We start from the raw sequence: 288,358 nt of genomic DNA on the forward strand, positions 1-288,358 counted from the left end.
CGGTATAACGCTGTCCTTGGGAGCCAAAAAATCTTACCGTGTTATAAGTAAAACTGTATTATACTGAACTTGCTTTGATCCACTGGAGTGTGCAGCCCTGCCCCCTGGAGCACTGTTTTACCGCGTTATATCCGAATTCGTGTTATAGCTGGTGGAGTTATATCAAGGTAGCGGTGTATTTTGTATACACTCATGCAATATTCAGTACCTTAAAGGGTCTTTATTGTGTATGTCTGTTATAAGTTATAGCTGTAGACGGCTGGTTTTAGACTTACTTTAATTTTCCTTCAATGTATTTTAATTCAGCAGCCTTTTTGCTAGTGAAATATTTGGTCGGGTGTTTTGAGGTATACTAGACAAGCCACCCTACCCCATAATACTTGGCAAAAGCCTTGCTCTCTTTATTATCAAGACTGTCAGTCACATCTGTCCCTCTCCACACCAAATAATTAACTACTGTCAAGCAGGCAATCTGGTATAGTTTAAGTGAGATCATGCAAAATGCTTTATTTCTGTTTGCATTAACTTTTTGACAGAGAAGAACAATAATTTCCAAACTAGTGTCTGATGCACCAAGAGTTATGTCACATTTTTATAAATCGTTGCTTTTTTAGACACTTTACAGATAGTATCCACTCTACCTTTAAAAACCTCACTGAACACACCATTAAATAATTTGTTACAATACCTGCTCTACCTATTCTTTAAAAGTCAAAGGGTTTACTTACAGGAAGTAATACTACAGTCAGACATCTGTTCTGCTACCTACTGTGTGATAAAACTCAGATTTTGAAGGCATCTCTATTAATCTCATTTGGAGAGTTTTCTTAAAGGGAAAAAAAAAAGCTTTTTAGAAGCACAAGCCTCTTGAGATGAATAAGACTCCTTCCAGGTGCAGAAGCTTACAACACAAGTTCAATAAGTCACTTTCATAATGAAAAGAACCTCCATGTTCTGCACTATTAAGTAGCCTAAAGAGGCTTTTAGTTACTGCATTATCTGATGTAACAATAGCTGATTTAGGGAAAAGATTATTTGTTTCTACTTGATAGGAGCACTGTAACAAAACAGATGCTGCTCTGAACAAGACTGTAGGGACATTTCTGAAGCTGCTGTAGTTACACACAAAAATAGTTTCTCCTCCTCCCCCATTAACTCTGTAAAGTTAAGGCTGAATAACTTTAAAAGTAGATAACCAATTCAGTGGTGTTGTCAGAAGGTACACACACACCACTTCCCATGCCACAGGAATAACTCTTAGGAATTCGTGTTAATGAGTCAAGTGAAATATGTGAATTCTACAGAATCTTAAATAAAGGTTCCTTAACTTTAATTCTATTCAGAGAAAAGTTATGATGGTCTAGAGAAAGGATCAAGAGATTATCAAGGACACAGTGAGATGTTTGAGAAATCCATTTAGCCAGACTCACCCAACGTTAAACACAGTCTGAACTAACTACAGATTTTGAAATCAGTTCTTCTAAGTGCATCAGCCTTCTCGCTCTCTCCCTTTATCCTTTGTCTAAGTTAAACTATCTAATGAAATTCACATCAAATTTTGTGGCTTTAACTAGATTTTTAATTTAGTTCATTTTAAATCCAGGATAAGAGGAAGAATAGGAAATTACCACTTCAGTCAGAATGGGAGATCTCCTTGATATTCAGGAACCTGAGACTTGCTTGCTTCCTCCCTCCCCCCGGGACAACAGAGATGAGGAATCTGAAAGACCCGAAAGGTTTCAATACAAGAGCAAGGTTAGGACACCTGTTCTCTATTCTGTGCAACACATACACAAGCCTTTCTATTAACGTAAGATAGCCTAACCCTGACCCAGCTTTTGGTGAAGACATTGCATTCACTGAGCTCAGCATACAGACATGAAGTGCCTTTGTGTGCTCAGTATGAAAGCCTGCTGCCTGACCCCCAGAGTTCTACACATCACACTTATTTCTGATCTACAAAACACTCCCATTAAAAGTTTAGAAATTAAAATTTTGTTCAAAACACACAATGTCAATGGGACTTGTGCTAAGTCACTTAGGCTCTATTGAAAATCCCACACATTGTCTTGTATCTTCTTGTGAATTTTAGATGGATGTTTCTAAAATTTAATGAATTTGCAGTATCTTTCGGTCATCAACTGAAAGACAAAATATTTGAATTACTCTTCATATTTCTGGCAATAGTCAAAACGCTACCAATGCTATTGGAAAAACAGCTTAACTTTTAAAAAGCATTAAATAGAATCTATTTGTAAAGATAAACAACTTTGATAGTGCATTACAATAACAGTACAGGCAGTAACAGTGTGCAAACATTTCAGGGGGAAAGAATTAATCACCAATACATTGTTAACTTGTCTCATTTTCCAGTTTTAGTATCTCATTTTGACCAGTTGCTGTAAGGCGAGATAACAGTCTTTTGTAGGCTTCTCTGTTAAAAACAAAAGCATATAATATGTATGTTAAACAATTTCATAGGACTGAAGAGTAAAAAAATACAGTTTTCATGCAAGCTTTTCATGTAAAGTGAGGTAAAACCAGAACTTTTTCCTGCCTCACTTCTGCAATTGCTTTGTTTACCATGAATTTTTAGCGAAGTTTGGCTGAGGGGCAAACAAGGATCGAAGGGCACCTAAGAACATAAGAGCAGCCATACTGGGTCAGACCAATGGTCCATCTAGCCCAGTATCCTGTCTTCCGACTGTGGCCAATGCCAGGTGCCCCAGAGGGAATGAACAGAACAGGTAATCATCAAGTGATCCATCCCCTGTCGCCCATTCCCAGCTTCTGGCAAACAGAGGCTACGGACACCATCCCTGCCCATCCTGGTTAATAGCCATTGATGGACCTATTCTCCATGAATTTATCCAGTTCTTTTTTGAACCCTGTAATAGTCTTTGCCAGAGGATGTTGTGAAGGCCAAGAGTTCCACAGGTTAACTGTGCGTTGTGTGAAGAAATACTTCCTTTAGTTTGTTTGGCACATAGTAAATGGAATATCTTCAAGCTCTAAGTAAACTTTCCTCCTAAGCTAGACACGTCTTTATTTTAAATTGTGTATTTACTTGTCTAGCTGAGGCTCAAAACCATAATCATGTACAGAGCTCACTATGTTACCACATATTTAATTTTTGTTTAGGATATTTTGTATGTAGTTCATGGAGTGGTGGTAGTTCCAAAACAGCACACTATGACAGGCCGCTACAATGGGCTTAGAAAGAAGGTTAAAGATATCACCATATCATTAGTTTATTATCCACTAAGACATTTATGTAAAGAACAGATATGAAATATTTCTGTATTTTTCTTCACAAAATATCCTTCTCAAGCATTTCAATTCTACAAATAGGTTGCATGTATTTGCTGTGATTTTCATGTTAAACCATAACATTTGATAGTGTCATTACCAGTGGAATTTCTTTGCATTGGTTCTGATTTACATGGGATCTGAACTTTAACAAATATAGTGAGCATACATAGAATAATGCAATTATATACATAGATATTTATGCTTAGAGCAGGGGTTGGCAACCTCTGGCACGTGGCTCGCCAGGGTAAGCCCCCTGTCGGGTCGGGTCAGTTTATTTACCTGCCTCCTCCGCAGGTTCGGCCGATCACGGCTCCTACTGGCCACGGTTCGCCGCTTCAGGCCACTGGGAGCCGTGATCAGCCGAACCTGCCAACATGGCAGGTAAACAAACTGGCCTGGCCCGCCAGGGTGCTTACCCTGGTGAGCCGCGTGCCAGAGGTTGCCGACCCCTGGCTTAGAGGATCTAGATCTGAGCAAGAAAGCTTTTTATTAGGATGACTGTATTTTCATTGTTCATGGATAAGGCTACGATTATGTTACGGAAGTCACGGAATCCATGACTTCCAGTGACCTCCGTGACACTGGGGGCCCTCTCAGCTGACCTGCCGTCCTGTAGTGTAAAAAACTGCTATCTATCTATCTGAATGTGCTACTTAGAGTGCACTGAGCATGCTCACAAACATATGCTGAAGCCAGCAGCAGGGGACTCCTGCAGCAGCTCAGCTTCCGTAGGCTGCCACCGGCACTGGCAGGGACCCCTGAGCTCCCCAGCTGCCAGTGCCAGTGGGGACCCCTGAGCTCCCCACCCACCACTGTTAGCAGCCGGTGTCCGCCCCTGCCCTCCCCCCCCCCCAGCTGCAGGCAGAGGGATACCAGAGCTGCTCAGTGGCCACTGGAAAGGGCCCCCACACAGCTCCCCAGCCACCGTCGCTGGCAGGGAGACCCTGCAGCTCCCAGCTGCTGCAGGCGGGGAAAGGTGCTGGACCCTCCTCCCTTCCCATTTTGTCAGGGACAGGTCACGGCTTCCATGATTTTTTGTTTCTTGCCTGTGACCTGTCCCTGACTTTTACTAAAAATATCCATGACAAAATCATAGCCTTATTCATGAACCACCTTGGGTGGACAGGGAAGCACTTTATTAATAAACTTGTATTTATAGAGAAAACATTGTGGAGAACATTAACACCAGATCTTAGAGTATATATTATGAGGTTATTACTAAAGAAAACTTGACAGTTTGGTAATCCCCTAGTATATTCTTAGGGAAGTTCAAACAAACTGTCTTTTTACGCTCTGTTAGCAAATGGATGAGCTTTGCTTTATTGACAGTATAAAAAAATGTTATATAAAAGTGTCTACAGACTACATGATCAAAAGGAAAAACTCAGGAAATTTGAAAATCCTTCTATGAATAGTGGAATAGCAGTCTAACACAGCATGTCCTTATTTAAAGTAGAAGCAACTATTTTTTCGTGGAGGGTAAGAGGGGCTTTAAAAGGAGAGAAACTCAAATATAAAATAAAATATGCCATGCTTTTTATTAACTCCTTTCATTTGTACTCTCTGCAGAAAATAAAACTTGTAGCATAGACAATGACTGAAAAATATGCTTAGACAATATACATATTTTATGAGTTGGAGTTTGTATGAGTATATAAAATACAAAATGAATATAATATTTATAGCCCCAATCCTGCAAAGAGTTACACACTTGCTTAACTTTACACCTTGTGGGTAAAATTCAGACCTCACTGAAATCAATGGCAAAACTTGCAAAGGCTTCAATGGAGCCAGGATTTCACCCTTTCAGTAGCCCTGGCCCCACTCAGCAAGGAACTTAAGCAACAACATAACTTTAAGCACGGCTAGAGACTAAGACTACATCTACGCTACAGCACTTGCAGCTGTGTCACTGTAACGCTTGTGGTGGAGATGCTCTCCTGTTGGCTACACTCCTGCCTCCATGAGAGGTGGCAGCTACGTTGGCGGGAGAAGCTCTCCCAGGATTCTCCCACAGACATAGCATTGTCCATACCTGCGCTTAGGTCAGTATAACTTACGGCATTCAGGGGTGTGGATTATAAACACCTCTTAGTGACGTAAGTTACAGCCTGAGTACCCAGCTGAATAGGAAACACGCATAGTAAATTACATATTTGATCCTTAGCTAGATCAAAAACCAATAAATGTGAGAATAATTGGGACCTATGAGAGTTAATATTCTACATGGTTAAACAAATGTTACACATTTCAATGTGCATATTAAAAAAACTACTAACATTAAGTACATTCAGTATTTTTCCTCCCTTTAAATTTTAACCTCCAGCCCTCTCCTTTCTGTATCAAGGGAATGAAAAGGAACACACTACCTTATTACAGAAAAATACTGCTCCCCCATTATGTTATTCTTACTTTGGTAGGGAAAAAAAAATCCTACCAATCTCTTACTAGTGCTTAGGACCACAGCATGCATTCTATTTTCTTGACTTATAAAAGTGAGACAAATTATACTTTTATGCATGAGAAGATGGAATCGTTCCTCCTCATTTAGAATCCTCTAAGTGAGCATCTTCCTTAATATATGTATCCTGCATGACTGTATCCACTCTACAAGACTGATTTCTTGACCCTTTCTCTCATGCTCCACTGGGAAATCATATATTACTGGTGAAGTTCTGGTTCATTGTAAAGTATATTTTGGTATCATCTTTTTGTTTTAATTTTAGTATTTTCAGTTTGTTATATACAATTAAAATGACTCTGAGAAAGGATTTTTTGAAAGCTCTGAAATCACCAGCTTCTATTTATTTTATTTTATACTGTGTACAAAAACCCTTAAAATTAATCCATGGATATTTCTTATGCCAAGCCTGAATCAGATATTTACACCAAAACTGCAGTATAAATCCTTAAAAATAGGGACTTGTAGCACAATCAAACTAAGGAACTAAATCGATTGTAAGCTCTTTGGAGCAGGGACTGACTTTCTGTTTTGTGTTTGTATCGCATGTAGCATAAAGAGGTCCTGGTCCATGAGTGGGCTCCTAAGTGCAAATGTAATATCAATAACCATTATTTATTTATATGGAAGCCAGCAGGCTCTGCATTAAATTACTGTGTGTGTTTTTGTAAGCTTGGTGTCAAAACATCTGAGAAAGCATTTCACAAAATTCTAAGTTATCTATATGTGCTACAGTTCTAAAAAAAAAAAAAAGGGTAAATTTCTGGCTGAACGTACTTACACATCAGTTACATGAAATCTGTGCTGCAGTCTAAAGTTGCCATCCGTCAAGAGATTACACCTCTGTTGTTCACTGACAAAAAGCAATAATAATACAAAATGTACCTTTGTGCAGTGTTTCTGCCAAGCCCTTGTTTGTGCTCTGAATCCTTCAGGGACTGTGTGATTGTTGGAATCAGACTGATAACTAGGGGCTGATCCAAGACTGCCACTACTTCCAGGATGCTGTAAACCTGATGATCATATACTGTGGTATAGTCCTGGATAAATTGCCTGAAGGAGAAACAGGGGCACTTCATGCAAGGTCAAAACTAGATATAGAGAATGTGCAAAGGAACAACCACCAAAAGAGTCTGATCAGCAGAACCATCTTGAATGCATGGAAATTTTCATTTTATACACAATACTTTAGGGGCTGCATTTTTAAAGGCTAATGCTACAGGATCACCATGTACATGCACACATTTTTACCAGTGAAACTTAAAGCCCGGAGATCCTGCAAGCTGCTCCATGTGGGCTGACCCCTTCATCCAGGGCACTCTGCCCTGAAGCAGGCATCTTCTTGCGTGGAGGAGGTTGCAGGATCAGGGCTTAAATATATATAATAGACAAAATGGTGAGGTGAGGGCATGCAAAATCAGACATAAAATGCCCCGTGAAAAAGTTGCATTTTGTAGCATGTGGGCAGAGCCCTACTGATTTCAATGGGACTGTCCACACAGCTGTCGGCCTGCACACCATAAAATACAGGATCAGGGTCTATGTTTGCAAAATTTCTTTGGGCACTGGGCTCATGCAGTTTATTCACTGTATGTACATGGGAGTGGGATTCATGGGCAATACAATCCTGTCAAGTTTTGTAAAAAGCTCAATTTTCACGGTGAAAAATCTGAATGTCACAAATTAGGAATTTCAATAATAAAAAATGTAAACGCAAAAAAGGTCAGATGTGCCTTTTAATTTAGGTATGTGCACTTTGGCCCCTGACATCATGCTTCACCATATGCCCAAGGAGTTTCTCCCATTATGGTTGCAATACATCCCTCTGTTGTTTGCCTTTCAAAACAGTATGGAATCCACAGGAAAATTTGGTTTTTTTCTTTCACTTTTTAGCCAACCAGTATTTTAAACCACTGCCAAGAATGCAATAATTTAAGTACCATAAACAAGTAACAGTGCATTAGATTAGGGATAATTAGTTATTTAAAAAAATATGTTTGCTGTCAAATGCTTTGCAAAAGCTGCACTGCCAGTTGGCATATTTTCTGGTTACCTAAACACAGAAGTTAGTTGGGTGGCAGGTTCTCTTCCCGACCCTGCTTGGCAGCCTTCTACCATATACTGCAGAATCTCACTAGATAGTTTTTTTACTGTAAAAAAAAAAATTGCAAGATTCACAGGTTAGGTTGGCTATAAAGAACAGAAAGAATCACAGACTTATTCAATAGAAAAGGGGTTTCTCAACCTTTTTCTTTCTGAGGCCCCTCCAACATGCTATAAAAACTCCATGTCTCACAACAACTGTTTTTCTCCATATAAAAGCACTAAGGGGTCGGAAGCAGGGCAATTGCCCGGGGGCCCATGCCACAAGGGGCACCGCAAAACTAAGTTGCTCAGGCTTCAGCCCCAGGTGCTGGAACTCAGGGCCTCAAGCTTCAGTCCTGCATGGTAGGGCTTCAGCTTTCTGCCCTGAACCCCAGTGAGTCTAGCACCAGCCATGTTTGGCAGATCCCCTAAAACCAGCTCGTGGCCCCCCCAGGACCCGTGGTTGAGAACCACTGCAACAGAACTCTTACCTCCCCACTGTTATGATTGAAATACACAGATTTTAAGTACTGTCTTTTTAAAAAGAGGGAAATGTATATTTTAAGCATTGTCCCCTAAAGACGTACACTCTCCATGGAAAGGGAGGTATATATTTCAGTTTGGGTTTTGTTTGTAGTCTTTAGATCATTCCCACTCTGAATGAGAAGGAAGCAATCAGACCATTCTACCCCGCTCAAAACTGAGAACAGGAACTATCAACTATCACCAACAGTACTATGGTCTTCTTTCTCTCCCTCTCTCTCTTCTCCCCCTGCCATCTCCACCCCCCCCCCCCAAAAAGTACTCAAAAACTTCCACCCCGGTTTATGTGGGATAATACTCATTTGCAAAGCTGATTTTCTTCTTTTATAAATTTGGAGCTGTATTCAACCCTGGGTTATGTTGGGTTTCTGGTCTTGGCAGAAAGTCATCCTACAGAGGGTCATGGCAGTACAAAACTTAGGCCCTCTCTTGAAGCATGAGCTGGCGAACGCTGGCTAATGCAATTGCAAACTGGATGGTACTGGTTGGGAATGTGCCGCTACCACTCTCTGCAGTGTAATAAACCTACCTACTCGGATGAAAAGTGCTCAGTAAGTATAAAATATTACAAATGCACAAGTATATTTAAAGTTAACAAGCATCTCACCTTGTGTTTCATTAACTAATACCATGCATTTCAACAAAGCAGGGAGAAGCAACTCAATGTCACATACTTCAGTGCTCTTGGTTCTTTGAAATACTTGAAGGATGAAAGCCAGAACTGAGGCCAGGCGAGGAGGAGGGGCGTTACCTTTGAACTGGAGGTAGTTTTCCCTGGAACAAAATAAAGCTCAGTCTATAACTTATTTTTTCATTAAGCAATGGTACAGCAAATAAAATATTACATCCTTTATATCGAGTATTGTCATATATCACCTGAGGGCCATTAGTAGATTTCTATCATTATGTAAGATCAGCTACTGGCTTCTCTTTGTCTTAGGCCTGGTCTACACTAAGGGGGGGGGCCGGCCGAACTAGGGTACGCAAGTTCAGCTACGCGAATAGCGTAGCTGAACTCGAAGTACCCTAGTTCGACTGACTTACCCGTTCAGATGCGGCGGGGTCGAACTCCGCGGCTCCAAGGTCGACTCCGCCACCGCCGTTCGCGGTGGTGGAGTTCCGGAGTCGACCGGAGCGCGCAGGGAGTTCGAACTATCACGTCTTGATTAGACGCGATAGTTCGAACTCCGAGAAGTCGAACTCACCGCGTCGACCCGCGCGGTGAGTATGGACCTGCCCTTAGAAATGATTCACAATTAGCGTGTCCAGATGTCCTAGTTTTAAAGGGACAGTCCTGATATTTGGGACTGCGTCTTATATAGGTGCTTATTACCCTCCCACCCCATCCCAGTTTTTCACACTTGCTATCTGGTCATCCTACTCACAGTTCAGCAGAGCACCACAACGTAGGGGCTTGTAACTCACCTATTGTTGTGCTAACCCAGAAATGGCAGTTATCACAATTATGGTCAAATGCTCAAATATGTCTACAAAAGTTGAATCCACACAAAAAACGGACAACTTTTGATTGTGCAAAACCCAATTATACACATGCAAATGGCTACTTATAAGCAGTAATACCCAAGGACATATCCTTAAATGCATAAGCTCTTTTCAAATCCACACCATATTTGACCCTTTGCATTTATGCTCTGTGGGCAAACTTCTCCTCAGATCCCCAATTGAGATCTCCACTCCAATTGTCTGCTCTCCTTAAACATACAGAACTCCCATTGTGTAAGTTGACTTTTTCCTTTGTTTCCAGGAAACATCCACCAGATTTCCAAGGACAAAGTATCCGGAACAGCGTGACCTTGAAAACAGATCTCCAAAATATTTTAAGAATTCTTAGTCACTTATTTTATTTCTTACATGCTTTCTGGTTGACTAAAACCCTAAGAACTTTAACTATTCACAGTCAATATGGTTTGAAGTAATATTAACACAGTTGCTACTACTTCATCTTTGCAAACATTATATTGTAAAGGGATAGACAACCTCTACCTTTGCTCAGCCAGAATAAATACAGCAGGCTCAAATATAAAATTGGTTACAAAGACAAATGGTAACTGGCACCCTAGGGCAGGAATGAATTTTGACAGCAAGCACATTTTAAGTGTTCCAACTTGATTATTGTTTTTCACCCAGAAGATGCAAGAATCTGAGCCCTAGTTAGTCTGAAATTAGGAATGAGTTTATTGAAATATAAAGACAACCCTTTGATTTTATGAGCTCACGAGAAAATATATGTAGTACAATAACATAACATTGCATTTACTCATCAGGTAATACAATAACTTATGGAGCATGCAAAATAACTTTCCAGATATCTAACACTAGCTTAAAAAAAATATTACCCATGAAGAATAAGGCCTGGTTTACATTGGTATAGCCATGTCTCTCAGGGATATGAAAAATCTATACCTGAGAAACGTAGCTATATCAACATAATCGCCAGTACAGACAGCACTAGAATTCTTCCCTTGACCTAGCTCCCACCTCTTGGGGAGGTGGAGTACCTGCGCTGAGAGGAGAACCCCTGTCGTCAGTGGAGGCAGTGTCTACACCGAAGTGGTGCAGCTGCACCGCTGAAGCATGTTAAGTGTAGTCAAGTCCTAAGTCAGTTAATAAGTGCAACATTACAAAAAGTTCCAGTGAAACTGAGTACAAGGCATTACAGTACACACTCCTCTGGATCTGTCAGCCTGTGCAATGTTAATTTGCCCCCTCCCCCATTTATGCATTATGATACAGTGTTTAATTACATAATCACATACTACTATTCTTCCAGCCCCTGTTCCCATCCCCGTTGGCTCCCAGTCACAGTCTTACTCCCCAGGCTCCTCAACTTGTTTCAGGCCTGGTCTACACTAGGAAATTAAGTCAGTATAACTACGTTGCTCCAGGGTGTGAAAAATCCACACACCTGAACAATGCAGTTAAACTGGCCTAACCATCCAGTATAGACAGCACTAGGTTGACAGGAGAATTCTCCCAGCAACCGACCTACCCTCCTCCTGGGGAGATGGATTACCTACACTGATGGGAGAACTCCTTCATCTTCACTGAAGCGCTATAGCGAACCAGCTGCAGCAATGCTGCTGAAATGGTTTACATGTAGACAAGCCCTTAGTCTACCTTGCTCCAACTCTTTCCTTCCTCATCTCAGCTAGAGCTGGTCAGGAATTTTTCAATGAAATGGGTTAAATCACAAAATGCTGATTCCTTAAAACCAAAACTTTTAGCAGGAACCTATCAGTTTTGACAAAACTTTTGTTGGGAATGTTTCTCAGGTGCAGGATGGAATTTCTGGTCAAAACCAGAGAAAGAGCGTTCCACCACAGAATAACTAACAGTCCAATGGTTAGAGAACTCAGGAGTGTAGGAGATCCAGGTTCAAGTAATTGCTCTGTCTGATTGAAAACATGGATTTACACTTGGTTCTCCCACATCCCAGGTAAGTGCCCTAACCACCAGGCTATTTGGCATTCTGGGGTGCATGGTAGGGGTCTTTCTCTGTTTTTTTCCGACAAATAAATAAATAAATTTAAAAAATGGAAAGATCTCTGTTTTGGAACAGGAAAATTTTTGAAATCTCAAAAATGTTAATAGGCCTGGAAAATTGTTTCCCACCCACCCCTACTCCCAGTCTCCCCTCTCCCTGGTTCCTTGCCCAACCAGTCCCAAACGCTCCCTGGGTCTGATCTGAACCCCTCAATCCACCGGCTCCCAGTCCCCATCTCCCCTACCTGCCTCCCAGTTTCTTTGTCCAGTAAGCCCCAGTCTTCCCTACCCGACCCCATTGTTCCAGTTTCCCCTCTCCTACCATTCTTCTTTTTCTCTCTCGCATCAAAGCTCTTTGTTCCAATCTATTCCCTATGCCTCCCAGTCTGGCTCTTGTCCTCTCTGCTATAGAATCAACCAGCTTTTTCCTCCATGCTGTCTGAGCCAGTGGGAAGGTACTGAGAACACAAGAGAGCCAAGATCTCTGTTCCAAGTTCCAGTGTCCATAAGTAGCCCAGAGCAGCAATCACAAGGAAAGTCATGCTCTGCCCCAGGATGGATGGAATCTTTGGGGAATTTAGCTGTGAAGCTCTAGAAAGTTTCTACTGAACATGTGTGAACTGTGATTTTTCCAATGGCTTATAATGTAGCTAAATTTGTGGGGATTTTTCCTGACAAAAAAAGCCACCCTAGTGCCAAAGTTCAAGCCCTGGCTCAAAGTATAGAGGCATTAGAGCGTCTCAAAGAAAAGGTCACCAGATTTTTTTAAAATGGGCAAGCCAATGTATTTTTCCCTAGCCTTGTTCTAGGGTTTGTCTGAAATTTTCCAGATATATTTAATCTGAGGCAAAAACCCAGCATGTAAAATTTCAGCCCAAAAGTTAAAAATTTGGCAAACTTTTAAGCAACTGAAAACAGGGTCTTATAATGGGAAGTGTCAAACAACCTTAACAACAGGCAATGCTGTAGACCTATCTATAATAATAAATAATAGATTATAACACCACCACCTTCACTAAACACTTATGAAGTGCTTTTCATTGGTAGATCTCAAAGCACTTTACAGAGGTGGGTGGAAATATTATGCCAACATTACCTATAAAGTAACTGAGGCACTGAGCAGTGAAGTGATTTGCCCACAGTTAGAGTCAACAGCAATGCTCTAAGTAGACCCTGATCTTCTGCCTCCCAGTCCAGTGCCCCATCAATGAGCCAGACTACCTCTGATATTATCTGTCACATTAATTAGAGGTTACAATACAGTATCGAGTTTCTCAAGGATTTGATTGAGGGGAGTAGGTAGTAAGTTTATTTCGTGTTTGGGGAAGAGTACATTCAGATAGTTTTGTGGTGTTTTAATTGTTAAATTCAAGCTGCTGTGCATGTGCTCAGAGGCTAAGGGTAAATTTTAAATGAATAAATAACGGCCCCAGTGCAAGACATTTTCCGTCTCTTCTGTTCTTTATCGTGTCTGCTCCCAGTTCACAAGAACCAGGATCTCTGATGAACTATTCAACGGAGTCCTGAACTGAGGTTCATTTCAGAGTCTCTATTCTCCCTGCTGTTTTCCAGCCTGCACATTCAGGAAGTAATAGACCAAAAATAAAAATATTTGCACTGCTTTATCTTTTTCCCACTTCAACCTCATTTAAAATAAAACTGAAATAAACCAGCATAATAATGTACAGTATTTGACATGAGAACTCTTTTCACACAGAAGTCACTAAAAATGTAAATCCTGTAGACATTCATACAGCTCTTGTTTATTCATCTAACAAAAACAAACAAAGACATGCCACCTGAAAATTATACTCTTAGCTGGTCTGTATAATCTGTGTTCTCATTACACTTATCCTCATTTCCCCCACCATCAACCACCTTCTGATGTTTGCTACAGCTAACTATTGCATCTTGACTTAATTTAGATTAAAAGCTCTCTGGAGCAGGGACTGTCTCTTATGTATTGTACAACACACAGCACATGGGGCCCAGATCCAGACTGTGTGTGCGCTACTTCAATATAAACAATAATAATAATAATAATTAATACCATTGTCCCCCCATGGATTATTTGGGAAGAAGTTAAGTCTAGGTGTCTACAAACTGGCTTAGTCCTTCTTCAGGCCTTACTTTATGACATGCGCAGTGGTCTTCCGCAGATGTAAGGTCTGTGGGATGGTAATAGAATTGCATAATGCCAGCAGCATGGGATGCTGTCCAATTCCTGGAGAAGATGGTGAAGGAGGGAGAAAGCGCCCAAAATACTGCTGAATAACGCTTCCTAGCAGTTGGTTCAAATAGGCACCTTGAGTTTGGGACTGACAGCATATAAAGGACAAGCCCTGTGGAAAGTAAAAAATATTAACAAGTATAAATATAAATAAATGTCCAACACTCCCCTTCTAACTTCTGATACCTAAAGCTGTGTGTGAGCTATTGCTGCATGCAGAATGGTAACTGTGGCTCACACGTTCACTGCATAACTGCATCTGATGAAGTGGGTTTTAGCCCACGAAAGCTTATGCCCAAATAAATTTGTTAGTGTCTAAGATGCCACAAGGACTCCTCGTTGTTTTTGCTGATACAGACTAACATGGCTACCACTCTGAAACCTGCATAACTAGGGAATCTCATTGCTTTGTAAAGCACGTTGTGATACTGGAGTACGAAAGGCACCAAGCGAAGTTAAATATTGTCCTATTAATGACATAACAGAAAAAGTAACTCTTAGAATAAAGATCTGATAGGCGAGTGTTGGGGTATGACATGAAACAAGTTTGTTTGAGTTAGACGCCAGCTATACTGGATTTTTGGGTAGGGAGGTTGTTGTACCAGTTTAAGGCAATGCTTCCTTCAGCGCAACTTATCCTGGGTACATCACACCTTTCTGCTTTGCACTGGCACAGGCTATCTATTGGTATACCTACAATGTTTAATTACACTGGTGCAGGTACCCCTAATCTGGAGAAGTCCTTACAAGTGAAAACAAACAGCAGAGAGAAAGGAACATCAATGGAAAACCAATTCTGAGAGAGGCCTCCGATCACTACTGTAATAGTTAGTTTATATTTGCTGCAGGATGGCCAAAGTTCTGTTTTCCTACACTTTAGAGTTTCCTTGTGAGACAATCCTTCAGGATAGGATTATAGCAAGGACTGTGCTGTCACTTCTTCCCATAGTGCTTCTACAGCAATCAAGTGTAAATGACACCATCCTAGCTGGCGATGCACTCTCCACAGTGAAGGACCTGGTCATTTTCTCCTAATGGGTGCACTAAGGTTGATAAAATAGGGCTGCAAAGGTGTTTCTCCTTACCTGTTGTTCTACCCAAATGATCATGCTGATTCTATAACAGTCCTATAAAGGTGTACTCGTATCTTATACCAACTCAAGAAGATGCAGACTGAAACTGACCAGAATCACATTGATTTCACTTTGTCCTGGCAATAGGCCAGCTATAAATTTGACTGCTAAAATTATATCAGTGGCAGAGGCATATGTGGGAATGAAGAAAATATTGTATACAACCCAAATTTATATAGGGGTAGAGCCAAATTCACAGCAGCAGTGTTCTGGTCCATAGTCTAGATAAGTTTTAATATTTTTCAGTTTCCAAAATCTGCTCTATGCTATTTTTGGCACAGCATATTCTTTAAATATGATTTTATATTCAAAATTTTGCAGACAGCTGGTCACAAATAGTAAAAACTGAATAATGTTGAAATTTCAAAGTTGTTTTTATTTTAGTGTGTCACTTATTTTTTTTAAATTGAGTTTAAACAAAACTTATTGAAATATTATTTACCAAAACCCAAGACAAAAAAAAAGGGTAAATGATGTCTTGATTATTATTTTTTAATACAAAAAAGTGAAACAATTCAATGTCAATAACTTTCGGTGAAAATGTTTAATTTTTGAAAAAGGCCATTTTTTTCAATGAAAAATTAGACCAGCTCTAATTTTGGATGTAAAATATACAACCCCCCCCCCACAAAAATTAAAAGCAGAAAAAAAGAAATTCAAAGTCATTTAAGTGGCAAGTATCAGAACAAAGTTAGCGCCCTAAGGAAGCTCATGATAGTGGTGTCAAGAGACTATGCAATAATTATTGCTTCTTTTCTTGCTGCCTCTTTCCTCGCAGTGGTTTATTTTATAGAGTAAGGTGAAAAATCATTAGACACACGTAAGAAAAACTGTAGCAGTGTAAAGCCTGCTACAGATTGCTTTTTTACATTGGTCATCATGTAACCAAAACCAAAATTCATTAAAAAACCACAGTGAATAAACTAGGCAGCAAATGTCTGCCCAATGAGTGAGCTGAATAATGTCTTTAGCGAAATTAATATATGCATGTAGCTGTGAAAAAAAAAATCCCCTACCTGTGTAATAGGTTTCTGTGAGAGTAGGTCCATCCCAATGGGTCCTCCTACCTTCACTGGTGACTGACAGGAAGAAGGATGAGTCAGAGGGGAAAAAAAGATAGCCCTATCCTGTCAAAGTTTCATAATGGAGAGTGCACTCAGAAACCAGAAACTTCCTTGGAATTCACACTAATAGCAACCGGGAGACTTCTTGATATTTTCTGGAATTGAGAGTTATTTTTCTGGAGAACAGATGTTTTGGTTCCATTCTCAGAGAAGAGAGAAATCCAGAAACTCAAAAACCAAGGAGCTTAAGGACATGTCTGACAGATAGATGTTGCCTGAGGATAACCCAAACACCACTGAAAGAATGTTTTAAGTGTGTCTTATGTGAAATACATGCAGGTTGTTATTGAAGCTTATTTATTATGGTCTTGTATCTTCTGATGAGATGCTGCACTAGATGTGCATGGAAGATTGCTTCTCATGGCACAGCTGTTAATAAGACTTAAGAGATTCCATATTGAAATCCTTTATTCCAAAAACTAGCACAGCTACCTACAATCTAAGATTACTCCCAAGTCTCCTGAATGCTTCAACACTAGAAACAGGAGAGAAAAGACATTCATCTAGCTGAGCGGAGGGACAGGAAGAACACCACATAACTTGGGAGTACAGGATACACTTGTTTACAGCTTCTCCTTTCCACAGGCTGAAGAAATAATAATATTAACAACTTTAACTATTATTATTAAAGGATGAGATGAGGGAACGCTCCTTGAGCTTGAGAGAAACAAGGCAAATTCTCAGAGCAGCCAGGTGAAACGACAAGAATAATCCACTTGGCTGATAGTATGTTTTCTTATTCTTAGGAAATGGGTAATTCTGCTTCTAAACATATTTAGCCATCCTAACGAAGACAATACCAAAAAGTGTGCCTTTACTGAATGACAGGGATGGAAGCAATTGTTTGTTCTGAAGTTCAGTGACATACTCCACTCGCTAAAAATTTAACAAAAATGTTCACAAAGTTGAAGTGGCATCACTGATTCTAGGTCATCAGTAGCCAAAATAATATGATTTAAGTTGCTTTTAATTTTTCTTTAATTATTTTATGAAAAGATAGAGCTATCTATATCTTGACACCCAAACAAAAAGAACTCTGGTGACAAAAGATTTATTTAGAATTGTGCTGAAGCCTTTCATTCCTGAATCAAATACCTTCCTAAAGATGCTTCCATTTTCCTGTTTGATGGATCAGATAAAGCTACCTCTTCAAAAGACATATATGATTTTGTAGATCACCCAGTAATATGGGAGTCTATTTTTAGAAACGCCCTCAGACCATTTTTCTTCTTAGGGGAGAGTATTATATGCTTTTTGGCAGACGAAGTTTATCACCTCATGGGTGGGTCTTCCCTCTCACAGACCTTTTGCTCTAGATTGGAAATAGTGCGAAAACACCTTTCTTTGGAAGAAAATTCTCTGTGGTAGCAGAATCCTCAGTCAAGTCTAGGGCACTGATCATTAGGTGGCTCATGTCCTCTTCTTTAAAGCGCCTCAGTGAAGAGTCATCAGACCCCGAAGAGGATGCTGAATAAATTTCCCCTGCCTTCTCAAACCTTCTGAGAGAGAAGCTTTGATTTTTTGTGTGTGTGTGTGCGCGCGCGTGCGTGCGCGCACACACACACAAAGGCATGTCAGAATTGTTGTGCAATATAGGGCTCTTTGTTTGGTGACCAAGAGTACTTCTTGCTCTTATAGTGTTTAGAGAAGGCAAGATCTCCATGGAGGCCAAAATAGAGAGTTGATGCAGGGATAGCTCAGTGGTTTGAGCATTGGCTTGCTAAACTCAAGGTTGTGAGTTCAATCCTTGAGGGGGCCACTTAGGGATCTGAGGCAAAAAATCAGTACTTGGTCCTGCATGTGAAGGCAGGGGGGTGGACTCGATGACCTTTCGAGGTCCCCTCCAGTTCTAGGAGATAGGTATACCTCCTATTATTATTATATAGCATCAGAGACTTTGGCTTCACTGAAGTATTTTGCCAGCTCCATATCCTAAGTGGCAAAGTGGATTGAGCAAAAGCTCTGTCAGGTGACTTGGAGAAACATTCATGCCACCAGTGGCCTACGAAGCAAATACAAGGATGGGTACTATCTTCTTTTGGTAGATCTTGTCAGAAGCTAGCTGGGAACCTGCCCACTTGTGTGAAGGAGAGGACGAACCTACATTGCTAGACTGCAGCTGACTGGGTTTTGGACTGGAGGTTTGACCTCATCCATTTCAGACACACAGACCTTCTTTATATAGCAGATAGGCATTACAAAGAATGTTGATAAAGGCTGCCTTATTTTTCTCCACTTTTATCATGTTTTTCAGACATCTTCTGAAGAAAGAAAAAAAAGTCTCCTGAGGAGAAGTGCATGCCAGCATCATCTCCTCACTTAAGCAGAGTGGCAATAGATTTCTGTGTGCACTAACAGCAGGGACTCTTTGTGCCAGGAAATGCTTCTTTTTCTGATTCATCCATCTATCTGTCAATCACCTATGAAGAGAGAACGACCTTTTAGTATGGACTGCTGGTTCTATTCACTGCAGAAACACCGAACTGTCTAATGATGACATATAATGTCAGTCCTGCTGATGGAATAAATCTATTCACCAATTAATGTTGCACAGTGCCTATTAAACACATGCTATAATTCACAAAATGTGGTACTGAACTTCTTCAGACTTCTGACAGTACAGTACAGTACAGAACAGATGAGGGCTTTGAAGGCTTGTTCCTTGAGAGATGCTGAGCATGCTCATTTCCATTAAAGACAACAGAAGCTGCACATGCACAGTGCCTTTCAGGATCAAGCTCTTATAACACTTCTGTATTTAAATAAAAATAATACTGATAATTTGAACAGAGGACACTACAGGCCCCTATATATATAATACATATTCATTCCACATACACACATCATATTCTGTAAGACATTTATACCACTAAATTTGGAAATAATAGTTTTAGTGCACAAACTCTGTTACCTTCATCACTGTTGGAAAATTATACCAACACTCCTCCAAATCATTTTCTAAATCCATTTTATCAGCAATCAGAACGATTTTCGGATTCCCAGTAATAAACTTCAGCAATTCACTATTACATAAAACCAGCTCTACAACAATGTTTCCAAAGGAATAAAATGTCTAATGTTGGCTGTTATATACCTTGCCTCCTCATCTCACAATTAAAAACAGTGCCATAAAAACTTTAAAATGGCCATCCAGTCATTTGTTGGGCGCCTCACCTTCTAATGTCTGACACTTAAACACTCTGCACCCAACTTTGACAACAAATCCTATCAAATTCTTAACTACAGCATTTCCTAGGTCATCAGCTGTCACAAGAACAGTCTGTACAATGGTAGAAGAAACAACCTCCTTCAGCACCTCTTAAGATCAGAAAAATTACCAGTTTAAAATTGTGAAGTGATGCCAGGGCCTCAGCAAGCCTGAGAAGGCTGGATTAATTAGGGAACACCAAAGAATCTCCAGTAAGTATTCTGAATGTAGTGGAGAATGGACCCTGGGTATCAGGAACCCCTCGAGATGTGTACATGTTACTTAGGGTTTTCTGAACCCAAACCTATTGGTAACTATCTTTTCTTCCAGATAGTTTCAGGAAATAAACCAGTGGGAACACAGCTCCTCCTCTGATGAATGATTGGTACAAACTCGAGGGCTTTTGCCCCCAAATCCCTTTTTATTGAGTCCAAAGCACACATCTAAAATAGCAACAGTTTAGAACAATCCAGATATAGTTACCAAAAGTCCGAGATGTTGTTGAGTGGTCAATGGTGGGTTTCTGATGGCCAGCCTTCCTCCTAGCTGCTGGGGAGTTGAGTGTTAGCTAACTTGTAGAAAACCTCTCTAAACTTCTCCAGATCATGCACATCTTTTTATAGGTTGCGCAGAACAAAGCGCGTAACTCAGTAACTCCTTGCAAATTAAAAATTTTCCTAACATCAGCAAGCAGCTCCTAGTATCATATCAACAAAAACTTATAATCGGGAACACCCATATCCCAAGTCAGCTATCCACACTTTCACCCATTCTCATGGTTCCCCTCCAATGTTACTTTCTACCCTTATCAGCAAAACTGCAGCTGCAGCTATTTTATATGCTTATACAAAGCTCAAATTATTCCTGACTACACGGTGTTCTCACTTTCAGTTAATGATGGCTAAGTGGACAAAATGGGGTTGGGGGTGTCAAATCAATTTCTCTCATACATAAGTTCTTTAGCTCACATTTATTTAAGCAGCTAACTAAAATAAAATAAAATAAATGGAGTAAGTGTAATTGAGACAAACCAACAAAACACACTATGGCCAATCTTAATGCAGTTAATTCATGCACATGGCATTCAGACATATGCAATGGGCACCCTAGATATACCTGATATTTATTTTCGTCTCTTTAAAACATACCTACCGTTTGGGGTAGAACATATCACAGTGATCATAATGAACTGCCACAATAATACTTACTTGAGATACTAATAAACCACACCTATTCATGCTGTAGCCCTCAAAGTACTCACAACACAGAAAATTAAAAGAAAAAAAGGATGGGAGGGGGGAGAAAGAGAGGAGCTTTGCCATATCCCTAAAAAATCTGGGCTTTTCCAGTATAAGTTAGGGAAGTTCCAGAGTTGAGAACCCCTTAGGAAGAGAGCCAGGTCACTAGCCCCCTTCTTTTTAAATCAGGGCCCTGTTGCCTTGAGTAATTTGCCAGTTGCAACTGCAATAGTATCACACGGGGAGTGTAATGGTTTGGCAAATCTGGCTACATACAAACTTATGAATTCCGGTGGATTTTATGAAATTCATTGTATTTGGAATCAGCCACTTGTTACTAGCACTGGTGGCACATCTCTTCCAGGCCAATAATAATGGAGCGTCATTAGCATGCATAGCCACAAAGAGTAAGAGCACCTTAGAACAATGGGATGGTTCAAGCCTACGGAAACTGGTTTTCCTTAGATTGTCTGCAGAGGAATGGAAAATCCCCAGAAGGAGAACAAAAAAATCAGGCATTAGGACTGGCTGTTAAAAACTCAGGCGCTGCGCACACAAAGGGACGTGGTTTTTGACTGCCAGACCAGCTCAAGCTTGCTTACAGGAGTCAACAAGGAGAATGTATGACCAGGGTGAGAAGACTGAGTCAGATGAGTCAAGTCCAGGGACTCCTGAAGGGACTGGCTACAAACCCAAAGACATCTTGGAGTAGCGAGGGGGCAAAGGAGGGAAGGGTTTTGAAAGCAGGTTTTTTGAATGGATCTGTAAGTCTCTAGGCTTTCTCTATGAATACAGCATGTGTACTTTGCAAAGCCTCATTGTCATGTGCCCGGAGTCTGACCAGATTCAGGGCAGGGTGCTCAAAAGCTCAAGGATCCAGCAGACAGGTCCACACTCAGCAGTGCAGGGAGTGTCCTACAGGGGGAGCTCAATAAGGATTGTGTCAGGGAGCGAAACCAGGGAGCACTGCTTAATTTGTAATGAAAGAGGTGCCGGGGCTCCGGCAATTTTTTTTACATTCATAACTGATGCAGCAAGCCCAGAGGTGCTGGGGTTCAGCGCTGGTACAAATTAAGCACTGCCAGGGAGCTAGGACCCAACCATCTAGGACTTTATAGAAAACCATTATCTGAAAACTACATCGAGAAGCCTATTGGTTTTCAGCACAGACTACAGAGCACCAGTGTAATATACTCTGTGGATGAAATACCACTTAGCAAGCAGGCAGCCACATTCTGTAGTAATATCAGCTTCCAGATGGTCACAAGGTGTAGACAGCGTCTCAAAATTCCCACAAACCAGCAAGGAACTAAGTGATATACTGCTATGTCACTATATAGTGACATTAATTTTACTATGACATGCCATCAATCACAATATGACTTTTGGATAAAGGAAGAAAGCTGTGGGATGTCTACAATGTCACTACAACCTCTGAATTTAATTACTGCCTTGTATTAGTTGCTTTTAAGGACAATAGCAAGAAGTTTATGCTCAAAGTTAGGTTTTGAGGGACTGTAAAAAACGGTTTTACAGAAAATAATGTGCACATTTAATTATTTATTTTAAAAATAGGTCTTTTCTCTCCTTCACCCCAATTTAAACAACCTCCTGCATTTCCAATAAGCCTTACAGCATTTTGAGAGTAAATGAGAATGTGTGGAGGGTCGGAGGGAAACAGACAACAACCAATACTGGAACCAATGACCGGACCAAATCCACTGTCAAACTATTGAGATAACAACAGGGTCTTCTAAGAAAGTACACAAATACACACAAATACAAAAAACAGTAAAAAATAAACATTTAAAATGATCTAACCCTTAGTAAACTAGAATGTTAAGGTATATTTAATAAGGTATATTTTCAAATACATGTTTGCTTTCTAATCTCAACCAGTGTCCTTTTATCCATTATGCTTATTTGATCTGCTGTGTCAAAAGTCCCTCATTTCACAAGCCAATGTTGGCAATAGATCAGCTAAATCTTCTCTAGACACAATGATCAGGCATCCTCCATCACTGCTATACAAACTCAGGGAGAGGTGAACCAACTGGGGTGGCTTTTTTTTCCCCCAGTCTCCACAAGAGGAAAAATGCTACAGCTTCTTGTGCTTGATTTAAATGAGATCAAAGGCATTTTTGTAGAAAAAAAATTCCATTGCTGTTCAAGAAGTTGTTTGCTTGGAGATAAAGGAATTCAGATATTTACCTGAAGATAAAGAGGAAGATTTTCCCCAATGGCAGACAGCATAACGGCAGGCAGCTCTTTGTCTTGCTGAAACACGACAAGTGGCAATAGCAAGCTATCTATGATGCGGAACAAAAGCTGTTGTGCTTTGGAAGTTGCCAGTATTGGTGCCCAGAACTTTACAAGGCCTCCTATTGAAGAATAGTCAAGAAACCCAAAAAAGTAAATTACAAGCAGACAAAAAAAAATTCCAAACAGGCAATCTGTTGTTACATTAGCCACAGGTAACCATAGCAACCCAGTTGTCTCATTTTCAAGTACAGTCCACCCTGATTAGTGAACCTGGATACAATGAAAGTCCATTTACAGTACAGCAAAATGGAAGTCCCAAATTGTTTCAATGCATAATAACATACAAATTGTAATTTCAATTACAGTGAAGTTGTTTTGCAAAAGGAATGGCTACAACATAAAAGGGGGCCATCTTCTTATACCTCTGTGCTCTAAGCGTTCCACTATTTAACTACTGTATTTGGCATATTTGTACACTACATCTGCTGCTCCCACACATGCCATAATATGGGTTCTCAAACTTTTTCAGTGTGAATCACATCTTCAACAGACAGATTGCCTGTAGCTTCCATTCACAACTGCATAGCAGCCCTATGGCAATAAGAACATTGTTTACATGAAAGAGCAATATTGGGAAAATATTTTATATATATTGTAACTCCCTTTAATGCAATTTACCAGCTGAAAACAAGGAGAAGCCGGCTCCACATAACCAGGTGCCTCTCTATAGACTGCTGGTGGTCCATAGTTTGAAAACTTCCATGCTATATAAGAGCAGCACTTCTTACTTCTTTTCAACACCTTTGTGTACTGATTTGCACAGTTCCCTGTCCTTAGTTTACTGACTGTAAAAGGGTGTTAATGTAAAAATACCTTGACATCCAGGAACAGCTTCATTAAAGCCGAAGTGCAGTTTTTATTGAGGAAATGGCTGCATACTCAGCAGCATTTTATTACTCAAAGTACAGTGCAACTAATATAAACAGTCTAATAAAACAGATTCTTGCCCAAAGTAGCTCTGATCAACTGAGCACAATTAGAGTGTATATCCAATTATAAACAAGAAAAGGTTTCCTATATCACAAAATACGGGGGCATCCCAAGTTCAAGACTGAATAAGACACAGAAGAGATCAAAAATAGGCTTTTACAAGACGTTATTAACGTATAAAAGTCAACCCATTACCATCTCTAAAAACAACGAACAACAACATTCATCTTGGGGAGTGAAAGAAAACACAGTGATCAATCATAATGAAACACAGGGATCACTTGGCAATATTTCTAATAATGCTGTCTAGTGCCCAGTTTTCTTCCAACTACCATACACACATATTTTGAAGAAGCATAATCACTCTGACCCAGAGTTCTATGCCCATTATCACTGACACTATGTATTTGGTGGCATACAGCAATGCAGTTTAGAGACACGTATGACGCCCATACTTGAGAGGCTTCCAGATTTATCTGGAAAGCATCTTACTGGGTGACTGCAGTTTTACAAGCTCACAGCAGGTGAAGAAATGTCTGAGATGACTTTAACTGACAGAACAAAACCATAACTCCCATTTCACTACTTTTTTACTAAAGGAAAAGGACAATTTTTTGTATCGAGTGGTACAATTTCTGATTCTGATAATATCACCCTTTCCTATGGGAAAGGAAAGAGAGGGAAAAATTACCCTTTAGTCACTTTATTATATAAAAATGGTTCTGGCATCTGGATACTTAACACAGCTCATTTGGTTGATAGCTTATGTACCAGAATATACAGATCTAGGAATCAGAAAATAAAAACATTTACCCATCAATAATTCTGTTAAATCAGATATACATTCAGCACTCTACTCAAATGTTAGTTTTGCTTACTTCATTAAACAATTCCCACTGTTTTAAAGATGGTGCTTTCACTACACATATAGATGTGCACACAGCTCTCTATCTTTTATTTAAAGGTAGGTAGGCCTTGGGTCAGATTCTGGCACCTTTATTCATAGGTAATACCACTTTATTCTTTGAGCAGTTCCATTGGTTTTAATGGCAATACTCAAGGAGTAAGGAACTATTCAATATGGGTAAGACTCCCAGAATATGGCCTTTAATAATGTGCACACAGGATCAAAGAGAAAAGAGTGCCAAAGTAATGCTCATTTAATTGATAATTTACATAGTCAGACGCACTACCATAGCATTATTGCAAAGATACTGCAGATTAAAAAAATCCCATTCTGTTGCCATTTTTCTTTGTTTTGTTCCAGTAAAGATTTCCAGTGAACAAAATTATTAAAACCTCATGATTTCAAATGAAAGCTAAACTTTGTTGTATTCACAGCGCATCTACAGAGGAAGGATGGTTTTTTGGAGGAGAAAAAATATTGTTGTTTCAGAGGATCAAGATAAAAGGGTGAGAAAGATAAGAGAAAATTAGGAATTTTGCTTTTTAGTAGTTTTCTGATATTTAATCTTTTAAACATCAGGAAAATAGATTATTAAAAAGTCCACACAAAAAGTTGTTCATTGGTGCTGTGTTGAGTCACAATATTTTACTCATTCCATACACAAAACTATTTCCTGTGCTACTGAATTATGAAACATGATGATGCACGGTTGCAAAATAATTACCTATAATCGAGTAAGTGAGCTGCAGGCCTTCAGCAGGTCCTTTCTTCTGCAAATAAGGTTTTACATATTTTACCACGTCACCTAGATATTCCAAAGTCTTTGTTACCATGGCAGATTTCTCAGCTACAGTCTGAAGGCTGTTGTAAGTTACACCAACAGCCTGAGAACACAAAGAAAGTTAAATAGATCAGACTCTGTTGGATTTTGTTTGTTTTTGTTAAATACTGTGCTGAAGCTTGGCTAAATACTTTAAAAAAAAAGCACATTCAAGTTTTGGTTTTACATTGCACATTGTAACTGTCCTGTAGAACCACGTTTATAAGAGGTACAGTACCTTAATGAATTGGACAAGAGCATTCTTAGGGTCTTGCTTGAAGACTGACTCATCAAAACGTGCCTTTGAGAAGATGTTTTCTATTTCTGAGAGTTTAAAAACCAACCTTGTCATTTCAGTCAGCTGCTCCACATAAACTTTCCCTGTTTGTTATAAAGGGAATATAACTGAGAACACAGTATACTTTGCTAATCAACTCCACCTATGGTTGAGTTTTCTATTTATCTGTTAACAAAATCATGAAGTAAAACACGATTCAGAAGTCTTTAAAATATGAAGATTCCGTAAGTTAAGGTTTCTGACTAGACAAAAGGCTTGTTTCTAAACTAGGCAAGTATCCAACACTGGGTGAGAGTAATGAGTATTAGGAGTAATCCAAGCCCCTTCACTCTACCGTTAGCCTTCCCAGAAATTTACAGAATATACATGATTTTATAGAAGATTTGCCCAATAGATAATTAGAAGTGCAGCATTCTAAATACATCTGAATAAATATAATTCAGCACATAAGGATGAAGCAGCCAAGAAAGCAAAATATCCAATCTAAAATGGGATAGAATTATTCATAATTGGATGTTTTTCTTTTTAGGGAGTTCACAGCATGATTCCTGGTTATTTACTTCAGATTTTCACTTTTTTCAGAGCAGTTCTTCATGGGGGAAAAAATAGCTTGTCTCCTTGGGAGCAAGTTTTTGTTCTTTGCTTCCAAGGAAACAGCTCTTTTATCTTTGTTTGTGATAAATTAGTCATATATAGAACACGCAAAACATTGAGAAATAGCACAAGCTGTGTAAAGCAGCACATTTTGTAATTAGGTAAAAGTAAAGAAATACAAACAAAAATATATTTTGTAATTAGTTGAAAATATATGCCATTTTTGCTATATAGAATTGTTACAGCAATTCAAACACTAGGGAAACGTGAACACTTACCAACTGTTCGCTCAGCATCTGTCCTGGTCAATGTACCAGTAGGATGATCAATGTACATTTGTAAAATGCATCGAAACCAAGAACGTACTGACAAGGCTTCATAGGATGTATGTCCCATACCAGAAAAAGATTCAGACAATGTGCTGCACAGATACAGTGGTGGGGGAGAAGGAAATAAGTAAAGACCTGGAAAAAAGCCTCATTTTACTTTAGTTTTATAGAGAATGTTTTTAGCAACCTTATTTATAACTATATACAAACATAACAGAGAGAGGGCCAAACTTGGCATTCCTTTAAATACATGCAACCTACAGAATTTTGCCCAGAGTTTACAGATGCCCAGATACAGGTGATGTGCTATATTCACTGGTGCCATATGTGGCGATATGATTTACAGGTCAGATGTAAGACACAAAACTGAAGTATAGAAAATCTGTACAGTTTGTTATTTTTCAATCCAGCAATGGGAGTCTCTCTCTGCTTGGAAGAGAGTTGATTTGTTTCAGCAAAAAAGACTATGACCAATCAAAAATAGTTAAGGAGAAAAACCTCACTAAGGCAATCTAGAGATGGCACAAACGACTGTGAAGTGACTAACAAGGGAGTATAAAAGGAACTATCCTCCTCTATAAACACAAAGAGGGCCAGATTCTCCCCTAGCTTACACCACAGCAAATTAGGACTAATTACATCAGAGCCAGTGCAGCTATACTTGTGTACAAAACAGTGTAAGAGAGAAGAAAAATCAAGTGCACAAGTCCATGGCAGCACACTTCTCAGATATTTCCAGCAGCCAAGTCCCACATAGACCCCCAACATCATTTGAAAATATTCTGTCGGACCAAACATCATTTCAACACTGAATATATACTTTAAGTATTATGAAATTGGCACCATTTTACAATATTTAAATGTGTGATGCAATTTATACTCCTGGGGGAATTCTGCACCAAAAAGTTAAAAATTCTGCACACAATATTTTAAAATTCTACAAAATCCTGAAAATTTTGTGTCAAAATAACACTACATAATCACACCAGTTTCAATTATTTTGGTAGTTTATTTCAAAATACCTGTCAGCAAGTATGTCTGTAACAATACAGACACACACAAAAATTCCCCCAGGACTAGAGAGTTAAAAGAAATCTGTATGACAACCCAGTTCCTGTTTCTCTGCCCCTTTCCGCCCCCCAGAGCCCAGCCATATCCCCCAGCCCAGACATCAGTCACCTCACTCCCAGAAACCAGCTATGCCCCCCGAGCTGACAGCCATCCCTCCCTCCCAGAAGCTAGCTGTGCCCCCCCCAGGCCAGACACCAGCCCCCTTCTTTCCAGAACCTAGCTGTGGCCCCCCAGCCCAGATACCTGCCCCCTCCCTCCCAAAACTCAGCCGTGACCCCCTGAGCCCAGACACCCATCCCCCTACGACCCATGGATCCAGAAGGAGAAACAGCCTGTTGCTGGGTCCCAGCCAGGCTTGTGTAGAGTTTCCTGCACACCTCTGTCTCCTTCCCTCAGAGCGTGCAGGGAACTGCAGCGGCTAGGAACTCTGTACTCCCTCCCGCCACAGTGTCATCTATGTGTGAGCTGGGCTCTGCTGGGTCCAGCACCCCTAGTGGCAGCCAGCGGCACTGCAGCCCATTTCTGTGGAGGGAAATGAAATTATGCACAAAAAAACATTAAGTTCTGCAAAATTCTGCATTGCGCACTGGTGCAGATTTCCCCCAGGAGTACCTGTTGTGGAGGCAGACAGAGGGGGCATTGTGGCAACTCTATTGGCAGATGAAGCAGATTTATCTGACTCCTAATGAGTGGGTATCATGCCAGGTAGGTGGGTGAGTGCCTGGCTGACCGACATTGCCAAAGAGCTCAATCACACTAGTTGGTGCTGCGATGCCCTCCTCTGATGTTCCATAGCCTCATGGACTTTTCTCATATATCTAATGAGTTCCTGCTGCTCTTCTGCCCAAGCAGCATGTGCCTGTGTAACTGTACTTAATTGCAGTAGGAACTCCCGGCTGCAGGAAAAAACATCTCCTCTGCATATTTCAATTGCACTGGGGAGGTGGTTAGACAAACACCTATCAGGAATGATCTAGATAATACTTAGTCCTGCCAGAAGTGCAGGCAACTGGACTCGATGACCTCTCAAGGTCCCTTCCAGTCCTATGATTCATCAAGTTGTGTATACATGAATTTATGACAGTTACTCTTATCTTGTCCCTCTTCCCCCTTCTCCAACCTACTGTTGTGAAACCCACGTAATACTGTCTTAAAAATTGTATCGTTAACTCTCTGGAACAAGAGTGCCTACTATGACCCCAATCTTGAAAAGACATGCTTAACTTCATGCGTTCTGAAGAGCCCAATTTAAATCAATGGGTTTAAAGTTAACCAAGTGTCTAAGTACCTTGCTGAAGAGCATGATACATGCTGATCTTGACTGACAGGTTACTCAGATGTCCATAATTTGTGTGCAGAACCTTTATAATTGGTGATAAAACATCATGTAGAAAGAATCCAGTTTTGATTTCAGAGACCAGGCTGAGTTTGCCGGGCTGATAGAAAAAAATCATCTTTTTGCTTGTAAATTTAGCTCATTTGATGTAAAAATCATTAACAGACCATAATCATGAGGCGCCAGGTTGCCAATGCTTAGATCAGGGATTGGCAACCTTTGGCCCACGGCCCGCCGGGGGTAAGCCCCCTGGCAGGCCAGGTCGGTTTCTTTACCTGCCATGTCTGCAAGTTCAGCTGATCGCAGCTCCCATGGGCCACGATTCACCGCTCCAGGCCAATGGAGACTGTAGGAAGCGGCGCGTGCCAAGGGATGTGCTGGCTGCCACTTCCTGCAGCCCCCATTGGCCTGGAGCGGCGAACCGCGGCCAGTGGGAACCGCGATCAGCCAAACCTGTGGACACGGCAGGTAAACAAACTGACCCGGCCCGCGGGCCACATGCCAAAGGTTGCCAATCCCTGGCTTAGATACTTCAGTGACTTGTGCTATAAAATTGTCTAAAGTAAGTAAACAAACATATGAAGCATATGATCAAAAATTCTGCCTTGTTTATCTATATAAATTAAAGGGTTGATATGTTAAGAGAATATCGATTCCTACCAAACAAAGGCCCTATCTTTGGTACTTATCACTCCCATCATCCTTGTATCTGAGCACCTTGCAACATACCTCTGTGGAAAGTACTATTATCCCCATTTGACAGGGAGGGAACCTAGGCATAGAGAGACTAGCTGACTTATACAAAGTCACAGGAAAGCAGAGCAGGGAATTGATCCTGGGTCTAAGTCCCAGGCTAGCACTCTAACCACTGGACCATCCTTCTCCTCTCTCTTTGAACACTGCCTGTCTGCCATAAGCACTGCATGCCACATAAAGCAGCCACATTTGCTCCTTGTCTCTGCCAGCAAGATTTTGCAACACTTCTAGCTGTTCCAGTGCTCATATCTACTCTGAGATTTACTCCCCTCTTATTTTGAAGCACAACAGAATCATAACCTGGGTTTACTTTGGATAATAACCAACATGTGGTTTAATTTCTTCACCTCCAATGCTAAATACAGCCCAGAGCAGAGAGCGAAAGAGAGACGCTCCTCCCCCCTCAGAATGAAGACTCTGATTCAGTGAATGTTTATGTACATGCTTAACTTTATGCAGACTCATTTAAGTCAATGGAACTACCCACACCCATACATTTAAGCATGTTCATGTTTGTAGGATAGGGGCAAAAATCTGTTAAATAAATCTTAGGATTCTACTCAACGTGCTCATTCTTACAGTCTCAGACACTAGTATTGTGCGAAAACTAGTATGAGATTGCCAGATAAAAAAGGTCCACAAGTCCAATTTTATTATTTTCGATATTATTGATACTATACTGCACCCCTCCCTAAATATTTTTGTTATAATAGAAACCTAAATATTTAATTATTTCTCTTGAATTTAATATTAAGCTCCTATTGTAAGATCTCTGTTGCAATATCATAAAAAGTCCGGAGGAATATTAAGACTCAAGCTTAAAACCTGTAAGCATGAATGAAAGGGGATAAACAGATGTTGGAATTACCAAGTCATAACATTCGACATATTAAAATTCAACTATGGGTGCTACTGCTTTACCTCTTAAACGGTAGGGATGGTAACAATAGTAGAAGAGGAGGAATAGCCAATACGCAACTAAATAAAGTACAATACTGCGTGGGTCAAGGCATTTCATTTAGCTGCAGTGTAATGGCCTTCAGAAGAGTATTGATACAGAGTTATTGTCTAGATTCCAGTTTTCCAGTACCAATTAGCAACAACACTTTTTCCATTTGGAAAAAAAAGTGACTTGCTGCATGAAAGAAAAATTAACTTTGCAATTTAAATGTCTACCTGTCAACTTTCATTATCCAAAGCCATAAGAAAAAAGCTTTAGAAAATAAAGGAGTTCAAAACTATAATACATTCAAGGAATCTAGAACTTAGAGAATTGCAAAAGGTCTATAACAAAGAAACTGGACCACTTGAAGGGAGGCACTGCTTTTTAAAATAACATTTTCCTTTAGACCGATGAGTGAATGAGGGGCCTTTGTATGCTAGAAAGGATCCGAAAGAACAAGAAGTTTAAATTGTTCACCTGTTTTCTATTAGATGACTGAGATATCTTGATACCAGCTGGGGACACACCATATCATCCCATCCAAACAATTGCATCATTGCTAAAACAGGCTGTGGTTGGAGATCTGATGGAGCTGTACAGGGCATGTCCAAAGCTAACAGAGTAAAACCTGATTTTCAACAGAGAAAAAGGAGGGGCAGAGTGTTAAGTCTCTCCAAATATTTAAAATATATTCCTGCTCTGCTAACAAACATAGGCTGCTATTAGTTATTATTTGTTTCTGTCACTTTCACAGGCCACAATCATGACTGGGAACCCATCATGCTAGACACCGTTTAAACACATATGAAGATGCAGTCCCTATCCTGAGGAGCTTACAATCCATGACAACACACAAGATACAAAATTTAGCAGACTGATACAATCAAATACACACCGTTTAAAAATACATTTCCTTCCCCCCACTCCCATGCACAAGTACATTTTTTGTCCTATAACAATTTTTAAAACACTTTCTTCCTCCAGGAATGAATTCTGGAGGATTAAACTATATTTTGAAAGGTAAGGGATCTGTAGAATTGTGTTTCTTGCTATGTTTAGAATAAACTTTTGACTTTTGTAAATGAGAGTTCCGGGGGAGGGGGGAGAAGGGGGAAAGAGGGGAGTGTAAATACAGTGCTAATGACAAAGTTACTTTTGAACTGAACAATCCCACGTAGGCCAACACAACATCTTCAGCTCTAGAAAACTGTAAAATGAATACCTGCCACAGAATTTTTTTTAGAGACACAAAGTGGGTGAGGTAATATCTTTTATTGGACCAACTGCTGTGGGTAAGAGAGAGAAGCTTTCAAGCTACAATTTAGATGCCACAATTTTTCTCTCACCAGCAGCAGTTGGTCCAATAAAAGATATTACCTCACCCATCTTGTCTCTCTAATATCCTGGAACCGACAGCTATAACAACACTGCATACAGAATTTTTTAATGAGACATAACCATGCTCTTTAAACTGGTGGGCCACCATGGAACCTACATCCAACACTAACAATAAAAAAAATATTCTCATAGCTCATTCTTTATGCCATGGATAACAAATACATTTCAAGGCAGGCAGGAGACATATCGTGGAATGCTGATATGTTATTAGACTAAATGAAATCGGCAACAGGAAAGGAGGTTTGGAAGACTGATCTTTATTTTTTGATAAAATGTAAGGTGCTCACCGGCTCCCAGCTTCCCAGCATATTAATAAATTAACAGTATACTTTGAACTACATGTATCCAGAAGCTGATTTTTGACTAGCTGAAGTACAGAATAAGTCAATTCTCAGAAACAATACAAATGCAGCTATTTGAATTAATGGAACAGGGCTAGGTCTGTGGTCTTACTACAAGTCCTCAGTAAGGGTCAGTGTGTAGTTTTGCCACCCCAGAAGCAGGCTAAGGACCTTTGGTAAACCACAGTCATAATATGGTGCCTAGTTCACCCCTTACCCCAGGGAAGTAAGTAATCATGCCAACACTTAGCACAGATTACTTTCCCTACCATGGTGGTTCAGCAGTGTTGGCCAGTGCTGGGGGTAAAACTTGGGAAACTGAGTCACAAGTCCACCCAATTTAAGCTTAATCAATTTTTGCTTTCATTTATACCATTTCAGAAAGAAATCTCACTAAGGGTATGTCTACACTAGGAAATTAGGTCGATTTTATAGAAGTCGTTTTTTTAGAAATCGATTTTATACAGTCGCATTAAGTCAGCGGTGTGCGTCCACAGTACCGAGGCGAGCGTCGACTTTCGAAGTGCTGCACTGTGGGTAGCTATCCCACAGTTCCCACAGTCTCTGCCGTCCATTGGAATTCTGGGTTGAGCTCCCAATGCCTGATGGGGCAAAAACATTGTCGCAGGTGGTTTTGGGTACATGTCATCAGGCCCCCCTCCCTCCCTCCATGAAAACAATGGCAAACAATCGTTTCTCGACTTTTTCCTGGATTACCCGTCCAGACGACATACCATGGCAAGCATGGAGCCTGCTCAGCTCACCGTCACCGTACGTCTCCTGGGTGCTGCTGGCAGATGCGGTACTGCAGTGCTACACAGCAACAGCTCCTTGCCTTCACGGCACAGAAGGTGCAGAATGACTGTTAGCCGTCATCGTCGTCTCCTGGGTGCTCCTGGCTGACCTCGGTGAGGTCAGTCAGGGGCGCCTGGGCACACGTGGGTGCTCCTGGCAGACCTCGGTGAGATCGGTCAGGGGCGCCTGGACATAAATGGGAGTGACTCCAGGTCATTCTCTTCTTTAAGTTTCATCTCATGGAGATTCAGTCCTGCCTGGAATATCAAACGAGCTGGAAGCTTCTGCCTCAGGCTGCTCTCCCAGCTGGTAGCACCACACGGTCGCACTTACCCCAGCCTACCCTTGCTCCCATGGCTTATGAAGCCTGGACAGTAGTAAGGAGCAGTTCAACTATAGGCTGAGCAAGTGCAGAATGGTGGTAGAATGTGCATTTGGACGTTTAAAAGTGTGCTGGCGCAGTTTACTGACTTGGTTAAACCTCAGCAAAACCAATATTCTCATCGTTATTACTGCTTGCTGTGTGCTCCACAATATCTGTGAGAGTAAGGGGGAGATGTTTATGGTGGTGTGGGAGGTTGAGGCAAATCGCCTGGCCACTGATTACATGCAGCCAGACACCAGGGTGGTTTAGAAGAGTAGAGCAGGGCATGCTGCGCATCAGAGAAGCTTTGAAAACCAGTTTCATGACTGGCCAGGCTATGGTGTGAAAGTTCTGTTTGTTTCTCCTTGATGGAAACCCGCCCCCTTGGTTCACTCTACTTCTCTGTAAGCCAACCGCCCTCCCCTCCCGCCTTTGATCACCACTTGCAGAGGCAATAAAGTCATTGTTCTTTCAAATTCATGCATTCTTTATTAATTCATCACACAAATGGGGAGATAACTGCCAAGGTAGCCCGGGAGGGGTGAAGGAGGAAGAAAGCACCGGGTGGGGCGGTGGAGGAGGGAAGGACAAGGCCACACTGCACTTCAAAACATTGAATGCCAGCTTTCTGTTGCTTGGACAGTCCTCTGGGGTGGACAGGAGTTCTGATAGCATGGATTCCTCTCCCCATACAGTGATCAGATCCAGTACCTCCCATTTGGTCCATGCTGGAGTTCTTTTGCAATTCTGGGATTCCATGGTCACCTCTGCTGATGAGATCTGCACGGTCACCTCTGAGCTCGCCATGCTGGCCAAACAGGAAATGATATTCAAAAGTTCGTGGGGTTTTTCCTGTCTACCTGGCCAGTGCATCTGAGTTGAGAGTGCTGTCCAGAGCTGTCACAATGGAGCACTCTGGGATAGCTCCCGGAGGCCAATACCATCGAATTGTGTCCACACTACCTCAGATTCGACCCAGCAAGGTCGATTTCAGTGCTAATCCTCTCATCGGGGAGGAGTACAGAAATCGATTTTAAGAGCCTTTTAAGTTGACAAAAATGGCTTCGTTGGGTGGATGGGTGCAGGGTTAAATCGATCTAACGCTGCTAAATTCGACCTAAATGCGTAGTGTAGACCAGGGCTCAGTGTCTGGACATACATTTATGCCATCCAGATAACAACAGACGAGACAGAATTGGTAAATAGGCTCAAGTTGCCACATTCTGGAGCACTGGGAGGTTCTTCCACCTTCCATTATAGTTCCATCACCTACTCTGATCCCTTGTTCTGGTCCTTCAGACCAGTTCTTCAGTTTCTGGTCCGGTGTTTCTCCAGTTTGGGTCCACGTTCACTTGATCTTTTATACATTTCTACACTACAGAGTCCTTAATCTTTATCCAATTGGCTTTAAGTACATGAACCTTATGGATTTTAGGTAACGAGTACATTACGCACGTGCAAGCTTCAGTTACCCAACTTCAGTATTTTTCCTGCTGGTTTTGCAGTTTCTGGGTGATGTTGTTTTGTGTCACCTTGCCTTGTGTCTTTTTTGTTTCTATGTTTTTATTTATCATTACTTGTTTGTGTATCTATTACTTACAACTCCTAATATAACATGTTGATTCTGTTCTGCTGGCAATAACATTTTAAGCAGATTAGAAATTCTATGTAAAAGAAGAATTGGCAAATCTACACTCATGCCACCAAAACCTTGGCTTAAGAGATACCTCATCTGTACTCATTCACTGCATATAATTACAAGTCATTAAAATATAGCTATCAAAGCTCTTAATCTTACCATTAACAATTCTTCATTTTATATTTCAATGTTACAAGTCAGTATATGTTATTCTGTGCTACCTTTACTCTATTGGAAAGGGAGGGGAGATACAGAAAACATTAGGATTCTTTAATGTTCACATATCTTCATTCAAAGCTCAGATTTATTTGTAAATCATTACAAAGAAACTTCATTAGAAATTTCCTGCGAATTCATCCTGAGGGGTGATTCCATTATAGGGGCCTTAATATTTAGTTGTTTTAATGGTTTTCCAACACCAGTATACTCAGAGAGAAGGGAAGCGGCCAGCATGGTTAAAGCTGCCACTTCCTGTCCCTGGATGTCCACTCCCCACCCACTTGAATAGGAGGGGGAGTAGCAGTGCTGTGGACGCTGCTCTCTCTCCCACGTGTTGCAACCTTCAATCCAAGTAGCCCACGCAGTGGGGTAAGGAGTTGCATTCCTCCACATTGCTCTCCTATATCAGTGCATAACACAGGTCACAACTGTATCTACACTCAGCACTCTAAGCAGATTTCTAATAGAGGTTGGTTCTCTCATTATTTCATTGTATGAAGAAGATGATGATGAAGAAGGAGAATGGATCTTGCTTTGGTTTTGTATTGTCATTTTCTATAAATGCCTCAGCGGTTGGAGATCATTACCCTTTCACAATAGTGTCTCTCATTACCGTTAACTCTCTTAACTATTGTAGCACTGCTCCCGGTCAAGGGTCTCTTAGCATTTCCGTTACTGACCTAGTCCTTGAAGCTTATAAATTTAGTTCTTAATTCACATCATGGTGAAAAAAATAAGACTATTTCGATCTGGACTTTTCAGATTCAGGACATCATCATAGCTAGAGATCAGCTCCGTCAAACTGAAACATAGTATTATATTAAAATTTCAGCAAAAATAATACTGCATCTAAATGCAATGAGCCAGATCCTCAGCTGCCACAAATCAGCATAGCTCCAGGGAAGCCAAGGATCTGATCCAGCATTCTTACTATTCACTGATACACTATCCATCTGTCTGGATTCAGAGTGGTATTTGCAAGATAAAATTCTAGCAACCCAACAGCTTCCAATACAAAATGACCAGTCAGAACAGTCCAATGTAATGTCAGAATGTATATGAAAGTAAAAATGCTACAAAAAGTGATAATGAAATTTACCTTTTAAAAAATATCTACATAGATGTCAAAACATGATACCAAAATGTAAATTATGTTAAACCATTAGCAATACTGAAAAAAACAAGATGAGAACAAACTTTCATGTAAAGCAATGGAATAGATTTTAGATATAATGTAATGAACTATAAATCATTATCCTTATTTAGATTACAGCAAACATTACAAATGTAATTTAAGCTGTCAATGATGCCAAAAATCAAAGAGTCCTATATAGTCAAACCACTCCAGTATTATAGATCTGCATCCTATCAACAGAGACAGCATTTCATTTTTTGTTGTTGTTGTCAAAATAGCACGATTATCACAGAGCCTCGTCTCTACATTTAGGTAGATTTGAGCTATTACACATGAACAGGAATATGCCAAAATGTTAAAATGAATAAAAGTTTGCATCCAGGGAAATAGCAAAGGAGGCAATAGAAAAAAGGAGGCTCAGTGCTGACCTGCAGCTGTATCTGCAAGCTGTGGAGGAGGCAGAGTCTGTGACATCCTTTGGCTCTTCAAGAAGGGAAAAAAATTTCTCCAGAGAGCACCGGCAACAGCAAGGTGGTGCTCTTTAGCCACTAATGGAAGTTGTGTGTTTGGGCCCGTTTTCCCTAGCTGAGGTCCCTGGATCATACGTTTGTGCACACTCCTAGGGAGAAACAAAAACAACATTAACATGCAATAAATGAAAAAACAGATTTCTTCACAGTTTCTTTAAACTGTACAGTCTGAGAACTGAAGGATCATTTTGTATAATTAAAACCTTTATGCAAGACATTATGCATACTAGTTATTTGATGGATGAATGATGGCATATTAAGCACCATAAAGTTAATGTTAATTACTAATGTCAACCATTAATTATATGCTTTTTAATATGTCAGATCAAAATGAGAAATAGGCCGCTTTAAAATGAACATTTGCATTTTGCAACTGCTGGCAAGACAAGTGAGTCTTGCTTACAATCCAAAGCCAGGCACCTTTTTTTTTTTTAATGGTCTATAAGAGTGTAAGTGCTGGGTGTGTACAGAAAAAGAGTAAATAATGAAAAATGCTTTTTCATAATTGCAAGACTTAGTATTAAAGTTTACTTTTTAATTTGGGAAACCTCAGTAGATGCATGGTTGGATAAGAGCAAATATTCATGTTTTCCTGATGCATTGTAGACAATTAGGTTTGACAGCAGTGCCCATAGCTTTGTTAGTACAGTAAGGACAAAAGTTACAACTACCACACAACTCCCATCTCTTCGTGAGACAATGTGGCATAAATTCAATAATGCACTCAATTTTCTTTGATTCTTCTAGTACCATTCCTGCTACTTAATCTAATTTGGAAGTTGTGACTTTCTAGAGGTTTAATAGAGATATGTCTGCAGGGAATCAATGTTCTCAGAGAAATGGTGGGGGGGCAGCATTAATAAATTTGTCTGGTAGACTAGGATAGGAGGCATTACTGCAGTGGGCTGATCAACTAAATAACATGCTTATTAAAAACAATCTGCAGGAACACACTATCATTCCTGTTCCTATTTATCTTCTGGTCAACTCAATTGAGATTGTGCATTAAAGCACAGGCAGCATTATTACATTTGCTTTATTAAATTCTATAAACAGCACTGTAAAGTCAGAGTCAAGATATTTATAAGATAATAGCATAGAGTGAAGGCAGGGAGACTTGCCTTAACACTAATGCTTGTAGACTATAACATAAAAAAAAAATTAGACAGTCACAATAGCAAATGTTGCACAAAACTCCTCTCTCTGGCTTCCTAGGTTTTTATTCTATGCTCATCCTAATATATATATATATATATATATATATATAAGTTCCCCCCTGGGAAATGTGAAAGAATTATACAATTCATGACACTCATTAGGATGTCTGGAATGGCATAATTTTAAATAAAGAGCAGACAGGCAGCAAGGCCTACTCTTAGCATGGTTGGTATTAGAAGTGTTTATCATTTTACCAAATTAGTATCCAAAAATTCTCCCAAATTTTAACACATAAAGCATACTAGCTGTCAAAGGTAACAGATACCTTATGGATATCCGCAGGCAGCTATTAGTTTCAATGGGATACACACAGGGAATTTAGTCCCACTACTTTTTGACTGGTTACACTTAACACACTTATAATATAGGTTGTATGATGTAGTATAAGGCATCAAATATTTTGTTGAGAGGGACATGGTCCACACACGAGTGGGAGCCAGAAATTCCTGAATTCTAAGCTCACCTCTAGCATTTATTCCCTCTGTTGCCTTAGATAAGTAACTTAACCTTTGTGAACATCAGTATCTGATCCATGGAATTGAGGTGGTAATATTTATCTCCGCTTTCAAAGGATGCTATGAAGACTAATCAATGCTTGTAAAAAAATGCTTAGCAGATGAAAATTCTATTTAGTATAACAGTTGAGTAATCCATTTAAAGTTAACATGCATTAAAAGGTGCTTCTTTGGGATTTTCTCTGACACACAACAGGTACAGCAAGAATAGAAATACAAGTTAAAAAAACAGGTATGTAACAATTTGGGCTTATAACAATACGGCTGAGTTAACTCTGAGCAGAAAAAGGGCAAAGGGCTAACAGACTGAGTTAAAAAAATAAAAGGAATTAATGGCTCAAAAAATTGGAATGGTTCTGTTTGTTTTAATAAAGGGAGGGAGAATTCCTTTTAGTACAGGAAATAAAATAACATGGACCAAATTCTGTCCTTAGTCACATCTGTACAAACCTACTGATTGGTCCAAAGTCCTTCTCCTCTCCTCCAAATTGCCTCTCCAAAGAAAAAGCGTTTGCATCTCCTTTAGCCATATATGCTTAATGGAAGGATGTTCAGACTTCCAAAGTAAGGTAATATATCGTTGTGTCAGGAGAAGGGCAACATGCACAAATCTGTGTTTATGTTTATTCACAGTGACCTAAACACACACTTGCAATGAGGTAAATGCTTAGAGTCAACAGGGCCTCAATATGTGCTAGCAGGGGGTCTCAAACTGGGGGTCGGGACATGGGGGGGGCAAGCTTCCACCCCAAGCCCTGCTTTGATTCCAGCATTTATCATGGTGTTAAATAGATAAAAAAGTGTTTTTAATTTATAAGGGGGGGGGTCGCACTCAGAGGCTTGCTATGTGAGAGTGGTCACCAGGACAAAAGTTTGAGAACCACTGTGCTAGAGTCAAAGTTCAGTCAGCCACCTCCACCAATAAACAAAGCAATTTATTGCAATAACAATATTGATAAATACAGCCACGCTTTTCATTTCGCAGTCTCGACAAAGGTGCTCACTAGAAACCTGCTCCACTGCTGAGATCATATACCTTTTGTTTGCCATAGGTAAAACTGTCCTAATAGTTTCTAGTATCAGAGGGATAGCCGTGTTAGTATGGATCTGTAAAAGCAGCAAAGAGTCTTGTGGCACCTTATAGACTAACAGACGTTTTGGAGTATGAGCTTTCGTGGGATGACATGCATCCGACGAAGTGGGTATTCACCCAGGAAAGCTCATGCTCCCAAACGTCTGTTAGTCTATAAGGTCCCACAAGACTCTTTGCTGCTAATAGTTTCTGGAACCATTCACCATCTCATTACAACAGTAAATAAATGCTTGGGTTTTTCTTTTGTTTTCATAGTGCATTTTGTATGTTCACTAAAACAAGGTGTTTTTCTGTTTACTAACAGACAATATAAAATCTGGCTTTAGAAAAGCCAGGAACATTTGTTACTCTTGTTCGCAGCCTGGAGGTTGTGCTGTATAATCATATAGCAGCAGTGTTCAGGAACACCTTTTACTGTTTGTGCCTGGACAGGAGATTGCAGCCATTTCTTTCAGGTTTGGCCCTTGCCACCAGGATCTGTGTCTTTGTCCCCTCCAGACTAGATTACTGCAATGCCCTTTAATTAGGGCTATACTTTGGGTCAATCCAGAAATTTAAACAGGTGCAGAATGCCACAGATTGCCTATTAAATGGAGGTGCATGTCTCCAGTGCTCCATGATCTGCCCTGGCTGCATACTGGCTGAATATAGTGTTTATTTTGATCAATAGTGTTTATTTTGGGACCCTGCAACTTGAGAGGCTGCCTTACTGTCTGGATGTGATCATCAGAGGCATTTGTGTTGTATCCCTCTTGATTTAAAAGAAATGGGACCAGTGGTAGAACATTCTTTGTGAGAGGTCCTCAGCTCCGAAATAGGCTCCCTCCCACAAGCCCCAGGCTTGAAATAGTCTAAATCCAGTAAGAGAAATGAGAAATTTTTAGGAAGAAAAATAATCATTCACGTTCAGAGGAATGCTAAGGAGACATTTAACAGCTGAGTAAAAGTGTATACAGCAGTTTTAAATTACCTAAAGTCAATACATCCTGACAAACAAACATTAAAACCAACCCTGCCCGTACCTGGTTTCTACTGGGGAAGATCAAGGATCCGGACTAAGTACTGAGATATGTTAAAGGTAACAACCTGGTTAATCCTGTATTAGGAACATGCTAACCTGAGGAAGAAACAGAAGATCTGCCCCCAAAACTAGGACTTTCCTCCAGGATCCAGGTAGATACAAGGGAAACTAGGGAGCCCAACTCTATCTACAAATGACTTGTGCCCTGCATGGTATCTAGCCCTCTCTGCTCTTTCAGTACTGTATCACAGCCCTAGGTACCATGCTGACAGGGACCCAAATCCCCTCAAATAGAGAGGGGCATACCAGCATTGGAGGGGGGAGAGGTGGTTTAGATATTGCTGACAAGGTCAGCATGAACATACAAACATCCTACAGGGCTGGAGAAAAGAAACCACCATTTTCAGTGGCTCCCCTCCCCCCACCACAGATCCTGCTTTCTGTGTGTGGGCAGCACTACCTATGTTCTGCACTCTCCGGCCAAGGCCTACTGCTGCGTTTACAGAAGCAGATTGTACAATATATTCTGTAATCTGAATGAAATCCAGGAAATGTTGCTCAAAAACTGCCCAGTAACCTTTTTAGGTTGAGGGGTTTAAAAAAAAGGGGGGGGGCAGAACCAGCATCCTTGGACAAAACTAGAAAGACTGGGTTGAGAGACAGCTATATTTCTAAGGCAATAAATGCCCTCGATGCTTAGAATTTCAAATACTAATATCAGTTCTTTCAAAAAAGGCCAGAAGCAGTCAAATGAGACAAAGCATCACTACAGCAAGACTGACAGCTTTGTATGGGTAATAATAGAGGCCTTGTGTCCTATGAGGCACAGTAGGTCTAAATAATGAAGCACTCCCCCCCTCAGTGCCCCCAGTACAGTATATTCACTACACTATCTCTTATTCAGTCATTTTGATGGCAAATTCAATGTATTTTACATTGGTCCAAATCTTTGGTTTTCAATACCAGTACTGACAAATAACTGCATCACAGAAGTTGTTGGAGGAAAGCTGAGATTTTATGGGGCGGGGGTGGGGAGTCTTTTGACACCTGGACTCAGAAAACTGGGGGAGCTGGTTCTGAATTTTTGGCTCCTGGGTGAATTGAGGAGTTTTGATTTGGGAGAAGAGGCTTTACATTGCCTCTTTTGGGCATGGGCAGAGGGGACTTCAAATCTGGAAGTGTGGGGGGGAGGGTAGCTATTAGGTTTTCTCCTCTGCACCCTGCCAGAAAATCTGCCACTACATCAACAACGATGGGAAAGAGTATTACTCTGATGTTTCCGCTAAATGACCAGGAGTGAAATATTTGTCAAAGTTGGCATTATTTAAAGTAGCATCCTTGAGCATCAGTGTTAACAATCCATTGATATGGATGAGGCAAGTGCCTTAAAAAAAAGAAAATGTAGATTATGGAGTACAATTACATAGCAAATTCAAAACAAAGGGCAATCATTCAGCAATTTATGCAGCCACAAAAATCTTGGCTGCATAATCATATTATATACACAACCCTTTGATAACAATGCACTTGAAGCTTATACAGTATTGCATTTATAACAAGAGCAAAATTCTAAGATCTTTGTTAGAAGGGATAGTCTATAAATTCCATTCAATGAGATAACGGATCTGATCACTGAACAGTATTCTAGAATTTAGTTAAGATTATTCATTCACGTTTACCTTTTTCAAACATCACAAACATCAACACTCCTATGCCCTTTTTTCTTTAAGAATTGTTGCTTCTTACAAAGTTTGGATCATGAACAAGTCTTCTACAGAAGTCACAAAAGTTCCTTATTTTTGGCAGAATGATTTAAGTCTTCTTCAGTGGCTATGTTTTCATTCAGCATACAACAAAGACAAATATTTTCAAATGAAGACACCCTCCACTGGACTCTGAAATGACCTCTAAAATCATCTACGTTTTTTGTTATATTGCTCATGCTTGTCTTGGATTTTTCCCTTTAAAAAAAAAAAAAAAAAAAAGACAACCAACCCCTTCAGAGATTACTCCTGGTGGAATTCTGGGCCAAAAAATTAAAAATTCTGCATGCACAAAAAAAATGACGTGCACAATATTTTAAAATTCTGCAAAATGTATTTGTCAAAATAACACAATGTAATCATACCAGTTTCAATTATTGTTGGTCATTTATTTCAAAAGACCCGTCAGCAAGCATGTCTGTAACAATTCAGTTGACAAAAAAAGATCTAGGAATGTTTTTTGACAAATAGATTCCTTACTAGGCATATTAATACAGTACTCTGAGTAATAATTCATGTAAACTACAATACAGAACTGTATTTCCCACACTCCTGCAGAAGCATGCAAAGGCTTGGGGGAGTCAGGGATAACGGAGGAGCTCAGGGAGAGGGAAGTAATTGCTGGGAAGGAGCCTGGCTGTGAACTTGGAGGGTTGTTGGTATGGGTGGGAAAAGTATGGAACAGGTTTTTTTGGTGGTGGGGTGGGGAGGGATTGTTAGGGAGCTTCCCCCATGCAGACCCTGGCTGACCCCTAGCCTCTTCCATTCAATTAGGCACATCTGCCCGCCCCCATGTGTCTCTATGCCCTCACCCTGCCACTCCCCTGTCCCTATGTTCCTGTACCCCCTCCCCTCGTTCCTATGTGTCTCTGTGCTGAGGGATGCTGGAACAATTTTCATAGTGGGGGTGCTGAGAGCCATTGAATCAAACTGCAAACCCTATATATAATGGAAACCACTTCAAGCAAGGGGGTGTGGTAGCACCCCCAGCACGCCTAGTTCCCAGCATCAATGTCTGTGCCCTCACCCAGCCACTCCCCTATCCCTATGTAACTCTGCACCTCCTACCCCTGTCCCCATGTGTCTCTGCACCTCCCTCCCACATGGCCCTGTGCCTCCACTCCCTTTCAGCCTCTGCCCCAGTTTGTCCTCCTCCATTAGCCCTTATGAGCCCGTCTGACCTCTCCTAGCATCCTATGCTGTCTGTGTCTCCCTAGCTCCTGTCTCCTGACCTGGCCACAAGTGCTGTGAAGAAGGCAGACTCTCTCTTCCTTAGCTGGCTGTGAGCTGCAGCTTTGTTCTATTGCCACAGCGCCTTGGGTGGGCAAAAGGTGGAACTGCAGCAACGTTTTGGCAGAAGCTTTTTTCTGTGCAAAAAAATTAGAAATCTGAGGGGCTTATTAATTATACACATGCGCAGTAGCACAGAATTCCCCCAGGAGTAAGAGAGAGAAATTCAAGGCAGCAGCTACAAGCAAGTCTTCATAACTGCTCTGCAAGCTGTATACCTTTCAATAGGAAGAAGGTCTTAAAAAACAAGCATAAAAAACAAATAAATGGTATACAGGAAGCAATTGGATCCCACCTGTAAGTCCGACCTAGGCACCTATACCATTGGTTACACATACAATACTTAGACACTTAGGTACGCCTATTCCTTAAGCACAAAAATTTCCTAGCACATGCAGAGCACACCCCTTTGAAATTCACTTGAGCATGGACGCCTAATATAGGCATCTAGCTAATTGCCTGTCAGATCAGTTAGACAAGACAGGTATAGAAAACTCCACTACGGATCCCAGACTCAACCCTCCTTTTGAGCTGGATGTCTGACACTTGTGTTGAGTGGCAAAGAGGTCTATTGTGGGATTGTTCCAGACCATGAAGATGTCTGCAAGTGTCCTACTCATTGTTCAAGAGAAAATGCCTGATGAGATTGTCCACTAGTGTGTTCTGCAGTCCAGGTAAGTGTATTGCCACTAGGTATATTCGATGGATGATGTGCCAGTTCCAGAGCTTGACTGCTTCCTGGAAGACCGAGGAGGACCTGATTTCACCTTGTTTGTTGATGTAAAACATGGTGGTCGTGTTGTCGGCCATTATGTGCCCTGACTGTCCTGATATCCAATGGAGAAATGATTTGCAGGTCTTCCAAGTTTCAGGCATTGATGTGAATTCTCATCTCTCATGTGGGCCATAGGCCTGTGTTATTTGTTCATCCATATGGGCGCCCCATCTTTGTAAGAATGCATCCGTGACTATCATCCTGGAAGGTAGAGATGCTCTGAATGGGACCCCTCCTTCCATCATCTCAGGGACGATAGGACCAAAGGTGGCATGTCCAAGTGACGTTTGGAAGGTGTGTAGACCAACTTCAACCAACGTACAAGAATCGGAGGTGAAGTCTGGCGTGCCACTCTATGATCATGTAGGAGGCCTTATGACCTAGAAGGGTGCAGCATTACCTCACATCAGTGTTTGGGTTTTTTCTAGCTGAATAATTAGGGAGATGAATCTGTCCTGAGGGAGATAAGCCTTGGATCTGGAGGAATCCAGGATCTAACCTCATGAAAAGGTCAAGCATAACATGCACAGCTTCTGATCTGATCAGATTTTCCCCACACCAGACAACTGTCCAGGTAAGGGTATATGCGGACACTGTGTCTTCTCAAGTGAGCTGCCACTACTGATAGCACTTTGGTGAATATCTTTGGTGCTGTAGAAAGTCCAAAAGGCAGCACCCAGTATTGGTAATGGTCCTGTTCCACCGTACATCTCAGATACTTCCTGTGTGGTGAAATGATGGAAAAGCAGAAGTATGCATCTTGAAGGTCAAGAGATGCGAACCAGTTGCCCAACTTCAGTCAGGGTTATCAATCCTAAAGTGATCATCTAGAATTTTAATTTGCAAATGAAAGTACAGACATTCTGCAAGGCTAGGGTGGGTCGTCAACCTCTTTTTTTTCTTCATAATTAGGAAACAGTTGCTGTAGAAACCCTCTCTGAGGTGGAAGGACCTCTTCTAATGCTTCTTTCTCAGAACAAGAGAATCTCTTGACACAGATCCTCATGAAAAGAGACAGGGAAAGCGGATAAGGAGTAAGCATCCATGGACCATTAGTTGTTGGTGATAACAGACCAAGTGTGCCTGAAGTGAGCTAAACGATTTTTGAAGATAATATCTATTTCTGGACTCAATGGAGGCAAGACACAACAAATGCGTGCTTCTGGGACTAGGAAGACTGGGAAGTTTGTGGCAGAGTAGTGGGCAGTCTTCTCCTGTGGAAACACTGTCATTTCCTGGGTGGTTCCAAAGACCCTTGGTGCAAAAGAGAGGGTGGATTGGTTTCTGTGAGGGATACTGCTGTTTCATTTACTTCCTTTTAGAAGCTGGCTTGTGGGCTCTGAGGGAATGCAAGGTGGCTCACGAGTCCTATTTCAGAGTCTGCAGAGACTCATCAGCTTCAGAGATGAACAATAGGCTCCTTCAAAGGGCAAGTCCTTGTGTCTAGACTTCCCTGGGGAAACCCGATCCCTGAAGCCCCAATGCCCCAATGCCTGACTACAGCCATTGCCATTGTTCTGGCAGCCATATCTACTGCATTCAGCACTGCTTGGAGATTTGTTCTGGCCTTCACTGACTAGTGACATGAAGTTCTAATGAGTGTCATTGGGAAGTCTGCCTGCAAAAGCAAACAGTCTCTCACAAATCCAGGCTAATATGGCCTGATAATTGGCTATGCAGATCTGTACGCTCTGCCTGAATAAATCTAGTCTCTTTCGCTCTCTCTCTTTTGGTATAGATTGGAGTTGTTTTGCCTTTTTTGTTCACCGCAGTGACCACAACGGTAGAAGAATTCTGCACTCTTAGGAGACACCTGATATTTTATATTTGCCATACAAAGAAATACTTGGTGCCAAGGCAGGTGTCTGCCACAGGGTACCGACAGGATCCATATAGTTAATTGGGTGGGTTGGAGTATGTCTATCAGAAAAAAAAACATAAAATCATCACTGATAAAGTTTACAGGTGACATAAAAAGGGGGGAGTGGCAAATAATGAAGAAGATAGGTCCCTGATTCAGAGTGATCTGGATCACTTGGTAAACTGAGTGCAAGCAAATGAGTGTTTTAACATGGTTATATGTAAACATATATATCTAGGAACAAGAATTGCAGGCCATAATTATGGATGAGGGGACTCTATCTTGGAAGCAGTGACAGATGGGAGGTTGTGGTGGATAATCAGCTGAACGTGAGTTCCCAGTGTAACGCTGTGGCCAAAAGGGCTAATGCAACCTGGGATGCACAAGCAAGAGAATCTTGAGTAGGAATAGGAAGGTTATTTTTCCTTTGTATTTGGCTCTGGTGCAACTTTTGCTGGAATACTGTGGTCCAGTTCTGGTGCCCACAATTAAAAAAGAATGTTGATAAATTGGACAAGGATCAGAGAAGAGCCATAAGAATGATGAAGGGGGTAGAAAAGCTGTCATAGTGATAGATTCAAGGATCTCAATCTATTTAGCTTAACAAAGAGAAAAGTATAACACAAATCAATGGCTAGAAGATGAAGCCAGAGAAATTCACACTAGAAAGATGACAAAGTTATTGACAGTGAGTAATTAACCATTAGAAAAATTTACCAAGGCTGGATTTTTCATCACTAACAATTTTAAAATCAAGATTGGATGTTCTTCTGAAAAAAGACACGCTCCAGGAATTATTTTGGGGGAAATTCTGTGGCCTGTGTTATAGAGGAGCTCAGAGTAGATCAGGGTCGGCAACCTCTGGCACGCGGCTTGCCAGGGTAAGCACCCTGGCGGGCCAGGCCAGTTTGTTTACCTGCCTCGTCTGCAGGTTCAGCGATCATGGCTCCCACTGGCCGTCGTTCGCAGCTCCAGGTTAATGGGGGCTCCGGGAAGTGGCGCAGGCCGAGGGATGTACTGGCCATGGCTTCCCGCTGCCCCTTTGGCCTTGAGCGGCGAACCGCGGCCAGTGGGAGCTGCGATCAGCCAAACCTGCCGATGCGGCAGGTAAACTTGCTTGGCCCGTCACCGTGCTTACCCTGGCGAGCCGTATGCCAGAGGTTGCCGACCCCTGGAGTAGATGATCTACTGGCTTTGGAATCTACCTGTTTGTGTGCCTGATCTTGCAGCTCCTCAATATGGATTTGAAGGGCATCAACCATCCTTTTTAATAGCTCCTGGATGCTCTGATAATCATCCATTTGAGTGGTCGGAGTGGCACTACGGCCTCACAGGGAAAAGAAGAGGAAAGGATTCTCCAGGCCAGCAATGCAGCCTCCAGTGCAGGGATCAGCAACCTTTGGCATGCAGCTTGCCAGGGTAAGGACCCTGGCGGGCCGGCCCGGTTTGTTTACCTGCCGCGTCCGCAGGTTCGACTGATCACAGCTCCCACTGGCCACGGTTCATCATCCCAGGTCAATGGGGACCACGGGAAGCATCAGCCAGCACATCCCTCGGCCCACGCCGCTTCCCGCAGCCCCATTGGCCTGGAGCAGTGAACCGTGGCCAGTGGGAGCTGTGATCAGACAAACCTGCAGGCATGGCAGGTAAACAAACCTGCCTGGCCCGCCGGGGGCTTCCCCTGGCAGGCCACGTGCCAAAGGTTGCCAATCCCTGCTCTAGTGCATGCTCTATCATTACTGCTGTAGTCTCTGGGTACACAGTTCTGTAGAGGAAGCAGCCTTCTGGTGGTGGTGGTGTCCCTGGGTTCAAAGTTGCTCTGAGTCAACCAGGGACCCCAGCAAGACCACATGAGCATTGGTGGGCAACAGCCTGGTGATCAGAGGATAGAGAACCATGAGCCAGATTCTGTGGGACTCAATATCGTTCTCATGAGGAGTATGTGGATCCTATATAAAATGTCGAGGGCTGCAATAACAGTCTGAGTGAATAAGTACGTTTTGTAGTAAAATCTTTTCATCTTCCAATTCTGAAGATGAATCCAAAGAGAATGCGTAGCTCGGACCCACGGTCAGCGCCGTGAGTTAGGGGAGGATGGTGCCTCGCTACTAGACACTGTTGGTGCCAACTGCAGTGCTGAAGTCAACAGCAAAGAGAACTGAGGCTCTGGGTGAATCTGCAGGTCCACTGGTGTCAAATATCCAAAAGGTACCATGTGGGGCGTCACAGGTGGTTGCACAGGATCCAGGTGGCACAGCAATCTCCACCACAGTGATTATGCACTGCCCCAACTAGCTTGGTTCCAGTGCCAGAATGGTTGATGCCAGCGCCCTTGAAGTAGTTGGCGCTGGGTTTTTTCCCAATGTTCCAGTATTCAGTACCAGGTGTTTTGATGCTGTACAGCTGGAACTAGTATGAGACTGATGTTCAGCGGGAACCGTTCTGGACCATGATGTGTCAGGTGCTGTTTAGTGCCACAGGAAGGTCTTCTTATACAAAACCCTAGTGGACCCTTGAAGTAGTTGGCGCTGGGTTTTTTCCCAATGTTCCAGTATTCAGTACCAGGTGTTTTGATGCTGTACAGCTGGAACTAGTATGAGACTGATGTTCAGCGGGAACCGTTCTGGACCATGATGTGTCAGGTGCTGTTTAGTGCCACAGGAAGGTCTTCTTATAGAAAACCCTAGTGGACCACCTGTCCTGGAACTTCTAGCCTCCTGAGGTCTATCTGAGGACAACACTGTCATCGTAGTCATGATTCAAGTTGGGGTTCTCAAAAAACCCTCACTTGCACTCTGCGGCTCAGAAGGAGGGGTCTAGTAGCCTAGCTTGGAATCAGTTTCATCGACTTGGTCATCAGGAAGACCTGAAGGTCTAGCTCAGGAGCAGAAGGACATGCAGAGTGCACATTTACTGAGAACATGCAATTATCCCAGACAAAAGAGGCATTTCAAATGTGCACCTGATGCTGATAGCGCTTCCTCGTAAGAGGGGCAACATTTAAACCCAGGTGAACAGGATGGCACCATACCAACCATTAAATTCTAACAACTGAAGGTCATTAGCTAACAAAGTACTAAAACTACTAATTATGTTCGAGACTAAAGGTAAAAATCTGTTAAATAAGCTATAAAGTAGGTTGACAGTCTCTCAGACTGTTGGGCTCAATCCCAAAGTTGTGAGGCAGAGAAAGGAACTGAATGGCGACAGGTGCATCTCACTCTATACTCCCTTGCAAAGGTGCATGAAGACTGAAGAGCACATGTGCATTCTACAGATACTGTTGGCCAAAAGACTCCAATCTCTAGTGCATGAGGCGCATGTGCACCATCAGTGAATGTGCATATGGACAATTGCTCAATGGAACAATTTTTACAGAATAAATTCACTATATCTAGTGAAATTTCTCCAAACACATCAAAAGTGCTTCTCACTACCAAAGCAATGAGCACAGTATAAATGTTTGTATTTGTGTGTGTTTACCTATATATACTGTTTAGATTGTATGCTGTTGGGGCATGGTATAGCTCTTATCTTATCTGACTGTACAGCACCTACCACAATGGGACTCTGATCCTGATTGCAGCCTCCAGCTGCTACCATAATACAAATAAGAACTAATCTCTCAGGAAGTCACAAGTCCAAAAATTAAGCTGGTTTTGAGTTCTCCAAATACAAAGTTTCTTAATATGTGAGAAATGGGTTTTCCATGCTCTCATAACTCAAAAAACAACCACACAGAATTTTACCAAACCTTTAGAGAAATAAAAAGTTAGATTTCAAGATAGTAGCATGAAAAACTGCAGCCCCAAAATATTTTTCCCCCTTCAGAAAGATAGAAATGCTTGAAAAGAGGGGTTTATAATGAATGTGTCAGTATCGCCTGAGCTATAATGATCGCATCTCTACCACAGTGCTGTAATGCAGACATAATATTTTATCATTATTTTTTGAGTTCTGCTTGTACAGACATTAATGCTCCTCCATCAGCTTAGTATTTATTACAACATGTTTCGGTGTTCTTCCAACAGTTTTGTCTGCTTCAATAATCAAAAATAAACTGCATGCTGAAACGTTTACTAGAAAAAGGAGGGAAGGGGAAAATGTGGGAGGGGAAAACACTCATAACAGCAAGCCAGTTTTTGTTAAATGCTTCCATAACTCATCCATTTCTGCACAGGCATTCTATAACAGAAAAGGCTGTATCCCATAATTACAGACGACACTGTGTTACAGCACGTATTCATCAGAGGCTTCTGCAATACCTAGGCACAACAGTGTGATGGCGGGATAGATTGAGATGTTTTAAATTTTGGATTTTATGCCTTTAAATGGACATGATGAAGACAACTGATTTGGTTCAATATAAAGGTGTGCACGTCGTACAAGCCAAATGAGTTGCCTGCTCCACTAGCTTTATTATTGTTGGTTGTCAGTGTACTAAAACTTGGAAGAGTCCTACTTTCAAGTAGTGTTGGATTCTTTCAAGTTTCAATAACCTGCCAGCTCACAAGAATGGAGCTGGCAGGCAAGCAGATGGTGTAAAGCTCAGGAGCACAGACCTGAACCACTGCAGCACTCTGGGTTGGAAAACAAGTTGCCAAGATGAAAAGCTGGGATTTTAGCCATGTTGCAAACCCTTGATTTAGAGATTCTTTTGAGAGAGAGCGAGAGAGCGAGCGCGCGCGCGCAGTGTCATATTTTATGCCTGTCAATTGTGACAACCTCTTTGTAAGTCACAGACTGTGGAATGCTTTTTTAAAAAAGTACTCTTAAACCAACCTCAGCTTTCCACATGCAAACCTGGAGACAAAGTTAGAGGCTATGCTGGGAATTTTGCCTCTATCTTTCCTCTAATGCAGGTTATGCATTCAATTTTTCTTAATTGTAAAAATATTTGTACTACTGAAATAAAAAGCTAACAGAACACTTCAGGTCTCCCGACAGATGAGTTAATCTCTCAGTGGAAGCGCCTTAGGTACTCTCCCTGAACACAGCATGGATCCAAATGGTACTACTATAATTTTTTTTAATAGATCATATAAATGTTCTGATCTCAATAGAAGAGTATAGTATACTCCTGTTTTTAGTGGCCGTTGACACAACAGACCCAACAGATAATAAACCTCTAATATGACATTTTATACAAGCAGAGTAATTAAGTGTATTAAAAATCCTTATCTCCTCCTATCAAGCCATTGGAAGAAGGCCTATGGGTATCCAAATTTCTCATTTAAATTCAGCCCAGGGTCACCTATCTAAGTTAAATAATATCAATACGGAAATGCTTTATACTCAAAGACATGTTCACTGCTTAAACAAATTATGCAAATTAAACAAAGCTGGTAGAAGGTACAAATATCCTAAACCATTTAACTATTTGTGAGATTTGACTATACCCATTTTTTCCAGAACTAGTTCCAAGGCTGTAACCAAGGTTCAACTTACAGGAACTTTGTACTGGTAAATACAATGCAGCTATAGTAATATTTTCTCACTAAGTTACCTTATTGGATTATGTGCATTGGTATATATGATACAGGTTCTCAGCAATTAAAAGGAAAAAATCAATCTACACATCAATAACTTGCATCAGTACATAATTACAATATCCACAGTTGCAGAAGTGGGTCTTTTGTTATTTTTCTTCCTTTTAATAAACAAAAGCAATTTAAATGTTAACAAATCTCAATTTTTTTACTTGCATATTGCTTCCACAAGTAATCCCAATAGTTACATTACTATTATTACTACATTGCATTGATATCTCCCATTTTAACATAAAATCAAAAACCCCTAGAACAGTGATATCCTTTTAAAGAAAAGCTTTCCAAGTTCAATGACATTTTTTAAATATTCAGTTGGATAAACTGTTTTTCCCCATTTGTAAAATGCAGCTGCCTATGTAGTAAGAAATAGAAAACATTCCCTATTCAAATTGTAGCTGATTAGTCACAACAAATGATTGTACAATGTATGTGGTGATATACAATTTGGCCTGTACTCCACTGGAGAAGTATGACTACAGAAATGTGGCTTCCCTTTGCCTGAAAAACACGATGAAAGCTGAGATGATGGCAGACTTGTTTTCGTCTTTAAAACCTCCATTAGGTAGAAATCTAGCACTTCTTTCAAAAGCATGGAGCCTTCAGAAAGACAGGCCAAGAGTCTGAGGTCAGAGGATAGGTGCCCTTCTCATAGAGGTATCCAGACCGCTCTGCATGCCATAACAAAGTCCCCAGAGAAGTCAGCTTGCAGTCTAATTTAGGATATTCACAGCAATAAGGCAGATTTTACCTAAACATGTTAGGATCAATCTTTGGCAGGTGCTGGTGGTGGTTTTGATTGTTATGTCAGCCTGACTACCTGAGAGCCACTGGAGAGCTGCGATGGAAAGTTTGGGGGACACACTGAATTGGGAAAGGTCAAATTACAAAGAGCAATAACTGATGTTTGTGGAGATAACTACTCTGTCCACATCCCTGTTTAAAGGATCATTAGTTGGCTTGCCTTGGGCAAGCACCATCAAGCCCATACCGGGGTGCGCCATCCAGGTGTTCAGGATGGCAGAGTTCAGTTTGTTAAACCTCCACACAACTTCTGGATATAACTAAGGCGACAACCAGGGTGCTACAGCCTGTTTTGCCCATTCTGAATATGGAGGGGTGAATAGACAGATCTTTCTCCACGAGTCCTACACTTTCTTGTCTATTGCATGGATCCTATGGTCCTTGATCATGAGAGACAATAAGTATTTCCACACCTCGGGAGATAGCCGTCTGGGGTTCTCTGAGGAGAAAGTAATAGCTTGTAGAAAAGGTGGGTGCTTGATGGGCGGAGTATCATTCAGAATTGAACCCACCTATCTTTCAGGTGTTTCCTGCTGGCAGCCACATGTTCAGTCCCATGTATGTTCACATGTATGTCCCCCATATTTTCCATGGCAGCTCTCCGATGGCTCTCAGGTAGTCAGGTTGACAATACCAATCACAATCCACCACCAGTACAGTAAGGCACTACAGTGATGTGATTTCTAAGGCGCACTAATGTGCGTGCACTAACTGGTCCCTGTAGATTCTGCTGGTGTGCACTAAATGTTCCCTAGTGCGCTTTAACATAGTGCGGTTTGAAAAAGGACTACATTAAAGTGCACTAGGGAACATTCAGTGCACACCAGCAGGGGCTACAGGGACTAATTAATGTGCAACAAACACACTGGTGCACTTTAGAAATCACACCCCCATACTGTGCATTTATCTCCCTGTGACAACACTGTGTGTGTTCACTAATAGTTTAAAAACCAACACAGAACATCCAACAAATTTATTTTGCTCAAAAGGTGAAATGAAGATATACACAAGATTAGAAAACAACCCTCCCCCCCCAACACACACACCCGTAAAACATGGGGGTATGGAGAAGGAAAACATTCAGAGTTACAGAATATTGGTTAGCTCTTTGTTCCTTAATCTAAGCTCTTTCACAATTTACAGACCTGGGATAGCTACTTATATTGTTCAATAACAGAAAGTGTCTCTCTTCAGTATAACCTGATCTGTAAGACTTACCTTGCCTCCTGCCAAAACCTTTTCTAAAGACTCACTTTGCCACAATGCCTACAAGAAATCAGCCAATCTGTGTTCCATCCTGCAAAGTACTGAGCAATTTTTCCTAATCCAGACAAACATTTAGGGCTTCATCCTGCACCATTCAAGTCAATAGGAGTTTTACCAATGACGTGAATGGGAGTGGGATCAATCACTATAGTATGCGCGTAAGTGATTTGTTAGATCAAGCCAGACCTCCAAACACCCTTCAGGATCACAAATCTTTCAAACAGCAACAGGAAAGAGGGAGATTATAAAAGTGGAAAATATAATTTTCAGGCAGAACTATACAGTACCTGAAAATACTTACTTTTTTAAATCCATATTTTTAAAAAATATTGACTCAATTTCAAGTTGATGGAATCTAGAGCTGACCATTTTTTTTAATTCATAAAAAAAAATTCAATATTCCTAAATTGTTTCCATTTCACAGGGTTTGAAACAGGCTCATTTTTATTTTTTTCTATTTTTTCACAACATTTTACAAATCAAAATATATCAACACAATCAGTGAATAAAACATTACATAATAGTTTCAGTATTTTTAATTTTGATTAAAGTTCTAATTAAAAATGCCATGAAAATGCTCCAAAAAAAGTCCATTTTTCATTAAATACTTCTGGGATTTTTTGATGTAAAACTGTTGCTTAAAAATGTTAAGACGCTCTAATGCAGGCGTTCTCAAACTTGGGGTCGGGGAGATTATTACATGGGGGGGTCGCGAGCTGTCAGTCTCCACCCCAAACCCTGCTATGCCGCCAGCATTTATAATAGTGTTAAATATATAAAAAAAGTGTTTTTAATTTATAAGGGGAGGTTGCACTCAGAGGCTTGCTATGTGAAAGGGGTCACCAGAAATTGTTTTTTGAGAACCACTGCTCTAATGGACTCTCGCTAACAACCTCTGAAGACATCTTTAGCCCAATTTTATTTCCCAAATATTTTAATCCCCACAATTTTAATCTGCAGTGTGGTGTAGGAAGGCTTGACGGAAAAGACACTAAAAATAACTCAAACTTATCTATATTCAATTTTGTATACAGAATAGTAACTCATAGTTTAATATCTGGTAAGGAGGGATGAAATCCATTGTGTAAGCCAGAACAGCAGAACATCATCTGCATACAGGCAATCTGTGACAGTCTTCCCTGACTGCTATTCCTATTCATTACGAGATTGGAACACACACCAGAGCAAACAATGAAAGAGGAGAGAAAAAAATCCTATGAGATATTCTTAAATAGGGAGATAAAATAGATGGATGTCAGAAGATTCAAAACTTGAATACACGATAACTAGGTATCTTGTTTCCAAATTTTCAGCAAGCAAGATATTGCAACTTTCCTGGTAAATCAGTTTTATTCTTTATGGAGTGAGACAGCTACTGTATTAAAGGATTTTGCTCATGTAATAAGTCTTCTTTTTAGTGAGTAAGATTACATTAGGCATAAAATACCCCTACTCAGATTGTTCCCAACATCTGAATTGTTCCCCATACAGACAGTAGAGCTAATTTTCTGTCAATCAGGAAAAACTCTAGGCTTGCTAAACTTTTACCATCATCACCTCTGAAACACAGTAAAAATCACTGTTAGAACCAATAGTTTATTAGATCAAAGCCACCATCAACAGTGTCGACTCTGCCTGGTTGTGTTAACAAGAAAGTGTTTTACGAGTTCCACCACTGGGCATCAATTTAACTTCTAGCACCAGCAATGCTGTAAAACCATGAACGTAATTTATTTGGTGACCTGCATGTGTGGGAAGCAATATCTAGGCACAACTTCTCACAGTCTGACAAAATGCTTTGATTTGCACCATTCAGATGATTGAACAAAGAGAGTTTAAGCAATCACCAACAATAGCTTTTATCTCCAAACGCACTAAAAATTTATTACTGTATGAGTGCAACCTATTGCTTTAGAACTAGTTTTGATAAAATAGAAGAGATTGGATAAATATTACATTTTCAACTTGTACACATCTTGTCCATTAGGTTTAAATATTGGAGAAGCTTCATGTTTAAGATAAATATAATTTTAGTTGATTCCACCACACACGAGAGTCACAATGTCTCCATGGTAACCTTTTTGCTTACACATAGTTTACAATACATGTTCATTCCCAGTTAAGAGAAGTATATAGAAAATAGTCATTTAAAGCTCCTCAACTCTTTATTATCTTTTCTTTTCCTCAGTGCTTAATGCACTTAGAAACATTTATTATGCCTCTCTTATATATTTGATAAGTGTATCCCCTAATCCATCCCACTGTGTCGTGGCAGGACTGATTTAATAATTCCTAAACCACCTCTAATATACTGGTATCTAGTCTAGCCCCGCAGATCTCTGGTGATAGCGATTCAATAACTTCCCTTGGCAGCTTGTTCTAATGTTTAGATGTTCTTACTGCTACGCAGAATTTCCTAGTGTTTAGCTTATCATTTCTGCTCTACTTAAATTTTTCCTCATCAGTAATATGGCACACACTTCCAGAGAGGTTCTCCTCACACGGGAAATACCTTTTTAAAAATCTGTAACACACAATATGCATGTGTCTTCAAATGGGGGGGGGGGGAAGAGGGTTTTCTTTAAGATGATGAATTTGCAGCATATGATTTTCCCCCACTTCATCACTTGTTCCAGGAGGAAACTGCTGATTGAAACATCATCTGGTGGCATACTGAAGCAATACATAACTGGCACCAGTAAAAACCAGTGCATTCCTCTCATCTGCCTCTGACTTTCTTTTTCTGTACTCAGCATCCTTTGACCTACTACATTTCATTTGTCTACAGCGCGCTACAAAATTTACTTTGCAATACGATGCAGTGCAATAAGGGCTGCTATTCTAAAACAACTTTGTCCAATATTTAAAGTGCAAAGCTTTTTGCTCTACAGCTGCTAAACAAGATTTAAAAGATCTTGCAAGACATACAGAGTTAAATGTTTAAGCTGTTTTTCTTATCTTGTTCTTCAAAATTCAAAACTAGAAAATCCCTTGAGTGGAAAGTCAAAGAAAGGCTGCCATCACTTCTAGGGTTAACAGATGCTTTTGTAAGATTTTAGGTCAGATTAACCTTTTGCTCACAATAGGGCTGGTTATTGGTTTTATTTTTACTGTCTTTAACTCAGGTAAAAAATCAATATGAAGCGAGACAAAGAGCTCTAGAGGCCCTGGCTACACAGCCTTTGGTTTGGCTCATGCACAATCCAACAACATGCTGAGGCTGGGAAGGATTAGCCTGCTTGTGTTGAGTAAACCGATGATACTCAATAAACAGTTTCTGTTGTAAACCCCTTAGGACGTGCAAAGCCACACTAGTTGGCATTAGACCAGATAAGCTGCCGAACCAGCTGTAATCTCATTTAGACCTGAGCTGATCCTCCTGTCCTTTCATTCCACAGGATCAAAGCAAACCACTGAGGAGGCAGCTGTATTATAGCAGCCCTTCTTGCTGGATGCGGCAAACATTTCCTAAATTCCTCTCCTTGAAGCAAGTCTGCACGTAATCTACCCAGAGCCAGGACAATCAATGGATTTCTGAATTCATTAGCCTTATTATTACAGGACTGTTTTCTCTTTATGGAGAAGTAGTTGTTGCTAGCCAGCTTTGCAAAAACAGCTGTTAGAGCTGACCATTGCTTTCTGGCAGTGCCTCTGCATTTTTGCTGTGCCACAGCATGAAAGTGATTTAAATCACTTCTACATTTTTTTTGTTAAGACAAGGAATAAAACCAACTCCCATATATTCAAGTAGGAAGCACTGAAATATACTAAATTCTTCTGGCCATAATTGCTGGCTACCAGCTCAAATGCTTCCATGCATCAGTAACACTTCTTAGTGTATGCACAACATGCCTCAGATGGCACGTGCTTTCTGGACTCAGTGACAGCAGATAATAGCGGAAGCAGAGATTATATCACTGTACTAGCTTTATAATAAACTGACTAAAATTAAAGGAGTTACAGAGGGAAAAGGTTCTACCCACCTTGTGCCGTGTGTGTTGCCAGGAATTAAAAATAAGAATTCTTTCCATCAATAAGGTGCTGTATAACACAACTTCATGAGTATAGCCCTGCGTGGATATAAAATTTGTATCTGCATTCGATCCACTAAAATGGTCAGTGGATATCCACATCTGCATCTGCGGATGAGGATATCTGTGGATATACACGGATTTGCAGGGCTCTATTCTTGAGCACAAAACCACAAAAGCAAAAGGTGCCTTTAACTTCTCTTCCTCTTAAAATGATCAAAAACCCAAACTATAGATCAGTAGTCTTGATTTCTATTCACTCTTTGGAGTTTTGCTCTTTGCAACTATTAGCTAAAATTCTTTTTTTAAAAACTCACAAGCTTTAGAGCAGCAGGCTAAAAGAATCATTCAGAAAGTGGAGCAGATGATAAATTTCATCACGATGAATCTCATTATGTAACAAACATATATACACATAAAAGGAAGAACAAATATAATTTTGAAACTAGGTCAGAATAGGGGACAATTAGGACAGGACTGAAAAAAAGTCCTTTTCCCAAGCACTACTTTTTAAAATGTAAACATGCAGAATGAGATTCTTCTGGTGAAGTCCGTTTGCACTGCACTGTTGACATAAACTGGCCCCAAACACAAGCATAACGGGCCCAAGGGGAACCACTCAGCACACAGTTCATGCAGAGTTGGCATAGGGTCTGTTAATGTCACTCCTTCCTGCTACAGGTGTAACAGGAGGGATCCCTTGGGGAAGGATAGCTCAGTGGTTTGAGCATGGCCTGCTAAACCCAGGGGTGCGAGTTCAATCCCTGAGGGGGCCACTTAGGGATCTGGGGCAAAATCAGTACTTGGTCCTGCTAGTGAAGGTAAGGGGCTGGACTCAATGACCTTTCAGGGTCCCTTCCAGCTCTTTGATATATATATATATATATATATAAAAATGGAGATATGCCTAACACAGGGAAAAGGGGTGTCATCAGCAAAAAGGGAAGCAGGCCAGGGAGTCCTCTACTCTGTACTAAAAACTGAGGATTTTTGCCTCTTGTGGCTTTTTGCAGCCCTCACAAAATTAGATAAGCCCTCACACTGATGTAACCCAGTGCAGGAGGACTGGCCACGCCAAAACCAGCATGGGGATTATGGAAGCTCAGAAGCAGGGGTGCTGGAACAATTTTTATAGTGGGGGTGCTGATGATGGAAACCATGGATTTGGTGTTTGTTATTACTACCTCAAACCAGAGATGTAGCATCACCCCCAGCATCCCTAGTTCCAGCACCACTGCTCAAAAGTGAGTTTTAGGGACATAAGAATGGCCATAACGGAAAGACCAATGGTCCATGTAGCCCAGTAGCCTGTCTTCGGACAGTGGTCAGTGCCAGATTCTTCAAAGGGAATAAACAGTAAAGGGCAATTAAACGAGTGTTCCATCCCATTGTCCAGTCCCAACTTCTGGCAGTCAGAGGTTTAGGAACACCCAGAGCATGGGGTTGCATCCCTGACCATCTTGGCTAATGGCTATTGATGGACCTATCCTCTGTTAATTTATCTAATTCTTTTTTCCATCCAGTTATGCTTTTGGCATTTACAATATCCCCAGCAATCAGTTCCACAGGCTGACTCTGCACTGTGCAAAGTACTTCCTTATGTTTGTGTTAAACCTGCTTCCCATTAATTTTTTGGGGTGAGCTCTGGTTCTTGTGTTACGTGAAGAGGCAAATAACACTTCCTTATTTACTTTGTCCACGCTATTCACAATTTTATAAACCTCTATCATATCTCCCCCTCAGTCGTCTCTTTTCTAAGCTGAACGATCCCAGTCTTCTGAATCTCCCCATCTATGCAAGCTGTTCCATACCCATAAACATTTTTGTTGCCCTTTTCTGTATTTTCTAATTCTAATATATCTCTTTTGATATGGGGAGACCAAAACTGCACAAAGTATACAAGGTAGGGGAGTACCATTGGTTTATATAGTGGCATTATGATATATTCTGGCTTATCATCTACCCCTTTCCTAATGCTTGCTAACATTCTCTTAGCTTTTTTGATTGCCGCTGCACATTGAGCAGATGTTTTCATAAAACTATGATGACTCCAACGTCTCTTCCTTGAGAAGTAACAACTAATTTAGACTCCATTGTTTTGTATGTATTGTTGGGAGTATGTTTTCCAATGTGCCTTACTTTGCATTTATCAACATTAAATCTCATCTGCCATTTTGTTGCCCAATCACCCAATTTTGTGAGATTCCTTTTTAACACTCACAGTCTGCTTTGGACTTAACTATCTTGAATAACTTTGCATTGCTTGTAAACTTTTCCACCTTACTGTTTACTCCCTTTTTCCCCAATCATTTATGAATATATTGAACAGAAAAGTCTAGTACAGATCCTTGGGGGATCCCACTCTCCGTTGTGAAAACTAATAGTTAATTCCTACCCTTTGTTTTCTATCTTTTAATCAGTTACTGATCTTTACTGACCTTCCCTCTTATCCTATGATTGCTTAATTTGCTTAAGAGCCTTTGGTGAGGGACCCTGTCAAAGGCCTTTGAAAGTCCAAGTACAATATAGCCACTGGATCACCCTTGTCCATGTTTTCTTTCACCTTCAAAGAAATTTAATAGACTGGTGAGGCATAATTTCATTTTACAAAAGATGTGTTGATTCTTTTCCAAAAATATTGTGTTCATCTATGTATCTGATAATTCCGTTCTTTACGATGGTTTCAATCAATTGGCCTGGTACTGAAGTTAGGCTTACCAGCATGTAACTGCCAGGATCACCTCTGGAGCCTTTAAAAAAAAAAGATCAGTGTCACACTAGCTATCCACCAGTCATCTGCTGCAGAAGCTGATTTAATTGCTAGGTTACATACCACATTTGGCAGTTCTGCAATAGCGTAGCTGAGTTCCTTCAGAACTCTTGGATGAATACCATCTGCTCCTGGTGACTTACTACTGTTTAATTTATCAATTTGTTCCAAAACCTCCTCTAATGATACCTCAATCTGGGACGGTTCCTCAGATCTGTCACCTAAAAATCGTGGATGAAGCATGGGAATCTCTCTCACATCTTCTGCTGTGAAGACGAATGCAATGAATTCATTTAGCTTCTCTGCAATGGCCTTGTCTTACTTGAGTGCTCCTTTAGCACCTCGATTATCCAGTAGCCCCACTGATTGTTCCTCCTTCTGATGTACTTTAAAAAAAATTGCTATCAGTTTTTGTATTAGCTTTTGCTAGTTGCTCTTCAAGTCTTTTTTGGCCTGCCTAATTATACTTTATGCCAGCTTTTCACACCTGACCTATGATATGTTCCGATTAATTGTACCTCAGTATCTGTCCATTAGTGCTTTCTATGAGACTACCAGAGTAACTGTTCCTATACCAAATACTCTAATAAAGTCCTATTAACCTCTAATGTTTAACACTAGTTAATTATTTACAGCAATAGAGTTACAAATCACAGACATTTAGCACAGAATTACTTTTGAAACTAAGCTGAAGTTTTTCTACTGTATTGCAGGGACAGCTAAAAATAAGGTGAGCAAAGGTCTTTGCACCTATCAACTATGGGTGTATAACAGAAACAACCATACATCTCTTGTTCACTCACTTGCAAAAGCTTAATGTGCTCGTTAATTAATGATTCACCTTTCTCCAATTCACTCTTCAGACATAAAGGGGTCCCATTTAACATAATCATTTAATAACAGCAAGTGATGGGTATTGGAACCCTAATTCTTCTAATATTTGCAAAATCCAGCTCTTTGTAATAATAATAACATCATGATAGCAAACTGTAAAACTGTGTAATTATACTTTAATTGTATTGTGAGGCATGCATTAATCAGAAAGTTTAAGTACCAAGGATGGAATTATAATAATTCTGTAAAACAAATTTAAGCTAGCTAAGTAGGTCAGAACCACTAGCATGCAACAGGAGACCTCTGGGAATTTATCAGTTAATGGCTATTTATGTGCAAATGAGTGCCCTCCAACCCTCCAAAATCCTGTGTAGCTGAAGGGTATTTCTGTTAACCAGGAGCACGCTTAACTGCTGAGGCATAAATTAAACCATTTATTGGAATGATTTTAATTCTTCCCCCCACCACTCCCTCCATCCTCACTAGCTGCACAATTTACAATATTAATTTACATGGAGATAGGACTGCTGAAGACTTTTCAGAAATTACCCTGTTTAAAGAGAGAGAGAGAGAAAGAAACTTTCAGTAAAAGATATTAGCCAGGGTGTTCTTAAATCTTCATATCTTCCAAAGGGTGGCTTGAGCCGTTAGATATTCCAGACGTTTAGTATCATAGTAATACAGTGGAAACCCTTTCATAACAAACTCTAATGAAATGGAATTCTGTGTTATGTCCTTATGTTCTAATCTTACAGAAGACAATGACGCTCAAGGAGGACAGCATCAACTACATTTTCTGTCATAATGTTGCTACTGTACATACATCAAAGGGTTCCGATACAGAAGGGGGAGGGGTTTTCCTTCCTTTCTTTGCTGCAGGAAAAAAAAACCTCCATTTATGGTTTGACTTTAATTTTAAAAAGCTAGTAATTTTTGGGGTCTTAGAAAAACCAGATAGATGCCTTTAAAAAATAAAGAATCAGAGCAAAAATATATTACGTTTCACGGCAGCATCAAATGTGGACAATTTACAGCCAATATAAATTATTGCTGAATCCGTATAATCATGACAACAGTAATTTAATACAGCAAAGGGGTGCAAGAGTGCTAGCTGAAGATTTTCTATTATGTTATTTATTTATTTAATTTAATTTTGGAAGCAATAGCTGTGTATCCTGAAATAATAGATAGTACAACTTTGATTATCTTAACATCAATTAACCAAAACTCCCTGGTATCTAAACCAGGGTCACATTGCCCCAGTGTCTAATAACTACACTGAAAATTCCTTACGTTTTCTAAATATATTCAATGTCCCTTTGACAATCGGATGATCACGGCTGCGCTATAGTTGATTATTTTATGAGAAACAATCTGACTCCCATCCTTGCACCAAAATATAAAACACAACCAACCAAAAGTCGAGCCATTGCAGAAGAGACTGAAAATGTACTGTTGCAGTGAGAGTTAGCACAATTCTATTCCTACACAATTGCTCCAAAATAATTTTCATTAAAATATCTTATTTTTTATATAACATATACATCTTTGAAACCACTGCAAACATCAATTAATTAAAGTATTCCGGGTCAAGAAGGTAAAGAGCAATGAGACATATTTGTTAAGGGCAATGAGGCAAATATTTGCTCTTCCTTGCTTTGCTGACTTTTCATAACTGCAATAAGAACACAAAAACAATGAGAGAACTGGTATCCTAGCAAACATGGCATATTCTCCTCTTCCCCTGCAGCTGAGAAACAAGTTGCATACATCCCAGGTTGCAGTAAGTACTACTGCAGAGTGTGCAATGGCTGTGTAGTCACTGAATTGTGTGTGTGTGTTATATAACACACACACACACATATAAAAAAAACTAAAAGGTGCTATTTCATAACAAATTTCCAGGCACCCTCTCTAAGCTGAAGAATCCATTCCATTGTGCTGAAATCATGAAAATTACTACATGTGTAAAACGATTTGATAGAAGTTCACTCATATAAGTTAAAGAGAATTATCAAAAGTTGTATTATCAGATTCTGTGCCTGGCTCATGGTTACCTCTCCATTCCCTTGATTATGTTTGTACCTTCTAGCCATTGGCAGGGTCTCAGCACTGCCCTAGGGCTTTAATTAACCCCGATTAGAGATAAGCAAGACCTTCTGGCTGTGAAAAAGTAAGAGGAGAATAGGCAGCACTTTCAGTCTGTCAGGCTGTGGCTACACTTACACTTCAAAGCGCTGCCGCGGCAGCACTTTGAAGCGCTAAGTGTAGTCAAAGCGCCAGCACTGGGAGAAATCTCTCCCAGCGCTGTCCGTACTCCACCTCCCTGTGGGGAATAACGGACAGCGCTGGGAGCCGCGCTCCCAGCGCTGGGGCTTTGACTACACTGGCGCTTTGCAGCGCCGCAATTTGCAGCGCTGGAGAGGGTGTGTTTTCACACCCTGCTGCAAATTTGTAAGTGTGGCCAAGCCCTCAGAAAACTAAATAAAACAAAAACTTTTTTTCCCTCCCTACTTGCTCCTCCTCAAAACAATATTGGAAAGGGAACCACGCAACATGAGAATTGTGCACAAGTACCCATTGCTGAAGGCATCACGTCTGAGAAGACGTGATGCTATTCCATACTAGGCTTATCTCTCTAGAATTTTCCATCATACCTACTACTGGTGACAGCAAAAGCAGGAGCACTCGTGACACCAGGGCTTCAGAAGTCGATGGCATTTCGAGCACTCTGTTGTGTAGATGTGCTCTGAGCTTAGACTTTGAGCAGCTGCCTAGAACTCTGTTTATACTAGTGCTTCCAATGTTTCACCTCTTGTGTAAAGGAATTACTGGTAGCAAAAACTCCCCATGTAAGTATCCCTACACTGAATGGGATAGAAATTCATTTCACCTAGGAACAGATTCCTTTCTATGCATATGGACAAGGCTTTATCTACACTGGCATTTTCCTTGAAATCTCCCACCACTGCACTTCCACTGGTGTTAGTGATAGTAGGAGCTTTGGCCCTTGTCTACATGAGAAAGCTGTACCAGTCTGGTACATGCATCTGACGAAGTGGGTGTTCATCCACGAAACCTCATGCTCCAATATGTCTGTTAGTCTATAAGGTGCCACAGGACTTTTTGCTGCTTTTACAGTCTGGAAACTAATTTATTCAACTGTGCAGTCCCCCTGAATGAACATTCTTATTTAAGAGTGCCTTATATAAATCTGTTACAAACTTAAGCTAAATAGACATAAGATGCTCTTGTGGAAGCAGGGGAAAAAAAGGGGTTTAAGTGCAGCCATTTAAGTGTCAAAGACAGACCAACTGTCTGTCAAGTCTTAGCCTAATATCGCAAGACCTGTAGAAGCAGGGCTCATGTCAGAAGCGAGTGAAAAACAGTAAAATAGTTAGTGTAACCTAGCCCTAAAATAACATTTTTTAAAAAAGTAAAAAAATACTAAAATAAATAGCAAATAACCTAAATAAATTGCAAATATTTTTAATTAATGCATGTCACAAAAAGGTATAAATGCTTGTGTAATTTTGCTTGTACTTTAAAAAAACTAAAGCAAAAATGCTCTGTCAGCTGTGTTCTTCCCTTGCATGTCCTAAATAAAGCTGTCTCTAATTTTGTTGCTTCCAACCTGGGAGTAAAGTTCGTTTCTTCCACACTCTTAAACTGAAAAAGTATATCTATCTATCTATCTATACACACACACACACACACACACACGCTACGCTGATTCAGTTAAATTGGTACATTTTTCTCCCATAGAAAAGACTTTAGGTTAGACAGGGACCAAGCAACATATGGCATTTTTACCTCTCTTTGGTCGTAACTTATGTCAAGCAGGATTACGCAGCATGATCATAAAAATTCTTGCACCCTGACTACATTAGCATTCCTCAGAAAAGCCCTAACCTGGTGTTTTAAAAGCAGTTTCTCATTAAGATTTTAAGGCCTACACACAAAGATACACATAACACAGAAAGTGCTCTCCAATAATACCTACTTGGTTATATATATAGCACACACCACTTTTCACACTTTACGAAACCTAAGAAAAAGCTATGTAAATAACTTCACACACACACACAAACACAAACACACACACACAAACACACACTTTATTGTCAGATATAAAGCAGAAGTCAAAACATTTTATAAATCAAATTCCAGTCTCAGATATGTTCTCTCCACATACATGCATTAATTTCCCATTTCACTAAGGGTTCTTTTCTGTAAATATCAGGTCCAGATACAGGTAGCATATTGCACATGGAGTACCTTTGCTGCCCAATGGCTAGAATCTCAAAGTACCCATCAATATAAAATACGAATATATACAAGAACAGCGGCGAACAGTGGAGGCTAACAGAGGGAGTTTGCCTGGGAGTTCACCTGGGGAGAGCCCACTGAGACTTTCATCTTGCGGCCTTCTGTGATTTGCTGCAACAGCTGAGGAAGCTCTTAGAAGGAAGGTGGAGGGTGAGCGTTCAGCTGTTGTAACCTGTGCATGTTGTGCCATGTTTGTCTTTCTTTCACAGGACAGAAGCGACTTTGTCTGTACAAAGTGCAAACTGGTCTCCATACTGGAAGAGAAGGTTCGAGGTCTGAAGAAACAAGTATCGACCCTACGTTGCATAAGAGAAAATGAAGATTTCCTGGACAGACATCAGGATATGCTTCTACAGGCACAACGTTCTGAAGAATCAGAGCAAGCTGCGCAGAGGGGACAGAGGGACGGTGAAGAAATTTGGCAGCATGTGACCTCCAAAAGAAGAAAGAGGAGTGACCATGTACTAGCAATGGAGACACAGGTAAGCAACCGTTTTCATGTTCTCTCCACAGGTACTAATGCGGAGAGTGAACTAGATGATACATCTGAGGGAAGGGAGCAGAAGGACACTCCACTGATTGGAAGGCATGAGATGCACTGTCCTAGGGATGGGGGTTCCACGACCACTGCTCCCAAGAGAAGGAGGCGGGTGGTGGTGGTCAGGGACTCCCTCCTCAGGGGGACTGAGTAATCTATCTGCCGCCCTGACCGAGAAAACCAAGAGGTCTGCTGCTTGCCAGGAGCTAGGATTCACGATGTGATGGAGAGATTGCCGAGACTCATCAAGCCCTCAGATCACTACCCTTTCCTGCTTCTCCACGTGGGCACCAATGATACTGCCAAGAATGACCTTGAGCGGATCACTGCAGACTACATGGCTCTGGGAAGAAGGATAAAGGAGTTTGAGGTGCAAGTGGTGTTCTCGACCATCCTCCCTATGCAAGGAAAAGGCCCTGGTAGAGACCATCGAATAGTGGAAGTCAACGAATGGCTACACAGGTGGTATCGGAGAGAAGGCTCTGGATTCTTTGACCATGGGATGGTGTTCCAAGAAGGAGGAGTGCTAGGCAGAGACAGGCTCCACCTAACAAAGAAAGGGAAGAGCATCTTTGCAAGCAGGCTGGCTAACCTAGTGAGGAGGGCTTTAAACTAGGTTCACTGTGGGAAGGAAACCAAAGCCCTGAGGTAAGTGGGAAATGGGATACCGGAAGCACAAGCAGGAGAGTGCAAGAGGGGAGGACTCCTGTCTCAGACTGAGAAAGCGAGACAATTAGCGAGTTATCTTAAGTGCCTATACACAAATGCAAGAAGCCCGGGAAACAAGCAGGGAGAAGTGGAAGTCCTGGCACAGTCAAGGAACTATGATGTAATTGGTATAACAGAGACTTGGTGGGATAACTCACATGACTGGAGTACTGTCATGGATGGATATAAATTGTTCAGGAAGGACAGGCAGGGCAGAAAAGGTGGGGGAGTTGCATTGTATGTAAGAGAGCAGTATGACTGCTCAGAACTCCAGTATGAAACTGCAGAAAAACCTGAGAGTCTCTGGATTAAGTTTAGAAGTGTGAGCAACAAGGGGGATGTCGTGCTGGGAGTCTGCTATAGACCACCAGACCACCAGGGGGATGAGGTGGATGAGGCTTTCTTCCGGCAACTAGCAGAAGTTGCTAGATCACAGGCCCTGGTTCTCATGGGAGACTTTAATCACCCTGATATCTGCTGGGTGAGCAATACAGCGGTGCACAGACAATCCAGGAAGTGTTTGGAAAGTGTAGGGGACAATTTCCTGGTGCAAGTGCTGGAGGAACCAACTATGGGCAGAGATCTTCTAGACCTGCTGCTCATAAACAGAGAAGAGTTAGTAGGGGAAGCAAAAGTGGATGGGAACCTGGGAGGCAGTGACCATGAGATGGTCGAGTTCAGGATCCTGACACAAAAAAGAAAGGAGAGCAGCAGAATATTGACCCTGGACTTCAGAAAAGCAGACTTTGACTCCCTCAGGGAACTGATGAGCAGGATCCCCTGGGAGAATAACATGAAGGGGAAAGGACTCCAGGAGAGCTGGCTGTATTTTAAAGAATCCTTATTGAAGTTGCAGGAAAAAACACATCCCGTTGTGTAGAAAGAATAGTAAATATGGCAGGAGACCAGCTTGGCTTAACAGTGAAATCCTTGCTGATCTTAAACTCAAAAAAGAAGCTTACAAGAAGTGGAAGATTGGACAAATGACCAGGGAGGAGTATAAATATATTGCTCAGGCATGCAGGAGTGAAATCAGGAAGGCCAAATCACACTTGGAGTTGCAGCTAGCAAGAGATGTTAAGAGTAACTAGAAGGGTTTCTTCAGGTATGTTAGCAACAAGAAGAAAGTCAAGGAAAGTGTGGGCCCCTTACTGAATGAGGGAGGCAACCTAGTGACAGAGGATGTGGAAAAAGCTAATGTACTCAATGCTTTTTTTGCCTCCGTCTTCACGAACAAGGTCAGGTCCTAGACTGGGCAGCACAGTATGGGGAGGAGATGACCAACCCTCTGTGGAGAAAGAAGTGGTTTGGGACTATTTAGAAAAACTGGACGAGCAAAAGTCCATGGGGCTGGATGCACTGCATCCAAGGGTGCCAAAGGAGTTGGCGGATGTGATTGCAGAACCACTGGCCATTATCTTTGAAAACTCATGGCGATTGGGGAAGGTCCCGGATGACTGGAAAAAAGCTAATGTAGTTCAAATCTTTAAAAAAAGGGAAGGAGGAGGATCCGGGGAACTACAGGCCAGTCAGCCTCACCTCAGTCCCTGGAAAAATCATGGAGCAGGTCCTCAAGGAATCAATTCTGAAGCACTTAGAGGAGAGGAAAGTGATCAGGAACAGTCAGCATGGATTCACCAAGGGCAAGTCATGCCTGACTAACCTAATTGCCTTCTATGAGGAGATAACTGGGTCTGTGGATGAGGGGAAAGCAGTGGATGTGTTATTCCTTGACTTTAGCAAAGCTTTTGATACAGTCTCCCGCAGTATTCTTGCCGGCAAGTTAAAGAAGTATGGGCTGGATGAATGGACTATAAGGTGGATAGAAAGCTGGCTAGATTGTCGGGCTCAACGGATAGTGATCAATGGCTCCATGTCTAGTTAGCAGCCGGTTTCAAGGGGAGAGCCCCAAGGGTCAGTCCTGGGGCTGGTTTTGTTCAATATCTTCATTAATGATCTGGAGGATGGCGTGGACTGCACTCTCAGCAAGTTTGCAGATGACACTAAACTGGGAGGCGTGGTTGATACGCTGGAGGGTAGGGATAGGATACAGAGAGACCTAGACAAATTAGAGAATTGGGCCAAAAGAAACCTGATGAGGTTCAACAAGGACAAGTGCAGAGTCCTGCACTTAGGACAGAAGAATCTCATTCATGGTTACAGACTAGGGACTGAATGGCTAGGAAGCGGTTCTGCAGAAAAGGACCTAGGGGTTACAGTGGACGAGAAGCTGGATATGAGTCAACAGTGTGCCCTTCTTGCCAAGAAGGCTAACGGCATTTTGAGATGTATAAGGAGAGGCATTGCCAGCAGATTGAGGGACATGATCATTCCCCTCTATTCAACATTGGTGAGGCCTCATCTGGAGTACTGTGTCCAGTTTTGGGCCCCACACTACAAGGAGGATGTGGAAAAATTGGAAAGAGTCCAGCGGAGGGCAACAAAAATGATTAGGGGGCTGGAGCACATGATTTATGAGGAAAGGCTGAGGGAACTGGGATTGTTTAGTGTGCAGAAGAGCAGAATTTGATAGCTGCTTTCAACTACCTCAAAGGGGGTTCCAAAGAGGATGGATCTAGACTGTTCTCAGTGATACCAGATGAAAGAACAAGGAGTAATGGTCTCAAGTTGCAGTGGGGGAGGTTTAGGTTGGATATTAGGAAAAACTTTTTCACTAGGAGGTTGGTGAAGCACTGGACTGGTTTACCTAGGGAGGTGGTAGAATCTCCTTCCTTAGAGGTTTTAAAGGTCAGGCTTGACAAAGCCCTGGCAGGGATGATTTAGTTGGGAATTGGTCCTGCTTTGAGCAGGGGGTTGGACTAGATGACCTCCTGAGGTCCTTTCCAACCTGATATTCTATAATTTTATGACTGTATATTGTAGCTGTAGATACTGCTAAAACTACATTTCAATACAACTTTTAGAATATTATTACACATTTTCACCTGTTAAAACTAGTCATTCCAAATAGTTTTTAATCTTAAATAAGACAAAATATAAAGCCATTGCAGAGAAACTAAATACATTATTTGCATCGGTCTTTATGGCTGAGGATATGAAGGAGATTTCCAAACCTAAGCCATTCTTTTTAGGTGACAAATATGAGCAATTGTCCCAGATTGAGATGTCATTAGAGGAGGTTTTGGAACAAACTGATAAACTAAACAGTAAAAAGTCACCAGGACCAGCTGGTATTTACTCAAGAGTTCTGAAGGAACTCAAATGTGAAATTGCAGAACTACAAACTGCAGTCTGTAACCTATCATTTAAATCAGCTTCTGTACCAAATGTCTGGAGGATAGCTAATGTGATGCCAATTTTTAAAAAGGGCTCCAGAGGTGATCCTGGCAATTACAGGCTGGTAAGCCTGACTTCAGTACCGGGAAAACTGGTTGAAACTATAGTAAAGAACAAAATTGTCAGACACATGGATGAACATAATTTGTTGGGGAAGAGTCAACATAGTTTTTGTAAAGGGGAAATCATACCTCACCAATCTACTAGAATTCTTTGAGGGGGTCAACAAGCGTGTGGAAAAGGGGGATCCAGTGGATATAGTTTTCTTAGATTTTCAGAAAGCCTTTGACAAGGTCCCTCACCAAAGGCTCTTAAGTGAACTAAACTGTCATGGGATAACAGGGAAGGTCCTCTTATGGATTGGTAACTGGTTAAAAGATAGGAAACAAAAGGATAAGAATAAATGGTCAGTTTTCAGAATGGAGAGAGGTAAATAGTGACGTCCCCCAGGGTTCTATATTGTGCCCATTCCTAATTCAACATATTCATAAATGATCTGGAAGAAGGGGTAAACAGTGAGGTAGCAAAATTTGCAGATGATACAAAACCAATCAAGATAGTTAAGTCCCAGGCAGACTGCAAAGAGCTACAAAAGGATCTCTCACAACTGAGTGAGTGGGCAACAAAATGGCAGATGAAATTCAATGTTGATAAATGCAAAGTAATGCACACTCGAAAACATAATCCCAACTATACATACAAAATGATGGGGTCTAAATTATCTGTTACCACTCAAGAAAGAAATCTTGGGAGTCACTGTGAATAGTTCTCTGAAAACATCTACTGGAAAAAAGCTAACAGAATTTTGGGAATCATTAAGAAAGGGATTGATAATAAGACAGAAAATATCATATTGCCTCTATATAAATCCATGGTATGCCCACATCTGGAATACTGTGTGCAGATGTGGTCGCCCCATCTCAAAAAAGATATATTGAAATTGGAAAAAGTTCAGAAAAGGGCAAAAGAAATGATTAGAGGTATGGAACGGCTGCCATATAAGGAGAGATTAATAAGACTGGGACTTTTCATCTTGGAAAAGAGACGACTAAGGGGGGATATGATAGAGGTCTTTAAAATCATGACTGGTGTGGAGAAAGTAGATAAGGAAGTGTTATTTACTCCTTCTCATAACACAACAACTAAGGGGCACCAATGAAATTAATAGACAGCAGATTTAAAACAAACAAAAGGAAGTATTTTTTCACATAATGCACAGTCAACCAGTGAAACTCCTTGTCAGAGGATGTTGTGAAGGCCAAGACTATAAAAGGATTCAAAAAAGAACTAGATAAGTTCATGGAGCCTATTAGCCAGGATGGACAGGGATGGTGCCCCTAGCTTCAGATGGATCACCTGATGATTACCTGTTCTGTTCATTCACTTTGGGGCACCTGGCATTGGCCACTGTCGGAAGACAGGATACTGGACTAGATGGATCTTTGGTCTATCCCAGTATGGCCGTTCTTATGTTCTTAAAGTAAAATACTTAACATAAATAACGAGCAGTCTTGTCATCCTTTTTAGAATTTTAAGAACATGTTTTCACTAGGGCTGTCAATTAATCACAGTTAATTCACGCGATTAACTAAAAAATTAATGATTAATTGCACTTATAACAATAGTGTACCAATTGAAATTTATTAAATATTTTTAAATGTTTTTCTATAATATTCAATATTGATTTCAATTACAACACAGAATACAAAGTGCACAGTGCTCACTTTATATTATTTTTATTACAAATACAGTACATGCACTGTAAAAATGATAAAAAATATTTTTCAATTCACCTGCAATCTCTTTATCGTGAAAGTATAACTTACAAATGCAGATTTTTTTTGGTTACATAACTGCACTCAAAAACAACACAGTGTAAAACTTTAGAGCCTACAAGTCCACTCAGTCCTACTTCTTATTCTGCCAATCGATAAGACAAACAAGTTTGTTTACATTGATGGGAGATACTGCTGCCTGCTTCTTATTTACAATGTCACCTGAAAGTGAGAACAGGCGTTCACACAGCACTTTTGTAGCCGGCGATGAAAGGTATTTACATACCAGATATGCTAAACATTGGTATGACCCTTCATGCTTTGACCACCATTCCAGAGGACATGCTTCCATACTGAAGATGCTCATTAAAAAAAAATGCGTTAATTAAATTTGTGACTGTACTCCTGGGGGGGGAGAACTGCATGTCTCCTGCTCTGTTTTACCCCTGCTCTGCATATATTTCATGTTATGCAATCTCAGATGATGACCCAGCACATGTTCGTTTTAAGAACACTTTCACAGCAGATTTGACAAAATGCAAAGAAGGTACTGATGCAAGATTTCTAAAAATAGCTACAGCACTCAACCCAAGGTTTAAGAATCTGGAGCGCCGTCCAAAATCTGAGAGGGACAAGGTGTGAGCATGCTTCTAAAAGTCTTAAAAGAGTAACACTCTGATGTGGAAACTACAGAACCTGAACCACCAAAAAAGAAAATCAACCTTCTGCTGGTGGCATCTGACTCAGATGATAAAAATGAACATGCATCAGTCCGCATTGCTTTGGATCGTTATCGAGCAGAACCCATCATCAGCATGGATGCAAGTCCTCTGGAATGGTGGTTGAAGCATAAAGGGACATGTGAATCTTTAGCGCATCTGGCACGTAAATATCTTGCAATGCCAGGTACAACAGTGTCATGTGAACGCCTGTTCTCACTTTCAGGTGACATTGTAAACAAGAAGCAGGCAGCATTATCTCCTGCAAATTGTAACCAAGAAGTAGGACTGAGTGGAATTGTAGGCTCTAAAGTTTTACACAGTTTTATTTTTGAATGCAGTTTTTTTAACATAATTCTCCATGTGTAAGTTCAACTTTCATGATAAAGAGATTGCACTACAGTACTTGTATGAAGTGAATTGAAATTGTTTTTGTTTTTTACAGTGAAAATATTTGTAATCAAAAATAAATATAAAGTGAGCACTGTACACTTTGTATTTTGTGTTATAATTTAAATTACTATATTTGAAAATGTAGTAAACATCCACAAATATTTAAAATAAATGGTATTCTATTGTTGTTAACAGCACGATTAATCGCGATTAATTTTTTTAATCGCTTGATAGCCCTAGTTTTCACATCGCTCAGAAGCTTCAAGTTAAATGGTTCCTTATCACCATTTTCCTTCTCAAACACATGGACTCACACTGGTTTGTTGTAGGTTTGCTCATGCATGCTAGGCTTCTGGCACTATTTTTTGTTTTTCTGATTAGTATTATTTTTTAAGGTGAACAGAAATAAATAGACCAATGCTGCAAGCTGCTTAATGTCCCAGAACTCTTCAGAGGATATTTCAATGCAAGCAGCAGCATCCCAAGGGAGGAAAGCCAGAAGGTATATCCACAGGTAGCAATGAAGAGAGAGATTTCATTCAGATTTCTTCTTCATATCACCTAGTCCACAGGTTTCATGATCCAACCAAAATTACTTTTCTGAGTAAGGCAGCTTTTGTCATAGGAGTTAGAGGTGAGGGAGGTCAGTGCCAGTAGTACAAGGTTTTAGGTAACTGATGCTGGTACAGATTGGCAGAAAATGAAGGAAGTGGGAAGACAAGTTTGCAGCCTCTACTAATCTCCAAAAAAACAATGCGAGGAAAAAAAAATCCTTATTGAACCACTGACAATCATTCACAATTGTGTGAGGTTAAAACCCTCGTTTCACTCAGCTCTCTTTGTGGGTTGTTTGCCTGCTAGTCACTTTTCCTCCATTAACAGACAAGCAAGTTCATTTGCTCTTTTATATTTGTGCAGATTTTTCTACTCTTTAAAAGGTCACGTTTTCTTTAAACATGCAGATACAAATTAGTATTTCTCTCCAGAGATGACATCCTTCCAAAGAGATTTTTTTTTTGGAGTGGGCAGGGGGTGCAAAAAAGAATACGAGGGAAGTATTTTATAGCAAGCGAAGGGTAAAGCTCAGTACTGTAGATGTGTGTATTCTCAAGGTACAGAACTTGAGAGTTGCCGTCCAAAAAAAAGTGTTCACTATTTTATCTATCAAATCTTTGTTACATACATGTGTAGGGCATAAACATGAATACACAAATCCACACATAAGTATACATACCCTCTTTCTATTTTGAGATGTTAAAAAGTTGGGAATATCTTCATGGCTTTTCAACTCTTCTTCTAACCCTCTATCAAAACTACCAGTAGGAGGCAGCATTGATTCTGGCAGCAGTGGCTCTGCACTGCAGAGTAGTTAGGAGCTAGCTTCATTCTTCTGTCATTATATAAGCACGATGACACTGTTCTCTAATCCAGCCAAAGCTGATAAGTACCATCAACCTGTCACTTCCTACATTTCAAATTCTAACATTGCAGCATCAAAGAGTTTTTACATTTCGATTTCTTTTGCTGGCAGCGTTCGGTAGCCTCTCATTCTCCCACGGTGTTCTAATGCAGCATTTGCACACCAGGGTTACTCCCAGCCTGAATAGCAGGTCATCCCCTACTCACTGAGCTCATCTGTGGCCCATGTGCTAGGCAATTTAGATCCAATCAGCCCTTATTTAGCTCAAGAGTAATGAGCAGCATAGTGACACAGACTTAAGCCTGACCCTCAGGACACTGCTCATCAAGCAGTAAAACTGTGACAAAATCATTCATCTTCCACCCGCTGGCAAGAAATAATACTCGCACTCACTGTATTACTTTTCAAGATATAAAAAAAAAAGTCCTGAATTTTCATGATGTGAGACATTAATTTGCAGAAAGCTGAATTCCCTTAAACCCCCCTGTTGCTATGAGCTCACCAGGGGGAAATAGGCCTTAGGAGACTGAAATGGAATAAAGAAAATTGCTTCAGCTTTCTTTTCATTTTAAATAAGCCTTAAATCTGACAAGAGATATCCTAAAGAGAGAAGAAATATATATCTCGAAAGGTAAAGAAGAAACAATCAAAATTAAGAGATTTAAATGCTACTTGCATTTAATATTTTTATTAGCAAAAATAGTTCTTTAACAACCCCAACAAAAAAGAATCTTAAAAAAAAAAAAAGCTTTTTTCCATGCCACCTGCAAAGAATGAAAGAGGAAGACGAGAAAGAAAAGTTCATTTGGGGAAAATACAGGTTCAAAAGTGAAATGCTTCAACCAGAAAATAAATCTGCATTGATGTTCTTCAGGGAGTACATATTTTTCTAAACAACTATTGCGTCCTAAGTAGCAGATGCTCAGGGCACCTGAAAATGATTTTGCACGTTTTGAGGGTTTTGGGGTTTTTTTTTAGCAAATGTATTTGGTGGATTTTATTCTTTCACAACAGTAAGTCTTGTATTGCTGACATGTAGGCTACACACACGCTTCTGTGAATTAGTTTTTACTAAAGTGAATGGATCAGATGGAAGGCTTTTTGAATTTGTAGCACTTGGTAAAGAAAAGCATGTTTTCATCGGGGGTGGGAGAGAGGGAGCTCAGTGGTTTGAGAATTGGCCTGCTAAACCCAGGGTTGAGTTCAATCCTTGAGGGGGCCATTTAGGGATTGGGGATTGAGCCTGCTTTGAGCAGGGGGTTGGACTAGATGACCTCCTGAGGCCCCTTCCAACCCTAATAATCTATGATTCTATAATTAATGTTAGATAGCACATCTGATTTTCCTTCACTTCAAATATTTACCATCATTGGCATTACTTGGCTATCAACAATCAGCAGCTGGGAAAAGCAACTAACAGATTCTCTGACCCCAGCAGTCTTTTCAGTTTATTTTAAAAATAATTCCAGGGAAGATGCTCTTCCATTACACTGCACTAAAAATTAGCTAATATGAACTTGATTTTAAGCTGTAGCTCTCTCATGATCTTCATCTACTCATTCAGATGGATGCTAAATATTGGAAATAAATACTTATGAGATCCTAAAGCAAAGCTAGATAAAACAAGAGTTAAAAACAAGGATTTTTCACATACCAAACAGTGGGTATATAGCTGCAATGCACTATATGAATCTCTTAAGCGATATTATATTCTGTACCTTATTTCATTCATTTGTATAATTACTCTGAGAGCTAAAGACATTCAATCAAAACTTCAGCTTGTGCCAGAGTTATCTTTGAGGAGCGCAACACAAGAGGGCAGACCTAAGTATGCAATTTTATTTTGGAGTCGAAATGTTTCACTCAAAATAACACACACAACACCTGAAACAACTTCAAGCCCATACAAAGCAAAAAGAGTGAAAAATGAAATTCATTTTTAATAACCAGAGCCACGCCTTGAAGTAGCATACGGACATTGAAATTAGCTATGGCTAATTTACCTACACCCAGTGTTTCCAGAGCAATCTGCTAAACGTTTATTAGAAAGTATTTAGAAACAACACACCTTTTAGACATCCTCATTTCTAAAATATTAACTTGTTCAATTCCAGTGCTCTGAGGCATTTAGTCACTGAACTTTCTTTCTTGTAAGTTAATAAAAATAACTTAGATTTGAATGAATACAATCAGTTAACTGCAGAAACACTAGGTTGTTTTTTTTTAAGCCACTGGCAAAGTTAATAAAAGAATGAGAACATTACCTTTCATACCCTCAGTTCTGCTATGTTGCTTCATCATCATTTGTGTCTACAAACTACACACCTGCAGTCATAAACCAGTTGGTTATTGTTATGTATTGCAGCAGCACATCTGATATCATGGCCCCGTTGTGCTACATGCACTGTACAAACACACAGTAAAGGGCAGCCCTTGCCCCAAAGAGTTTACACTCTAAAAAGCATGACAGACAAAGGAAGGATTGCTATTTCCATTTTCCACATAGGTAACGGAGGCACAGAGAAATATTAAAATTATTTCTTCAAGGTCACTCAGGAAGTTTGGCAGAGCTGGACACTGACCCCCCGTCTCCTGAATTCCAATCCTGTGCTTTAATCACAAGGTTAGCTCTTTCTCCCTGGCTATTAGAACACCACAATCAAAAGTTCTAGTGGTATTCCTGAGAGACGGTGTGCTAGGGTGAAGCCCAATCCCATTCTAAAATGGTCGAGGGTCTTTTCTCACTACAATTTTCAAAAGTTCAGCATTAGAAAAATATATTTTACCAAGACTAACACTAAAAAAACCCTGGGGGTGTGTGTGGAATACTTTTCTATTCTCCTCAAGAACCTATCTGCTGACTTATATGATTACAGGGAGTGGGTAGAGACGTTCCCCCATGGGCTCAGAATGCTTCCGACAGGGCATTTGGATAGCAAAGCACAACACAAAAACCTCACAAATGAGTATATATTTTCATAGCAAAAATATGCTGGATTACACATTCCAATTATGAATTTCTCATTCAACCTCAACGGCTATGGTACACTACAATATAACTGATTGCACAAATTTGTTATTTTGGCTACAGTCCAACTAGTAAGGCAACTTTAATTAAAGAGACAGACATCTGTACCTGACTGGTACCCATACGGCGGTAAAGAGATTAAGACAGAAAAGCAGGCAACTAAAGCCTTATCAGTCCTTAATACATTACATAACTTGAGCACTGTTTCCTTTAGCTCAGGGCGTACAGAACTGTGCATCACTGTGAATTAGCACACTGACCAGTAACTTCTGTATTAATGCTGCTCAATTTTACCTAAAGCTTTAAGAGATCTGGGTGGTCTCAGCAAACCCCACAATGAACCATTGATCACAACGAACCAACCACCCATAGTTGCTTAAATAAGATAGAGAAAAACAGATATTTTGTATACATCCTCCATTAAGAGTCTCATTCACTGCTGCAGTATCTCCTGTTTTGAATAATGTTGTGATGGCTGTTTAATTAAAAAACAAAAATCACAGTTCAAATAACTTTTAGGGCTTACATTCTGAAGGAGGTAACAAAGGCTCATACACGAGACCTGCTTTTTTGCATGCATGCAGAAATGTGTGCACACAATTACTTGATCTATATGCACCATTTTCCCCCCATGCACCTTAAAAAAAAAAAAAAAGAGTCAGATTTTGGCTTAAACCTCCAAAAAAAAATTAAAACCCCAAAAACAAAATAGTGCATTACAGTGTAAATCTCTCCACCATTTTTCCATATTCTGTTGGATCACACTAGTTTGTTTTGTTATCCTCCACCTCAGAGTTTTCCCTACTAGCGCAGGGGGACCCAGGAAGAGAGTTCAGTGTGGGTAGGTTAAGCCACAGGACCCAGATCAACCCACACACAAACTCAAAGGGAGCAAAAGTGATGACTCATGGCTAGCAAAACAGCAGGTGACTCCTTGAAAGCCACCCACCTCTCCTTCCTGCTCCTGTTGTGGCACACAATGAAGGTGGCTGCATAAGCATTTCATCTGTACAGGGCTGCAGACTCAGGCAGCAGTTCCTCCACCCTGCACTTCTCTGGTTCCATATTTTAGTACTGCTTTGTGTGGCAGTTGGCACTCTCAGAATAATGCAGCCTTCTAATGAGTGTGGGAAAGGTGAGGTGTATCAGAGCTATTAGGAAGAGAAGCAGGGGAGAGTAGGAGGCTGTGGGAGAGAACACACACACACGGACAGAGACAAAAAGAGAATGGACAGAACAAAGGAGGATGGTGAAAATGGGATAAGTATATGGTGTGAGGTAAAATGGGAGACAGAGTTTCTAAGCTTGTGCATTGTCAAGTTGCCATGATGACAACATTCTATTTTTACCCTGTCTCCTTAATAATATACAGGCCAACCAGTTTAAGATAGCTTTTTATGGTATACACCAGGTCACCGGTTCCACAACAGACAAAAGTCTGTTGGGCAGGGGATGGCTGTGGTGGTGCAAGTCTCAATCCTCCATCCTATAAGGGCCCAGCGCTGCCTGAAAAACAAGTGGCGCTAACCTGGGAAGTGGTGTTGCCAATGGGAATACCGGCTGCCCTCCAGTCCAAAGCCATGCAAACGAAAACCCGTCTTGTGAGATGTTAGTGGAAATTGTGATTCAAGTTTACACAGGTTATATGGTATCTAGGATATTGACAAGACATCTACCAGTGACACCCAATAGTTGTGGGAAAGGGACAACTGTACATGTATGTGCAAGAGCTTACAGTGCCATACTAGACTAGCCTATGAAATTTGTGCACTGAGATTTTCTGTAACATGTCTGGTTCCTGCCACCCTACCAGAGCACTAGAAATTGGCATACACATTTTCAAATCATGTAAAATTATAAAGAATCATGTGGATTACATATTATTTTATTTGGTTGGTGATTATTCTCAAGTCAGTATCAGTAGCAACAGTCTCTTATTCTAAGCTAAGAGTATTAGAATTCAGCATTTGTATTATGATAGGACAAGCACTGTTGTATCATAAACACACATCTCAGTTGTTACATGAGGCACAAAGTAAAACACAAAGATGAGATAATGAGAATACAATGCTCACCCTAAAGTGATGCATTTTAACCAAGGAGATAAAATTTTATCAAATAAAGAAATTTTAAAATATTTAAAATTCTTCTACTACATATGTCAGTGGAGGGCTTCTGTCACCAGAATGTGTTCCTCGTGCGTGGACACCAGAGCACAAGTTCAGTAAGTTTTAGGCCTCTAACTCACTCTGTTCTTTATTTTAACAGCAGGGAATGAAGTTCTGTCAGATCCTGTTTTAAAGACTATTTCCTCATTATTTCCTCACATTATTTAAATGATGCAGGGCACTTGGATGTGTTGAGTTGGTGGGCACCATTATAAATATAATATATAAATATAAATATGCATGCTGCATGGGATTTACTTTTTTTGTTTGTTTGTTTGTTTTTTTGGAAAAAGGATATTTTGGCAGGGTCTAAACAGGTTGACAGTGTTGTAGGAAAAAAAGGGGAAAGGTGACCTGAAGAAGAGCTCTGTGCATCTCAAAAGCATCTCTCTTTCACCAACAGAAGCTGGTCCAATAGAAGATATTACCTCACTAACCCGGTCTGTCTAAAGTTTACATTAGGTATGGAATATCCCAAATACATACAAGAAGTCTTCATCAGTACATTTTTAATTTAACATACTCTACTTTTTTTTTAAACCTATATTAATTACAGCCTCACAATCCCACCCACATCCCACAATCAATACCAAGTTCTTGTTCTGTGAGATGCACTCATGGACCAGGACCCCTTTGTGCTAGGTGCTGAACTAACAACTTTTCTGCCTGGGGCATCCTAATCACCACTGATCAAAAATTAATTATTAACAAAAACAGCCATTCCCCCTCCACACACACACTACTCATAATATTTAATATTCTTACATGCAAAAAAAGACAAAAGAAATATTGAATTATTTGGAAGAGCCTGCCACTTTAATACTATCTTCCACAGATAGGAAACTCTAGTGTTCCTATTACTTTTCTAGTGGACAGCACAATATGGAAAAGCCTGCCTTAAAGCTTCAATTTAAAAAAAAAAAAAAAAGATTAAGAGGCAGTAGTGCAAAAAAGGAGTATCTGCTTTCCCACTCCTATTTAAGAAAAAAAGAAAATGAGCACTCTTACAGGACCTTGTATACTAGGTTTAGCCTAGAGCAAATTTTCATAGCTATGATACAAACCCTTGAAAATAAAGGTTTATAATGGAAATGCTGACAGACCCTCAACCACAGCAGCATGAATGGCCATAATTAAAGCACAGCTTTTGGCTACACCCCGCTCTGCAAATGAAAGATTGCCAGTTCTACAATAACCTCAAATAAAAGTAATTGGGAAACCAGAAATGTGATAAGTTGAAGGGGATTTGCTAAAATTATTTGACATTCTAAGCTTTAAATAGTGAGGCATTTGCTTAACATAACCAAGTCACTATTTTCATAACGCTACTTAATCAGCAATAAAGAATGCTCCTGTGAGCCATCATCTTGGGTTAGCAGAAAGTGGCATATGAAGTTATTATTTCCTAACAGCCTAGAGGGAGCCGCTTCTCTCTTTAATCAGTGATCTCACTTCCTTCCTACCTGTAAATTCTCCGTCATTCAGTTATAAAACTATTACACAGTACAGTGTACAGAAAAATTACATTTATGCAAGGTCTGCTATCTTATTCCCACCTGGATTTTAAAACAGGAGCGATTGCTACAGTGAGTCATTTCATTCTTTTCAAAGTCAGAGATGCAGCTAAGAATGAGTATCATCAATCTGGTTAACCTCTGCTTGGCACACAGACATACAAAGAAATATAGTGGTAGAGTATTCAGACTGGACTAAGGAATTACCATTTAGTTTTTAATGTTATTTTCCTTCCATGAATGGAAGGATGTTAATCTACCTTATTTATTTTTAGGGCACCCATTAGCATAGGAGAGAAGCTCCATCAATATTTTACATTTCTCTTGCACCTTCCACCTGAGGATATCAAAATGATTTACAAACATTAATGAAGCAACATCCCCGTGAAGTAGCTCACAACATCCCTGTGAAGTAGCTAAGTAGGTATCATCAACCCCATTTTACATATGGAGAAACTGAAGCACAGGAGGACTGGGGGTAAGACACTGATACCCTTTCTTATGCTGAGAAGTACCTTATTCCTCAAGTACTCCAATGATTTCCATGAGATTGCCTGAAGAATGACCGTTCCACATCTTAAGCAGGGAGGCAGTTGTCTGGATTGCCAGGGGAAAGGGTATACCTCTTTAAGAAGTAGAGGACGCATCTCCCCAGGTGACCTGACTAGAAGGGCGGGGAGAGTAGGTAGAGGGGTAAGCTGTGTAGGAAAAGCCTTCTCTCATATCCAGACCAAGTGGAGCAGCACCCACCGTCACAGCCTTGGAAATGGCCTGGTGAAAGACCAGGTTTGGTCAGGATCCGCTGGTAGCACTGCACTAGCCACTCCTTTCTCAGGGATTGGGAAGGATTTTCTCCCATTGCCAGATTGGCCAAGGCAAAGTGGGAGTAAGAGGTTCACCTTCCTCACAGAGGGTAGTTTTCTCTTTTCGTTAATATACACAATATTTTTGAAGTCTCTAATGTATTCCAATATATAAGCTCAGTTGAACAGAAATGAGAAAACCTTTCTAATAAATCAACTGCACTTTATCTTTTTCAAAGGCTGCCTGAAAAGCAGTTGACTTTGGATTTATAAGCTATTGACAGCTGCAGGCAAACTATCTAGACAGTAACAAAGTACCCCAGCTAAACAGAGATCTTACATGCAGGTCAATTTTTTCTCACTATTCATAATGTGCATTTCTCTTTGCCCCTCCTCCACAAATCTCAACCTCAAAGGTCTCATGTAGTGGCAGATCAATAACTGTCTTATTATGGCTTGCAGTGGAATTATGGGGGAAATGTTTTTTCAGCCCTCCTAAAGCAGTTTTGGCTTTAAACTGCAGGACTACCTCCAAGGTGAATTAGTAGACAGAAATGTTTATTGCAGGAAGGGCAATTTCGATGTTGGAAACGACACCAATAAATCAAAGCAAAATTGATTATTTAGTGATAAAATAGGATTTCCTTCCTTCCATCAGACACTTCTTGACCCCATTTTCTGTGTTTTATTTCTAACTAGGTACTTACCTGGTGCACTGTTGCATGAATGCATAGGTGAAAAAATATGACCGGAAAATTAGAGCAGAGTGTGCAATATATAATTAAATATTACTAATTGAATAGAGATTATAATTTTAAAAGAGGCCAAAACCCAGAGAACTTCGGTTTTACTTACAATGCTGTCCAAGAAAATGTAAAATAAATAATTTGGCCTACAGTAGCATCAAGTCACAGCAAAGAGAAATATCTGGGATCTCACACCTCAGGATTGAAACAGCAGAGAAAGATTTTCTAAACAGAGATTTGTGGACTGAAATTCAGAATTTAATATGTAATTCACAATCCTACAGAGCCACCTCTTCAGTTTTGTTCTGTTTTACAGAGAAGTTAATATATTATAGACTCACAGACTTTAAAGGCCAGCAGGGACCATCACAATCATCTAGTCTGACCTCCTGCACATTGCAGGCCACAGAACCTCACCCATCCAGTTTTCTAATAGACCTCTAACCTCTGGCTGAGTTACTGAAGTTCTCAAATCATGATTTAAAACCTTCAAGTTCCAGAGAATCCACCATTAACACTAATTTAAACCGTCAAGTGACCCAGGCCCCATGCTGTAAAGGAAGGCAAAAACTGCCCAGGGGTCTCTGCCAATCTGACCCAGGGGAAAATTCCTTCCCAACCCCAAATATGGTGATCAGTTAGACCCTGAGCACATGAGCAAGACCCACCAGCCAAACACATGGGAAAGAATTTTCTGTATTAAATCAGGAGCCCTCCCCAACTAGTGTCCCATCACCAGCCATTGGAGATATTTGCTGTTAGCAGTTCCAGATCAGCTACATGCCATTGTAGGCAGACTCATCACACCATCCCCTCCATAAACTTACCTAGCTCAGTCTTGAAACAAGTTAGGTTTTGTGCTCCCACTGCTCCCCTTGGAAGGCTGTTCCAGAATTTCACTCCTCTGATAGTTAGAAACCTTCATCTGAATTTCAACCCTAATTGTGTTGATGGCCCATTTATATCTATTTGTTCTTGTGTTGACATTGGTGCTTAACTTAAATAATTCCTCTCCCTCCCTGGTATTTATCCCTCTGATATATTTATAGAGAGCAAGCCTCTTTGGTCACATTTTCCACCGCCCCTCTACCAGGTCAGGATTGTTCTCCACAGCTGGGGAGATTCTTGTTTTCAGTTTGTCCGTTTTGCTGTTTGATGCCTTTGGAAAGCTCCCAGTGCTCCCAGGAGGGATGGATTAGTAGGGATAACTGCAGGTTAGGCTAAACAAGCCAAGCTCTTTGAATCTCCTCTCATAAAGTAGGTTTTCCATTCCTTGGATCATCCTAGTAGCCCTTCTCAGCACCTGTAACAGTTTAAATTCATCTTTCTTAAACATGGGAGACCAGAATTGCACAAAGAATTCCAGATGAGGTCTCACCAGTGCCTTGTATAATGGTACTAACACTTCCCAGTCTCTACTTGAAATACCTCTCCTGATGCATCCTAGGACTGCATTAGCCTTTTTCATAGCCGCATCACATTGGTGGCTCATAGTCATCCTGTTATCAACAAATACATCCAGGTCTTTCTCTTCCTTTGTCACTTCCAACTCGTATGTTCCCAGCTTATAGCAAAACATTCTGTTGTTAGGCCCTAAATGCATGACCTTGCATTTTGCAATATTAAATTTCATACCTTTCCTATTACTCCAGTTAACAAGATCATCCAGATCATCTTGTATGATATTCTGGTCTTTCTCTGTATTGGCAATACGACCAAACTTTGTGTCATCCACAAATTTTATTAGCATACTTCCAACTTTTTGTGCCAATGTTGGTAATAAAAACGTTAAATAAGATTCGTCCCAAGATCGATCCCTGAGGAACTCCAGTAGTAACCTCCCTCCAGCCTGACAGTTCACCTCTCAGTATGACCCGTTGTAGTCTCCCATTTAACCAGTTCCTAATCTACCTTTCAATTCTCATAGTAATCCCCATCTTCTCCAATTTAACATAATTTCCCACGTGGAACCGTATCAAATGCCTTACTGAAATCCAGGTAGATTAGACCTGCTGCGTTTCCTTTCTCTAAAAAATAAATAAATAAATAAATAATCAGTTGTCTTCTCAAAGAAGGAGATCAGGCTGGTCTGGCATGATCTACTTGTTGTAAAACCATGTTGTATTTTATCTTAATTATTGCTCACCTCTATGTCCTTAACTACTTTCTCTTTCAAAATGTATTCCAAGACCTTGCATACAATTGACGTCAAACTAACATGCCTGTAGTTTCCTGGATCCCCTTTTTCCCCTTCCTTAAAACTAGGAACCATGTTAGCAATTCTCTAGTTATAGGGTACAACCTCCGAGTTTACAGATTCATTAAAAATCCTTGCTATTGAGCTTGCAATTTCATGTGCCAGTTCCTTTAATATTCTTAAATGGATGGAGATTATTTGGACCTCCCAATTTAGACCCATTAAGCTGTTTGAGTTTGACTTTCACCTCAGATGTGGTCATTTTTACCTCCATATCCTCATTCTCTTTAGCCACCCTGCCACTACCTCTAAGCTCTTCATTAGCCTGATTAAAAATGGAGGCAAAGTATTTGTTTAGGTGTTAGGCCATGCCTAGATTATCTTTAAACTCTACCCCATCCCTCAGTGGTTAGTGGTCCCACTTCTTCTTTCCTGGTTTTCTTTTTATCTGACTATAGAACCTTTCACTATAGAAATTCCCTTTGCAAGGTCCAACTCTGCTTGACTTTTGGCAGTTCTCACTTAATCCTTACACCTTCTCACCTCACCTTGCTGATCTATCCCATCTTCCATTCCTTGTAGGCCTTCTGCTTTCTCTCAATCACCTGATTGAGATGCTTGCTCATCCAAGTTGGTCTGCAACCCTTCCCTATAATTTTTTCCCCTGGCTTGGGATGCAACCTTCAGATAGTTTCTGCAACTTTGACTTAAAATAATTCCAAGCATCCTCCACATTCAGATCCTTGAGTTCTTTGGCCCAGTCAACTTCCCTAATTCCCTTAATTTTTTTAAGTTAGTCCTTTAGAAATCAAGAACCCTAGTTGCAGATCTATTTTTGATTATCCTTCCATTTAGTTTAAACTGAATTAGCTTACAATCACTCGAACCAAGGTTGTCCCCTACAACCAGTTCTTCTAGGAGGTCCTCATTACTCACCAATACCAAATCTAAAATGGCTTCACCTCTTATTGGTTCATTGACCACAATTTAGTGACAAATACAAAGCAAGATACCAGTCTGTGTTCATGATTTATCTGAATAACTTACCTGAGCCTGGACAGAACAACCTGCAGGAAGTTTAGGACCATGTTGAGTTCAGTTCCTCGACAAGCCGGGAGCAGCATACTAAATCCATCGTTCAACAACTTTTCCTGGGAAAGGTTCAAGTAGCAGCTGGTCTCAAACACTTCTTGAACACCATCAATGTAAGTGGAGAGTGGTGTCCAGAGATTTTGTTTGTGTGTGTGGTCATTCTTGGTTACCAAAAACTCCTTTGCCTTTTCACAGAAAGCATATGAAAGTTTCTCAGCTAGAACGCTGATGTCCATGTTCTTCTCAATATACATCAAAAGGAAGGCAAAGCAGCCTCTCCAAATGAGAGCTCTCTGAGATGTGCTGATGGAGGTTGGGCTAAGAAAATCCAGGAGATCCAACACCCGACTTGCAATGTCCTCTGTCTCTGCAACAGCCGCTAACACAAGGAAAAGATTAAAGAAGTTCTGCAGCCCCACCTCTGTCAGCTCTCGCATTCTTTTCTGATGGAACTTGGAATAAATTCTACATATTAAAAAAAAAATACAAAAATGTTTAAATTATGTTAAAGCATATTTCTTTCCATCTCCTTGAAGAGCAGTTCTAGTCTCATTTTACACCTTTACTCTAGCTCCACACACTTACTTTAAGCAATTCTTCTCCTTTTTTAAATTTCTCTTCTCTCCTCCATCCTTTTAATCTGTTTTAACCTGAAACAAGCTAATTCCTTCTCTTCTTTTTCCCAATCCAGGGTGCATGCCAAGGGATTTCCAACCCATGGTGAAACCTAACCTTTCTCCCCATGTCAACTACTGTTGATGCAAGCACCTCACCTCGAGCAGAAAGATTAGGAGATTAGCCAGTATTACTGGAACAAAGCTTTGGCTCAGATGGTTTCCTTCATACCTTTCCCCCTTTCAGAACTGAACACATCACCATCAACTTAAGCTGGTACAGAACCAACAACCTGCATATTAAGTGGGGCCTCTCAGTTGCAGCATGTGTTACTAGTGCTCCAGGTTCTGCACTGGATGCTCACTGGTTTCCAGGTGGAGTTTAAGATGTCTGTTTTGACTTATAAAGCCCACAATGGCTTGAGAACACCGTACATGAGAAAATACCTCTTCTCCTATGCTATACTGCCACAGCTGTGATAAGACCTTTGTGCTCCATCCCCCTTGTGATAAAAGGGGTGGGAGGAGGGTTCGGGAGCTGTTGACACAGCATTCCCTATTGACCACCCTTTTTCTTCAGAATGCTCACCCCTTCTCCCTAGAAGTCTGGAATCGCCCAAACACACTCAATTGTGTAAACTGCAACTCCCTTCCTGTTTGAGAGGGCACTGACAGAGGGCGGAGGCACGTGCAATTTCCATTTAGTGGGAAAGTGTGATGGGGGGCTTTAAGCTGCATTGGTCACATAACTGGTGGTCAAGTGATGTGTGGCAAGGTAGCAAGAAGTGCTACTACTTTGCATATCCTGTATTTATGTATTCTTAATGTATGTCAAGAACGCCCAAGCGTTCCCATAGGTGCCCTTTAACGTGGAGACTGTTAGACTGAATTCTAAAGAAATTTTACCATATTTTTAATATTTTTCTTAAGATATGAGGGAACAAAGGACTCAGCATGGTTTGTCCAAATTTTTACTGTGTGGGGTTAAAAAATATGGTATACTCTTCATCCTCCATTTACGACCAGTTCTACACATAATAGTTAACTCCCATAAACGCTAATTTCCTACTATCATTTTACCTGGAAAAATAGTTAGAAATGGTGTTGAGGTTTTAAAATCTAGCCACCAAAAACTGGCTAGAAAATCCCATTAATGTTGTTTAGTAGTAAATTACTACTGACAGGCATTTATGTTTTTCATGCACCAATTAATGCTTAGTTAGCCGAAAACAGAGTTCATCCCAAAATCATAGCTGTAGGCTGTTAAAATTTTGTTACTTGTATAATTGACTTATTCAAGGTAGAAATGATGAATGCTGGTTGAGCACACATGCACATGATGTTGATTATCTATTATTATTCCTCCTCTTAAATTAAGGAATTAAAAATCAAGTTAAAATAAGAAAAATATTAAGTATAATTTCTTTTCAATAAAACAAACTGGTTAATTAAAATAGCTAAACAAAACAAGACACTGATTCAGCAAACTTGGTCATGGGAGCATTTTTTAAAACCCCTAAACTTTTTTGAATATAACAAGAGAAACACAGAAATGTGATATGTATAACTTTGTACTGCGATAAACAAGGTAACTTTCCTTTCTGGTAATAAATGTACTGTATTCCAATAAAATCTTAATAAAGATATTGCAAAAACATCCAGAACTTAATCTAATAGTTTGCTACATGCAACAACAATACTAATCAATTTAGTTGTGGTCCGAAGTGAAAATCTACTTGTTTACAGGTTAAACCATTGTAAATGCAAGTCATTTGAAAATTTATAGCACATTCACTGATCAGCAGAAATTGTTATTCTTTTTAAAATACAAGATTTGCAAGTTCATCACACACGCATATTAAATTAGAAAAACTAATGTTTCAGTTAACTATTTTTCATATGTCTTTGTACACAGCCTAATTATTCCTTTATGGTTATTGCCCTATTTCAAAACTCACAAAGTATCAAAACTAAAACCTCACAAAAAAGGAAACTTCAAACGTGGAAAAACTGAAATGGCTATGAAGAAAAGAAAGAAAGAAAAGGATATTATTGGAACTACTGGAATATGGCACCTGCCGAGTTAAAAGATTACCATACCTTCCTTTAATTTGTTTCCAAGGATGGGTTACATTGCTTTCCATTGCTTCTTTCATCATTTGTGCCAAAATACAGAGAAAAATTAGGTAACTGTTGCCGGACTTATACATGTCAGGGCTCTGCTGGTCAGAACAGCAGCTTTTCACCAATTCGAGCATAGACAAAGGAGTTTTACTAACACTTGCTAGACCCTTCAGACCAAGCCACGGAATGGTGAAGGAACTATTCTGGAAGAAAAATAAAGTAAAGGCAGGAAAGAACATTAAGTGCTAAATAACTATGTAAATTCCTTCATACAAACAACAAAAGGCCATCTTCATATCACTACTGCCACCCAGAGCAAAACGCACTGTCACTGTGTACAGAAATTCTTTAGGAAATCTCACTTTTCTCAGCCCTGAGCACAAATGATAATGGAGGTTAACACAGCCCCAAAGTTCCCCCATGACATGTGCAATATCTATAAACTGAGATTTTCAGAAAGAATATTTTTTGTTACATGGTAGCAATTTATAGGGCATTTCAACCCATGTTGAGCTAAAACAGATTAGAACTTTTCCACAAATGTGACTGCTATTTCAAGTGGTTCAGAGCATAAAGTAATTTCTCAGATAGAGGGGTGCACACATGTAACTCTCGTTTTTCACATATGCATTTACTAACCAGATTCTTGCTGTAATACTCCCAGAGTATGGTGACAGTAGGTAGATTCAAGTCCCAGAAGCTACACAGGGTCAAACAGCACTGAAGATGCATTCGTATCTGTTCCTCTAACACAGCAGCCTTATTTAAAAAAAAAAAAAAGATTTTGCTGTTAAAAAAACCACCTAGATTACAAATAACTTCAAGACTTCCAGACTGCTGACAATCATCTTGTATAAATATTATTTCTAGTTATATACTATTATGAGCAGTGAGCTAGAAAATAATATCTGACAAATACAGCAACAGTCCTGTGGCACCTTACAGACTAACAGACGGGTGAATACCCACTTCGTCAGACGCATGTGGTGGAAATTTCCAGAGCCAGGTATAAATATGCAGGCCAGAATCAGTCTGGAGATAACAAGGTCAGTTCAATCAGGGAGGATGAGGCCCTCTTCTAGCAGTTGAGGTGTGAAAAACAAGGGAGGAGAAACTGCTTTTGTAGCTGGCTAGCCATTCACAGTCTTTGTTTAATCCTGAACTGATGGTGTCAAATTTGCAAATGAACTGAAGTTCAGCAGTTTCTCTTTGGAGTCTGGTCCTGAAGTTTTTTTTGCTGCAGGATGGCTATCTTTAAATCTGCTATTGTGTGTCCAGGGAGGTCGAAGTGTTCTCCTACAGGTTTTTGTATATTGCCATTTCTAATGTCTGACTTGTGTCCACTAATCCTTTTACGTAGGGATTGTCCAGTTTGGCCGATGTACATAGCAGAGGGGCATTGCTGGCACAGACAGAGAGACCAACACCTACAAGATCTTCACCAAGCATTCTCAAAACTACAATAGCCACAAGAGGAAATAAGGAAACAAATCAACAGAGCCAGACATGTACCCAGAAGCCTCCTGCTGCAAGACAAGTCCAGTAAATCAGCCCCACTCTGAGCAGCGTTTGCCTTCCTCCTTCTGTGTTTCTTTGGCCGAATTTTCAGGGTATGCCTCAGGGTCGGCCTAAGGAGTGATCCTCCACCAAACAAAAAAGGAAACAGTCTCTCAAACTCAAAACCAAAGGGGGATACCTTTCCCTGCCTCCTCACTGGGGCAGGGTGTTGTCCTGTTTTCCCCGCGATGTCAGTCCTTCCCCTAGCAAGCACTCGGGTTTGGATGTTTCCCTTATGGGAAGAAGCACAACTCTCATCCTGGAGAAGCTTATTTCCCTGCTGCCACTAGCCTGGCAGCTGCTTGGCTTGTCTCTCTCTCCTTTTCTCTCTCCAGAGGAAAGGTTTTTAAAGGCCGCAGGCAGCCCTTAATTAATTCAGGGGTCCCTAATTGACCTGAGGTAACCCCTTCTCAGCTTGTAGGAAAAAGAGCTTTTAACATTCTAGGGCTAACATATTGGCCTTCTAGGATCCTCTTACAGCCGTCAGGCCTGACCGTGTCCCATTGAGCTTCCATTGAGTAATGTGACAAAGTGATGGGTGGCCTAGCTACTGGTGATGAGAAGCAGCCAGGGAACAGCTAATCTAAAGGGAATGTTACTCTCGACATTGCCAATAACTTAATGTGACATTTTGCAGCATACATTACTGCTGCTCCAAACAGAAGGCATTTCCCTCTCTGCAGCATGTCTGCAGAAGAACCATGTGCATGAGAAGATTGTGGGCTTGCCACTGCCACTATGACACCTGTGAGGTTTCAATATCCCTACTAGCTCTGGTGCAAAGAAGGGAGCATTCTGTTCATTTACCACTGACAAGATTCCACCCAGATTTGGGCCACAGTATAGACAGAAAAAAAAATCCAAAATTGTTTTTAACACATTGACAAGTCCAGCCTGAAATTCTGGTCATTGTGAGATTACAGTGAAATTGTTCTATAAATGTAGGGATGTCTACACGAGGATTCTACTGCATATTTCTAAGTGACCAAACTCATGCAATATTAAGAATAATTAAAGGAGCTATGGGGGAAAAAAGGAGCAATAAAAGAGTACCTTCCTGAAGGGGGGTTCCAAAAGAGGATGGAGCTAGGTTGTTCTCAGTGGAGGCTGATGACAGAACAAGGAACAATGGTCTCAAGTTGCAGTGGGGGAGGTCTAGGTTGGCTACTAGGAAAAACTATTTCACTAGGAGAGTGGTGAAGCACTGGAATGGGTTACCTAGGGAGGTGGTGGAATCTCCATCCTTAGAGGTTTTTAAGGTCCAGCTTGACATAGCTCTGGCTGGGATGATTTAGTTGGTGTTGGTCCTGCTTTGAGCAGGGGGTTGGACTAGATGACCTCTTGAGGTCTCTTCCAATCCTAATCTTCTATGATTCTATGAATCCAGGACCCATCTTACTATTTGAAGCTTTGAAATATCTTGCTGGGGAAGAAGAGAAATGCCTGCCCATCCTACAGATAAAGGTCATGGAGTTATTTCCTCCAATTCCAGTCCCACTGCCAGTCCTTGCATTGCATTGCGTAGCTCAAGTAGCTAGTTGTTTTTCTTGGGCTTCAGACCAGCCCCATTTCAACCTGTGATGCTAAAGTAGATATGCAGATTAAAATTCATTAAGTCATACTTGACTCCCTGAATCAATACATCCCTGGGGAAAAATATTATTTGCCACATTTTATCAGAACAGTGTGAGCAATCAAAGAATTCATTTGCAATAGACTCAAATTCTGTCTGCCTTCTCTTCCTATGTGCAACTAATATAGCGTACATGGTGACCTGGCAGACTCTCAAACTTTACAAAATATCATATTTCTAAATTAAATTAAAGGGTGAAGCAGGATTTTCATTTGTAAATCTGGAAAAAGGATATTCTCAACAATTTATATATGAATGCATGTGAAAACCCCCACAGATGTTTGCATTCTACTTCAATGAGCCCAACACAGAAAATTTTTGGGGAAATACTTTGTGAATTTATTAAGTATAAGAATAGATACAACTTTAGATAATGCTTTCCCAGCCAGAAGGCCGTGAGGAGAATTTTTGTTTTTTCATTTAATATAATTTTACACATCGATAATCTCCATAAAAGAAGACCCTGAGAATAAATCTAATCTGAAAACTAAGATTCTTCAACCATAACAGTTTCACTCTCCTTTAGACAGAGGAGACATTGGAAAGTGGGTATCTTGCATATAATGCCAAGAATTACAACAGGCCAAGGTATTAGTTTCTCTAGACATCAATCAAGTTGCAGGACTTGTTATACCAAGGACTTTAGGAAGAAAATAGTGTCCATTCTTACAGCCATATTTTTGCCCACAGGATTATATCTGGGACCTAGCTTTAAAATTCAACAAAAAACAACATTGTACTCTTCTTTGATTTCAGACCTTCATTATCCCAGTGTCCAATATTACATTAGAACAGACTTCTACTACAGGATATACATTGTAGATTTTATCTCAAATGTAACATGAAACCGTCCTCCAGACTTTATATATCACTGGGTATCATGCACTCTCCATTTAGGATTACTTTTTTTGTTTAATATGAACTCCTGTGCTAGAACTTATGAGGGGTTCAAAACCAGATATAATCAAAATGATAGTACTATCTAAACATCTCCCCCCATCTTTCATATGTAACTAGTCTCCTTAGCTTATAAACTCTTGATAGTAAGGAGCATGTCTTCTTTGGCATTAATACAGCACTAACTACCTGGGGACCACCACGCTGATATGAGCCCTGCAGGAATATAAATATTAAATAATATTAATGCCCAACCTCCCAGATAAATGTACCACATGAATAGGATCTCATCACTGCTTCTGTACTGCCAACAGATGACTGGTTCAACTCTATCGAGTTCTTAAAGATTATTTTTTGCAGCTGCTATTATAGTTCTCAAGAGTTCTCTGAAGGATGGGTATGTCTTTTCCTTTGTCCAGTAGGAATTACCAACTGTGACGCAGAAACCACTTGGTGCAAACTTGCACAGGGGTCACAGGGATTTATAGGGATCTCCTGTGTCAGCTATATGCACACAAAGTATGGCATGTAAAAGCCGGTAGCCCACAGGTCATCATAACCATTGTGAAATATATGTATGGATAAAAATTTGAGAAGTTATGTATCTATACTGAAAATTACATTCTTAAAGCTTTGGAGCTAAGGCAGGTTACCCAGAGGTGACATGCCTTGGACATGATCCTTTCAGGCAGGGGGTAACAGATGGTCTATTCATTTGTTGGTTGTCTGCTTCACAATACAGGCCTATTTGCATACTGAGTCAGGCGCCAGTCAAAAGGTTATCTAAGCTACAAGAGAGAAAATTTACAGAAACAAAACAAAACTGCAAGGAGGTGTCTTGTTTATGAAGACAAATAAAGACTTGTATATCTTTGGGGGGCAAAGGAACACACTGGGTCGTTTGCCTGTCTCATTAAAGGAAGATCATAGTTATGAAGTGCTGCAAGGACTTTGAGTGATCATCACTCGACAAGACATGAGAATGCCTAGTTAATTAAGTCCAGGCTCTAGAATGCATGCTATGATTTTATTTCACATGTAACCATTTGTTCCAATACATCTACCTGCTATTACTTGAATCTCTATGCTTTGTTAAATATAACTTATGTTTATAGGGAAACCAAGTACATCTAAGTGCTGTGTGTTAAGTGGAGAGGCAATCTGGGGCAGAACTGGTGAACTGGGCTATACTGTTTCTTTGGAAGCAAATCTGTGAATATTGCAAGTGTCCAGTAGACCAGGGGCTGGACACAGAGACATGCAGAAAGCTCGAGGGTTGTGGTGTGCCAAGCACTAACCTGCAGGGGCTCATGGAGCCTAGAGTGGAGTGGAGCCTTGTGTCGCCAGTGACCGGTAGAGTTAGGAAGCTGACCCACGTCAGGCACAGACAGGCTTCCTCATGCTAAGGGTGAGGTGCCTCACAACTCTTGATACCCCCAGGCAGTGTTACACCAACAAAGTGGAGTAATTTGAGGCCAGGCCTGAGCAGTTAATTCCAATAGCTTTATTTTACCATTTTCACAAACAACACTATCCACCCTTCAGTCATGTATTGGCTTTTACTACTACAGCACCTGTTCCTCCATTTGATTCTGCTCCCTTGATCTGCCATCGTACTGCACTTCTCTCCTTCCCACGCCTACATTATCTAGTCCTTGTGACAGTTATTTTAAATATACCAGAGGATAACTCAAAAGGTAAACACAAGGTGGCCATAGGAAGACTGGGACAGCAACAGTGAAGACATACACGTCACAGAGTCTGTTGGTGAAAAAACCTCCTTCATAGGTATTATTTTTATTGGGTTTTGGGTTTTTTTGTTGTTTTTTTTTTTTACTGATTCCACACACACAATATTGAACAATCCCATAGAAGTATTTTCCTACACAAAGCTAGCAGCCATTTAATATTAAGTAATGAACCACTTAAACAGAAAATGATCCAGCTGTTGTCTTAGACCATTGTCGGTGACCTGAACATATCCCTAAACCATTCTGCAGCTTGGAAGATGGGGTTTTCCTTCTGATAGAAGAATTGGGATTTAGAACAATGATCCACAAAGAGCCTCTTACGGTGTCATTATTAACCTTGTTAAAAAAAAACAAAAAACCATGACATATCTGATGGTGGAACCCCAGCTATTTGGAATTCTAAACTGTCTTTCATTCAAAATTTGTTTAACAAGCACATAAAAAGTTTCTTCTACTTTACCTGCATTTTTCTTTAAAAATAAAATCCTACAAAACATTAAGCATTCACAACAGAATAAGAACATTTTGTACAAGATGTCAATAAAACTAGCATTGTCTTCTTTGCCTTCAAAAATGCTGGTATAAAAAGACAGAGCAGAGGAAAATGGTTAATAAGATAATACCAAATGTTAAGCATCTAATTCCCATCACAAATTTCTCTAGTTTCTCTCACAGTCTTCTGAAATCCTTGATGCATCTATAATGTACATATTGTACTACACCTCTGATATGGATGCAGTTATGCACACTTTAAAATGTTCAATAAACCATGAAAATAAGAGAGTTAGTTTAGTATTCTGCCAAATGACTTCTCTAAACAAAAACAGGTACATCAACATAACTTTCTCATAGCTAGCAGGATTACAGATTAAAACCATAGATACTAACATGAATTGAAATACAGTTTACAATTTAAATTAAGGTTTGAGGATAAACTTCCTTTGTCGATGTAAGTCAATTTTTACAACGTATGACCCATTTTTATATTGACTACATTTACATATTCAAGTGTTTAAACAAAATCCAGACAGTACATTCGCACCCTGCACACATGCCTCGGACAGATGTTAAAACAAAGGTAAAGCTCTAATAGATTTTCACAGTAGGACAGAATTAACAACAACAACAAAAATAGAGTCCTCTTAGATGAGATTGGTCTTCATTCAGCAGCCATGTTATCATACTCTAGGACCTCTCTCCAACATTAAAAACAGTTACTATTAGCACAGTTTAAATACAAACATGGTTGTTGATACCCTGCCTTCTCTAAGCAATGTAGTTCATTGTTTTTTTCCCCTCCGAGAGTTGTTCAAGCAAAACTTTGCAGCACTGCCTGATTATAGTCTACAGCATAATATCTAGCGCCATTAAAATATATTTCTCTTTTTCTTTTCAGTGGTTACATTAGAGCTGTGCTAGCAACAACTGTATTTGTGAGAAACACTAAACCCCTTATTATGGCTTCAACCATAGTGTAGAGAAGGCCCAAATGAAAAACCACCTTTCTCTTTCAACCGTATCATATTTCGACATGTTTTTCTCTCAAGTGGGATCAAAAGGGAAATAATCAGCAGGTTTATTCTTATTGCTTAGTATGCAGGTAGTCTTACGCACATAGAATTATTTTTGTAGCTGTTGTCGTTACAGAAATTACGGTTTGTACCACACAATTTAAGAAGACCTATACAGAGCTGCAATGTAACATGTTTAAACATTTGAAGAACAGCATATTTAAAAGCTCTTTAAAAGGAGGTCAATTCTGACCTCTGGGCCACGAAGCAATGCATTAACAGCTCTGCAGAAAGAAAAATGATAAAGTATGAAATGAGTGCTCAGAAACTAGAACCTTATCAGGAAGAGTTTGATTCAAGCCTGTAAGACAAATTGCTCAGCAAGGCAAGTCACCTTCCTGCTGTGATGAGGATATGGCTGAATTTTCAATGCAATGACTATCTCTCCCATCATGTCTCCTCAACTTGATAGCCTTACATTCAGTGTACAGTTTACATTTTCTAAGCATCCAGCTCTTATTCTGAATACATCTTGTCAAAGTAGCCACATGCACTTCCAGGATAATTATCTTTTCCCTTTATCTGACAATTTAACATCAAGCACAACCACTTTAAAGTAACTGTAGTTGCTAACAAGAAGCCAACTGTACACTCTTAGTTCAGCTACATCAAGGATGTTCATACAATCAAAATAAAGAAACTAAATTCCAAAGACAAACTTGTTGGTTGGATACTTTGCTTCATGTGCTGCATGCTTCTCAAAAATCACCCCAACCTCTATTCTTTATTCCTCCCTGTACTTACTTGAGCATCAGTGGACCTTTTCAGCAGTTCTTCCACAAAATTCCAATTGGATTCTACTTGTTTCTGGGAAGGAATGGTTGTCAATGTTAAATATCGGTTTTTCATAGTAGACATTATATAATATTGTAAAACATGAAAACAAGAGATTTCCTGAAATTTTCCACTTCCTGAAAGCATTTTGCAATAGTTGTTTAAGAGTCCCTTTGCATTTATGTATGCAATTGATATTTCCCCCAACTTTAGGCTATTTTCACTCTCAAAAATAAAATTTAAAAAATGTGTCTTTATTTCTGTCTTTATAGCATAAGTGTTACTCTAACCTTGTCAGGAGATTGTATTTTATTCCTATGCATAGCTCTCAGACAGTCACCAAAAATTAGTAAAGAAACAAAATGTTTATGCTATTTGTACATCAATCCCTCTAGCGACAGCTTCCACATGTAATAAATCTGTATTACAGTTTCTCAAAAGTAACAAAAAGATCAGCAGCCCTCTAAAATGGAAAGGAGGGAAGCAAAGTACAGACTCATTCTTCTCTTTCTTTGCAAATCTTTCACTAACTCATTTTACCAAGGTCAAACAGCTGTTTAATGCTAATAAGTGTCAGTCAGTACCAACTTGGTCCAGAGTATAATCTGTTGTCTGGACAAAGTCCAGCTCAAAAGATTGTAGGGTAAATCAAGCAAGGATCATAATTCATCACCTTCATGTCTGACAAGATTGATGGTTGTTTCAAATGGGCATTCAGATCACTTCTACAAAGCAGAAGTATTGAGTGGAAAAAAAAAGTTTAGACTAAAAGACAGTAAAGCTGTTTAAACATCTGGTTATGTAAGGTGTGGAAGAAAAGGGAGACATGTTTTTATAACCAAGAACATCTGCCAATAAAAATGTACATATAGATTTCTACCACAAACTTAATTACTTAAAGCCCTGATAATCTCTTACTTCTTTTATCTGTGCTACAATATCCACATAGAGGATCTATGTAACCTTATTTTCCCATTACTTTTCTCTTCTTCACTCCTCTGTTGAATCCTGTCTTTATCTAAATTATAAACTCTTTGGAGCAGATGGCCTTTATAAATTTGCACAGAGTCCGGCATAATGGACCTATGATTGGGGTTTCCAAATGTAAGACGAAAAAATAACTATCCTCTCCTACTTCACATGACTATGGTTCAGTTCAGTGCTTATCCCAGCTAAGAGAATTTTAAATACTAACTCATGTAAAGATATACTGCTGTCTACTTTTCAACACTAATATCATTTGACAGTTTAGCAGATATCACACTTTTGCATGACAAAAAAACTGTTCAAAGGAACTGCTGATGAAGGTAGTGGTGCTGGTTCTTCACAAATTAATACTAGAGGTCAGGGGTGAACAAAGGATGGGCCTGCAGGAGAGGAGGACAAGGACAAATGAACACAGAACAGAAAGGAACAGCAAAGGGGAAACATACTCCCATTTTGAAAGGTAAAGAGAGATGTCATTCTGTTAGGAAGAAGAGTAGGTAAAATGGGCATATATTAAGGCATGAGGACAGTAGGAATGAGGACAGTAAATTTGCTTAGGAATAAGGACAGTAAATTTGTTGCCTGAAGTAAGAGAGAAGCAATAGACCCATTAGGACAGATCTACACTGGAACAAAGATAAGTTTAATTTTAAAGGCTTTTTATATAACAATATAAATATAAATATTAATAAATGTTTCCACTTCATATTTGGCTCTTATATTTTAGACTTTGGTATTATTTTGAACACCAAACAGAGAAAATTGGAAAAGTAAAATTTTGGTTTTTATGAACCTCAGAGAGCAAGCTGGTTGAGAATTTTCCTACAAAAACAGATTTTCACCAGAAGATGCTGACTTGTCAACACTGAAATGTTTCACAGAAACAGTTTCAATGAACTTCCAATAAAACACAGGCAGGGGTCCATTGCAAACCTGCCTGGTTTCCTGCCAGCTCACCTTGTTGCGGGGCGCAGGCTTCCAAGGTCCATGGCTCCAGGGCAGTGCTGCCTCAGAATCAGGGACCTCAGGACTTCCAGGGTCCACAACTCTTGGACACTCTACCATGCAAACTTCCCCAGGGCAGGAGATCTCAGGGCTTTGAGGCTCCCTGCTGCACAGCCGGAGAGACTGGCAGCCCTGAGTATTCCAGTTCAAGTTGGGATTGGCTCCTGACTCCTCAGCAGGGAACCTGGAAGCCCTGATAACCCCAGCTTAAGCCGGGGCTCTTGGGGCTCTTACTCTGGAACCTGGGAGCCCTGGCTCCCAACTGGGTGAATTGATTTAAATCACCAATTTTAATCACGATTTCAATCAGCAAGCAAAAAAAACTGATTTAACCCATCAGTTTTAGTCATGGTTTGCATTTCTACTTTAGACTTATTTTTCTATAGAAAGGTTGATTCTCATTGGCTTGTACTTGTTCAAACATGTTGATCTGCAATTAAATATTAGCCTATAGAATAAATTTGGTCCTCCTTTTTGCTTACCAAGAAGATACATCTATACATATTTATTTAAGCAATTATATAGCTTAATTTACACATACTCAGTTTCTTAATTTTTCATCATGTTAGAAAATGGTCAGTGATGCATTTCTTATTTACTATACTATTAATTTTTACTTGTGATTATTTGTCAAGCCCTATTTGGATGGAAATTCAAAGTTAAACAAACAGCATTTTTATTATTAAATAAAGCTACCTTAAATGTGATGGATACACATGAAAAAAAAAGTTTAAATACAAAACATGTTTTGATAAAACTAACATTTATTAAACAAACTAAGTATTGTCCATAATTAATTAATTAAACTGATTGTTCCTGGTCATCAAGTCGATCAAGATTTTAGAACTAGTAGATCTCACTCTTTCATACTTCGTTTTTATTCATAAACTGGTACAGAAAAACAAGCTCTTACTTTTTCTACTCCCAACAGGTTTCTTAACTTCAAATGAACAAGTCATTGAATTGAACTAACTGAATAAACTGAAATGAAGAAAAAATTCCCTCAGCACTTGCAGCAGAGGCTACTGCTGTCAAAAGCTGGTTTAGCACTTTAATGCCTGATTGCAGAGGCTTAGCAAGTAACTTCCACCATTCAGTGGTTTGACTTTCTTTAAAATTTAGCAGCAAATATGTACTGCTTAATATTATTTATATATTTTAAATTATTTTAATAGATTACAATATAACATAGCTTGCCAATTTATTTTAAATAAGTTTAAAAAATATTTTAAAATAAAAAAAATCATTTTTTTAATTGGTTTTTATCTACCCTACCTACCAAGCTCCAAGGTTTCTGGCTCAATTTTCAGAACCATACATTCTGATTATTGTTATGCAAAAAACCTGTTATTCCAAAACATAATTAAATTTTGTTCAGAATTTCCCCAAAAATGGAAATTCCAGCTTTCAGCCAGCTCTATTAAACACATCAAGATATCTGTCCAGCCCAGATTCACGGACAGTATATCAGAAGCAGCACAGATAGCGTCCCATAGGCAAAGTTCACACCATAAATATATAAGGCTTCTTAAAACCAGAGTCCAAATAACTGTTGGGCGGGGGGAAAGGGGCAGGGGAGATTGGAAAACTTCTTACAGCCAAAATCAAAAACAGAAAAATCACCAGGTCTCCTTTACACTACTTCCAGGAGAAATCTAGGGTGAAATCCAGGGCCTCCGTAAAAACTGATGCTAAAATTCCCACTGAATTCAATGTCCAAGTTTTCGCCCTTAGTCTCTAAGTCAGTCCAAACTCAGAGGGAAAATGACATCCAAAAACCCAAACACATTCCCTCTTATGGTCTCAATTTTCTCTGCTCATTAAGAGAACTCATCTCATCTGAATCCAGCTAAATTCCCCCCCACCCCCATAATTGCATTCCTCTGTTATCTTGGCAGTGAGGGGAGACAACTGTTTAAAATCCATCCCTGCCAGCCAATACGTAGTTTCTACACACCTCATTCCAAACCCAGTGGCTCCCAAGCCAAAAAGATTAGTCCTGAGACTGGCAGAGTCCAGTAATCATCAACCATACCCATCGTGTAAGCATTCATCATGCAGCTTAAAGCCAAAACTTCAGCTGCAACCTTTGGAGTCCATCGGCAGCAGCTTTTCCAGGTGTAGACAAAGGTGCTCTCTTCTCCTAGCTCACCTGGCAGAGCTGTGCTAAACTTCTCTGCTGGAAGTCACTCTTTTCATATCTTATACAGCACTCAGTTCAGACAATTCAAAGGCAAAAATCTCCAGCCCCAAGTAATTCTGACTATATTTCCCTAGACTACAGCAGTATTAAAATTGACCCCTGCAATGTTCAAAAGAGACGATTTTTCTCTCCAAGCCCTATTTGGTTTTTAAATGTATGAAAAGTACTTTTCAGAATAATGTGGCGTGGTCTGTGTTTCAGTTAGAGAAAATACAAAAATAGGCGGACTGTGCACCCCTCTTCACTCTGAGAAATGAAGACTGGATAGTTCCCTATATGGGCAACAGAGGAACTGGACACAATTTTCCTGTTTAAATCTACATCAGGAGTTGGCAACCTATGGCACGCGTGCCAAAGATGGCATACGAGCCAATTTTTAATGACACGCTGCTGCCTGCCCCGCTCAGCTCGCTGCCGAACCCAGGCCATCAGCGGGCTGGGCGGGGCCAGCAGCCAGGACCTCGGCAGGCAGCAGCATGCCATTAAAAATCTTGCCCAGCCCAGGTTGCTCTTCTCTGCCCCCAGCCCACCGCTTTCTCCTGCGGGGGCAGGGTGTAGAAGGCCTGGTCTACACTAAAAAAAATTATGTTGGTTTAACTCCGTTAGTCAGGTGTGTGAAGTACCCACACTCCTGAGTGGTGTTGTTAAGCCAGCCTAAGTCCCCATGCAGACAGTGCTCGGTCGACGGAAGAATTTTTAAGGTAAAAAAAAGTCAAAGGTGGACTTCCGGCAGTGGATTCACTTATTGTCCATTAATCATTAGCAATTCTCTGCCTTCCTGCAGAGGAGTAACCCCTCAGGACTGAATTAACGTTTTGTACCTGCGTAGCAGACAACTGATAGTATTCAAATAGGGCTACTGACAATGTTTTTTTTGTTTGTGTTCTTTTTTTTAATCTGGCATCTCGCACATTCTTCACATTGATCATGAAATTAATCTAATTAAAGATTATCATGATGCAGATGCACAAGGGGGGCAAGTTAAGCTTCCACAAGCAAACTTAATCCTCACACTTGCTAACTTCTGAGTGCTTGACTTTGCAACCTTAATATTCTTTTATAGTAGTTTTTGTGGGTGTAGTATATTCTGTGTGCCTGTGTCGTACATGTAATGCCTGAGATGAATGTAAATCTTTCTTACTTATTAAATTATCATTAAAGTAATGAAAGGTTCAGACAAAATTATAATACTCCTAGAAGATTCTAAAATATTCAGTCTGCTTTCGAGGACAGATGCATTGAGGTCTTCTTAAACCACTATGCAAAAATCAAGTGCTCACATCCTGACTCAAACCTTTGCTTCATGAGCTGAATTGTCTTGATTTACTATTGAATAACCCCTGTGCTCTCTCCCACAGACCAGCTCCTGAAATAATGGTGATCGTTTCTAGATCTTAAAGGGTGCTGTGTCTAATCTTTGGCCAAAGGGAAGGAATACATGCTTTGGGTTTGTAAACTGGGAAAGATATTTAGAGAGAAAGACGATCTTAGTTCATCTCACTGCCTCACTTTGACTGTGACACTTGTTAATAACAAGGCTGGAAGAAGCCCAAGAAAATATACCTAATTTTCCTTGTCTGCCAAAATGTCTTCAACATGAGGGTACTCTGATCGTATCACCCTTCCCATCTCTCCTTCGTCCTAACTGCACCAATTGACTGATCCTACACTTTGGACAACCTCCACTTTCCCAAGCACCCATACCTTTTGTCTCCTTCAAAATTGTCCTTAAATCCTACGTGGAGCCTTCCTTTGTTGTTTTTTATTATTAGCATTTTGGTAGTGTCCAGTAGAGCTGGCCAGGAAACATTGTTCTTGTCCCAAAAGGTTTTTTTTAATTTTTTTGAGATTTCCAAAAAATTTCCTACCCATAATTGGGACAAAAATTCAAAATTTCAAATTTTTGCAAACCAAAAATCTGAAAAATAATTTGGATCAGGTCAATTGAAACATTTCATTTCAATAATTTGTACAAATTTTGTTTATATTTTGTCTTTTTATTTATTTTACTATACATTAAATTTCAAACCAAAGTCATTTGGAATTGAAAACGAGAACTTTTTCATTTTGAAAATGTCAAAACAGGATGTTTTGACAATCTGAAACATTTTTTTAAAAAGGTTTCAAAATGGGAAGTTTGTCAAAACTGCCTCTTTTCTGCAAATGATTTTGGTTTAGGTGAATTGGTTTTTCCAACAAAAAAATTTTTTTGGTCAAAATTGTGTCTCCAGCTTTAATGCTGAGAGGCCTCATTGAAGACTGATGCCCTGTTCTATCTGTCTAGGTACTTATATGGCCCCCATTACTTTAATGTCTCAGCCCTCACAATCTTTAATATGTTCATCCTCACAATGGCCCACTATGAGTTAGGGAAGTGCAATTGTTCCCATTGAATAGATGGGGAGCTGAGGCACACCGACACTGGTGGAGTAGAGAATTGAATCCTGGTCTCCTGTATCCCATGTTAGTGCTAAGTGCTGGACTATCAGTCCCTCTTTTTGGGCTTGGCACCATAGATAGAAGTAAATAAGAGACAGTCCATGCCCCCAAACAAATTACAATCTAAATAGACAAGACAAAAGATAGAAGAAAGGAAGTATTATCTTTATTTTATAGCTAGGGAACTGAGGCAGAGAGAGAGAGAGAGAAAGGTCAAAGAGGAAGTCTGTGGCATGTTGAGATGAGTTCCTGTCTGCATCCTGTAAAACTTGCCCATACCGGTATTGCCCTGGCCTCTTCTTTTGTCATTCAGTGTTGAACGCATTCTAAACCAATATGCATTTCCTCACCTTTTGGGGGCGAAGCCAGACTTTAAGGCACCTGCTCCCCTACATGGTGTAAACTTTGCTTGTGCCAATCAGAAACGAACACAAACAGGTTTTGGGCCCCGTCCCCTATGACACTTCTATGATGTCATTGTGGGTACTTTATGGCCTGCCTGCCATGTGCAGGCAGAGAGAGGAGAAAGAAAACGAATCCTGTGTATACCCGTGTATTCTGTGTATACCCGTGTGTCCTGTGTATACCCGTGTGTCCTGTGTATACCTGTAACCGAGCCTGATCACCTCGAAGCCTCTCTCTCAGCTCACGTGTTTCAAATAGAGCTTCTACGTTTGCCGGTCGTTATGCGTTGGTTTGTATTTGTAAGTATCAGTTATTACTAAATGCTGCATCTTTGTTTATAAATATTGTTAGTAGATATTTTAGTCATTGTGTGTTTTAAGTTTCATTAACTCTATTAGCTAATCATACGCTGCTCCCTTACCCCTTGTAATTATCCCCAATAAAACTTTTAAATTGATTAAGTTTAGTGTGTGTGTGTGTGTCTGCAGTTTGCATCGTGACCCACACTCTCCTTGCATCCCTTACCAATATAGTCTGTTGCCACGTGCAGCCTGGTAAATAACAGGCCTGCATTTTCTTTCGCCCCTGCGAGTCCGTGGCAATCCACATGGCGTCACGAACAGGATGCAAGGGAGTTGGGCCATGCCCGTGGCATGCTGCAGACCGCGCAGATTATGAAACTGAACAGTTCCAACATTTGCAGTTTCACCTTTTTACTAGCCAAAATTCGACCAATCCAAAAATAGAATGGATCTGTTCCCTTGGCTCGGGCAAAACTCTAAAAGGCTATACTGTGCCTTTAACCCTGGCAGATACTCTGAGGCTGTTTCCACCGTCCTGTTTAGCATAATATGCAAGGCCCTTGATCTGTGCTCTGTCCTCCACGGGGGCACAATGTTTGCAGCTAAACAGGCAGCCCCAGGCTCTCCTAAAGATGATAATGAGGAGAAGACAGAAAAGGTAGAGCCCATCACTTCCCCCCCCAGTCCCTCTCAGAAAATTTTGCCACCCTCATATGAAGCTCCTAAAACTCCTCTGTATCCAGCTCTGCCAATGAATCTAAAACTGTAGCAGAAGCTTTGCCTATTGCGATAACTAACCTCGATGGAGTTAATCTTTCTTGGCTCAGGTCTCGCTACGTTCCTAGGTTGCTCTTCACCCCCTCTTCCCCCCCTCCGCCTCTCCTCACTTCGGCTCTCTCTTTTTGTTTTAAAAATTAAAAGCTATAGTTTTTACAGAAACCTCCAAAAAATAAAGCAATTGAAAACAGAACAAAACAAGAAACAAAAAGAAAACAAGGTAAAAACTTTAAATACGGTAAATTAATTATTTTAACCCTCCAGGAATGCAACAGCTGGAATTATTCCTAACTTTCTTGAAGATATGGTTGCCAAGCAACAGAAGTGCACTCTTTGCTTCTTATTCTAACCACTAACTAATATTTGTAACATGGGCTCTTCTTATTTCCATATAGCAAAGTTTTAAAATAATGTTAAATATAAAGTAATGCAAAATTCCTTGTTACCGAATTAATACAATACATTTGGCAAATACTAATATATTTTTATCAAATTTATGCTACAAGTTTTAAATAAGGTAATAATTTGTTTATTCAAATGTTTAACCCTTTTACTTTTTATTTTTGGTTGTGTTATTTTGTATAAATATGAATAGAATTTTGGCGCCATTTGTTTTTAATTGTAAGTTTGTTCTGTATGTCATGTGTGTGTGTTGTGTCTATGTTGTGTGTGTCACGTGACTATTTTTTTTTTCAAAAAAATTATTTTTATTTTGTTGCAACAAAAGTCAATTTTATACCCTTTTAAAAATATATATATAAGATGTGGTACCACACTATTTTAAAATCATGGTTGGGGTGTAATCATAGTATATTAACACCAATTTTTTGTGCAAAGTTCAAAAAGGTTTCAGTTACAAATATATGTACATATATTTCTGCCTCAAGAAATAATGCAATTGCAAACAAAGGAATTCTCTTTTATCAATCACAGTTTTGTTTTTTAAGTTTCTTTTTTTTTAATTTGTTATTAAAAAAAAGTGAGGGGAAACCTCAACATTAAGGTAAAGATAATATTAACAAATGTCAATTTCTTGTTTGGGCTTTTTATAAACTTGTTTGCACTTTTAATTATAGTTATAAGAATGTCATAACCAAAATGTTTTAAAATAACAATTTATGCATAAAGCTAACCCAAACAATTTCAACAGGTTTCCACCTTTGGCTCCCAAACATAACAAAAAAAGCATCATAAAAGTATACCCTCAAATACCCTCAAAGTATTTGCATGTATCTGTATTTAAAATTTATTTTGGTTTAATTTTATAGTTGGTTTGTATTTGTTATACTGCTCTCCCTCACAACATCTTTGCCCACTGCTCTCCCTCACAACATCTTTGCCCACTGCTCTCCCTCACAACATCTTTGCCCACAGAGCCCTTAGGAGAGGGTGGACTACAAACTTGTCAGCGAAAACCAGTCCCTGTCAGCGCTGAGTCCAGAAGATTGTCTTGTTTGCTCCACTCAGTTCTCACCTAAATATCCATTACCCTTTCAATTTGTACCAATAGTTTATAATTTTTCTTCATTTAATATATCTAGTGTAAATTGTTCTTCCCCCTATGTGCAGTGGGCTGCTTTTACTGTTTGTAATAATTGTTCTTCACAATTTAATTCTTATGTGTTTCCAGTTCTTAATGCTTCAGGTCGAAGTGATCATAGCTTTCCTTTAATTGAGAGTGTTAAAGTTCCAGCATCTCATTGTTGGGTTTTTGTTGGTAATAGTTTAACCCCAGCCCCTACTTGGGTTGGTACTTATTCTAATTGTTCTATGTGGAGTTTCTCTTATGCTAATACCTCCCTAACTTAACCCACTCTTTTTGGACTTGCAAACAGCAGCTTCCTTCCTCGCCTCCTCTATTGTTAGTTTTAACCCTGTTGGTTATATGATGTTACGTGATCAAGTGCTGTTTCAATCCCTTGCTATTGAAATGCTTGCTAATACTACAGGCAAGGGCCTCTTCTTAATTAATCAGCAGTAAATACATTAATGATTCAATATTTGTTACAATCTTCCTCATTTTGTACTAAATTTGCTGAAGTATATCCTAACTTTGCTGATAAATGTTGCGTTTCTTTGCCTTCTATTTCTCCTAATTTGTCCTCAATTGTTAAAGACCTGCAAACGTTGAGCTCTACTGTCAGAGAGTCACGAGAGTCCTTCCAGTTTTGGTCATGGCTCGATTGGCTGGCCCACTATGAGTTAGGGAAGTGCAATTGTTCCCATTGAATAGATGGGGAGCTGAGGCACACCGACACTGGTGGAGTAGAGAATTGAATCCTGGTCTCCTGCATCCCATGTTAGTGCTAAGTGCTGGACTATCAGTCCCTCTTTTTGGGCTTGGCACCATAGATAGAAGTAAATAAGAGACAGTCCATGCCCCCAAACAAATTACAATCTAAATAGACAAGACAAAAGATAGAAGAAAGGAAGTATTATCTTTATTTTATAGCTAGGGAACTGAGGCAGAGAGAGAGAGAGAGAAAGGTCAAAGAGGAAGTCTGTGGCAGAGCCACGTTATGACACCACACGTTATGACACCTGTGGGTGCCATGGCGCCCACTGGGGCGTCTAAGTGTGCCCGCGTACTGCCTGGCGGACAAGCATCCGCCGAAATGCTGCCGACAAGCAGCGTCATCCGGAGGCATCGCCGCCGAAATGCCGCTGATTTTCGGCGGCGACGCCTCTGGATGACGCTACTTGGTGGCATTTCGGCGGCGACGCCTATTGACGTTGCCGCTTGTCGGTGGAATTTCGGTGGATGCTTGTCCGCTGCCACGGTCCTCCGTGGCTTGTCATCTGATGCCCGCCAGACGAAAAAGTTTGGGGACCACTGGGCTAAAGTAATCACTGATGTAAGCTTGTTGAAGTCAGTGGAGTTATACCAGGAATGAATTTAGCTTACTTTTGTTGGTTAACAGTTAGCTGTGACAGAGGACTCTTTTATACTTGTTCTTTCTCTTATTAAACTGTGATCAAAGGTGGGAGGGTGATCTATAATAATGATGGTTATTCATATGGTCCTTAGCGGAAATTGCCTCTAGTCCTGTGTCATCTGTGGAAGAGTTTCAGTTTTTTAATATGGACTGCTTTGGCCTTGAGGTTAATATGAAAGCTTTTAAAATTCTAAATAGGGTTCAGACACAGTTCTTTTTTTCTTTAGCTCGTATAACATAGTCATTTCATACATGTAGATCAGGGGTCGGCAGCCTTTCAGAAGTGGTGTGCCAAGTCTTCATTTATTCACTTCAATTTAAGGTTTCACGTGCCAGTAATACATTTTAACATTTTTTAGAAGGTCTCTCTCTCTCTCTAAGTCTATATATTATATAATTAAAAACTATTGTCGTATGTAACGTAAACAAGGTTTTAAAAATGTTTAAGAAGCATAATTTAAAATTAAATTAAAATGCTGATCTTATGCCGCCGGCCCGCTCAGCTTGCTGCCGGCCTGGCGTTCCATTCACCTAGCAGCAGGCTGAGCGGGGCCTGTGGCCGGGACCCCGGCTGGCAAGGGGCCAGCAGCCAGAACCCGAGACCGGCAGTGGACTCCACGCCGGGACCCCAGGCCGGCAATAGGGGGCTCAGCCCGCTGCCGGTATGAGGTTCCATTTGCCGGCTCCTGCCAACCAGGGTCCCCGCCCCGCTCAGCCCGCTGCCGGTCTGGAGTCCTGGCCCCGCCCACATAGAGTGGGTACCCTGGTTTTAGCCCATTCTCTTCCTCTCTCTCTCTCTCTCTCTCCATTGAGCTGAGGGTGGGAGTGCACTGAGCTGGGGAAGGGCTGGGGGTGAAGGAGCAGGCTGGGGGTTGGGGTGCAGGGTCTGGCCATGAGCTAGAATGAGGGAGGGGGCTCAGGGTTGGGGCAGAAGGCTTGGGTGTGGAGTGCTTACCTGGGCAGCTCCCATTTGGTGTGAGGGGTGCAGGTGGGAATGTGGGTTTGTGTGTGCAGGAGCTTCCATTTGGTGCTCAGGTGGGAGTGGGGATGTGGGGGATGCAAGAGTCAGGGTATGGGTTGTGGGGGTGCAGGGAGTGTGGGGGGGTGCAGGAGTCAGGGCAGGGGGATAGGGGTGTGTGAGGAGTGTGCAGGAGTCAGGGCAGAGAGCTGGGGACATGTGAGGGGGGGTGCAGGAGTCAGGGCATGGAGTGTGGGGAAGTTGGGTATGTGTGGGGGGTGCCGGAGTCAGGGCAGGGGTCTAGGGAGATATCTGGCATGGGAAACTTCAGCCCAAATGGGTAAAGTTTGGCAAAAAGTCATACATAATTGAAAACAGGATCTTCTAATGGGAAGTGTCAAGCAATCTTAATAATATGCAGTTTATTTAATAGTACACAGCAACACTACATAACAGTTTAGAACAGGAAATTAAGAAAAATATTAATGCCATTTAAACTGCAAGGGAAATTACATAGGCAGAATGTAATTAGCCAGACTGGAATTCAGTGAGAGCACCAACATTAACACCCTTAACTCTTATGACAAGAGGCATTAACGACTGAGTGCAGTCAATGCTTCAGCTTTACACCTCATTTAAAGAATAGAAAACCTACATGATGCTAGCCTCCAATGCAGATAATCATTCTAATATGTTCAGTTACTGAAGCAGTGAACTGAATGAAGCAGTTATGCTGAAGGCAGACAGTCTTAAAACGTATGCTACAGCAATAAGCACATGAACTGCTAACTAGCAGGACTTTCTAGTCCCCTTACTTGGGTTACTGACCGAATCTATGTTTTTTAGATCCATATGCTCAGAGCTCATGGAATAGACTGTAAACAGTACACCTTAAAATCATGAACCTTTAAAGGAACTTTGTAATGTAGGTTTCAGAGTAGCAGCCGTGTTAGTCTGTATGCGCAAAAAGAACAGGAGTACTTGTGGCAACTTAGAGACTAAAATTTATTTCAGCATGAGCTTTCGTGAGCTACAGCTCACTTCTTCGGATGCACAGAATGGAACACGCAGACATGAGATATTTATACATACAGAGAACATGAAATACTTCCACCTTTTCATGTTCTCTGTATGTATAAATATCTCATGTCTGTGTGTTCCATTCTATGCAGCCGAAGAAGTGAGCTGTAGCTCACGAAAACTCATGCTGAAATAAATTTGTTAGTCTCTAAGGTGCCACAAGTACTCCTGTTCTTTTTGTAATGTAGACATCAAAAATTACTGTAACATTACTACTGCACCACCAAATACATGCATGAGATTACAGGTCTAAATAAAATGTTAAAATATTAGAAAATACAAACCTACCTTTTCCTCTACATTTCCATTACGGTCAAACTGGTAAAGTGATGCCAGATGAGTAATAATCCACCAGCTAAAACTTAATGGATCTTTGCACTGCACTGGCTCAAAAACAGACATCCCTTCTGCAGTACTGGGTCTTTCAAAGACCTTCTTTAGGAGTTTATTCACCCAGCTCCAAAAAGACTGCAGAGAACAGAGAAAGCCAACCAGGGCTGCGTTAAATGACTTTGTACAATACATTAACTAATAACCTAAGTCTATGTTAAAGGGATTCCTCTCAATACTATCCTGTTTACTTATTAAGATTGTCCTTTTGGTATTAAAGGAAAAAAACAAGCTGATAGTCATTAAAAAAATACTGAATAACCAAGTTAAGTGGTGCTAGGGAAAGCCTAGAGCCATTTTAGGATTTTATTCTTCAGAAGGCAAATGGAAAACAAAGGCAGTGACAGGATGTCCATTGGTCATCATGAGAGAACACATCCCTAGAATTTTTACAGGCTAGCTCAAAGCACATAGAGCAGGGGTCTAGAAGATGGTGTATTCTATCATCCTCAAAAGAATGAAGAAAACAGAATCATCTTGCACTGTTGTGCACTGTAGTTGACCTATCTAATAAAAGAAAAACTGAACTATTTAAACCCTCGGAGTGAAAAACAGTTTATAAAAATATTCTTAAAAAAAAAGTCTCAGAATATACAAAATATATCAAATGGAACAGGAACTTTAGACACAACCTAGTTATCAAAATGGGTAACAGTTTACTTGCACCCCATATAGAAGATAAATAATTATATGAAATAATATTAGCTAGGGAGAGATCTAGTAAGAGAGAACAAGGCCTACACATTTATTTATTTTAATTAAAGGAGCTAGCCTGACCTTTTTATATTTATTATGATCTTGTGTTAAAGGCACTGGATGGGGACTCAGGAGATCTTTTTACAGTCTCCAGCTCTGCCACAGCCCAGCACAACGGGAAAGAAGGATTGCCCAGTGGTTAGCACATTAGCCTGAGAAGTGGCAGTCTCACATTAAATTACTTGTTCCATCACAGACTTCCTTTGTGATTTGGGGCAAGACACTTAATCATAGAATCGTAGAACTATAGGGCTGGCAGGGACCTCAAGAAGTCATCAAGACCAGCCCACTGAGCTGAGGCCATAGCAAGTAAACTTAGACCATCCCTGACAGGTGTTTGTCTAACCCATTCTTAAAACCTCTAGTGATGGAGATTCAACAACTTTCCTTGGAAGCCTATTCCAGAGCTTTGCTGCCCTTATAGTTAGAAACTTTTCCTACTATCTGACCTAAATCTCCCTTGCTGCAGATTAAGACCATTACTTCTTGTCCTACCTTTAGTGGACATGGAGAAAAATTGATCATTGTCCTCTTTATTATTTGAAGACTTATCAGGTCCCCCCGTCTTCTTTTCTCAAAACTAAAACGTGCCTAGGGTTTTTTTTTGTTTTTTTTTAACCTTTCCTTATACAGGTAGGTCAGGTTTTCTAAACCTTTTATCATTTTCGTTGCTCTCCTCTGGACACTCTCCAATTTGTACACATCTTTTCTAAAGTGGGGCACTCACAACTGGGCACAGTATTGCAGCTGAGGCCTCACCAGTGTTGAGTAAAGTGGGACAATTACCTCTCTTGTCTTACATACAAACACTCCTTTTAATATACCCCAGAATGAGATTAGCCTTTTTCGCAACTGCAACACATTGACCACTATTTGTGATCCACTATAACCCCCAGCTGGTCAGTAATTCTCTATTTTGTAGTTGTGCATTTGATTTTTCCTTTCTAAGTGAAGTACTTTTTACTTGTCTTTACTGAATTACAGCTTGCTGAATTCATACCTATTTGTCAAGGTCATTTTGAATTCTAATTCTGTACTCTAAAGTGTTTGCAAACCCTGCCAGCTTGGTGTCAACCTCAAATGTTAAGAATACTCTTCATTCCTTTACCCAAATCAGGCACATGTGCCATTTCTAAAAATGGGAATAACACTCCTTTGTTCAACCACCTTTTGTCTGTCTTGTCTAATTAGATTATAAGATCTTCAGGGCATAGGCTTTGTTATGCTCAGCATTTGTACAGCACCTAGCATAATGGCACCCTGATCCTGATTGATTTGTAGATGCTACTGTAGCATAAATAATTAACAATAACAAAATTTTCACCAAAGAGACTTTTTTATGTCTGCTCACATTAAAAAGTCTGAATACTCTACCATGAAGCTATTTGATGATATTCAGACTAAATACACATTATTGCAGTGCAAAATCCATTTGAAAGAACAGCGCTTTGGATTTTATGAAGATTGGCAGCTTTCAAAAGATTTTTTCTAGTGTCTTTTAATAAATATTCAGGGAAAGAGTGTAGCTGGGCCTTGCCATGCAAAACTGCCTAATGGGTGTGGGGGGGGGTGTGACAATTAAGCAAGGAATACTTCCCTTCTCTTGCGGTCCCTCTCCCACCTCAATACAGAGTAACAGCCTCAATTGCCTTGCTTTTCTGAAAACAGGGACTGTTCCCTATCAGTCCCCTGGGCCACAAGAAAACTACCAGTGACAAAGCTCGAACCAGGACACAACAAACTCTCAAGTGTGGGGGCTAAGGTGGCATAGCTGGCACATTTGTCTCTTGTATTCAAGGAGCATAATCTCTCCTAAAGCTCCTGATGGGGCAACTCTGCATCACGCTGGATGTGAACTAGTGCATTCATGGCACAATCTGGTGCTTAATTTGGTAACTGACCAATCACTATTTGAATGTTTTGGATATAAACACTTTACTATATTTTCCTCATGCTGTGCATGCAGCAATTTTCCCACTTACCTCTGTATGAGACCCTTTATTTCTGTGGTCCAGTAGATGAATAAGCAGAACCCATAATTCCTTAATGCAACTACAGGGGTAGTGGTGACTAGTTAGAGCCTCCGACGGTCTAACCTAGTGAAGAAAATATGAAGTCCATTCACTCACAGAGTAGCAGGGTATTTGAAGTTGCATTTTACATACTAATATTTCCATTCTTTGTTGCAACAATTTAGAATTTATACACAATTACAGAGGATTCTTGTGAAGCACAATGCACTATTCCATTAACATCTAAAATAAATCATGCACAAAGCAAAGGAACCATTATCTACCAATGTACAGTAGAAGTAGCATTACTGTTAAGCCTTTACTGAACCAGTTTCAAATGATTTTTCAAAAAATATTTAATAAGTGAAAGGGATGTTCTAAGTACTAATGAAAAGAAATAGCACTAAATACCAATTCATTGTCTACTAGTGAAAGAGAGAGAAAATGATTGATTAGATTCACTTGATGTTCCTGGGAAGAGAAGAAAAAGCTTCCAAATGATTTAATATTTATTAATTTTTAACATGCACATTTCTTAAAGGTTATGTGTAATGCTAACAGAATAGAATTTGTTCATGTGAGTTTTTATTCATGGGAGTATGTTAAAATGCCTCAATGTCCCTACAATATTTCACATACCAGTATTTTGGTAGTCCTGCAATAAGACATTATTTTAACATGCTCCAAAGAGCACATTTTGAGTCATGTGTATTATCTGATCATTACTTTTTGTTTAGAGAAATTCTCTTCCGACTGATGTTTAATATGTAAAGCAGTCTTGTGGTGAGTCACCTTTCAGTTTCTCACACTCTGAATAGAGAAACAGCGATGTGTGTGTGTGCCTAGAGCAGAATCCACAGTGACAACATATCAAAGAAGAATGTGAGATTACTCTACTGGCTGGTATATAGCACAATTAGACTTCCTAGTTTAGATCTGCTAATGATAGGAGGCTGTGAAGAAAAGTCAGCGCACCAATGTTTAAAAAAATAAAATAAAGAGGTTACACAAAAAGCGTATATTACACTGCAGCTTGGCGCATGCTGCTCGGGTACAAGGAAAAGCACTAGCTCTGATTAACTAGTGCGATAAAAATAGCAGTGTAGCCAAGGATAACATGAGCTAGTTGCGTAAGTACACACCCAAAAGGTCTGGGCCACTTTGTACACAGGTAGCAAGTGCGAGTTCCTGCTCCTGCTCCCTTGGCTATACTGCTATTTTTAGCATCCTAGCTTGAACACAGCTAGCGTTTGTCTCTCTACCCAAAGTTTCCTTTGACAAACGTAAAGAAGCTGTAACAGAAAGCTGAAGTTGTTGAAATAGGAGTGGTGTAAATATAAACTGTAATATGACATTGTAAGTGAGTGCCCAGTTAGCTTACTGCCAAGGTTGTAGTCACTCTCTTTTTGTTCCTTTTGAGAGAGTTTAGAAAGATATTTTCTGCATCTACAGCTCATATTTGGCATGAAATCCAGCACAATGAACTTATTAAATGTGGCACACACTTCAGTTCTGTACACAGTGCATTTCAAAATTACTCTCCCATTCAATTGCCAGATGGTCATGAATAAATACAACACAATATGAGTTTCTAATAAATAACACTCTTTAAAAATTGGGAATATTAAACCCAAGGCAAAATTTTAGAACACCAATAACAGGGGACTATGTTTTCCTATGCATCTGTACAGCTCCTAGCACAAAGCAGCCCTGATTATGATTGCAGCTTTCAGAGGCTTTCTGCATAAAAGAAATAAAATAATAATACCTTTGTATATTTGTTGATTGACAAGTTTATCAAATCACAGAAGAGGTTTCCACAGTGTGCTTCAAATAAACTGATATTGGTTAAATTTTCTCCTGTTAGATTCATGAATTGGTGAGCATACACAATTTGTCCTAAAACACAACAAAAGATCAGATCTCCTTAATACTTAGGCTTGATTCTATGGACACAAAGACAACAATTTCTATTCACTGTATTTGGGTCAACAAGCAATTCTGAGAGGAATATAATTTTTGTTTACAAGCAGAAGAATTATTTGAGGAAAGTTTTCCCATTCCAAATTAATCCCTGTCGTCTTCTCCATTTCATAAAAGTTTGATATTATTCGGGTTGACAATAGGATGGTTGGCATTATATAATTACTTTGCTGGCACAATCCCTGCAGTCACTACATTGCAGTAAAGGTTTCTTCATTTGCAAAATCTTCTCAGTAACAAATGCCTCTGTGTGACAAATCTGAAGAACCATCCCAGATTGAGATGTCATTACAGAAGTTTTAGGAACAAATTGATAAATTGTACAGTAATAACTCTCCAGGACCAGATGGTATTCACCCAAGAGTTCTGAAGTTACTCAAATATGAAATTGAGGAACTAACTGTGGTATGTAACCTATTGCTTAAATCATCTTCTATACCAGACGACTGGAGGATAACTAATGTGACGCCAATTTTTTAAAAAGTCTCCAGAGGCTATCCCAGCAATTACAGGTCAGTAAGGCTAACTTTTGTACCAGGTAAACTGGTTGAAACAAGAGTAAAGAACACAATTATCAGACATACAGAAGAACATGATTTGCTGGGAAAGTCAAGATAGGTGAGGCATGATTTCCCTTCACAAAAACTATCAGAATTCTTTGAGGGGGTCAACAAACATGTGATCCAATCAATACAGTGTACTTAGACTTTCAGCAAGCCTTTGACAAAGTCCCTCACCAGCTCTTAAGCAAAGGCTCTTAAGCAAAGTAAGCTTCATGGGATAAGAGGGCAGGTCTTCTAATGGATCAGTAATAAGTTAAAAGATAGGAAACATAGGCATAAATGGCCAGTTTTTACAAAAGAGAGAGAGGTAAATAGTGGTGTCCTCCAGGGGTCTATACTGGGACTACTATTGTTCAACATATCCATAAATGAACTGGGAAAACAAACAGTGAGGTGGCAAAATTTGCAGATGATACAAAACCAATCAAGATAGTTAAGTCCCAGGCAGACTGCAAAGAGCTACAAAAGGATCTCTCACAACTGAGTGAGTGGGCAACAAAATGGCAGATGAAATTCAATGTTGATAAATGCAAAGTAATGCATATTGGAAAACATAATCCCAACTTTACGTACAAAATGATGGAGTCTAAATTAGCTGTTAGGACTCAAGAAAGATCTTGGAGTCATTGTGGATAGTGCTCTGAAAACATCCGCTCAATGTGCATCAGCAATCAAAAAAGTTAACAGAATGTTGTGAATCATTAAGAAGGGGATAGATAATATGACAGAAAATATCATATTACCTCTATATAAATCCATGGTACGCCCACATCTTGAATACTGCATGCAGATGTGGTCTCCTCATCTCAAAAAAGATATATTAGAATTGGAAAAGGTACAGAGATGGGCATCAAAAATTATTAGGTGTATGGAACAGCTTCCATAAGAGGAGAGGTTAAAAAGACTGGGCCTTTTCAGTTTGGAAAAGAGACAACTAAGAAGGGATATGACAGATGTCTTGACTGGTGTGGAGAAAATGAATAAGGAAATGTTATTTACTCAGTCACATAACACAAGAACTAGGGGTCATCCAGTGAAATTAATAGAGAGCAGGTTTAAAACACACAAAAGGAAGTGCAGTAACTCCTCGCTTAACGCTGTAGTTATGTTCCTGAAAAATGTGACTTTATGCAAAACGATGTTAAGCGAATCCAATTTCCCCATAAGAATGAATGTAAATAGGGAGAGTTAGGTTCCAGGGAATTTTTTTTCGCCAGACAAAAGACATTATATACATATACAGTATAAGTTTTAAATAATTTTAAATAAACAGTTTAATATTGTACACAGCAATGAATGATTGTGAAGCTTGGTTGAGGTGGTGGAGTAAGAGGGTGGAATATTTCCCAGGGAATGCCTTGCTGCTAAATGATGAACTAGCACTCGGCTGAGCCCTCAAGGGTTAATACACTGCTATTAATGTAGTCTAACACTCTACAAGGCAGCATGGAGGAAGGAAAAACAATAGATGCTGGGCAGTAGCTGCAAACACTTCCCTGAAAAAACTGAACATGATGATGAGCCCACGCTATCCAGCTGGAGCGCACTACTCCCTCCTCCTGACAGCACATGCACAACTGCACAGGCTGACTTTCGAAAGTGCTGGGGGGGTGCATGCATGAGTGAGAGAGAGATGTGCATTGCCCTTTTAAGTTTGCTAACCCCACTTCAAGTACGTTGCCTTTTAAGCAGATGAGCCAGTTCAGATAGGAAGCAACAGCTTCCAGCAAGCTCCCCCTGCCCCTTCTGTCCCCTCCTCTGCTTTGTGGAGAGGGGGTACAGAGTGGGGGAGGAGGGGCAGGAGCAGGGGACATCCTGATATCAGCACCCCTCCCCCCCACCCGCACCCCAAGCAAGCAGGAAGCTCTGGGGAGCAGCTCGAAGGCAGAGGGCTGGGCAGGAGCAGGAAGGCTGAACTGCTGCTGGGCAGCTGCCGAGCTACGTACCCTACAGGGAATTTAGGGGAGATGATGGGGGGGCTGTCGGCCCCTTTGGTTCTAATCCCCCCAAGGAGGAGCTGCTCGTCCAGAGAATCCTGCAAGCAGTGGACAAAGCAGGCAGCTGCCAAACGATGTTATAAGGGAGCATTGCGCAACTTTAAACAAGCTTGTTCCCTAATAGATCAGCAACATAACAACAAAACCACGTTAACCAGGACAACATTAAGTGAGGAGTTACTGTACTTCACACAACACACAGTTAACCTGTGAACTCGTTGCTAAGGGATGCTGTGAAGACCAAAACTATAACAGGGTTCAAAAAGGAACTAGTTAAGATCATGAAGGATAGGTCCATCAATAGCTATAAGCCAGGATGGTCAAAGATGCAACCCCATGCTCTGACTGTCCCTAGCTTCTGTTTGCCAGAAGCTGAGAGTAGACAAGAGAGGATGGATCACTCGATGATTGCCTGTTCTGTTCATTCCTTTTGAATCCCCTGGCGGAACACAGGATATTGGGCTAGCTGGACCATTCGTCTTACCTAGTATGGCTGTTCTTATGTGGGTTCTAAAATGGTTACATGTTTTACAGGCCCATGAACTGACCACAAACAATTTTATCATTGGAAGGGAGATCTAACACTGTCCTTAAAATGTGCTTGTGTAAAACATTGGCATGACACTATGCCAAGTAGAACATACGGAGACAGTTACACAGATAACTAAGGAAAGAGCACTGGGTGCCATAACCTTGGACACCTCATAAGGCTTTATCTTACAAGGCCTCCACCTGCTGAGCTCCCATTGACATCAGTGGAAGAGAAGTCTTGCAGAATTGAGCCCATATTTTATTCTTGAAGATTGAAGCTAATGACAAAACTCCCACTGACTTTTGTGGAGTCAGGGTTTCACCTAAGTTGCTTCAGAGAGACAAAAAAAAAAAAAAAAGACAAGAGCCTAGGAGTGCTACAAGGCATAGAGGATGAAAGGCCCAGTAAAGTTAATGCATATACTACAGTCTCATTGATTGAATTTTAATGCTAAAACACAAGCCTACCAATGTGCAGAGGGTGTACTGGATTTCCACCCAGAATCTGATCAACAATTAACAGCTCTCAATTATAAAAAGGCTCTTGAAATTGCTTCCTGAAGGAAAAAAAATTCATAGCAACATCAATTTCAAGGAACCCAAAATTCAAATTTTTCCCCACCAAATCCACTCATTTACTTATTTTTTTTAAATCATGGAAAAATGCTTAACTTCACCAGTGCTTTCATTATCTCCCATACCTCTATCTCTGCTTATATGCATTCTCTCTGTTTAAATTATAAGCTCTGTGGGGAAGGGACCTTGTCTTCCATGCCTTGCAAACCGTTGGTGTTATATAAAAAAAATAAAACAACAGTTTGAAAAAAGAGTTCTCAAAAGACAAACACTTAACCCCCAACCCTCACACACATCATCATCTCTCTCTGTTCATTACAAAACTTTGTGGATCCAGTATACACAAGATTCTTTACTCCTGGGGGAATTCTACGCCAAAAAACTGAAAATTCTGTGCACAATATTTTAAAATTCTGCAAAATTCTGCATATTTTATTGGTCAAAATAACACAAGATAATCAAACCAGTTTCAATTATTTTGGATCATTTATTTCAAAATACTTGTCGGCAAGCATGTCTGTAACAAGACCGACAACAAAAAAGATTCAGAAAATGTTTTTTTTGACAAATAGATTCCTTACTAGGCATATTAATACAGGACTCTGAGTAATAATTCCTTTAAACTACAATACAGAACCGTATTTCCCATGCCCCTCAGAAACAGTGCAAAGGCTTGGGGGGAGTCCGGGATAACGGAGGAGCTGAGGGAGGTGGAAGTAAATTGCTGGGAAGAAATCTGGGTGTGAACTTGGAGGGTTGTTGGGTATGGGTGGGAAAAGTATGTAACAGGGTTTTTTGCGGGACGGGGAGAGATTGTTAGGAAGCTTCTCCCATGCAGACCCTGGCTGACCCCTAGCCTCTCCCATTCAGTCAGGCACATCTGCCCCTGTCCCCATGTGTCCCTGCACCCCCCTGTCCACGTGTCCCTCCACCCCCACTCAGACACCCACTCCCCCCATCCGTATGTGGCCCTGCATCCCTCCCCCATCCCCATGTGGCTCTGTGCCCCCACCCAGCCACTTCCCGTTCGTGTCCCTGTACCCTCTCCCCCTGTCCCCACTTGTCTCTGTGTGCCCCCACCCAGCCACCTTCTGTCTCTATGTAGCTCTACACCCCCTCCCCATCACCATGTGGCCCTGCACCTCCCTCCTCCCGGTGGTCCTTTGTCTCCACTCCCATTCAGCCTCTGCCCCAGTCTGTCCTCTTGCACTAGCCCCTATGAGCCCCTGCCTGACACCCCACCAGCACCCCACACTGTCTACCCACCCATAGCTCCCGTCTCCTGACCTGGCCTGACAGGCACTACAAAGAAGGCACTACAGCCTCTCTCTTGTCCCTTGCTGGCAGGGAGCTGCTGCTGTTCTTGCACCACAGTGCCCTCTGATGGGCAAAAGGCAGAATGGCAGCAACATTTCAGCAGAAGCTTTTTTCTGCGCAAAAAATTAAAATATGCATGTATAATTAATTATGCATGCACGCAGTTGTGCAGAATTCGCACAGGAATACAAGATTTTTTTTTGGATACTGAATCCATAACTAAACTGCTGAACAAAGATGAATATTTTGGAGGACTCACAACACTGGATAAGTGACCAAGCATGAGTACTGCTTAGTGACATAATGAGGCATTTTGTTATTAATTTAAATAGAAGCTGCATTGGGTCTCAAGTAACAGCAATCAAGTGTCTAAAAATTTTAGACACATTAAAAAAAACAAAAGCAAGTGATATAAATGTTTAGAAATTCATTGCTTGAGGGCAGCTAATATCAAAGTTAAGCTTATTGAATTCAAGTGAACATACACTTTAACTGTTTTTGCTGAAAACTCTTTATTATGCAACATCCTACTACAATAGATTTTGTGCAGTTATAAAATGTATTAGCTATGGGCGAATTTCTGCTACCTTTTCTCATGTTGATCAAAACCTTATTCCATGAGGGGTCCTATTTAGGTCAAGTTGAATTTCAGCTGAAAGGTCAATGGAATCCCACATGGAGTAAGATTTTACAAAATCTGCCCCTTATATGTTTTAGTATATCTTTCTTATAAGATGTTGTGAAGATTAGTTAATGTAAAGTTCTATATGAATGTCAAATATATTAGTACTCCAACTTGTACGTGGCAGTTAAATGTTACTGTAGTTCTTGGACAAGTATATATCTGCCTTTCCATAACACTGTATTATGAAGGGAAATTTAACAGGAAGTCTTGTTGGCCTCCTTCACGCCACCCCCACAACAGCAAATGAATTACTAAAACAGGAGCTGGCTCTCATATACCTCAATGTCTAGATTACTACAATTTTTGTAATGCACATATGTACCAGTCTTGGACCATTATTTAGAAGCTCCATTATTTAGAAGTGGATTTCAATGCAATGTGACACAACACTTATAGAAAGGGAAAGGAAATAGTATTCTAGAATTATTTTTTGTGCTTGACTTGGCTAACATACAAATGAACAATACATAAATAATCCTCACTATGCAACTCATATTGCCCTCCTTTGTATTTCACCATTTTTCTCTAACAAGCTGAATTGCTTTGAAGCTGGTCTCCTCGACTGCATTCCCTGACCTTTTAGTTTATTTGCTACCATAATAGTTTCAGTCTACTCCTTGCCCTGTAAAGCCACTGAAAACCCCCCACACATATTGGTTTGCCCTTTCTTCCCTATATTTTCGCACACTCCTTTGGCCAAGGTCTCTCTCTTCTCCCAATACCTCCTCAGTGGTCGCCTGTGGACAAAAATGTGGATTTTTTTTTTTTAACTCAATCACAAAATCTCCTCAAGAATTCTGATAAATGAAGCAGAGACATGTTGCTTGGAACTGATGAGGAAGTGTCCTCTTTTAAAATCATGGACTCAACATAACATGAACGAGTTTCTCTATGGTCTTGACCATTCTCTTCAAATCTGTACCAGCCATGCCTGGATACCCTTTCTACCCAGTTCACATCAAATTATTGTGTGCTGTTCATCACCTTTTGATTTTTGCAAGCAACATTAAAAGAGTGTATTTTTTTAAATTAAACTTGAGTCATTTGAAGTTTCAAGAGAAAATAATTTGGTGGCTCAGTCTAATCCCAGTAGCACAAATCCACAATACAATTTGATTTAATTGTCCTCATTAAGACAGGATCAACCCCGGATTAGTAACTGTATTGTACATCCAGATTAAGATGCACTAGCCAAAGCATGTGGGAAAACTTGGAAATAACCTGCCCTCACTACTCTTGATTTTAGCCAATGTCTCTAAGAGCAATTAAAAAGAAAAAAAAAATAAAGTAAATGCAGAAACTAATCCCCAAATAAAGTAAAATAATTTGGACAACTTCAGATCAGAAACATATATAACGTGAGAGGAGGAAGGGAGAGGGGAGAAAAACTAAATCACTAAAAATATGCAAAGCACAAACATGCACCATAAACAGATGGACTTACGCAGCATCTTCTCGCTTAGGACATGAAGAATTTCCAGCACTAGCCAATGGATATCCAAGTGGAGATGCAGTAAATGCCACGATGGAGGAAACAGCTGTGATAAAAGAATTTTTTTTTTCTAATTTCATATTTCCTAAGCAAAGCCTGGATCCTATCCTAAGAACCACGAGGACAGGCAGACTCCTATGACCATGTGGAGTCCCACTGATGGCAAGTATCACATTAAATAATCAGAGGGATAGCCGTGTTAGTCTGGATCTGTAAAAGCAGCAAAGAATCCTGTGGCACCTTATAGACTAACAGACGTTTTGCAGCATGAGCTTTCGTGGGTGAATACCCACTTCTTGCATCTGAAGTGGGTATTCACCCACGAAAGCTCATGCTGCAAAACGTCTGTTAGTCTATAAGGTGCCACAGGATTCTTTGCTGCTTTTACATTAAATAATGCGCTCCAAAGTGAAGAGAAAATGTTCTTCCTCACACACTTAGTCTTCTGTTTAGAGCACGTTCACAAAACCTTTAATCTAACCCACAATCCAACTAACCAGAACATCTTAGTTCAAGGTGAACAGGTGAAGCACCACCAACTCCCCATGTGCCCTTCTAGCACACACATTATTAGACAGCAGAAAACTGGTAAATGGACCATAATAAGGATCAACTTTTTCATTCAGAGGCAAGAGCACTAACCATTTTAACCTCTGAGACCTCAGAGCTACTCAAAGTGTAATGGCAGGCTTCAGAGTAGCAGCCGTGTTAGTCTGTATCCGCAAAAAAAGAACAGGAGTACTTGTGGCAGCTTAGAGACTAACAAATTTATTTGAGCATCAACTTCCGTGGGCTACAGCCCACTTCATCAGACGTAGCCCACGAAAGCTTATGCTCAAATACATTTGTTAGTCTCTAAGGTGCCACAAGTACTCCTGTTCTTTTTTCAAAAGTGTAACGCATCAATCCCTAGAGACAGAGAACATCAGTTCATCAGTTCTTGACCCAAACAGACTGAATGGCAGGAATCTAAATGTCATTCCTTACCATAATTATTTTCCTTCATCGTAATGATTTGCATAGTGCTCTAATCATGGTATCCCTTTTAAACAAAATAAAAAATATTCCCTACCCCAAATGGAAAAATCTTACAACTGTATACTGCTAAAATGGAAAAATCTTACAACTGTATACTGCTATAATCTATTAAATGTTCTAGAAAGGGAAATAGAGTTATTGCAGTTTTCTCCTGCACAAAAATGCTCTTTTCCTGTTTTAGACAAGTTTCAGAATTTGTCTTTATAAAAGTGCCTCTTCTAGTTGGGAATTCAAGAGTTCTCACTGTCATCAGGGAGAAACACAATGAATTTTTGAAAAACAAATAATAGCACTATGACAAGCCGTTTGATCAAGCCTATTTATTCACCTCTAAATATAATTCCATTTTATTTGCGTAATGCCAATAAGGATTCTAAAAGGGAAATATTGTACAAAGAAAATGCAAGGTCTAATACACCCAATGTCAAAAAATAACTAACTGTGTTTGAGCAATATGGGATGACACTTAACTAATAAGTGCATGAGATGCATTCCCATTTTTTAAATAAAACTAATTTTTATTCATCATAATTTGTAAGAGTCAAATCTGGACTGTTGTATGATGTATTAAAAAAGATAAGCCAAACCTTTGCCTGATGTTGAATGGTAAATGCTCCCAGGATACTATTTGGGAGTTCATACAGATGTCCAATATGTAAGGTCAAGGCATGAAGCTCCTCAACCAGCACTGAAGGGAGCTGAACTTCCAGTTCTTCATATGGATGAAGTAGCCCATCAGCCTCTGTTTTGTGTGATTCCAGGTATCTGAATGAACAGCACATCAATATATAATTAAAGGATGCATAACAGATGGTTATTCAAAACTAAATACACACAATAAGTTAACTAGATATTGAAATTGCGTATGTAATCTCACCTGAAGATGAACACCTTCACATAATGCAGAAATACAATACACTCATGTCTGATGTTGCCTGCTTCAGAGTGTAGGTTTGCAGCCTGACCTGAAAACAGAAAATTAACAAGTTAGAGGCATAAATCATTTCTTTCAAAAGAAATCTTTATAACACTAATGACACTGTAGTGATCAAAAATATTTCACAATAAGTTCCAAGAGCAATTCTGTTTAAACAATATAATTCAACTGTAAATAAAATGTTATATTACAATTTTTCTCAGCTAAGTATCCTCCACACAAACTATCACAAAACACGGTCCAGTTAAAGGTAAAAGAAAGAGAAAATGCTATACATAGTTCAGTATAGTGGGAATCTTTCACATTATCTTCACTTGTTTTCCCTGACACAGTAGAAAAACAGAAGAGCACAACTTTAGAATCTGTGACGATGTAAGCAAACATTATTATAGATTAGTTTTAATAAGGAGAGATGGAAGAATAGAAAAACACCATCATCAGACAAATTCCTAGGTACACTATGTGGACACTGAAGCCCAAAAGCATTTTTAAAAGCTACATTTCAGCTGCATGGGACAGGGAGGGAGGATAAGGTTTTGGCAGCACAGCAGAGACCACATTTACAAGAACTTCACATGATACTAGTAAAATATTTCTGGGAAATTTACACTAACATATACAAAAATTTGGAAGATCTGGGAGCTAATATACAGCAGGTTATTAAAATGCCCAGACTGACATATAAAAAAGAGAGACGTACTAGCTGGTCCAATAAAAGAGAAGAAACAGATAATTTCATCATTAAAATCAGGGAAGAGTCCTGGATCTGATGGAGACACCTCTGAATTCTATAAAATGTTTAAAACACAGATAACGCCCTTGTTACTAAGTGCACTTCCGTCTTCTGAACTGATTCACCAAAACCAAGCTGGCTTTATAGATGGAAGAAGTCCCTGAAATAATACAAAAAATGGTTACATACCTTTTCGTAATTGTTATTCTTCGAGATGTGTTACTCATGTCCATTCCATTTCAGGTGTGTGCATCCCCACATGCACAGTTGTTGGAGGATTTTGTCTTAGCGGCATTCATAGGGTCGGCTGTGGTGCCCCCTTTGAGTGCCGCGCTCGTGCGTCGGTATATTAGGCGCCACCGACCCTACACCCTCTTAGTTCCTTCTTGCCGGCAATTCTGACAGAGAGGTAGGAGAGTAGGTAATGGAATGGACATGAGCAACACATCACGAAGAACAATAATTATGAAAGGTAGGTAACCGTTTTCTCTTCTTCAAGTGCTTGCTCATGTTGATTCCATTCTAGGTGACTCACACGCTGTGTCTGTGAAGGTGAGTTTGGAGTTCACAGTCTGGCGGCTTATAGTACTGAAGTACCCTACTGAAGCCAGTGTAATCCTTGGCCTGCTGGGTAAGCGCGTAGTGGGACGTGAAAGTATGGACGGATGACCAAGCGACCGCCCTGCAGATGTCCTTGATAGGAACTTGGGACAGAAAGGCTACCGAAGTATAAATACCAGGGAGGGAGAGGAATTATTTCAGCTCAGTACTAATGTGGACACAAGAACAAATGGATATAAATTGGCAGTTGGGAAGTTTAGGCTTGAAATTAGACGAAGGTTTCTAACCATCAGGGGAGTGAAATTCTGGAACAGCCTACCGAGGGAACCAGTGGGGGCGAAGGACCTCTCTGGCTTTAAGATTAAGCTTGATAAGTTTATGGAGGGAATGGTTTGATAGGATAACGTGATTTAGTCAATAGGTCAATAACGTGCCGCCACTGGTAATTAGTACCGAGGGTCAATGTTGGGATATTGAAAGTCTTTTTCCCGAGTGTCTGGCTGGAGAGTCTTGCCCGCATGCTCAGGGTTCAGCTGATCGCCATATTTGGGGTCGGGAAGGAATTTTCCTCCAGGGTAGATTGGCAGTGGCCCTGGAGGTTTTTCGCCTTCCTCCGTAGCATGGGGCAGGGGTCGCTTGCTGGAGGATTATCTGCTACTTGAAGTCTTTAAATCGGGATTTGGGGACTTCAACAGCTGAGTCAAGGGAGAGAATTATTTCAGGAGTGGGTGGGTCAGCTTTTGTGGCCTGCATTATGATCATCTAGTCTAGGTCAGACTAGATGATCATAATGGTCCCTTCTGATCTTAAGTTCTATGATTCTATGAGTGGGCAGTTACAATCACCGGGGGTTGCACAATAAGGGTCGCCTGATCATAGCAGAAGTGAATGCAGATGGTGATCCATGATGAAATTCTTTGTGCAGACACTGGGCAACCTTTCATCCTGCCGGCTACCACAATGAACAATTGTGTCGACTTGCAGAATGGCTTGGTCCTTTCAATGTAGAAGACTAACACCCTCCTGACATCTAGGGAATACAGCCTACGCACCTCCTCCAATTTATGCGGCTTTGGAAAGAAGACAGGTAAGAAAATGTCCTGGCTTGTATGAATCTGGGAGACCATCTTGAGCAGGAAAGCCGGATGTGGTCTCAGCTGGACCTTGGTTCCGAGATGAGCGCCCTAATCTCTGAGACCGGGCGGGCAGATGTTACTGCGACCAGGAATGTAACCTTTCAGGACAGGAGAAAAAGAGAGCAGGAAGCCAAAATGAGGGGGTCCCGTGTGCCGTGACAGCACCAGATTCAGGTACCACAGAGGAACATGCAGGTAGAGGCGCTCAAGGCCCTTGAGGAATCTAGCAGTCATGTCCTGGGCAAAAACCAACCTGTGGCAGATGGAAGACCGAGATAGCTGCCAAGTGAACCTTGATAGAGGAAAGGGACAGGCCTTGGAGTTTGAGATGCAGAAGGTAATCTAGGATTAACTGCATGAAGGCTTGTGCAGGCCAAATGCCTTTATCCGAGGTCCAGCAGGCGAACCGCTTCCATTTGGCCAGGTAGGTTGCTCTGGTTGAGAGTTGTCTATTGCCCAACAGGTCCTGTTGGACATCGGCCAAGCACTGCTGCTCCTGCTCATTTAACCATGCAGCAGCCTAGCTGTTAGGTGCAGCACCTGCAGGTTCATATGCAGAAGACTACCGTGGTTTTGGGATAGCAGGTCAGGCTGGAGCGGTAGCTGGAACGGAGTGGCCACTGAGAGGTCCAGCAGCGTGCTGAACCACTGCTGGCGCAGCCAAGCCAGCGCTATGAGGATCACCCTCGACCTGTTCTGCTTGATTTTCACAAGGACCCTGGAGAGTAACGGCACCGGAGGGAAGGCATACATCAGAGCCCCCAACCATGGGAACAAAAAGGCGTCAGACACTAACTACTATAAACATTTACAAGGTCCTAAGGCTCAAAGTCGTAAGAGATGAAGCCACTAGCCCTTGCTATGTAAGGAAAGGCGCTTCGATTGACCACCACAGGCGGTAAGAAGGAACTGAGAGAGTGCAGGGCTGGTGGTGCCTGATATACAGACACATGAGTGCGGCACTCAAGGGGTCGGCCAGCCGGCCCTATGGATACCGCTAAGGCAAAAATCTCTGACAACCGTGCACGTGAGAGCATGCATAACTAGAATGCAATTGACACGAGCAAGCACAAAGAAGCAGCAAGCAAGAAGAAGAAAACTTTTACATGTGGTACAGCACTCCAGAAGCATTAAAGAGGTCTGCATTCTAACTATGAACTGTCTCAGTAGAATGCATATTTCTATTTAGAATGTTAGAGAAATATGGTTTTGAGGGACACTTGCAGAAGTGGATCAAAACAATCTACAAAAATCCTGTGACATGCACCTGGGGGAAAATACTGAGCCAATACCATTACACAGAATAAGAGAGGATGTCCCTTACACCCTTCTTACGTGATTTAATCATCGAAGCACTAGCACAAATTTCAGGGACGCATGTTCAAGGAATAAGTGTATAGATAGAACAGGAAACAAAGTTTCGTTATATGCTGACGACTTTATGCTTTTTACGCAAGTTATAAATAAAAATTGGCTAGTATAAAAGAAATAATTGAAGCTTTAGGTCAGGAATTGGGGTACAGACTAAACTACTCTAAAGCCTAGTCTACACGAGAAAATGAAGTTGGCTTAAATACACCACTCAAGGGTGTGAAAAATCCACATCTTTCAGCAGCATAGTTAAACCAACCCCACCACCAGCGTAGACAGCACTAGGTTGATGGAGGAACTCTTCCATTGACCTAGCTACTGCCCCTTGGGGAGAGGGATTAATTACGCCAACAGAACAACCCCTCCCGTTGGTGTAGGTAGCGTCCACACTGAAACACTACAGCAGCACAGCTGCAGCATTTCAAGTGTAGACAAGTCCTTAATACTATGTCTTGCATCCAAAAGATTCTTAAAAGATGACAAATGCTCAACAAAAGTAGTGGATAATAAAATTAGATATTTGGACATTAGAATCAGACCTAAATGGGGAAGTTGTTTAAATTAAATACTGAGCCCCAGTAATGAAAATTATTTGCAATGATCGAGGCAAGAGGAGATTATTACTTATTGATATTGTCAAAAAAGGGATAAAAACAAGTAAAAATATTAAGTATCAGAGGGGTAGCCATGTTAGTCTGGTTCTGTAGAAGCAGCAAAGAGTCCTGTGGCACCTTATAGACTAACAGACGTTTTGCAGCATGAGCTTTCGTGGGTGAATACCCACTTCTTCAGATGCAATGAATACCCACTTCTTGCATCTGAAGAAGTGGGTATTCACCCACGAAAGCTCATGCTGCAAAACGTCTGTTAGTCTATAAGGTGCCACGTAAAAATATTAGTTTACTTTAGATAGGAAAACAATACAACAGAAATACTGAAGTAATCAAGATGCTTTGATATGAACACAATAATCTTGTACTTACAGGAACAATAAATAGTCAAGAAGAGCATACACATAGGACAATAACTGAATTACATTCCCCATCCCACCTCTAACTTTCCATATTTCCTAGCTTCCCCCTCATCCCCAGAAAATAGTCAGCTTTCCCATAAAGGTTTTAAAAATTAATATGAATGATTAAATATACATATATCATGTTACAGTTGTATTTATATAATTTGAAAGAAGGGGAAAGGGGAATGATAGAAACAGGTAAAATTAATAAGCAACATGCTGTTAAACATTGTTAATTTTGTTTGACACTGTAACTGAAGTATGTGATGGGGTGTACCTGGCCTATGCAGCCCCCTATGGGAGGCCCAAAAGCCCTACTAGACCCCCTCCCACAAAGCAGCCTAACGACAGGAAAGGAGCAATGAAAGTGAGTTCTCCAGGCATGCCTAAAGAGACCTCACAGAAGCATGCAATCGAAGCCCAGCAGGCTCATATAAAAGGAGCTGCAGGGTTTCTGCAGGTCAGTTCCTCGCTAGAACCAGAGGGGTGAGGAAAGGAGTGTCCTTCTGGCCAAAGGCATATGAGGGATAGCTAGAGTTTAGTTCTGGATGTGTTTGCTTAAGCTAGGTTTGCAAAGAGAGAGAGAGAGAGAGAGAGAGAGAGAGAGAGAGAGAGAGAGAGAGAGAGAGAGAGAGAAGACCCAAGAACATTAACCCTGCTATAAGGGTGAAACTAAAAGGGGCCAGGTAGGAATTGGCCCAGAGATGAAACACCAACGAACTGAAAAATCAAGCAGGGTGCAGCTGCTGTTTATAATGTCCGTGCACTGGAATCCAGAGTAGTGGGCAGGCCTGGATTCCCCCACCAGCCATAGTGGCATAAACCCCAAGAAGGGGACAGGAGTTATTTGAGAGCCCGAACAAGACTGAATTAAATGGGCCCAGAGCACAGGCTAAAGACACTAGTGAGGACAAACAGGACTGTTCATTTATTGGACTCTACTATCCTAGAAGAGGTTCATTTGGATGTTGTGACTTGGCTGGAGGGTCAAGCCACCGAAGATCCACCAGTGTTGACCAGCAGCCTGGAGGGAGAGCAAGGTGCGAGAAAGACTCCAGTACCAAACCCATCTGCTAGGAGGCACTCAAGAGGTGAGTACTCCCATTATAAAATGTTTTACTGTAAGTGACTTGAAATATCAAAAACGCAAAAACATAAAAGGGGAAAAGGAAAGAGAAATAGAGCTCAGGAACAGGTTTGCAGAGTTGGAAAATGAAGAAGGGGCACAGCAGGTGGTTGCTGAAGGTGAGAGGGCAAGGAAGAAGAGAAGAGCAGCTAGTCCTATAGGAAGAGGTGAAGAGTCAATGGAGACAACACCAAATATGAGCCCCAGGAGGATACAGGATGGGTTGCAGAGGATTGCAAGGGACAATAGAAATGAAGAGGCCTTGCAGCCAGAGGGAAGAGGGGACAGACCAGAGAATCGCACTGTCACCAGGAAAAGGCAGGTCTACGTGATTGGGGACGCCTTACTGAGAAGAATAGACAGGCCTGTAACTAGAGCTGATCCGGAAAACAGAAGGGTGTGCTGTCTGCCGGGTGCTAAGATACGGGATGTGGACCTGAGGCTGAAAAGGATCCTAAGGGGAGTGGGAAAGAATCCGCTGATTGTCCTTCATGTGGGAATGAATGATACGGCTAGATTCTCGCTGGAACGTATCAAGGGAGACAGTGCCAGACTGGGGAAGACGCTTAAGGAAATCGAGACTCAGGTGATCTTCAGTGAGATTCTGCCTGTTCCTAGAGAAGGGCAACAAAGGTGTGCCAAGATTATAGCAATCAACAGATGGCTCAGACAGTGGTGCTATAAGGAGGGCTTTGGGATGTATGGCCACTGAGAAGCATTCATGGACAGAGGACTGTTCTCTCGGGATGGACTTCACCTAAGTAGGGCGGGAAATAGACTTCTCTTAATCAGTTGTGCCAGCCTCCATCCTAGAACTTTAAACTAGGAATCTGGGGGAGATGTCCAGGTAACCTCCATGCCGGAATTTAACACTGAGAGGGAAGAAAACAAAGTAAGAAAGGATATAGCCATGGGTAGGAGAATGGACATAAGGAGGAAGGGTAGTGTAGATAGCAGTCTAAGAGGTGATACTGGTGGTAGAATGTCTGTGCCTAATTGGGTAAAGAATGTGAGTGAAGCCAAACAGCAAAAATTAAGACGTTTGTACACTAATGCGAGGAGCCTAGGTAACAAAATGGAGGAACTAGAGCTACTGGTGCAGGAAGTGAAACCGATTATTATAAGGATAACAGAAACATGGTGGAATAGTAGTCATGACTGGAGTACAGGTATAGAAGGGCATGTGCTGTTTAGGAAAGACAGAAATAAAGGCAAAGGTGGTGGAGTAGCATTGTATATCAATGATGAGGTAAACTGTAAAGAAATAAGAAGGTATGGAATGGATAAGACAGACTTTGTCTGGCCAAAAGTCACATTGGGAAAGAAAGCTACTTCCCTGAGATAGTGCTTGGGGTGTGCTACAGACCACCGGGATCTGATTTGGATATGAATAGAGACCTCTATAATGTTTTTAATGAAGTAAACACTAATGGGAATTGTGTGATCATGGGAGACTTTACCTTCCCAGATATAGACTGGAGGACAAGTGCTGGTAATAATAATAGGGCTCAGATTTTTCTGGATGCAATAACTGATGGATTCCTTCACCAAATAGTTGCTGAACCAACAAGAGGGAATGCCATTTTAGATTTGGTTTTGGTGAGTAGTGAGGACCTCATAGAAGAAATGGTTGTAGGGGACAACCTTGGTTCGAGTGATCATGAGCTAATTCAGCTCAAACTAGATGGAAGGATAAACAGAAATGGATCTGGGACTAGAGTTTTTTTATTTCAAAAGGGCTAACTTTAAAGAATTAAGGAAATTAGTTAGGGAAGTGGATTGGACTGAAGAACTCATGGATCTAAAGGCGGAGGAGGCCTGGAATTACTTCAAGTCAAAGTTGCAGAAACTATCAGAAGCATGCATCCCAAGAAAGGGGAAAAAATTCATAGGCGGGAGTTGTAGACCAAGCTGGATGAGCAAGCATCTCAAAGAGGTGATTAAGAAAAAGCAGAAAGCCTATAAGGAGTGGAAGATGGGAGAGATTAGTAAGAAAAGCTACCTTATTGAGGTCAGAACATGTAGGGATAAAGTGAGAAAGGCCAAAAGCCATGTAGAGTTGGACCTTGCAAAGGGAATCAAAACCAATAGTAAAAGGTTCTATAGACATACAAATAAGAAGAAAACAAAGAAAGAAGAAGTGAGACCGCTAAACACTGAGGATGGAGTGGAGGCTAAGGATAATCTAGGCATGGCCCAATATCTAAACAAATATTTTGCCTCAGTCTTTAATGAGGCTAATGAGGAGCTTAGGGATAATGGTAGAATGACAAATAGGAATGAGGATATGGAGGTAGATATTACCACATCCGAGGTAGAAGCCAAACTCGAACAGCTTAATGGGATGAAATCGGAGGGCCCAGATAGTCTTCACCCAAGAATATTAAAGAAACTGGCACATGAAATTGCAAGCCCATTAGCAAGAATTTTTAATGAATCAGTAAACTCAGGGGTTGTACCGTACGACTGGAGAATTGCTAACACAGTTCTTATTTTTAAGAAAGGGAAAAAAAGTAATCCAAGTAACTACAGGCCTGTTAGTTTGACATCTGTAGTATGTAAGGTCTTGGAAAAAATTTTGAAGGAGAAAGTAGTTAAGGACATTGAGGTCAATGGTAACTGGGACAAAATACAACATGGTTTTATAAAAGGTAGATCGTGCCAAACCAACCTGATCTCCTTCTTTTAGAAAGTAACAGATTTTTTAGACAAAGGAAATGCAGTGGATCTAATTTACCTCGATTTCAGTAAGGCATTTGATACAGTTCCACATGGGGAATTATTAGTTAAATTGGAAAAGATGGGGATCAATATGAAAATTGAAAGGTGGATACGGAACTGGTTAAAGGGGAGACTACAAGAGGTCATATTGAAAGGTGAACTGTCAGGCTGGAAGGAGGTTACTACTGGAGTTCCTCAGGGATCAGTTTTGGGACCAATCTTATTTAATCTTTTTATTACTACTACTAATAAATAATAATAATTGGAGATATCTCCTAGAACTGGAAGGGACCTTGAAAGATCCTGCCTTCACTAGCGGGACCAAGTACTGATTTTTGCCCCAGATCCCTAAGTAGCCCCCTCAAGGACTGAACTCACAACCCTGGGTTTAGCAGGCCAATGCTCAAACCACTGAGCTGTCCCTCACCTTAGCACAAAAAGTGGGATTGTGCTAATAAAGTTTGCGGATGACACAAAGCTGGGAGGTATTGCTAACACAGAGAAGGACTGGGATATCATACAGGAAGATCTGGATGATCTTGTAAACTGGAGTAATAGTAATAGGATTAAATTTAATAGTGAAAAGTGCAAGGTCATGCATTTAGGGATTAATAACAAGAATTATGGTTATAAATTGGGGACACATTAGTCTGGAAGTAACAGAGGAGGAGAAGGACCTTGGAGTATTGGTTGATCACAGGATGACTATGAGCCGCCAATGTGATATGGCCGTTAAAAAAGCTAATGCAGTTTTAGGATGCATCAGGCGAGGTATTTCCAGTAAAGATAAGGAGGTGTTATTACCGTTATACAATGCACTGGTGAGACCTCATCTGGAATACTGTGTGCAGTTCTGGTCTCCAATGTTTAAGAAGGATGAATTCAAACTGGAACAGGTACAGAGAAGGGCTACTAGGATGATCCAAGGAATGGAAAACCTGTCTTATGAAAGGAGACTGAAAGACCTTGGCTTGTTTAGCCCAACCAAAAGAAGGCTATGGGGAGATATGATTGCTCTTTATAAATATATCAGAGGGATAAATACCAGGGAGGGAGAGGAATTATTTAAGCTTAGTACCAATGTGGACACAAGAACAAATGGATATAAACTGGACACTAGGAAGTTTAGACTTGAAATTAGATGAAGGTTTCTAACCATAAGAGGAGTGAAGTTCTGGAACAGCCCTCAAAGGGGAGTAGTGGGGGCAAAAGACATATCTGGCTTCAAGACTAAGCTTGATAAGTTTATGGAGGGGATGGGATGATGGGCTAGCCTAATTTTGACAATTAATTGATCTTTGATTAACAGGTAAATATGCCCAATGGTCTGTGATGGGATGTTACATGGGGTGGGATCTGAGTTACTACAGAGAATTTTTTCCTGGGTGCTGGCTGGTGAGTCTTGCCCACATGCTCAGGGTTTAACTGATCGCCATATTTGGGGCCAGGAAGGAATTTTCCTCCAGGGAAGATTGGCAGAGGCCCTGGAGGTTTTTCGCCTTCCTCTGCAGCATGGGGCACAGGTCACTTGCTGGAGGATTCTCTGCACCTTGCGGTCCTTAAACCATGATTTGAGGACTTCAATAACTCAGACATAGGTTAGGGGTTTGTTACAGGAGTGGGTGGGTGAGATTCTGTGGCCTGCATTGTGCAGCAGGTCAGACTAGATGATCATAATGGTCCCTTCTGACCTTAAGTCTATGAATCTATGAATCTTCACACACCCATCACACCTCAGAGATTTCTGCAGTGAGTCTCCAAAGCCTACTGGGGGTAGAGGGAGAAATGGCGGGCAATATGGATTGGCCAGGTGTACATGTACAACCCTTCCACAGGGCCCAAACCAAATTTGGGGGATGATGGAAGAAGCAGGTTTGGCCTCTTCCTCCCTCAAATACTCTGTATTTAGTGGAGGTGGCCTAGTTGCATTGTTCAATAGATCAAATTGTTTGCTTTTACTCAGACTTTGCTACATTTTCTAGCATTAGGTCTGGTAATAATATTGATGATACCTTTGAACAAAAGATACCCAACATTTGCTTCGTGTGTGTCTCTTACATGCACCTCAGGGCCTGAACCATTTCTTCAGTCAACCTTAGCACTTCAACAGAACAGTCCTGCATGTATTTCTTACATGAATGAAACCATTATTATACCAAAGACTGTAAAAGAAGGAAGTGCATTAGCAGTTGCATGAAGTTATTAAGGCTTTTCCAGAAGCAGATAACATTACAGAAGTTACATATGACTCACTGGAAGAGGAAATAGCAGCAATAGTGTCGCAGAATTTAGGCTAAGTCTGCGCAGAAGTACATGGTGCCTCACCTAAAGAAGACATAGTATGACTCCTACATTTGATTTTTGGCAAACATTTCTTACTATTTTGTTAACTATTTTACTTTATTATATTTTGCTACCCTGATATCTGACAAAGTGAATAAGATAAAATAAAGAGCCTCAAATAGATGCTTAAATTTAAAAAATAAATTATTTTTTCTTGGTCCATAAATAACACGTAGAATATTAACTGGAATTAAAAATAAAATCCTTTCCAGGCTGAGACCTTAAAGGTAAAATCTCAGCCAAAACTACACTTTTATGACAAATCAACTAGCCCTTGAAACTAGATGTTTATAAAAGAAGCAAGAAGATAAGCTCAGACCTACAACTATAATGGAACAGCTGATTGGTTGGATCATCAATTAAATTAACACTGGTATGACAATCTCAAACAAAAAGCACAGATATTTATTTGTGCCTTTATAACAACTATTTCCAAGTAGCAACAGGATACCATAGACAGCATATTTCTGAGCAATTACTTCAGTTCTCAACTTGCTAAGTAATTTGGCCTTCAAACTCACAATAAGCCTAAGGCTGTAATAATCCTTCAGAAACGTACTTCTCATGCCTTAGTATTTAATTCAAATTAACTGTTTTGTAGTGCTGCCATTTCATTGATTTTGTTGCAAGGACAAATGAAGTCCATAAATAATGTCTAAACTAAGCAAATATAACAACTTCTTTATATGTAAGCCAGGAGGATATGGAAAAATGCTATCTTAATAACTAAAATAATCATTGTGAGCTTGAATTAACTTTTTATTTTTAATTCAAAGAATTAATGGTTCACCAAGCCCTGCACTATGGGTGAAATGCTGGCCTTGTTGAAGTCAATGACAAAAATCCCATGGCCTTCAAGGCGGCCAAGATTTCACCCAAGGCATTTCCTATATAATCAACATACAGTTAGGCTGGTACTGAAGTGAGTCATGACACTTCTGCTAAGAACAGCAGACATCTTTCTTCCCACTTGCTTTAGCCTACCACAGCAATAATGTCAGAAATATATACAGCCAGAGATATTAAGACATTGCAGGTTTATGCTAATACATATTATTAATGTTTGGGGCTTCTAGGTGCTACTACAATACAATCAGGAATCAAGCCCTATTGTGCTAGACTCTTTACACGCATATAATAAAAAGACCGTCTTCTACTTCAATATGAATGGAAATATGTCAAACTTACCAAAGTCTGATGAACTCATCTGTACTAGGTTTTCCAATTTGTGTATGTGTTGCCTAATTAAAAAGATACCACAAAACTATGTATTATATAGTTAAAGGATATTTCACAAACATTTATTTTATAGTGCTGTAAATGTATAGAATTTTTTTCAAAACACAAAATAAGAAACAGACTCTTCCCAGAAAAGCTTACAAGAACATAAACTGGGCATCAGGTCACTCAGGAGAGGCTATGGAGACACCGAATATGAGGGATCGTCATAAGGAAAATGCAATGCTGTTCCAAGCATGGCAGGGAGAACTCCATGAAAAAAGGCCAGGAGGAGACAGAATAATGGCTAAAGCCAGAAGTATGTAGGGCTGGAGCAGGCATGAGAATAGAGATGTAGGAGGGGAAAGACTGGGCAGGATTCTGAAGGTGAAGAATTTGATGTGGAAAAAGACAGAATCTACTGAAAGGGATTTTGGGGGAGGATACATGAATGGAGTGGCAGAAGATGACTTTAGCAGCATTTATAACAAACTGGAGAAGTCAGATAAGAGAAAGCCCAAAAAAGGATCAGACGAGATAAAGCAGGTGTAGCTTAAGTGATTTATTTAGATTCATAAAATGTACTAGTCAGTCTCTTAATTTGTGTCCAAAAGTAAACAAATAAAGTCAGCTCAACAGACTCTCCTTTTATCATCTACCCTCAAACACTCCTCAACACCCCCATCTTGCCCCAATATAAAATTGGGAGAACAGACAAGTCATGCAGCCTACACTTAAGAGATTCCAAGATTTGGCAAATAAGTGGGGCAGAAATGATTTACAGAATAGGAGACCCACTCATGGAGATTGTCCAGCGAGCAGCCCCCTCATTATCTAAAGTAGGGTGATGACTATTATTAATCTGGGGTACTTTAATTAATAGTAACAGCCACAGTATTGGGTAAGGGGAGATTGTCTCTAAGGTAGGAAGAGCTCAATAATTCATGGTTTTTGTAGATGAACACCAACAACTTCACTTAGAAATCTGTTTGACGGCCACTGCAAATCACAGCACACAGGTGCAATGTAACCCAACAGAAAGTGCCAACTAATAATAATGCTGCTACATTCTGCACTAAGTGTAATTTTCAGATTGCTTTCAAGTGTAGCCCACTTGCTTTCAAGTATAGAGTGTATGGCAGTAATTTGGACATGAGAAAGGCATACATAACCATGGTGAGGTCATGAAAGAAAAGGCTGCATCCTTTTTGTCAAGCGCAAATTTTAAAAACCCTAGGAAATGTCCAGCTATCCTGCAAGGATCCAATAAGCCCCAGTTGGAAGCCTGTACAAGGAGAGTTGAGCATACTCTTACAAGTGGGGACACCGAAATAAGTTTCACCATTCTTTCTCCACATTGTACAAAAGCCACTTCAGTCATTTGGGTTGAGCTTCAGCCAGCTATATCTCATCCACACTACAAACTCTATTAGACACTGGATAAGTTTTTTCAACCACATTCATTGCATGGGAAAAGATAGAAGCAGTGGGTGATTTCAACATAGAGGAGTACCAAATTTGAAAGTTAGATAAGTAGAGAGAGCAGAAAGCAAAGGAGTCAAATATAAAGTAATAGTTTAAAAAAGAAAACATTAAATCAATATAGTGCAGAGGAGTGAGCCCAGAGGGGCGGAAGAGGAGGAGAGGAGTCAATTAGACTCAGGCTTTGTCTACACTAGCGGTTTTGATGGTAAAACTTTTGTCGGTCGGGGGGGCAACACTCTGACTGACATAAGTTTCACTGACAAAAGCACCAGCGTGGACAGAACTAGGTTGGTGGGAGATGTCCTGCCGACATACCCCCAAGAAGTGGTGGTAGCTGTTTTAATTATGCTGGTGGGAGAGCTCTCTCGCTCCTGCATAAAGCGGCTACACAGGAGACCTTAAAGCGGTGCAGGTGCAGCGGTACAACTGCACCGCTGTAAGGTCTGTAGTGTAGACATAGCCTCAGGTCACAAAAAAGAAAGCAATGGAGTAGTGGTGAAGGAGAACAAATGATATTGGGAGAGATAAAGACCACTGTTTGGGAAAACGTAAAGAGAGTGACAGAGATTCTAACTGGGAGTTGGTGAAGACATCAAACAAACAGAAATGAATAATACTATATTAATCAAGCCAATATAATTATATTTCATCCAGAAAGACAAGTGCCTTACACTTCGGTTACAAAGTCCGTACAAGGCTCACTTCACCCACAACTGAAATAATCTTTGGTGTGTAATGTGGACTCACCTTACCACTAAACAAATCTTTAGGGCAGGATGGAATGAACACAGCCATATCCAACACTAAACACAAGGGTAATGTATCTAGCAAAATGTAATTACCAAAATTGGATTTGGGCCAGGACACCAGTGTTTAATGTCCATATTCTTATAAAAAGCACAAGAGGAAGTTTCATGGCCACAAATATTCAGGAACTCAGTTTTATATCTCATTTGAAAGATACGTTCAATTTTTTTAATGCGCACAGAAAACATACAGAATATAATTTTAAGCAAATGTTATTAGTGAAAATAACTGGCTTAGCAGAGTTCACATATTAGAGCCCCATTCTACAAAACTGCCTCTGTAGGTGAAGAGTTAGCTAAAGCTATGCATACCATGTTGGCTCAGATGCCACACAAGGTATATTCTATACTGAAGAAATGCTTCCTCATCAGAAGCAGCCTTAGAAGGCCACCTAGCCCCGCTGCTTTCCCCAGGGCCAATTCTGTGACTCCACCAGCCTGATTGCTATATGACAATTGGATTCTAGAGAATGACACCCATGATGGCAATTAATGTGCTTAGTGCCTCCCTATCATCCTACATGATAATCTGAGTCTAGAGAGCAGGGCTTTTGGGGGCGGGGGGTTAGGAAGATCAGTTACATGGATAGAAAACACTTCTGTGACCAAACAGGATCAATTTTTGGCACAGAATGAATCAGGTAGAATGCTGAAAAGGGATACACAGAGATTCAATTAACTAATCAAAACCATTAACAAGCTATCCTGCCATCTCTTTTTCTATGTGGAAAAAAAAACCCACAGTGAAGTCAAAGCTTATATCAAAGAAGTAGAGCCAATGTATTTTTAAAAAAATCATTTTTTCCCCCATTTTTCAGGATCTGTGCCATTATGTTACAAAGACCAGAACCTATTAATGACATGTTCCACGACACGCCCATGGTCATTCCCTCAAGGTACAGTAGAATTCACTGTAATCGAGGGAGTGATGGGATGTATGACAGATGTTTGAAGTATCATACAAAAAGCCCAGTCCACCCTCCATGTGCTTTACATCCTGAGGATTAACAGTAGCAAAGAGGATTATCAATGATCTGTATGTTTGCACTGACCAGATTAAACATCTGCACTGAATAAGTCAAACACAGAGTAGCTGTATCCAAAGAGATTGCTGACACTATCCTAATCCAAACAAGTGAAGAAAATGCCACGTCCAGCATTTACAGTATTTGATTTATATCATCCACGTTTATGTGCACATACAAAAAAGTTCATTTAGTCTATTTAATTAAAGCAAAACCTGATACAGTTTAGGGATGGACTCTGAAACTAAACAAGTATTATTGTACGTTATGAATTAAGCAAAAATTGTTGTAACATATATATTTTGTCTCATGCGCCATGCTGCTTAGAAATTCAACATCTAGTCACATTACACTCCAATTCTAATGCATAGTTCGGTAGTGTATAGTTAATCAATTTTAGTTACTCTACCAGTAAGTCACCTGCCACTCACTGGATTGCACTGCTCATATAATATCGTGTTTACCACACTTTAAGATATTTTGTCTATGGCTTTCATATGTAGAAACCCTCAAAGTTTATTAAGCAACACAGTATAATTAAATCTTGGAAACGGGCCAATGAGGTAATAAGAATATCATACCTAAGTAAACCAAAGAGAAGTCTACAGGACTCAACTAACGCAATTTCAGTAACCCAATGAAAGCCAAATATTTCCACTGTATCTTCTTCATAGTCAGTTGGAGAAGGATCCAGTCTCAGCAAAAGCCTGAAAAACAAAGCAAGCATCATTCAGAGATTCTTCTATATTATAAAGGATACAATACCTACAAATGACTTGTGTATCAGTGTTATTTTATCAATATATCTGAGTGTACAAGCTATAGACAGGAAGTTCCAACAGTGCTCTCCAAGGAAAGGCTGTGAAACCTTTTATAAGGATACAATATCAAGTATATAAAATATGGCTCCTAGCTCCAACAGCATAAAAGCATCTCTCTGTCATAAACTACAATAAATTTTAGACACAAAGAAAAACTAGCCCATCATTCTAAAGCATCTTTCACCCTTACAGCAGAGCCTGCTTGAGGCACAATATACAGCTTGTTTTTAATACGACGAAGGAGACTGCTACATTACCTAAAGCGCTCCACTGCAATGTATGTCACAGTTGAAATACTGATCCACCTGAATGGTCCAGCATGTCTAGAATGAGCATTTATTCTTCTATGTGGACTTACCAGTACTTATAAGTAACCCTTTGGACACAGATACAGAACATAATCTTCAACAGCTGAAATAATCACATCCACATAGTTTGTGGTTTCATAATAAATTACTCTAACTTTAGACCAAGAAAATCATTTTATCTTAACATTCAAGTGCTCTACAGACTTCAGGGTTTACCTCAGCCACCTATGGCGATTCTGCATCATTACTGCACGTAGTTTAAAGAAAAGCAAGAAACAGCATTTCTAGTTTAATTGTAAAGAAAACATAGTGACACTATGTTTGGCTACTGATTCAGTACTCAGAGGGAAAAGCAGCATCTACTGAGTCACCAGTGCTACTTCCTGCAACACCTATATACTTCTAGGTAAGGACCAAAACACTATTTATTTATGAGATGTGAGCCAGCCATCACAGCCTAGGATGGTATGATTATTATTTTATTGCCATTGTGCCAAGCAGCCCAGTTGTTCTCACTACTGAATACCTCCATCGGTGTTCCTAAGAACTTACAGTCTAACTAGACAAGGCAAACAAAGGAATTATCATCCTCATTTTACAAATGGGGAATAGATAGGCAAATAAAGATGAAGTGATTTGCCCAAGGTCACACAAGAGGTCTGTGGCAGAGCTAGGAACTGAATATTTTAATCATAAACTCAAAAACCTGAGTATTTTAATCATAAAACCACCCTTCTTCCCTGGTATGAGTGGCAAGCTTATCAGAGGGACACAAATTGTTGAAGAAGAAAACAAATTTAAAGACACTGGCAGCTGCTGAAAGAAGCAACTGAAACATTCCAAAAGTATAACATATGTTTATATTCAATATAAACATACCTCTTAAGAGATCCACTTGCTAGATGAGACTCTACAGAAAAGTTTCTCCCTCCATCTCGATTGTCTAAAGCGCAGGAAAAACAAGGGGGTCTGGAGTTCTCCTTTTCCACTTCCATAGCCATCTCTAAGCTTTCAGTGAGGTATGGGGGTGTGAGGGAAATAGTGAAGTCATCATCCATTGTTTACAATTGTTCCTGAAAATGTATTTTAAAAACCAAATAAAACTTAGTTTTCTGAAGATGGGTTTCTTGTAGCTACATTTTCCCTACTGAATGAAAAAAGGTAATTGAGTTAAAGACTCCCCTGTTATCCATGACCTACAATAAAAGAGCATTGCAGCTCAAGTGCATGCTAAATAGCAATAAATCTGCAGACAGAATCACTGCTCCAATATTAATTATGCAACTATGTAACTCACATGTTGATAAAGTGAGTAAAATTACCATCTGATTAATTCGGATTTAGCTAAGGCTGCATTTAAAATCTGTTTACCAAAAAGTCTGAAAGTGAAAAGGGAGAGAATAAAAGCAAGAAGACTAATGTTCACTAAACAAGGGCATATGTCTAAAACAGGGTTTGGCAACCTTTCAGAAGTGGTATGCTGAGTCTTCATTCATTCACTCTGATTTAAGGTTTCATGTGCCAGTAATACATTTTAATGTTCTTAGAAGGTCTCTTTCTACAAGTCTATAATATATAACTAAACTATTGTTGTGTGTAAAGTAAATAAGGTTTTTTAAAATGTTTAAGAAGCTTCATTTAAAATTAAATAAAATGCAGAGCCCCCCGGACCAGTGGCCAGGACCCAGGCACTGTGAGTGCCACTGAAAGTCACCTCGCGTGCCGCCTTCGGCACCCGTGCCATAGGTTGCCTAACCCTGGTCTTAAAGAAAAATTTGTAACTGACTTTAAAAAACAACCAGAAAAGTAATGTTTTAAACAGTAACCTGAAAGTGCAGGTTATAGAGCTCTACCATAATTATATCTATTCTAAGTTTCAACCATGGTTTCAGTTTGGTTGCTGACACTTCTTAGTAATGTTTTTACATGATTTAACTCACTCTGCAGTGTTGTTTAGTCTCAAGTCAATATAATCAAGTATTCATTGCCTAAGCATATCTTCAACCTTTTATGCCTGGTTTTGAACTTCCCCGTGAATTATTAAGCATATTCATTGTAATTTTGCAAATCACGGTAAACACAGAAGTGCAGCTTAACAGGCTGACCCAAATTAAAGGGATCACTTCATACACTCCTGAACTAACCCTGATTATAAATACAGTAGGACGTGATCACAGAAGGAATCCCTTAAGGAGAAAAAGGGCAATGACCTCTGGACAGCACATTTTAATTTAACTCCAGAGATGGATTAGGGACAGATCTTCATAGTTGCCATCCATATACAATTCTGTGCATTTCCCACCTGCAGTATTGCTGAACATTTGAATCAATGAATTATCTGAGATTTTACTAACTTTCCTTGCAAGCTCTTAGTGAAGAAATACCTCCTTTACAATGCAAAACTACTCTCTATTTAGATTGTTACAGTAAGCATTTGAAAAAAAAATCAGATATCTAGTGCCAGAGATGCAAACAAGAGGACAATAAAAAAGATGATTTTAGGGTCAATGTCTTAGGAAGGAGAGTAGCCCCAGCTGCCGAAAAACATGTGGCAATTCCTACCACTGTGCACAGGGCCTCTAGCCTTTGTATCAGAATCTAGCTGCTATGTATATGATAAATTGGAAGTTTCTCCACCCTACACCTCTCCACAAAGAGAGAAGGAACCACTTCCTTCCTTCCTTCCTTCGATCGGTATTTCCTGACTGTTGGAAACCAGTTTCTCTTGCCTAACTTACCCACTCTCTTAGGCACCCTCCGCCCCAACATTTTGGAGTCCTCCTCCCATTCTGCTGCTTATTGGTTTTCCAATCAAATGAACATAACTGACATGATTATGATCCATTTTGGTGTTACTAAGAGGGTGCTGCATAGCCCCAGTGCAACAGACACAATACTTTCATTACCGCTTCCTAGGAATTTGTCTGGCTGCAGAGGCAGGCAAAACAACATTGCATCAGGTCACATTTGAAAAGCTTTCGACACGACCGTAGGAGCTTGTTAAGTTAGGCGCTCACACTTGCCAGAGAAAGCTTCCTAATCATTACTTCTATGGGGCTTTCTCAAACCCTGATGGGGCATACAAACTAGGGCCACACAAAAACTTCACATAAAGCACATGCACTTGCAATAATACATGCTGGGCAAAGGATGCAGTCACTTGAAGCCACACACTGGGCAGAGGAAAGTGCACTAAGGAAAATATATCGTGGCACTGGGCAGAGGGAAGTGCACTGGGGATAACACATGCTGGTCACAGACAGCAGTCAGTGAAAGCCATGCACTGGGCAGCTGGGAGTGCACTGGGGATAACCCAGGCTGGGCACAAACGCAGTCAGTGTAGGCCATACAGTGGGCAGAGTGGAGGACGCCGGGGATAACCCATGGTGCTGCAGTCACTGCAGGCCATTCAGGGGACAGAAGGGAGGGCGCCGGGGATAACCCATGGTGCTGCAGTCAGTGTAGGCCATGCACGGGGCAGGAGGGAGGGCGCCGGGGATAACCCATGGTGCTGCAGTCACTGTAGGCCATGCAAGGGGCAGGAGGGAGGGCGCCGGGGATAACCCATGGTGCTGCAGTCAGTGTAGGCCATACAGGGGGCAGAAGGGAGGGCGCCGGAGATAACCCATGGTGCTGCAGTCAGTGTAGGCCATGCAGGGGGCAGAGTGGAGGACGCTGGGGATAACCCATGGTGCTGCAGGCCAGGCAGGGGGCAGGAGGGAGGGCGCCGGGGATAACCCATGGTGCTGCAGTCAGTGTAGGCCATGCAGGGGGCAGGAGGGAGGGCGCTGGGGATAACCCATGGTGCTGCAGTCAGTGTAGGCCATGCAGGGGGCAGGAGGGAGGGCGCCGGGGACAACCCACGGTGCTGCAGTCAGTGTAGGCCATGCAGGGGGCAGGGCGCCGGGGATAACCCATGGTGCTGCAGTCAGTGTAGGCCATGCACGGGGCAGGAGGGAGGGCGCCGGGGATAACCCAGGGTGCTGCAGTCACTGTAGGCCATGCAGGGGGCAGGAGGGAGGGCGCCGGGGATAACCCAGGGTGCTGCAGTCACTGTAGGCCATGCAGGGGGCAGGAGGGAGGGCGCGGGGGATAACCCAGGGTGCTGCAGTCAGTGTAGGCCATGCAGGGGGCAGGAGGGAGGGCGCGGGGGATAACCCAGGGTGCTGCAGTCAGTGTAGGCCATGCAGGGGGCAGGAGGGAGGGCGCGGGGGATAACCCATGGTGCTGCAGTCACTGCAGGCCATGCAGGGGGCAGAAGGGAGGGCGCCGGAGATAACCCATGGTGCTGCAGTCAGTGTAGGCCATGCAGGGGGCAGGAGGGAGGGCGCCGGAGATAACCCATGGTGCTGCAGTCAGTGTAGGCCATGCAGGGGGCAGGGCGCCGGGGATAACCCAGGGTGCTGCAGTCACTGCAGGCCATGCAGGAGGCAGAGTGGAGGGCGCGGGGGATAACCCAGGGTGCTGCAGTCAGTGTAGGCCATGCAGGGGGCAGGAGGGAGGGCGCGGGGGATAACCCAGGGTGCTGCAGTCAGTGTAGGCCATGCAGGGGGCAGGAGGGAGGGCGCGGGGGATAACCCAGGGTGCTGCAGTCACTGCAAGTCATGCCCCGAGGGTCCCCACTAGGCACCTGGCACCATGCCCCGAGGGTCCCCAATCGGGCACAGGGCGAGAGAAGGGGAGCGGCCGCGCGGGGAAAAGCACGCGCCGGGGAAGATGCAAGCGCCGGGGCCGGGTGCACGCGCTGGGCGCTTGGAGCAGGGCACGCGCTACCTACGTGTCTCGGAATTTTTGCCTCTTCTCCTTCCGAACCCCGATACTTTTCCGTACGTCCCGCGCACAACAACTATCCAGCTACTGCGCGTGCTCGAGGGCAGGAGCTCCGGCCACGCTCCCTGCTCATTGGACAGGGCCCCTGTGTGACTCCGCCCACTCTGTCTCCGGACGCGCTCGCGCTCTCCCAACCTCGCTTCCGCCTGCGGCCCGCCAGACTGAAAGAGACAAACCCCTGGCAGGGGCCGTCTGCAAATTACACCCCCGGGCCGCTGCCCGTGTGCCGCCTGCAGGGGGGAACAGCCGTGCGAACCACCCCCGCCCAACGCACGCTGCCCTCTCCCGGGCTCTGCTCCATCCCCCCGTCACCCCCCTGGGCTCTGCCACGTCCAACGCCCTGCCCCAGCCACCCCCACAGCATTGCTCCCTCCTCAGGGCTCTGCACCATTCCCCCACAGCATTCCCTCTACCACCCTACGGCTCTGCACATCCCTCCAGCCACCTCTCCAGCATTGCTCCCTCCTCAGGGCTCTGCACCATTCCCCCACAGCATTCCCTCTACCACCCTACGGCTCTGCACATCCCTCCAGCCACCTCTCCAGCATTGCTCCCTCCTCAGGGCTCTGCACCATTCCCCCACAGCATTCCCTCTACCACCCTACGGCTCTGCACATCCCCCAGCCACCTCTCCAGCATTGCTCCCTTCTCAGGGCTCTGCACCATTCCCCCACAGCATTCCCTCTACCACCCTACGGCTCTGCACATCCCCCCAGCCACCTCTCCAGCATTGCTCCCTCCTCAGGGCTCTGCACCATTCCCCCACAGCATTCCCTCTACCACCCTACGGCTCTGCACATCCCTCCAGCCACCTCTCCAGCATTGCTCCCTCCTCAGGGCTCTGCACCATTCCCCCACAGCATTCCCTCTACCACCCTACGGCTCTGCACATCCCCCCAGCCACCTCTCCAGCATTGCTCCCTCCTCAGGGTTCTGCACCATTCCCCCACAGCATTCCCTCTACCACCCTACGGCTCTGCACATCCCTCCAGCCACCTCTCCAGCATTGCTTTCACCTCAGGGCTCTGCACCATTCCCCCACAGCATTCCCTCTACCACCCTACGGCTCTGCACATCCCTCCAGCCACCTCTCCAGCATTGCTCCCTCCTCAGGGTTCTGCACCATTCCCCCACAGCATTCCCTCTACCACCCTACGGCTCTGCACATCCCCCCAGCCACCTCTCCAGCATTGCTTCCACCTCAGGGCTCTGCACATTGGCTCCAGCCATCCCATCCCACCCCAGGGCTCTGTGCCATTCGTACACACACATACACCAACCCTCAACGCCAGCTCCACCCCAGGCCTTTGCACCATTCCCCACCAGCAACCCCCTCAGCATTCTGCCCTGTCATTCCTGCCATAGGGCTCTGTGCTCGTCCCCACCAGCCAGTGCCCCAGTCAGCCAGTCACCCCCACCCATCTGCCTAGCAGTCAACATTCACACATTTCCTCCCAGCCACCAAAACCTGTATTCCAGACTACCCTCTCCTAGCTATCCTTCACCTTTCCTGCATTCATTAATTCATCCATCCATCATGCTGTGCTACACACACACTCAGGTTCTTTATTCCATATCAGTCCCACCACACATTCAGGGCCAGGTCCTCGTCGTCAACCACTCCCAGCAACCTCCCACTTTTCCTGACAGCCAGCCACCCAACCACCTCCCCTATGCCCAGGGCTTACATTCAGCAGGAGCTGTCTGAAGTGGAGCGCCGGTAAATTTCCTGGAGATTTTATAGCATGTTGAGGCATGGGGGGCTCTGGGAAATACTCTATGAGAATTTAAGCCCTGCCCATCCCACACACCCATGGCAGCCATTCTTTGTCACCCTCCATGCCTATCTCCCTCTTCCAGTCACCTTTCACAAGTTCTCTATCAGCCACACATGCATTCCCTGCCAGCTACCCATTTAAATCCCCACATTCCTTGCTGTCCACCTTTCCCCCTCCTGGTCACACACCTGAACCCCACTCCCTGCCAGCCACCTGTATATTTCCTTCTAGGTGCACACACACACACACACATACACATACACATACACATACACTACACTTCCTTTCACCGATCCAACCACACCCTTCCTAGTCATTTCCCACAATACCTGCCACAGTTTCCTTCCTGTGACCCCACTCATTTCTCTCCCATCCATCCAACCCCAAATTCCTTGCCAACTGCCCATCATATTCCCTTAGTCTCCCATCCAGACAGCTCCTCATTCCCATTCAGCCAACTTCCCATTTTGTGCTGACAGACACCCATCTAAATTCTGCTTCCCACAGATCCTTCCCTGAACCACCACCACACACACTGTTGCCCCCACCAATTGCACCTAAGCTCCCCTCCTACACTTTACTTGCCCCAAACCCACCCCCTTACTAGCCACCCTCCACCCATTCTCACTCACCATCCATTCTATGTACATTCCCATGATAGCTGCCTTGCCAGGAAGCAATATTCTCTGCCATTTACCCACTCTCCTCCTGTTCCCCATCAGCCATCTCCCTCCCCCCCCCCACATTTCTCATTCTTCCCAAATGCCCATTCCTCCCTCCCCTTACATTTCAGTTCATCGCTCTATCATTCTCATTCTTCTCCCAGCCAAACTAGTGCCTCCTGCCATACATCCGTACTAAACCACAGGTCTTCTCCTGTTACCCCTTCTCATGTTACCACCCAAATCCTTCCACCCAATCCACCTTTCCCACCAGCCAATAGTCTGCACAATAGTCTCCAAAGTCCCCAACCCTTTCCCATGCCAGCCAAAATTAATCTTCTCCTGTCCCTTCTGTATCCCTATCAGCCCCCCTCTCGGCTCCACACTCCTCTCTGTCAACCTCCCAGTGCATGGAAGGAACACAGGTTCTCAGCCAATAGGCACAAAAGTGCCTGACAAATACAACATCCAGGTCAGATCCTGCCATTGTTATGAATTTAAAACTCTTGATTACTCAGTGATTATGGTGCCCTCTGCGAAAGCCTTAAAACCCTCTAAGCTCCGTGCGTGACACAGCTTTATTAAGGTTAACATTGTGCAGTCTGTAACCGATTATTCATTTATATAATTATTGTATTATTATGGATTGTCTTGTTTTTGGTAATTACAAAACACTCTTTCTGGCTTTTCTACGTAAATTACTAGAAGTGCACGAAACTTTTGTTCCCAACCAGAAAGTTGTAAAAAAGTTCTGCTGTTGCTGCTACAGCTGGTGGGGTTATTGCTGTGAAAGCCTCTGTCTCTGGTGACTAAAAAGCTACTTTTACTCTTGGGTTTGCAATAATCTCTCTTTTTTTCTTCTCTAAATTCTTGTCTAATTAAAAAAAACAGTACATCATGGTTAAATAAAACTGTACCCAGGATAACCCTGATTTCCATATGCAGATTTATCTGCACTGACAGCCCCCTCTCCCTCAGTCTCTCTGTGTTTTCTCTCTCTTTCTCTCTATACACTGTGTCTGTCTGGTTTTCAGGGCACCTTTATTTTTTTATTTCTCTCGCACGCACAAGCTAAAATATCTAGATGAAGATGCAAGGTGGTTGCAGCAATCACTGTCTTTAGGGAAAAAAAGCTCATCATTGCAATGCCATCTTTTCACTCGTGCTCGGTGATTAAACTTCCCCAGGATGGAGCTGGAAAAGGAGCTGGAAATGAGACAGGATTGGGGGAGATCACATTGCGACAGCTGCAGCCAGCGGTGGCCACTGCCAGACGTGACCGGGTTTCTGGGGTCCTTGACATTAAAAAGCAACGTGAGAAAATATTCGGAGACAAAAGCTGCAGCCTAAATGATCATTTTCTTTATTTAACATGGCAGCAGGCGCCGTGCGTGGGGAGGATCAACATGCTGCATGTTCAGTTGGACTTCTCTCCCTGTCTCCCTTCGAGGATGAAAGGAGATAATGTAATCTATCCTGTGCCAAATAGGGACCAGAGGTAAGAATCTTGTTTTAGTAATCACGTTTCCTAAACTTTCTTTTGAAACTGTATATATTTTAAACCAATAAGAGGCAAAAATGTGTTTTATCTGTGTTTAAAGAAACCCAGAAAAAAAGTTAATGTATACCATATTCGTAGTCCGTTTGGAAGGATTACTTTGTCAATTATTTCTGTGCTGGTTGTTCGATATTTGTTTCCAAAGCAGACTACAGGAGTGACATCATGGTTTACAGCTGGTGCTAAAACTGATCTGCAAAGTCTTAAAAAAACCAACAACTTTGCAATACGAAATTGAGCTACAGATGCATGTACTGTCTTTTTCGATTGCATCCCAAATACTAGAACTCTTATTAAAGTATAGTGGTTTTTTTATTTTAACAGAGACGCAATGAATGCTGCATAATTAAGTATAGTATTTAATTTGGCTGTTGTGCAGCAAAAGAATAAGGTAATATTTTTTATTGTACTAATCAAACTCAAGATGTTCTCTGTGTTAATTGGGTTAAAAATTGCAGTACTTATTAGAAATTCTAATTTCACAATGCAGCACTGACAATAAGCTCAGCCAGTGAATTATTCACATCTTTAATTTGCTCACTTAATGACAGTGTTCTGTAATCATAGTGCAGAGACTGCTTCCTATGCATTATGTATGATGTTCAGGACTTAAATGCAGGACATTATGAAGCTCTCAGTGGCTCAATAATTAGTTTTCCACCAGACAGGACTTAGATATTCACAGATAAAAGTCTACAGTCAGATAATGTTAAGGTTGTGACACACACTAACAAAAGCAGGGGAGTTCAAATTTAAGGCTGAAACTATGTTCCTTTCTCATCCATTGTGCTTAGGAGGCTTAAAAATAACACGTGATAGTATGTTACAATATGTGCAGCAATACTTAGGTTCAGGGGGAGCAAGTTAAAAGAGTTAAGATAAACTGAATTTCCTTGCTTTTGGCAGTTTGTGACTGACAGTTTTTTCCATCATTTTTATATATATAGTTTTTAAAATAAACTTTGTTGTGAAAAGGAGACAATAATTTACACATCAGATAGCAACAATGTATAAGAGAACAGAGTGATTAAATATATTTTAATGATTTTATAGTTGATGTTGAACCCAGAAGTTTGCAACTAAATCAAGCTATTATGGTTTAACAAGTAACTGTTTTGTTATATGTACACCGCTACCGTGATATAACGCCACCCGATATAACACGAATTTGGATATAACGTGGTAAAGCAGTGCTCCGAGGGGGTTGGAGGGGGCTGTGCACTCCGGTGGATCAAAGCGAGATCAATATAACACTGTTTCACCTATAACGTGGTAAGATTTTTTGGCTCCCAAGGACAGCGTTATATTGAGGTAGAGGTGTACTAACTTTGAGAGCATTTACTAATTACCAGCATGGCTGCAGTGACATTTTTTTCAGTCTTCAGAATCTATAGTATATACATATTTTGGAATGCATATTGATTTAGAAAACTGCATGTTATTCACTTAAAAAATACTAACTCTAAAAGTGCTGTTGTGGCTCAGAGTGCAAATCCTCCCTTTCTGTGTTTATCACTGACCTTGTATTATGTGAGGCTCAGTGATTTAACTGAGGGGAGTATGCATGGTTACATCATGTCCTTACATCTCATGTTGCTGGTTGTAAAATGGGGTGATAATAAGGGAAGTTGAGAAAAAGTTAAGAATCACCATAACTTTTTTTGTCATATTCAGGCACTGGTCAGGTTGGCCACTGTGAATTTGTGCTAAAAGTGTCTTATGAAATTTTATATGGAAAACACCTCACTGGGCACGTTTGTCATTTTTAAAATCTCAGTATCTTATTTGGAGCTGAGAGTGTTACATATTAATCAGTGTTAAAATTATTCCTAACTTCAGAGACACTACTCGGGAGAGTAAATTTACTTACATGCTTAAGTGTTTGCAAGTTGGGTGCTAGGATTTTTAATGATGACTACCAAGTTTAATATAGATATAAAAACGATCAAAGATTTCAAATTAGTACTCAGATATAGACACAAGCTTAATAATTTTAAGTACATCTAGAATTTAAAATAAAATATTTGAAAATCAGCTTCTTCTTTACTTCCCTGCCGAGCCCTAAGTTCAGAATTCAGTTTGTCCCTTCAACAGCTGATAGTAGGGTTCCCTGAATCATTTTTGGGCTTGATCCTGAAATAACCTAATAACTCCCTAAGGCTACTGCATATAGCAGACATAGATCTATTTGCTACAGCCAATAGTAGGCACTATGTCCTGGATCCACAAAGGAACTTAGGCACCTAAATCTGGGCTTTAGGTGCCTAAAACTCAGTTTTCGTTTCCACTATAATCCATGTAACTCCTGCTGAACCCTGTAGCCCCCTTCACTTACTCAGCACCTAAGTTTTCAGAGTAAAAGTTCCCTTAGTACCTAAGTTTCTGCTTCTGAGCATGCACTCTGCTGCCTCACTCTTGGTTTCTGGAGTCCTTGGACCAGGGGCTGGAGCCTGGGTCTCCTACCTCCCAGGATGGGTGCCCTAACTACTTGACTATAGAGTCATTCTCTCTCACCCCTCTTCCTGGCCCAATGACTTTTTAAGTATTTATACACAGTGGAACAATTTCAACAGGGGAGAGTGAGGGAGCCTCACATCAGAGTGTCCCATAGCTCAGTGATTAGAGCACTCTGCTGAAGGACGGGTATTACCCATCTAAATTCTTTCTCATGCTCTGCCTGAGAGGGAAATTGAATCCATATCTCCCAGGTGAGTGCTCTAACCACTGGGCTAAAATGGCATCATTTTGCATGGGATGTGGCAGGTGCTTAATTCATTCTTACAAGAAACGACTAAGCTGCCCGACTCCAGGAGAGGCGTTCCTAGTTGAGGATCACTAGCAGAGGTAGGTGCCTCCTAGGCTTAGCCACATATTTTTGTGAGAGTGGTCAGGCTTAGGAACCACCTCTCTCCTTGGCATCTTCCATTAGCTAGTTTAAGCAGCTCCCCACCTAGTGTTCTGGCTTTTGTGGGTTGCATTCTAAATTATATAGGGAGTCTGGGCACTTAACTCAGCCTTTGTGGATCCCACTGTTTCACTGATTTTCTAGATGCCTAAAAGTTAGGTATTGCAACACCTAAATCTCTTTGTGGATCAGGACCTTAGTGTTTGCAGGATTGTGCCTTTTCTTTTCAACAGTTACTGAGGAAACACAAAATCCTAACTGCAGAAATTGTGGGAAAATTCACCAGCTATGCAGAAGAATAATTATATCAGAATAAAATCATTTTATTCCAGGGTAGAGTCACTGGTTAACTGACCAGTCTAGTTCTGCTGGTCAGTTTCCCCACATAGACAAATTCTAAGTTTTAATTAAAAAAAAAGTTAGTTTCCTAGACCTTGTCTTTTGAAGGAAAGCTTGGAAATGTGACCTGAGTATAACTGATGCAATGATGTTTGTCAGCTCAGGCATACACCCTGAAAGAGCTCTGAGTGATACTCAAGGCATCTCAATGTGAGGTTAACCCAATGACCCACCCTACCAACAACGCTCCAGCAGAGGACTCTATGTTGTAGATGCAGAAGAGTATAGTGGATCCATCCCACCCACCAGACATATGCACTCCAGCTGTGAGGTATATACTCGGGAGTGATAAGCCTGCTTCCACCCAGCCTCTTCAGGAGGGGGAGGGGACCTCATGGACTCCTGAGGAGAGGGGGGCCCTGATAATACTTTTGCAGAACAGAATGGGGCTCTATACCTATGTTCCTGCTTCTTTGGGAAGGGAGAACCCCATGCCACTGGTCCCTCCAAGTGGGGGCAAAGTTGAGGGGGCATGTCATGTGTCTAGGGCCCAGGATTGCCTTAATCTGGCCTCTAGGACATGGCAACTGCATAAAGGACATTCGATAACATTTTAATACTAATGACAAGATCAGAAGATTGTAGTCATAATGCATTCAAATGGGTGATATTTTCTGATCTTGTTTATATTGATCCAAGTTCAAGGAGCATTATGAGTAAAAATCTGTGAAGAGGAATGGTGGCTTATGCATCTCTGAAAGCCTTCTCTTAATTTGGGCCTGAAGCTTTTCATGTGCATAGATCCCATTGAAACCAGAGAAATATTGCATGTAGAAGGACTATAAGGACTGAGCCTAATATAGTTTCAGAAATTATATTCAAGCACATGTGCCAGAATGTCTCACTTCAGAATTATTATTTTTGCTTGATAAGTTGAGAGTAAGGGGCAACTAAAAGGAACTAAAATATTCAGAGTGAAAAAGAAATTGAACATTGATGGTGATTTGTGTTCCAAAGAAATTGGTGCTCCACCAAAAGGTACATATGTATAGAACAATTATAATCAGGATACCTGGTGGAAATCACAGATGGGAGCATATTTATGCTTCCCAATATTTTACTAGAGTTGCTTGGGAAAACAGTAAATAAATTCAAATATACAGTAAAATTCCATATAGTTAATCCAATATTTATTTAGATTTAATATAGTGTCTATCCAAGCCGAAGACAGTGTGTACTTTAAAACACAACACTGATAAATATTCTTATTACAAATAAAAAAGAATCATCACCAAGTCAAGCAAGATTTAATAGACCATATAGAGCTCAAACATAATGTCCCCATAAAAATATAAATCTATGAAAACTTTATGACTCTTATACATATTTTATAGTAGGCCACAAAAAAAACAGAGTAAGAATATTTAATAGCACACAAAAACTTCATTAACTGAAGAGTCTGATTATGTCACCCCTCTCTTTGCATCCCTCCACTGGTTCCTTCTTCTTTGTCATATCAATGATGTCATATCAAAATGAGAGCTACCTGTCTTGATTTTCAAGGTCCTTAACAGCCTATCTTCACTCCTAGTACCTTCTGTCATTCACTATTGAGATGTTGATGCCCGGCTCCCATGATTCCAACCTCTATTGTCCACTTGCTAAATTTTCAAACAAGCACTGTGTCCCTCTCTGCTTGGGAGGAGCTCTCCATAAACATCCACAAAGCTACCTCATTGTCTTCCTTCAAATCGTTTGTTAAAACTTTTCTTTGCCAGGATACCTACAAAAAAATTGATAACAGTTAGGCTGCTGGTTTACTGAGACCACTGCATATCATGATGACCAATATTATTTCATTGTTTCCTCGTTCTACCCCATCTGTCTGTATCTGTCTTTTGTCTCTTGTTTTATACTTACATTGTAAGCTCTTTGGGGCAAAGATCATCTTCTTGGTCTGACTTTTGAACAGTGCCTAGCACAGTGGGGTTCAGGTCCATGACTAAGTGTCCTAGGTGCAATGGTAATATAAATAATAAAAATAATACTCAAGAGTATTTCATATCAGCATGTGATGAGGTTAACCAGGGTCATTGGGAGCCTGAGCCCAGTTCAGCCACTGGAAGGCACTGGGAGGGGTGGTTGGCCTAAATGGAGATCAAACCTATTTGAAGATGAGCTGGGCCTTCATAAATGAAGGAGACCCAGGTAATGGGAAGGAGCGTCGGGGAGGAGACCCAGGTGAGAGTAGCGGGGAGTTTCCTCTCTTGGGCTAAAGGTAGAGAGAAACCTGGCCTGGGGAGGTGTTGAACTGAAGTTTGAGGAAAGTTGTGATGGAGGCTGAAAAGAGAAGAAGGTTTCTGTGGGAACTAAAAGGAGCAGATTAGGTTCCAGTGGGAGGCCATGAGGCAGAGTCTGTAAGAAGCAAGGAGAGGTTGAACCCGAAAGCAAGGGGAGATCCTGGAGGAATACAGCAGGCATAGGATTCACAAGTGGAGGGCCTGGACAGTGGAACACTGTAGGGCACTTGCTTGCAGGAGCCTGATGTGAAGGTTGTGGTTGGCAGTAAGAGATCCATGGTGGCAGCAGCAAGGAGTCTGGTGGAGCAGATCATCGCAGCTGGTTATAGGGTCTCTGGACTGAAACCCAGAATAGCTGGGGGTCCTTGGTTCCCCCACCAGCCCCCGGAAAAGTGTGAAGCTCCTGAGAAGGGGATAAGGGCAGCTGAAAGCCCTGAGAGAAGAGGCATGAAGACTATAGGGCACAAAGTTGCTGCTGAAGACCTTTTATAAGGACATCGGGACTGTTATTTGCTGGACTTACAATGTTATTCCAGAACAGGTGAGACTAAACTTTCACCTGGCTGGAGGGCCAAGATGCAAGATGAGGCAGACCAGAATGACCATCACTAGGGGGGTCTAGAGTGCAAAGAATGTCTATGCCAGGCTCAGCCAGAAGGGGGTACTCCAATGGTGAGTTCAGCCTCCTGCACGGCACTATCACTAAAACCCAAGGAAACCACCAGTAAAGGCAGCATTAACATCCCTACAAACCTCAGCTCACATACTTTAATGCCTAGCCTTTTTAATACCTAAAAACACTGACAAACTCCACAGCGTTTTGTGACATTTCCCTTTTCTTTTTAAAAATGTGTGGTTAGTGTTGGGCAGGGGTACTGAGGAATCAGCATTAGCGGGTATGAGGGAGAGAGAATGGGGGAAGTTTTGACCTCCTTATATTTTTCTGGAACGTTCCCTAGTGTCTCCACTTTCCCTGCCCAACACTCCCCCTCAAAGGAGCGCAGGCTGTGGTGAGTGGGATTTTTTTTTGATGAGGAGAGTCTGGCCATAGGACCTTTCAAAGCTCCAGTGGGTGCATGCACAGAGGGGATGTAGGCTCTGGTTGGGGGTGCTGGTTTCTGGTAAGGTAGGGCTGAGGGAGAAGCAGACTGTAGCCAGCTGTATGTACAAGAGACTGGCTGGGGAATGGGTTTTTTTCTTCTAGAAGGAGTGGTGGCTGAGGGTATTGAGAGGGGAGTGGTTGTGGTGGGGTAGCAGGGTTCTGAAAGAGACTGAAGGGGAGTAACCCAGGGCTCTGATGGGAACACCTGAAAGTGAAAGGAGCTGCCAGGGGGTAAAATGTAGGTCTCTGGTAGGGTTGGGAGCACTGGAGTGGGGTAGGGGGCTAGCTGACAGGAGAAGGATGTGGGCTATCTATTGGAGGGCAATAGGAGATGCAGGGATCTGGATAGAGGGGACATGGGAGACTGGCTGAAGAGATGGGGTGGGAGCTTTCAGTGTAAACTGTACTGTGGTGTAGGGTATAAATTACAGGCTGCTTTTGGGTGTGTTATGGCTGGGACAGGTGTGTCAGAGATCTGCTCAGGAGGGTAGGAGATAAGCAAAACCTTGATGGGGTAAGGTGTTTGGTTCATGGGGTGTTGAGGGATGTAGGTATTCTAGGGTGCAGGCTGTGTTCTGGTTGTGGACTGAGGATGTTTGGCTAAAGATATTTGGTGGGAATCTGGTGTGTGGCTCTGGCAGAGGGAATGGGGTTTGGTGGAAGGGGCTTGGAACCAAAGGGGAGGAAGGAATGGAGGAGAACATGTAGCATTACTTTCCAACCTAACATCGAGCTAAGGAGAGACTCTCAATATGATTAAATTCCAGTATAGAATTTCCAGTGGAGAAAAAAAATTAAGTTATTTTACTATCCCATAAAAAGTCTCTGCTTAGCTATGACTGGGAAGATATGCTGCTGAGGGTGTTTGGATGGAGTTGGTAAGAGGAAAGGGAGTATAAGAAGATGTGTGCAGGGTTGCAATAGCTTTGTTGGTCCCAGAACATTAGAGAGACAAGAGGGGTGAGGCAATATTTTTTTATTGGACAATCTTCTGCTGGTGGAAGAGATAAGCTTTCAAACTACCCAAAGCTACACAAACCTGAAGAAGAGCTTGAAAGATTGTCTCTCTCACCAATTTGGTTCAATAAAAGTTTATTGCCTCACCTTGTCTCTATAAGAGGTATCTGCTCAGGGCCAACGGGAGGCCATGTTCTGGGGATAGCTGGAGCCTCCCTGGCTCTAGCTAACACAAAATCTGGCAGGAGCGTGGTTGTGGGGCTAGGAATGTGGTTCATTGCCGAGCTAGTGAAATCCCCTCTCACTTCTCAGTTGAACTCCTCCACGGAGCCCTGCCCTGGCAGGTTCAGCTCCCAGCAGGTGGGAGCATGGGCGGGTAGGTGAGTTGAAGTGGGATGAGAGGTTCGTAATGCAATCTTAACTATGGAACTTCTAGGGCACCTCCCTAGTTTCAAAATATGTAGTTAAAAATAAAATTTGTATTTCATATCTATGACCAGTGCTAACCAAGAAGTACAAGAATCATTCAAGAAACAATCAGAGTCTCTGGCCTATATATATTTTGTAAAGCTACAGAAAACGAGGAGATATATAACTCAACTTCACATTTCAGCAACATTCCTTCCTCATTCTTATCAACATCCAGTGCCTACTCATTGTTTTTGCTCTGTGCTTCTCTAAATAACTTTTTTAAATTTAGAGAAAACATGCATTTGTTTGGAAAGTGTACCAGGTGCCTTTTTCTGATGTCAGTGGTACGAGTTATGCTTAAGTTTTGATGAAAAAGCTAATTTCTATAGGACCCAAAACACACCACTGCTTAGGTGCTTTTTCATCTCAAATTTTGTAGTTCCTTTTGGGTTGTATGCATCCTTACTGTATTAAGCTAAAACATCAGCATATGTTCGAATGTATCGAAGTGAGATACCCTGGCACATGTATACATTTTTTGAAATTATACAAAGAGCCTTATTTGGCCTTCAGTCCACACATAGAAACTCCCATTATTATCTTTATTTGTATTACAGTATCCGTCTATCTTAGGGCCTCATCACTATAGTGATAGGGCCTCATCACTATAGTATCTGAGCACTTCATAGTCTGTAATGTATTTACACTCATACCACCATCTTGAGGTCAAGTAATACTCTTAGCTCCATTTTTCCAGAACTAACACACAAACAGACTAAGTAACTTGCAAAAGGTCACAAGGACTTTGTCGTAGACTTAATCCCCAGTCTCCTAAATTCTAGGCTAGTACCTCAACCAATGGAGCATCTTTCCTCTCCTAAAGGCCCCAACTGAGATTGTGCTGGGCACTCTAAAAACACATAACCGAAGACTATGCCTGCCCTGAAAATCTTATAGTCCGAAGAGACACAAGGTGGGAGGAAAGGAGTATTTTCCCCATTTTATGGATGGGGAGCTGAGGCACAGAGAGATTAATTGATTTGCCCAGGGTCAGATAGGAAGTTTGCGGGGGAATTAGGAACTGAACCCCAATATCATGGATGCTAATCCAGTGCTTTCCACACAATACTACATATCCTTGATGACTGCCTTCTTTTTCTAGTGTCCTAAATGAACATTTCAGGCATGCACAGGTCAATGTTTTCTCTTCTTTCATTCATTTTGACCACATTGCTCATTGAATTTGAAGTAATATAAATAAACTAAATAAAAATCATTTCAGTTAGATAATGAGTAAAAGAAATTCAAGATGTTAAGTTTATTTGCCCAAATCATACTTTTATGTCTTGTTAGAAAGAATTTACATGTATTAAATACCTGATTGCAGATAATCTATCAACTTCATATTAAAAAAAATTGGAATTGTTTTTCCTTAGGAAAACTAGCATTTCCAAACAAGTACACACATTTGCTATCATTGTAGACAGAGCACTCTAATAAATGCAAAACTCTTTCCATTTTTAGAATAGCAGTTTATTTCCAGAGTTGCTGGGGGAACTCCATAAAATATTAATTTTTATTTTGAGTTGTGTTAAAGCTCTGTAGATTTGGTTTCTTTTTAATTTGGTTTAGGTCAGTGTTGACCAGTTGAAGACACCTTATATACCCCTACCATAAAAAAATAAATAATAATTGGAGATATACCAATCTCATAGAACTGGAAGGGACCTTGAAAGGTCATCGAGTCCAGCCCCCTGCCTTCACTAGCAGGACCAATTTTTGCCCCAGATCCCTAAGTGGCCCTGTCATGAATAGTTAGTAAAGGGTTAAAGCATAGTACCTGGTGGGCACCTGACCTGAGGACCAATCAGGGAAGAGAATTTGAAACTCCTAGGAGGGAACTTTTTCCCTCTGTTTGGGGGGGGTGTTGTCTTTGGCCGTTTGGAGTTACAAGAGTCCAGATGTTTTAATCAAGTCTACCAGCTTCCACCTTTCTGAACTAATTTCTTCTAGTCAAGATAGTGAGTATTAGAAAGATACTTTGTGTCCTCACCTAATAATTCTATGCTTGCAATTCTGTGTGTTTGTTATTGATTATTCTTAATTCTACCTGTATCGTTGTACTGAGAAAGAGAGAGGATTCTCTCCAGAACTTAGCAAGGTTATACCCTATGAGTGGCCAGCTTGGACTCATAGAGATTCTGTATTTTCTTGTTTTTCTTTTAATAAATTCTTTCTATAAAGATTTGATTAAATCCCTTCTACTGTGGATATAGGGGAAGGGGCTGAGACATTCTCTCTCGGTGGTGAGACAGCTTATCTCCGGGCAGAGAAGGGAGGGGGAAGAGACAGTCCTCCTGGGTTTGATTCAAGCAGTTTGAATCAGTTATCTCTTTCCAGGACTAGGGAAGGGGAGGGGGGAAGTGAGTTCCTCTTTGTGTTGAGTCAAGGATTTGACTCGGTGTATATCTCTCCAAAGTGGCTAGGAGAGAGAGAGGGGGGAAGTGGGCTGCTTCCCTGTGTGTAGAGATTCAAGGGGTTTGAATCTGGGTTCCCCAGGGGAAGCTTGGGGGACAGGCAGTGTGTCAGACACTTTAACCTGACTGGTGGCAGCGAAGGAGACCTACCCTAGGATTTTAGGGTGGGGGAATACATGCTGGTCCTCACTTTGAAACCCCCCAGTTTCAAGTGAGGGTGCAGACCAGGACAGGCCCCCTCAAGGATTGAACTCACAAAACCCTGGGTTTAGCAGGCCAATGCTCAAACCACCGAGCTATCCCTCCCCCTACCACTGTTTCCAGTTATCAGAAGAGAGACTACCTATTTTCTAGATATCAGTGAGGAAGGTTGCACCACATGAACATGACAACACAATCATATAGTGGTGAAACTCTTTTTTCATTAAGATGTTATTAGCTACAATATTTGTGTCAGGGTCTTGGAGATATCAAAATGGCTGTGGGTTAGAGACCAGCTTGCTATCCCAATCAACTAAAATTAATTCATATTGGGTTTTGGACATTTTTTTGTCAAGTGGCGGGTGAATGAAGGGGACAGATCATCGGTAACACACACACTCTCTCTCTCTCTCTCTCTAAAATGCCTCCTAAAACTTAATAGGACATAGTAAAAACAAACATTTAGTGATTTCAATAGAAATCAATACAGCTCTCTAACAAGCAGCCATTAGCCATTATTAAAACAATAATAGTACTTTGCACATAGACACCAATTGTCCTCAGCTGATCTGAAAGCACTTTAGGAAAGTAGGTAAGCACTATCTTCATTTTATGGATGGGCTAATCACTGGAATAAAGAGGCCAAGTGATTTGTTACAACAGAAAGGTGGGGCTAGAGTTGGGAAGAAAATCCAGTCCTCCAACTTCCAATCCCATGCTAAGTCTGAAACAGACATGTTGGCAGAAAAAAATCATGATAACAAAGGAACAATATTAGCATGATTACATGGTGTGAGTGTTCCACAATGTCCAACCCTAGGATAGAAGAGGGGGTTTGTAGGAGGGGGAGTATTAATTAATATTGCTGCTGGTATTTGGTGCCTTCACCCTCCGAATAGCCTAGAAATCCTAGAATCATGGAAATGTAGAACTGGAAGGGATCTCAGGAGGTCTTCTAGTCCAGTCCCCTTCACTGAGGCAGGACTAAATATTATCCAGACCATCACTGTCTGATGTGTGTCCAACCTGTTCTTAAAAACTCCAGTGATGGAGATTACACAACCTTCCTGGGTAATATCTCCCAGTGCTTAACTACCATGACAGGAAGTTTTTCCTAGCATCTAATCTAAATCTTCTTTGCTGCGGTTTAAGCTTATTGCTTCTTGTCCTGTCCTCAGTGGTTAAAGAGAACAATTTATCACCCTTCTCTTTAAAACAACCTTTTATATATTTGAAGATAGTTGTCATGTCCCCCCTCAGTTTCCTCTAAACAGTTTTTTCTAAAACCAGTTTTTTCAATTTTTCCTCATAGGTCATGTTTTCTGGACCTTAGATCATTTTTGTTGCTCTCCTTTGGACTTTCTCTAATTTGTTCACATCTTTCCCAAAGTGTGGGGACACAGTACTTCAGTTGAGGCCTTATTAGCGCTGAGTAGAGTGGAAGAATTACTTCTTATATCATGTTTACAACACTCCTGCTACTACATCCCAGAATGATGTTTGCTTTTTTGCAACAGTATTACATTTTTGACTCATATTTAGTTTCTGATCTGCTGTGGCCTCCAGGTCTTTTTCTACAGTAATCCTTCCTAGGCAGTCATTTCAAATTTTGTGTTTGTGTAATTCATTATTCCTTCCTAAATATAGTATTCTGCATTTGTCTTCATTTAATTTCATCCTATTTATTTCAGATTATTTCTCCAGTTTGTGAAGATCATTCTGAATTCTAATTCTGTTCTCCAAAGTGCTGACAATCCCTCCCATCTTGGTATCATTTACAAACTTTATAAGTGTACTCTTTATGCCATTATCTAAATAATTTATGAAGATATTGAATAGAATCGGACCCATGACAGATCCATGCAGGACTCTACGTGATATGCCCTTCCGGATCGATTGTGAACCACTGATAACTACTCTCTGAGCCACTTGTGCAACTACCTATTTGTAGGTTCATCTAAGCTATATTTTCTAGTTCAGTGGTTTTCAAACTGTGGCTCGCGACCCAGAACTGGGTTGCGGAATGGAAGGGACTGGGTCGTGGCGGCTCTGGTCTGCACCGCTGACTGGGCCATTAAAAGTCCTGCCAGTGGTGCTGCCCGGCTAAGGCAGGCTAGTCCCTATCTGTTCCAACACTGCACAGCGCCCTGGCAGTAGCCAGCAACAGGTCTGGCTCCTAGACCACACGTGCTGCCCTCACCCCAAGCACTGGCTCCACACTCCCATTGGCCAGTTCCCGTAGGGTGACAAGATTACATGAACAAAATATCAGGACACATAGGGGAGCAGATCCGGAGCGCCACCGAAGCAAAAAATAAATAAATAAAAAAGCCAAATACATACGGCGGGACACGGGACAAACGACTGAATATCGGGACCGTCCCGATTTTATTGGGACGTCTGGTCACCCTAAATTCCCAGCCAATAGTAGCTTGTGGGGGCTGGTGCCTGCAGGCAAGAGCCATGCAGAGCTGCTTGTGTACCTCTGCCTAGGAGCCGTACCTGCTGCTGGCCACTTCCGGGGCGCAGGCAGTCCGCAGTGCCAGGACAGGCAAGAAGCCTGCCTCTCCACCCCCTCTGCGCCGCTGACTGGGAATCACACTAGGTAATCCCACACTCCAACCCCATGCCCCAATCCCCTGCACCAGCCCTGAGCCCCCACCCCAAATCCAAAGCCTCTTCCTGCACCCCAAACCCCTCATCTCCAGCCCCACCCCAGAGCCTGAACTCGCAGCCCAGAGCTCTGACCCCCTCCTGCACCCCAACCTCCTGCTCCAGCCCTGAGACTCCCTCCAAACCTGGAACCCCTTCCTGCACCCCAAACTCCTCACCCCCAGCCTCAGCCCAGAGCCCCCTCCCACACCCGAACCCCTTATTCCCGGCTCCACTCCGCAGCCCTCACCCCCATACCTCAACCCTCTGCCCCTGCCCTGATCCCCTCCCACACCCCAACCACCTCATCCCCATCTCCATTGGGTCATGGGAATCAACAATTTTCTTTAACTGGGTCAACAGAAAAAAAGTTTGAGAACCACTGAACTATAAAGTATAACTAATGATTCATATGTAAATATATGGTGTAGAGCCAAGATAGCAATTTCAAACCCTTTTATCGCTGAAGTTGATTTTTGAAAAATGAATGTTAAATAATGGCATTATGTAGTGGCTTAAATTTCCAAACAGTTTCTAGAAGGAACTGAAAAAACGAAGATTAGTGGTGAATATGTTTAAGGCTGGCCCTTTTGTTACTTTATTTAATGAAACAACCATTTGAGCACACTGCTTTAATGCTTAGAGGTTAAAGTATGGCATTTAGCCACTGACTCACACTGGTTCGTGTGGAGACACCCTTCCTTGAGGATAGCTCAGAGAGCAACATCCCCTCCCACAAAAAGCCACTGTGCAGCAGGAACTATGTAGTATGCACAATTCCTTAAGCTAGTGGTGGGCAACCTGCGGCCCTTCAGGGTAATCCTCTGGTGGGCCACCAAACCGTTTGTTTACATTTGCACGGCCGCCCACAGTTGCCTTAAGCTGCCTCCTTTCTGGACCCTTGGGACAAGTCACTCTATGGAAGGTCATCGAAAGAGTTGTGTGCCTCACCAGGAGATGGCAATTATGAGTGACTCTTGCAACTATGAGTGGCCAGGGTTAACACTGGTGAGGAAGACTCCTTGTATGGCTCCCTTCTACAGAGTATTTAAGGGCCAGTCAAAAATCTGACCTGAGGTAAACAATTAGGGTCTGATCCTGTAAATGCTTCTTACATAAGGATCTGGCTTTAAAGTCCATTAAAGTCCATTAATTGTTCCATTAAAGTCAGCTGGACAATTCATGTTAACAGATGTTTGAAGGATCAGACCTTTGGCCCTAGAGTCACTCATGCCAGGCCAAGCACAATACAAAGACAAAGGAAATAATGATAAGTAGTAAAAACTGTGTGATTTTCAGTTTTACAAGCCAGGAGTCTTCTCATGCTATTTCCCAATACACAGTACATGAAACATGCTGGCAGCTAGAGAGACAAGGTAGATAAGTGAGGTGATATCTGTTATTGGACCAACTTCTGTTGGTGAGAGAGACAAGCTTTCAAGTTTAAACAGAGCTCTTCTTCCAGTCTGGGAAACTTATTCAGAGTGTCACAGCTAAATACAAGGTGATTGTTTAGCATATTTCAAGGGACCATTTGAGGTGAAGTGGCCTGTTAAGACCCCTTCAGTCACAGGGAGGGAAGGGATGTGTGTGGAAAACAGCTGCTGGGGTGGGGGCGGGGGTGGAGTGGGGGTAAAGCACCCCTGGAGAAAAGGAAAAGTCAGCACCTATGCAACTATGTTATTGAATCAATGACCAATTCAATTCCAGCTGGATTGTGGAGCCAGCTGCAATGTAGTCCCAGCAATACTGATAAACAGCAATATTAGTCTGGAGAAATGTGACCAAGTGCTGGTGATATACAATAAAACCATTCTGGGATCAGTGGGCAAATGGAGCTGTCAATGAGAAACCTGAAAAATAAAATATGTTATTGCCTGGAGTTTATAGTAGTGTATACAATAATTGAAATATAATTATATAATTGAAATATAAGGCTAGAAGGAACCTCAAGAGGTCGTCTAGTCTAGCCTCCAGTGTTGAGGCAGGACCAAGGATACCTAGACCATCCTAGCATCTTCTTAAAATCCTCCAATGATGGGGATTCTACAATGTCTCTTGGAAGCCTATTCCAGAATTTAACTACTCTTAGGGTACGTCTATACTTACCTGCCGGGTCGACGCGTAGCGTTCGACTTCTCGGAGTTCGAACTATCGCGTCTAATCTAGTTCGAACTCCGAACGCGCTCCCGTCGACTCCGGAACTCCACCACCGTGAACGGCAGTGGTGGAGTCGACGGGGGAGCCGCGGACTTCGATCCCGTGGTGTCTGGATGGGTGAGTACTTCGAACTAAGGTAGTTTGAGTTCAGCTACGCTATTCGCGTAGCTGAACTTGCGTACCTTAGTTCAACCTCCCCCCCTTAGTGTAGACCAGGCCTTATAGTTTTCCTAGTATCTAACCTAAATCTCCCTTGCTACAGTTTATCCAATTACTTCTTGCCCTCCCTTCGATGGACATGGAGAAAAATTGATCACCTCCCTCTTTATAACAATGCTTAACATATCTGAAGGCTGTTATTAGGTTCCCACCCCTGTCTTCTTTTCTCAAGACTAAACATGCACATTTTTTTTAAACCTTTCTTCATGGGTCAGTTTTTTCTAAACCTTTTATCGTTGTTGCTCTCTCCAATTTATCCACATCTTTCCAAAAGTGTGGTGCTCAAAACTGGACACAGCTGAGGCCTTATCAGAGCTGAATAGTGTGGGACAATTACCTCATGTGTCTTAACTATGACAATCCAATTAATACACCCCAGAATGATATTAGCCTTTTTCACAACTGCGTCACATTGTGGACTCAGGCCTTGTCTACACTACAAGACTATTTCGAATCTACTTAAGTCGAATTTGTGGATTCGACCTTATGAAGTCGAATTTGTGTATCCACAGTAAATACACTAATTCGAATTTCTGAGTCCACAGTAACGGGGCCGGCGTCGACTTTGGAAGCGGTGCACTGTGGGAAGCTATCCCACAGTTCCCGCAGTCCCCGCTGCCCATTGGAATGCTGGGTAGAGCTCCCAATGCCTCCTGGGGGAAAAATGTGTCGAGGGTGCTTTTGGGTAACTGTTGTCATTGAACCGTCAATCACGCCCTCCCTCCCTGAAAGCTCCGGCGGGAAATCTGTTCGCGCCCTTCTCTGGTCGGTTACAGCGCGGACGCCACAGCACTGCGAGCATGGAGCCCGCTGCGATCATCGCTGCACTTATGGCCGTTGTCAACTCCTCGCACCTTATCGTCCACCTCTTCCACAGTCAGCTGCTGAGAAATCGGGCGAGGAGGCTCCGGCAGCCTCCTCGCCTGGCTGCAGTTTACGCTCAGCCAGACACCCGTGCCGAGAGAATATCCCAGCGGGAAGCGCTGTGTATCCGGGAGGCTTTGAAAGCAAGTTTCCTCGGAGAGCAGGGTAACCTATGACTCTCCACTTGCTTTCAAGAGAAACTGACCCTGGGCCTATGTCTGTATGTGTCGATTTCGATCTGCGGTTACATACCCCGTTCTCCAAGTTTCCCCCACTTCCAAAGCACGTTTTAAAGCAAATTAATTGTTACACTCATTATTAATAAATCTTTGTTTTACTTTGCATTTCTGTTCAGGTGTTGAAACATGGACGCATACTGTGCTGGGCACGGTGTGCACTGATGTACAGACTGCTTGTTCCATAGAGGAATGACATCCTCCTGCTCCTACATAGGTCTCTGGGGTGGGGGACGGTTGCAAGTGGTTGTGCATGAAGGGGAGGGATTGCAGGAAGGGGTGGGTTTGCAGGAAGGGGCGAGTGGTGCCTTCTTTGGATAGGGGTTTGGATGACGGCAGTGGGCTGCGGGTTTGGGTGTAGGAAGGGGTGAGGGGTGTGGGGGAAGGGTGAGTATCTGTCCGTGGATGAGGGCTCTTGTTGGGGCTCAGGGCAGCGGAGAGGCTCGTTGCTACGGTGGAAGTGCATGGTAAGGGCAGCGTGCCTTAACATTAAGGGGGTGGCAGGCGCTAGGACCCTGGACAAGCATACACATCACAGAATGACCCGGGGCAGCATACACCACACAGAGTGACCCTGGTGCCTACTGACTGCAGTGTGTGTATGCCCTACAGTTGATCATGGCCCCAAGTCTGTACCCTGGTAATGTAGGCTATACCGTGCAATTATAAATCCCCCCCCCCATACACAAAAAAATCCTCTGACACGAAAGACGTGACCGAAACAGTGAATAACAGCAAACAGCTTTTAATAATCTAATACACAGTGGGGGGATGAAACTTGGATTTGGGACTGGGTGAGCCTGTAAGGGAAGCACTTCTACAAATTTATAGTGTTAGAGGTGTGTGGTACATTAGCGCTATGCAGTGGTGCAGTGACAGTTCTCACGGCCCCTACCGCCCCTCCGTCTTGTACTTTTGGGTGAGGGGGGGGCAGGACTTCTTGGCGGGGGAGGGCGGTTGCAGATACACTGCAGGGGGGCTCTGTCCTCCTGCCTGCGGTCCTGCAGAACATCAACAAGGCGCCAGAGCGTGTCCGTTTGCTCCCTCATTAGCCCAAGCAGCGTTTGAGTCGCCTGCTGGTCTTCCTGCCGCCACCTGTCCTCCCGTTTGATGTGTGTGCGATGCTGTTGACATAGGGTCTCCCTCCACTGTCTCTGCTCTGCCGCCTCGGCTCTGGAGCAGGCCATCAGTTCCGCAAACATCTCGTCCCTAGTCTTTTTCTTTCGCCGCCTAATCTGCGCCAGCCTCTGCAAGGGGGATGCCGGGGCAGTCCGGGAAAGAGCCGAAGCTGTGTGATGGGAAAAGTAACTGATTTCCTTGAACAGATACATGTTTGCGAACAGTGAACACAATCTAGTCAGTTTCTCTGAACAAGACCATACAGGGCAACAAGTCTCACGAGATCTCAGGACAAGTTCGAGATTTTGGAATACGCTCTCATTGGCTGCGGCATTGCACAGGAGAGCGGACAAGTGGGGAGAGACAGCTGAATCCGTCTAGCAGACAGTCCTGGTAAGCCTTACAGTACATTCTGCTTATCAGTTAATGGATAGCTGTGCCCTCCCGCTAAAGGCAATCTGGAAATCATATACTCTGACCCTTTTCCAGCCACTCCCGCCAGTGCACGGGAAAGATCAATGTATGCTTTTCCTATGTGGCCTACAACACGTGGCTGTTAAGCGAGGGTCATTGTTATGCAAAGTAAAAGTCAACCATTCACAACAGTAACAATACACTAATTGCCCTAATTAGATGCAGCATTTCATGAACGAGATCACCCTGATGCGGGTCCCTCGGAGTCACAAAGAGCGGATGCTAAGGGAAGCCCTGCAGAGACCAGGACCATATGCGGCCATGCTTGTGGAGGCGATGATTCCCATCTACATAAGGATGTCCTGGCGCGGAAGAGTGTGCTTCCACGGAGCACCCAACAAGGCATCTCTCCCCAGGAACATCCTGCGGAGGCTTTTCGAGGACCTAAATGAGACCTTTCTTGAATTGTCCCTGGAGGATTATTGTTCAAACCCTATATGTGTGGACCTACTTTTCATATAGTTTTTCATTGAAAATTTTATATATAGTATTTCTATTTTTTTATACCTGTTTTATAAAAAATAAATGTTTACATGTTTATAGCACTTACCGCCTGATCCTTCCCCTGATTCAGAGTCTGGGTTAACGGCCGGGGAGGGTTGGTAGGGGATCTCTGTGAGGGTGATGAAGAGATCCTGGCTGTCAGGGAAAGCGGTATTGTGTTCGCTGTCGCCTGCGCCGTCCTCCACAGACCCTTCCTCATCTTCCCCATCGGCGAACATCGAGGAGGAACTGTCCAGGTTCACTATGCCATCCACTGAGTCCACGGTCACTGGTGGGGCAGTGGTGGCAGACCCACCTAGAATGGCATGCAGTGCCTCGTAGAAGCGGCATGTCTGGGGAAGGGCTCCGGAGCGTCCGTTTGCCGCTCTGACTTTTTGGTAGCCTTGTCTCAGGTCCTTGATTTTCACGCGGCACTGCATTGCATCCCGGCTGTATCCTTTCTCTATCATTGCTTTGGAGACCTTCTCGAAGGTCTTTGCATTCCGCTTGCTGCTGGAGCGCAGCTCCGACAGCACAGACTCCTCGCCCCACACACCGATCAGATCCAGGACTTCCCGGTCTGTCCATGCTGGGGACCTCTTTCTATTCTTGGATTGGCCGGACTCCTCTGCTGGAGAGCTCTGCATCGTTGCAGGTGCTGCGGAGCTCGCCCCGATGTCCAGCCAGGACGTCAGATTCAAAGTGCCCAGACAGGAAAAGGAATTCAAATTTTCCCGGGTCATTTCCTGTGTGGCTGGTCAGAGAATCCAAGCTCCGACTGCTGTCCAGAGCGTCAACAGAGTGGTGCACTGTGGGATAGCTCCCGGAGCTACTAAGTTCGATTTGCATCCACACCTAGCCTAATTCGAGCTAGCCATGTCGAATTTAGCGTTACTCCACCTGTCGGGGTGGAGTACCGAATTCGAACTAAAGAGCCCTCTAGTTCGAATTAAATGGCTTCCTGGTGTGGACGGTTGAGTGGTTAGTTCGAATTAACGCTGCTAAATTCGAATTAAAGTCCTAGTGTAGACCAGGCCTCATATTCAGTTTGTTATCCACTATATTCCCCAGATCCTTTTCAGCAGTACTACCACCTAGACAGTTATTCCCCATTTTGTAGTTGTGCATTTGATTGTTCCTTCCTAAATGAAGTAGTTTGCACGTGTCCTTATTGAATTTCATTTTGTTGATTTCACAACAATTCTCTCATTTGCCAAAGTCACTTTGAATTTTAATCTTGTCCTCCAGAGTGTTAGTGCCCCCTCCAAGTTTGGTGTCATCTGCTAAATTTTATAAGCATACTCTCCACTCCATTAGCCAAGTTATTAATGAAAATAGTGAATAGTGCTGGACCCAGGATAGACCACTCTGGAACCCCACTAGATATGTCCTCCCAGTCTTACGGTGAACCATAGACAATGACTCTTTGAGTGTGATATTTCAATCAGTTATGTACCCACCTTAGAATAATTTCATCTAGATCACATTTCCCTAGTTTGCTTTTGGGAATGTCATGTGGGACTCTGTCAAAAGTCTTATTAAAATCCAGATATATCAAGCCTATGCTTCCCCTCCTCCATCCACTAGGCCAGTAACACTGTCAAAGAAGGAAATTAGGTTGGTTTGCCATGATTCAGTGATACACAGAAGTACCACTTGCTTTTGGGTAATAGGGCCGTGGAAGTCATGTATTTGATTGTGGTACACCACAATAGCTTCTTTGTGAGAAAGAATAGAGAACAGTCACCGTGGGTCCATTCCAGCATTCTAGCAGAACATTTGAGAAAAACATCCTAAGATGGACAACTACAGGGCAAGTTGAAGGTAGAAAGAAACTCCCACATGCAGCCTGTGAGACTTCTGAAACACAGAGTTCCATTAGTCCTGGTGGAGCCACTGAAGAAGAAACTGGTAAGCCTGCAAAGAATAGGCATCCTTAAACCTGTTAGAACAAGCACACAGTAGATCAATAGTTGAGTAGTGGTGAGATAATCTGCAGCTTAACTGAGGCTCTGCATTGAAAATAAGTCACTATTGTTACCAGCAATTGAGAACATCCTTCCCAGTCTATCCACAGCAAAAGTGTTTGTCAAGAAAGGATTCTGGCATATTGAGCTAGATGAGCCATCCAGCCACCTGACAACTGTTTAGCAGGAACTGCTGGCTATGAATGCGTATAGACATCAACCCATCACCAGAGGTGTTCCAGTGTAAACTGAACCAGGCACCAGGAGGTCTCCCAGGTATCAACTATAGCTGATGACCTTCTTGCAGGAGGAGGAGATGACAAAGAAGAGGCAACACAGAGCCATGATACCAAGCTGCAACAACTTTTTAAACCAGTGCCAGGAGTGGAATATTAAGCTGAATACAGACAAGCTGAAGCTGCCGAGAACTGAAGTCCCCTACATCAGACACCTGTTGACTTCTGTGGGACACCAAGAAACTGAGAGCCATTCAGGCAATGCCCAGACCAAAGGAAGTGAAGTGATTTATAGGAATGACCGACTATTTTTCCAGATTCTGTGCACACCTATGGAAGCCTCTGAACTCTTGAGATAATTAATATACAATGATGAGATGTGGGAATGGTCAGTGACTCAAGAACAAGTATTTGAAAGAGTAAATAAAAGAAAAAATGAGGTACCAGTCCTTAAGCACTGCAGCCATGCACAGCAGCTAGAGCAACAGTGTGATGCCTAGAGGTCTATGAGTGATACTTATACAAAACTAGCAGCCCACACCATTTTCTAGTAGAGCCATGAGAGACACAGAAAGGGGATGTGCTGAAATAGAAAAGGAGCTACTGGCTGTGCTCTTTGGAATGGAATGAGTCCATCAATTCACTTCTGGGTACAAGAAAAATAAGATACTTCCCATCATAGGCACAGACTCCATGGGTGCATCAGGGCTAGAGCACCCATGGAAAAAAAATAGTGGGTGCTGAGCACCCACCAGCAGCTCCACAGATCAGTGCCTCCCCCTACTATCCTCCTCCCCTCCCCCAGCACCTCCCACCTGCCGGTGATCAGTGGCATGCAGGAGGCACTGGGGTGGGGGAGGGGGAGCAGAGGCAGGAAGAGGCAGGGGAAGTGATGGGAAGAGGCAGGATGGAGGCAGAACAGAGGTGGGAAGAGGCGGGGCAGAGGTGGAGTCTTGGGGGAAGGAGTGGAGTGGGGGCAGGGCCTGGGGCAGAGCGGAGGTCGAGCACCCCCTGGGAACTATGGAAGTCAGTGCCTATGCTGCCCATGATCTAAAGTGGTTCCTGGTATATAGAATCTGCTGATGTGGGTAAGAGGCCAATTGCCTGAGTTTCCTAAAGTTCTCTGTACTTTTATTTTTGAGTTGCCATACTCCGATCTGAAGAAACTCTACATTCCAGTGCTTGTTTATGGATGGTATGATGCATGCTCAGGGCTGGATTAACACATGGCTTTAGGGGCTGAAGCCCAATGCCTCAGGCTAAGAGGGCCCCCGCAAAAATAAATGCATAATTATATACAATTTAGTAGTCACCAACCCGTCAATCATGATTGACTGTTTGATCCTGAAGACTCTGCCAGATGATCGTGATCTCCAGACCGCTAAAAGTCCAGTGACGCAGCAGGGGCTGCCTGCCGTATCCCCACACCGCTCCTGGAAGCAGCCAGTTGCTGGCACATCTCTGCGACCCATGGCGGGGGGGAGAGGCGGCTCTGCATGCTGCCTCTACCCCCAGCACCGTCCCCGCATCTCCCATTGGCCAGCAACCAGCCACTGGGAGCGGCAGGGGTAGCACTTGCGGGCACAGGCAGTGCATGGAGACGTACTGTCCCCCTCCCGCCATGGGCGCGCACAGACATGGCAACAGTCGGCTGCTTCTGGGAGCAGCGTGGGACTATGGCAGGAATGCAGGCAGCCTGCCTGAGCCCTGCTGCTCTGCCGGCCGGGAGCCACCTGTGGCAAGTGCCTCCTGGCTGGAGCCTGCACCTCGCACCCCCTCCTGCACAACCCTCTGCCCCAGGTCAGAATCCCCTCCTGCACCCAAACTCCCTCCCAGAGCCTGCACCCTGCACCCTCTCCTGCACCCCCAGCCCCCTGTCCCAGCCTGGAGCCCCCTCCTGCACACAAACTCCCTTCCAAAATAAACTCATATAACCGCTGTTCTAAGGGAAGAAGGAGGCTATTTTGAATTAACTATATTCTGCATGTTTTAAGACTGAAATGTAACCACAGAACAGCTTTATGTTAATTAAAAGGCAAGTTTAGTATAGGGTTAATAGCCTCGATGCCATAATTGTGATCATTTTGTTTTAAATTAGGAAAAAGACTTGTACATAGGGATGCCACAAAATCTAATAGTCCTGGGCCCACAGGAGAGTTAATCTGGCTCTGTGCATGCTGAACCAGCTTTAAGGCAGGCGGTCTGTGACCAGTAGGAAGCCACTTCACTGCTTGGAAAAGAGGGACAGGAAAAACCAACAACCCACCAGATAAACCATTACTCAGGATTCCAGGTACCTCCAACTAGAACATACAGGGTATGCTACTAAATATACCACATATTTTGTCATTTGTTGCTGATAGCAATAAAGTAGAAGATATAGAAGCAGTTGCAATGGAGGTCCAGCAAATGATTTAGGCTAAGATCTTCAAAACTGATTAGTTATTTTAGCTTCCTCAATTTCAGATAACTCAGTTTAAGATACCTTAAAGGGGCCTGGTTTTCCAAAAGTGTTTGGAAATCAGCCCTTTTATGGTATCTGGAGGGCACCCAAATACCTAGTCACTTTTGAATATTTTGATCTTCCTATCTACTGGTCACTTCAATGCCTATTCAGATGCTTACAGGAAGGTGTGGAGAGGTTAAATTAAATGTGGCAGATAATCTTTAAAATTAATAATCTAGTTTCTGGTGAGGTGCTGTGTATTCCAGCATAACTTTCTGCAAAAATTGAACACTCAGCTTTAGTAATTCTGAAAGCAAGACACTGGATTCAGCCAGAAATGTTGTGTGAAATCCTGACTCCGTTGAAGTCTTGAGACTGTTATCAAGATGTGGATTTTCACATACTTTATTACTAGTTGAAAAGCCAAGGAATGTCAATCATTTAACTGATTTAAAACTGTTATTAACTTGTCTTTAGGCCAGTACAAACATTAAAAGACTGTTAATTAAGTTGCAGTGTAAGACTTGTTTCCACACAAGCCTCATAGGATAGTTTTCAGTTTAAATTCTACATTAAGTTTGTTACATTACCTATAGGAACAGCAGTATTTTTGACCCAAGTCCTATTTAATACTTATTATGACTTTGTTCTTTTCATGGTACCTAACTTAATGAGATGTAAACTGAAAAATGCCATGTGATGCTTGTTTTCTAATATCTGAGTTTGGGGTTTTGAAGTCCAACCTTTCAGAAGATTGCAAGGGCAATTGTAACACCGAGAGACCCCTATCATCGGCAGGTGGGATAGAACTTGGGTCTCTGGAACCAAATGCATGAGTCTCTATCGTATGAGCTAAAAGCCATATAGCTGTTAGCTAAAGCTGTAGAGCAAATCAATCTCTCTCTCTCTCTCTCTCTCTCTCTCTCTCTCTCTCTCTCTCTCTCTCTCTCTCTCTCTCTCTCTCTCTCTCTCTCTCTCTCTCTCTCTCTCTCTCTCTCTCTCTCTCTCTCTCTCTCTCTCTCTCTCACTCCCACTCCCACTCCCACTCCCACTCCCACTAGATGGGACAGAACACCACACCCAGGAGGTGTGTGGGTTACACAATCTTAATTACACTTTAACATTTTTGTAAGTAAATATATTTTATTTCACTGGGAATAATTTGTGTGTTGCTGACAAGGCTCACAGCATTGTTGAGGGGCAAATCTGCTGGACCCTACATCTTTTAGTAGAGTGTAGAGTGGTTGGCTGTTTCAGAGGAGGAGTAAAACCATGCCCTGCCAGAATCCATGTGAGTCACCCTCTCATGGAAAACTATGAAGACAAATTCAAGTCCAGAACATATGCAAAATCTCAGTCTAGTGAAGCAATTATCTTTATGATTCCTGTCATGTTACCTGCAGCGTGGATAACTCCTTAGCACAAATGTTATCAGTCTGACACAGTAGCAAGACAAATGTTTCCACAAGAAATTTCTTCAAACATTTTTTGGGAGGAGGGTGCATTTGGCAGAACAATAATATAAAAAGAGAACAAAATATTATTGCTAAAATGTTACCACTCAAAACACCATTATGGGTATAGCTACATGTCGTGATTCGTGATGGTCAGTTCTGCTGCTGCCTGTCAACCTGCAGAACTGTCAGGTCAGAAAATCATCTTCCAACTGGTTCTTTCTCTGGTATTAAAACACACCTTTCTTTCAAGTTAGGCAGAAAGAGTTTTATCTGGACAGGTAAAAGTCCCCTATAGGCTAAAATGTTCAAAAGATGCTCCTGAAATAGTTGCACAAAACATGCAACTACACCTTCAAAATACTCAGTCACAATTTCAATTGGTTGCACATTACCATATAATGTCCAAACAAGAGAACAATTTTAAGTGAGCAAATCTAGAGCATGACTATCTGTGAAAGAATGCAAATGATTTTCAGCACAGGACACAAATTTTATTCTTAAATGTAATGAACATATGTGTTTATTTTAAGGAATTGGAGGCCCAATGCATGTGAAAATGTAGTTATCTCTAGTTGGATAAGGTTTTCCCATTGCACTTTTTAAAACAGTTTTCCCTCCTCTCCCATAAACCTTTGCATATCTGAGTCCCTAATTGCATGCTTACTCTGAGGTCTTTGAAAATTGGCTTTGAAAATCTCAATATGTCTTCTAGCTTTAGCCGCAGACACTATATAGGGTTGTTGTCTGATAGGCTTATTAGGAATGTAATGAGCTAGGATCTGTTGTCGACAGGACTCCAATAAGAATCATATGAGGTCAGTGTTACTTTGTAAATTAATTCAGCAATTCTTCCTGCTTCTTGTTCATAAAAATCTCATTCTAAAAATCAGTTCAGTTACCAGGATCTTGGCTACCATGGCTGCCAGAAGAAGGTTATTACCCCTACCTCCCTTTCTAGCCCTAGAGACCTCCACTCCACTGTCTGTCCTACTGCCTGGTTCCCTCCCACTCTTGGCTTCTTTCCTCTACATCTACTAGTATCTAGTATTCACTACTTTATCCATTACTCAAATAATTGTCTTTTAAATGGATTTTTCAGGTGCCTAGTTCAAAGTAATCCATTCCCTTCCCAAGATTCTTCTGCAATTGCAAAAAACAATATACTGTACCTTCAGCAATTATTGCCTGTCAGACAATTTGCATGTTGCTAAATCATCAGTTTGATTTTTTAATGCTTTAGTATCCTCAGTTAACATGGTGTCATCTCGATTAATTGTTATCTCTTTGTCATCAATTTTTCTCATTTCATTCTAGAAAACTAAAGCAAAATGGAATGTATCTAGACGCATAGGAGCTAAATAGTAAAAAGCTGACAGTTTGTAATTTTATTAGAATCATTTTGGTAACAACTCCTCTGATACCTATTATATGTGCTCATGAATAGCCACTATACCAACACAAAACATCTGCTAGTCAGGATGAATTTGAACTCCCTCTGATCTGGTAAGAATTAAAGAATAATTTACCCAGCCATAATTGAAATCCACATGTAGTCCTGATCCAAGAAAGATGATGAGATTTCACGTGGGCCCAGAAGTCCATACTAGAGGATCCAGTGCAAGATCAGGGTTTTATGTAGTCAAGTACTGCAAGGTAGAACTGTTGTCTTATACATTAAATGGACACTGTCAACTAGTTTATTTTATTTTTAACCTATATTTTATAGGGTATTTATAGATGAGTACACAGGCTAACATATACACCTCTACCCCAATATAACGTGACCCAATATAACACGAATTTGGATATAATGCAGTAAAGCAGCACTCCAGGGGGACGGGGCTGCACACTCCGGTGGATCAAAACAAGTTTGATATAACGCGGTTTCACCTATAATGCTGTAAGATTTTTTGGCTCCTGAAGACAGCTCCTGTTATATTGGGGTAGAGGTGTATGTAAATATAGTACAATATAATCCTAGAAAAGAATAAACACAGCATTTGGTTTTTATTTGGTGCAATATTATTTTCTCATAATTGCACAAGTAGTTGGTGTAGTTCTTGTAATCAAGTAGATGCACGAGAATTTGTGTTCTGATTGGGAGAGATGGTGCTGTCACCTCCCATATGAGTTTCTCAGCATTTCTCATGAACTTTTGATGTGCTTACTCAGGTTCTCACGTAAATGTTAGAGGTGGCTGCTACTTTTTTGGGGAAAATTAGTGACCCATTTTTGTTGCAATTTCATTTCTGTAAAAAATTTCTGGTGAGCAATATAGCTGGTCAGAAAATGGAAAACATTTTCTGTGAGTACGCCCCTCACCTCCCTCCCCTCAAAAATCAATTTTTTTGACAGAATTTTTTTGCCCAGTTCTGTTTAGAATATAAATGAAAGACTGGCATCTTTCTGGATACAGTACAGGGATTTCCATTGTACATACTCTGAAAATAAGTTGAAATCAAACTTTTTAAAGAATCATATTTATCTTACCTCTATTCTCAGTGGAGGCAATTGATTGATTAATGAATGTTTTCATCTTTACTCCTCCTTTCATAAATGATTGAGCTTACTTGTACTTTGCCACTCTTATGAAATCTGGTGAAGTGATGATTCCACTTAGTCCGTTCCATAGCTTAATAAACTGAAAGTGTCATAGAGGGTTGAACTTTGGCCTTTTTCTTTTCTTTTCTTTTCTTTTCTTTATGACTGTTCAAAATTAGTTTACTTTTGACACCGTGTCATGTCACAAGTGATTGATATCAATACAAAGGTAACTGGGTGAAATGTAATGATCTGTGATATATGGGAGGTCATATTAGATGATATAATGGACTCATCTGATCTTAAACTCTATGAATCTGTGACAATGACAAAGAATTGCAAAAAGAGTAAATGTCCTAATGCTGAAAAAGGAATGTTATCATACTAAAGAAAGTGGTATTGTATTATCCCTAAAGGTACTTTCTCTGCCTACTTCATTGCTGAGTTTCTGCCTATTTTTTTCTTCAGTCCTTCCTGCTGTAGACTTGAAGAAACATGCACATGCCCTTGCAGAGAGGGACAAATGTAAAGCTTTAAATCCTCATTGTGACTTTGTAGTTGAATCACAGGTGCTTCATCAGCTAGAAAAGATATGTCCACTTCACCCTGTCAAAAGCTTTCTCTGTATACAGCAGTGCCAGAGCAAGAAAGCCATCTGCAGAGTTTGTAGTTTGGGAGAATATTATCTGAAATCCTTCTTTGGTTATTTGAGCCGGGACTTCCTTTTATGAAGCAGGATGATCTAGTTATCTGAAATAGTTAATTAGTGGGGTTAGTATATTTTATTTGGTACAGACAATACAATTTTCACCAAAAAAAGGAGATGGTTCTGGAAGAAACGTATTTGGAGAAAACCTTTGTCTTTGGGTAATGTTTTGGTGATTGCTGTTTTGAGGTTTGAAGGAGGTAGCTTGACATTTGAGTTTATGAGAGTGATTCTTGTAAGTTTTATTACACATTTGTTTCATGGAATTTATGTAAGAGTCTGTCTCATTAGGAGGTTTTTATGTATTCTCAGGGATATGATGCCTCCTAATCCTTCTGTTTCTAATGGCTTTGTGAGAGCTGCTGCCTGGTATTAAGTAAGATTATTGAGCCATACAATTTCTATTTCCCGATGTGGCTCTCAGGCCAAAAAGTTTGCCCACCCCTGCTCTAGCTAGTTTAAACTCGCTTTGTGCCTTAGCCTTTCTAATTTTGTCCCTACATACTTGTGTTATTTCTTTATATTCATCCTTTGTAATTTGACCTAGTTTCCACTTTTTTGTAGGACTCTTTCTTGAGTTTCAGATCATAGAAGATCTCCTGGTTAAGCCAGGGTGATCTTTTGTCACACTTCCTATCTTTTATGCAGTGGGATAGTTTGCTCTTGTGCCCTTAATAATGTCTCTTTGAAAAACTGCCAACTCTCTTGAACTGTTTTTCCTCTTAGACTTGCTTCCCATGGGATCTTGCCTACCAACTCCCTGAGTTTGCTAAAGTCTGCCTTCTTGAAATCCATTATCTTTATTGTGCTGTTTCCCCTCCTACCATTCCTTAGAATAATGAACTCTACCATTTCACGAGCATTTTCTCCTAAGCTGCCTTCCACTTTCAAATTCTCAACCAGTTCCTCCCTATTTGTCAAAATCAAATCTAGAACAGCCTCTCCCGGAGTAGCTTTTTCCACCTTCTGAAATAAAAAAAATTGTCTCCAATACATTCCAAAAACTTGTTGGATAATCTGTGCCTTGTTGTGTTATTTTCCCAACAGATGCATGAGTAGTTAAAGTTCCCCATCACCACCAAGTCCTGTGCTATGGATAATTTTGTTAATGGTTTAAAAAAAGCCCCATTCACCTCTTATTCCTGGTTAGGTGGTCTATAGTAGACCCCTACCATGACATCACCCTTGTTTTTTACCTTTTTTATCCTTACCCAGAGACTTTCAACAAGTCTGTCTCCTATCTCAAACTTAGTCAAAGTGTATACATTTTAATATATAAGGCAACACCTCCTTCCATTTTTCCTTGCCTGTATGGATGCTGGAACAATTTTGATAGTGGGGGTGCTGAGAACCATTGAACCAAACTGTAAACCCTGTACATAATGGAAACCACTTCAAGCCAGGGGGTGCTGCAGCGCCCCCCCCGCCCCGCACCCCTAGTTCCAGCACCCATGCTTGCCTGTCCTTCCTGAGCAAGCTGTACCTTTCTATACCAATATTCCAGTCATATGTATTATACCACCAATTCTTTGTGAGTTTGCCATAGTTGTATTTAGGGTGACCAGATGTCCCGATTTTATAGGGACAGTTTAGATTTTTGGGTCTTTTTCTTATATAGGCTCCTATTACCCACCACCCCCATCCCGATTTTACACATTTGCTGTCTGGTCACCCTAGTTGTATTTATTAACTCACATTTCACGTTCTTCCTGTTTGTTCCCCATCCTTCTTGTATTAGTATATGGATATCTAAGATACTGAATTGTTTTCCCCACTATGTTCTCTCTTGTCTCTCCCTTATCCCTGCTATAACAGCCCATACTCCCCCCAGATTCTAACTCTTCTTCCAGGTCTTCATGCTTTTGACTTACCTCTGGGTGTTTGTCCTTTAATTTTCAGTATCTTTTAAAACAATGAGATAAATTTTCATTTGGGGTGTGTGTATGTGTATGTATACGTTTATATATATAAACATATATATATACATATATATATATAATATATAAACATTCACTTAGTAGGGAGATCCGTCTCCCTTCAATTTCTTCTGAAACTAGGATTCTTTTGCTTGACTCAGCTGACTGAATGCTGGGTGACTGAAAGGTTATATTTCTGTGAATGAGAGTGGCTCTTTTCCTGTCCTTGGATTCAGCAGGAGAGGTGCAGGAAACTACTTAGCTCATATTGAAGTGTTGGGTTTTTTTGGTATTCTTGGGTTACTGTGTGTTTTTTCTTGTTATGAAAATGGAATGCTGTAGCTCTTTCCTATTTCCTGTGTTTTTCTTTTGATTGGATTATTCAGTCCTCTTGTAAGAGATGTTCTGAAACTGTGATCAATGAGGACGTGTTGGCATTCCACAGAGAGCTACCTGATCACATTGTTCTGGCTCCTCCCAGTTATTTCCAGCAGCTGTATTAAAAGAAACAAAATATACATTAAACAGTTCTTTATGATCACTTTCCATGTAGAGTAATAGCTGTGTTGGCCCAGGAATGTAATATGATCCTGAATGCGAAGGGAGATGTTCTGTGCAATTGTAAAAGGGAGCTGATCTGCATGCCCATGAATGGGTGGGGAGGTAGTCTATGAGACAATCTCTGTATAGTGATCCACATGTCTGACTAGATGATAAAATGATTCCTTCTCTAGGGTATTTCTATGCTGCGGCTGGGCACAAACCTTCCAGCCTCGGTAGACGGTCTTATGCAAGCTTGGCTTGAGCTAGTGTGCTAAAAATAGCAGTTTGGACAGTGTGCCACAGCTGAGGGCTTGGATTAGCCAGCTGAGCTCAGACCCAGGAGGCTGGGTGGTTCCAAGATCAGGTGGCTAAGCCAGGCAGCTGCCACAGCAGTGTCAATACTATTTTTAGTGCATTAGCTTGAGCTGAGCTAGCACAGGTCTCTCTAGCCAGGCTGGGAGGCACGCTTCCAGCTGCAGTGTAGATATACCCTGAAACACATTGTGATAAAGTTTGAGAATTCCTGGCTTATAATATTAAAGCTGTTCTTTCAATTATTTAAAGTGTGTTAAACTCATTTTTCTTTAACCATTAGGTGTCTCTCTTCTCTTGTTGTTAGGACCCTCTCCATTTTAACTCCACGTCCCAATTGTATGGTTTGCTGTATTTATTTATTTATGTTCGGCAGATTCTCTTAGGCTGTTGTACATAGGTTGCTGCTACTTTTCATTTTTGGTGCTTTGCATTTATGCCAGTGTGTTTTTCTTTGGCTCTCCTCCTTTACTCCTTTCTCCTTCATTGAATCTTGGTAATTAATGCCTGAAGCAGTGGCATAAGTAGCTGAATGTAAAGCTGAAGTTTTAAGGCCTGTTTGATGGAGTGTTTTGGTCACATTGGGTGACATATAAGGAGTGAGACTGGTTTGTGATATTGGAGCTAAATAAACAAAGTGAATTTCAGGTACTGAAATTGAGTGCAACATAATCACAGCATGCATATTGAAAGAGAGCAGCACCTGCCTTGTGTTAAAATTGGAAAGCTAAGCTTGCTTCATATAGCAGGTCCCAAATGTGCCCCTAAGGCAAAGCCGCACTGGTATGTTGGTACAAGGACAGATACTACACAGTAGAGTTTGAAATAAGGGAACAGAAAGTTCTGTGTGTGTGGTTTGAAGTATGGTCTGCAACTATAGTTGATCCAATGTGTATAATTTGTCTACTGAATGGAATGCAGGTGTTTAATGGAATGGAATATGTAATACATCACATTAATGTAAATCTCTGCGTGGCACAAAAATACATTCACCTAAAGTCCAGTTAGCACCGAGAAAAGAATGAAAGCAGAATTTGACTAGATGATAAAATTCAATGTCATTATACAAATTCTATAGCATCTTTTGGGAGACGCATTTTTAAGAAACTTCCTTTTTGAGATTGCCTCGGCATCTGAGGTGTACCAAAGCATCATGTCCCAGCTCTTTGAGGATCTGCTTGGGGTACAAGTATTGGTAAGGATATGATGATTTTGGACAAAAATGATCAGCACCACAAATGAGAGACTCTGTAATGTTCTGTAGTGTATCAAAGAAAAGAACCATTAATAATTTAAAGTATTAGTTCCTATTCAATTTAAGTTAAAAGAAATTAAAATGTAATTTATTTTTCATAGTCTGCATGGTTCGTTCACTTCAGAATTTCACTTACCTTGAACAAGAAAACTGTCAAGTGAGTTTCACTTTTGTTTCTAGTCAGTTTCATTTAATGTCTGACTGACCCATATACTATACATTTCTTTATCTTGCAGAATTTCATACAAATTAGTGCTAGTCCTTTCAGTCTCTTCTCTCACCTCCAAGCATTTTTATTGCTCTTCTCTCACCTCTTACAGTTTTGCTTTGTCTTTTTTAGATGTGGTGAACAAAACCGAAAGTAATTTTCAAGGAGAGGATGTACTATCAATTTTTAATATAATGGTATTGTACTTTTAATGCTGTTATCTGTCCCTTTCTTTATATTCTCTAATGATGGGAAGTTTTAAGGTTGGCACTGTAAGCTATTTGTGTCATGAATTAGTAATTCTAAAAACGATGAAGTCATTTAAACATTTTTTTAATGAAACTTCCTTTCCTCAGATTTTTAATAGGGTATATGACCTGCAAGTAAAATCCAAAGTCATCTCCTGGGTTTCCTGATTAATGGAGAATTATCTTAATTAAAAGGAAATCAGAAAGCCAATCTACAAGTGCGAATCTTGTTCCTTTTGCTAATATAATAGGGAAGAAAAGCACCACTGGGAATGTCCTACTATTTACAGAACAATGAGAAATATTCCAAAATGAAGTTAAATCATATTAATTGTCAACACTCTCATCTATCCTAAAATGAACATACAAATTAAATGTCAAAAATAAATAAAGAATGAAAAAAATGCATGTGATTATGCAATCTGACTATAGGCCAGATCACATACCCTCCCATGGAAGAACCTACAGGCAGGAACTAGGGAGAGGAATTCTCTGTGAAGTTCTGTAGCAGAATTTTCCTTGAGTTGTTCCTTTGGGATCAGGAATTGACAGCATATGAAACAGGAAAGCATTTGAAGCCCCAGAACCTGCAGAACCCTGGAAACACAGGGCCATTCACACATAGCTGTGACTCCAGGCTAGCTCTGGAACCCTCTGTCTCAAATGAGGCAAACCAGTGGCAGGGCTTCCCCGGCTTGCAACTTCCTCAGGGATCCTAGCTCAGTCAAGGCCACAAAAACGTTAATGATGCTTGTAGCTACATTATTTATTTATTTGATTATTTATTTACAAAAAATCACTAGGAATTGGGACAGGGGTGTGGACTTCTCATCTTGCCAATTCCCTACTTGTGGAATCTGACCTTAATGGAGAGATCTGATCCTGAGAGGGTGGCCCCCTCTCCTATTCCATGTGAAAAGGGGAAAATCCACACATGAAATATCCTCTTAGTGGGCTGCTCTGTTGAGTACAATCTGGTTCTTTGTTATTCACCTCTCTAACAAGGAAACAGAATAGAAAAATCAGCATTCACCATAAGAAAGAAAAGAGACTGATATACTCAAGTTTTGCTTTAGACAGACTGATACCTCTAATGTTAAAACAATCATAAATAAAGCTGCCATATACGGAAAGAGCAGCGGAGAGTGTACAGAATTGAGGTCAATAGTATTTTCATTTATCTTTTCTATTTTGACAGTTTTGTTAGGGAATTAGGAAATCAATAGAGACTAATTTCATTGGCAAGGATTAAAGAGTACATAGGAAGGAACACTCAAGATGTGCATAGATGCTTTCAAGGGCATTTTTGAATAAAATGTACTTTAAAGTGAATGGAACAATTTCTGTGGTCTAATTGGTTAATATACCAAGCATTAATTCTCCAGAAAAGCTCAATATGCATACAAAGCACTAAAAGTGACAGAGACATCAGGAACCTTTTATTTTCATAACATACACTGTAATAATAAATGCCCATCTAATGCTCTGAGGTCTTTCACAAAAATCAAAATACATAATAATTAAATACAATTAGTAATTTCAATGTAATATGATAGACTGCCCTAATAATTGCCTACCAATCAATAATGTTCAAAACTTTCCTCCATTTTATCTGACCTATCACAATCCACCTTCTCCCCAAGTACCCAGAAAAAAAGAGAATGTTGCAGATACTCTGGAAGATTAACCAGTCAGGATCTGGCAGATGATGATGTTCTGAGAATTCTAGAGTTCAGAAGTCTTTATGATTACACATTGATGAGTAGAAAAGAAAAAAAAGGCAGGAGGAACAAAGACAAACTATTTAAAAAAATCTATATGTTCAGCTAATGTTAATGTCTTTTTGCCACATTTTACTCATCAGCTTATCCCTTCTGATCATTAATCTATAGAATATGCTCTCCATACCTCATATGTTATAGCATATGTATTATATTTCAAGTAGTTGTATTATATGATTAATGGATAAGCTCTGGCCAATGTAAGCATAAGTAATGGCTTGTGTTGGGAGCCAGCCCAGGCAATGAAGTGATCAATTTTTTGGCTAGGTAGGTAAGGTGCTATAAACTGGTTGTGTTATAGAGAGAGTATCCTTTGTTGGCTTCTCTTCCTGTAAATGAAGACAGATTAGATTTTTATGTCTGAATTTTAGTCTAGAGTTCTGTGGACCTAAAGAATGAAGTATAACAACTCAGTTTAGCAAGCGGAAGAAAGGATAAGACTGAGTGTGACCCTGCCATTCTGGCAGCACAAAGGGCCTGCAAGGTGGCTTAACCAAATTTCCTCAGTGTGTGTGGGAGTTCGTCATTGGCTTAGAACTGCCTCAGTCCCTGACATAGGTCTGTATTGCTGGTGTGGCCAGTAGGGAGGGGACATAGCCAGAGCAGCATGTGCTCTGGCTGTGCCTCATCATCATCATCATCATCATTCCCATAACCATCTTTGATGAGCAATCAATCAATTGTCTCCACTCCTGATGATTGTATGTCAGTGCTTGAGTCTCCGCGAAGTCCATTGCTGTCCATGCTTTTATGTTATCAATCCATCTCTTCTTCTGTCTTCCCTTGGAGGATGATCTTGGATAGGCCAGATGATCTTGTTACATGGCCGTACCACTTCAGCTTGCACTTCTTCACGGTCGTCAGGAGGTCTTCATATGACCCAGCGCATTGTGTGATGATATTGCGGACCTCTTCATGAGTGGCATGGTCGAAGTAGGAGATGCCCAGAATTTTACGGAAGTATCTCATCTTTACTACCTGTATTTTCCATTCAGGTTCTGCCATAAGGGTCTGTGTCTCGCACACATACAGAAAAATGGAGATGACCAATGCGTGCAGCAGTTTCAGTTTGGATTCCAGGGAGATGTTCTTATTCCTCCAAATTGGCTTTAGCTTTGCCACTGCTGCTGCTGTTTGCACAGTTCTTGCCTGAATTTCTGCCTTGAATCCTTCATCTGTGATGATTGTCCCCAAATACTTGAACTGTTTCACTGTCTTCAACTCTTGTCCACTGACAGTGATATGTGAGCTGATCCCATCACATTTGTTTGTCATCAGCTTGGTTTTCTCTGAACTGATTTCTATGCCATATTTTGTGTAGGTTTCATCCAATCGTTTAACAAAGTTGGCAAGTTCATCTTCACTGCCTTCCAGGCCATCAATGTCATCGGCGAACCAAAGATTTGAGATTGTTCACCCCCCAATGCTGACTGTGCATATGTGATCTTCTAGGGCATCAGTCATTATGCGCTCCAAGTAGATGATGAACAGGGTGGGTGAAAAAAGGCAGCCTTGCCAGACTCCAACAGTGGTACGAAACCACTTTCCTATATTGCCATTGATGAGAACTGCACTGCTGACCTTGGCATACAGTTGTTCAATGGTAAGAATAAGCTCATGACCAACATTGTACTTCTTCATGGTTGCCCAGAGAGCTTCGTGCCAAACTCTGTAAAACGCCTTCTTGAAGTCAACGAAGATGTGGTAGATGTCCTGCTGGTTTTGTAAATAGTTCTCACATAGAACACAAAAGTTGAAAATCTGTTCTGTGATACTTCTTCCAGAATGAAAGCCAGCCTGTTCTTCAGCAATGATATTCTCTGCTTGTGGCTTCAATCTGTTCAATATGACTTTCAACATCATTATGCTGGGATGGCTAATTAAGCTCATGGTCTGATAGTTTTGACACAATTGCAGGTTGCCTTTCTTTGGCAGAGTGATAATTAGTGACTGTGTCCACATGGAGGGCCGCTCACCAGTCTTCCAGATCTTGTTGCAGATCTTGGTGAGTACATCTATTACTGTTTCTCCTCCAAATTTCATCAGTTCAGCTGGGATGTTTTCAATACCTGTAGCTTTTCCATTCTTTAGTGATTTCACAACTGTCTCCGCTTCTTCATGTAGTATTGGAAAGTCATCCTCCTTTGTTGAATCTGGGCTGTCTAAGACACTGGCATCTCCATTTGTCTGGTGGTTGTATAGATTATAGCAGATAGTTATCAGAGGGGTAGCCGTGTTAGTCTGGATCTGTAAAAGCAGCAAAGAGTCCTGTGGCGCTTTATAGACTAACAGACGTTTTGGAGCATGAGCTTTCGTGGGTGAATACACACTTGTCCACCTATTGATGATGACCCTTTCTTCTCTAAGAGGGTTCCCTTCTTTGTCTTGAATTGCGTTAGCTTTGCTCCATCTTGCCTTCGTCAGATCTTTTACAACCTGGAAAGCTTGTTTTGCTATTTTTATTATTGATAACACTCTTCAATGTTAGAGCATTGTTTTTCAATCCATATCTCCTTGGCCACCTTCTTTCCTTTCTTGATTTTTCTGCCAATCGCTCTGTATTTATCAGCTCCCGCAGTGCTGTTCTTGTCTTTCTTAAGTTCTCTTCTAATGTCACACATTTGTAGTATTTCATTTGTGACCCATGGTTTTGTCTTCTTACGATGTTTCCCAAGGATGTGCATTGCTGCCTCATTCATTACAGCATTGAAATTGTTGGTCATTGTTTCTACGTCTTCTTCTAGAGCAGGGGTCGGCAACCTGTGGTACGTGTGCCAAAGATGGCACGCGAGCTGACTTTTAATGGCATGCTGCTACCTGCTGCCTGCCGGGGTCCCGGCCCCACTTAGCCCCTCCACCCACTGTTCTCTCCTGCCAGCAGCCAAGCTCCCTCCTTCTCTGCTTCTTCACCCAGCATGGTGCTTTCCTCCCTATTTGGCACAGGATAGATTACATTATCTCCTTTCATCCTCGAAGGGAGACAGGGAGAGAAGTCCAACTGAACATGCAGCATGTTGATCCTCCCCACACACGGCGCCTGCTGCCATGTTAAATAAAGAAAATGATCATTTAGGCTGCAGCTTTTGTCTCCGAATATTTTCTCACGTTGCTTTTTAATGTCAAGGACCCCAGAAACCCGGTCACGTCTGGCAGTGGCCACCGCTGGCTGCAGCTGTCGCAATGTGATCTCTCCCAATCCTGTTTCATTTCCAGCTCCTTTTCCAGCTCCATCCTGGGGAGCTCTGTATAGAGTAGATGGCCTTCTTCCATTAGTACCTCTCCAAAGTTTCTCCATCTGACCTCAGAGATTCCTGGGAGGTGCCAGGTGTATTGTTCTATTTCGTATGCGAGTTCTTTCAACCTCCCTATTTGTCTCAATGTCCTTACATTCCATGTAGCTATAGTGATGTTATCTCTTCCACGGATCCTCTTTGTTGGGGTTACACTAGTAGTATACTTGTCGTGTCTGCCCTAGTGGGTGGTGCGGTTATTATTAACCCGGGCTGCGATCAATCCGGTATGGACATTGTTGACTTGCTCATCACATGGTGCATCTTGGGCAAATTTCTAATCTGGAGGAGCCCATCCCTCTCCAGGCAGCCCCCTTTTAGTTACCTCTTATGATATGCAGGAGAAGCAGTGGCCCTATTCTGTCCCCAGACCCACAGGGGAGGTCTGGAGGTATTAATTACCTTCTGGGGGCTGTTGTAGGTAGAGCCCTGTGCGGATAGAAAAAGGTATATCTGCATCCAATCCGCGATCCACAGAAATTGTCTGCTGATATCTGCAAAGGAGGCTGTCTATGGAGGTTTCTAAAGCCAATCTAGGAGATTTTAGGCTGCTAAAAGTCCGGCGGCGTAGAGGAGCTAAGGCAGACTCCCTACTTGCCCTGGCTCTGCACCACTCCGAAAGTGGGGGCATGTCCAGCAGCAGCTCCTAGGAAGAGGCATGGCCAGGGGGTCTCTGTTAGTGAAAGGGTGAAAGTTAGTGAGGGTGTGGGAGAGTGAGCGACGGAGGAAGTGGGGCTGGCGTGAGCAGGGGCAGGGCCTCAGAGAAGAGGCGGGGCTGGCGCATGGCCTTGGAGAAGGGGTGGGGTAGGGGCAGGGCAAGGGTGTTTGGGTTTGTGTGATTAGACAGTTTGCAACCCTACGCCCACTCCACCCCTGCTGTACCTCCTTCCCCATGCCAGGCAGGGAGACTACAATTCTGGGTCATTCTATGTAGCGCCGCCTTCCCTGTGGAGAGCTCGAACACCCCCTATGCAGTTGCGGCGGCTCTAATGCACACAGCCATTGCTGCCTGCTCATTTAAAGAACAACCGTGTAGATGGGCCGGACTCACCCCTGCGGCGCCTCCTGCTGGTGACTCTGGGAATTAGCTCTGTTCTAGCATTGGAGCGCCCTCTGCAGACTGGTGATCCGCCTGTCCTCTGGCCCCCCGTGTCCCTCCCTGGACCCGGTGCCCTTTTACATGGGGCGCTGCCCCCTGGCAGTAACCCCTTTTCTCTCAGGGTCTCCCCTTCTCAGGGAACCCCCAGCCTCTATCCCCACCTTGCCTCAGTGTATGGCTACTGTCAGTCATTGTCTAGCCCCACGCCCTGGGGCAGACTGCAGTATCAGCCAATTCATCACTGGCAACTTTGGGTTTGGACCTGCTGCCTTGGCCTACCCCTGGGCTGCCCTCTGCAACCCCCAGTACCTGTTAGCCCAATGCTAGGCCGCAGCCTGGGGCTTTCCAGGCTGGAGCTCCCCAGCTCCTCATCCTGTCCCCAGCCCTGCTTCACTCAGGTATCCAGTCTCTAGCTCCCTGCAGCCAGGCCCTTCTCCCTCTGAAGGCAGAGAGAGACTGTCTGTACTTCTGGCTTCCCTGGCCTTCTTATAAGGCCCTGTTCAGTTTGGGGCATGGCCCCAGCTGCAGCCACTTCCTCCAATCAGCCCAGCTGAAAGGCTGTCTTCTCAAGCCTCAGCCCCTTCCCAGGGCTGTTTTTAACCCCTTCAGGGCCGGAGCAGGGGTTCACCCTGCTACAAACCCCAACTTCAAAATGGCGCTTGGCTCACTCCCTTCTGGGAGTGTAGTTTACCTCCTCCCTCACAGCAAGCTGGGGACTAAAAGTCCCAGAATTCCCAGCATGCTGTTGCGTGATTCAGGGAGCTGAACCGAAGCCTGCAGGCTGGGTAACAGCTGCTTCGTATGGGGGTGAGTGTGTGCTGCAGAGCCCCGTGTGGATTCAAAATTTGTATCCGTATCTGCGCGGTGATCCGCAAAAATGGTCTGCGGATATCCACGAATACAAAGCGGATACCGGCGGATTTTCAGGGCTCTAGTTGTAGGCAGTGCAGCTTAGCGCTACCCTCATTTGCATTGGTGGTTTAGAGCTGTTTGCTCATCCTCCCCCCCCCCAAAAAAAAACCCCTCCTCAGTTTTGTTATTTAAATAATGAAAGGCACACAACTCTGGGCTAGTCATTTCTCTGGAGAGCCAACTATTAGTAGCAGTTCAGCTCCAACAATGCAAGCATGTCTCTTACTTCACATTCAAGTAACTCACATAGGAGCACTAAACATTTAGAACTGAATATTTTAAGTGCAATGTGTTTAAATCGTCAATGAAGATAAAAGCATAAGTAGCTAATTCAGTCTTGGCTTCCTTGGTGGTGACTGACATTTGAACAGTGAGAGCATTCATGTGTGTTCAGTGCTGATTTACACATCTCCCATATGTTTGGCCTCATAACCTAACTGTATGATAGAGGTGTAAGTGCTAAACATATCAAGATGAAGGTTTCCAGTGGACTGCAATGAAATTAAAATTGTAATCCAGGGCCGCCCAGAGGGGGGGGCAAGTGGGGCAATTTGCCCCAGGCCCCGGTCCCCGCAGGGGCCCCCATGAGAGTTTTTCAGGGGCCCTGGAGCGGTGTCCTTCACTCGCTCCGGGGGCCCTGAAAACTCTTGCAGGGCCCAGGCCCCCGTAGCTTCTTCCGCTCCGGGTCTTCGGCGGCAATTCGGCGGGGGGGGGGGTTCCTTCCACTCCGGGACCCGCCGCCAAAGTGCCCTGAAGACCCGTGGCGGGGGGTCCTTCTGCCCCGGGACCCGCCGCTGAAGTGCTGGGTCTTCGGCGGCAATTCAGTGGCGGGTGGCCCCCACCACCGAAGACCCCAGGCCCCCTGAATCCTCTGGGTGGCCCTGCTGTAATCGTGAGTAAGCAGTTGAGAAAGAACTAATGTTTCCATACAGCTATGAACAACTGTATGTACACCTCTACCCCGATATAACGCTGTCCTCGGGAGCCAAAAAATCTTACCGCGTTATAGGTGAAACCGCGTTATATCGAACTTGCTTTGATCCGCCGGAGCGTGCAGCCCTGCCCCCCTGGAGCACTGCTTTACCATGTTATATCCGAATTCATGTTATATCGGGTCACGTTATATCGAGGTAGAGGTGTACTTAAAATCAGCAGTAACAAAAGCAATGCAGAGAAATCAAGATTCCCTTTTAGAGTTTGTGGATAGAAATTACCTTGCCAAACAGTCTGAAGAGTTTGTCATCCCTTTCCCTTTAACAGCAAGGAAATCCTCACTGTTATATCTCCACTTAGAAATACAGCATGTGATGTTTACTATTTCTGAGGTTCACTTCTAAAGCGTTGCATTGAAAGCTTTAGTATTCTGATGTCACTTGGATACCCCAATGTTGAGTTTTTCTGATGATTTTTTCTATTTTTTGTGTTATAGAAAAGAATCATTTGACTGTGGATATCATATCTGACTTTTAAAGAGGAATACTTATTCTAATTTACAATAAATGATTAAAAAGACATTAGGAATAACTAGGACATCCATTATTAGTATTAATTAATATTGACATAGCAGTAATACCCACAGTGAGAGCCTATTGTGCTAGCCATTGTACAAACACATATGAAGACAACCTTTTTGCAGAAATTATCCTTTGTTATCAAAAAGGCCTCAGTCTAGCAATGCATTAAAACATGTACTTAACTTTAAGCATGTGAATAATTCCATAGCCTTCAATGGGAGTACTCACATGCTTAAATTTAAGCATGTGTTTACATGTTTTGCTAGGCTGGGACCTGGGACAAGTGATATGATGACATACAGGGGGTCAGAAAGAGGGATCAGATGCCAAAAGTGTTAATCTAAAAAAAATCAGAAAATTTAGAGATAAAGGTTTTCATGTTCCTGCCATGAGTACAGGGACAGGACTAGAAGATCTCTCAAGGTCCCTTCCAGTTCTATGATTCATTCTTTATTCCCTCCTTATCTCCTCCTTTCTCTCTCTTCAGCCTTTTTTGTCCCTCTTTCTTCTCCTTTCCACACCATGCTCATCCTTGCTCCCTTGCACATAGACACTGAAGTAAGATTTTTGACTGCATGATCAAATAACATTAGGCAATGCGATACCATTGGTTAAATAGTTACTTTATTAGTAAATTAACCAGGATGAAAATATAGTAGATGTATTTCATACATTAATTGTATTACATTATCAGATTATTAAGGCAAATTGACATTTGAGTGCTCCCCTATCAAAATGTCCTATTTGAATATGCATTGAAGAGACTGGGAGATGTGAGTGGATCTGACTGTTAATTGGAGAATGAATTATTACAATGACAAGACTTATCTTAAAACCCCTTGATTAGAGTCCAAACTATTGATTAAAACTCATCATAATTCTAAACCTGAAACCTCAGAGTGACCTGGAGCTATAACTCTTTAATGAATATGAACTCATCAGGTAAATCATCACTGCAGAACTTGGTGATTCAGAAAAGCAATGTTTAATAATGTCAAGTGCTGTAAATGAATAGTTGATGTCCCTCTGTGAAGAAATTTGTCACAAAGAATTCTTTAGTTAGAAAGAATCAGAAAACTTTTTCACCATACAAGTTTAGTGCACCCAGTCAGCACTTTACATGACATTTAGCAACAGAGTCTGCATCCATCAGTTTTTAGGAACAACAATGGGTTGGTACGATTGCAAGAATTGCCTTAGCACAGTCCGCTGCTCTCGTGAGATTGATGCTGCCACTTCTAATGCCCTAAGAACTGCTTCCATCACATTCTCTTTTGCTGATGTCAAGGAATGCTTTGGCAATGGGACATAGGTCACAATATGGATCTTTACATGGCAAGATGAGGGAAAACAATTTCAGTGCCATAAGAGCTGAAACTATTAGTGCGTAAGGGCAGTCTCTGTTCTGCCAAGTGCTTTGTGGCATTGGACACCTAATGGAGGATCTTTAAAAAAGCAAACTAACAACAAACAACAGCACCAACCGTGAAAGACTGGAGAAAATTCACCTTCTCCTTTACTATGTGGGTTACCGGGTGAGAGGTATGTTGTAAATAAAATATGAAGTTGGCTTTTCATTATGTTGGCCACAAAAATGTCTTTGTTCAAGAAAGAAAGATGGCATATGTGCCCTAGAGTAAACAAAATAATATTACTATTAATCTATTTTTGGTTTAATATTCTCTCAATTTCACTGATGTATAAAATAAGTTTGCAAGGCGATGCAGCAAAAAAATTGGTGTTATGCCTGGAGCAGTTTTGGATCTTTTAATACACCGGAGAAATGGATAAAGGATAGTTCATCCTCATGTAAACGTCCCTGTGTAACACTATCAAGGTCAGGTGAGAAAGAGGGGTTTAAAGGGAGAGCCACGCTGAGGGATCTGTCTGGGCTCTATGATCCAAAACACAGTCCAAACTCGCAGAGCCAATTATGTACATATGAGAGGGGACAAATGCTACCACGGTGATATTTGGAGTCACTTTGATTGCCAGGTTATAATGCCAGAATATTCTCAGTGGCTTTGCTTTCCTTAGTCATGGGCACATAGCTTAGCCAGTACCAACTACTCAGCTGGAGGCTGGCTGAAGCTTTCATTGGCTTTGCCCACTTCTGCTGATAACAAGGGCTGTATCCCTGAGCATAAGATACAGTTGACCTTGAGTTGTCCTGTAATGTTGTTAATGCTGAAAAAATGACTGACAAGCAGGAATTATTGAGAAACCTGGTTGTTGCTATACTTATGTTCTCATCGGGTGTCTACGCAGTGGAGGTCAGTATGTGAAAGACGAAGTTGCAGATGAAACAATGAATGAGAAATAATGTTATTTTCAAACTCTTTATTCAGGACCACAGATATTTTCTATATGATTTGCCTTCTCTATGACCTGCACTGACATATAGTTGAAGAATATTAACAACAAGCTAACAACTGATAGCTGGTATAAGAAATCCTTCACACTCAGTTAAAAGCAAACAAGTAATTGTATGAGACATTGTTGCCATCACAGCAAGTATAAAGTCAGACATAGTCCTCACATTTAGTAGTATAAGGACTTCCTGCTGAAAACATATACTAGATACAGGATTTCCTCAAGGTTAAATGTGATTATAGCACGCACACACACAAATTGCAGGCAGAGATTAAATCACAAAATAATGAGATCCTCTCGAAAGGTAGTGTACATATTAGACAGCTGAAATAAGGAATTAAGATTACTGGACTATATTAACTGAAGAACTACTGTGGGTCTGAATCAGTTCATTAACAGAGGGAAATTAAACAGAAATGAGCAGGAAAGTTTCCTTGCTGAAGAGAAAACATTAGGTTGAATTTGGTGATGACTTTCAGAGGTGGGTGACAAGTAAACTTATTTCAGAAGTCAACTCCAACAAAGTGTGGGGGGTTTTCAGATGGTGTGATGGGATATCAAAGCACCATACAGTAGCAACCACAAAGGGGTTAATAGCTGGGATAAAAACCTGCAGCTCAAGCTAAGGGAGATGGCTGCCAGCCATCTGGGGACTATCTTCAGGAGGTTCCTCAGCAGTAACTTGGCAAAGAGCTGCCCAAGGAGCAGACCCAGAGGCCCACCATGGGGAGTGGAGGGTAAGACTGCTGGACAATAGCGATAAGGAGGGAGGTCAGACTTCTGGAGACCCATGCTGTCAGGCCTTGGAGAGACAACTATATAGGGTCAAGTATTGACTGGCAGAGAGCTGCTAAGCCATGAGACTGGGCTTTTAAAGGGCCAGTGTATCAGAAGCTGAGGAATAAAGGATCAAGCCCCTTCACATATGGCTTTTACCTATATGGCTTTCTTTTAACATTACCTATGGAAGGCTGAACATCTAGTGGGAAGAGCAGAATAGTCAGATTGTCAGGGCCAGAGGATATCTTAGCATTGCTATCTTAAAGACACTGAATTCTGCTTCAGTGCAAATGAAAAGCTCTATGATTTAAAGAAAAGTATACAAATGCACAGAAGTTACCTACAACATATACGCTGAACACAGTCTGGTCTTACGTGCAGATTTTCAAAGGGACAAAGGCACAAGAAGCTTTTTTCATCCCCATGGTTGGGTTGGCGCTAATTGCAGTCCCTGTGCTCCATTGAATGCAGAGATTGCTCCATGCTACTGCTGCTATCAGCTCATTTTAAAATCAGTATATCAAATAAGGTAGGCTTTAGTGCACACCCTGATGATTCCAGCCTAACTCAGTCAGTAGAACTGGCTGGGCTGAGACAGTAGTATTTGCTGCATTCATTTGAAGAGTGATGTAGTAGTTATGCTCCACACAAGTTCTGCATAAGCTTCCCCAGCACAGTGGTGTGCCTTCATGGCATAACTAGAGCTGGTTTAAAAATTTCCCACAGAACATTTTTATTTAAAAAATGCAGCTTCCTTGATATTGAAACATTTCATGGGAATGTACTGGTTTTTACAATTTTCAATGAGAATGTCTAAATGAACCATTTTGACTTTCTAGTTTCACTTTGATAATATGTCAATAGGCAACATTCAGACCTACTTTCTAGTATCCTGACCTAAGAGTAGATTCATTTAATAGCATTTGCTTGTAGTGCCAGGAATGTGTAGCGTATTAAATTGTTAAGCTCCTCTCCTAATCTGAGTTGCATTAATCACTGGGTTGAAGAAGCGGCTGGGATCCACCTTTATAGCAGGAGCTGGAGGGGGGCCTAAAAATTCACCCAACACATGGATGTTTTATGAGTCAGTTAAGTTTGGGGTTTATCTCAAAGAATTCTCTCATGAACTGTCTCCAAAGCCCTTAGATCAGCTCCAGGGATCATTGTATGATCATGAAGCAGCATTTTCCAACTTGAGTGCCTGAAGTTGGACACCAGCTAAAAAGTCTGACTTTCAGAAACAACGAGGAACTAAGCAACTTTGAAAATCATGCCAATTTTTAGATGTCTAACTTTAGCCTCTAAACAGTGGATAAATATCTGTTGCTATTTCACAGATTCTCTTATAAAATGCTAAGGTCTGCCTCTGCTTCAATGGTTGTATGCATAGTCCCCATGAGACTTCCACCCTGGCTGCATTCCAGTTTTTTTTCATGCATGAGTGTAAACTGGCTCTTTATTTGTCACAGTTGATACAAAAGCTCACATTCCTCATAGAACGAATACTTGGGGTTCCTTCTTTTCTTAGAAAAAAGATATTCCAATATACAATGTGGAAACAGTTGTTTTTATATCTCTCATCTGTTCTTTCTTTCCGCTGCTCCCACCAAAAAAAAAAAAAAAAAAGACAAAGACAAAGACAAAAAAGGAGACTGATTTAAGAATTTGGTGAAGATATGCATTCACCCATTGGCATTTTATAGTTTCCAGAAACATCAAATCCAGTCACAGGATGTTCAAAACAGTATTTGCTTGTTGCTGCACCTGGCACGGTGAACTAATTTCTGTGAGTTGATTGGCACATAACCTGAAATTCATTTCAGCTGCCTCATCAAAGGCAACACAACTCTGTTTCCATTGCTGGGAGGTTAATAGCATTTTCAGATTCTAATCTAGTCTCTGGAAAATTGTCTTTTTTAAAAAATTGATCAATAATGTTCATTTTTACATCAGTATGTCAAATAAGGTAGACTCCACTGTACATGGCATTTCTGCCACTAGCTTTTCTACTGTATCTTTTCTTAGTAGATATAACTACATGACAAAAGTCAATAAACTCACCATGCTTACCGAATTGCCATTTGGTTCATCCTTAATTCACGTCTTTTATTAGACCTAGACATGGCATTTCGAAGACAAAAGTTATCATTTCTTTGCAGCAAATCATGTTGGGAAAAAGAGTCTGTGTGTCTGTGGATATACATATGCACAAAAATAAATATACACACGCAAATTCACAGAAACAACATACAGGATGAAAGGAGAAGATCCAAACAGAAGCAGGAAATGTTGGAAGGGGGTCATCATTGGAAGGCCAAATGAAAGAAGTGGGATTTAAAGAGTGATTTGAAGGATCAAGTGAATTTTACAGCTTATAGGAGATGGCATGAAGTGATAGATGGATTGTTAAATTTGCCTGACTGTTAGGCATATATAATTAATAGCTGAAACAGATCCAAGAAAGATAGTTTTTCTAGATATGGAGCCAATGCAGAACCAAAACTGTCAACTAGTCCAGATAAACAACCTCAAAATGCAGGTGTATCATATCTGGAGAAGTAATAAATAACTGGGAATTTACCTAGTTAAGGATTCTGTGATTAGGACCAAAGAGGTGTAACTAATCAGTGTGGACCACCAGTGAAAGGAACAAGAAAACAAAACACCATTTTTCCCTGAGTAAACACCCAGTGCTAAGAGTGATAGCTACAGTCATCACACTTAAAAAAAAACAAAAAAAACCATAAGGTCTCTTTAAGGCTTACACAAGAAACCTTCTAAATGAAAAGGGCAAGTATGCCTGGGCCTGGTCCTTTATTGGCGCCAGCTGGGATGGGTTTGGGTGTTTTCTATAAAGGGCTGAGAGAATTTAGTTAAAGAAGCTGCATGAGGGAAGTGGGCTCTTGCGGTGGGATTTAAGGGAAGGATGTGTAGTCCTTTCAGCACTGAGAAAGGCAATGGGAAAAAGTCTCTGAGAGCTGAAGATCCAGGTAGGCAGATGAACTGCTTTTGTTTGCCATTTTATATAAATTTTATGTTTGAAGAATAACGTTTGCTAGGAAAGAGACTTGGCCATGGCAGTGAGCCTTTCCTGGGAATGTCTGGCGATCCAACCTGATTGAAAGGAAACTGAGGCAGCAGCTAGCCTGGAGCTGGGCCGGTAAGGTGACTCCAATAATATTAAAAATAAAAACTATGACTATTTACCAATGTTTCCTACTAAGTGTACCCAATATTATGCAGACATGTAGAAGGACAAGGTTCCTGTCAAGAGTTGTTTACAATCTAACCAGTTATATATAAAATCAGTCTCATCCTTCAAAATCCCAGGCTTCCCCTCCAACTCCCACACTGTTTTTCTACCCACCTCCTGTCCTAGTCTCAGAATCATTATGCCAATCAACTCCTTTCCCTCCCCACAATCCAGCATTTGTCCCCTCTGCATTCAAATCAGGTGGCTTCCTTCTCCATGCTGCATGGACACCAGCAAGGTAAGGTAATTAAAATCACAGGAAAGGCAGGCTCCTGCTCTCAGTTTCAGTCCCCAGCCACAACCCAGTTTGGAGCAACCAACAGATGCAATTACAAGGGAAGTCCTTCTGAGTGAAACTAGTTCTAATGCATCATCTCCCTGGAAATGTGAGACAGGTAGTAGTGCAGAACATGTGGGGACATGGCCCAGTTTCTACTCAGGCTGGAAATCCATAGAAAAAGATGTTGGATATCTCACAGATTTCAAATCTTACATGGATATCCAGGCTGATTCCTCATGGACATCCCAAGGCTCTTAGGCCGTAACTCAGGCCCACCTGCTGCCCTCCAGGCTGTATAATAATGGAAAGTATATGGAAGTTTAGGCAGCTCAGCATAATCATCTAATGATAATATTCCTTAATAAACTAGAGAAAGATACCTTAAAATGTATAGGAGGTTTTATCCTGAAGATACCAGTCCCTATGAAAAAAGATAGGTCAGAATAGATGGGTGCAGTGAACAATGGCTAAATAGAAAAAGTAAACAAGACTCAGTGGCATGAAATAATACAACATAATACACTTAGCAAGAATTTCTTAACTTCTGCTTTGGTAAAAGTTGTAAACTACAGATCCTTTAGATAAAACTCAAATGCATTTATATAAACTGCCATAGAAAATGCAGTTTTTGATCATCCACACAGTTCAGAAGTTTGCTTCAGTTATGCAGGCACGAAAAGAAAATGCTTTTAGCAATAAGTCAAAGTCGTTCTCTAAAGTCTTTCTCCACAATTAACTTGTTTAAGCTCAGTAGTTTGTACACAGGGTTAATGTAAAAGCATCATTCCTCTGTACTGTAAATAAAAGCTCTTAATTGTATATGTTAACATTTTGACTGACCCAAGCATAGTTCTGTAAATAAGGACATTCAAACATGACAGCAGTCTGGACCGGTGGTGTTAGTCACAGGAAATAGTTTCCCCTTCTTCATGCAGTAGAATCCTCTTAAATGGCAAACCACGGTAGAAACAGAAAGTGACAATTAAGCACTATTCCAGATTATCAGAGTGTAACAAAAACAGAAACATATTTTTAAATTACAATGTAAAATCTAATGCCTTTAGTAGCTCGTAATAAAGCAGAGAAGCAGCAAAGTGAAGATAAAGATGCAAACTATTAAGTTGGTTAGTGAACACCAGTTCACACCTGATAACTATTGGAAACAGGCCATTTAAACAGAGGTTTCACGATTGTGTGCCATTAATTTGTTGTCTAAAGTTATTGAAATGCTTTGGATTGATTTTATTTCATGGCAATCATCCCAGATAACAGCTGCAGGGATGGCTTACATATCTGGCATGTGAAACAAATTGTACCTCCTTTGCTGCCCCATGGTGCAGGTACATTGCCAGTGAAATAACGATATTCCAAAAGATCATCACCACAGTGTTCCTGTATGAGACTTATTCAGGGGACAAATTAGAGCAACCGGATTGTACTGCTTTTATGAATTCCTGAGTGGTCTAGCCTGTAACGGTACGTAAGTCCTCGGCGTCAGCCTCACCCTTCTTGGCATTGGTTCTGGGCAAGGTGGCCTAGACCCCTACGTGTGGGAGGTAACGGGAAATGTATGCTTCAATATCTTTGGGGATCTGGGCCTGTATCCTTTTGGTGATGAAAGAGCAATAGCAATGTGATTCTAGAGTGAGTGAAGCACCATCTGATCTTACCTGGGTATTATATGGCAACTTGTCATGGTTATTTATACAGTAATTTTTTGTTTCCTTGGGCGAAAAGTTGACCCCCATGCCCAACTTACTAAAGTTAATTATTCAGTAGATTGGAATATACCTACATTTCTAAACATTTCTCCCCCCCATCTTTCCACTTAATTGAATCAAAAAAAGCTACGTGATAAGGTCAATTATGTTTTTCTTTTTGGTGTTAACATGGATTTGTTCTCATTCTTATTCCACGGAACAAATACCTGTTCTTATTTTACATATTTGTCCAGTTTAGCAGTTGGTTTAGTACCTGTGTCTGGAGTTGTACACCATTTTAGTGATGCACATCTGTTGGTTATGCTGTGACATAAATTAATGTCTGTACAGCTCTTTGAAAGCCCTATATACATGCTAAATATTATTAAATAAGATGAATATTTTTATTATTTATGTACCAGCAGCTTTATTACTAACTATTTCTCACAAGGTCTTTGAATTATGTGTATATTTGCATTTATATGAAAAAAATCAATAAACTGAGCATGAATGGGTTAAAAAAGTAGATATTGAACCCGGAAGACATTCCTCATTTAGAATATAATAACTTTAAGGAAGGTCAGATGCTGGGCCTACACTACTTGACAGGTAGACATTTTAAAGGCATATTTATGAATATAATCAATGTAATTCTCAATAGTTACATTTTTAATAACCTATTTGCTGACTCTATGTTCTTGTCAAGATAATTTATACATACACTATTTATGTGCTATAAAAATTTCCTTTGCCCAGGGGAGCATTTAATTTTCTTTTTCCCCAAGGGAATTAGTCATATGTTTCCCAGGGACCAGAGGATCCATCACTTATTCCTCCCTTTAAACCTCCCACCCTCAGGATCTCCTGTCACAGCAATCATCTTTTCAGCAAAGGGCTGGATATGGCTACCTCAAAGCCTATCAGTTCCACTTTTCAATGGCTTGTAGAAATCACTGTTGAGTGGTGCGTGGAGTTGACTGAAGGTGACTCTGGAACACTTCCAGCTCTTATTGGCTCCTGGGCAAGAATCAAACATGGGTATCCTTCATGACAGAACATTATTCAGTTGAATGAGTACTTAATCTTTCAAATGATAAGGTTGATATTGCTTTGATTACTACAATAACGCAAAAACCTCAGTGGGACTTGTAGAATCCTTCTGGTATTGCTATGGTTTGTTGTAGAGATTTATACTTCCCTTCTATCAAGAAATTAAGTGAAGATCAAAATGTGTATGCAAAAGAATCTTATAAACTGTATTTTAGGTGGGCTGAGGCGCCAATAGTGGACCAAGGATTAGGCAAACCATTTGCTTGTGCAAATTCCCCCTCTATGCTATCAAATCCTCCACTGGAGGGGAGTATGGGGACAGTTATTGTCAGGGCGGTCTCAGGAACTTCAGCTGTACTGAAGCTGTGTTGTCATAGGATATGTCTATACTGCAATTAGACACTTGCACCTGGCCTGTTCCAGCTGACTTGGGCTCACTGGGCTCAGGCTGTAATCCGAGCTGTGGGACACTCTCGCCTTGCAGGGTCTTAGAGCCTGGGTTCCAGCACAAGACCGACCGTCTACACTGCAATTAAACACCTCTTAGCCCAAGATCTGTGAGTCTGAGTCAGCTGGCACAGGCCAGCGGCGGATTTTTAGTTGCAGTGTAGATATATCCATAGAAGCTTGGAAGTAGCAGAGTAACAGTTTCCTACTCCAGATCTCATTCATTCATTCAGTGCCTAATCCAGCTCCCACTGATTTAACCTTTGAGCTACTGTCCATCCCTGCTCATTAGCTAACTCTGTACTCAGATACCGCTACACCCTTGAACTCAATCTTCCAGCAAAACAGCACACAGATCCAGATCTGTTGAATTCATAGGAGCAGAACCCTCAGTGTGTGTGGAGGCTTATAGAAGTGAGAAGTGATGTGGGCTCCAGCACAGAGGGTGTTCCTGGAACGAGTGCTGGACCCACGTCAGGAGCTAAGTAGGGGAAGAGTAAGGAAACTTCCTATAGAATTTAACATGGAGGAAAAATATAATTCTATAGAAATTAAATGACGTTGTACAGTAATTACTCTAAAACCCTATACAATTGAATAGGATCTCATTCACTATCTATAGCAGGGATATCATTATTCGTTACCTTCTACAGAATAGGTCCAAAACCTATAGAAAGGTTATTTTCTATTAAATTCTATAGAATTTACCATAACATGCCCCCTCAAAACATTTGTGTCTCAGTGTACCAATCATTTAGTGTTCACTGGATGGGTCAATCTGCTCGGTATGCCCCCAATCTCCTTGAGACAAATGGAGGTTTTGTTGTGGGTGGGTGTGGCTGTGGAAAGAGAAGTTTAAAACTCAACAGGGATGTTAAGATTGCCAGCTGGGTGTGTTTTCCTGGGTGTAGCTGAACCTACTTAGACTCAGAGCCTTAAAATGGGGCTAGAGTGGCTCAGTGTTGGTGTGGGAGAGAGAGGAGTTTGTGGATTAAAAGAAAAGGTGTTCTTGAAGTACTGTTCTGTTTATATTGTTCTGAAGTTTACAGTCTGCTAAACTATGGCTAGTCACTTTTCTGGTTAGTGATATTTTGGTTGAATGAGAGCTTGATAAATACAGTGTAAAGCCCTGAAAGGGGAGGGTGTTGTTTGCTTACTTAACCTGGGCTTCTTGTGAAGTTTCTTTCTAGCCTCTCCATCAACCTATTCTCTCATCTTTGTGTAACCTGTATGACTCCCAACCCACTATGGCACATACTTAACCATATTTCATATTTGGTTTTTTTGTAATACATTATTTGTTTGTCTTACAACTTCCTCCACTGCTCTTTCTTCCTCATTATGTCCCTGTGTGCTGTTGCTGAACACATGCTGGAGGAGCATAGCTATGGGGTAAGTAGTTTTCCTTGATTCTTGTTGTCTTCCCAAGGTGATTTTGCTGCATTATCACTGATAGTAATAAAGCACATGGGAAAGAAGTGTGATAGGTGGAAAATCTATCTGTAATTCTCCTATGTAGTTCAGTACTACCCAGAGGAAGTTATGTGAGGGAAACCCGACTCTTAAGAGCTTCCTCCATAGTTCACTCTTACCACTGCATGACAACCCTGATGTGAAGTGATGTACACTGTTAAGGATCTTTATATGGGAATCATTTTTCTAAAAGCTATTAAGAAAACATGGGACTATTTCTAGAAAATGGGATTGGTATCCATTTCAAGTAGGATGAACTCTACCTACCGGGTGCATAATTTGACTAGATCGTCAAACGTTGGATGACAGTTGTGGCGGTGAGAACTCTCTCCCTTTTGAAACAGTATTTAAACCGTTGCCTCAGCATGATGTTTCTATGCATTATCCTTCTGAAGATATGGGAGCAGATCCTCTAGTATACTGAGTTTATGCTCACTACACTTTTGGGAGAGGGCTTTAAGGCATCTTTCTGCTTCCCTGATGCTGAGGTTAAAATGGCCTAATTTGGGTTTATGTACATGGAGACAATCAGTGAAATTAATCCAGATTAACTAAGGTCTGAATTTAAAGTGGATTAATTTAAATTAATTAAATCATTTCACTTCACAGTTAAAGTGGCCTAAATTTGATTGATCTCAACTCACTTTTACCTAAGGGTTTCCCTAAATTATGCAGGTTAGAATGGTTCCATAGGGCCTCCCCCGGGTATGTCCCTTTTCGCCCTTACTTGGCTGTACCCAGCCACTTTATCTTCCTCTGGTGTAAATCAACTTTATGCCAGTTGGAGGGTCCCACCACTGCCATAATGAAGGAATCTTCATCAGCCTCTTTAGGGCTGGTTTTAAGTCCCCTTTGTGCTGCTTCAGCAGTGCAAAAACCTTAGCAGGAGTTGAGGATCTGGTCCTTTGTCTTTTGCCTGAGATTTATAACTGGTGAAGGAACCATTTTTGGTCATTAAAAATCCCACATAACCTTGATTGAAAGGTAGGTGCATTAACTCTTGTCTAAATTCCAGTTGAGATAACTACATTCTGTCTGTCTTAAATACCCTCTGAAGTTTTTTAGATACAAAATGATTCCTCACTTTCTCCACTAGGAGTTGTGTAGTGGTGCTGTGCATACCCGATCAGTTGTCCTGTTCCAATTTGCAGATTACTATGCTCCTATAGTTTTTATTATATCCTGTGTTTTTGAGATCATTCTGAATGACAGACATTATAGAAAAGTTCTGTTGTTAGTTATCTACCAATAAAAATGGTAATTCCCTTTTACAAAATGAAGTGAATGCCTTATAAATTGGTTGATTTCCAAAAGTTAGTGTGTAACATCTTCTGAAAATGCTGCCTTTCCCTGCTTTTATTTTATTAAAAATTGAAAAAAGTTCCACAAAAAGTGCCCATTTTTGGAAGTCTCGTGATACTTATCTGTAATTTAACACCTTTAATGTCCTCTGAAAATCTGAAGACACTAAAACGTTGTATTTCAAGTTAGAGAAACTGGGAAGTGTTGATTTATAGATTACCTTTATACGCTTCTAAAAGAGACACGGTCAGCACCATTAGACCTATTTTTTTTTAACTTTAAATAACAAATTGAGAAAAACATGGTGACAAGTTAATGTATATTGTGAAGTATTGTTCACTTCAGTTATTCCTGCACTTTAATGAAAAACAAAACCAACACAAAACACCTTTCTTTATAGAACCAGGTGATGCTTGTCAATACATCTTCATGGTTTGGTGCTTGTTCTTAGCTGGGAGAAATAATGCCATAAACTCAGGTCTCAGTGTTTTTGAAGTCATAAAACTTCTGTCAAATAAAAGAAAAAAGCAAAGAAGGTATAGTATCTACAGTCATGGTATTATATCTGTGAACAATCTGAGCACAGAACACGAATAGTCCGCAGCATAGATAATTTTTGACTACTATTTTGCCAGATTTCATAAACCTGAGCTAGAATGGGCCTGGTCAGTACATAGATAGGAAATGTACAAGGAAATCTCTTGTGTTACAGAAAGTGGTGTTAGTTATTCAGTATGTGGCTCTATCTGCTAGTGGGGGGCATGGATCAGCATTCATGTTACACTCCCCATCAGTACCCAGCTGAGCTGGGGAAGCTAATGATCCAATCAGCGGACAAAATTTGGTGAAGAACCATGGTTCATGTGCTACCAGAGGCATGTTGTGCATACGCTAAAAAGAAGAAGAGTCAAATCAATGAGAGTCAGGATGAGCCAGGAGGACAGCGAGATAAAAATAAATTTAAAAAAGTAAATAAAAAAATCCTATGAAAAAAATGTAGACAAAAACATTGTTTTAATCAAAACATTTTGATTCCCCCCACCATTGTATTGTATTGTATTACAAAAGCCCTCACATTTTTGACAAAAATGAAAATTTGCATTTTATCAAATTAATTTTTTTGTCAAATTACAATGAATTTTTTTATCCTGCTCTAATTAAGAGGCACTGTGCTGCAGGAAGTGTCAGAGGCGATATTAAACTGAAGAGTTTTGACCTCTTATGTTTACAAAAGATCCCATACGATTTTTGCAAGAGGTAGGATGTCCTGGAATGCTCTGCTGTCTTGGAAAAATTTCACAGTAGGTAATATTCTGGCTACCTAAAATATTCTCTGCAGTTTTGATAAGGCATAGCATTCTTTGCTTGCGGTCTTAAATCTTTGTATAGCATTGATGCATGCTGAAAAGTAGTTTCAGCCACCTTTGGGATGAAATGTAGCATTTTCATACTTGATGTAATGATTATCAATCTACTTTGCAGAATTTGCGGACCGGCTACTAAAATGATTTCGGATTCCTCTGGATGAAAATCAAGGTCACTCCCACTATGTTGCACATATATGCACCAGAGCAGTGGATTTCTCTTAAGGGAATCCTGTATCCTAGTATGATCCATTCATTGTGGTGGTCAGGTCCATAAGTCTTGGAACAGAATAATTATTTTTCAAAAATCACTAGAAAAATAAAATTAGTAGGTCTTTCTATTTCAGGAATTTTTAATGTTTGAAAAACAAATTGGCCTGGAGGAGAGGTCATGTTGTTTTCAGTAAAAAGCTAATTAAAAATCTAAAATGAAAATGAAATTCAGAAATAGGTTACAAATATCTCAACTGGCCAAGCTCTGGGAGATAATAGCACTTGAATCAGTTTCTTTTAAAAATAATTCCTCCCTCCCTCCCTGCTGGAGTGTTTCCTGGTTGGCTATGCATGAGTTTCATGTGAAAAGATATCTGGAATAGTGATACATCTGGGAATGTCTTTGGAAAACTGGGGAATGCCAAAAATTTCACAGAAGGGGAAGGGGAGGGAGACAGAATATTTATTTAAGGTAAAATAATTATGTGCTGAATAGAGCTAGGAGAGCTATTTGACTCATTTCCCCTTTTTTCTGTTTCTGAGTAATTGGCAAACTTACTTTCATTTTATGAGTTTGTTTATATAAAATTGTTCATATTTGCTGTGCAAATATACTTCAGCCATGTTGGTTCACAATCTCTTTGCTTCAAACAGGTCTTTAGGTATTCATGGTGTGTGGTTGGTCACCTAAATCAGATGGTGGTGATGCTTTTCCTTAAGAGTGTGACTAACATTTTAACAAAAGGAAGGTTATGAAAGATTTCAAGATGGTTTCATGAATGCTTGTGGAGAACTTTTGCACATGTATTTGTGAGACTTTTGCTTTCTGTGAAAATCCTTGCATATAAACCACTCTTGGGAATATTTGTGGAAAATGAATAACTGAGATTGTGAATACTACCAGTGGATTCATGGATTTTATTTGAACAAATATTTGCAAATACTTTTAGCAGTAGTCACTGAGCACTTTTGCTGAGTGCCTACAACTGTTTAGCTCACCCTTAAGGAGTTTAGATTTGCTACTACCCATTCTTATGGGTGTGACTTTAAAGCAGTGGTCCATGAAACCGGGAGCAGAGCTGCAGCTGGAGATTGAGACTGGGGAGGGAGGGGTGTGGGCTGGGGCTGTGGACAGGACTGGGAGTGGAAGCTGCAGTTGGGGGCCAAGCCTGGGGGTGAGGCTGGTGCTCAGACCGGGAGCGGAGCTGCAGTTGCAAGTAGTGCCAGGTTTACAATGGCGCCAGTGGCTTCATGGAGCCGGGCCCATGCTCAGAAGGGGCCCCAACCTGCTCCGCTTGCACTGCACCCCGAGACCCCACCAGCCTGCTGACTCCCCCCCACCCTGCTCAGCCCACCATTTGCTCCTCTCGGCCTGCCCACCAGCCAGCCAAGGGCTCCTCTCCACCCCCTGCCCCCACCCGCTGGCTTCTCTCTGCCTCCTGGCCGGACCCCAGTGCACCTCCGGCTCCATGCACTCTCCGCTTCCCACCACCTGTGGGGCCCCGCCTGTCTCCCTGGAGCCTGGGCAGGGCAGGCCCTGGTCTGGCTTATCACACCACTTCCAAGGGGCCAGAGCGATTCCCCACCCTGGGACCAGCCCTGGTGGCTCAGCCCGGCAGATACAGTCGCCTCCGAGCAGGGCCGGTGAGTGGGGCCGGGAGGCAGGGTGTGTGGGAGTGAGTCTCTGGAGGGCCTGGGGTGGGTGCTGCACTGGGAGGTGGTGGTGAAGATCTCTGTGTGTTGGGGTATTAGGGAGTGGGGGTTTTGTGTGGGGTGCTGGGCAGTTGTGGTGGTGTTCAGAGTGCTGTGCATTTGTGGCAGTGTCAGGGGGGCGCTGGGCATGGGAATTGGGGCGGGGATGTGTGGCATGGCATGGGCCCACCCCCGAGCAGAAGGGGCATGCTGGCACCACAGGGCTGGGCGAGCCATCATGCATCTGGCACCTGCTGGTTTGTAAATAGTGCCCTCACACTGGGCTGGGCTGAGCGGAGTCGCCCCTGCCATGCCTCATTGCCCTTGACTGGCCCCTTGCTCTGGGGACCGACCCCCCTGTGCCATGCCTCATTGCCCCCATGGGGAGTCCACAAATAAGTTTGGCGTCAGGCCCACAAAAGGTCAATTCAGCCCTGGTTGTAAGCCAGGTCTGGGAGTAGAGCCGTGGTTGGAGGCTAAGGGTGTGGCTGGAGCCAGGCCGGGAGCAGAGCTGCTGCTGAGGACGAGGATGGGCGTGTGGCCAGGGCTGGGAGTGGAAGCTGTGATTGGGAGCCAAGGCTGGGGGTGAGGCTGGTATTAGGGCTGGGAGTGTAGCCGCAGTCAGGAGCCAGAGCTGTGTCCGGGGCCAGAGCAGGACTGGGTGGCGCTCCTATCCCACCCCCCATCTGGGCTGGCCTGGGCCCTGCCATGCCCCCCTGAACATTCTAAGGGCGCACCCCGCAGTTTGTGGACCTCTGTTCAAAGATGAATAGAAAACATATTTTTTTGCTTAACTGGCAAAATTAGGGTGCAGAAAGATAAGCATGCAACATGTAATCATTTTAGTAAGCTACTAATTTGTTGTAGGATTTATAATTCATGTTTAGAATCTAAAATGGGAATTGCTGATATAACAAAAACAGACCACTCGGGAGTAATAATCGTAAAACATTATTCTCATCTGCCACTGACCTCATGGGAAAGACTTAATGTTGATTCAAAATATCCTGTGCCATGCTATCTCACCCTGACCAGAAAAAGCAAACAAGTCCAGATTGAGTAAATGAGAACATGTCCAAGTGCAAGGCTTAATGATAGAACCCATCAGAGTGATTAGCATTAGTCCTAGTTAGCTATAAGTGAGTGTTAAAAGTCCAGTTCAAGAAATTTTCTTCTTTGTTTGCACACGATGGGCGTAATGCATATGCACTGAGACACAATGGTACCTGCTTGCTCCTGATCCCCACTCTTATCCCAAAATTAAAATAACGAGAGAGAAAGACTCTTTGTTTGGAGACTATAGGACAAACTGAAAGGAACTAGAAAGTGCTTGGCATATATTATCTTGTGGAATACATTTTTCAGTGTTGTCATACTTAAAAGAACTGGATCTATCACAGTTATGTTAGTCACCTTGTTAAAGGGAGATTACCTGCCATCGATTATATTTTTTAAATGTTGTTTTCCTTTTCTCTTACTAACAACATCTCATCTTAAGCATTGCATGTTACTATTTATAGTTTATTTTTTGCAGTTCAGTCAGTTTGAAGAGTCTCATAGTTTCACTTTCTGGCAAGTGTATTAGCACAATACTGTTTGTTATTAGAGCGCTAAGTGGGGGGAATTTAAATACATTTCCCCCTGAAATTAAGAAAAAGTAATTCATACTATAAAATATTGTGTACAATCCTGTGTTCTGATCCTGAACTATTTGACAGTGCCTTTATTAGAAATCTAATTTGTATTGTTTAAAATGAAGGGTTTGCTGGGTCTCTGTTTTGTACCTAAATGAGATGCTACTGTTTTGCGCCTAAGGAAAATGTTTATTGGTATAGTCTGAAAAAAAACACACCCAGTTTCCCTCTCATTAAAGTATCTTTTTATTTCCATCTTTTTTATATGACTTCTAATGCAGACTAGTTAGTTATATTTGTTTCACTGAATAGGGTATTTCCATGTTTGAGGAGCAGGAGCATAAGACAGGTTGAAGCAGTAAGACATCAAGCATCTGCTTCTTGGTGTAACATTAGCCACTACTAGAGTCAGTGGTTACTGACCCTGCTTTAGGTCATGTTTAATTCACAGAAGAAGCTGAATATGGGCAATCACCAAGAAGGGATGAGTTGTACAGAAATCTCTCTTATGTGAGTTTTGTTATTGAAGAGTGAGAGTCTTGATCACTTACATGCCTTTAATTTTGTTTTGCTCCCTTTTGCTCATAATGCAAGTAATATACTTACAGGGCCAAGTTCTGCTTTGTTACTCAAGTGAGTAAATCTATCATAACTGTCTGTAGATTTACCCCACATTTAAAGTGATGTAACTGAGACCAGAATTTGGCTTTAAGTAACTAAAAGTATTCCTAAATTATTATAAAGCGAAGCCTGCTTTCCTCTTGATGTGCATGTGTAATTCACATTAACGTAAGTGACACATTAGTATTCATAGCTTATATTGCTAATTACACACATACAGAAACTGCATTAAAAGACCATTATTAAGGGTACAGAATCAACTTAGAAAATCCTTGGGCAACCTTAATTCAACAATTGTGTGTGTAATTACAAGACCACATACTATATTTTCCATAGGGCCCCTGCCTCATTCAGTGCACAGGATGGATGGTGCTCACATAATGAGCAGATAGTCAATATTTTGTTCTCACCTCATTTTTCAGTGTGTGGCTCCATGCCTTATTTATAGCACACTGTTCAAACCCTGCTCTGAAGACAGAATTATTAATTACCTCTTGGGCTTTTCTGTATAACTCATCATTCTGTGGTACTCACAGTATCTGAGTGCTTCATAAATACTTATTTTCACAACATTCCTGTGGGATTAGGTGGTATCGTTGTCCCTATTTTACAGGTGGGGTACTGAGGCAGAGAGAGTAAGGTTAAGTGTATCCATTAATTTTGATTGCTGAATTTGAGAAACCTAGGATCCGATTTTTTCAGTGTATTTAACATTATATGTTACAAGTACAGCTCCCATTGACTTCAGTTTGCTAGAGGTGTTTCTTGGTGGGCTATTGGGAGCCTCATGTTAAATTTACCATCAAACTGAAGAAAAAGTTTGGGCTGTACCATATTTTCATGACTAGTAGATTTCATCATTTCATCGCCTTCCCTGGATACCGTGAATACAACTCTGCCAGGAATGACTTATCTCTAGCTTTTGGTTTTTCTAAATATTTGATGTGTTCTCCATCACTGTAGTATCTGAATGTGGTTAATCATATACTGTTGCAGAGAAAATGTTTTCTCTTTGTAATGGACCAGATTGCATCAAATGAGAGGTATTTCTAACCGATTTCCCATAGGAGAATACCCTCAGATTTCCTTACAGGGTTTTCAACCCAACCTAACACTTGAAATGATACAAGTTGACCACAGCTATAATATTGGCATACAGTATTTGGCACACCTTTCTTCGTGTCTCCGTGCATAACCTGGCGAGTAGAACCTCAATGGAGGAGTCTCAGTTCAGACTCTCTTGCAAAACCTGTTTTCCAAATTCCAACTCACTCACCCCCTGGAGTTTTTTTTTCTTAAAGTATGACCTCTGGACCAGGGCCGGCTCTAGGTCTTTTGCCGCCCCAAGCAAAAAAAAATTGACTGCCCCCCACCCCAGCCCTGGGCTCTTTCCTCCCCACCAGTGCCCTCCCACACCCGCACCCCCTGCTGCCCCAGCCCTGGGCTCCCCCACAAAACGTGACCTCCTTGTTCACCACAGCAATCCCTGTTTACACTTGCAGTGGGGATCAAACCATTTCTCCTATTTTTATTTCACTTTAGCATAAATCTTGCCCCCTCGTCCCCCGCAACCCCATCTTTAGTGCTCCACATGCACATGGAAGGCATAGGGACTAACCCTCAAACCTTGTACCCAGAAAGGGATGGGGATCTAGTAAAGGGGGTTCATGCAGAGGAGCGGATGTGGGGGTGGGGTGTGCTTGGGGGCTCTACACTGGCAGAGAAGCCGGGTGTGATGTACTCGCGGGGGAGGAAGGTGGAGGAGGAGAGGGGGTATCAGGAGGGTTGCGGGAGAAGAGGTGCAGGGGAAGGGGGAGGTGCGGCAGGAGACAGCTGGGGAAGGATACAAGGGGAAGGGATGCGGTGAAGGAGCGATGGGGGGAGGTACAAGTGAAGAGGCTGCGAGTGGGATGGGGGGTGCAAGGGCTGAGAGGGGCAGGCGCTGACAGCTGCTTCCTGAGCCCCGTGAAGGCAGAGCTGAGAGGATGGACACTGACCCCCAGGTGCTCGAGCTGCAGGGGTCCCCCGGCAGGGCAGTATCCCCCGCTGCCCCGCTCGGAACCAGGCTCTGTCTCTCCCCACCCCTGGCACTGTGGGGGCCTGGGGCAGGCAGCGCGGGGCTGAGGCGGGGGAGGTGCATGGCGGGCTGGGTCCGGGGGCAGGAGGGCATGGTGGCAGCTCCCTGGCAGCTCGGGCTGCCCAGCCTCTTGCCCCATCAGCGCGCGAGCCGGGATCCACGCCCCCTGCCCAGCCCGGCGGGGCCCTGCCCAGCCCACTCGGGCGGGGAAACACCGCACCACTCTGGGGAGACTCAGAGCAGCAGCGGTGGTTGGCAGCAGGACCTCTCCTCCCTCCCTGCATCCCGGGCCTGCTTCCCTCCCTCTCCGGCTCCTCACACACTCCGGGAGCCCCTCTCGCCACTGCAGCCCGAGCTTGGCTCCAGGGGACGATGCTCTGGTTCTCCAGCAGCAGAGCTCTGGGCAGGGCTGGCTCCCGGCTATTTGCAGCTCCAAGCCAAAAAAAAAAAAAAAAAAAGGTGGGGGTGTGGAGTGCCGCCCCTTGGAAAGTGCCACCCCACGCACATGCTTGGAGTGCTGGTGCCTAGAGCCAGCCCTGCTCTGGACTGAGCCTCTGTGGGGCCTTACCCAAAGAACGACAACAGTAATGACTACCAGAGTCCTCTGACACCATTTCCCAGCCTGCTTGGAGTCAGGGGTGGTGACAGAATGGACTAAAAACCTCCTGCTTAGGCCAATAGGAAAGGTAGGCTTCTGCATAGGGTGATCTGGAAAAGCAGTTTTCTGGGCCACTGATGAACCAGGACTGCTCAGCCACCTCATTGGGACAGGACAGCCTGATCCAGAGACAGAGACAATTTTAGCTTCAACTTTGAGTTTGGGAATTAAGAGATGCAGAGCAGCTCAAGGAATGTCTGATTAATTCCCAATCCCTCCCCACAAAGGTAGACTTTGAATTACAGTGGATCTAGTGCATGGCTCAGGCAGTTCCATCCTTGTAGAGACCAGTACCCAGAGAGTCAGAGATCCAATGCTGCACCAGCTACTGAGAGCCAGGAGAAGACACCATAAGTGTTCCCTCCCCTCTTTTTAAAGCAGCTCATGTTCACAGTGCTGCAGCACTCATATCTGGACTCACCCTCAAAGTACCATCTGCCTGGGAAGGTGCCAGGGAGGGAGTGGGGTTTGGAAGAGCTGAGTGTTAGGAGGTGGGGAAATTGTTGATTTGTTGATGTTTTAGTACTTAGTAGTAGTTAACCCTAACCCTTGCCTTCTCCAGATCCTATTTTCCTGCTCCCAATAAACTCCCCTTTTGCTATATATTTTTTCATATGTCGTTCCTTTCCTGGGGTTTATGCTAATGAATTTTATTGCTTTTTTTAGACTGTGTTTTATACTCCTTGCCAGCAGTAGTAGCATTATTCATTTTCCAAAGGACAGCTCCCCTGGTCTCCCAGGCACAATGAGGCATCACTTTGGGTGGAGGCACCAGAAATCACAAGAAAGAATCTAGAACCCTATGCATGCAAGGAAAGGGGAGAAGTCACTCCAAGTAGCAAGAACCAGGGAAGAGGCTTGAGCCACATATCATGGGAAGAGGCTTGAGCCACATGTCATGGGAAGGGCTGCATTTGAGTTGGCCACACATTTAGAAAATTTTTCTCCCCCACTCTAGATGCATTCTACAGGTTTTGGTTTGTTTAGCTGCATGCTTGGGAAGGTATTTTATCCCTCCCATATTACTTTTGTATAAAATAAACTTTTACCTATTGGCATTGACCTTGTTCATTCTGCCTGCTGCAGTGTGTTTGAGACACTTTATTTTGTGACATCCATCAAGGTATTAACTCTCCAGGAGCAAGACTCTCCCCATCCACCTCTTGTTGATATTTTCAGAGAGGGGGAAATTAATAACCTTGTATTTGTCCTTCTGGGAAGACATATTCTTGGGATTACCAATCTCTCTCCTCTTTCTGTGTGAACTAGGTTCTCTGTTTTGACATATAATGTCTTACTACTTGGATTAGTTTTTTCCTCAGATATTTCTATCAATTGCTTCTCTAATCATTGTCCCAATGTCACATATGACCAGTTTATATGTGGGTAGTTGAAGCTGCCCATAATTATTCCTTCTAGATTTTGTTTCCTCCTTAATCTCTCAACATTGGACACTCTATTTTTCTTCCTGTTCCAGTAGTTGATAGCATAAGCTACTACTATGTAAGAAATGCCTGCTGTGCCAAGCACCTCTTCAACCACTGTCAAGCTTCTTGTATTAGTGTGTATATGTTGACTAATGCTAATGCCTATTCTTACTCAACAATTTTGTATAAAATAGTTACTTTTCCAGAACGTACTGTCCCTTGTTTGAGCTTAACTTGTCCCCTCTCCATCTCTATGAGCTGTAATTTATCTGCTCTTTTCTACCATTTACTGTACTAGTGACATTTGTAGCAGAAGTCTTTGTCTGACCCGAGTCCTTCTCAGCACCTTTGGCTTTGTACCAAATCCTAATTTAAATAATCCTCATTAATTTTCTAAGACAGCAGTTTGGTTCCATCTCTTCTGTACCCAACCTTTCCCTACTCCAATATGGTTACTACTAATAGATATAAATTTAGTGTGTGTGTGGGGGGGGTAGCATGGGTTGCTACACACAGTTCCTCAGTGTTCAAATAATATCTGGACTAGCTATCTTCTGCCTTTATTTAGTCCACTAATTAGAGAATTATAAAGTATTTGTTAACATGCTATGTAATATGGAAAAAAACCCCCTAACTTTTAATACATTTCAACAGTCACTTTATGGAACATCACAGGGTGTGTCTTCTGAGTACAGTTAGCATGACCCCTCTTTCCCCCCCTCCCCCCCCAATCTCTAGCTCAAATTAAGTGGTGCTTTAACATCTGGTTAGCTGGCCCATCAGGAGATTGTGGCAGTTTTGGGAAGCAGCTGCTTCTTTTGTTCCTGTTCCTTGGCTCTGGCTTCTGCATGGAGCAGAGGCTACCTGCAGCCTCAGTGGGCCCCATTAACCATACAAAACCCCAGACTAGAACCCAGCTGATGGGACTCTGTAAAATGTCCTTGGACGTACTGCATTTCAGACCCTGGACTGGAGCCTTACTGGTGCATCCCAGCTGGAGAAACTTCATACAAGACCCTGATTGCATTTTGCATTTTTTTTTAAATTGTAAGTGAATATAGTGCTTATGAAAGGTGATGGAAAGCTGGCCAGAGGACAACAATTCTGTTTCATAGTAACTTTTGAGGTTTTGAAATTTTTCATTTCATATTGGAATCAGAACAAAACCTTTTGACTGTTTTCATGAAAATTGAATTGTCAAATCTCTGGTTTTGAATCAAAACCTCAATTTTTTGATATGTATGTGGCCTGGTGGTGAGAGTACTGGCTTGGAATGTGTGAGAGATCCTGGACTGATTCCTGCTCTGGCTGTTTTACAGCTGTTTTCACCCAAGAGACCATAGGTGCTGGAACTAGGGCTGCAGCGGGGGCTGCTGCATCCCCTGTCTTGAAATGGTTTCCATCATATACAGGGTTTACAGTTTGGCTCTCAGCACTATGGATCTCAGCACCCCCACAATACAAATTGTTTCAGCACCTCTGCCCCAGATCACTCTGAATTAGGCAGAGTTGAGTCTCTCAAATCCCAGGCCAGTGCCTTAAACTCCAGGCTACAGAGAGAGTGGAGAGAGAGAGTGAGTGAGTGTCTCTGCCTCTCTTCCTTACAAAAACTTTGTCAACAGTGATGTCTCCACTAAATGTTTTGGCTTTTAAATGGCATATTTGGACAAATTTTCATTTAGTCAAAAATGTTCTGACCAGCTCTAGCAATGGTTTAATTTTGTTGAAGACCCAGGTTTTCTATGTAACCACAGAATAGGAACAGCAGTGGCAACAATAGTGCAAGCTTCCCTAATTTAAGTCTAATGTGAAGGATGCTGCTGGGGGATGAAAGGCTGGAACAGTCACCCGTCATGTTTGGTCCTTGTTATCTTTGCTGAAGTACAGTACTAAGACTTCTAACAAGGTTACTAGTTGGGATGGATGAGATGTAGGTGTGTCTTCAAGGAGCTAAACTGAGACCACAGTCCACCTGTGCATATTTTTATGTTCTTGCCTATAAAATTATTTAAAAAAACCTCTTTGAATGAAGGTGGGATGGGGGGGGGGAAATGGTGGATATGGTAAAAATGTTAAAACCTGGAAATGAGCAGAATGCCCTCCTATAAGGAATAACCCCTTTAAAAATGCTTTGGATAATACTTAGGACCTGATAGACCACAGACCTAATCAGATGCACAAGAAAGGGAGCTTATAAAAAGACTCTCCCCTCTCTTGAGCTCTCATGATGGGAACTGGATTCAATTCCACTCAAGAGCAGGCACTGTACCTGCTAAAGCTCTGCTTGCACTGGCTACCTGAAAGGTCCCTGATCCTGCTGTCTTTCTCCATGGAGCCCCCGGAGCTATGCACAGTGAATGCATACTGCACTCATTGCAAAGCTGTCAGAGCTGCCTAGTGTCTCCTTCCAGAAGGAATTCTGGCTAAGTCAGCCAGAATTCATGTGAGTTCTCCCATTGCAACATGGTTGCTCCACTGGAATCCTGGATTTAAAAATCAGAATCTAGTCCTTAAGAGTTAACATTGCAGAGCTTTAAAATTTCAGAGTTCTGTACCAATATTACCTAAATAGGTCACCTGTGTTATTTCACTGATGGCAGAGGCTCCGCTTGGCTTTGTTGTTTCTAACATTTATCTTCCTAGCCAATACTTGATTGAATCATGAGTTTGTCATTTTAGCTAAGACTTATAAATGTATTTTGGGAAGCCATAAAATGAGCTTTCACATGTTTAAATATTCTTAGTGGCACTTACCAAACAATGTGAAGTTCAAGCATTGAGTGGCAGCATTGCATTTTGATATGTTGTGTTACCAAATGTGTAACTTTTTAAAGGAGAACCACTTGATATTCAGTACTAAAGAACAGCTCCTGCTTTCGCTGATTTTATAAATAAAATCCATTGAAGCAGAGATAGATCTGAGGGAGGGAGGAAATAATTACTTTGTAGCTAAAGCTGCAAGATCATAGTTTTATTCTGGAGCATGTATTGCCTAAAAAGCATGTAACATGACATTGGTTCCTGTCAGATTCTATCAAACAACATAACAGTATTTCATAGCCTCCAAGATCTGATACTTTTTCTGATATACACCTCTACCCCAATATAATGCTGTCCTCAGGAGCCAAAAAATCTTACCGCGTTATAGGTGAAACCACGTTATATCGAACTTGCTTTGATCTGCTGGAGTTCACAGCCCCACCCCCCCGGAACACCACTTTACGAATTCGTGTTATATCGGGTCACATTATATCGGGGTAGAGATGTACTTTTTTTTTGTACTTCACCAGTAAACAAAGGATAGCAATTTTTTTTAATTGGGAGGGGAATAAAAGAGAAGCCTGCCTCTGAATACATTCTTATGGTAAACATAACCCTCCCTGACTGCTTATATTTTTATCCTTGATGGATTTCTTTTTATTATTTCAGAGCAATGAACATATGGCTGTTTCTATTAGTGCTGGTGTATTTTCAGCGATGCCTGTCAACTTCCACCAGAGAGCAGGGCAGCTCCAATACCCACATCTTTTATGTTGTAGAAATCAATGGGGACAGCAACACAGCCAGCTTCTTGACGAAACAACATGGATTGCAGTTCATTTCAAAGGTCAGCGCATATTTAAACTTGCTTCATTACTCCTACCTTTATGCTTGAGATTTTCATTTTTTTAAAATCAGTTTACCAAGAGGTTCCTTTAGAGACAGAAAAATGAAAGTGCTGAGTCCTATTTTCATTTGGGGATATCAAGCTTTTTATCAAATTATAGAGGTGGTGTTTCAGAATATTTCATATCTGATCAGAAGGAAAATCCAAAAATAATTTTCTCTTTATTCAGGAGTCTTTCAGGCAGTAGGACTGTTTTATTTATTACTTAATATTGTGCTCTAGTCAATCATTTTGAATCCAGACAGGAAAATAGAATTTTTATTTTAAAAGAAAAAAAACCTAAGGAAAAATACTATTAGAATAAAGTAAGGTTTTTTTAAAGCAAAATATGTCTCAGTGCTTCCTCTGCTAAACATTTAATGTTGTTTTTTACCACAGTACATTAAAATGAGATAGTACATTAACAAAGCATCTTACAGATGCAGATTACAGGCACTGTAACTACTAAGTATTTGTTCAACAACATGTACCTTTCAGCTTGCAGAATCTTGGACTTCTAATACAATCAAGTACACTTCCATTTTTCTTCAAACCAAACCTCTGTGTGTATGTGTGTTCTTACACACACACACACACACACACACACACACACACACACACACACACACACACACACACACTGTGTATCCTATATACTCTGTGTATTATGTGTATATACACACTGAATTTAATCTCATTTTAATTTTCCATCTGAAGAAGGCAGTTTCTAAATCTCAGATAAACTCCTTTGTATACTAGCCCAATAGCACGCTAACATTACTGTACAACTCAATGAGTTACTTTAGTGTACATGAGATATATACCTCAGGGACATAATTTTAGATTTTTACTGTATTTCTGTTAAAGAAATATCTTACTTTTGTAAGTTAGTTAAAAATAGTTTACAAAGAAGATTTAACTTGATAACAGCACCTTGATCTGAAAGCCCTTTTCAAATCTTATTGAATTAAGCCTTCCAGCATTCCTGCCATTATCATCTCCATTTCCCAGACATGAAAGGCTGATGCACAAGAAGCTGTGACATGTCCAAGATCTACACAGGAAGTCTGTGGCAGTGTGATGAATGGAAAACACATTTCTTGATTTTTCAATCCTGTATTTAGACCATAAGACCTTATCCTATGAGAGCATAATTAGCTTGTTGTGAGGGAGAAATACCTCGTGTGGTATCTTAATAGCAGTGACCTGCTGTCCCATTTATGAGTAGTGTTGGCGGGCTCTGGGGGGGAGTTGTGTGCAGTTTTTTCCAAGCAGAGAAGTGGTGGCTGTGACACAGGTTTTATAATGAGGTTGTATAGCTTTCTACAGTAACCATTCACAACCTGGTGAGTTATAATCCTAAATATGTATAATAAATAATGATTGGGCAGAGTTTGTGGCTACCACTCTAACGTTGTTTTTAATAAGAGATTATTTCAAGAATGGAGGTGGAGACTTGGGAAGGCATTTGTGTGAAAAGGGGTCTCCCTTAAGCTTCGACTGTGATACAGAGGAGAAATAGGGTGGGGGGAACAGATAATTTTCCTTATTTGCCATTGAAATGACCTAAAGTAATATACTGATCACATTTTTATAGCATGTACAATTTGGGAACATATTTTATTTACACTTAGGTTATTGGAGGTTGTTTCAGTAGTATAGCAAAGAAAATTACACTAACTTTCCTGGGTTCTGTAATATTTATCCAGCAAAAGCCTTTCTTATTACCAAGATTGTGCATAAGAAAAGCAACAGAGTAGAAAGGGAAAAGCTAGGGATACAGGAGGTTTTTTCCCCTCTACTCTGCTTATTTCTGTCTTACAACCTGTTATATAAGCAACAGCTACCTTTCTTAGCATTTTCATTTCAAATATGAAGAAGGAAGCCACTCTGGTATTTAGAGCTTATGGTCCTTAAAGCCATGAGGAGCACTGGTGTAGTCTTAAAGATTCAAATATGAGTAAGCTTAATATTTTTTTCAAACTTTGTGTTGGCTTGTAATAAGCTTACAGTATGTGCTGTGTGATAAGACTGGATGATGCTAAAACATGTATTTGAAAAAGAAATACCAAAAGGAGCTTGGGAAAACTTGCTGTAGCTAAAATGTCTGAGAGGTATTATTTTTATTTAAGTTTTTGTTGCCCTGATATTTTAGGCTTCACTTCAGCAAACTATTAAAACATGTGCTTAAGCCCATCCTCATTCAGCAAAGCATATGGCTAAATCTCACAGAAGTAAATGGGATTTAATCATGTGCTTAAAGTTACGTAAGAGCTTCAATGGATATGAGTGGACTGCTGAATTGGGCCTTTATTTAAAATAGAGTCATATATAAAAAGAGTAACTTCAACAAATGAAAATGTTGTCTTATAAATATGCGGCTGCTCTCCACAGGAAACAGGCTCTTGTGGAAATGGTAATTTTGTGTAACTGACATCCTTGCTTTAGCATGTTAGTTAGTTGCAATTCACAGTTACAGTTTGAAAGCATAATCCCCCTTGGGCATAAACGTATGTACTTGCTATGATATGGTGAATAAAGGGAGTGTGTTAACTATGTTACTTTAGACTACTTCCTCTCATTAAATGTCTTTACTTATTAATATGCAGATATATAGCAGCACAATAGGAAAATTAGAGCTACCTATGCAAAAGGTTACAGACTAGACATAACACTGAAATGCACTTGTTCAAAGTGTAACTCTCAAATGGCATTTTTTATATTAAACCCAAAGCATAAAACTCAGCAGTTTTTAAAAAACACTTTTAGATTTCAAATTGTACAATAGTTAATTTAAGCAGAAAAAAGGAGAGAGAGAAATTATAATGCTATTTTAAGTTTTAAAAGCATTTTTCTAAGAGCAAGACTGCTGGCATAAAGTTCCTGTAATTAAAACACTCATTAAACATTGTGAAGATACCCCCAGAGCCCTATGTAGAAGATTCTCAACACTTCTAACATAACCAAAATATTTTGCAAAACATCGCTCACTTTGGTTGTGAGTTTTGCATATTAAGGTGATAACGCTGCACTCTATAAATATTAAAGTTGTTTGATATTAAAGATACGTGCATCCGAATGTGTACAGAATGTATGTGTTGGGGTTCTTTTACATTTGAGTGAATTCATTCCTTTTATTTTTATTGTAGTTGTAGTTTAGAATTCACATTGTTGTGGGTGTTTTGTCTCTGTTTTTATTTGCCGCCCAAAAGACTTCCTATTGCAATGTTAAATTACAGGAACTGAAGGTGCAGTGTCAGGCACTTGACATTAATTTCTTGTTTTCATCTTTGCATTTTAAGAATGAAGTTGTGCAGATGCTACAAACTCTGAACTGATTATCTTAAAGGTGAACGTAAAGAAACTCTGTAAAAATAGCATACGTGCTACCTGTGGTTCAACAAATAATTGTTTTAAATTACTTTACATAGTGGCTAATCTGGCCCCCATTATGTTAACTGCAAATTTCCCATTGGCTTCATTTGGATGAGGATCTGGCCCATTTTATAGGCACAATGAGGTTTCTGTACCGGTAGACTTGATTTACAAATGTCACTAGTAAATAGCACTAGACTTATGCAAACCAGTCATAATGAAACCTTGAAATCAGGCGAAAGTCACCTTTTTGTTTCAAATCTCAAACTCCCCAATGTATTGTGATCCTATCTTCTACTATACAGTACTTACTGTCTTTTGTTTTCTGGAGCCAGCAAAATGAGGGGATTCTGCAAAATGTTTGCCCCAAATCAGCATATTCTATTGCCAGCTACAGGGGAGCTGGATCTGTTGTGAAAGGGATTTTAATCAGAAACTACCACAATTGAGATTTTTAGAAAACTAATTGAAACCTGATTATGGAACAGATTAGTTGAAATTAAATTGTTTCTCTGGCATTTAAAGAAATTTAGGGTTTGTGTGACTTTAAAATTCCAAGTGAAACTAGAAGGGTTGGGAACTAGTGCGAATCAGACTTACTAAAAATAATCAGCAAAATATTTGGGAATGAAATCTGGCAAATTTATTACAACTGTTTTAAAGTCTTGTTCTTACTTCCTAAAATTAAAAACTGTATGTGTGAGATACATTAACCTCCTAATAGTGATGAGTTTGATCACTTAATGCAGAAAATCTCGTTTTAATCTGCTGCTCTTTGAAAGTGTTGATATATTTAGCAGTAAACTATTCCCCAGCTCAGTATGGTATATTATTGAGATGGAGGGCATTAAGATGAATTGTACCGAGGACTTTTTTTTGCTAAACCTACTCTAGGGCCTGGTCTACACTAAGAAGGGGGGTCGAACTAGGGTACGCAAATTCAACTACGTGAATAGCGTAGCTGAATTCGAAGTACCCTAGTTCGACCTACTCACCCGTCCAGACGCGGCGGGGTCGAACTCTGCGGCTCCCCCGTCGACTCCGCCACCGCCGTTTGCAGTGGTGGAGTACCGGAGTCGACCGCAGCGCTTCCGGAGTTCGGACTATCGCGTCTAGATCAGACACGATAGTTCGAACTCCGAGAAGTCGAACTATCGCGTCTAGATCAGACACGATAGTTCGAACTCCGAGAAGTCGAACTATCGCGTCTAAATCAGACACGATAGTTCGAACTCCGAGAAGTCGAACTCACCGCGTCGACCTGGAAGGTAAGTGTAAACCTACTCCTAGGACACCTTTAGCCCAGGTGTATATATATGGTATATTGCAACCTTATTTTATACTGGTGGTTCCAAAATATACTGTGTATAATTTTTCCTAGGCAAAAGCTACTGAGTTATTTTAAAGTTTCAGCAAAACTAAAATTAAAATAAAAAAGCCACAGAAAAAAGGTACATAGTGTTTGGAGACTGTTTCTGGGACTTTTTGATTATTAATGCAAACTTTCTCTGGGAGCATTTGCATTGAAATTCAGGGTCCTGGTATTTCTGTCTTTATACAGTAACATCAAAAATGAATTGAGAATTTGAAATGAACTATTCTGATCAGAAGTGAAAAATTTATTGATTTGTGTGTGTGTGTGTGTGTGTGTGTGTGTGTATCTATATATGAGAAGCATCTATCTGAGCAGCAAAAAAAAACCCTTTCAATAAAAAGAGGTTTAATAAAAGTACTTTATAGAAAATAAAATAAATTGCTGCATGACATTTTGACTATGCAAGACGGGAGAAAAAGTAAGTTTAGTTTTCTTTTCTTTTTTCTTTTCTCTTCCTCCAGCCCAAAGCAGGTTTTAATGGTTGAATTGCCACTTCTAATTCTGTTTCCAGTCTCTGTATGCCTTCATTAAGCTCCCTTAGATATTTTGCAGAGCAGGCACAATGTGATTTTTTCCAAATACATTTATTTCAAAAATCTCATAGTATATCCCACAAATATGACTTTATCTTATAAACCAAAATCTAAGGAGAGGCACTTTTTTGGATGGTGAAAGCATTTGCTCATTCCTAACCTCTGGCCTCCTAGATTCTAGCCAAGGGCTCATACTAATGCTTCAATCCACTCTAAGGCAAGAACTCAGAATGAGAGGTTGGTTTTCACTGGATTTCCTTTCACCTCTTTATTCTATTTCATTCATGTTCTGCTACTACCCTCCTCAATGTAATATCTGAGCACCTTCCAGCAGCTCATTAAGTGATATGACTAGCATTTGTCACATGATTTTTTTCTCCTTCTCTCTCTCCTCAGGGAAAATTGTGATTTTTAAAAAAAGTGTGTGTGTGTGTGTGTGTAAGACAAGGTCAAAGCAGTGCACCTTGAACTTGGATTGGAAAGAGGCAATGCTTGCAGGAGTTCCACAGCCTTCAGGCAGTTCCTAGGAAAGACCAGTCAAGTTTCTGGGACTGCATTTTCACTTCTTTGCTTCCTCTTCTACCTCTCTTGCTGAACTGCATTCACAGCAAACTCCTGCAGTAGCTAGGAATTGTACCTCAGGTGGCAAGGGAAGTGGAGATCTGTCCTCTATACTGATTTATGCCTGCTGAGAATCAGGCCCCTTATCTTCATCTGAATAATTTAATGTGAGGCTGACCAACACACTGGAGAATATATTGAATGGGCAATGAACTATGGCCCAGATCCTCAAAGGTATTTGGGTTTCTAACTTCCATTTAAGTTACCCGAAGGATCTGGGGCTACTGTTTAGGAATATTTTAAAAATATATATCTAGTTTCTCTGAGTCTGTTAACAGACAAGAGGAGTTTTGGAGAAAGTTGAGAGTGGGAGTATAATAGGCTTTCCTTTCAGGTTCAGCACTACATGTGATACCAAGATGGCCAGCAATGGAACAATGTTGGTGGCTTGCAATGGATGTGATGTGTTCTCTTTCCTGCCTCAACACAGAAAGGATTTCCAGTGCATGAAGTGCAGGTTGGTGGCTGTGCTGGAGGAAAAGATTCTTGGATTGGAGGGGCAAGTAGAAACACTACTAAGAATCAGAGAAGCCACGTTCGGGAAATACCAGTACCCCAGGTTCAAGGAAGAATGGTGCTGTGAACAAAGGAATCAGAGAGAGGAAATCAGAGCACAGGCCTGGGAGTTCATAACCACCAGAGGCAAGAGGTCATGGCAGCATTCTACACACTGGAGACAGATGAGGAAGGTGGACTATTCACACAGTATCTATCCAGCTGACCGGCTTTCCGCAATAGATTCACTCCCGTATGGAGTACACTGGTGCTATTGTGTCTGCTGGATCTGTGGGGAGAGGAGACCTTGCAGTTGCAGCTTCGCTGAAGCCATAGGATCTCTGGGCAGATTTCTTGTGCCATGCAGAAGAAGGGACTTGAAAGGGACATGAAGCAGTGCTAAAATCAAAGAGCTTAGGCAGGTGTACCAGAAGGCAAGGGTGGCCAACTGTCTATCTGGTGCAGCACTGAAGGAGCTGGATGCCATCCTCAGTGGTGACTTCACTGCCACCACCAAGAGCACCGTGGATAGTTCAGGGGGACGGAGGCAGTGGCCAGCGGAGTCAACCCTGAGGATGAAGAGGTGAAAGAGGAAGTGGAGTTGGAGGACGATGTTGGACATGCAACAGGGTCGTCTGGTGGTGTGGCAAGCCAGAGCCTATTTTTGACGCTGGAGGGGTCTAGCCAGTCCGAACCCTCTGGCTCTGATGCTCATGGAGCAGGAGAGACAAACTCTGGTAAGCATGCATTTTGTTTTGATACTGCACAGTGATAGGAGATTGAGGTCTCATTTACTTTGTTATATGGTAGAGGAGGGATAACAGAGAGAAATTAATAGAGCCTGTGCAGCTATGCAGTGCGGCCCCAGTGAAAAAGTTTGTTAATGTACATGGAAATGTCCCGGGAATCCTCCATCTCCAGGAAATTTCATGTAGGTACTCAGAAATCCCCTGCCGAAGGTTCCTTGTCAGAGCTCCCTTGCTTTTCCCCCCCCACTGTAGGAATCTTTGCCGTGCCAGCCAGCAATTGTTTCTGCAGGGACCAAGGCGGCACACAGGCGAGCAGCATACCGACTTGGTCTGAAGCTGCACGCATGCAGGAGTTGCATCCTGTGTTACCCTTAGGAGTCAGATATCAGGTTTGAATACCCCATCCTGTGGAAAATGGTGCCAATATTCTCCCTAGGCACATGTAGTGATCTTTTCCCAAACTACCCAGCCCCTTTATCCCTTCTTGCCCATTCCCCCTTCCCAACCCTCCCCTGCCCCCCCCCCCGCCGAACTCACCATATTTGGGACTCTTGCTATGTGCTAGCAAAGGGACAGTGAGAAAAAGGAGTGTGTTACTTTTGTGATTCATGGCTTTGCATGCACTTTCAATACCATCTCTGTTCATTGTTTCTTCCGCTGCTGCAGATGTGCCCTTGAGGACAAGGTGCTGGAACTATGGGAGTGGGGGGTGTTGTTGTGCCCCATGGCTTAAAGTGGTTTCCATCATGTACAGCATTTATAGTCTGGTTCAATGACTCTAAGCACCCATACTATACAAATTGTCCCAGCACCACTACTTGAGGACCAACCCCTACACACTGGCAAAGCATCTCAGTTGGATAAGGAGGTGAACCAGGAGGACTAAGGAGGATATATTTAGAGCAGGGGTTCTCAAACTTCATTGCACCGTGACCCCCTTCTGACAACAAAAATTACTACATGACACCAGGAGGGGGGACAGAAGCCTGACCCTACCCAAGTCCCATTGCCCAAGGTGGGGGGGGGGCAAAGCTGAAGCCTAAGGGGGCCTGTAACCTGAGCCCCACACCCCAGCAAGTCTAAGCCAGCCCTGGCAACCCCATTAAAACAGGGTCGCGACCCAGTTTGAGAACTGCTGGTTTAGAGAAATGCTGCAGTCAACAGATACAGCACACAGCAAAACAAGAGCATGGAGGGAGACAATTAATGAAAAACTCAGACTAGATAGCCTGGAAAGGAGATGTGGGATAAAACTTGGAGGGACAGACAGAGATGCTCAAGTCCTTCATAGTATTGCAGTATGAGCACATCTGTCATGACTCTCCCCGCAACCAATACAGAACCATGGGCGCCAACTTATATGGGCTTTTGGAGCTAAAGCCCCAGGAATATTCATAATCAGGGGCTCTGCTCCACCAATATTTGGAGCTAGATTTTTTCCCCCCTCCCCGGAGCTTCCCTGCCTGAATGTAAAGAGAGCGCACAGCACGTCTCTCTCTCCTTTGCTGCTGCTGCCGTAGCCTAAGGGCTGCAGCATTAACATAAGAGGAATGCTAACTACTGCTGAAGCACTCAGGAGGGGGAGGGGAGTGGAGGGGGCCTCCCCTCTCCTGCCCCTACCTGGAGGAGACACAAACGGGCCAGGAGACAGACATCACTCACCTTAGCAGCTGCTGGGGCTTCCGTGAGTGTTTGACCCTATGATTTTTTATTATGTTTGAGTGTTTGACCCTATGATTCCCCCCCTGCCCCAGCCCCAGTCCCAGCCCCTACTCCTACCCCCAGTGAGGCACAGCAGGCTGCACAGGGGAGGCAGGAAGCCACATGTGAAGGCAATGCCCCCTCCCCCAGCACCCACCAACCCACCCGCCGCAGGAGGGATGGGAGAGGGAGGCTTCCTAGACCTGAGCAGCTGGGGCTTGGGTGAATTTTATGACACCCTGCTCCCCCGTCCCATAGCCAGCCACCACCCTGCCTACCCCACTTCTGCCCCATGCTGGGCAAGGGGCAGCCCCATCCACAGTGAAGTTATGGTGAGGGGCAGCAACATGGAAGGCCACCTGTGCCCCCCCCAGTACCCATCATAGGGGAGGGGAGTGAGCTTTCTGGACCTGAGAGGGGCTCTAGGAGCATGTGCAGAGTGTGTGTGCCGTGGGGGGCAGGAGGGGTCCCTCCCCTGGAGCTTGCTGCTGCCAGTGGTGGTGATGGGGAGTCCTCTCTGGCCCTAGCCCTGGGGCAGCCTGTCTGCACCCCAAGTTCCTCATCCTCAGCCCTGCCTCACCCCAAAACCTGCACCCCCAGCACCGAGCACGCTCCTGCACTGTGAACCCCTCATCCCCAGCCCCACCCCAGAAGCCTCACCTGAGGGGAAAAACATGCAACTTAAATTTGGTGGTCAGTTTGGAGTATCATTGTATTTAGCACAATATTTGATTATTTTACACCCTTCAAAGTATGTAACTGGACGTATACAGGTGTTTTCTCTGAATACTGTCTGTGTGACTCAGTTTCCCCAATGCATTTCTTAAGGCTCTAGATGGTGGGATAAGGGGGTGTGATTGTTGTAAAGCCCTAGAGGGCCAGTGTGATGCCGTCTGCACAGAGAATGGCTGCAACCCTGCCTCCAGGCAACTGATAGCCTGGGCCACTCTCCTGCAAGGTGCCAACTGAAGGTGTTGGAGAACAAAGAGATCAGGTGGCCTCCTAATGCTTGGAAAAGAGACAAAGGCCAGAGGAGGGAGTGTCAGTGCCTGTGCAGACTTCCGGGAAGCGCATGGTGTGGAAGGGGATGCTGGGATGCTTTGGAACAACTCCATACAAAGCCAGTCAGGACTCTGGGGGAGCCTCCTCTCTGAGCATACTGTCTCCAGGGCAAGAAGCTTACACCTTCCTGGGTCTGACCTCGGAGCATTCAGCATGCCCTTCCACACTGTGCACTTTCCGCAGCGAGTCTGCCCAGGCAGGTCCTGGGGCAACCAGAGGTCCCTGCACCCCAACTCCGCAGTCAGATGTGACTTTCAGCCAGGCAGTAAAACAGAAGGTTTATTAGATGACAGGGATACAGTCTAAAACAGAGCTTGTAAGTACAGAAAACAGGACCCCTCAGTCAGGTCCATCTTGGGGGGTGGGGAGCCCAGACCCAAGTTCTGGGCCTCTCCCGATTTCCCAAGCCAGCTCCAAACTGACACTCCCTCATCTGGCCTTTGTGTCTCTTCCGGACAAGGAGGCCACCTGATCTCTTTGTCCCCAACACCGTCAGTTGGCACTTTGCAGGGGAAACTGAGGCACCCACACAGTATTCAGAGAAAACATTAAGAACATTCCCACTTTGTCACAACAGGTGCAACAAAATTTAATACCATATATTAGGTATTAATAGGCAAGTGCTGCTTCTGACTTTCCACTTTTAATTGACCCTTGTAATCTTGTGGTGCTGACGCATTGTAGCTTCATTTTATATCAGCTTACAGGGTGAGAGCGGGGGGGGGGAATCACCATTTTGGGCCCCACCAAAAATTATATGAACCTGCCGCCTATGTTAACAGAACGCCATTCCATGCCACTCCCAAACTCCCCAAATACATTTCCCATTCTGTCGCAGTACCACTTGCAATCCACCCCTAGAGACTGGTTTCATGATGAAAGCTGGAGGGAACCTGAACCAAGAGACTGCTCCTCATTGCCATGTCCCCTGTTTGCAACAAAAATGTGTTTTATCCTTTAAAGTCTAGTATTTGAAACAAAATGAGTCTTTATTTGCATCGTGCACATGGTAGTTTCTGCTAAAATTCGAACACAGGGGCTATAGCTGGGAACATTTGCTCACTGTAATTAAGGTTCAGAAAGCAAACATTACAGGGGTCATTTAAGGCGACAAGTAAACATTGCCTGTCTGAATGCATCATATAGAGACACATTACTGGTGCTCATTGTCAAAATGCTCCTTCAGAGCCTCCCTGATTTGAATAGCCACCCACTGAGCCCTTCTAATTGCCCTCGTATATAGCTGCTCAAAATCAGCAGCCTGATGATCCATCTCTGTGCTCCACCTATCAGGAAACTTTTCCCCCTTTGCTTTGCAAATGTTATGCAGAACACAGCAGGTTGCTATGACCAACAGCATATTTTCCTCCTTGAGATCTAACCTGCCAAAAAAGCAGCACCAGTGACCTTTTAATCTGCCTAAGGCACATTCGACACTTGCCTAGCCTGTTGTTGAAGTGCATCTTGCTGCTGTCTAGGTTCCCAGTGTAAGGCTTCGTGAGCCACAGGAGCAAGGGGTAGGCAGGGTCTCCCAGAATCACTATGTGAATTTGCACATCCCCCATTGGAATCTTCTGGTTTGGAAAGAAAGTCCCACTGTGTAGCTTGCTATATAGTCCAGTGTTCCTAAAGATGTGTGCATCATGAACTTTCTGTGACCAACCTGCATTGATGTCAGTGAAATGGCCCTGGTGATCTGCCTGAGCCTGCAAGACCACAGAGAATTAGCACTTTCAGTTGATGTACTCTGTTGCAAAATGGTCTGGAGCCAAAATTGGTATATGCATGCCATCTAGCGCCCTGCTGTAGTTAGGGAATCCCATTGCCGCAAAGCCGTCAGTTATTTTTTTGCACATTACCCAGAGTAACGGTCCGTCATAGCAGAAGGCAATTAATGGCCCTGCACACTTGCATCACCGCAACCTACACAGTGGACTTTCCAACTCCAAACTGATTCGCAACTGACCGGTAGCAGTCTGTAGTTGCCAGCTTCCACACAGTGATCACCACTCGCTTTTCCACTGTAAGGGCAGCTCTCATCATGGTGTCCTTGTGCCAGAGGGCAGGGGTGAGCTCCAGACACAGTTTGAGGAAGGTGGCTTTGTGCATCTGAAAGTTATGCATCACTGCTTATCATCCCATACATTCATAATGATGCAACCCCACCACTCAGTGCTTGTTTCCTGAGCCCAGTACCGATGGTCCACCATGTGCAGCTGCAATCTTGAATTGTTTCTTTCCATTGCATACAGCAGGGCAGGCATCAGAGATTCACCTTCTGTTTCACCAGACTGGTCAGCTGTTCAGGATCCATGCTTTCAGACAGAGGTGGCAGGTGCACGGTTTACAGAGACTGTTTACTGAGGCAAAACAAAGTCGGAAGCCTTTGGACTCCATGGGAACAATGGGACTCCATGCATCTGAAGAAGTGAGGTTTTTTACCCATGAAAACTTATGCCCAACTAAATCTGTTAGGGTACGTCTTCACTACCCGCCGGATCGGCGGGTAGCAATCGATTTCTTGGAGTTAGATATATCATCTAGACGCGATATATTGAACCCCGAACGCGCTCCCGTCGATTCCGGAACTCCACCGGAGCGAGTGGCGGTAGCGGAGTCGACGGGGGAGCCGCAGACATCGATCCCGCACCGTGAGGACGGGTAAGTAATTCGAGCTAAGGTACTTCGACTTCAGCTACGGTATTCACGTAGCTGAAGTTGCATACCTTAGATCGACACCCCCCCCCCAGTGTAGACCAGGCCTTAGTGTTTGAGGTGCCACTGGACTCCTTTTTGTTTTTAAGAAAACCAATGTCTTGCAGCACTGAGATCAGAATTGAGCTCTTAGGCTGTACTGAAACACCATTTTATTTTATCTGCTGGAGTAATGGTAAATTCCAGCTGTGGAATCTGGATTCCTCCAGAGGGGAAGAGGTGAGACTAAGGTATGTCTATACTACAAGTTCTACAGTAGCACAGCTATGCCACTGTAGTGTAGACACTTGCTACAGTGGCAAGAAAAGGGTTTTTCCATCACTGTAGTAAATCCACCCCCTTGAGAGGCAGTATCTAGGTCAGCAGAAGAATTCTTCTGTCAACCTAGGAGTGTTTACACAGAGGCTTAGGTCAGCTTAACTACATCTCTCAGGGCTGTGAGTGACATAGCTAGCTCAACATACGTTTTTGATGTAGAACAGACCTGTGAGGAAAAATAGAGATGGCTTTGCTTCAAAAATATCTGCATAACATAATTAGTCAACAGTTATAACACTTGGTACCTTTCATTCAAGAATCTCAAAAGCTCTTTACAAACATCGAGGCCAGGTCTACCCTACACACTTACTTTGGTATAACTATGTCACACAGGGTATGAAAAATCCATGTAGTTATACCGACCTTAACCCCCTGTGCAGACAGTGCTATATCGTCAGGAGAGCTCCTTCCACCGACATAGCTACTGCCCCTCACGAAGCTAGAGCTATTAAGCCAATGGAAGAATGCTCTCCTGTCGGCTTAGACCATCTTCATCAGAAGTGCTACAGCAATGCAGCTGCGTTGATGAAAGTTTGTAGTGTAGACTTCCCTAAGCTTCACAAAACCCTCTTGATATTGTCAGAGCCATTTTACAGATGTTTAAATTGAGGCACAAATGAGTTTTGCAAGCCACACAGCAATTCAGTAAAAGATTCAGGAGTAGAACCCAGGAGCCCAGTTCCCTTGTTTTCTGCTTTCACTATTGACAGATGCATTGAAGATTGTGACTAGCTGTGCTAATAAAAACAAATAATAATGCTGATGGGGGACCACATAAGTACACTAGATATATAGGACTTGATGGTCAACAGTGGAAATGAAAGACAAGAGGAGTTGTGGGGAGGAGGCTAAGATAAAGGTGTGAACAACTGTATTACAATAATAGCAGCAGAGCTGTGACAATATCAACAGGGTTTTGTGACGCTTAGGGCAATCTACACTACAAACTTTCATCAGTGCAGCTGCATTGCTGTAGCACCTGTGATGAAGATGGTCTAAGCTGATGGAAGAGCATTCTTCCATTGGCATAATAAGTCCAGCTTTGCGATGGATAGTAGCTATGTCGGTGGGAGAAGCTCTCCTGCCAATATAGCGCTGTCTACACAGGGGGTTAAGGTCGGTATAACTACATGGATTTTTCATACCCTGTGTGGCATAGTTATACCAAAGTAAGTGTGTAGGGTAGACCTGGCCTCAGTGCTTGTAAAGAGCTTTTGAGATTCCTGAAGGAAAGGTACCGAGCCTAGCCCAGGCTGGGATAACAGGGGGCTCAGCAGTATCTCAGCACATCAGATGGTGTCCTGAGGGGGGCAACCCGTCACAGTGCCTATATCCTAGTGTGTAATCAGGAGAAACTCCTTTGAAACTGATGGAGTTATACCATTGTGAGTGGAGAATCGGGTCCTTGGATGTTCTCCAAGTGAATTTCAGAGTCAGGGCACCTAAACAGAGCTCCTTGGCAGTAATCCCTATATGTCTGAATCTAGTTTAAGAACCTCAGCAGGTTTCAGCATGAGAAAGGGGCTGTCTCTCAGCCATGACTGAAGATGTACAAGTCTTTATTGATGTATGTCAACATCTTCAACTGCATGCATGTATCCCAGAGCTTAAGATTAGTATTTCTAATACTTTGTGTGTGTGTTTGTATTAGCATGTGTATGAGTGTATTATATCACGCACATACATAGTCACCTGTGCACACTTCTATTTGCACTTCTTTCAGGGGTAGCACAGCTCCATGTGCCCTCTGTACGTGTGATTAAATATTAATTAGGCTTCTAATATAAGCACGTGAGTTCACAGGCCCAAGTGCCACATAAATAATGCATGAGGTACCCGAAGGCTTAGCCTGAAAAGCTGATTGGCCACCTTGGATTTGTATAATTATGAAGTTTCATTATTAACAGTGGAAGCAGTAGAGAGATTTGCCTAGCTTGAGGGACTTTGAAAGCATAAGCTGTCTCATTAGGGAAAAAGGGAATAAGGCATAATATGCAAACTTGTTAGTAAAAAAAAAAAGAATAAAAATTAAGCATAGTTCTTTAACAGTAGTACTATGTGTGTAAATATTTTTAAGATTTAAAGATTAAAATTCAGATCTGAGAGGTCTCTACTGTACATTTTTAAACAATTTCCTTTTATTTGGAAGAAGCTTTGCTTCAAAGCATTTGTTCTCAATATAAAACAATCTTTAATATTTTACTGAAAAATCCACAGGTAGCTTAATGGGTTCTGCAAAGTGAATGGTATGGAGGTGAGAGAGAATGAAGACAGTCCAGGGTTCTTGCTAGAGTGTGTGTTGTGCATGCAATTAAATCTCAAGGTCAAACAATTTACAGACAATTACTTTTCTAACATCTCCAGAAATGCCTGCTTACACGTCTTTAATTTTAAATGATACTGATATTCCAATTCTCCCCAAAGGTTAATGCTGACTAAATCCAGCTGTGACCTGACACGATGCGACAGCACAGTGCCTAATTATCCTCTGGATAGTCATTTACTTTAAACCATTAAAGGAATAGGCTGAGAGGAAGATTTAGGACCCTGAAAAAATGTTATCCTGACTTCTTTCTTCTTGAAGATGGGATGGGCTGAAAAATAAAAATAAAATCTTGCTAAATGTTAGCCATTTGCTTTGATGGCAGAAAATTGTTCATCCCACTCTTATTTTTTTTATATTTTTTACAGGTTAAATTGCTAACTAGTTCATTTTATCCATTGCCTACGGCTGGCGCTAAATGTCAGTGACAAATTTTGTTCTTGTCTTGAAGAATGAATTAAGTTATGCACAAAAGCTATAGTGCTCTTTTTAAGATGAGTGAATTGCAGAGGGAAAAAAGTTGCTCTTTTGAAAAAAGGATTATTTCGATTAAAGGCCTTTTCTATTGTAGCAGAAGACAGGTAGTAGTTTAAGATAATTCCAACAGTTACCTCCCACTGAGGCTGCAGTCCTTTACTAAAAATTTCTTTAAGAGCACTTGTGTCAGATTATATAGCATGATTATTATCATAAGGCCATTTGAGACAGTAAGGGAAAAAACAATTATAGAAAACGGCAACTGTTATTCATTAATTGAGCTAAAACTCTTGTTCTCTTTCTGTAGGGTCAGCATTCCATCACTATCACACAAACCTTTATGTGGTGTATTGCAATAGTAATTAAGAAAAAAGACAAGTATTTTCTGCCAAATGTTGATAAGAGAGAACAGTGCATTCAGCAGTTTGTATTTGGAAGACCTGGCATAGACTTCACAATCCATCTGGTTTAGTTATTTGGTACTGGTGCTACCCCCTCATCTCTGAGTAAACAAAGTATCTAAGAATGATTGTTAACATCATATTGTTTGAAAGCCTAAACTGGTTTACTGTCCTCAGGCTAAACCTAAGGGAGTTTCTACATATTCTTATTTTACTGGTTTTATTTTCAAGTGCAGTATGTCTCTTTATTTGAAAATCCAAAAAATGCTTAGAGTTGAGACTAGACTCTGCGTCAGAATACTGTTACAATGGGCTTTCTGAAAAACTCAACATCAATCACCCCAGGCATGTGCAATAACTCCAGAATTCTCCTATACTTACAAATATAGAGACCCTGCACTGCAAACACAGCAGAGTGGCAACATTATTATTTGGATTATGATAGTACCTATAAGTCCCAAGTATGATCAAGGCCTCATTGTTCTAGGAGCTATACAATATATAGTAAGACAGAGTTCATGTCCAGAAGCTTTTATGGCACCAACAGATTTTTAGTAGAAAATTTTCTACCTTAAGTGTGTGCAGAAATGTTTTTACTGTTACCCACTCTAGGGAATGATTGAATAAATATTTTGTGTAGTATATGCTGATCTCAATGCACTTAATACATCCATAAATTGGAGTTAGTTCTGTAATTTCTGCACATTGAGATGAAAACTTAAATGAAAATCCAGTGATTAGTTATGTGCCCAATCAACCTATAGATACCTCTGATCCTATCTTTAACCCTCCTGCCAGGTGGAGCTTGTAGCAACAAGGGCCGGGTTGAATATCTAGGGGTTCATTTTTAACAATACAACAGAACCGGCTCAAGCCCCAACCCAGTAACCTCGGAAAATTACGCACCACCCTCGGTGCCTCTAAGAGGCAATACTTTCCCTCTTGCAAGCACTGAGTCTGTGTGTAGAAAAGAAACCTTAATTAAAAAGGGGAAAGTAATCTGGCATTAATTTGGGAAAATGCTGGAAGCATGATTAAGAAGCATATGACCATGAGCAAAACACCCACCCAGAATAGGTTGGACAGTATCCTTTGCCTCCAATTCTCACCTTGTGATGAGAAATTGCAACAAACAAAAGTTCCTTCAATGTGCCACTCCCCTCTCCCTCCACCGCACCCTACTCACAGTTGTCCTTGGGCAGAAAAGACCCAGAGTTCAGAGGTACATTTGCATTAGTTCACCTGCCACCCATGAGGTCGGGGTGGGAGGTGACGAGCAGTGCCTCAGCTGCTGCTCGCCATCCGCTTGCTCTGCCATCGGCTGCTCTGTTGGCCACTTGCCCCACTATCGCCTGGCAGCTCTGCCAGCAGCTTGCTCCATCCTCCTATGGCTGGCCATTTGCTCTCTCCACCGCTCCATCAGCTGCTCACTCTGCCACTGCCTTCTCTACTGCAACCTCTGGGAAGGCTTGAGATCCCACCACTTAACACAGCTCTCAGTGATTTCAGCTGTTAAATGAGGGAACCTCAGGCTGGGCAGTCTCTTTAACCAGTGACAGTGTCTCATACCAGATCTAATGCTTAGGCCTGGTTATCAGTGATTTCAGCTCTAGTGATCCACAGCAAAAAAGACTCTCAACTGAATCTTAGTCAGCTCTGTCATTACACAGTGGAGAAAGAGCGGGATAAATGGTATCTGGAATCTTTAGGCAAAGCCCACACCACCAAATAGAGACACCTGTTCCCATTCCCGCTCATCTCCACTGGGCTTTGGCAGCCCTGCCTAGCGAGTGCAGTTCAGCTGAGGGTGAGTCCCTCAATCATGGCATGCCAAGCACTGTTCTTCTGCCCTTGATTCACACAACAAGGATAACAACCCTCTATTACCCCTACCCATCAGTAACAAAGTGATTTGCGATCCAGCACCAACCAAAAATGATCATTTGGGCAAAGCAGCTCCATCATGTTGCACACCTGGGCATAGTGGGTGTGTCTATGCAAACCAAGGTTGGTTCCTGAAGTCTTCTCCTCTAGCTCTCTACTAGATGTCAGGATCAGATGTCATTCAGACCCTATTTACATATTTGAACCATCTTCAAATGCACAGAGGATATTTCCTCTTGTAAGCGGGTGTACTTCCACCTTGGAAAAGCTGAGTAAGGTTTGCCCGGTGTGGAATCCAGCACCATGCATCCTGATAGCAGTCTTGTTTTAGGAAGAGATGCTGGAGGAGTGCTGTTTTTCCCACCCTCTTCCCTTCACTCTTTCACACCTCGCCTGCCTTATCAGATTTGAAATTCAGCTCCCACTTTAAATGCATGACAAAGACACTTTCATAGTTGTTATAAAGGATAACTTTGATTAATTTCAGTAAATGATGTTAACCGAAAACAACAGTGATTGGAATATATCTTGCATATTTCCTGTAACACATGTAAGTGACATACAAGCAATTCCCTGTCAATGTACTGTTTTTATTTTATATAATGATTGTTTCATCATCTCAGGGATAAATAAATGTTTCCTTATAAAGGACCTTAATCTGCTACTTTAGATGAACTGAAGTGAATTTTAAGATTAGTTTTCTATTGTCTTTTTCAGTTTTTAATAATAATACGTCATAGCCTGAGTGGTATGTGCCTAGTATTTTGCTTTTTTGATATCTCTCATCCACGGATGAACAACTGCCTGTTGTAAAAATAAAATTCAAAATATATGCTACTGTTTTCCTATGGGTATTTTGGGGATATTAGTTAGCAAAGTATGTGATACGCTGAACGTAATACCTAGCCCTGATAGACTAATATACTCCCTTCAGTAGAATTTAATTTATTCATTCCTAGAAGAAACAATGTCTAAATCACCAACCTGCACTTTAAGCAGGAGGGGGGGTTGTCTGGCTGGCCGGGAGAAGAGGGCAATGCTTTCTGATTGGCAGGAAAAGAGGAGACATAAGCAGTCAGAGTGGTGGATGACTCACCACCTAGGTATGAGGGGTTTAAAAAGAGCAGCATGGGCTTGGCCACTCCCCTCTCCACTCAGAACAGGCTGGGCAGCACCCACCCTCCCTACCTAATTAGATCACAAATATGCCGGGGTGTTTAGCTATATCTGCTGTGGGCATTACGCTAGCCGCCCCACTAAGTGGGGGTGGGAAGGAATTTTTCCCTTACCAATATATTGGCCCGGTGTAGTGTGTGTGTGTGTGTGGGGGGGAGGTTGCCTTCCTCGCAGGAGGTTCAGGTGGGCTCTGTTCATGCACAGCATGACGGGTGGTAGGCCATATGTCACAACTCTTTATTTAACTGTATAGCGGATGTTCAGTGCAGGTACTCCATAAATTAAGGCATGAAAGAATGGAAAAATGGCCTGGAAAAGGAATTAAGGAGAGGTGCTTGATAATTGAGCAAGCTGGGGGGCTGATTGGGAGCCAACCCCCCCATCATCATAGTCCACCTTAACGCCTCCTACGAGGGCGGGGGTGGTTGGTAAGGTCCCGGCAAGGGAATTGCTGGAGGGACCTGGTGCTGGCAAGGAAATTGCTGGAGGGACATTGATAAAAAGGGCGGGGGAACTGGTGGAAGCCCTCCCTTCCCCCACCGCCCGGAATTGGCTGAAATTGGTAAAGGAATTGCTGGAGGGACCTGGAGGAAAAGGGGATGGAAGGCTCCCCCCCCAAATTGTCTGGAATTGGAGGGTCCCAACAGTGGATCTGCTGGAGGGACACAAATTTTGCACCTGCACTGCACATTTTTTATCCGCCGGGTTAGTCCCAGACGTTTATCTAATAATAAAGTTGTGGCCTGTTTAAACCCATATCTAATGTCTCCTGTCATTCTTCCGGCCTAGCCAGACAATCACTGGATGTGCCCTTGTAATTATATCTTTCAGCAAAAGTTGTAGGTGTCTTAAAATGAAAACTTCAGTGAAGTAACCCAGAACCTTCTACTGATCCTGACTGTATTTCCTGAGATAAGCTAAAGCATAGTCTGTCTCTCAACCTCTGCACATGAAAAATGCAGCTTTGCCCTTTGAAAACATTTCCCTATCTGCCCCTATTGTGCACTGGGTGAAGCCTTGTTCAGCAACAAAATACATGTGGTGAAAATCTTCCACCTCTGTTAAGGGCGTGGAAGAAAGAGAACACTACACCTACTACAGGACAGACCCAACAAAGAAAGTAACAGAACGCCACTAGCTGTCACCTTCAGCCCCCAACTAAAATATCTCCAGCGCATCATCAAGGATCTACAACTTATCCTGAAGGACGATCCATCACTCTCACAGATCTTGGGAGACAGGCCAGTCCTTGCTTACAGACAACCTCCAACTTGAAGCAAATACTCACCACCAACCACAAGACCACACAACAAAAACACTAACCCAGGAACCTATCCTTGCAACAAAGCCTGTTGCCAACTCTATCCACATATCTATTCAGGGGATCCCATCATAGGACCTAATCACGTCAGCCACACTATCAGCGGCTCGTTCACCTGCACATCTACCAATGTGATATGTGCAATCATGTGCCAGCAATGTCCCTCTGCCATGTACATTGGCCAAACCGGACAGTATCTACGTAAAAGAATAAATGGACACAAATCAGATGTCAAGAATTATAACATTCAAAAACTAGTCGGAGAACACTTCAATCTCCCTGGTCACTTGATTACAGACCTAAAAGTCGCAATATTACAACAAAAAAACTTCAAAAACAGACTCCAATGAGAGACTGCTGAATTGGAATTAATTTGCAAAATGGACACCATTAAAATAGGCTTGAATAAAGACTGAGAGTGGATGGGTCATTACACAAAGTAAAACTATTTCCCCATGTTTATTCCCTGCCCCCACTGTTCCTCACACCTTCTTGTCAACTGCTGCAAATGGACCATTTTGATTACCACTACAAAAAGTTTTTTTCTCTCCTGCTGGTAATAACTCACCTTAACTGATCACTCTTGTTAGAGTGTATATGTTCATGTTCTCTGTGTGTGTGTGTGTGTGTATATATATTGTGATAAACTCAGGACAGACAGTTGCAAGAGGGGGGGAGGAGTCAGTCCCAGAGGGTTAAAAGGCCCTCCTCCTTATCAACTGAGTGGCAACTACAGGTCAATCAGGTTCAGCTGAGAAAGGGTTACCAAGGTAGCAAATTAGAATCAGTTGAGGGGAGCTACCTGAGGGTAATTAGGATCAGCTGATTCCAACTTGGAGCTGCCTGAGACCTTTTTAAACCCCTTCCTGGGAGGAAGGAAGGGGGGGAAAAAAGCAGAGAGAGAAGGAGCCCGGCTGCCAGGAGTGTTGAAGCAGCAAGCCTCCCCAGGAGGAGCGGCAGGACGCTCTCCTACAAGGCAGGGTAAAAAATACTTTAACTAAGACTGATGGGAAGACAGGGGACAGACTTCCCCTGAGTTCTAAGGGGGACTGCATTACCCAAGCCGGTCTCACCAGAGCTAAAAACAGCAAAGGCTGGGGAGACTGAGACGGGACTTTGCCACAATATATATATCTTCCTACTGTAATTTCCACTGCATGCATCCGATGAAGTGGGCTGTAGCCCACGAAAGCTTATGCTCAAATAAATTTGTTAATCTCTAAGGTGCCAGAAGGACTTCTGTTCTTTTTACTACCCAGACGTTATTGCTTTGGCAAGTAGGTGGAGAACCAGCTTGCTCTCGATAGTCCCTTGACAATGGACGAAGAGCTGTTCCAACAGCTTCTAACTTGATTTTGGTGGGGACAGTTTCCAGTAATTGTTGCATACACCCCACATATACAGTACTCTTAGGGTATGTCTACTTTTGGAGATGGAGGTGTAAGTTCCATCTTGAGGAGACATACCAGTGCTAGCAGAAGTATAGTTGTAGTGGTGCAAGGCACTAGCAGCCTTCTGTATGATCCTGTCAGAGACTAGAGGTACATACTTGGGGTGGTTAGCCCCTCCCACCACTTTACACTTCTATTTTTAGCATGCTAACTAGATCAGAGCTTGCACAGGTATATATCTCCTGAAGCTGGAATTTACACCTTCCAGCTCCAGTGTAGACATACCCTAAGAAGAGTAGAACATAACTCACAACTTTATAGCTCTTTTGAATCCAATGGATCCCAAAATACTTGAACTTATTTAGTATCCATTTCTGCTGTCATCACTCACATTTAGTACCTCACTCCATGAGCACTCCATTGATATCAATGGCACAACTCATGGTGTAAGTAAGGGAGACAAAATATGGTCCATAGAAGCAATAGAAAGGAACACATCACTAAAGTGCAGTCCTGCCTCTTGGGTGAAATATGGCAACTATTTAACATGGCACAATTCAACAGAAGTTGAGGATAGGAAACAAAATATAAATAATCCCAGTAAAACTGTAGGAGGAATTAGGTAGCAGACTGTAATTACTTGAATTGAGATTGAGTCAAGCTGTTAGGTCTAATACACCTATTCTTGCCATAGGACCTTTTAAAGTCACAGTTATCAGTAATCTCAGTTTTAAATCTCTTCCAAAAGATTAGAATTGAACCCAGCTCTCTTGAGACCTCTAGTGCCTTACCTACAAAACTGTCCTTCCCAAACCTGTTCAATCAATGCACAAGTATTTGATAAAGGTCCAGAAAGGGCTGGAGCATCAAGGGTTTTTCCTCCCTGTTTTGGGGAATATTTTTCCTATCAATTATTAATAGATAGTGCATCTAGGTAAGAATGAATACAGGAAACAATACATACTGTTGTGTTTGGTAGAGAGAGAACATGTCCTCACTGCAGGCTTAGCTCCTTCTGGCTACTCATGATGATACACCTACAACTAAAGGACAGAGTTCAGTGTGCTAACAGTGGGCATAGGCTTCCCTTAGTTAAACATATTTAACAGGCACATTTGTGACAACACATTGGCTCCTTTAAAAATGAGTAGAAAAGAAAACGGAAATCATACTGTTTGTCTTAAGGGAGTCAGGCTACTTCCAGTACCAGCAACTTTTTCATCGTAACAATATTAGTTATTTTCTTCAATTAAAATGGTACTTACATGCATTTTCTTTATATTTTTAATTTTGTGCAACCATAGTGAGAGCACAAGCTGATCAGTGACATTGTTGTGATATTAAAGATCATAAGATGAAAAAGATTGGGCCTCAAACAAAACCTTGCTTAACCTGTCACCCCTCCCTAGTCAGACTCTGGTGAATTCAGATTTGGTGATCTGGGGAGTGGTGCAACTCACAATAATAATAACCAACTACATAATATTTCCAGTGCTGTAAAATATTATCTGTGTAAGGTGCAGTTTTACACCAGGACTCACCCTGCCCGTATGCAGAGCAAGACTTCCTAAAGCCATTCCATAAGAACACTGCTGAGCATTTTGCAGGTCCTCTGTAAAGGGCTTTGAGATCTGTGGATGATAAGTGCTATATAAGAGTTAGATATCATTTAATGACAAATTGTGGTTTTATTTAAGAAACAATAGAGAAATATTAGACATTAAATGTACATACCACACAGGTATTTTCTGCTGAGAGGTCAAGTTGCCTTGGAACCCAGCTCCCTCTTGTTGTTCCCAAGACACTTCTAATATTTTTGTGTTTGGATCTTCTCTCAGAATGTTTTGATGGTCCAGATTCTCTTCACTGGGTTTGTACCCCCCAGGACAGCTCCATTCTGGTCTGGCTTGTCCTCCTTTTGACTATCTCCTTTCAGGAGGACTTTGGCTGTGATTCAGTTTCTTCTTCATGGGCGAGCTGTTTGGTCCTGCTCCATGCTGCTCTTGCTTTTTTATTTTTTGAGCAGACACAGTCTTGTCTTCACATAACAGTTCTGGCCTGACTTTTCCTTTCTTGGCAACCTAGGTTAATTTTAGCTCCTTTGCAGATTGTCTGCTCCCAAGTGTGATAGCTTTCCCAACCAATTGTTTGGCAAGAAAAGTTTACATCAGTCTACCAATGGGCAGGTTGCTTTTATGACTCAGATTGAGCCTTTCACCTTTACAGTGCCTCCTTTTGGAGTACCATGCCCAAACAAAGGTTCTTTTTGTCTAATGTCTTCTTTCATCTTCCGGGTTGCACAGCAATCTGTCCTTTTCTATGATATACTCCTCTAGCCAACTAAGTATTCAGTCCATTTCCTTTCTAGGGTAAACAGAAAAGTCTCAAAATAGGAAAATTCAAAATCTAATGGCTTTCAAGCCTGTCTCCTGACATCTATCTGGAACTTGTTGTTCTTGGCCTCTTTTAATACCCATGTTCTCTCTCTCAGTCTGGGGAACTGGTAGGGGAACCCAGGCCCATCCTCTCCTCTGGGTTCCAGCGCAGGGACCCTGATTTAGGCTGCTAAATACTAGTCCTTCAGTCCCTCCACCATTTTCCTTGGGCTGCTTCTATGTTTGTCCAGCTTGCTGATATCTTTCCCCAGGTCTCTGGATTCTACTGCCCCTATCTGGAAGCTACGGTTCCTCACCTCTTCTTCTTTGCCAGCTACCGAGTTATTTCCTTGAAGTCACTCCCAGTCCCACCCTGCAGTAGCTGAGTTGTATTGCAAGCTTGCCTTAAGACAGTATTTACCTCCCATCTGCCCTCTTTCTGAGGCCAGGATTGTATTCCAGGCCTCTTGTCCTACAGCAGTCAGTATCTACCTCTTCCAATTGAATTCCTCCTCAACTCTCTTTCCAGGGCTGAGGTTCTATCTCAGGCAATCTCTCTGTTCCTTGCCTTAGGGCACTCAGTATTCCTCTTTAAGAGGAGTTTTCTCCCTCAGCCCTCTTCCTGGGACCAGGGTTGTATTCCAGACAGCCTCCCTGCCTTAGAGTAGCCAATAGTTCCCTCCTTTGAACTGAACTTTCCCCTCAGCCCTCCTTCTGGGATTGAGATAGCATCTCAGACAGTCTATTCATTCCTTGGGGCAGGAGTCCCCTGTCCAGCCCTCTTCCTGCTTATGTCTGCTCCCACTGTGAGGGAGGAGAAAACCTTTATTTTGGTCCCTTTCTCTCAGTTCATCCTCCAGTTGTTTGGGGAAGAGAGGAGGGCCACGGCAGGTGGTAGGGTGGGCTGGCCACTAGGCATTACATCCTTTAAGAGCAGGCTATCCATTCACAATGACCTTCAGTTGGCAGGTTCCATGTTCTTGTCCTTTTAAGTAACTAGTATGGGTAACAACAAGTCTGGGTGACACAACCATCATGAACAACTTTGCTCCTCAGGCAAAACGGAATGTTTTACCATAAGGGCAAAAACTCATCGGTGCAGGAGATGGTGCTTTCTCAGAGATTGGTCTGAGACTATGGAATGAAGTCCCACAGGAACTAAGGACTACTGCTAACATCCCCACCGTCTGTTCCAAGTACACCTGGCACTTTTTCGACCTTGTGCTGGCCTCTCCCCTTCAGGACAGATTAAACAAGAAGCAACCTGCTGAAAATAATTTTTCATTAGGAATAAAAACACTGCTACTAAAAAAAAGCATCTACAGTACTTCTAAGATGTGCATATACAAATCAGAAAGCAGTTTTTCCTTTTCCCCCTGTAGGTGGCACCAACAATTTACTTCTTGGACGTTTTGGGGAACTTTTTTCAAGGAGCCTCTAAGTGTGTAAAAGAGCAATTTCTTGCCCCAAGGCATGACTCTTCATACCGGTGGGTGATGGAAATATGGAAACTGGATCTTTCTCTAGGAGGTCCTACGGTCCTTGCATATCTTCCAGTTACCTTCTGTGCTGCTGAAAGCAGAGGATTATATTTCTGTTTATGCCCTTGATTTGACAAGAAAGATGGGCTAGCGCAGACTCGTGCAGGGCTCAGCTCTGACTGGGGTCTGCATTGGTGCATTAGTTTGTGCATCAGGGCCCATGTTTCTCGATAGGCTCTTTCACCGTGCAATTTTTTAATGAAGATACAAAGTACTTTATATTTATATTCTGATACATAGTTTACTATTTTTGCATTGTATTACATATATTTGCACCTCATGGATGCAAGCACATCAGCTGATTTGTTGTGAAGTGGTTTGTTGTTGTTGTTGAGATTCCAACTCTGAAGGGGAATGGAAGGGGACATATCACCATACTAGCTTCTCTTTCTTTTATTTCAAATTCTCTACAAGTAGCCTGGAATTGACATTTCCCATGTGTTTGGCAGAGACTGTACAGATGACCAGAACCTGTATAAATGCAAGAGCAAAGTCGGATTAGTTTAATTTGGCTTTTTAAAACACTGTCTTGGCATGTGAAATGTTCTGATACTAAGGGCACCATATAAATAGACACTACATTATATTAAGGTGTTTACCAAAACGCTCCTCACCTATTCCTCCACCCCTGTAAATCCACTGAAAGTTTTATTATTCAGGGGTTGGGAGGTGGGCAGAATGGAGTGAAAGCTACAGAATGATTTAACACTATGGGAATTTAATCAATAAGACTGTTGCAGAGAGCTCCCAGGAAAGAATGTTGTTTTCCATCCAGATGATAATGAGGCAGACTAACAGCAACCTCTGGAGGAGGAATCCTGGAGCAACAATTCTGTGGCGCAGCTATGCTAGTTGCTAATTAATAGTTTTGAGGCCAGTGGGACACCTTTTGGCCCCTCTGATATTTGCAGGCTTTTCTGTGGCTTGTCCCACATGTCTCTTCTACCATCAGGGGTAGGTTGGATTAGATTCAGAATTAGAATCTATGCAGATTTAAACAGCTATCTCCTGTGCTAAAAAATGGATGGTTTCTTTTCTGTTTTTCTTCCTGTTCCTGGCATTATCTGCCTGGTATATGTACCACTGGATCTCTCCAGTATTATGTCAGGAGCAGTTAGCTAGATGAGGTGATTATACTGTGGTGTAAGAAATAGGGGAGGGAATTTTTAGTACATTTAAAAAAATATATTCCCATGTCTCTCTCCTTTTTCTTTGTGAAAATGTCTGATGGCTGAGCTTTTTTTGGTGTTTGATATTCAATTGCCACCTGTGGCTTTACTTAAAAAATACCTCCAAAACCTGGGCTTACTATCTGTATAACCAAGAATAATAATTGCAGACTGGGGCAATTATAACGGACATCAAATCTCCATTCTGTAAGAAGCTGGGAAAGATTGTTTTCCCTGTATACAGCACTGAATCTTCACAATAAATGGAATTATTAGGATTTTGCACCTTCCTTTGTGGCAGAATAGATGGAGCAGGAGTCTGATATGGTATGACCAGTCCTGAATTCTGATAATAATTTACACTTATCTAGCTGAGATAATACTTACAATCAGACTCCTATGGTCCCCATTATGATAGTATCCGAGCACCTCACAATCTTCAGTTTAATCTCAAATACCCTCCGTGGAGGTAGAAAAATATTATCTCCATTTTTTTCAGATGGGGAACTGAGGCATACAGATGAAATGACTCACCAAGGAAGCCTGTAGCAGAGCAGAGACTCAAACTCAGGTCTTCCATATTGCAGCCTTTCTCTCTTACACTTACATAGCATTACATTTTATCTGCGCATCTGAAAACACTTCACAAGCAGTAATGCACTTGTATCATCACAGTAAGGTATGTATGTGTTTTTATACCCAACTGAAGTACAGAGACAGATAACTCACAGGCACTCAGAGTCAGTAGTCCAGGCTTCCAGTCCTGTGGTCTAACCACTACATCACATTCTTCCCACCAAATAATTTACTTCAAAATTCTTGAAAGGTTCCCCCCGCCCCCCAAAATGCACTCATATACCACACTTGGTGTAATATGTCCAAGGCTGAGGTCTGAGCAGATGAATAAAATTCTCTAAATTGATTATTAGTTGCATTTGATTTTGGTCATTTAAAAAAAAATATTGTCCTGACTCTATAATGTATCTCATCTCTGTACTAGGCTTGTGACTATGCTTGTAATCATCGAAGGGAAAGCATGGAGCAACTACATCTGTATACCAATGTATTTTTTTTCTCAGTTTCACAACAAAAGGCCCTTGAGACTATGAGCATTCATTTGATTTTTGCTGATCTGAGAGGTCTGTCATCTTTGATAATTCACCACAGCAGATCAAGCTTGACTGTACTACACATGGAAAATATCACATTAACTAGATATTTAAAGCCTTGCACCTTTTTAAAACAGAAATATTGAAATGATGTTTTGGGGAGGTAATGTAAACTAATTTTTATTGGATTTTCAGAAAATTCTAGCAAAGCCTTGAATAAGCACAGTTTGTGTATTTATAGGGTGTAAAGAGTTCTCTTGTGTTTTACCTAATGATTAAACTGATACATTCAAAGCTGCCTAGGTGATTTGATTAGAATGCTCAGTTCCAATGAGAATTCCCCTAGGCAGCTTTGAAAATCTGAGCCTAAAAATAGTACATTCTCAGCATCATATATGGTTTATAAATTTGGCAAAATAATAGTTAGGATGCTGGTGTGCTAACACCACAGCCTATCATGCTGGCCAATATTGCCTTATTGCTCACCTGTTGGTCTGTCTGCATCCATCTCTTACCTCTTGTCTTGTACATGGCACACACAGATTTGGTACTCTAATAACCTAAATCTGGAGTTGGAGTCTTCCCCAGTTTACTGAGCAGCAGGTAGGAAGCAATTTTAAGAGACAAGTGTATTGGGTTGTCCCTGGCTGACTGGTCTGTGAATCTTGGGGGGTTCATCTGTTCAGGGTTTTTCCACTGAGACCATAAAGTTGTTGGGGCTGTCTTTTTGTTTTGTTTGTACAGTGCCTAGCATAATGGGGTTCTGGTCCATGACTGTGGCTCCTAGCTGCTGCTGTAATACAAATGTTATGTATTATTTCCTAAGATATCTATCTCAAATATGATCCTGTCATGCTCAATTCTTCATTAGTGACTTATGCTGGGAAAGATTCAGTAGCATATTCATATTGGTTTTCATTAAAAAAATCAATGTGAAATAAAAGAAACATCTGCCGCCTGAAGATAGCAGTAATGTTTCTACTGAAAATGTATGTTACTGTGGCATGTACTTGTTTACTGTAGGTTACAATGTGAATGAGACTATAGCTTTGTCAGTTGCACTTCTCAGTCTATTGATTTCAACACTGGTCAGCACATCATTATATTATTATTACTTATTTGTTTTGTGATACAGCCTAGGTGCCCCAGTCATGAACCAAGATCCCATTGTGCTAGGTGCTGTACAAATGCAGAACAAAAAAGATGATCCCTGTCCCAAAGCGCTAACCAGGATGATCCCACAATGTCTTTATGTATGTGTTTTTTTTTAAACAGGATATAACCACTCCTGAAATATAAAGTTGGTTAAAATTCACTATGGAGATTTAAAAAAATAAAATGTCTCGCAATATTCTGGATTTCACCTTGATTGCATTAAAATGTTCAGGCAGTTTTGTGAACTTCATGAAACCATGAGTTTTCAATGAAAATTTTGTGACATGAATGTTTCATCTTCTCATAGCTCTTGAATGGTGTATGGCTTCTGAAAAGTTGATGAGAACAAGATTTAACTATTAAACTTCCTTGACTCATTTAAAATCTTAATTGGAGAAACACTTCTGATCAAATATTTAGACCATACTGCAACATAATGAAATGGTCCCTTTTCTATTCTTTGAAGGTTCTTAATGCCTTGTGTAATTTATCACAGAAAAATTGATTGTTGGCCACGGGTCATGTGACAAAATAATCCCAGACATTTGATATTAAAAAAAGAAAAGGAAAATTCACTAGCTGTAAATATTACCCACAATATGTGGAGATGGGCTTGAGTTGCAATGCCTGAATCTGGTCTTTCCCAGGATTTGGGTGTTTGTTTTATGTCTGGTATATTGGCTTGAGGCCATGTCTAATATGATGCTAATGTTGTGACAGACACTAATGAAAACATGATGTTTCCAGATGAAGCTGATGTTGAATACCTAGGCAGAAGAGGTAATTTCCTTATCCACTTCCTTAATGAGCCCAAGTAGGGAGGTTAGTCTTCCCACATCTGTGAATCTCCTCTTAGTTTTTATTGGATTTTGCAACAATATTACATTTCTTAGAATGTATTTTTTGGTTAGTGCATATACAGCTCAGAGCAGCTCATCATATCCAAGGCTTTCCAACTTGCTAACTCTGGGTCCAGTTAAGCTATCCTGGGATGTGAGGGGAAGGCAACCTTACATGGAAAAACCCTAAATGGATGGACCACCCAAGATTCACAGACCTGTCAATATATTTGTCTCTTAAAATTGCTTCCTAGCTGATGCTCAGTAAACTGGGGAAGAATCCAACTCCAGTTGTAGATTATTAGAGTACGAAATCTCTGTGTACCATATATGCTGATTGTGTTGATTACAGAATGATGAGTAATGTCTGTTCCAATAGTCTGTGATCACTGGAGATTTTGAAACAAGCTTTTAGCCTTGCAATCAGAGGCAACTATTTTACCTGGGGGTTGAACCCCTGGATAATAAAATAAATATATATACTTTAAAATATATTTGTCTTATGTTGTACACTAATCAAGGCTATTCATGAACATAATTAAACTGACTAACAGGCCAGATCCTCAGCGGATATAAACAGGTATAGCTCCACTGATAGTAATGGAGTCACACTGATTTATATGGCCTTTGGATCTGATCCATTGCTTCTAAATAATAATTTATTAAAAAAGCTAATCTGTTTTTGAAAATCAGTTTAATCTCATCTGGATCTACAAGCCCTCATACAATGTATCATAATTATGGTAATGGCATGGCCTGAATAGAGGGCAGAGTTTCATTTGTTTGGGAACTAGAACCAAATTTTCATACATTTACATGTTTGGATTTCTTTTTAGTATAACCTGACCTCTTGAATTTCCTCAATTTATAATGGTAGTTTTGGGGACAATTACAACATCAGTAATGTTTATCTTAAATTATGGATATGTTTTCTTAACTTTAACTGTATTTTGACATTTTTTTAAATCTGGGAATATATGGAAAGTTGGCAGTTTCTCAAAGAGACAGTATTAAAGGCACAATAGCAAATTACCCTGATGTGAAGGAAAGATAGGAAGAATATCAAGAGGCCAATATGGTTGCATCAGGAGCTCTTTAATAACCAGAAAATCAAAGAGGAATCATACAAAAAGTGGAAACATGGACAAATTGCTAAAGATGAGTTCAAAAATAGTGCAAGCATGAAGGGAGAAAATCAGATTGGCTAAAGCACAAAATGAGTTGCATCAGGCAAGGGACACACAAGGCAATAAGAAGAGATTTTGTAAATATATTAGGAGCAAGAAAGAGATGAATGTAAGTGTAGGGTCCACTACTTAGTGGGGAAGGAGAGCTAGTAATGGGTGCCACCAAAAAGGCTGACTTGTTTAATGCCTAGTCTGCTTTAGTCTTCACTAAACAAGCTAATTGTGACCAGATGCTTAACACAATTAATATTAATAACAAGGGGAAAGGAACACAAGAAAGAATAAGGAAAGAACAGGTTGAAGAATATTTAGATAAATTAGATGTATTCAGGTTGGCAGGCCTGATTAAGGAACTGCTGAAGCAATCTTGGACCTATTAGTAGTTATCTTTGGGAACTCATAGAGAATGGGTGAGGTCCCAGAGGACAGGAGAAGAGCAAACATAGTACCTGTCTTCAAAAAGGAGAGCAGCGAGGAACTGGGGAATTATAGACCAGTCAGCCTAACTTCATTTCCTGGAAAGATACTGGAACAAATTATCAGACAATTTGTAGGCACCTAGAGGATAACACAGTGATAAGTAGTAGCCAAAATTGATTTAATAAGAACTAATCATGCCAAACCAACCTAATTATCTTCTTTGACAGGGTTACTAGCCTAGTTGATGGGGGAAGTAGTAAACATGATATATCTTGATTTTAGTTGTGCCTTTGACACAGTCCCAAATGACATTCTCATAAGCACACTAGGGAAATGTGGTTTAGATTAAATTACGAGAAGGTAGGTGCAAAACTGGTTGAAAGATTGTACTCAAAAAGTAGTTATCAATGGTTCTCTGTCAAACTGGGAGGACATATCTAGTGCGGGGTTCTGTTATGGGTCTGTTACTAGTCCATATTTTCATTAATGACTTGGATAATGGAGAAAAGAATGTGCTTATATAATTTGTTGATGACACCAAACTTTGGAGGACAGGATTGGAATTCAAAATGACCTTTATAAATTAGAGAATTGGTCTTAAATCAACAAGATGAAATTCAATAAAAACAAGGGTAAAGTACTACACTTAAGAAGGAAAAATCAGATGCACAACTACAAAATGGGGAATAATTGGCTATGCAGTAGCACTGCTGAAAAGGATCTGGGGGCAACAGTGGGTCACAAATTGAATATGAGTCAACAATGTGATGCAGTTGTGAAAAAGGCTAATATAGTTCTAGGTGTATTAACAAGGGTGTTGTGTGTTTGACATAACTGTCCTGCTCTACTTGGCATTCAAGTATTGTGTCCAGTTTTGGGCACCACAGTTTAAGAAAGATGTGGACAAATTGGAGAGAGTCCAGAGGAGAACAACAAAAATGATAAAAGGTTGAGAAAACCTAACCTATCAGGAAAGATTAAAAAAAACTGGACGTGTTTAGTCTTGAGAAAAAAAGACCGAGGCAGGATCTGATAACAGTCTTCAAATATGTTACAAAAAGAGTGGTAATCAGTTGTTCTTCATGTCCACCAAAGGTAGAACCAGAAGCAATTGGCTTAGAAATTGAGATTTAGGTGAGATATTATAAAAAAAGCTTTCTACATGTAAGGATAGTTAAGTACTGGAATAGGTTACAAAGGGAGAGGGGAAATGTAGAATCCCCATCATTGGGGATTTTTAAGCACATGTTGGACACACACCTGTCAGGGATGGTCCGGGTATCTTTGGTCCTGCCTCAGTGCAAGAGGCTGGATTACCTCTGGAGGTCTCTTTCTATGACTCTGTGTAGGGTCTTATTCTCATTTTAAGTAAGACCACAGAAGCCAACAAGTGGGAGTATATATAATATACTCCTACTTAAAAGGCCCCTCTATGAGAAATTGTCATAATCTAGAAATGATGAGAGTGGAAGAGGTCCCCAAGTCAAGTGGTTGAAGGCCTATAATTGTTCTGAATCGTTTACTCTTTAAGCACTTTAAGATTCTTTGGGATGAAAGACATTCTATAAATGTAAGAAATTATTAATTAATGCAACTCATTTGTTATTTTAAAAGATCTCATTTTTATGGTTGGACTCATTTCGCCTTTTTGGTGGCAAATTGCATTAGTAAAATGATAAAAGGGATTTAATACGTCAGCATTTCATTTAAGCACCTTTTAAAATATAAAAAACAAAACAAACCTTTATTCCTTGAAAAGGAAACTAAGAGTCAAAGCCTTTAATCGCTGAGAAGGTGAATGTTAGATGCCTGTTACCTCAAAAGCTAATTCTTAAAATTATCAGCTGACTGCTAAGATATGGCCCCTCACCTTAAATAACATTCTAGGACAGTACTTCTTTCTCTTATCCTACAGTGAACTGGCCTTTAGAATTAGTCCCCAAACAGTCTGGTTAAGGCAAGGGTTTTCTAAGACTGGCGCAGGTGCAAACAGCCAGCTGCAGGTGTCCACTAGCTGCTTGACTGCTCAGTTGCCATAACAAAATCAAAAGATTACCTAAGTCTGCAGCCGAAGACCAATCTCTGTTTAAAACACAAAGGAAGAAGAGAGGTATAGTTTTAATTTCAGCATTAATTCTGTGACTGTTCAGCAAAAAAAGTCTTTAACAACAGAACTACTCCATGTCACAACACAAGTTACTTATGTTTCTTATTAGATTTGTACGTTTGTCCTGTTGCCAATGTACCCAGTTCCGTGTGTAAATTCAGAGTAGCCTGTGAACTGAGTGACCAATAAAACTATTGGACTTGCCTTCGTTCATTATTATTGTTCTGTTTACATTAACATAGAGCAATTTCTCACCCTAGTCAGATATAAAACCAAACCTAGATTCGTATAGGACTCAAGAAAGTGAGGAGCAGTTGTACTGGTTTAAACCAGGTTCAGTGCTGGCAAGTCCTTTATGGACTTTTCTTCATTATACATATAGGGAAACCGTGGCAGGGAGTGCAAGGCCGCAATTCTGCAAAAATTTAATGCACATGCTTAACTTTATGCACTGTGAGTAGTCTCATTAAAGTCAAAGGGACTACTTACAGTGTGTAAATTTAAGCCCATGTGTATGTCCTTACAGGATCAGGGCTGAAGTGAATTCCATTAGGTTATAACCAGAGATTGCAACAGAACCAGGGTTATTTATTTATTTTTAGTTACTTTTTATTTATACAATATTCCTATCCTTAAGCTCGAGGAAGCACATGAACATTTCAATAATTAAAAGGACACAATAATTCAGGTTGACCCAGCATCAGTTCTCACTCTCCAAATTCTGAGGCCCATGTCCCTCATCTCACCTTTTTTAGAAACAACCTGGATAAACAGATATGCTTTGGACTGTGCCCTGAAGGTCCATGAATTAGGATTCTCTTAGTGCAAGTTCTAGAGCCCAGGGCACTTGTGTTTAACAGATTTATCAGCCTGAACACAGAAACTGATCTTAACTGCCTGGTTAAAAATGAGAAGGGAAGTAGCCTAAGATACACAAGACATAAACCATGAAGGATCAAATCCAACACCCTGAACTGCATCCAGAAACTAGATGGAAACCGATGCATTCTCTCTTATCTGGAGTTTAATGTGCTCCCTGCAGAAGGTACTGCAGGGAGGGCTGCACTTTCCAAATATCCCAAGTGATCTTCAGATGTAATAAACAACTCTGGATTAGGTTTCCTGACTCCTCACCGTGAGAACATACCTCTGTACTCAGCTTAGTGAACTGTCACTCCATTTTGTGAGTAGAAGCAAAGAAGTATCTCTAAGTCTGTAATGGGACTAAATTAAACAAGAGACATTTAGAATAAATAGCAAGGGGAAAAATTACCTAACAGAAATGAGAAATTATCCAAAATTAGAAATTATTAAAGTAAAATATCAGAGGGTAGTCTGGATCTGTAAAAAGCGACAAAGAGTCCTGTGGCACCTTATAGACTAACAGAAGTATTAGAGCATGAGCTTTCGTGGGTCGATTCTTTCCTGCATATTTATATCTGCCTCTGGAAATTTCCACCACATGCGTCTGACGAAGTGGGTATTCACCCACGAAAGCTCATTCTCCAATACTTCTGTTAGTCTATAAAGTGGCACCGGACTCTTTGCTGTGTTTTAAAGTAAAATAGTTTCCCAAGTCAGGAGGGTGAAGACCTATAATTGTTTTGGATCATTTACACCTAAAATGGACAAAGCATTAGAAAAACATTTTGCAGAGAACAATTCTGTATTAACAGGGGAATGGAGAAGATGACCTAGTAGGTGATTTCTAATTTCTCTGACTCTATACTATAGCACTCAAAAGCTGCCTTTTGGTATTTACCTTATTCTGAAAAATAAAGCACAGGATTCTGGTTTCGACTTTCCTGATGGCTTATTACTCACTGAATAGATAGAACAACCACTGTGAGTTTCAAAAAGCCAAGATCTGAACTGTACCGCAATGTCTTTGCCGGGTCAACCCATAAGCAGTGGTGCAAGTATTCTGAGTGCATGTTCTTAGTGTCATGAGTAGAATGACATCCATATGTGACCAATATTTTGTACCGTTAGCACTGCACTATTTCCTTAAAAAGAAAATGTCGATGGAGAAATAGAGCCCATAGTGTCCAGACTTCTTTTTTATTAGTGCTTTTTTTCACCTGATACAGCACATAATTTAGGCTTCAGACAAAAAGAAAATGTATCTTGAATATGCATCACGAGTTCCAAAAATGAAAAGAAATTGGATTTGGATAGCACTTACTCAATAGACAGATATGATACATGGTAAGAAGGTGCACTGTCTGCCCTGTGATAGATTAAACTACTTTGTAGGAAAATTACTGTGAGCCAGTCACCACCACCACCGTGGCTAAATCTTTAATAAAATTCTCTTCCATATTCAAGAGCAAGGTATGAAGTACACAATAAGCAGAGTGAAGTAGAATGCCATTTATCAAACCACAGCTAGGTCTGTAATCTCCTCCTTTATCCTTTTTTAGTACTTTATTTGTCTTTATTGTTGCAAGAAGGCACATTTACTCAGGACAGTGGGCATGCAGACTTGATAAACCTTTTGTTTTAAACTCTACCTGTGTTTTGGATGAGATAGCAATGCCGTTGCTCTGTCAGGGTAATTAGTTTGTTTCTTTTTGGTGGTCCTTTACTTGTTACACATTCTTTCTCCCCCTCATCCCCACCTGCTGACCTTGTTTTGATACTGGAGGAAAGGACAGCAAAGTCACCAAGACAAGGCAATGGCAATGCTAAAGCCTGTGGAGGAGGACTGCCCAGGATACACTCTGTAATGCCTTTCTGAGAGCCTTTTGGCAAGATGGCTGTTTTGGACTATGTTGCATTTGCCCCCTCGGTGTCATTACATGGCCAAGGCTGCTAAAAGCAAAAGCATTTTCAGTGGAAAAGGGGAAAACATCATTCAAATAATTTTCTTCTTAAAAATTAAACACCAGTCCAAATGCTAACTTTCCTAATTACAGTAATCATTATCACAATGTTAAACCCAGTTCTGGATGCCCTGAACATGTGAGAATATTCCAGTCACTTTTAGCACCATGCTGATATTAAGAACAGATGCAGTGGAAGGGTCTTGTGGGTAGGAACTATGTGACTAGTAGTGCTTTTGTGCTGCCTGAATATGCATACTGCCAGTCTGTGCTTTAGCCCTGGGGGTGATTTTTTTTAGTACCATTGTAACCCTTTTTATTGTTTGAATAGCAGTTTTATGACAAAACATTTATATTCAGCCTGCCTTTGTACTTGACTGAAAGAGAGCAATCACTGAGAGTGATAAGGCAACAATGGTAATGATAACTGCATTTATGGAAGCTTGCAGAATTTAAACGGGCATGCAAAAATAGACTTACAATAATATTCCACCTGAATTAGTTTGGGCATATTACTGGTGCCAGAGCTGTATTTGCTTTTTTCTCCCCTCCTCGCCACCTTGTGATTGTTTCTGTGAGTCTAACAGGTAAGTGCATCAGGTTTGCTTTATTACCAACTAACATGGAAAGCTGCTGTAGTCAGGTAGAGCACCATTATAGTTTTGAAAAGTTCTGCATTTTCAGATGAACTGTTGAACTGAAGTGTGGATTCCTAAGAACTTGCAGTTATTTGCGCTTGCAGTAAAATGGTCTCATGAAGCCCCACCTCTCATGAAAAATGGATAATTCTTTCACTTTCCCTTGAGGCAGAGAGAATAGTGTACATTGTAACATAATCCAAGAGTGTTAGAGTGGTCCTTCTGTCCACTAAGTGCAAATGTCACCCATATTTTACAGATCCTAAGTGCTACTTTTCCCTTCCCGTCCAGTAGCAGGCCTCCTTTGAATCCTCTGTGTGTGAGTATTTCTTCAAATTGGCCTCTTCCAGCATAAGACAAAACAATGTGCTCAGATGGTTTAGGTTCTTAGTATGACTCTTTTGTGGTGGTCTTTTTAAGCAAGAGGTAGTTTCTGGTTCACTACTAAGTACAGGGCCTGAGAGTGCACTGGGATTTCTCCTCAATCTGTTTGCATTGTATGTTTCAAGATGGATATAGGGAAGAGTTTGTGTACATATACTTTGTTTTAAAAGCATGTTAGGCCAGATTCTGCTTTTCTGACTTTCATAAAACCTTATTCTGTGAATAGTTTCACTGAAATCTAAAAATTACTCACAGAGTTAGGGATAACTCACCATGAATTAGAGTGACAGTATCCAGCGTATAGTTTGTATAGATTTCTTCAGCATTTAAAAATAATTTTGACAGAAGACAATTTGATAAAAAATCACTCTACCCAAACTGCCTCTTTTCATAACCAAAAGTCTGTATGCCTCTTTTGATAACCACCAGTGACCATTTTGAAATATTTCTTAATTTGGGGGCATGCTATAAAATAGTAGTGAACATTAAATCTGGTAACATAGACACATTTCAATTTCTTTAATATTAAAGAAATTTCTTTAATGTCCATTTTATGTCTCTCTATTTTTGATAGTATGCCAATGTTTTTCTTTCTTTAAATATTGGTAATACATAAAATGTAGATGCAGAGGGGGGTGGAGGCTGTGGGGTGTTGAGTGGGATAAGGTGGGTGTTGAGGGAGCTGTGAAAGCTTCATGAATCCAGAAATGCAGCAAAAGGGACAAAAAAAATAGAAATCTAAACCCAGTGTTATTATAAGCACGTGTATAATTTATTTTACTAATCCACAATTTCATTCATTACATTATAGAAATTTCTGTATAGATAGACATATATATGGATGCACATTACATGAACCTATATTTGTTCATGTGTTTCTATCTGTGTAATTTTTGTATTAAACATATCTAAAAATCATAATACAAATTCTTTTTGCCAAAAGAAATGTAAGTAATACAAACATTTGTATAGCATTTTGTTGAAGTATCAGACTCAAAGATATGTCACTTTCTACTAAATGTCTTTCTAATTCTTTTGCAGCAAATGACACCTTTTCCCCAGGCCCCGCTACTTAATGGGTATTATTGAACATGTGTCTCTTACAGGGTTTAAAAAAGTGCAGCACTAGGTGGGGGGGGGATTTTAAAATGTGCATGGACTATTTAGGAATATGCACAATGAATATTAAACAAACACCTGAAGTTCCTGATGCTGTTGCCTAGAACCAGCACTTCATTATCTATTACGTGCTGTGACTTTGAATGTATTATTAGGCACCGGTCTCTTAGCCTATAAGGCTTGTGAATGATGTATGTGAAAGTGACTTCCAGCAGAGAGAAGCTTATCACAGATTCACCTAAAAGGTAAGGCCATTTTTTTTAATCTTTTTTTTTTTAGTTTACGTGACAGAACTACTATCTGCAGACCATGAGAAAGGTCTGGTTTAGATGTTGATTAAAGTGGCAAACTGTACAAGTCTTACCCAAACAACAAGTCCAGTCATGGGCACTCTGGATTCTGATTAAATCTATTTGCAATATTTGGACACTACTTGGCAGATGCAACATTATGGATTGGAATATTTCCCTATTAGTTTTGTGTTACACCTCCCTTTTTATGACTTTCCCCCTCTGTTGTTGACTCAATGGTAGCACAGATGGTCTCGAAGTTTGGATCTTTTGCGTCTTCCCCAAAATTCAGGAGTATTTAGATCCAGGGTTTGGATCAGAATTCATACAAAGTCAACCTTGCTTTTAGAAATCTGACATATACACCATGTTAAAGAGACAGGCTGATGAGATAATATCTTTTATTGGACTAACTTCTGTTGGTGAAAGAGACACACTTACACAGAGCCCTTCTGCAGGTCTGGTATGCAATACCTTTAAGAGATCAGATCAATGTCGTTAGCATTCTTCCTACCTGCCAAGGGATTCAGTGCTAACAAGTGTTAATGAGCATTAGAAAAAAACAACAAAAGGAGGAGGGGGTGATGAGTGATTGAGACACAAAGTGGAAGTGGAGAAGAAGAGGTACTGCAGCAAAACAGATGCTGGTGAAGAGAATGTATCAGTTCCCATCTCTCCAGACAGACCATTAACAATGGTGGATTTTGTGGAGCGCTACTATCCCATCATGTGCACAGAAAGAAACTTAGCTTGGTTCATTCAAATAAGTCGACCAGAGGAAAATGTATTCCGAAAATTGGATGGTGCCCCTTCATGAGCCTGGGAATGTGCATGGGGTACTCACGTTTTGTTGTTGTCTGTTGTGAAGATGCATAGTGAAAGCCTAAGCCCTTCTGTCTTAGCCCTTCTGCCCTACTTCCCTTCAGAAACAGCATTTAAAAAAACTGAGTGAGGGGTGAGCCACGACATAAAGCTGTCCAAGATAACTTAAGCATGCTCCTTTCCCCTGTACTGATAAGAACAGAACTGTTAGTGGTAGTACAGTGTAGTTACATAGCTTTAGAGTGTGTGTGTGGGTCTTGGCATTGGGCCACATTGTAGCTAGCTAACCAGTTTAAATCATGCAGTGTTTTTAGTTTACTCTGAAAGCAGCGTATCTTGATGGTGAGGCCTTGATTCATTTGTTCAGCAAAGGAGACTGAAAGCACATAATGTAGAGAAACCCCCCCCTTCAGTCAAACCATTTGCCACCATTACAATGATCTTTGTCTACCCCTAAAATTAATCAGGTATACAAATAGTGAAACGAAAGAGAAAAGAAAGACAGAACAATTAGCTGAGTAGTGTCTTTGATCAGGGTCACACTCCAAATTCTCTGTCCCTCTCCTTCTTCTCTTGGGCATCTGCATAGACAGCAGTTCACACAGGTGTTGACAAGACTACTGTTAGTTCTTCAGATTCACTGATTTCAAATGTTTCTAACTGCCTGGCATTGTTGTCAAAGAAATGTTGGTAAAATTCATTTACCATGAAAGTTCCAGTAGTAGTATTATAAATCTTCTGGTTTATGTCCAGTAGAGATATCTGAATACATGATTGAAATCCATAACTAGAAGTAAATCCTGTAAAGATTCTAGCATCTCTGTCTGGAGAAAAATAAGCTCCAGAGATTGGGAAGCAAATCAAGAAGGAAAAAAAGAAGTAGTCCGAGCCCTCTTTTTTGAAAGAGTTGGGACAAGATAATTCAGGACAAAAAATGAGGGGAAAAAATGTTAGTGTTCAAAACATTTGGGACAGTGCAATTCAGAAAGGGGTCCAATTGTTTTTAAGGAATATAACACACTTGGCTTTTCTACGGTAAGATGATAAATAGGTCATTCTATTTTTCAAAGATTTTTTTAAAAAATTGACTTAAAATGGGTGAAATTATGCAATGAAATAAGCAATTACAGTTTTATTTTTCAGGGGGAAATACCAGTTTGAAGCATTTCTTTGTGGAGTGTTTGTGCATTTTTAAAAGATGTTGATAGCTTTATGTAGAGGATGAATATTCTTTCAAAGGGGAGAAACAACTGAAATTAATTATCAGCTGAAGAATTGACACATATCAGCAGTGGTCTCTTCAATGCATGTTACTTCAGTCAGGGTGTGCCCTAGTTTTTAAACCAAACTTAAATTCCGCAGCCCATGCTCAAATTAGTACTTTGTTGTGTGGAACTAGTAGATACTTATAGGAAAGTTGGAGACTTATTTACTCACAAGCTGCCTGATAGCCAGTTCTGAAAACTTGAGCCACTGGATTTCTGATTTGCCAATGGTGCAACATGATCAGCAAACAGTCCAAATAAGATGACAATTAACATGTGAAGATGATTTTCCCTTTTTTCAGGTTTAACCCTAATTTTAAAATGTCAATTTGAGGATGGAACTAAACACTGGAGGGGAGAGGGGGTGATGGTGGTTGTTGCTAGGTTGTATGGCATGGGGGCTTAACCTGAAAAACTAAATCTTTTAAACAGCACCATTCAGGTTCACATACAACTGCTTTAAGATATTTGGATTTAAAAATGGTTAACCTTGATAACGGGGAATAAGCCTTTTCCTAAAATTTCTCCTTCTGTGTTCAGCATAACGTTAACATGGCTGGCATATCTCCTTTTATCACAGCAGGGGACACTGTGTATTTGAGGGATGAACTAGTTTCACAGTGACAGTATGAAATCTGTTTGAACTTGTTTGCATATGTGTGCCAGTTGGTATTCACGTCTGAGGTGGTAAGTGTTAGGGCACTGTGTCAGCAATAGATTTTTCTCACAATAGCTAATACATATCCTATGGATATGTCTGTTCCTTTTATGGTTCAATGATATTTTTATTGCCTATAAATATAGCAAACATTGATAAAGACACATAAATCAATAAAGAAAATCAACAGCTCACAGTAATGAATGAGAACAACATAGCTCACAATTAGGTATATTAAATATAATTAGATTACTTTATGCCTTTAACTCCAAGTAAAGGTGACTACATTCTTGAAAACTTTTAACTGACCTCTGTTATAGGTTATTCTGTCTGATATACAAGACTTCATTCCTAAGAGACGCTATTTTTCTACATGTTTACTTTCTCTCTGTATGTTCGAGCTGATGTAGCCTACCACTTGAAATTATTTCTTTGCTCAGCATTAGAGGAATCTGTCAAACCAGACCTGAGTTATATAGTTATATGTGAGCCACCATATGTGAGGATGCAGAGGTTTTTGGGTGGGGAGGTGGGTTAAGAGTTTTGTAAACATATTGTCTTTTCCTCCTTTTGGCTTGTTCCCTGAAATCTCTATTGCTTGCTGTTCCTATTTTATTCTGCACTATTTTGGAGCAGTAGCATCATTTTATCCTATGGACCAATTTGTATAGACTTGTTTTTGTCCAGGGAGGACCAGAGTGACCATGCAGAGAGAAGGAAGACCAGGGACTGTTTTGAAATCCAACATTAGCAGGAAGCTATTCACCTAGAGATATTTTTATGCAATGCAGGTTTCTCCCATAGCAAAGGACTCAGATAGAAACTTTTGCCATGTCAGCTGTTATGAACTGGATGAAACTTTGTTATGAGTTGAGCTAAAACCTCACTGAGATTAATGGGTGTGAACGCACCCTTCAATTAATATAACTGTAAGGATAAATTAATCATGATCCCTCACCTAAAACAAAAGAGTTACATGAACCTGCCTAGGAGTTTTGGACTATCTGAGCAGAGTGGCTTTTGCTGAGTATTGTTTTGGGTAAGTGTGTATGTGTGTGAGAGAGGGAAGGTAGAACACAGAACCAGTGAGAGACTGAGAGCAGAGCAAAAAAGGCAAGTGGCAACCAGTGAACATGGTGTGACCCTGAGAAAAAATATAGAAGTTCTGGGTTGTAGTGCAGGCAGAAAAGTAGCTTGCGGCTACCTCTTTTGCCTTTGGTTGCTGCTGCAGTTGAAAACGCAGAACTTTGTGCACTCCTTGACAAAACAAAATAAAATGGCATCAAAGAAAATAACAAACTCCATCATCAATTTCACCTCTCAGTTGGAGCATCCTCAGGACCCCAAATTTTGATTCGCTGCTTAGATCAAAAAGGGACAATAATAATGTGCATGTCTACTTCTGTGCTGGAGAGACAGATGCTAACGGTGAACAGTACTGATTCCAGTGCTGTCGGTATTTTGGTAATGTAGGCTCCTCCCATTATGGGGGCCTCCACACCTTGCCAGGGATGTTCTGCTTAGGCCTCTGTGTATTGGCTCCAAAGGACTACAACTACTTCCAGTTCAATGGGATGAGCTAGACCCTGCAAGGACTACAATTCTCATGATGCAGTGTTTGGCCCTCTCTGGGGGCAATGCTTTAAACTTTGCTCTGTGATCCCATATCTAGGCAGAAGTGGAAAGGCAAGAGATAGAAGGGCTGGGCTGGCTGAGGGAAATGGAGAGAGAGAAAGTTGGGCTTGTAGCCAGTGGTGCTACAAGCTTGGGTGTCCAGTGGGATAGGAGCTAATGGCAGTTGCCTGGTTTTGGATCTGGAGATTTGGGAGACTCTGCTGTCAAGCCATCCCCGCAGAGACCAGTGTTAAGACCATGCTGCACCTGTAGGCCTGTTAGCACCCAAGCTTCAGCACTTTGACTCAGCAATAACCTACTGACAACTGCAGGCAGAAAGCACTGGTTGTACTGGCCGATCCTCAGCTGTGCCCACAGGCAATTGTGCCCAGAGATTATCCTCCTTGTCTGGGGAAACCCTGTCAGTCCCTTGGATGGTTTGATGTGAAAGTCTTTGTCCTAGGGGCAGTGTGCTGAGATGAAGACCAGGGAGCTTGTAAGAAAAGCGATTGCCTGCTTAGAGTTGCTGGCTGTTGTTTTATATCCAGGATTATTACCAGCTATCACCATGTCAGTCTTAATCTGCCCTATCCACAACTGTCTCACTCCTATTATCTGGACAGCCTCTGCTGATTCAGGGATACCTAGTGCTGCCCTTGAACTCCTATTCATCAAGTGTGCCAACAAAGAAAGTATCTGGCATTTTAAAACTACAAGGGAATGCAGTGTCTGGGAGGTGTTGAGTTTGCATAATGTTAATGGTGAATGTTCTTGTGTAAGTTTGTTTTTTTAACATAAGTCTTGGTTGTAATGAGTAGTGGTTAAGTTTATAAGTTGTCACCATGAGCTGAACTGTTGTGATACCGCCTATTATCTTGTCACAGTCATGACAGTAGGTACTATACTCTATTTCATTCTATTGCATTGTCATTGTATTTTGCTATGTTACTTCCAAGTAAAGCTGTTCCTGGCTCCAACTTGGGTGTTTAATGCTTTCCTTAAAGCAATAAGTATCATATTCCATTATCTGCTAGGTCTATTACATGGTTTATTCTGAGTTGTTCCTGGCAGCTGGGAATAACGGAGGTCTGTAGTGCCTATCCAGATGAAGGCACAACCAACTGTCATTCTTCCTGTGAGTAGAGAGCTGTTGCAGATGGGTGGATAAAAGATTCTCACCTATCCAGCACCGCCATTGGGACCACCCACGGATCTCCATTCTCCTCAAGAACATCAGGCACCAGGCAAGAGGTGAGCACTCGCCTACTCTGGTGTGATCCGGAAGGGCAAAGAGGCTTAGATAAGAAACAGATGTAATTTTGAGGAAAATTACAAATGAGTACGTTGAACAGTTTATGAGTCTGTAGGAGTGAAAACTGACCCTCAGGGATGGGATAGGCCACTGTCTGGGCGGCTGGCTAACTATTTCTTTCAGAGTCCTATACATTACAATTGTGTCACTTGAAATTTTATGAATATACAAATCTCCACAAAATCTCGCAAATAAGCTAGATATTTAAAATAGATTGTATCTTGAAGACACAGATGATAATATTGTTTGTGATTAACAAGTATCTTTCCAGCATGAAAGCAAATGGATAACATTTTTGTTAAAAGCTGGCATGTCTGGGCCCTTTGGTAAGGAAGAGTCTTCATGCCAGCAGGATTAAATTCTCTTGGTGAATTGATTCATGCATATTCTTGACTTCAACACAGAAAAATATAAGATTTGAACAATCCCTCTTCTCATCCTGCATGGCCACTGCTCATTCTAGAGAAAAACCTGGTCCGTGTTTTCTCCTGGCACAGAGTGGGTCTGCTATGCTTCTAGGACCATTGTCAAACCATGTTGGGCTTGTAGATACAGCATAGACTCCCTCTTCTCAAGGGAGTGTGTGTGGGAAAGGATGGATCCAGGACTTCAGACTTATTTTTAGATGGGGTCAATTATGGCAGCTGGGAATAAGGGCCATGCATCCTTCAACTCATAAAGTTTACTAATTATTTTATTACTTATGGGCTTTCCTGTGACACTCATCTCGATCATATAGAACACCTCACAAACACTATTAACCCAAAGAGCATTGTCTTGATGTTGTAATGCATATAACTTAACTTGGTTAGAGCTTGCGGAGTAGATTTTTGAGCAAACTGGTTTGACCTAGTCTCTCTTTCTTAGAGGTATTTCCAGTTCTCCTACCCATGGAGTTGGATATAATCTCTCAAAAATTTGTTTATTTTCTAACTGGTATCCCAACATTTCTTATTCCAGACACACTCCTCTTCTTGCCTGATGTTTCTTACTACTAAATTAATGATGAACTCCAGGACCATCGTCTCCCATGAGTTCTGGAGCACCTCTGCTAATCCACAGCAGAATGGGATCTGTTTCAAATCCAGTTACTTGCAATCTGGCATGCTCCAGGTTTGAAACATTCCAGTGTCTATCAAGGATTAACATGCTCACATCTGAATGGGAGATGAGCACTGGAGATACATGGAGACTGGATGCCATAGTCATCACTGAGGCGACTGTCTGCAAGGGAAAGGGTATTAAGGATAACAATGGCTCTCATAGTTAAGGCAAAAAGTACAATTGTCTGGAAAAGTTGGTAATCAGAGGGTTAGATATCTAAGTAGAGCTTTCCATCACTCAACTCAATGGGCCCATCCCTAACTAGAACTCATCAAATAACTGATTTTTTTCTGATATGCTAACATAGGGTGGCCAGATGTCCTGATTTTATAGGGACAGTCTCGATATTCAGGGCTCTTTCTTATATAGGTGCCTATTACTCCCCACCCCCATACTGATTGTTCATATTTGCTATCTGGTCACCCTCTGATGGCAGTTCTGAAAAAAAAAAAAGTTCAGGTTGAACTGAATCTGAAAATTCTGAAAAATGTAGGCAAATCAAAAAAGTCAGCAAATCTTGGGTTTTGTTTGACCCAAAATAAACCATTTTCTTTCTGGGCACTTTTTAACATAAAAGCAAAGGAAATGAAGGGCTACATTCACAATACAGCCAGAGGAGGGGGTAGTAGTCATACCCACCATATAACTTTTAGCTCAGGAGCTAGAAAACTCACCTGGCTATAGGAGATCCAGGTTCAATTTCCTCTTTTGACTGATGTGGAGAAGGTATTAGAACTTGGATCTCCCAACCTGTAGGGGATCTCCATAACCCCTGGGCTAAGGTATAGTCTTGTGTGGGTCTTGCTCAGTGTAAGAGACCCATGTTCAAATCCTTTCCCCATATCATCTGCAAGGGGCGAATTGAACCTGAGTCTCGCACAACCCAGATGAGGGCTCTATTCACTGGACTAAAAGTTACACTGGGTGGTGGCAGAAGCACCTCCCTTTGGTGCTGTTTGTGAATGGTATCTAAGTCCTACAACATTTGTTTTTGTTTTGGCTGAAATGATTTGGCAGATTTGTGTCAAATTCGTGAATAGTATTGGGTCAACCAAAATTTTCATTTTTCGGTAAATATGCATCTGAAAAATTTTGCCCAGCTCTATTGCTAACCTATTCATATAAATAGGTCTTTAGCTGTTGACGTCAGTGGGAATAAGGTCAGGGCCTATGATAGATAATTATATTGCGCTTGATAAAGTGGCTTGACCAATATTCAACCAATATTTTGGGACAATTGTCACAAGGGACAAGAAGTGAGTGAGTGTTCTGATTATTACTGTATCCTGACAACCTTGTTTTGTAGATGGGGAGATTTTTGTTTTGGGTGTAAGTTTGTAGTCGTGTGTGTTTTTAGGATGATGATAGTGTCTCCTTGTGGCCTCCTGTCTAAAAGCCTTATTACTACTTATTTAGAATATCCAGAGGCTGAGAAGTGGTCCATACCTCAGCTTTCTGAAATGCAATTGGGGAAATGCTCCTTTGAAGCACAAGATTCGTAGTATAGAAGAAGAAGCATATTCAAGAGATCAATTATTGCTCCTGGTTCACAGTGTGTTCAAGCTGTCTTTATTACTTGTCATGGAGACAATAATTTGGTCTGAGAGCCAGATTGGATCTTATTAAAATTAAAAGGATTTTGTTTGCCTTACTGCATATGTGAAGCATTGTTACTAAGGTCTGCTTGGTAAAGAGAACCAAGAAGCCTGCACCAGTAGGTTGATCTGGAGGTAGGGGAATTGGAAAATTGCCAAGTTTTGTAAGCAGTTGGTGAATTAATTGTATACAGTTGTCCACAATGAGTCTTGCCTGATGGAGTATATCTTTCTCATATTAAAGCAGATGCAGTGTTCTTTCTCCTTAGAAGTCAGGAATTTAGCAGTTTATAGTAAGGGCTGTGTTACATTATTATTTTTTAACACAGCACAGCTATTGCGGTACCACCTGGAGGCCGAACCCCTTTGTGCTTTGTGCTGTACAAATATATAGAAAATGATTCTCCTTTACAGTCTAAAGGACAGGACACAACAGGAGGATGAGAGTAACAAGCAAGTTTGGGGAGGAAGTGGAGAACAAGTTATGACCAATTCTTAGTCTGTCAGTAGAAGTAATTGCAACTTGCTGTAAAGATAGTCATGGACTTTAACACCAGAAGGGATCATAAGAACATAAGAACATAAGAAAGGCCGTACCGGGTCAGACCAAAGGTCCATCTAGCCCAGTATCTGTCTACCGACAGTGGCCAATGCCAGGTGCCCCTGAGGGAGTGAACCTAACAGGCAATGATCAAGTGATCTCTCTCCTGCCATCCGTCTCCATCCTCTGACGAACAGAGGCTAGGGACACCATTCTTACCCATCCTGGCTAATAGCCATTTATGGACTTAGCCACCATGAATTTATCCAGTCCCCTTTTAAACATTGTTATAGTCCTAGCCTTCACAACCTCCTCAGATAAGGAGTTCCACAAGTTGACTGTGCGCTGCGTGAAGAAGAACTTCCTTTTATTTGTTTTAAACCTGCTGCCTATTAATTTCATTTGGTGACCCCTAGTTCTTGTATTATGGGAATAAGTAAATAACTTTTCCTTATCCACTTTCTCAACATCACTCATGATTTTATATACCTCTATCATGTCCCCCCTTAGTCTCCTCTTTTCCAAACTGAAGAGTCCTAGCCTCTTTAATCTTTCCTCATATGGGACCCTCTCTAAACCCCTAATCATTTTAGTTGCTCTTTTCTGAACCTTTTCTAGTGCTAGAATATCTTTTTTGAGGTGAGGAGACCACATCTGTACACAGTATTCGAGATGTGGGCGTACCATGTATTTATATAAGGGCAATAATATATTCTCAGTCTTATTCTCTATCCCCTTTTTAATGATTCCTAACATCCTGTTTGCTTTTTTGACCGCCTCTGCACACTGCGTGGACATCTTCAGAGAACTATCCACGATAACTCCAAGATCTTTTTCCTGACTCGTTGTAGCTAAATTAGCCCCCATCATGTTGTATGTATAGTTGGGGTTATTTTTTCCAATGTGCATTACTTTACATTTATCCACATTAAATTTCATTTGCCATTTTGTTGCCCAATCACTTAGTTTTGTGAGATCTTTTTGAAGTTCTTCACAATCTGCTTTGGTCTTAACTATCTTGAGTAGTTTAGTGTCATCTGCAAACTTTGCCACCTCACTGTTTACCCCTTTCTCCAGATCATTTATGAATAAATTGAATAGGATTGGTCCTAGGACTGACCCTTGGGGAACACCACTAGTTACCCCTCTCCATTCTGAGAATTTACCATTAATTCCTACCCTTTGTTCCCTGTCCTTTAACCAGTTCTCAATCCATGAAAGGACCTTTCCTTTTATCCCATGACAGCTTAATTTACGTAAGAGCCTTTGGTGAGGGACCTTGTCAAAGGCTTTCTGGAAATCTAAGTACACTATGTCCACTGGATCCCCCTTGTCCACATGTTTGTTGACCCCTTCAAAGAACTCTAATAGATTAGTAAGACACGATTTCCCTTTACAGAAACCATGTTGACTATTGCTCAAGAGTTTATGTTTTTCTATGTGTCTGACAATTTTATTCTTTACTATTGTTTCAACTAATTTGCCCGGTACCGACGTTAGACTTACCGGTCTGTAATTGCCAGGATCACCCCTAGAGCCCTTTTTAAATATTGGCGTTACATTAGCTAACTTCCAGTCATTGGGTACCGAAGCCGATTTAAAGGACAGGTTACAAACCTTGGTTAATAGTTCCGCAACTTCATATTTGAGTTCTTTCAGAACTCTTGGGTGAATGCCATCTGGTCCCGGTGACTTGTTAATGTTGAGTTTATCAATTAATTCCAAAACCTCCTCTAGTGACACTTCAATCTGTGACAGTTCCTCAGATTTGTCACCTACAAAAGCCAGCTCAGGTCTGGGAATCTCCCTAACATCCTCAGCCGTGAAGACTGAAGCAAAGAATCCATTTAGTTTCTCCGCAATGACTTTATCATCTTTAAGCGCTCCTTTTGTATTTTCATCGTCAAGGGGCCCCACTGGTTGTTTAGCAGGCTTCCTGCTTCTGATGTACTTAAAAAACATTTTGTTATTACCTTTGGAGTTTATGGCTAGCCGTTCTTCAAACTCCTCTTTGGCTTTTCTTATTACACTCTTGCACTTAAGTTGGCAGTGTTTGTGCTCCTTTCTATTTGCCTCACTGGGATTTGACTTCCACTTTTTAAAGGAAGTCTTTTTATCTCTCACTGCTTCTTTTACATGGTTGTTAAGCCACGGTGGCTCTTTTTTAGTTCTTTTACTGTTTTTCTTAATTTGGGGTATACATTGAAGTTGGGCCTCTATTATGGTGTCTTTAAAAAGGGCCCACGCAACTTGCAGGGATTTCACTTTAGTCACTGTACCTTTTAACTTTTGTCTAACTAACCCCCTCATTTTTGTATAGTTCCCCCTTTTGAAATTAAAGGCCACAGTGTTGGGCAGTTGAGATGTTCTTCCCACCACAGGGATGTTGAATGCTATTGTATTATGGTCACTATTTCCAAGCGGTCCTGCTATAGTTACCTCTTGGACCAGCTCCTGCGCTCCACTCAGGATTAAATCTAGAGTCGCCTCTCCCCTTGTGGGTTCCCGTACCAGCTGCTCCATGAAGCAGTCATTTAAAGTATTGAGAAATTTTATCTCTGCATTTCGTCCTGAAGTGAAATGTTCCCAGTCAATATGGGGATAATTGAAATCCCCCACTATTATTGGGTTCTTAATTTTGATAGCCTCTCTAATTTCCCTTAGCATTTCATCATCACTATTACTGTCCTGGTCAGGTGGTCGATAATAGATCCCTACTGTTATATTTTTACTAGAGCATGAAATTTCTATCCAGAGAGACTCTATGGAACCTGTGGATTCGCTTAAGATTTTTACTTCATTTGAATCTACACTTTCTTTAACATATAGTGCCACTCCTCCCCCTGCATGGCCTGTTCTGTCCTTCCGATATATTTTGTACCCCGGAATGATTGTGTCCCATTGATTGGTCTCAGTCCACCAGGTTTCTGTGATGCCTATTATATCTATATCCTCCTTTATCACAAGGCACTCTAGTTCACCCATCTTATTATTTAGACTTCTGGCATTTGTGTACAAGCACTTTAAAAACTTGTCCCTGTTTATTAGCCTGCCTTTTTCTGATGTGCCAGATTCTTTTTTATGTGACTGTTTGTCATCTGATCCGGCCCTTACATTATACTTCTCATTCCTCTGCTCCTGACTATAACCTGGAGATTCTCTATCATCAGACTCTCCCCTAAGAGAAGTCTGTGTCCGATCCACACGCACCTCTGCAGCAGTCGGCTTTCCCCCATCTCCTAGTTTAAAAACTGCTCTACAACCTTTTTAATGTTTAGTGCCAGCAGTCTGGTTCCACTTTGGTTTAGGTGGAGCCCATCTCTCCTGTATAGGCTCCTCCCATCCCAGAAGTTTCCCCAGTTCCTAATGAATGTGAACCCCTCCTCTCTACACCATCGTCTCATCCACGCATTGAGACTCTGAAGCTCTGCCTGCCTACCTGGCCCTGCGCGTGGAACTGGGAGCATTTCTGAAAATGCCACCATAGAGGTCCTGGATTTCAGTCTCTTCCCTAGCAGCCTAAATTTGGCTTCCAGGACATCTCTCCTACCCTTCCCTATGTCATTGGTACCTACATGTACCACGACCACCGGCTCCTCCCCAGCACTACACATAAGTCTATCTAGATGCCTCGAGAGATCCGCAACCTTCGCACCAGGCAGGCAAGTCACCATACGGTTCTCCCGGTCATCACAGACCCAGCTATCTACATTTCTAATAATCGAATCTCCCATTACTAACACCTGCCTTTTCCTAGAAACTGGAGTTCCCTCCCCCGGAGAGGTAACCTCAGTGCGAGAGGCAACCCCAGCACCATCTGGAAGGAGGGTCCCAACTACGGGAAGGTTTCCCTCTGCTCCCATCGACTGCTCTACTTCCCTGGGCCCTTCTTCCTCCTCAACAGCACAGGAGCTGTCTAAGCGGAGGTGGGACAATTCTACAGTGTCCCGGAAAGCCTCATCAACATACCTCTCTGCCTCTCTCAGCTCCTCCAGTTCCGCCACCCTGGCCTCCAAAGTCCGTACATGGTCTCTGAGGGTCAGGAGCTCCTTGCACCGACTGCACACATACGCCACCCGCCCACAGGGCAGGTAATCATACATGCGACAGTCAGTGCAATAAACTGGATAGCCCCCACCCTGCTGCTGGGCTTCTGCCTGCATTGTCTCCTAGTTAGATGATCACCAGATCATCTAGTGTGACCTCCTCAATAACAAAGGCCACCAACAACACCTAGAACCTGCATATAAAACCCAACTATCAAAATTAGACCAAAGTGTTATAGCCCACAGAAGACTAAGCTATGATGTGCCAGAGGCAGAGAATTGGAGGGAATGAGGTGCACCAATGCCCGAGGCTCCCGCAATGCAGAGAATTAAATGAGATATACAGATAATCTTTGCAAGTGAGCCACACCCCATACTGCAGAGGAAGGCAACCCCCACAAGGTTGTTGCCAATTTGACGGGGGAAACATTTGGCAATCAGTTAGACTCCGAACATGTGAGCAAAACCAGCCAGCTAAGAAAATGCTCCATGCCACCTCAGACCATTGGCCCTACCCATCCAGTGTCCCATCTCCAGCCATGGTCATCTCTGATGCCTCAGAGGAAGGAGACCTAAAAAATCCAGAATACGCTGCGAGAATAAAAAGTCTTTCCCCAGTTCCTGCAGGTGACTGTCCGAAGCCCTGAAGCATGATCTTTAGGAGCATAAGACATAAATCAGAAGGGACCCCAGGGTTGCCAAGCCATGCCTCCCACTGTCACAAACAATCCCATCATACAATCATAAATCATAAATTTGTCCAGCTCTCCCTTAAAGCTAATTAAGTTGTTTGCCCCTCAGCTCCTACTGGGAGGCTGTTCCAAAACCTTACTGCTCTGCTGATTAGAAACCTTATAATTACCAGCTTGGATTTGTTCATGGCTAGTTTATACCCATATATTCCTTTGCCAGCATTGTCCTTAGCTTAGATAGCTCTTCACCCTCTCTGGTGCTTATCCCCCAATGTGTTTATAGAAAGAAATCATATCCCTTCCCAGCCTTCTTTTTGCTAGACTAAACACGCCACATTACTCTCATAAAAGAGGCCCCATATCATCCTAATAGCTCTTCTCTGCATCTGTTCCTATTTGAATTCATCTTTCTTGAACCTGAGTGACCAGAACTGCACACATTATTCCAGATGAGGTCTTACCAGTGCCTTGTACAACGGCATTAATACTTCTCGGTCACTACTGACAATGCCTCACCTCATAAATTCTAGGATCACATTTGCCTTTTTTGCAGCTGCATCACATTGGTGGCTCATTGTCATCCTGTGATCAGCCCACACCCCCAGATCTCTCTCTCTCTCCTCCTCTGTCACTTCCAACTGAGGACACCCCAGCTTGTAACAGAAATTCTTATTGTTATACCCTCAGATCATGACCTTGTACTTTGTACTATTGAATTTCATCTTGTTTCTATCACTCCAGTCTTCAAGGTCATCCAGATCGTGTTGTATAATATTCCCACCCTCCTCTGTATTGAAAATGCCTCCTAACTTTGTATCATTGGCAAATTTCATTAGCACACTCTGACTTTTTATGCCAAAGTCATTAATAAAAATCCTGTGAATGTTTGTTCTGAATATTACTGTATCTTCATACCTTGTTTTGGAGATGTGGAGATTTTTTTGGGGGTGTAAGTTTATAGCAATGTGTGTTTTTAGCAAGGTGACATGATAGTCTTTTGGCCTCCTGGCTAGATGGAGTTATAAAGATGGAGTTTATAACAGGCATTGCATAACTGAGTAGAAGCAGACAGAAACCTTATCTGCAATACACTGGGAGTGTTGCTGGGAAGAGGGGGTTCTCACAATTCCTTTCTGAATGTCACCTTGTCAGAGATAGGCCTAAAATGAAACGTGTGAATACATACAATTAACCAGCCTCAAATATATATTTATTACACTCATTTGGCGAAGTAATTTTAATAGCTGTTACCAAAACATTTATATAGGTTTTTAATGTTCTTAGTTAGTTCCTTTATAATAATTGATATAAATATAAATAAAGGCATATACAATGTAAATTTCATCTTTGTGACTTTTGGGGGAACGATTTTCAACAACGAATCAATGAAGGGCAGCGTACCAGAGTCTGGGCCAGTGTTGCCTGACATCTAGCAATAGCCCAGTTTTCACAGACCTGCTTTAAAACATTTCAAAGGGATGGACTCTGGGAAACAACTGATCCTTGAATCTCCTTCTACAAAGCAGCCAGCACTAACCATTAAACCACCCCCCTCAGTCTTAACTTTGTTCCTTTTAATTTGCAGAAATATATGTAAAGGTAAGAGGGAGATATTAATAGGAGATTGTAATATGCCTTCTCTTTATCAAAGGATCTATTTCCATTGTGCTAGAATGCTAATATTTAGTCCCCACAACTCCTATTGGGAGACTGTTCCAATATCTCACTCCTCTGATGCTTAGAAATCTTCTTATAAAATTACCAGCCTGAATTTGTTCATGGCCAGTTTATATCCATGTATTCTTGTGCCAACAGTGCAAATGTTAGTTAGCAAACATACAGGTAAACCCATCTATTAACAAAGTCTACGTGTAGTTAAATGAATGTAAATCACCACATGCTTGATATGTTCCATGACCCCAAAGATAATAAATATCAGATCCAACAATATATACAAAAGTAAATGAAGCTCAAAAAGGGCATTTCATCAAGGTATTGAAAAGAAATACTTTACAATCCAGGCAGCCAGGGGAGGTGGCTCATCAGAATGTGTAGCTAAAAATGTCATCATCATTGAAATTTCCATAATCATACTGTGATCTTGCCCCTTCTCTTCATGGTGAATAAATACTGAAATAGTGCAAAATATTTAAATAAATAAAATATAAGCTACACTCTTATATGGAGAATTTATCATTAACCACTATTGCATAAGCTGAACACGAAGTGGGTTGTGTCACTCTATAAATAATTTATTTCCACTACTTATTAATGCCATTTAATAACTCATTCATAGCTCTGCTTTTCTCCTTTATTTGTGAGTTATCAGGTCATCAACCATGAGTACAAGTAAATGATTTATCTAGCCACCGCATTGCATATTTCAGTTATATACTATGTTTTCAATGGCTTTTTTTTCATAATGTGTATATCAGTACTACTGTTTATTAGTCAGTGACCTCAGTGAGACTACAATAGTTGATGAATGTTCAACGTGTCATAACAAAGCATAATATGCACCAGCAAAAGTCAGCCTAATTGAGGAACATATTCACTTGTGCATTAAACTATAACGTATGAGGCATGACTATGAGCAGAAATATGTATGGGTGTATAGCAGGTGCCTCTTAAGAACAGTAAATATTCCCTTTAACTAGAGGAGCAGCCGGTCTGTGTGTGTCCATTTGAGTCTGGGACTGGGTGTGCAGTCACTGCGGGGAACCTGAGCTAGCAAGCAGTACAGAACTTTGTGGTGTAACAGATGGAGAGAAATAAAACAAGGAATAAGTGAAGAGTAAAGGGTGCTATTAGGTCAGGGAGTATATATCTTGGTTGTAAATCAAAGTGCAATTTTTAACTACAAAATTCTCTCTGTATAACAAACTCAGTGAGGGTGAATATGTTTGGAAGAAGTCGCTGTGAAATTAATTTTACATAGGTTTTAAAATAAAAGATATGCTATCCATGTATAAATGTCACAAGCAGCTTTAATTCTTATCCTTTGCCTTAAACCCCATACTCTTTTATGTATGTCCCCCAGTTTTTAAAAGGTAGTTTAAGATGACAATAAACCTAAATGCCAACAAGAAGATTCACAGAGGAATGCAGTCAAAAGTGATGTTGCAAATCAAACCTAGAATCAGACCATCAAAAATTCAAAAACTTTCAGCTATTTGCAATTATGGTGGTAATTGCTATTTTAAAATGTTTTGCTTATTCCAAAGAAACTCTGCATCGTTAACTGAAATTCTAGGTATTTTACATCACAGAGAATCTTTTTGCCGCTGATGAAGACTAAATATACAGGCAATCAAAACAACCTATTATCTACATATTTTAGTTGATTAAAAAAAAGTACCTTTTAGAACTTTAAAAAAATCATTATACTACATAATACCACCTAATTAAAACACAGTTTTACAGGGCAAAAACATTACAGGTGTTTATTTTAAACTAAGATGGGGTAGATTTTTGTAATTTTGAAAAAGTGAAGAAAAATAGAATCTGAGGTCTTTATAAGCTTTGCCGCTGTACTTCATCCCATGTGATCATTTCTTTATTTTCTGTTCTAATTCAGTGTTCTCAGCAAAGTTTTCTACCAACATATGTAAACAAATGTATTATATACAATTAAAGATTACTTTACAATACTATAATAATGTAAATATTAAAATTACCAACTTCAGATAATATGGGAGCACTACGATAGACTTGTAAGAGGGAATGGGGAAAGGGCAAACAAAATGTAATAATATAAGAATAAATTTGGGCCAGAACTGCACCAATAAAGGTAGTTTGGATCCTATAACCTCATTCAGGATCTCCTGTCTTAATGAATTACAGCTGGAAGGCAAGAAATAAACACTTATTTTATTCCTTAGATCTGAATGAAATTATTTTCTTTTGCTAAGTGGTTTAATTGACAAGTTCACATTTTCAAAAGATAGGCACTGAAAGGAAAAGACCAATATTTTCTTTGTACTATTTATCAAAACCTTTCTGATCTGAAATCCTCTACCAATGATTTTTGAAATGAAGTAGTATATCATGATTTTTATGTAGCTATAGTAATCCATAACATACTGTGTTAACTGCTTCTGATTTACCCTTTTTTAACGTTATATCTTAAGTGCAAATATTGACATAGGATCTAACCAACTAGACTTTTAAGAAGATAATTTTGTTCCGTTTAAAATGAATCCAGATGGCCAGTATGTTTCTATTTTTTTTAAATTCACAATATTTTGATTTTGAATAAAGCATGGCAAGACAGACAAGTGCAGCAATTTGAAATGGTCATGTAGGATAGGCAGAGATTTGATGATGGAACATCACCAATACAACCGCAATAGAATCAAGACAACCTGTCATGGCGAGGGTGGAATTTTCAGAAGTTGGAGACACAGCATTTTTAGTGAAGGGCTCTGAATTATGGAACAAACTGTCAGAAGAGACCAGAATGAGCCAATATCTCAACATATTCAGAATACAGTGTAAGATTCCCCCCCTCCCACTGATCCCACAAGAACATTTTATACCACTATGGTTAGCTACTGCTGTTTCAGTGTTTGAAGATTTCCCTTTTAGTGCAGCTACTCCATAGGGAGGGCAGCCAGTGACCAGATAAATGGCCTGGTAAAGGACTTAAAAGGAGGTACTGGATAAAGAAACAGAAAGGGGGAGAGGGTTCGGGGACTCCCATGACCTGTATGGCAGGGAGCCAACTCCTCCCTCCCCCATTCTCATAGTCCTCCTTAAGCCTCTTGTGAGGCTGGTGGATGGTAAGGTCCAAGCTATCAGTCGGCTGGGGGACCTGGATAGAAACAAAGGGGGGCTGGTGGAAGCCCTGAAGAATTGATGTGAAATAAGCATGGATTAAACAAAGGAGGGGGGCTGGTGAAAGCCCCAGAGAATTGATTTGAATAAGCATGGATTTGCCTGCACTGTACACTGTATCTGCTGGGTAGTCCCAGACATCTATATAATAAAGTTGCAGCCTGATTAAAACCCATAACAGGTCTCCTGTCCTTCTTGCGGTATACCCAGACAAGGAATATAATCTCATAAAGCCACCTGAGAGTATAATGGATCTAATCATTGGTTTCAGATCCAGGTTCACTATATGAAATTTGGAGGGCAAGCTATTATCCTTATACATTTAAAATGAACATTAGTTAGCTTTATTCATAAACACAGTATGTTGAGAATACTTAATATACATGCCAGGAAAAATAAATTTTAATTCAGATTGTGCTTATGACATAACAATGTCCTCTAAACAGCGATCAAATTCTGCTTTGGGTCACCAATGAAAATTAGCTGTTTGGTCTCTCATTCATGTTGACAAAAATGCCACAATATTTGGAAAAATTAGTGGCCCTTGCCAAGATAAACCTGGGACTGTATTATCAGTAGTGTCAGGATTGAGGTGCATTGGCAGAGGGAATGCTGTGCATTCGCATAGCATGTATCTGCACAATACTCAGCTCTCTATTAGGTGCACTTTCACAAGCACTAAATTAATTCACAGTGTTTTAAAAGGGAGAGTGGAAAAGAGTTCACAGTTGGTGGGAATTAAAAAATAATGCAAATAGTGAAGGAAACCTATTAAATCTCCATAATACAAAAATACACTACGACTTTGTCCATTTTCATTTAGATTTAAAGTTAACTGGAGTTAATCTCTCTTGCATTAAATTTGTATTTCCCTTAAGCTGTACTACTTCAACCACTTTCTCCATGAGACTTTTTTTTTTTAAACTGCCAAATAACTGCTGTTTCGTATGCAGTGGAGTGGAGCAGTGGTGGCATTCAGTGATTAATTAGTTCAAAAAGTGCACATTCCCTAGAGATATCCTGGAAGACACTTTCTAGACCCGTTTAAAGAAACATATTGCTTACATTTACAGGTAGTGGTAGACTGAATTTAGATGGGTTATCAGCTATGCGCCGAGTTTGTTACATCTGTAGTGCTTATTTCTATTGCCTTGTAACAAGTGTGCTTCACTAATTGTGCTTAATGATCCAGTGCCAAGAGCCCAAAACTTTATCTTGTCGACAACTCTGTTTATCTTTTCATCTCCTGTAATGTGAACATTTCCAAGTTGCTTTATGGTTTCTCTGAAATGTGCAAATGGCCTAAAGTGCAAGTCCCCACAAAAGAATAGGTTCTATTTACAGATTGTGAGGGAAACTTTGTTTTTAAACCTGTTAGTGTTTACAAATGGGCTTGACAGCCCTTGTGACTGAAATCTTCAGTTTAACCACAACAGAGGGATCAGTGAAGCAAGCTTCTTTGTGTTGCCCCATTGTGGTATTCTCCTCTTCAGACTCCCATCATTATGGCTTCACCTCTCAGGAAGCAGACAATAAGAATTGTCAACCAACTGCAGTAATTAGTCCCTATCCCTGCTTTCCTCAGTTCTCCTCTGGCATGCTAGAAACATGGATCAGTGTGGTGGGGTGTACCAGGTCTTTGCGGCCTACTGCTTTGTGGCTCTGCTTCACTCTTCCCCAGGAAACAGCAATGTTCGGAGTTTTATTTTGTAACAAAAGAAGTGCTGGGGCTCAAGCAATTTTTTTTTACTTTCATAACTGATGCAGCAAGCCCAGAGGTGCTGGGTCTATGAACTGTTAAGCCTTAAGGTGCTGGGCTCAGCCCTGGCAAGCCCTGGCACAAATTAAGCACTGGTTATGTTTGAAGAAAAGAGCAGCCATTTTGAAAACTAGTGAGATCTGCTCCTCCAGAAGGGCTGGGAACCAGCACCAGCCAATCAAGACCCAGAACACTGAGATAAAAGGAGCTGGAGCCGGAGCAGTGAGGAGGGCTGCTTCCTAGTCTGCAGCCAGAGGAACCATGCTGGGCAATGACTAAAATGGAACCCCTGCTGATTCAATCCCAGAGAGGGAATTTAACCCAGAAAGGGTGAAGAGATTATTTTGTTTATAATTGATCTAGAAGGGCAAGGAATTGTTGATTGTTTTTTGTTATACCCCAGAAGGGGTGTTGGACTGTGAGACCTGGCCAGAGGGCTAAGTCACAGAAGACCCACAGAGGCTGACTGACAGCCTGCCTAGGATGCTGGTAGCTGAAGAAAATGACAGCACTGTGACCGGACAGCAAGGGGAGTACTCAAGAGGAGAGTGCAACCTTCCACACTCAGCAATTATCACAATCCTACCTAACACCTCCTCCTCCTCTCTTCTGACAAGAAGATTGAAAAAACTGAGGAGGAAAGGGAATAAAGGGATAAAGGCAGGAGACAGAGAGTCTGGTGAAAGAGTGGCAGAGATGAGAAGAGAGCTTTCCTTTGACTGACAGAAGCATTTTGTTAATCAACGTAGAATTGGCCATAGAAGGCTTGAGTCAGCAGTTACAAATGAAGGAACTTTACCTGATTTTTTAAAAACATATAAATGGAAACTTTCATTTCCTTTTAAGTGTGCTGGTTCCTACTATGACTATGTGAACCTATGAGGTTCCTTAGTTTTGGGACTCTTCCCATACTTTCAACCAACAAATCTAAATAAACTCTAGGTTCCTTGGAGTGCCGTCTCCAGTTGATTGCTTTCTTTTTCTTTTTAAAGTGTGTTTTCTGTAGAATGCCAGTGGGCTGGCTTGGCACCTTGCAATCCATCCCACTTAAGGAGCTGAGTGCACTTCTCCAGGACAAAGGCAGGGACTCAGTTGTGACTTGCACATGAATTGTGATGCTCACCTGGGGAAATTAAGCTGTGTCAGCCCTTTTCCCAGCACAGTATGCCATAGCCAACTCAATTATACTGACCAGTGCTTTGCAAAGACTCTACCTTCTTCCCACCCACTTCCATGAGAGGGAGCGTGTTGGCCTGGCAGCAGTTGCTTCTTCCACCCCCCAGGGTCTGGTGCTGAGGGTAGGAGGAGGGATGAGTAAATGGGCATCTTATGTCTTGCTATTCCCCTGCATTTTGGGGCACATGACTGAGCCTGTTGTGATGATGAAGTACAGAACTCACATATACAGTATTGCATCAGTATTATGCTGCAAAGCTACCATAACCTAACCCCATGCTGTTTTGGCCACTCCCTGAAAGAGACCTCATGGGCAAAACATCATGCTTAATCTTTTTCCATTTCTATTGTAGATTTTATCGAGATGCTTTAATTGCAGCTATGAAAATATCAATAAATACATAAAAGAGCCTGCAGATATTTACTTTAACATATACTGATTGCTTCAAACTTATATGAACAATGTTTTTGGCAAATGAAGACACTTGTGTTTCATATTTTATGGTATGTTTCACCATCAGTATAACTGTGCTGTGATGGTCCAATTGTAAAGATTGTAGGTCAATGGGATCTGAAATAAACAAGTGGAAAGCTATGTAGTTGAAAGACATTGTATTGATATTTAAGGTTCTTATTCTAAGATAGTGTTGAGCTTCTTGCTGTGGAAGCCAGCTCAAGGCTGCACAAGCTTCGTCCTTCCCGATGGGCTTTCTGGGACTATTACAGTTTTGCATAGCCTTCTGTTCTGTGGCAGCCAGATGGAGTTTTATTAAATCAGGCCTTAAATGTACAGAGTTGACTCTTGCTAACAGCAGGCTATGTGTCTGGAGAAGACTAAAATATTTATCTATTAATATTAAGTCACTGTTACTGTATGCAACTGAAACTTGGAAGCAGATGCTTTTTTAAAAACTGTGGGAAAACAAGGGATGGAGGTAAAACAGCTATTGCAGTAAACTGTTCAGATTTGTAGATGCCAACACAAGTGCATGTACTGCTGGAGTTGATTTCAGAGTTGAGAAAATAACCTGACAAATTATTTTTGCACCACTTTAGCAGTGCTGTTGATTTCTTTCTTTCTTTCTTTCTTTCTTTCTTTCTTTCTTTTTAAAGTTTCAGTGTTAGGTATGATGCACAGAAGCAGGGTAGGAAAATGATTTCATGCTCTATTTTTCCAGATGATGTTTTGAGCTTTGCTGATGAATAATGACATATAAACCCAAAACTGCAACTCCCCCAGGTCTAACAATGGTTAAAAAACAAGGTGTCTGTAGAATTTGTTGTAGGCTTCATGGACCTGCTTCAATTTCATCTATACCTTGCCACGTGGAAGGCTGGCTTGAAAAAAGTTTGCCTTTGTATTGTTAAGTAGTCTTTAGGAGATAGACATCTCTATTCCGTATATGCTTTTTAAATAGATACGGTAGTATCATCATTTTGGATTACACTGGAATAAAACAAAATGCAGAAAAGAAACTGCTATAGCGATCCACACCTCCCACTACACACCTTTCAAGATCCATGGGTACTACACTTGCTTATCACATGTGGTGCACCTCATCCAGTGCACTAAATACCCCAATAACTACGATGTGAGTGAAACGAGATAATCACTGCACTCTTGAATGAGCTCACACAGTAAAATGATAAAAGAGAAAAATACCCTATCACTTGCAGATGAACACTTTTCACAAAGCAATCACTCTATATCTGACCTATTAGTCCTCATCCTCAAAGGAAACCTGCACAACACTTTCAAAAGATGAGCCCGAGAGCTTAAATTCATGACTTTGCTAGACACTAAAAATCATCATCTTAATAAAGACACTGGATTTATGCCTTATTACGACAATCTGTAACCAACTATCCCCACTTTTTGTCCTATGACTAAAGGGGTTTTTATGAGCAACATCACCTTGAATAGTCTCTTAGAGCAGGTAGCAAGTACTAGAAAATTTTAGATACATACTTTCCTAATGCAAAGTAGAGGAAGTGGGGGATACCACAGACATAATCACAGATTTTTGGGAAACCATTTGAGGCTTCAGACATCCAATTCACCAGCTGTGAATCTGAATCCTTCCTGCACATCAGATGTCACTTAGGGACAGACAAGGCTCCTCCATCCCTGTCTATTATGCTGTTTGCTGGCATAAGTAACTTGTTGGTGTGTTTCTATAACCTCACTTTTTACAAGGATAGGTTGTTGGTTTATTGATTAACCCCCAACTTGGAGGGCCAGTGGACTGCTTTTCACCTGGTTCCGCACTTTGACCTGTCCAACTTGAATGGCCCTACCAGGAGTTTATACTCCTGCTGGCATAACTCCCAGGGTCATTGGAGCATACGAACCTCCCCACCACATCAAGGTGTAGTCCTCAGGCAAGGACCAAATGTGAATAGAGTGTTGTTACCAAGAAATCTATTTACACTGAACATAATTGTGTCACTCTGATGTATTTACTATTTTTTTTGCCCTTATTTCTGGACAGTGTTTTCAGAGGTTTTGTAAGGGCATGATAGGGCATCTGTCCCACACTGGCCCATAAGGGGTAATAGAGCCCTAATGAGGCTGAGCAGGAGGCCGCCAATTAGAGAGGGGCGGTGAGGAGCAGCCAATCAGGGATGGGATGGGCCATATAGGAAGGGCTTCAGGGCAGAGCAGCTTCAGTAGTGGAGCTTGAGGAGGGAGCACCTAACAGGAGGAAAAAGTGCCAGCGCAGTGCTGCCGGCAGGGACCAGGGAAGCTAGAGAGAGCTTCTGGCTTGCTGCTAAGACTGGCAGGCTGAAGCCTTGAGGTAATGGCAAAGAAGGTGCTGGGGATGGGGCGCAGGGAGAAGGCCCAGGGAAATGAATTGAGGAATCAGAGGGGACACAGTAAGTGGCAACCATCTACAGGGTCCCTAGGCTTGGACCCGGAGTAATGAGCGGGCCCTTGTCTCCCCCCCTTTCCTCGCCACTGAGGAATTAGCCAGACAATTGGTTGCGGCTGCCACTGAAGGAAGTGGCTGGTCAGTGGACTGCAGTTCTGGAATGGGGGAGAACGGAGTATGATACAGCCAGAGGGCTGTGTCCTGAAGAAGACACTGCAGTCCTTGGAGCAATATGGGTCCAGGAACACAGGTGACGGCAGGCAAAACAACGCCAAAAGAGGCTGTAGAGCTAATTCCCAAGACAGCTAGCAGGAGGTGCTGCAGTGGTGAGTCCCACCCTGTCACAAAGGGTAATAGATTTTATTCTCACTTTTTGATGAAACAATGACCAGAAGTATTTTTGAGGATTTTAGAGCACCTGAAGGGCAACTGTATGACAGTTCTGTGCAGCTGAGGATTCAGCCCTTCCTATTTGAGAAAATGCTGAAAAAGTGGAATTCTTCAAGTTGATGGTAACTCTCAAAAAGATACCTGTTCAAGAAACCACACAACCAGGCTGAAATATACACACACACTATACCTTATCTTGTTTAGTTCTCCATGAAATGTCAAAAGTACCTCCTACTGTGATATGTCTGATTAAATTTCTATATAGTACCAAATTGCTGCATCCTGTGAACAATAAGTTATAAAATGTGTCTTCTGTTTTATCAGTCACTTTATAAAAATTCTTAAGAGCAAAACTTTTTCTCATCAGGCATGAAGAGTAAACTGTGGCTCTCATTTTATTTATGGTAACTTGATGCATTCACCCCATTTTACAATTGGGAAAACAGAGATTGTGTGTGAGAGAGACAGAGAGAGCAAGAGCATGCACTTAATTACATTCAAGTGAATAAAATCATGATTTATTTCCCAATTCAGATGTATTTGGAAACAGGAATATAAGGTGTGTAAATTCTAATATATAAAGGCTTTCTGGCAGAAGCAGAATATTTAGAATGTATAAGAATAAAAATCCCCTCTATATTTTTCTATTGCACTAGATAAAAATTATCAGGAGACTGGTGTCATAGAAGATTTTGCTGCATAACAGGAACTAGTGTTAAAAGGGCTTATGGTCATTTCTCACATCGCTTCAGGATGTGTGGTTTCTGTATACAATTCCGAGTTGCACATTTAAATCACATTCAGTGTTGCTGATATTTTGGCTCCACACACCAAGAGGCTAATGCAAGGAGTTTAATTTTAAGTCTGAAGTTTAAATGCATTTTAAGATTTTCAGGATCTTGAATTTAGAGCTAAGAGATTTTTTTAACAAAATCTTCATTATTTGTTTCTCCGTTTCAGCATTTTACTGTCTATTGCCATAGTGTCTGAGCACCTTCCATGTAAAATCAATAGTAATAATGAAATCCCCAGGGGATTTCATGGAGTCTCTGACACTTCTCCCTATATGGGGTCACAAATCTGCTTGGGCTAGTTTTTTGTTATTTGTTTTTTGGGGGAAGGAAGTTAGGAGGAGATTGGGAATAAAAGAGGTATTCAAATTGTGCGTGTCCCTTTATGGTAGTAAGTTAGCAGCACCAGTGAATGAAATCCTCTTCCTACAGAATAGACAGTGACAGTTGGAGATTCCCTCCTGCTTGCACTATATGTCAAATGTTCACACTAAGGGGGAGATCAACGCTGCTGCAATCAATGCAGTTGGTGTTGATTTAGGGGGTCTAGTGAAGACCTGCTACATAGACGATGGAACGCTCTCTGGTCAATCCTGGTACTCTACCTCTCCGAGAAGAGTTATTCACATAGCTGGAGTAGCATAACTTAAGTCAACTTACCCCAGTAGTGAAGATTAGCTCTTATTCAAATACTAGCCTTCCTGTACAGGCCATACAACAATGATGCCTGTTGGGATAGTTGTTTTGTAATGTGGATGTTAGTCCACTTGGAACTGGACTGTGATAACCAGCTTGCATCACAGAGGCTCCTAAACAGTTATCAGACAAAGACTATGAGGGATTGCTGCTCTCAAACACAGGTCCATTGGTCCCCAGGTAGTCTTCAGACTGCAGTAACTACCTGGCAGTTCATTGGTACCAGCAGGGAGAGTGGGCTGGTTGATCCTTGCTCACTAGAGGCACTGCCCATGAAGCTCCTGATAGGAAGAGATGTCTGGCCTCTCCAGTTGGGTCAGACTCTCTATTTAACCTAGAAGGAGGAATAGGCAGTTGTCTGAACAGCTAGGTGAATCCCTGGTTGGCTGGTATATTGGATCCTACCTTTTCACCTGACTCCTGGTTCCTGCCTTGTTCCAGTTTCCCTCGGTTTCTGGTTCTGACCCTTGACTTGACTCCAGACTCTAGCTCTGACCCCTGGTTTGGGTTCCTGAGGCCTGGTCTGACTGCCTATATCCCAGTCCATGACAAAGATAAGGGCCCATAGCATCTGGACATAATTCTGAAGGTTTTTTCTGTTTTTTTCTCCTTTTTGTTTCTTACTCAAAGAACTTAAAATGTACCTTCAGTTTCTACACTTAATACATGTCATTAATGGCTCAGCAGAAATCTTTTTTAAAGACTAGGGACTTTATGCCCAGACCTTTGATCTAAAGACCTTTATCAAGAATTGAAATTCTTGTTGCAGTTCTAAGTCTTGCTCCCAGGTGGTAACAGTGTGTTTCAGTAAGTTAGATGTGAATGAGTGAGAAAATTGAAGGGTAGAAACAGAGAAACGGAAAGATTCTCCTTTGTGTCTTTATATAGAAAAAACAACTTTAGGTAAAATATGCATAGATGAATTTCTATGAACTGTCATTATTTAGAGGTTGTAGGTGAGATCAGTGCCAAGCACCAAACAAACAGATGTAAGAGTCAGTCCATGCTCTAAAGAGCTTTACAATCTAAATGGGTGAGTCAGATAAAGAGTAGGTGGGGAAATAGATGCATGGAGAGGTTGAGGGACCTGCCTAAAGTAACACAACAGGTCAGTGGTATAGCTGGGAATAGAACCCAGGTCTTCTGAGTCTTAGTCTAGTGCACTACCCACTGGACAACACTGCTTCTCAAATAGTCTTTTATGGTTCTGATTTCTTATCAAAACCATAATGTGTGTGTGTGTGAAAGGCTTTGTGCCCTACCTCAAGTCTTCTGAGTTATCCAGTTCATTTTATTAAGGATTTGCTTTACCTTTTGTTTGTCTTATGTATCAGCTCCCCCATCAAGTCATCCCTGTCTCACAAGCCCTGGCATGTGCAGCTTCTATATACTAACTGATCAGCTAGTGTGCTAAAATAGCAGTGTAGCCAAGGATAGCACCCAGGGGGTCCTTGTAGGTTTGTACTTGCCGGAGCTGCTGCCAGTGTTAATGAGCAGAGTTAGCATGTGTCTGTCTATCTGAGCTTGAAAACACACTCCCAGCTGCAATGTGGACATACCCATAGTGAATGAAGATCTCTTGCACCATGAGAATCTCAACCTTGCCCTCTGTGGACTGAGTTTAACTACTTCTTTCCCACATGTTAGCTCAAAGTCTAGTGCTTGGCCACTGAGCTGATCTATATTTTAAAAAAAATCCTTTTCTTTAATAACTATTATCATCACTGCTGCTATCTGGAGAGGGCTGTAAAATTCTTGCCCTATTCTAATGAATCATGGCAATAGGCTTCCTTGAGCTCCCATTTTTTAGACTGATTATATTTGGAAACATGTCTGTTCCTCCCGGTGTGTGTTCCAGGTTTTGTCTGAACCTGATGATGATCAAGGAATCCTTGGACAACTATGTGAAGAGGTGCTGGTAATCAGTGATTTGTATATGTTTGTTTAGATATATCTCCCTGGTGCTCCCCATCATGATTTATTTCAGAAGGGTGCTGGCTCCACTTAATCTCTCAGCATTCATAAGGCCTGCTGCTGTGGTTGCAAGTGAACACTGCATCTTCTGGGTTTGTGGGTAGATTCCCAAGACAGCAGCAGACAGGCTGCTGTTTAGTTGATCTTCTCTAGCAGTTGGCAGTCAATGGCTCTCTGTGGGGAACTCTAGAATGGAAAAGGCAGCCAATCATGCATGGTGTAATTTACATCTGATTGATGAAGGTCTTAGATTCACAGAAACAATTAATTTGTACCAGGGCTCCTATGGGCCTAAAACAGAAAGATTTTGCCACCAGTACCCAACATTAATTTTTGCCTTGATCAATCACCTGTCTTTCCACATGTCAAGTTTGTTCTCAGAATTAACCTTTTGAAACATACATGTTAAGCGATGCCTTGGGTAGTCTGTATTTCCAAATTTAAGTTGTCAACAGAACGTTTTAAATAACCTCATAACATACATTTTTAAAAGAAAAGAGTGTGCTGTACAGTGCTCACTTATGCTTACAAAAGAAATCCCTTTTGTTTTTAAAATATCCTTATGTTAAACTCAATCTTTATTAATTAGCTCAGAACAGTCACTCTCAGTATTTACTAATTAGTAAAGAAAAACCACATTGACTTTGAGCAAAAGGGATAGCAGTAGAGTAACAAAGAATTATCCAGCTTTTAAACTCATTAATAAAGGGCAATGGTAGCATTTACTAATAATATTGAATTAGCTTTCCAATACAATGTTGCAATCATAGAGTCCAATTAAATCAGAGTTTCAGGTAAAGTAAAACACATATCCAATCAAATTCTGCAAAAAGCTTACTCTTGCATCAGTTTTAGGATAGTATAAAATGCATTAAACCAAAAAAAAAGTTTCTCTCACACAAAACATCTTACTCAGTAAAGAAAATGTGACACCTAGTTATGATTTTCAGTTGGAATTATAAGAACTATATATAGTGTGAGGGCAGGGCATCTTTTGATCATTATTTTGAGGTAAGCATGTCACCTGACTTTGAATAATTGAAATGTTTGATGGTAAATTGAGTTCTTGTGGGTCTGTTACTGTATATGCCAAAATACAATGTGAATTCCTTTTGATCTTGTTTTGAGTTGCTAAATTTGGTGGTGCTGTTGTTCCTAGGGTGTTTTAGTGGACGACTTCTTCAGTTTGGGCTTGTTTTGTTTTATTTTGTGTCTTGAGGTTTTCTGTTTTGGAGGGCTTAAAGGAAAATTGACAAATTTAAAATATATCGCAGTTATGGCAACAATCTTACATAAGATATATAATTTAAAACAAACTTTAGAAGCGAATAGTGAGGCTATAATTATTCAGTCATGTTCTTTCTAAAACGTAGTGTTATAATTCCAAAGGGTAATATCCTAATTTATCCTTAAAAAATGAAAATGCTTGATGTAATAAAATCTGAGCGTAATCCCTGATCTCCTAAAATAACTGTGCATGTGCATGTGCGTGTGCTGAGAGCTGAATAACAGTAGATAGCCCTGAACATTTGACACTTGACAACGCTGCTTAAGAGTGGAAAAATACTCAGGCACTGATCAGCCATGTAAAGTGTTTCTGAACAAATGTGGGTTACTTCATCTACTAAGGGTGGACAATTTAAAGTGATCTTTATTTATCCCTAGAGAGAAACATATTTATCATGATGTTTTGCAGAAATACGCTTATCTTCTTTCTTTCACAACTCACACTGACCTGTGATGTGTATCTGTTTCTTACTCCATAATTAGACTGCAGCAGTTAAAAACAGTGCTAAATACTAGCATGTTAAGACTGAGTACAATCAGGACAGCTTTTAGCATAGACTGGATAAGCAGCTGCATTTTCAGGCCTGCCTTGAAATCCTCCTAAATTTGGTGCTCAAGTATTATACGAGGGTCCTGGAACTTCCTGAGTGTTCCTCATAACTCTGGATATCACTTTCCCTCTCCAAATCCTCATGCAATCTGGTGCTATCTGGGGTTTGATGTGCCTTGAAGTAATTTGTGTGCCAGACTGCACGAAATTCAGCCTAAAGGAGAGTGTGTGCGTAGCAGAAATCTCTCTAGGCTGACTGGCAGACAGAAACATAAGAGGCCTATATTCCCTAAAATCTCTGCACCCATTAGAAGCCTATTTCTGGAAGCCTGGAATTGCTGGAGGGGGCAATATCAGGGCAGGGAGAGGAAGAGAAATTGGAGAAATAAGATCAAGGGAGAGGGCAAAATAGTCTGGGGAAGAGGGAGGGTCAGGGAGAGGAAGATAAATTGGAGAAATGACATCATGGGAAAGGGCAAAATAGTCTTGGGAAGAGGGAGCTGTGGGGAAAGATTGGTGGAGAGGGGTCTCATGGAAGGGAATAGACCCGGGTGTCATGGCTCATGAGTAAGTACGGAAAGACGTGCAGCCGACAAAGTGGGTATTCACCCACGAAAGCTCATGCTCCAATATGTCTGTTAGTTTATAAGGTGCCACAGGACTCTTTGCTGCTTTTACAGATCCAGACTAACATGGCTACCCCTCTGATATATGGAAAGATTAAGGTGCTCAGAGAAAGAGGGCCAAGACAAGAAAGTAGGGCGAGAGAAGAGAATATAAAATGGGGAGAGAAAATAATAGCTAGAAAGGAAATAAGTAGAGATTTAAAAAAAGATTGGTACTGGGAGGTAGAAAAGATAAGAGAAGGGAATAAAAGAATGGAAATACTGGATTGAAAAAGCAAGAAAAGCAACGGAACATGGAAACACATTTTCTTTCAACTTCTAGTCTCTATTTCAAGAGTAGTTCTCAGGTTGGGAGATATATATAAATGTGGTCACTTTTGACTTGGAGAAAGGAGGTAATGCCACAGGCCCTAATACAGCCAGCACAATGCAGCTATTGTGGTTCTGATCTACACACCGATCTCACGTGATAGCTCTTTGTAGTTAAGAG

General features: G+C 41.4%; 1 protein-coding gene across 2 annotated transcripts; it reads right to left on the reverse strand.

Moving 5' to 3' along the window:
• Positions 1–466: 466 nt before the first annotated feature.
• Positions 467–146,992, reverse strand: MMS22L (MMS22 like, DNA repair protein). Of its 2 annotated transcripts, none has more exons than XM_045010667.1 (25): positions 146,815–146,992; positions 142,918–143,100; positions 141,491–141,616; positions 137,564–137,616; positions 125,310–125,397; positions 125,020–125,197; positions 123,347–123,440; positions 116,019–116,149; positions 114,221–114,334; positions 111,381–111,560; positions 97,971–98,033; positions 90,457–90,576; positions 89,794–90,020; positions 87,035–87,544; positions 37,464–37,654; positions 31,622–31,772; positions 26,988–27,130; positions 26,056–26,198; positions 25,722–25,881; positions 23,050–23,219; positions 14,036–14,247; positions 9,009–9,175; positions 7,827–7,923; positions 6,659–6,826; positions 467–2,434 (listed from the first exon to the last, which is right to left on the reverse strand). In XM_045010667.1, exons 2-25 carry the CDS (start codon positions 143,094–143,096, stop codon positions 2,353–2,355), a joined length of 3,747 nt encoding a protein of 1,248 aa, XP_044866602.1. In that variant the 5' UTR covers positions 143,097–143,100; positions 146,815–146,992; the 3' UTR covers positions 467–2,352. The 2 variants fall into 2 exon arrangements, with proteins under 2 accessions (XP_044866602.1, XP_044866601.1); XM_045010666.1 differs by having other exon boundaries at positions 142,918–143,111; positions 146,816–146,894.
• Between the last annotated feature and the right edge of the window lie 141,366 nt (positions 146,993–288,358).

The sequence above is a fragment of the Mauremys mutica genome, chromosome 3 (assembly GCF_020497125.1).
Source record: "Mauremys mutica isolate MM-2020 ecotype Southern chromosome 3, ASM2049712v1, whole genome shotgun sequence".
Lineage (NCBI taxonomy): Eukaryota > Metazoa > Chordata > Testudines > Geoemydidae > Mauremys > Mauremys mutica.

Coding starts and splice junctions, on each gene's coding strand:
- MMS22L (XM_045010667.1), bottom strand. CDS start 143,096: ATGGATGATGACTTCACTATTTCCCTCACACCCCCATACCTCACTGAA. Junction 116,150..123,346: donor CCTAAGCGAGAAGATGCTGC/GTAAGTCCATCT, acceptor GTTGTGTTTTAG/GACAAATTGTGTATGCTCAC. Junction 114,335..116,018: donor CAATCAACAAATATACAAAG/GTATTATTATTT, acceptor TTTCTTCACTAG/GTTAGACCGTCGGAGGCTCT.